This window comes from Narcine bancroftii, chromosome 5 (genome assembly GCF_036971445.1).
Source record: "Narcine bancroftii isolate sNarBan1 chromosome 5, sNarBan1.hap1, whole genome shotgun sequence".
In the NCBI taxonomy this organism is placed as follows: Eukaryota; Metazoa; Chordata; class Chondrichthyes; order Torpediniformes; family Narcinidae; genus Narcine; species Narcine bancroftii.
In genome coordinates this window covers 91,429,190-91,648,815 of record NC_091473.1, presented here as the reverse complement: position 1 = coordinate 91,648,815, position 219,626 = coordinate 91,429,190, and the positions used below count along the sequence as shown (strand labels likewise).

General features: G+C 40.2%; 1 protein-coding gene across 4 annotated transcripts; it reads right to left on the bottom strand.

Annotated features, from left to right (window-relative positions):
* Positions 1–6,868: 6,868 nt before the first annotated feature.
* On the bottom strand, positions 6,869–219,365 carry cachd1 (cache domain containing 1). Of its 4 annotated transcripts, XM_069938340.1 has the most exons (28): positions 219,196–219,365; positions 218,429–218,692; positions 104,303–104,365; positions 73,805–73,953; positions 58,053–58,159; positions 54,670–54,796; positions 50,591–50,735; positions 49,029–49,245; positions 43,526–43,675; positions 41,373–41,606; positions 39,027–39,176; positions 38,552–38,675; positions 37,755–37,872; positions 36,034–36,202; positions 35,369–35,511; positions 33,475–33,656; positions 30,327–30,437; positions 29,307–29,429; positions 28,911–29,010; positions 27,410–27,526; positions 26,758–26,918; positions 25,881–25,967; positions 24,914–25,030; positions 24,162–24,313; positions 18,301–18,462; positions 17,629–17,706; positions 12,693–12,794; positions 6,869–8,485 (listed from the first exon to the last, which is right to left on the bottom strand). In XM_069938340.1, exons 2-28 carry the CDS (start codon positions 218,681–218,683, stop codon positions 8,244–8,246), a joined length of 3,885 nt encoding a protein of 1,294 aa, XP_069794441.1. In that variant the 5' UTR covers positions 218,684–218,692; positions 219,196–219,365; the 3' UTR covers positions 6,869–8,243. The 4 variants fall into 4 exon arrangements, with proteins under 4 accessions (XP_069794441.1, XP_069794440.1, XP_069794442.1 ...); XM_069938339.1 differs by lacking the exon at positions 219,196–219,365 and having other exon boundaries at positions 218,429–218,834; XM_069938341.1 differs by lacking the exons at positions 218,429–218,692; positions 219,196–219,365 and adding an exon at positions 140,380–140,398.
* Between the last annotated feature and the right edge of the window lie 261 nt (positions 219,366–219,626).

Genomic DNA, 219,626 nt, shown 5'->3' with positions numbered 1-219,626 from the left:
TAAAGTTCAAGGTAAAAGACCAGATCGTTTCAACTTTGTGCATTGTTAACTGATTGGCCTGGATTTTGTCGTCAAAGTCACCAATAACCTCAAAGGTCTCACCATCTCTGTATTGATTTCATCATTATGGATCTTCCAGCTGTCTGAAATCTATGGCATCCAGGAATAGTGATACCATGAAGTATGAAGGACAGCCAACCACCGTTAAGAATCATCACAGATCCAGGAATTCAAAACATTTTAAAAAGACACCCTCTTTTAAAGGTAAGTGTGCAAACGTTTTAGAGCACCAAAATAATACACAAGGTGTATGTAGAAATACCAAGCAATAAAAAAATGTTAAATACATTGAAATAATCAACTGCAAGCAATCCAAAAATACATAATTAGTATTCATGCGACAGAAATGCTGCCAAATACTAATTTACTTAGCATGTCATTAACATCTCATAAGCACCTCATGCAACAAAAGAATACTTTCAGTTTTTACCCCCAAGGAGTAGTAGTCCTGGAGTTTTCATTAGTGTACTGATTTCAGAATGTTCGGCAGGGAATCACTGACTGCAACTCCCCATATTGCTGCCTTTCTTCCTTTCTCTAATGGAAAGCACCAATTTCCTCCTGTTATTTCCAAGTGTAAATTCTGGGTCACTGTTTGACTTGAATATTCTAACTTAATATGAAAAAAATCAAACTTTGTTTTATTCATGTGAAAGATTGGAAACCCATCAATTAACTACCAACACAACATCACTCAATTAACTGACTCAATATCTTCTCAAACTTAACAATCTGGAACCATCAACTTGAGGAAAACACAATAAATATATATATTCTTTTAAATTTTTCAAACAACATTTTTTCCATAAATCAAAAGAAAAGCACCTACTAGACGAAACATTCAAAAAGGGTAAAAAATTCATCTGATTTTTAAAAATCTTTATAGCCTCTTTCACACTTGCATCCCACTAAATTGGCTGTTCAGTGTCCTGGGATAGGAATGGGAGTTTGGCTTTTCACACTTGACCACTCCTAACTGGGACACTGCACGCTTTCACACTTGCATGGAGCCATCCCCGAGGTTAGGACTGTTCTACCTTCCACCGGTGACATCATGACGCATCAAGTGATGGTGGACTGGCCCTAAATCCTGATCAATGTATTATGATCTTACATTTGAACAAAATTAATCATGCCTAATTGTAACATAATTAAACTTTATGTACAGCACAGTATGAGCCCTTCAGCCCGTAATAGTGCCAGCCTATATAAACCTTTATAAGGGACCATGGAGAAGTGCTCGCAATAAATAGCAATAGAGGATCATTTATATAGCGTGGGAAAGTTGGTATCACTGTCACGTACAATTTATAACTACTGTGGGGGAAAAGCAATGGGGGACTTGCCCTCTCAGAATTCCATGCGGCAGAGAAAGGGCTGAATACCTGGCTGCAGGCATTGAGCATTCATAGAAGGATTTCTTTGCTGTACAGCATTCTGGGAAGTAGGTCTGACATTGCTCCCCGCCCCCCCCCCCCCCCCCCCATGGTCTTTATAAATTGTGCGCTATAGTGCTACCAATTTTTCCAAGCTGTTTAAAAATTGTCTGCTATTGCTATTTATTTTCTCTCTCCCTCTCTCTCCCCCACTGCAACTTTCCCATGGCAAAATTTATACTGTAGGGTACATCACCGATAGGAGGCAAACCAATTCCACGTGTTACGGTCATGGCAGCGGAGCAGCTGGGTCAAGATGGCACCGCTGCAGTCATCTTTTCCGCTGGCTGGGTTGGATCCACATGTGCATAGAGCAACATCATGCAGTGGTTTCCAGCGTGAGGGCAGGACTTACCCGTAGCCTTATAAGGCACAGCGCAGGAAGTTTCAATAAACAACTGGAGTGCAAACGAGCCCACCAACTACTGGATCTCTTTCTTCCCAACTCGGTTTAGCTGCTGCTTCAATACCTTCAATTTTAATCTTTTCTTCTTCACATTCCTGCACTCACGCAAAAATTTGAGTCATTTCAATCCCACAATTCAATTACCCGTTTCACACTTGCCTGATTGCAACACCGGCTTCTGCAGACGCCGAGGATTGTACTAGGGGTTGAGGCTGTCAATCCCCGTCGTGAGATGACGTCATCTGACGTCAGCGTTGAGCTGATTTTGCTTTCACACTAGGCATTTAAAAAGCCTTTTAGAAGTTATTCCCGGGATCACTTAAAAGTGTGAAAGGGGCTTATGTGTGTCAACGTTAAATCAAGGTTCATTACATACAATGTGACAAAAATTCTTATTTAGGTCTCAAAGAGTTACAAACTACCATGAGCAAGATAATTATTACCGAGACATTGTTGCCCCAATAGTTGTAGGATTATTTTCCTATATTTTTCACTCTTATTGATGGCTTTTAATGGTGTTGTTTTACATTTCTCTGCTAGACAATAATTTCCTTCTTTTATCCTAGATCTGCCTTTTTCAACCTATCATTCCACCACAGACTACCTTCTGTATTCCTTCACTGGCTGAAGACCTCCTCTCACAAAGCCATGGACAAGTGGGGGGGGGTCTGGCAAGTTCAAGCCCTTTCCCATGCCTCAGAGCTTGTCAAATTTAGAACCTTGCTTTGCACACACTGTAACTTGTACAATTGTCTTCACTGCATTGCCACCGGCCACCTCAATGTACCAAAAGGTCACCTGGAGTGTACCCAAGGGTGACCTAGGACGTACCCATGACCCACTTTAACATATCTATGGCTAACCTAAATGATGATTAAAGATCAGAAATGAGTGCAGATGGTGGTGCAGGCAATCTCCACGTGTCCTAGACACAAAACAGATGAGGGCCATCAATGAACTATCTGAAGTAAGATTTGCCCAATTGTAGAACCCACCATTGTGACTCATAATCCAATGAGCCCAACAAAACATTTTTAAAAATAATTCCTGTCCATAATTGTTCAAAAGAAAGTACATTTATCCACTAAATCATTAATAGGCCAGTGAGCCAAATTGTTAATACAGGGAACAGAATGAATTTCACCAAAGTTCAGATGCTTTCTAATCACTGAAGGGCTTGAGACTTTCACAGAGGGTGTCACAGAAGGTGCAGTCCCTACAGAAGGAGAGGGGAAGATGTGTCTACTGGTGGGATCCTGTTGCAGGCTGGAGAAATTACAGAGGATAATGTGTTGGATGCGGAGGCTGGTGGGGTGATAAGGGGAATCCTGTGTTTGTTACGTCTGGGGCAGATGAGCAGGAAATGGAGATGTGAGTGAGGCTGAGTGGTGGAGGAGAAGCCATGTTTGTTGAAGGAGGACATTTCAGATGATCTGGACTGGAAGACCTCATCTTGGGAACAGATGCTGCAGAGACAGTGAAAATGGAAGAAAGGAATAGAATCCTTGCAGGGGACTGGGGGTGAAGTAGAAGGTTGTAGGAATTAATAGGTTTGTAAAATATGTCAGTAGAAAGTTTGTCTCCTGAGATAGAGACAGAGAGATCAAGACAGGGGAGTGTTGCCGGAGATGGACCCGGTGAGTCTGAGATCAGGGTGGATGTTGGCAGCAATGTGAATGAAGTTGACAAGCTCATCACGGGTGCATGAGGCAGCCCCAATGTAGTCAATACAGTAGAGGAAGAGTTGAGAGGCTTTGCCTGTGTAGGTCTGTAGCATGGATTACTCCACAAAGCCTACAAACAGGCAGGCATAGCTGGGACCCTTGTGGGTACCCATGGCTACTCCTTTGATTTGATGGAAGTGGGATGAGTTAAAAGAGAAGTTACTTGAGAACAAGTTCTGCCAGGGGAAGGACGAAAGAAACAAAGATGAGGGGGATGAAGATGTAGAGATTGGATGTCCATTGTGATAAAGAGGCAGTCAGGTTCAGGGAATTGGAAGTCATTGAAGAGATGGAGGGCATATGACGAATCACAAATGTAGGTGAGGGATTGGACCAGGGGGAAAAGATGGAGTCAAGATAAGAAGATACTAGTTCCGTGGGGCAAGAGCAATCAGAAATAACGGGTCTACCCAGATAATTGGGTTTATGTATCTTGGGTAAGAGGAAAAGTTGGGCAATGCAGGGTTGGGAAACAATCATATTGGAGGCCATGGGAGGGAGGTGACTAGAGGTGATGAGGTTTCTCCAGCATTATGCTTTATTTCAACCAGTGTCTGCAGACTTCTGTATTTTACCATTGTGGTGAGAGTTAATATTGTCAGTCAATGGACTTTCTTGGATTTTTATTTATAAGTGATTTGAAAGGATGATTTCCCAGTTAAAAAAATGTAAGCTGAATGTCTATCTGATGCCTTTGAAGGAGAGGAGTAATCATGAACTGACACAGTGAGTGGGGAAACTATGGTACATGGAGCGTGATGCTAGTGCAAAATCCTCTCAATGAAATAAATTCAGGTTAATAAGAAAACATCAAAATTTATTGCATGAACAAGTCACAAAATTTATTTTGCAGCAGCATCATAATGAAAGCATTCATATAAACCACAATAAATAAAGTGCATGAAAAGTCAAAGGCAGTGCCTTTGGTTCATTGATCATTCAGGAATCTGCTGGTAGCGGGCAAATAGCTGTCCTTGTGCCATTGGGTGTTCGTCTTCAGGCTCCTGTACCTTTTTCCTGATGGGAGCCAAGTGAAGAGGCCATGACCTGAGTGGTGATGGGGGGGGGGGGGGGGGTCCTTGAGGATAGAGGGTGCTTTCTTAAGACATCGCCTCTTGTAGATGTCCTCAATGAAGTCTGGTGCCTGTGATGTCGCAGGCTGAGTTAATAACCCTCTGGAGTTTTTTCTTGTCCTGAGCACAGGCATCTCCATACCAGACAGTGGTGCAACCAGCCAGAATGCTCTCCATGGCACATCTGTAGAATTTTTGAGGTCCTTCAGTGACATGCTGAATCTCCTCAAATACCTCACCAAGTACAGCCACTGGCAAGTCATGATAGCATCAACATGGAGGCTCCAGGAAAGATCCTTGGAGATGTTGACACCCAGGAATTTGAAGTTCTTGACCCTCTCCACTATTGAGCCCTTGATGAGGACTGGATCACATTCTCCTGACTTGCTTCTGAAGTGCACAATAATCTCCTTGGTTTCGCACAAGGTTGTTGGTATGACACCATTTAACGAGCTGATCTATTTTGTTCCTCTACGCTTCCTCATTGCCATTTGTGATTCTGCCGACAATCATGATGTCATCAGCAAATTTGTAGATGGCATTGGAATTGTGCCTGGCCACAGTCAGGGGTATATAGTGAGTAGAGCATTGGGCTAAGCATTCATCCTTGGGCTGCATCTGTGTTGATAGTCAGTGAGGAGGAGACATTGTTTCCAATTTGTACTGACTGTGGTCTTCCAGAGGAAGTCAAGGATCCATTTGAAGAACTGGGGTGCAGAGGCCCAGGGTTTGGAACTTGTTTACAGGCACTCAGGGAATAATCACGTTGAATAATGGTGTAGTCAATGAAGAGCAGCCTTATGTATGAGTTGCTGTTTTCGAGGTGATCCAGAGCTGAGTGGAGAGCCAGTGATAGTGTGCCTGCTGTGGGGCCATTTTGATGACAGGTGAACTGCAGTGGGTCCAATCCTTTGCTTAGATAATTGTTAATTCTGGCCATAAAAAAACTTCTCAAAGTATTTCATCACAGTAGATATTAGTGCTAGTGGGTGATAGTCATTGAGGCAGCTCCTCACTCTGCTCTTCTTGGCCACTTGGCCTCAGCCATTATGCAATTGAAATTACCAACATTAAAAACAGATGAAGTACTTGCACAAAACAGTGTTTTATGTAAATATGGGTGCATAATCCTGTTGGCAGAATTTTTCATGCTATTACAGGTTCTGAATCCAAAATTTAGGGACCCAGGTTATTGCAGCAGTCTTTGGGAAATAGTTCTACAATGCAAACATCATAACCAAGGCAGTTCTATACTCACTTGTGATCTATACTTTGGGATAGGGTTTTGAATGGGGGAAGTACAATTTATGGGAGACAATGTGGTGTTTAAGGAATGCCTGCCATTGTTTCTACTCTCCCAGCTTGTCCAATAACAAATAAAAGGTTGAATATCTTTGTTTTTTCAATAACCTCTTTCACCAAACTGTTTCATGGGGTGGGGAGAATTATTTTAAAGGGGGATATGGTAGTGTTCAGGGGGATTTCATTAAAATATATGATTCTTAAATGATTGGGATTGAAAAAAAAACTGAAAAGATGTTAGCATTGTCTGGGATAGCTAAAATCACTCTAGAATTCAGGATTCTGCAATTCATGGACACTACAGAGTTGTGCAATTTTAAATCTTCTGTATAAGAGAACAGTGATGCTCACAAATGTGCATATTTAAGACAAAGATCAAAAGACTTTTGGATACTTGGGGTGTTGTACGCTGAGGGAAGATGAAATTTGACTGGTTTCTTCTTGACCTGCTTCTCATTTTCTGCGGACAAAGTAGTAAAGTGTCACAAATATAATTTCCACTGCGCAAAATACTTGGCTGCTATGGGAATCACAAATGGGAGTTACACCAACCTTTTACTGAATAAGATTTTTAGGGGGAAACAATGGTTCGAAGCATATTAAGTTGAAGGTTTTTTTGTACAAAACTGGCTGCTGAGTGCAAATCATGGTCATATTTGGATAATGTATGCATCCCCACAGCACATTCATGTTAAATGATCAGTATTTTGGTGCAAAGTATTTGGCAAAATTTTTTAAATGGAATTCATTGTACAACTTCGTCATTTGCCAATCACTTCAATACCTTTAAAAAAATGCCAAATACCTTTTTAAAGGGGCGGTCCTTTAATTTTACAATTGACTTATGAATCCTTCACACAACTGAAATCTATTTTAAAATTTTCTTTTTAATAAAAAGATTTTACAGTTTAAAAACATAGGAATACAAATAATTAAAATTTTAATCAACTGTAACCATAAAAATAAAGAAAAATAACTTTACAATTTCATAAAACAATTTATTCGAGGGAGATCTGTTGGAAGAATGCGAACTGTACATTAATCAGTTATTTCCTTCTACTCTCCCCTTCTCTAAACTTCACGTGTAATAATCTCAGCAGCAAAATTTCGGAGGGTTCTGTTTTAATTACATGTAAGATCACAACTCACTGAAAGAGCACAGATCACTAAAGAATTAGCCTAACAGAGGATGCAGCTATCAAAAAAAAATGCAGCATCAATTGTTCTTCAGCTCGTGTTTTTTTAACAACTTCACCTCAGAAGTCAATTGAAAACTGATATTTCAAAATTTCCCACTGCACCACAAGTATTTAACACTAACATTCCATTGCAAAATCACATTCCAGACTGTTGTCATTACATTGCCGCTTTAGAAAGCCAGCAGTATCGTATAATCGGCTCCTATGTTATTTATAGTGGCGCACATAAAGTTGCCAGGTGGCTTTTTGACTTGGAATTTGTCCTTACCTGTGTGCCCAGGTATCTTTAGAACTCCATTCACAGACTGCCCAGATGTAGATAGCAACCCACACTGAGAATTCCTATTACTTTGCTACAACAAAAGATGACTTGAAAACTTTTCCAAAAGGCAGAAACATCCCAGATATTGTAACACACGAAAGCTGTGTACTATAATAATAAAAACACTGAGCCAAACAAGCCTATGGCTATCGGTCATCTAATTAGCTTGCTGAGTGGCATTATCAAAATTAGGTGCTCATGATAAGTCAGATTTGCACAACATTCCATCATCTCTTGACGTCCTCTTGAGTGACTCCTGAAGCAAGTCACTGGTTGAGACGGTGGACCTCAACAAAAAGTTAGTAATTCACACTACTCTGAAAAGATTCGTGAAGCTCATGCAATCAAACACAAACTAAGCACAGTGTTTACAAACTTCACTTTTGATTCAGATACAATCAGTATCCACAGAGCTTTGTTCATTCTTAATCCATTATGACATCGTCAGGAACAGTACAATTTGTTTTTTTTTACAGAAACTGCTTCCCATTGTCTATTTTTGTTTTAAGGTTCAATAAATAGTAGAAAAATAATCCTTTATTTTAAAAAAATGATGTATCGTTAACACTTGCAATTCACAAAAGAGTTGTCTTGATGGTTTTCAGGACCCCTTAAAAATCCAAAAGGTTTCCCCCATTTGACTGAAAGGCTGATGATTAAAACAAAAGTTGTTGCAATTCCTTTTGATTGTAGCTTTTATAGAATGGGGAGAAATAATGGTTCAGCATTCTGCATCCACTGTGTGAACTGTAACTGCAGCTTGGAGGTGATGGCTGTGATGGAGGGCAGGATGGTGGTGAAGGCGATAATGGTGGAATTTGTGACTTAACAAAGCAGCAGTCTGAGGTGGAGTGTCCAATTCTAAATCTTCTTCATGATTCCCGACATCCACGCCAGCAGATAATGGATCATTATTACATGGTGGGTTTTCACTGTCCTCTTGAGGACTCATGGTACTGTATCCTGTAGATAATTGCAAGTTCACATAATTACTTTTTAAATATATCAGTTACAAAAATACTAACTATGCAGCTTCATTTTGTGACTATTTTATGACTTAGCCTTGTAAAAATTGAAAATGTTTATCAGCGGTTTGAAAGAGTTTCATGTTTAACTGTGCCTTATGTCTAAACTCTACTGTCTCTTTGCATGTCAGGTAAACAGATTCCTTCAAAACTTTAATGCTGAGAAATGAACCTCCAACCACTTCACTTCAAAAGCTGTAGCTATGGAATTGTTTTGATAGTTTGTTCATTCTCTGTACTGGCAAAATTGCGAGAAATGAGGGCCAAGAGGTGGCTGCAAAAAGCCGAGCAGGTGGAACGCTATGCAGACATGCATGCCACCAGAGAGTTTTTCAGCGCCATAAAGTCAGTTTATGGTCTTTCTAAATCTTGCTGTCATCAGACAGGTCAAGCCTGATCAAAGACCAGGAAGGATTGAAAAACCGCTGGGCTGAAAAGGCCAGCTCAAAAGGCCTACTCAAAAGGCCATTCACAGTTGATCCTGATGTCTTCCAGCACATCCTTCAGCAGCCAGTCCTGGATGGCCTAGACCTGTCGCCCTCTACTGATGAGATCAAAAAAGCGATCTTGCTGATGAATTCAAATAAAACAACAGAGCAGGATGGTATTCCTGCCGAGATCTACAAAGCTCTAAGCCCAAACACATTACAGGTGTTCCAAGACATCCTGGAAGACATCTGGATCACAGAGGAGGTGTCTGATGACTTCCGCGATGCCCTCATCATGGTTCTCTACAAAAATAAGGGAAGCAAATCAAACTCCAGAAACTACAGGGGTATCTCACTGCTGTCCATCACAGGCAAGATTTTCACCCACATCCTCCTGAACAGACTTGTCACTGTCTCAGAAAGAAATTTCCTGGAAGTGCAGTATGGCTTTTTGCCCAGAACGGAGTACAGTAGACATGATACTTGCCACGAGACAGGTTCGGGAGAAGTGCATTGAGCAGAACAAGCCTCTTTATTCTGTCTTTGTTGACCTATCAAAGGCATTTAAAATTAAACAGGGAGACTCTCTGGATCATCCTGAGACGATACAGATGCCCGAGGAAATTCGTAAAGATGATTCAGTTGCTCCATGATGGAATGACAGGACAGATCCTCTGCAGTGGTGACACATCAGCTGCATTTGCCATTTCTAATGGGGTGAAGCAGGGCTGTGTACGAGCCCCAGTCTTGTTCAATCTGTTCTTCACTTGCATGTTGTCACTGGCTGTTCAAGTTCTAGAGGAGGGAGTGTACATCAGGTACCAACTCGACAGCTCTCTCTTTGACCTTCACCGCTTGAACACATGGACGAAGAGCCTCTACACAGTCATTCAAAGAACACTTTTTGCTGATGACTGTGTGCTCTTGACGCACAAAGATAGTGATCTACAGTTACTGCTGAACAAATTCTCAGACGCTGCTATGCTCTTTGGCCTGACCATCAACCTGAACAAGACTGAATCAAAAATCACTGTTAACGACACCCAACTGACAAAAACAGCTTCAACTTCTTAGAGAGCATCATCTCGAGTGATGGGTCTATGAACAAAGAAATTGACTCATGGATCAGCAAGGCCAGCCAGGCTCTGGGGGAGCCGTGTACCAGAGTGCTCAATCAACACAATGTCCGCATCTCCACAAAGCTGAAAGTCTACAAGGTATGGTCATCCCTTCTTTCTAATATGGATGTGAAACCTGGACTCTATACCGACGTCACATAAAACAACAGGAGAAATTCCACATGTGCGCCATCCATTCCATCCTTTGGCAAGACTGTGTCTCCAACCTGGAGGTCATAGGTTGCGTGAAATCCACCAGCATCGAGTCCCTGATCAGAGCCCAGATGCAGTGGGTGGGACCAGAAGAATGGATGACCACCGTATGCCTTGAAGGAACAGAAGGCCAGAAGGAGACCTCAAGGTCACCTGTGCAAGCGCTATGAAGGACACCCTACACTACTGTGGCATCCCGCCGAGAGAACTAGAAGCTGCGGCTGCTGGCAGATCCCGTTGGTGAACCCTGTGCTATGAAGCCCACACCAGTTTCAAAATATGGTGGAAGACCGTGAACAGCGTCATAGAGCAGCAACCACAGTTATTACAACAACAGCTAGACTCTGCACTTCCAGATTGGGATTGTAGTCACCTTTGTGTCCACAGATGAGCTGCACAATAACGCGTCTTCTTCGAACCCAAGGACGACCTCAGAAACTTTAATTAGAGAAGACGTTTTGCAGCAGGAAACTAAAATCACCTGCAGTGCATTTTAACAAAAGTAATAAAAGTAAATACAGGTGAGTGAGTCCAGGAGGTTGAGGACTGAATTGGGATTTCCATTAAAAATCCAAATTGGATAATAATTCGTTCACCTCCATTTTAAGATCTTTGCAAAACCCTACCTTACTTAAGGCAACAAATTTTAACGATATGACTCTGGAAAGCACATTTCTATTTGGACTCTATCTGATCTCCTTTAGATAAATTTAATTTTCAGGGCATAGTGACTGAGAATAACAAAGAAATGACCCACTACATGAATTAATGTGTTCTTTAAAGTTACCTGCGCCGCACAATGACGAGGCAGATTTATCACAAAATTCACACCCGTAAAAACACGGAAGTGCTACATTTCAAATGCTTTGTTACACTATAGGTGTGTCTGTTCGACATGAAGACTAGTTTTCAGCAGAACAAGGTTGAATAGATATGTTATTATACTGTTAAGTCTGTTACATGCTTGTTCATCCAATTCCAATGATAGTTAACACTACCAAAGTGCTGAGAGATTAAACAGTGGATTCTTAGATTTCTAGATTATACTTTGTTTTTAAGTCATCATAAATAAACCACACCAAATGTGAAGTTTCAGCAGAGAAAATATCGCTGGCTTAATTTGAACAATTTCATGATGTATCAAACAATGTAACTTGGAGTCAATATGCAAGCTTGACCAATAATTCTTATGTGTGTGTGCAAGGCTACGTTGTTTTGCATTGTTGTCATGCAGCTTACAGAGTGTGCGTGAGCCCACAGAATAGCAGGTTCAATTTTCCATTAATTCAAAATCAGATTTCTTGGACTGTATCTCAATTTACAGAAAAAGCACTGAGAACAGATTGGATGTTGTCTGGAAGCATTTATGAAACTCTTTGTAATACTACATAATGTTAGCTAACTATTAGTTAGGAGCACACCCATTTTAAAAAGGGCAGGATTCCTTGATTATTTAGTATGCATTCTGTTGTTCTAGTTTTATCAGGAAACTTGAAAAGTTTTTTTTTAAAACACATCTGCAGCATTCTAGGAAATTAATCCCAAATTCCCGCAGTCTGTGTAAAAAGATTGGAATGGAAATGAGCGACTCATTTCTGTTCCCAAATTTTATCTGCAGCACCCCTAGACATTATTGTGGACTGTCTGCAGTCTAAACTGAACTGAAGTCTGTCTGCAACAATGGGCTAGCGAATAGGATGACATGATGCTACATCCAGCCACAGATCACTCCAGTGCAAACGGCCACTCCAGAAGGTTGGAGTGATAATTGCCGATGGAAAAATTCTGTCAGTTTTATGTAAAAAAAACATAATTAAGAATTACAATTCAAAGTTTAAAAAAACCCAAAAATCGGGGTCTCTAAAGCACCAATATTATTTTAATTTCGTAGTTAAAAATAATAAAAGTGGTATATTTATGACATGCATTGATAAATAATTATAATGGGTCTTTTCTTTTACAACATCCATAAATATTTGTTCATTTTAAGCACAATTTTCTTACACATTCAGAACCCTCGCCTAAGAAAACCAAACACTGTCAAACTAATGTTGCTACAACAGAACTTATTCAGGAGTATTCTGGAAAGTATTTTGTATTACATAAACAAAAAAAAGCACAGAGTATTTTTAAATATTATTGCAAATGTTGGAGGTGTTAAAATAAAGAAATAGTAGTTCAAAAGATAAACATCTCCCATGCATTTTTTGAATATTCTTTCATCTTTTAGAAGATAATTCATTTCTAGATTTGTCTGAAGTTCTACATCAATCACTATCGACACAGGACCAGTTCCTTTCAGACAGAAAGATCATTATCCAATCTCTGAAATGTTAGATATATACAGCATTCTCCATTGAATGAAATGTGATATATTTGAGCTTACCATGATCACTCTCTGTTCCTGATCTTCCCCAGTACCGTCGTCTACGTTCTGGACTGTGTGCATGTCTTTCAATTACAGCCGCTATAAATCTTGTGTTACTTACTATTCAAAAGATGCAACAAGTCAGAGCAACCTAGCAATCTACTTTTCTGAATATAAGTCTCTAAACAATAATGAAATTGTAATTTCAAGAGGCAGACAAAGAAAGGGAAGATAAGCTAATGACAATTTAAGAATTTTATTATTCCATATTATTGGGAAACATTGCCACAAAGTCCAGAATTGTTTCTCCTAGGACACAAGATCTAAAATGAAACTGTCTAAGGACCAATCAGAATATTTTAAAATTGCAATGGGGGTGGCCAGGAAATGTATTGTGGTTACTTGGAAGGCTGATTCCCCTCTGGATATAGCCCGATGGAATGCAGAAATGCATAGTTCTGATCCCCTGGAGAAAATTACTTATACTCCAAGGAAGAAGTATAATATGTTTTTGAAGGTATGGCAGCCACATTTGCAGAACACAGGGTTGAATATTTAGGGACAATTATTCTGTTCTGTACTTCTAAGTCCAAGTTCTTTCCCTTATTTGAAATCTAGATCCTCTGAAGTGGATCCTGGATCCCAACAGTTCTTCTTTCTTTTTCTTACTTTTCTGTTTCTTGCTCTCTTATCTATTTTCTCTTTCCTTTCTCTATCTCAGGGTTTTGTTTAGTGGGAGGGGGATGGGCTGTTTGGAAATATGGACAACCTGTATCATTGATTTTTTTTCATTTCATGTATTTGGGTAATGGTTGATTCTTGATGCATGTGTGACCACAACATTCAAATAAATTTTTTTTAAAAAAAGACTGCTAAATTTGATTGCATCATGAGGAGGTCCTTGTATTGGCATTCCCCAATCCACTTGTCAATTTTAAGTTCAGTTTCAGAGGGAAGGGAGTTGGTGACTTAGTTGCCGTCTGGAAAACAGACCCAGAAGCCAGAGATATTATCCCCTGACCCCCACCATGGCACAAACAATGGGATGGGGTTGATATGGCATCTCAAGATCAGAGGTTAAGTAACCAACAACTTTAGGATCAGAGCGGAAAACTGTGAGTGGAGCCTAGAGAAATGGGGGAGATATTGAACAGTTTCTTTTCTTCGGTATTCACTAAGGAGAAGGATATTGGGAGATGTGAGATAAAAAAAAGCAAATTGGGTAAATATGGGGAATATAGAGATTACAAAAGGTGTAGTTTTAAGGCTTTTGAAGAATATAAAGGTGGATAAGTCTCCGGGACCAGACGGGATCTTCCCCAGGACATTGAGAGAAGTGAAGGAGGAAATAGCAGAGGCTCTGGCGGTAATTTTCCAAATGTCATTAGATATGGGGTTAGTGCCGGAGGATTGGCGCATTGCGCATGTGGTTCCGTTATTTAAAAAGGGTTCAAGGAGGAAGCCTGGCAACTATCGGCCTGTAAGTTTGACGTCTGTGGTAGGTAAATTAATGGAGAAAATTCTTAGAGATAGTACTTATAAACATCTGGATAGACAGGGTCTGATCAGGAGCACTCAACATGGATTTGTGGGAGGAAGGTCATGTTTGACCAATCTGATTGAATTTTTTGAAGAGGTGACTAGGAATGTGGATGAGGGTAGCGCAGTGGATGTTGTCTATATGGACTTCAGTAAGGCCTTCGATAAGGTACCACATGGAAGGTTAGTTAGGAAGGTGCAGTCTTTAGGTATAAATTTTAAGATAGTCAAATGGATAGAACATTGGCTGAAAGGGAGAGGCCAGAGAGTGGTAGTGGATAATTGTCTGTCAGGTTGGAGGCCGGTGACCAGTGGTGTGCCTCAAGGATCTGTATTGGGCCCATTGTAGTTCGTTATATACATTAATGATCTAGATGATGGGGTGGTGAATTGGATTAGTAAATATGCAGACGATACTAAGATAGGTGGAATAGTGGATAATGAAGAAGGTTTTCAAGGATTGCAGAGGGATTTGGGCTGCTTGGAAAAGTGGGCTGAAAAATGGCAGATGGAATTTAATGCTGATAAGTGTGAGGTGCTTCATTTTGGTAAGAAGAATCAGAATAGGACATACGTGGTAAATGGGAGAGCATTGAGGAATACAGAAGAGCAGAAAGATTTAGGAGTAACGGTACATCGTTCCCTGAAGGTAGAAACTCACGTGAATAGGGTGGTGAAGAAGGCTTTTAGTATGCTGGCCTTTATCAATCATTGCATGGAATATAGGAGTTGGGAGGTGATGTTGAGATTGTATAAGCCTAATTTGGAGTTCTGTGTGCAGTTCTGGTCGCCTAATTATAGGAAGGATATAAACAGAGTGGAGAGAGTGCAGAGAAGGTTTACCAGAATGTTACCTGGGTTTAAGCATCTAGAGTATAGGGAGAGATTGGACAGATTAGATCTTTATTCTTTGGAGCGTAGAAGGTTGAGAGGGGATTTGATAGAAGTATTTAAGATTATGAAAGGGATAGACAGAGTGGATGTGGATAGACTATTTCCGTTAAGAGGAGGAAAGATTAAAACAAGAGGACATGAGTTAAGAATTAATGGGCAGAGGTTTAGAGGTAACATGAGGGGGAACTTCTTTACTCAGAGAGTGGTAGCCGTGTGGAATGATCTTCCGGGAGAAATAGTGGCGGCGGAGTCAATAGTATTATTTAAGAAAAGGTTGGACAGGTATATGGATGAGAAGAAGATGGAGGGTTATGGGCATTGTGCAGGGAGGTGGGACTAGAAAGGGGTGTTTGGATCGGTGTGGACTAGAAGGGCCTAATGGCCTGTTTCCGTGCTGTAATTGTTATGTTATTTATTTATAGTATTAACAACCTGGCACAGTCTAACTAAATTTTCATCTTTCAATTTGCTGTTCTGATTTCTTTAAATGCTCCCACCATTTTTCATTTCTCTTTTCCATATTTCCCATTTTCCATATCTTGTTTGTTTTCTTCATAAGTACTTAATATCATGGTTTGTGCTTTGGAAATACAATTCCAGATCATGTTTATCATGTGGATCAGCAAATAATGTCATGCTATGTAGTTATTACACATATTTATGATCCAAGAATATTTGTTTCCTATCATATATTTAAGGATACCTTTCATTTCAACATAGAATACAGGTATCAACATGACCTTAAACTTAGAGGCATAACAGCTAATTATTAGAATACAATAACTTTGTTTCAACTTCAAAAGGTAGAAATCTCGAAAAACTGCCGATATGGATGAAATGGAAGACCTGGGCCAGAGTGAACAATGCTACTTGGACAATGTTCACACTTTAAAAGTGTGAACCTTGATTGTAAGATCCCAAACCAGAATTCTCTCCAATTATATAATCACCCCTTCTCTCATAAAAGCACTGATTCGCAAGAGAGTAGATTTTCAATGTTGTCGGATAAACTTTATAACTGTGAATTAGAATTTGTCACATGACAAGCTTAACAAATGTTGATGAAGGGTTCAAGCTCAAAATGTTGGTGATGTATCTTTAGCTTTGCTAATATAAAGTCACTGTTTGACCAGCTGAGTTTCTCTGGCTTTGTGTTTTTACGCTTAATAAATCATGTTACAGGGCTCTATCAATGAACTAACCAGAAACCAGATTGATTTATAACCATATAACCGTTTACAGTGCGGAAACAGGCCTGGATCTTGTATTGAAGAACTTCACAGTGAGTTTGAAATTGAAACGAGAGTCTTAAATTTTAACAAAGAACAGTATATGTTCTGATAAGGTAGCTGAAGTTGATTGGGAAATGAGATCAAAAGTGCCAAACATTTCAACAAATAGGATTCTCTGCAGGGATAAATCTTCACAGGAAAGTGGTAACACCATGGAGAATCACAGCATTTATGGAGATCATTAAATAACTTGCAATGCGATGAAAAAAAAAAACTCCAATTTGAAAGGGTTGTCAACATCAGCAAAATCTCAACAGAAAATTGATATGGAGGAATCAAATGGGACATCAGAGTAACCTGCTAAAAATGGTTTTCCTTATAAAAAGGAATACGGAAAATAAATTCAAATCTGTCAGAAGCAGAGACAGAAGAAACATGGAGTAAAGGACTTTTTGACTTTTCTTCAAGACACAGAGAAGATATTGGATATTATGAGAAATCAATGACTTCATGAGAATGACAAAGTAATTAATATTAACGATAAAGTGTGGAGATTAAAAAATAAAAACAATCTGCTGATATCAGTGCCCAACATCCTACAGTTTTAAAAATGGCCCCAGAATTTGAAGATCTGCAAAAGTCTACAGAAGCTGTGATTGTTGTAAAAACACAGTAAATGCTGCAGGAACTCAGCAAGTCTCGCATAATCCATACGAGGTTTAGACATTTCGGGCATGAGCTCTTCACAGGGAGTAAATACAATCCCACTGTTTAAGGGAAAGGATGCCATTTTCCTGATGTCAATAGTAGGGAAATATTATAATTATTAAGAATCCTTCAGGGTTTTCTGCTTTTCTAATGTGAAAATACACAAACATGATAATATAATCACTGTGGCTTTTCTTAATTATGAGTGAACGAGCAAACTCAATTCTACTCATGCCCAACTCCTACAAATTCAAGTTTCAAGAGCAATGAGAGTTGGATCTCAGCTGATTTCTTTTTTCCCTCTTTGCCAGGGATATCAAGATAACTGTGGCCATGTCCATCTGGCACAGACTGACACTATACAGGAATGGACCTTTAAAACTTCCTGTTTTATGTCATACTGCATTATATCGAGTAGCGCAATTTTCTGAATCAGCCTCTCGTGTTCTGATTATTTTCTGTTCGTCTTCTGAACAACAAGTCGTTAAAAGGAACCTTTCCGTGAAGGGGTTCCCAATTTGTTAAATTCAGAATCACAATAGAGACTGGAGTTTTCACACAACATTTTAGGTAATACTTACTAATTCCTCTGTCCTCATGGCTGTCCTCATCCCTTTCATCACGGTCATTTTCCAAGTTCGACATTCGGACAGACATCTCTGTATTTCAAAAAAAATTATCAGTTGCAAGCATTATAAAGAAAACAGTATTTGTTCATCAGTTTCCATCAATGTTTATCCTTTTACATGAGAAGGAGGTGGCTAGGGATTTTTCCCCTATGAGAAAATATCTTCATTGCATTAATTCTATTCTGTAAGTAGCGTACAAAGTGGAAGAAATTTATAGTGTAGCCGTCACATTGCTAGAGGTAATCAGAAAGTGTTGCTGTTGAACTTAATATAGAACTTTGTCACTATCCAGAGATTGGCAACAGTCACAAAATGAACTTAAAAGTGGGGCTCTCTAATCCTCGTTGGCAGACACTGTCATTATCAATGGGGAAAAAAACTGAATTACAGAAGACGTCAAATATGATGGAGAGAACATTGTCCTCCTGACTATATAGAGTCGGACAAGCCAAGCAATTCTTCTCTTCCCTCTCTGTAAAAATCATTCCATTTACGTCAAGCAAATCAGTACTGTACATGTGACAATAAAACAATTCAATCAAATACTCCTGTTAATGCTTATCAAACCATACATTGCCCACATTTTTGCTCTGCAATTGTGAAACGGTTAAAAGCAATTCTCACCTTGTGCTGCAAGAGGAGACATGTGCTGATGACTTCGCCTATGAATCTGGTGTCGGTATGCATACACTGCCAGAACGAGTACCATGATGCATCCCATGATCCCACCAGCCACTGGTCCAACTGGGGCACTTTTGATCATGCTTAATGCCACAACTTCATCTCCTACACACCAAAATGGGAAAATTACCTGAAGGTTACTTGGCTCAATGTCTGTCTGAAGTTTCTTTCTACATTGTAGCTTTGAATGAAACCTGAACAAAGTTTACAGTCAACTGTTAAATCCCAGAAAAGGACCTCCAGGCCAGCTGATAAGACTTTTTGTCGCACCAACCTGAAGCAACACAGATGATAGGCATGGAGAAGCCAGGTTTCCAGATAATATGAGTAGAACGAGTTGGTGAAGGATATGGTGACCCACACTCTGAACAGAGCACTTGGACAGCCAGGATTCCCAGCCTGAATGGAGCTGAAAAACCATCTGCTGGAAATAGCTAAAGACTGGATCAAGCTTGGCTTATTTGGGAATTTTCTTGAATTGTTCAGGGCAATGAAAAGTGAGAGGTAAAATGCAAAGATCATTCATTGGTTGAATATGTTATGGATGGAGTTCAGTCCAGATAAGTGTGAGTGTTGCATTGTGGAAGGTCAAATATGAAGGCAGAGTACATGATTGAATTGAATATTTATTTATTTAGCACACTTTAAACATCACGGTATGTTGCTCCAAAGTGCTGTACACCAATTAATAAAATAATACACAAAGCACAAATACACAAAGAATCAACAAACACAAAAGACGAGACACTGGATAAGAGAGTCATCTTGCAGAATAGTAATGGGTTGGAGAAACATGTGGGCAGTGACAAGCTGCCTAAACACACTGGCATGGCCGACTCAGCCCCATGCTCCACAAGCCCCAATTATCTGGGTGGGTGTTGCAGCTCCCTAGACAACCATGTAAAAAGTGAGGCCAAGACTTTTATCTGAGGTCAAGGGAATCAATACAATTTGAAGCTTATCATCAATTGTTAAAGCTGCAGCAATTATAATGAGCAGCAGTTTAAAATAAAAAGATAATACTCTTGGAGACTGGTGTATCATTGGACAACAAGACACTTTAGACTAAACACAATTTAGACTCGAGACTCAAAACATTATGTAAAATTACCTAAATTACAAGCTAAACTAAATTTATTATACATAAAACACTCAGTTGCAATTGTATAAAAAAAATGAAAAATCTGTGCCACCATTCTTTCTTTCTTTGGCTTGGCTTCGCGGACGAAGATTTATGGAGGGGGTAAAAGTCCACGTCAGCTGCAGGCTCGTTTGTGGCTGACAAGTCCGATGCGGGACAGGCAGACACGGTTGCAGCGGAAAATTGGTTGGTTGGGGTTGGGTGTTGGGTTTTTCCTCCTTTGCCACCATTACTCTGACTAGAAACCAACACTAGCACCATAAGGGTTGAAAGACTGCAGCAGCCCTCAATACCTCAAGAAAGGAATCTCTCTGTTCATGTTCTCTAGTGCCTGGGGGCATTATAATATAGACACCTCCGTGCCCCACAGACACTCACATTGCCACCAATCTCCACCATGTGGCCTCTCAGTAGCACTGCATCAGCGTGGAGAAGTCCAGGCCAAACAGTCCAGCTCCATAACCTCGGTGAGGTATCCCCTAGAGCACGTCTGCCAACTTCACCCAGCGACAAACCCTGGGTCCTACCTCGGTCATCATAGCTCCACGTCAGTCATCCTGATGCAAGGCTGGGCTGCCCTGGCCTCCACACCGGTCGCTTAGGCCACACTGCTGTCCTCCAAGCCTCCACACAAAATTCCAGGTGCCTGCCTCAGCCGTCAGGACCTCCACAATGGACACTCCTCAGACAGAGCCAAATTCGCTTCCAGCGAATTTTTCAGACTGCAGTAGATCCTTCAAACATCCTCTGGGGCTCCTCTGCAGGTTCTATGGATCAGACATCGTGCACGGCTGCATACTTAAGGTAACATGCACCCGAGTCTGGAGAGCTGCATCGAGCTGCTGTCACATCACTGCCATCTGGTCCAGGCAGGATTCTCAAAAGTGTGGAAGAACAGAGGGACCTTGGGGTCCAAATTCTTAGATCTCTCAAGGTTGCCAAACAGGTTGATAAGGTAGTTAAGAAGGCTCACGGTATGCTAGCCTTCATCAGTTAGGAGATTGAGTTCAAGTGTTGAGAGGTAATGTTACAGCTCTAGAAAACTCTGGTTAGATCACACTTGGAGTATTGTGTTCAGTTCTGGTTACCTTATTACAGGAAGAATGTGGAAATTATGGAGAGGGTGTAGAGATTTACCAGTATGTTGCATGGATTGGCAAACATGTTTTATGAGGCAAGGTTAACAGAGCTGGAGGTGGTGGTGGGAGGCTTGCATAATTGGAACATTTAAAAAACACTTAAGTCATGAACATGGTTAGCAAGAAAAATAGAGGGTTATGGTGTGAGGGAGAGAAGGTTTAGATTGTTCAGTAGGTTTACATAGGTCGTCACAACATTGTGGGTTGAAGGGTCTGTAATGTTCCATGGTCACAATATGCTTAACAGATCGTGCATGATCAATGCAAAATAACTTTCTGCCTGCCCTGAAAATTAACACTCATAATATATGACTAGCGTTGTCAGTGCTCTGGCCAACTGCTGGTAGTGGACCACAGACTGGCATTATAATTTATCTTTTCAATCTGTTTCAGCCAGAACTAGCACATGATCACTGTAATATTGTAATAATGCTGTAATATTCAACACTGAATGTTTGGCAAAGTTTCCATCCAGCCAAGTAAGTGAAAATTACAAATGAGTATGGTCCAGACCCTGAGGAAGCTCATTTTGAAGTACAGGGATCTCAAGTTTCAAAAAAAGTGACCATTCTCTGGGATGCAATAAATGAGATAATAGTCAATTTGTTTTGAAAGAATAGTTTTCCTATGACAGGCCAACTTTTTGATCATGCTGAAGAGATTTGAAAGATGGCTCATTGATGTTGAATTCAAGCAGAGAGAGGGAGGTGCACGGGTCTGCAGATTGAAACAACGTGCACTACTCTGTTCGCAGAATAATTTTGTAACTTGGACAGAATTTCATTGCAATCTCTCATTAGAAATGAAACCATTTCAATTTTGAGGGACAATAAATGAATATTGGTAAATGTTGAACTAAATTGACCAGGAAAGTTTACAGTGCCAGCTGCCTCAGCGAGTTTGCTCATTAAGCCAGTGCAGCAGTTGCTGGCAATGCTATTGGCCGGAACAGGGATGATGGATTGAATAGTTCTTCATTCAATCAAGTCTTTAAGCACCTTTAACAAGCTAAGATTTCAAATTTTTCACTTGGCATTGCACTCAAAATACGTGGTTTCAAACGACCAAACTTGTGAAGTGACTCAAACAGAGGGCCTTCACAGAGAGAAAAAAAGTAATTATTTGCCTTCAGGACAACAGACTCAAGAAACTGTGTGAATGGCAAGTTAATGAGCAAACACCATTCAGAGTGCCTAACACAGACCTCAGCAAAGATTGATAGACTGAAAATACAATTATACATGTTGAGATGAGGATGCATCTCAGACTGGTACGGCATGTTGGCAAAATCACTCTGAGATGACCTATAAATTAGCCAAAAAATAAGACAATAAAGTCATGTTAAACTATGAAAAAGAAACAGCAAAGATGGTAACTCTTTGTTGAAGAGTAAGAAAAAAGATGAGAAGAATAAACTTCATGTCTAGCAACTTTGAGCACAAAATATTTCAATTATTTGCATCCTTGGAAAAAAATACGGACAAGTTTAAAGGCAAAACTCTGGTCAGGGTGAAACATGTGACTGTAGTAAAAACTCAGCTGGCCTTGTAGCATCCACAGGAGGTAAAGATATATTACTAACATTTCAGGCCTGAGCCCTTCTTCAAGGATAGAAAAGAACAGGAAGGTGTCAAAATAAAGATAAGACTGGCTGTGGGAGAAGAGTGAAACACGATAGGCTGCAGACACTGTGATTGTAGTAAACACACCAAAACGCTGGAGGAACTCGGCTGGTCTTTTCAGCATCTATAGGAGACAAAGATACATTGCCAACGTTTCGAGCCTGAGCCTTTTTTCAAGGAAAAAAATCAGAAAAGGCAGAAGCAGGAGATATCAGAAAGTCTCAGAATTCAAACAATGGAAGAGGAATCCAGACCAATTGGATGCGATAAGGGACTTGGTAGAATTGGGACATCCAGGCAATTGCGGCAGACAGAGCCAAGGTGCTCAACAAAGCGATCTCCCAGTCTGCATCCAGTCTCTCTGACGAAGAGGAGACTACAGAGGGACCACTGGATGCAGTAGATGATCCCTGCAGATTCACAAGTGAAATGTTGCTTCACTTGGAGAACTACTTGCGGCCCCAAATGGTGCTGAGGGAGGAGGTGTGGGCGTGTGTACCATCTCCTGCGGTCAGAGGGGTAGGTCCCAAGGGGACAATTGGTGGGGAGGGAGAAATGGCCAAGGGAGTCATGGAAGGAGCAGTCCCTATGGAAGGAGAGGTGTAATCATGAAGTAAAGGGTGGAAATGGAGGAGGATGTATTGGATGCAGATGCTGGTGGGGCAGTAGGTGAGGACAAGAGGAATCCTGTCTTTGTTGAGTGTGGGACAGAGGTGGCCAGGGAAGATGTGCAGGTAATGGAGGATATGCGGGTGAATGCTGAGTTGATGGTGGTAGAGGGAAAGCCACGTTTTTTGAAGAAGGAGGACATCTCTGATGATCTGACATAGAAGTCCTCATCCTGGGTGCAGATGCAACAGAGACAAAGGAATTAAGAGAATGGAATGAAATCCTGACAGGAGTCAGGGTGTGAAGAGGTGTAGTCGAGGTGGTGTGGGAGCTGGTGGGGGGTTTGTAGAAGATGTCTGCCAAGAGTTTGTCTCCTGAGATGGAGGCAGAGAGATCGAGGAAAGGGAGAGTGTTGCTAGAGATGGACTAATGAATTTGAGTTCGGGGTGGAAGTTGGCAGCAAAGTGGATGAAGTTAAGCTCATCATGGGTACATGAGACAGCATCAGTCATCAATTTAGCGGAGGAAGAGTTGAGGGGCTTTGCCTGTGTAGGCTGGCAGCATGGATCGCTCCATGTTGCCAACAAAAAAGCAGGAATAGCTGGAGCCCATACAGGTAACCATGGCTACCCCTTTAACCTAGAGAAAGTGCGATGAGTCAAAAGAGAAAGTCTGTGGTAGAAATTCATACCAACAAAAAGTGTAATTGGATATGATTAAGAGGTGAGAATTGATTTTGGCTCTAACAGAAAAGGGAAGAGAGCGAGAGAGAAACAGACAGAAAGAGCTGGGGGTAAGGGATGGGGGAAGTGGGGTGTTAACGGATGCTGCAGAAGTCGATGTTAATGCAATCCAGTTGAAGGGTTCCCAGACAGAAAATGAGGTGTTGTTCCTCTAATTGGTGGTGGTCTCAGTCTGGCAGTGCCTGAGACCATGGACAGACATGTCAGCAAGGGAATGGGACGGGGAATTTAAGCTACAGGTCAACCTTGGCAGCTGTGGAGCATACAATCCAATTTAATTCAAATATTAAAACCAAATGTCACAGGCAAATTTAGAATGAGGATTAGGAAACAAGTCTCATCATCAGAAAGTGGCAAATAAAAGTAATAATGTTTTGGCTGCCAATTTAACTCCATCAAACATCAACAAAACAAGTTCCTTGACATTATACTTTATTACTTATCTTTTTTTTTAATTAGCAATCAGCATTTCTAGAATAGTAAAGGACACATCATCTAACAGGGTCCACCAGTGCCCTTCCTGTCACTGCACCCACTATACCTTCCTTACCCAAGGCAGGCATGTCATCTATATAGGGGCTCTTAGCTCCTACAATTCCACCAAAGCATTCTTTCTGGGATGCACAGTACGATTCATCCAGATGTGTTTTTCCATCACTATCCACCATGCACCATTCGCAGTCTAAAACGCCAAAACAATCACTGAAATAGAAAGAAGAGAGACAGCCATTCACCATTGGCACCCATATAAACAAACCTGAATTGTTATTTCTTGGTTGATGGCTTTGAAGACCTTAAAACTTCACTCAATATCCAATCATGTTTTGTGAACTTCATTGTTTCCTGCCAGTTTAATGGTGGGAAGATCACAGCTGAGCTCAATACTGTCCTTATCCACTATATTCACAGAAAGCTGATTAGCCGGCAATCTGATTATGTTGTTTTTCTTCCTTGACAGATGGTGCAACTTTACCTTGTCTGCTCCCCTGCCTGACACAAGTGAGTTCAAACCTTTAGTTAGATGGAAGTTCCACCAGCAGTTGCCTTTATGGCAAAAGCCAGTAACTTATACCAAGGAACTGCATTGGACATTCCCAGAGCAAGAAAACTTACAAATCAGTAAATGTCAGCTATCAATGAAAAATCATTTAATTGTTTTACAACATTTTACATGCATTCCTGTTTTTTTAGTTTTGATGATAATCTATGCTTGTGCCACCCACTTCAAACAAGGATTGGAAAAAGTGACTGCTCAGCACATTTCAAGCCTCAAATTTATGCACAATATCTTTTGGGGTTTACCCGCTCAATGTTCTTTGGCTGCATCTGGTGTTAATGCACTGTGGGAGGGTTTCTTGTAGGCTGGGGTCAAAGGCAGCAAGAGTAAGTGGTTCCTGGTGGACTTCACAACTTGGATTTCTGTTTTATTAAAAAAAGCAGAAGTAATTAGTCACAAAGCAGTCATGTTACTTAGCACTTCATATATTATCCTACCCCAACCCATTTCTTCCCATCTGTGCTAGAGGTGCTGATTTTGTGCCAATGTATTGTTGCATACAACTTAGCAGAAGTCTGGCATCTGGGTTAACCCTAACCCTTCATGAATGAGCCTATTCCATCAAAGAGAACCAAAGAAAAAAATCCAATCTTGTCCTCAACACAAATACAGATCAATGGTCGGCAGGAGCAAAATTGCTGCTTGAACTTTATTTCTCTTTAACACAAGATTACTGAACCCATAGTATCAGTCCGTCCAACCCAAATTACAACCAATATTGCTCAAGCTGAGTTCAACTAACACAGCAAAGAACAAAGATATTTTCATTCATTTATCAGGATTTGAGCTTTGTGACAAGTCCAGCATTTATTGCTGATTCATAATTGATCTCAAGAAGCTGGTGGTGAGCTGCCTTCTTGAAATGCTGAAGTTCTCCTGATGAAGGTGCACCGACAACTCTGCGAGGGAGAGAGGACCAGAATTTAGATGCAGCAACAAATGGCAAACATTTCCAACTCAGGACAGGTGATAGTTGTTGCCTGGCACTTCTGTCACACTTCTGTTACTTGCTGCTCACCAGCATCTTTCAAAACTCTCAGCCCCCTAATTGGCTCCTGGGAAAAGGACAAGTCAGGAGTGAGGGGGTTTGGGAAAACAAAATGGAAGGCTTTGGTTTTGTAACTCCTTTGAACAATGAGAAAACCATGCAACTGCTCTATCATTTTACCAAGGCAGTTTCAAGTTAAAAAAATAATTAGAGATAAATCTTGCCTGCTTTCAGCATTGGTCAGGTTGCCAGTACATTCATTCACCTCCAAGGGACATTCACAGGGGCACTCACATTCGTTTTGTTCCATTCTAAATTTCAAAAAAGCAAGTAAAAAATTACGATTGTAGTGCAATCAATGACCACAAGTGAGTGATTAAAGGCTTTAATAACCAAAAAACATCAGACAAGTCTTTACGTGCTGCTGGCTGGATCCAAGGCTGGTATAGAGGGAGGAGACTAGGGCTATCAGCCTTTACTGGGAATCTTGTGGGGAGATGTTAGGGAGGAGTAACAGAGTCAGAGGTGGGCCAGCCTGTACATTGTAGTGAGGTCACCTCCTGCACTACTGTGTTCCACATATTAGAGAACATGATTGTCAGCCTCCATAACATTTTGAACAAGTACAGTTGTTTCTGAAATCCAATGAAAAAGAAAAACACCTCCACTTCCTTTTAATTATATCAGTGCTCCGTTCCCCACCTGCAAAATATCTGTGCAATATTCTGGCCTCCAAAGCAGCTTGTAGAATGGTTGCTTCAGAGAAGGTAACATAACATTCTTACAGCATGACAATAATGTGCTACATCACTGTTGTCCCATTAATATAAAGGCCATGAAACATTACGTTATCATTTGGAGTCTAAAGCAAAATGTAAACACACACAATTTGTGCTGCAGTAAAGAATATTTCCCCTTTGGGATTATAAACTGAAACTGCAATTACCAAATCAGGAAAACCCAATCAGTTGTTAAAAATTCTTTTACGGTGGGGGTTGGCAGAGAGGGTTATATTTCACAATTTGAGGTGCGGCTCAAACCCAACAAGTTTCCTTGTAATCTGTCAGGCGAAAAAGAACTGAAGGTGAACACATTACTGACCTGTGACAGTTCAGGCAAAGTCTGTCCACCATGCTGCAAGCACAGAAAGCAAGTGCATCACATGTTTCATTAACAATGCCAAGAAATGCATTGGTGCCAGGAATCCTGGTCAATCGATACTTTGAACAATGGCTGCCATGAACAAGATTGGTCAGATCGCCCTATTGAAAGAAATTACATGGCAATATCGGAAAAACAAAACATTTTCAATTAAATTAGGTCGTTTATATTTCTGCAAATGGAGATCATGTCCCATATTCAAACTCTGGTTCGGGCATTCTTATTAGGGTGCTATACCTAGTTCCATTACTCCTGGCCAGAAAGGCTATGATTGATGAGCCTAAACATCCTTCAGTCCCAAAAATCTTTTTTTCTCCCTGATCTCCACTCCAAATTTCTCAGCAGTCCTTTGAAATGCAACATCATCAGCTACAAATGTTTCCTAGTCTCTTCTTACCATTCCCATCCTTCACGTCTCCATGTCATCCCAATGGACCCATACTCAAATCTTATCCACCCCCACTCAACTTTCGGCTCTAGTGGGAAGCATGCCTTGGGCAAACACAAGAGTAACATGCAATGTCTGTGGATACAGTGTATCTTTGGAGCCCTGAAATAATTTTTAAACCATGTTGTTTAAAAGCAGACTTACTACAATGCTGGTGTTAAATTTGTAGAATCGCTGCACTGTCCTGTCACTGAAACTGTTGCAAAGATTTTTTTTCACAAAATTGGGATGATTTAGAATGTCATTCGCCACCAGAGGTTCCTGATGGAAAAGAAAGATACTTAGTTTTAATTCCATGCGAATGTGCCAGGAAAGCGAAGGAAGATATACATTTCAGGATTTCATCTACACTCTGAACAGTTGTTATTACTTAATCTTATTTCTTACAGCACAAATCCTTCCTACTGGTTAGTATCCAAATCATATTGCTGACTTACCACATATCTGCATTCTAAATGTAAATTTAGACATACAGCATGGTACTCCAATTAACCTACAACCTCCATACATTTTAGAAGGGTGGGAGGAAAGCAGAGCCCCCGGAGGAAAGCCACGCAGACATGGGGAGAACGCAAAATCTCCTTACACTCAGCGCCAGATTTGAACCTAGGTCGATGGCTCTATAATAGAGTTGTGTTAACCACTACACTAACCGGGCCACCCTTTAATTTGTCTTAGATGGGCATATAGTCTCCTTTTAGGGTACATTCCATTTCTCAAAGATTACAATGGGGTTAATTAGCTCATTATTCACAGGATTATTGCTGGAGCTTTATTATTTAAATCACAAAGGACATCATCATATGGCACTTTTCCAACTGATTTTACTTAAAAGATAGAATTGGACTTTGCAATAACAGCTATGGAACCACTATTTTAACCAAATGCATTATCTTCAGTTACACGTAATGCAGATAAGTCAATAGATTGACTTAACATAAACTATTTAAGAAAGGAAAAGTAGAACAATTTTTAAAAAACACTTGCGTGCTGAGGTGTTAGGCTTACCACTTTAGCAATAAGTTCATGAAAATATTGAACAGAATATGGACATGGCATTAAATTACTGGTATTGTAATTATGTGCTACACGACCCTTTTTATTATTCATAGAGGCAAAGTCATTTGGATTTCCAATCTAGCTGATAGCTAAAGGACTAGGCAACATTGAATTATAAAATTGGGTTATTCAAATTCACTGGGAATTTTTATTATTCATAGAGGCAAAGTCATTTGGATTTCCAATCTAGCTGATAGCTAAAGGACTAGGCAACATTGAATTATAAAATTGGGTTATTCAAATTCACTGGGAATATCCAACCCCCACCCCCTCACACCCCACCCCCAGTAAAAGGCATGCCTTTCTCAGATCCATCAATTAGACAGTCTGGATAGTCTGGCACACAGAATTAGAACCAATCCAGTATTTTATCTCCAGCAACAAAAGTAAATTACTTCACTGCTTTCCCCACCACCCACCTCAAAATCCCCAAGCACCATGTCAACCAAGAGATACTTGATAAACCAATCATCCTCTATATCGACCAAGTATTGACAACTTCCATTGTCAGTTTATATTGACATTCTACTCCACTTATAAATTAAGTTGTTGCAAAGCAAAATGCTCAAGAATTTTGTTTTATTACCTTGTGAGTGATATGTTGCTGCTCCACAGGTGCATGGCCTTTTGGGTCAATCAGTGTTGGATGTGCCAGGAGATAACCTTTATCCTCCATGATGAAGCACCTATTGAAAGAAAGTAAACAAGTTCACAGAAATTCTCAGCAAAGCAAAAGCTAATGCTCTCATAAAGGTGAAAAAAAAACTAATTCAAATCATAAAGCAGTAGCAGCAAACCAGTCAAATTTAAATATCCGGATGATAGTAAATTTGCATAATAAATGTGCTAATCTGAAGAGATGAAAAATGACCAATCTATGCGTCCCTTCCACATACTTACATGACTATTAAAATACAAAATGGGATCAAAATTTAAATATTTTTGAGGCCCTGGGATTTTGCTATTCGTGGGTTGGAATTACCTGATTTTGTTGCCTCCATCTTGATTGCAGATGGGAAGCAAATCCAAAAGAACTTTGTAAAAGTATCGTAGAGTGAAGTCCACACCCATCACTGCCACAGCATGTCCCGGTGCCAAAAGAGATCTTGGGAGGAAGATGAACAAAAACATCACTTTGACACATTTATTACTAATATCAACCTGACCAAAAGCTCCACTTGGATTTTATTGCCATAATTCATTTCATCACAATTTTCTGACAGATTAAAAAAAAACTATTCAGTATTCATTTAGAAATAAGTCAAGAATGAGGCTAGCAGGTTTAATCCCCACAGTAACATGACCAACTAAACAGCTACTTTTAAATTTAATTTTTTTTAAAATTAAAATGACCGACCTTATGAGAATGTAACCGAGATAAATCTGAAGCAAAATTAGAGTTGCCTCTTCACTACTCTAAAAATGTCTCAGAATTACTACTCACCCAGTAAGAAATTACTGAAGGGATTGTTTCTATCTTCACCTTCTAGCATCCCTCCCACAGATATTAACCTCCATATACGGTTGGGCAAAGAACAGGAGATGCAAGCAGAAATGCTTAAAAAAAAACGCTGAGACCCTCATGCAGCCATTCCTCTCCATTGAAATCAACAGTTTTAATTTTGATTAGTTTCACTACCAGTTTATAGTGATGTTCTACTATATTTAAATATTAAAATCACTGCAAACCTAATGCTCAAGCAATTTAAGTGTTGGGAAATACTTGTAATCTTTGTATGAGGCACCTAATGGCTGAGTGAAATTAGATTACTTCAATGAACAGAAGCACCAGGCTAACTAACTAGAGTCATGCCAAAGTTCTAAACACAGGAATTAGATGCAAGTTTCTAAAGAGTAATTTCTCTTGTCAAAATATTGCACAACTTTTCTGGTGTAACAATCAGCAACTGATGCATTCTTAAACAACGTTATTTGCAGATGAACATCATGACATAAGTGCATGATGTTAACATCACAATAGATCTTAAACTATGTATGTTACCTGGAAGAATGAATAGTGTGGCTCAGCGTAACAACATAGCCAGCTCCACCGACATCAAGATATGGGCCAGTGAAGGTAATCAGAGCTGGATTTGCCATTGCATGGAGATACCTTGCAAAAACAGTCCAATTTCACAGAATTAGCAAACTTTTGAAGGGCATGATTAAAAGGTTAGGAGATGCTCTATTGATTAAAAGGCAACACATTAATTTTCCCAACAGTTATGTTGTCCCACACCATGCTGCTTCCAGATTTTGATGAATCTTGGTCTACAGTAGGGGTCCCCAAAGTGGTCAATATCAACCCCCTGGCGGTCGATATAATATAGCACCTATGGCAAAGTCAGCCAAGCTCTCGCGAAAGCAGAACTTGGTGGCCGCCATATTTGGCTTCAGCCTATACTGTAGTTGAAAAGGAATGAAAGGACAGAAAGAGGTGTGAGGTACGACCAGAGCTGCCACCACCCTCCCCTCCACCCCATCCAGTGCCTCTGCCCCCCATCCAACGCTGTACGGTAGATAAAGTTAAAGAATTTCATGTATGTTACATTCTAAATGTAGCATTACGTGACAATAATGGAACCTTTATCAGACTGCTCAAACTACAGGGGAATCACGCTGCTCTCCATTGCAGGCAAAATCTTCGCTAGGATTCTCCTAAATAGAATAATACCTAGTGTTGCCGAGAATGTTCTCCCAGAATCACAGTGCGGCTTTCGCGCAAACAGAGGAACTACTGACATGGTCTTTGCCCTCAGACAGCTCCAAGAAAAGTGCAGAGAACAAAACAAAGGACTCTACATCACCTTTGTTGACCTCACCAAAGCCTTCGACACTGTGAGCAGGAAAGGGCTTTGGCAAATACTAGAGTGCCTCGGATGCCCCCCAAAGTTCCTCAACAGAGTTATCCAACTGCACGAAAACCAACAAGGTCGGGTCAGATACAGCAATGAGCTCTCTGAACCCTTCTCCATTAACAATGGCGTGAAGCAAGGCTGCGTTCTCGCTCCAACCCTCTTTTCAATCTTCTTCAGCATGATGCTGAACCAAGCCATGAAAGACCCCAACAATGAAGACGCTGTTTACATCCGGTACCGCACGGATGGCAGTCTCTTTAATTTGAGGCGCCTGCAAGCTCACACCAAGACACAAGAGCAACTTGTCCGTGAACTACTCTTTGCAGACGATGCCGCTTTAGTTGCCCATTCAGAGCCAGCTCTTCAGCGCTTGACGTCCTGTTTTGCGGAAACTGCCAAAATGTTTGGCCTGGAAGTCAGCCTGAAGAAAACTGAGGTCCTCCATCAGCCAGCTCCCCACCATGACTACCAGCCCCCCCACATCTACCTCGGGCACACAAAACTCAAAACAGTCAACCAGTTTACCTATCTCGGCTGCACCATTTCATCAGATGCAAGCATCGACAACGAGATAGACAACAGACTCGCCAAGGCAAATAGCGCCTTTGGAAGACTACACAAAAGAGTCTGGAAAAACAACCAACTGAAAAACCTCACAAAGATAAGCGTATACAGAGCCGTTGTCATACCCACACTCCTGTTCGGCTCCGAATCATGGGTCCTCTACCGGCATCACCTACGGCTCCTAGAACGCTTCCATCAGTGCTGTCTCCGCTCCATCCTCAACATCCATTGGAGCGCTTTCATCCCTAGCGTCGAGGTGCTCGAGATGGCAGAGGTCGACAGCATCGAGTCCACGCTGCTGAAGATCCAGCTGCGCTGGATGGGTCACGTCTCCAGAATGGAGGACCATCGCCTTCCCAAGATCGTGTTATATGGCGAGCTCTCCACTGGCCACCGTGACAGAGGTGCACCAAAGAAAAGGTACAAGGACTGCCTAAAGAAATCTCTTGGTGCCTGCCACATTGACCACCGCCAGTGGGCTGATAACGCCTCAAACCGTGCCTCTTGGCGCCTCACAGTTTGGCGGGCAGCAACCTCCTTTGAAGAAGACTGCAGAGCCCACCTCACTGACAAAAGGCAAAGGAGGAAAAACCCAACACCCAACCCCAAGCAACCAATTTTCCCCTGCAACCGATGCAACCGTGTCTGCCTGTCCCGCATCGGACTTGTCAGCCACAAACGAGCCTGCAGCTGACGTGGACTTTTTACCCCCTCCATAAATCTTCGTCCGCGAAGCCAAAGAAGAGTTCGGCGGGCAGCAACCTCCTTTGAAGAAGACCGCAGAGCCCACCTCACTGACAAAAGACAAAGGAGGAAAAACCCAACACCCAACCCCAACCCACCAATTTTCCCCTGCAACCGCTGCAACCATGTCTGCCTGTCCCGCATCGGACTTGTCAGCCACAAACGAGCCTGCAGCTGACGTGGACATTTACCCCTCCATAAATCTTCGTCCGCGAAGCCAAGCCAAAGATAAGAAGACCTCAATGGGAAGAAAATAGGAGCCACCAAATTGGCAATAATTCTTCACACTTTCTTTCCAACAGATTGTGAATAGCTTAAATGTGGGCTTTCCCCCAAAAACAAACTGAGCAAAACCATTACACTAAGACCAAGTGCATCCTAACCTCTGACACATCACTCATATAAATTTGAATTCTTTTTGTTCACATTGGTTTGACTACAGGCACATTCACGAGCAATACAGGGATTTTAAAACTGGCCTCAATGCTTGGCCTCGAGAAGGAAGAGCCCCTTGTAAATCGAACAAGTGAGCTTGGTTGTCTTGCCAGCACATTTAAGAAATTCACAAACTCACGTGAAGACTGGCAACATTGGGTGAAAGAAAGGAAGAATTTGGGAGTGGAGTAAAGAAATTTGTTGAATACAACAGTAACTCCAATTTTATCGGAGAGCTTGTTACTTTTGGGTTGCAGTTACACAAGCTGTCCTCAATCGTAAAAGAAATACATTTAGACTTTTTTTATGCAGCATAAAAACCAACAAACAAAGAATCATTGGATTCAAAACATACAAATAAAACAAGCAAGTTTTGCTGCAACATCAACAAAATAAATTAACTGTATGAACATAAATAACAACATTAATCATTTCAGTCTTCAAACAGACTCTTCACTGCGGTGAGAAGCAAAATGATTTTTTTCTAAAGAGAGGCTTTGGTTTAGTGTCTAGTTGTAAAAGTCTTCCTGTGGATACTGCAAAACTCACCACTGTCTCCTGGTGGGATCAAATGCTTTATCCATGAGAGAGCCAGGGTAAATCCGAAGCACCCCATTGGGCGTTGCTATGTAACGACGAACAATGTAACTGTTGAGGATGCTGATTTCCATTTGTGACATCCATTCATCTGTTACGTGACTGGTAGCCATGACTTCATTTCTGACAGAGGACTACACAGAGGCAGAGAAAATAAAAACAGAGCTTCTTAAAGATAGGCCTGTGAATCAAGCTGTGAATCAATCCCGTTAATATGCTTTCTTAAACAGACTGTATAAAATTGCAAGGACAGGTTCCCTCATATATACAAAAAAGATTCTGTGCCAATTTCAGATTTCTAATTTATTCAGACAAAGGAAAGATAATAAGCTTAATTTCACACATGAACACCTGAAGGGATCCCTTTTAAGAACATTTTAAAAATTGAGAAATCTAATGAAAGATCAAAGGTCACAATGCTGGATACCACAAGGATCAAGGAGAGCAATTATGTGAAGCGAAGCATATCGAATACAGGAAAATAACAGAAGGAGATAACTAAGAGCAGTTTTGAGACCCTTGGAAAAAAGTCTGTTTAAAAATTATTCAAGAAATCATTATGAATTCAGTGAGGATGCAAAATCATATGAAAGTCATTTATTTTGGTACAGGAGAAGCAAGAAACAAAAGTTTATTAACTGTCAACATTTATAAAATAAAACCCCCATTATCTGGAATTCAAGCAACTGGTAAGAAAATCACGGGAAATAAATAGGTAAAAAAATACGAAAGTTTGAAATTGGCGTATCTTCACGTTAGTTTACCAATTACACAACCACAAGCAACAGGAAAATTCACTTCTCCGGCATCTACCAATCCCCACAGGTGCTGGATATCAGAGGTTTTATTGTATTATACAGAGTGTGAGTGCTTAAGGACATGTTTGACAAACAGGTTTTAAATTCTTATCTGATTTAATAACTCTCTGCTAATATTAATTTCAATTTTATTAAATGGCTGAGGATTCAATGGTGGGTAGAAATCCATCCTGAACCCACCTCACTCAGCAGTTCGATTACAGATCTGGTTTTTTTTATTTGTGGGAGGGCTTTCAATAAAAGTAGGTTGAATTCAAGGCATAAACAAGAACTATAATCACCACATCTAAGTTATAGCTCCACTATAGTGATCTAATGCATGAAGAGCAAATGATTACTCCACAATCAGCTTACAGGAAGTTTGAAGCAAGTTGAAAAATGGCCATTAAACCTACAGCTACAATGAAAAAGGTCATATGAACACGTTTATGACAGAGTACCTCCCAACGATTCACAACATTTGATTAGAAAGCTTTCTGTAGGACATACAGATTATCCATTCTCTAAACTGGAACTATAATTATTGGAAAACCTGTCACTTGCTTCACAGACCTTGTTCTCTAAAAGCTCACTGAGTACATCTATGATCTGTCCAGTCAGTGATTTATCTTCTGTCTGACATTAATAAAACAATTTTATCAACCATCCACACATTGGAATAAAGGATCCAATTTTACATTTCTGCTCAATAAACTAAATATAATACTGTCTACAGAACATTATCTCTTCACCTTTGACAAATGAAAGAATTGCTGCACCACTCGTCTCTGAGCTTGGGCAGCTGTGAAATTTCAGAACTGTTCAGCGAGAGGATGTTACGAGTAGATAGTTATCTCTGTTTCTATGCATCAAAGCACAGTCCATGCCACCCTCTTCCCATAATGCATGAAGAAATTAAACAACGCTCTCGTCTTAACATCCTGCTTGATTGTGAATTGAGTTTTAAATTCCAAGCCATATACAGTTTAAAAATAAAGTCATACATATTCAAGTTGATAGCATGTTTTATAAATTTTTTAAAAACTCACTTTGAGTCCTGGATTGGCAATGAGACGAGTGTTGTCACTCAGATAAGCCGTGTAGTGCTCCACCATGCGTTTGGTCTCGGCTTGACTCAGATGCTCAAATGGAGATGAAAAGCTCCCTGCAGATAGCATCACCGTGGGGCTCTCTGCAAGGACAATCATCATCATAAACACATTTATGTCAATCAAGTTCAACAGGTAAAACCTTGCATTAATGAGGGGACAATTCTTACAATATCCATCGCAATTGATGGTGGTCATTACAACACAAAATTAAAACAAGAATGTTTGCTTGATTTGAATACAAGGACCACTTGTCCAATAAATATTAATCAGATTCACATCCGACTCAAAAGGTTGTGGAGATTAAAAATGATCAAGGCAAAGACTGCTGAATTAATTTTTTCCCAAATTTTTCTCCCTTTCCTTTCACAAATTCTTAGAAAATGGTGCCATCAGCAATTGTTTAATACTTGGCTTTGAAAGCTTACTGGTGGTGGGAGCAATGCTGTCCAGATCATACAGTGAGAGATTAGCTGCATGAGTAAAGAGTGTGTGGACAGAGAATGTGTGTGTGTGTGTGTGTGTGTGTGTGTGTGTGTGTGTGTGTGTGTGTGTGTGTGTGTGTGTGTGTGTGTGTGTATGTGTTCAAGAAATGCATTTCTTACCTAGAGTTGCTAACTGCTTGAAATGCAAACAGTTAGTTGGCTGGCCCAGCAGATCCAGCCTGTGATAAAGAAGCTTGCTACTCGGCGCAGTATTCAAATTCTTCAGGTGCCTGACGGGCACCTCAGGTTGGACCATCACAATGCAGAGAATAAATGAGGTGTCCTGCACCTGCATAGACAAAGAAGTGTCCAGAACATTTTGTAATCAATTCTCATTTCAACTGTTGGTTCATTATTTCAAGTGAACCACAGCAAAATAGAGGAAGTGATTTCATTAAAACAATCAAGATCCCTATCCATGCTGAACATGACACTGTTTCAAGTGATACTATTTGGGGAAAAAAGCAGGATTGAGTTCAAAATTAATCAGTGAAATAAAATCAGAAAAAAAGGAAGAAAAACTTATTAGTTCATGTTAGTTATGCACACTCAAAGGAGTTGAAAAGTAAGGGTTTAATTTTCATGGAGTTGCATTATGAATCTTAGTCGCTGATAGCTTTACATTGCTGCAGATCAGGGATTTTTAAAATTCCAAGAAGAGTTCACACTCCCCACCCCTTCCCTGAGACCAAATCACTCTCCTAGTCTGTGGTAGTGAAAGTACTAAAGCACCTAACCTAGAACATAAGAAACAGGAGTAGGCCATCAGGCCTATCGAGGTTGCTCTGCCATTCAATAAGATCATGCCTGATCTAATCACTGCCTCAACTCCATCTATCTACCTTTTTCCCGTATCCCTTAATTCCTTTTTTATGTAAAAAAAATCTATCTAACTGAACCTTAAATACGTTTAATGAAGTAGCCTCAACTACTTCCTTGGTCAGAGAATTCCACAGAGTCACTACTCTCTGGTGAAAAAGTTTTTCCTCATCTCCTTCTTAAATCTACTCCCCTGAATCTTGAGGCTGTGTCCCCTAGTTCTGGTTTCACCTACCTTGCCTCTATCTTATCCATCCCTTTCATAATTTTACATGCATCTTCTCTGCATTTCGAAAGTAACACTGAACAGCAATAAAGGGAACTACCCACAACAGCATTGATTTTAAATCAAAGTACATTTCAGGGTTCCTTGCATTTGTATCATTTGAAGATTCTGTTTCACTATAAACTCTTCAAATAAATGTAAGCAAATTTATTTCTCCCAGTAGACTTCTGTCAATTTCTGTGGAAGATTCCTACAATCAATGAAAAAAGTATTGTCAGCATTAGGTCATATATTCAGGTAGGCCACCCTCTTCCAATAGACTGCTCTTGGTATCCTGCAGCCATTAACTGAAGTTGTGCAGATACTTTTTCAACAAGGTCTGATGCATCAGGAGGAACCTTACAACTGAGGTTCCTGGAGACAGCAGTAAGATAAGCAAATGTAGATGGTGGAAGGGACTGCAAATGTCTGAATTTCTATATTGGAAATGCTTAATATAAGGATCCTGTTTCCTGGATTTGAACATTTAAAAGAGCACAGTATCCTAAAATTATGCATTTAGACTATATCCAGTAATTTATCAGCATTTGTTATTTTAAAGCCTGCTCACTCAGATCAAATTTGATTACTACATTCAAAAACTTAGTAGTAAACCATTAAAAAGATAAATAGAGTACTTCTTTTAAAATCAAGGATACTTTTCCCATGCTCTGCTGGTTTTTAGTCACAATTCTATACATCTCCGCAGATCAGAGAAAAACAAAATTCAAATGATTCTCAGCATAGAACAACCTACCAATTTCCAAGCATAACTGACATTGTAGGCCTCCTTGCTGGTTTCTCGCAATCGATTTATGTGCCAAGACAAAGAGGAGTTTACAGGTACAGAAATAACCTGACTGCCCAAGGGGAGACTGCAGAGATTTAAGGAAAAAAGTCATTATTTCACGTTAACAATTAACATTGTCACAAATTCCAAATTAAACCTAGGAAAATTTATAATGATGAAAAATAAAATGAGTGAGGACAATTTACAGAGCAGGAACAAAGTCTACTGGAATCATTTGTTTTTGCTCACAATATTTGGCCAATGTTCAAAGGCATGCTGAAAATTAGTGTCCAAAATAAGAACTCTTCTTTTCACAGATGATGGCTAATTTGAGCAACTCCAGCATTTACTGTTTTTAATTCCAATTCCCAGCATTTACAGTGTTTCAACTTTTATTCAAGGTCTTTGTTTTTTAAAGATTCCTAGTTGAATGGAAACTCAAGACTTTATCCAAGGAACTAAACCATCAGACAAGGACCCTACTAATCTGCTGACTCTTTATAATAGGGGTCAGATCATTAGACCAGCATGGGAGACGATGATAGAACCATTATCAGAAATATGCCATTGATACGCCATGATTTATGGGCCAGTTTGAAGCTCCTCAACTAAAATGCTTAAAGGAATAGCTAATCTGGCCACAGAGGGATCAGCTAACTCAGTGCAGATCAGGAGATCAATTCAAATGATCCAAGTATGGGTGTTCACTCTGGACAATTAAGAGCTACTCATTCTATTTAATAGCTAACTCTTCTTTTTAATACCTGAGAATGTTCTGCCGGACGAGCTGAAATCTTGGAATATTTTCATAGTGAATGATATCAGTGTGAAGTGGCGGTTCTGTGAGCAGATATGGCCGAGTCAAGGATGGGTGCATAAGGGTGTAACCTGATATGGAAAAGAAAAGCATCAAAAGATTTCAATAATGCTGTTGAATATTCAGAACAGTTTCCAGTAATCACAAAGGGAGCTAATCAACAAATAGTCTAATAAAGTGAAGTGAATTACGCAGATTACCAGATAATCAAATTGGGCCTGACGTTTTACTCCTGATCAAGTCCAGGACAACCACTTCAAAGTGACCTCTTGTTCCCTCTTCACATTTGGGCATATCTACAATCTAGTTGAACTTTCGTGCTATGTAATGGGTAAAACATGAAAGTCTTTGCTCCCGTGCAATTACCTAATATTGGGCTGCGACTCTAATACTGATAGTGGCGAAAATCACTGTTTTCTCACCTTTATGATCAATTAAGAAAGTGTAGGAGGCAGAAGACTCTCGATAGTAAGTTACATCCTCCAGAATGTAAGCCAAATTCACATCTACTCCCACAATTCCCAATAGCATGTTTCCAAAGTAGCAAGGTTTACTAACAGTCACGATCAATCCTGCAAAATTAAATTTAAATACTATGTTATTTATCATTAAATGAAGAGAAAATAACAAGACAAATGCAGAAGGGAGCGTTAATTTGGTTTAATTATTCAAGAACGATTGTTGGGTCTTATAAATGGGTTCTACAATCACCAGTGGACCTTCCGTACATTGATGCCATACGCGATGCCAAATTGAAAGCCAAGCCTACTTGCTCATGGAATACCTCACAGCCAAACTTAATATCGCTTTATCCAATTATAAAGTGCAGTTGTATTTTTTAGGGATTTAGTTGTATCTTGAGGGATTATTACGAATGGAGAAAAAAAAGTCACAATTCCAAGTCTCTACTGTTGCTCAACACCAAGTAACCCATGCAATAATCCAAATCCATAGCCTTCTCAAGGTTGCCGCGCTGGTTGATAGGGTAGTTAAAAAGTCTTACGGCATGCTGGCCGTCAGTGGTCAGGGGATTGAGTTCAAGAGTCAAGAGGTAATGTTGCAGCTCTACAAAGCTCTGATGAGACCACACTTGGAATATTGTGTTCAGTTCTGGTCACCTCATCACTGGAAGGATGTGGAAGCTATGGAGAGGGTGCAGAGGAGATTTACCAGGATGATGCCTGGATTGGAGAATGTGCCTTTGGGTGAAAAATAATGAGAGGTGACTTAATAAAGATCTACAAGATTATGAGAGGTATGGATAGGTGGACAGCAAGCACTTTTCTCCTGGGTTGAGACTAGCAACTCCAGAGGACATCTGTACAAGGCAAAGAGAGTAAAGTTTAAGGGAGATGTCAAGGTAAGTTTTTTGGGTTTTTTTCTCCCACAGAGTATTGGGCACTTAGAATGAATTGCCAGGGGTTGTGGTGGAGGCTTGTACAATAGGGACAATGTTAACGACTCAGACAGGCACAAGGAAAATATAGGGTTATGGTTGTAGGGTAGGAAAGGTTTAGTTTGTTGAGCAGGTTTCCATCGGTCGGAACAACATCATGGATGAAAGGGTTTGAAATGTGCTGTAATGTTCTAAGTCCTATAAAGCAATTGGCTGACAATAGAAATCAAAGTTCATATATGAGCAAGCTTTAAGAGGATCTTCTTCTGTGTCCAGTGAACTTAATATCGCCCTAGGGCGATTCTTCACTCAGTGGTTACATGCTCAGTGGTAACAAGTTTGTGAACCACTCCAAAGATATCATCACCTAACAAAAGCAGCACTAATAGACTGCCACACTACTGTTAGAGGTAACTTCTAAATCCTCTGAAAGATGGACACAAAAAAGTCAACAGCATTGCTCAAAGTACTTCTGCCACACATTTACCTACCAGCAAACATTATAAGAAGTTATCTGCTTATTTATCACAATGTTACCTCCGGGACTTAAGGAACTGAGCAACAGGGATAAGTTAAACTGGTTTGAAGAAAGAGGAGAGATTTGATTGATATTCAAAATAATGATGGCTATAGATCAAGTAAATCCAAATATGCTTTTTCCACTGAGGTTAAGTGAGATACAAACCAGAAAACATGGGTAAGAGTCAAAGTAAAGAAGTTCAAGGGGAACATTTGGAGGAATTTCTTCAGACAGAGAGCGATGGAAGTGTAGAATGCTGAAGTGGTGAATATAGGCTCAATTTTAACATTTCAGAACAATTTGGAAGGCATATGGAGGTATATGGACTGGGTGCAGGTCACTGGGACAAAGTAGAATAATAGTTCAGTATGGACTAGAAGGGCCCATTTCTGTATTGTAATGTTCTATGGACAATTTAAGCAGCCTATTTACATTTGCAATATTGCCTATAACAAATTGCCATGAACCACTCAGGGACATCTTGAAGATTTGAAAGGCGTGTTTTAAATGTGAGCTCTTCTTTTATTTCCTTTCCCTTCCAGCAGACCAAAATTTTGAGTGGTTATCTTGAATAATTTTACCTCCACAAACAGTCAAACTATTTCTCAATTATTTCAGGTAAATATGGATGAACCTCAAAATGGATACCTTTTCTCCCTTTTGTTCAGTGCAACTGGACTCAGTCTCATTCTAAACGTTCTTTTTTAAATGTTGCACTGATAATGCAACTGCTATTTCTGAGGTCAGCGAAAGAGATACATCGTCTTTGATCGGGATGATAATAGGGATTAAAGAAATATTGGAAAAGCAGAAAAGACAAAAAACTTTCTCTCAAAGGAAAGAAAGACATACCATCACCCATTTCGTCAGTGTATGGCAGACTAAACACAGCTTCATCTATCATTCGGTTTGGCAGGTTTGTGTAAAACCGTCCCACAGTGGTCTCCAGGTTACTCAACTGGTTCAATACCATCATTGTTCCTTTTACAACAGGGAGTGATGTGCGGTCTGGAACTCCATATTTTGCAGAATTCTGTTCTGCCAAATCTCGAAGGAAGGCTAGCTCCTTCAGACCAGTTATGCCTTCTAAAATAAAATTATTAAAGATGAAAATTGTTATGTTATTGATGAAGCAATTGGATTCTGTGCTATTTAATACATATTTGAAATGAAAGCAAAGTGGAAAAGAGAAAAAGCAAGTGCTTCTAAAAACCCTTTACCATCCCACCTTAGCTTCAAACCATTCACAAAGTCCAGTTATTTTGCAATTGCTTGTCTATGGTGGCTGAGGGGACTGTCTCTAATTGACCAATACTACAAAATGTACCACCTAAACAAGGCTTAGATGGGATGCATTTTTTACATATGACATCTATAGTAGTGGAGTGAGTCAATGCTTAGGTTTTGAGATGCTGGCCAACTCTCAAATTGTTCACTTGCTTAAGTTAAATAATGATTGTCAACAAATTGAGATGACAACTGATCCAATGGTGATTTTAATGCACCACATCTCCAGAACCCTCTACCTCTGAACACTTTGATAAATTATGTGTGTCATTATTTTGGACAATGCCAAATCACTTGACATAGCTGGACAATATTCTTCCATCATGCGGCTATGAGAGCTGTCCAATTAGTTTTCAAATTACTCAGTGGTGCAGATGATAGTTCAGACTTTGATATTTGCTTCAACAGAAGGAAAACCTTGTGCTTCTCTACTTGCCATTTCAATAATCCCCATCATACTTCATGTGACTACTATCCATGTTTCTGCTGGACTCTCCACTTGATTTCCATCAAGTTATTTCAGACTGTACTTAACCTTCAGACCCCTTATACAATGGATGGCTGTTACTGCTAAAACTTTTTTTTAGGTAGATTAGCACACTGCAGCTTGCAATTCTTCAAAGACACTGGAGAACTGAACATCATCTGTAATTTTAGGGGAGGTGGCAAAGAACATCATGTCTTCTACCTGTTTCACCAACTACCATTGTCAATTACAACTACAATTTCTACCAAGTTTATAATTATCTAACTGTACATATACAACCAGATGAAACAGCGCTTCTCTGGACCATGATGCATACATATGCACATAATACTCAGCTCATAAATAAACATATGCACAAAATAGAAAATACATATTTTATATATAATATAAAATTAGAGCTGGGATGTAGCACTTCAATTAAATGACTACTTTAGACCCAAGAGTTCATTCTTTATTATCAGCTGCTGAACAGACTTCTGGTTATGAACATTCACTGAACTCAAAGGCATGAGCAGCTGAGCGTAACACATGAGATTTTGGAGAATGTCTACAATCTACTCTTTTGGAAAATGGAAATTTAATTCCTTTGCGCATCTGGCATTGAGAAGGACTATCATAATTTTGATCTAGCTGCGTTAGGTGATATTTGAAGAAAAATAAATGATGTGAGAAAGCAGGAGTCAAAGACTCCTTAGGAGAGCCTCAGAGGCACTGCCATTGAGTTTTTTTTTTAAATTACGATAAGAGACATTCATTTCTGTATATTGCAGGATGAAGAGATATGAGAGGTCAGCCATAATTATGATAAATGGAAGAGCAATGGGCCAAATTGCAAGCTCCTGCTCTTTTTCTTAGTTTCTAAATATTTCTGCATTCCTCAGATGTTCTTGTCCATTAACCAGTAGCCCATCAAAGAGCTGAAGATAAAGAGTGAATTCTCAGCTCCAAACGAAATTGGAAAGCAGTAAGTTGAAAAGCAGGTGTGCCACCTCCCAAAGTTTTCCCTTAGCTCAAACTTTTACAGGGGCCTCAAGGAAAGCACTGTGGCACTGAATTCTAGAGTGATCTTCTGTCAATAGCAAGATTCAGTTACGCGATCTAATGCTTGATTGGTTTCCAACCTATTAAATTATTGTTTTCAGACAGATAACAAATAGTTCAAATTTACAAATTGTTATTAAAACTTATGAGCATTAGTATTCAAGAGAAACAAGTAAAATCAGTGTCTTACCATTCATAAGAGCATAAGTAAGGATCATCACAGAATTATTGAGATGTCTGTTTTCCTCATTAATAACACCCAGGGTTGCCTTCTTTTCTTCTTCAGAGGAATCTTTAGACGTGATGCCAGATGATAAGTAGATTATCACAATGTCAGTGGCTATGATTTTAAAAGGACATGTTTAGTTCTTTTAAATGAATATTCTACATTCTGAATTGTCCCTACTATATTTAGTCCAGTATTCTTCTATCAGCGCTATCACATGGCAAAAGGCGCAGTATTAAGTGCTGTTGAATCAAATGGAAAAGAAAGATCACACACTTGAGCTCTAATCTGTTCCAAGTTGGTCAGTTCAGGCATTATAAATAAAACATGCCCTCAGATCTCTTTGCATTGAATTATCTCCCACTATCACCTGCTTTATAAACAGCTATTTCACATTTGCACCCCAATAGCTTTTCGGCAATGTCTCCATTATTGGTAGTCATATATGTTTTTTCAAAAGATAGGATGTGAGTGATTTTACCAGTCTGATGAATGTTGGAAGTATCGGCATTGGTTGTTCGCATGCGAATGACCAAAACTTGAAATCTCTGTTTCCTTACGTGAGTTTAGACAGCATACCAGAAGTGTGGTAATTAAAGAGGCAGGACTTGCAACGCGCATCATCTGTACGAGCTATTCATTAGCCTGATGTTCACAGAATACCTGCAGTTAACTTTAGACCACAGCCGTTCCAGGAAATTTACTAGGGGTCGAGTAGGTAAAATATCTGAACGGGAATGGCACCTTCATTCCCATTCCGACCTTTTTACACAGCATGCACTCTGGAAAAATGGCAATAATTTCCTGGAGCACAGAGGCTGAATAAATACAGTATAGTAGAATCATGGAAATGCAGCAACAGGCAACTTGTCCATGCCAACTATGTGCCCATCCAAAGTAGTCCCATTTACTTACAGCCTGGAAAAAAAGACCATTTACCATATCTATGCCCTTCACAATTTTATAATAAGATTACCCTCAGCCTCCTTTGCTCCAACAAAAAACAATTCCAGCCTATCAAGTCTCTCCTCATATTCAAGCTCTCCAGTTCCAGTCACATCCTTGTGAATCATTTTGCACTCTCTCCATATAATGGCATCCTTTCCATTGTGTGGCAACCAGAACTACACACAATATTCACATGCACCTTCATCACTGTCTTGTAAAACTGCAATATGATGTCACAACTCCCTTACTCAGTGCTCTGAATGACAAAGGAAGGAATGCCATATGTTTTCTTGACCACACTGCCCAACTACTCTGCAAATTTCAGGAAACTATCCACTTGTACCCCAAGACCTTCTGCTCAACAAAGCTCAGAGTCCTGCCATTGACTGAGTACATCTTTCCTTGGTTTAACTTCCTTAAATGCATCATACGTGTCCAAGTTAAATTCCATCTACTTTTTCTTTACCCACTTTTCCAGTTGTAACCTAAGACTACTTTCTTCTTGGGTCTCCTGTACCATGAAATGTTAAAGTTACCCCAAGTTTACTAATCATGCCATCTAATTCATTACTAATAAAGTGACATACAACAGCGGTCCCAGCTCCAATCCCTGCAGCACTCCATTGGTCACAGGGCTCCAATTTGAGAAACAACTCTTCATTATCATTCTCACCCTCCTACTACCAAGCCAATTTTGTATCTGATTAGCCAGCTAAACCTCGATTCCATGTGCACTAACTGACCAGATGAGCCTACCATGCAGGAGCTTGTCAAAGGGTTTGCTTAAGTACAAGTTTATACAACCATCAAACTCACAGTCAGTCAATTAGCCCAAACCATTCCAAAATTCAGAATACACTTTATTAAATGCCACTTCTATTTCTATTTCCCATAAAAGGGCCCATATCAACTTTCTCAAAAGAGTGCAGCTCACAGCAAAATATTTGCTTTTTTTTTTAAAAAAAGACTCCTTCAGTAAAAACTTTGAACAAACCTATTAATGAGAAACCCTTCTGTCCGGTCAATTTTCATTCCACTGCCATGATTGAAAACCTCATACTAATGGGTAGGAACAACACTGTGGACCAAAGGGCTTGTACTGTGGTGTAACATTCTATGTTCTGTAAAGAAAGAGCAACTCTCTCTTCCGCAGGTCACAACTATTTATGTCCATCATTTCATCAGATATTTTGTTTAAGATTTTTTAAAAACCCAGTAGAGATTGGCAATTTAGCATTTGGGTGCAAATATATTTTCTTCTAAATCTTTCTGTTGCAGCGACTACTCTGGTAAAGCTACTAAATGAATACACATACACAGGTTTAGTCAGCATTGGTTGAGTTTGCTTCAACCTTTTGTATCTCCATGAGACTGGGAATGACGTCACCACATGCTTGCCACTAATCTGCGGGGCTAGTGTGTTTAAAGTAAACACCATGGGTGCCCTGCGCCCTCTAGAAAGAGGCTCAACAGTCCAGAGTCCATACTCAGCTCGCAGTGCCGCGCGCATGCAGTTTCTCGCCCAGGCGAGTGAGTAAGTACCTGGCCTGCTGCTCCACATGTCTGTTCGGCAAGCTGCCCCGTCAACGGATCGCAAAACCACATTATGCAGCCGCTCGACCCACTACACAGATGCTTGGCACGCTACAATGTTGTGCCTACCCATTAGTATGAGGTTTTTAATAATTACAATGTGTACTTATTTATAGCCACTCCAAAATCAGCTCTGAAATAAAGTGAAGAGAAATCTCAGGAAAAACTCTATAACTTCCTCTCCCTCTCCAATACATTTTCTTCTGATCATTTGCCTCAGTGCTCTTTCTGTATCAAGCATCAGGAAATTCTATCTGGAATCTGACTCGTGTTGTGCATGGCTTGCTGGGCAATTAGCCACACTGGCCAACAGCACTTTTAAGTAAAGATGTGGATTTTCTCATTAAGCTTACTCAAAATTTAACAATTAATTCATTCCTGAAATGAAATTGGAATCTGGAATGTTCTTCTAAAAGATGAAAAAATAATTTGATAACAACTCACTAAACATTGAGACTACCATTGTTTGCAATGTGCAGAGAAAAGTTCTCAACTATTCAAAAAGTTGGTTCGAATTGGCAACCAACCACCTAGGGACATCCCTTAAAGTGGTAATGACTACATTCATAATTCAACAGAGATCCCACTGGAAACCCTGGACTCTCTTTGCAATTATTAACATGTTACAATTGAGACCATTTCCCAATTTATGAAAGAGTACCAGAATGTCAAAAGGAAATTAAATACCACTAAAATAATGTGATCAGACAAAAATGTGATGACTTTGTAGATAGTCTAGGGTGTGGAGATGCCAGTTTGAAACTCTATACTTTAATAGATTGAGCACTATGTGAACAAAACTTGACTATTCAAAGCATGCAATTCCCTGGTCTGGTAATTCATACGAAGAAGTATAAATATCCACAGACTATGCAGGAAGCACTGAGCATTAACTTGAAAATGGATCTTCACAAATGTGAAAGATCATTTACAAGCTGAACATAAACCAGCTGGTAAAAAGATAGTCAAGTTGATGTGAGCATTAACTCATATAACACAAACCATTCAGATTTGAACATTCACATGCGCTGGGGAACTGGGCTCAACTGTGATAGCATTACTTTGAATTTGGAGTACCTGGGCTTGGGTGGAATCATGAGGGTTAAAAAAAAAATCACAACTCAAAGTCTCTACTGTTGGTCAGCACCAAGTAATCCAAATCCATAGCTCTCTCAAGATTGCCGTGCTGGTTGATAGCTAAGCTTAAAAAGGCTTATGGCATGATGGCCATCATTCATTGGGGGATTGAGTTCAAAAGTCAAGAGGTAATGTTCAAGCTCTACAAAACTCTGGTTTGACCAAACTTGGAATACTAGAGCCATAGAACATTACAGCACAGAAGCAGGCCCCTTCGGCCTTTCTGGTCTGTGCCAAAACCTTTTTTTTTTGCTTAGTCCCATTGACCTGCACCCTGTCCATAGCCTGCCATACTTCTCTCACCCAAATACCTGTCCAAATTCTTCATAAATGTTAAAATTGAGCCTACATTCACCACCTCAGCTGGCAGCTCATCCCACACTCCTACCACTTTCTGTTTGAAGAAGATCCCCCCCTGAATTCTGGTCACCTCATCGCAGGAAGGATGTGAAAGCTATGGAGAGGGTGTAGAGGAGATTTACCAGGATGATGCCTGGATTGGAGAATGTGTCTTATGAGGCAAGTTTAACAGAGGTAGGGCTTTTCTCTTTTGAACGAAGAAAGATGAGAGCTGATGTAATGGAGGTCTTCAAGATTTTGAGAGGTATGGATAGGTGGACAGCAAGCACCTTTTTCCTGGGGTGAGACTAGCAAACACCAGAGGACATTTGTACAAGGTGAGGGGAGGAAAGTTTCGGGGAGACGTCAGGGTTACGTTTCTCCCCCTCCCCACAGAAAGTAGTAGGTGTTTGGAATGCATTGGTAGAGGTGGTGCTGTAGGCTGGTACAATAGGGACATTTAAACAACTCCTAGACAGGCACATGGATACAAGAAAAATAGAGGTGCAAGAGGTGTAAGATAGGGAAGGTTTAGTTTGTTGAGTGGGTCTCTATTGGATGGAACAATATCATGGGCTAAAGGGCCTGTACTGTGCTGTTATGGCCTTTATAAATCAAAGCATAGAATATAGGAGCTGGGAGGTGATGTTGAGACTGTTCAAGGCATTGGTGAGGCAAAGTTTGGAATACTGTGTGCAGTTCTGGTCTCCAAATTATAGGAAGGAGATCGATAATGTAGAGAGGGTGCAGAGAAGAATTACTAAAATATTGTCTGGATTGCAGTATTTAGAATATGGAGAAAGACTGGGTCTTTATTCATTGGAGCGTAGAAGGTTGAGAGGGGATTTAATAGAGGTACATAAAATTATGAGGGGGTTAGATAGAGTTGATGTGAATAGGCTCTTCCCCTTGAGGGTAGGAAAGATTGGAACGAGGGGTCATAAGTTAAGGGTTAGGGGGCAAAACTTTAGAAGTAACATAAGAGGAAGCTTCTTCACTCAGAGCGTGGTGGCTGAGTGGAATGGCCTTCCGGAAGAGGTGGTTGCAGCAGGGTCAATTTTGTCATTTAAGAGGAGGTTGGATGAGTACATGGATGTGAGGGGGTTGGAGGGTTATGGGCAGGGAACGGGTAGGTGGAACTAGTGGAGTTTCACTTAAATCGGTGCGGACTAGAAGGGCCAATATGGCCTGTTTCCATATTGTAATTGTTATATGTTCCATAAAGCAATCTGCAAACAAGAGAAATCAAAGTTTATATATGAGCAAGCTTTAAGATGACCTTCACCTGAGCAGCATTGTTCAGTGAACACTGGGAAAAGCAAAGGCATCTGAACACTGATATATTTTTCACACTTTTCCAGTCAGATTGGAGCATACTAATGATGATTGTTCAGGCTCAATTTACAGTCTTAAAGGAAAAACAAATATTCAAACTCTGCTGTGTACTCACGTAAATGGGTCCTTGTGCTGTTGTTGGTACTCTGAAGTAACTGAAATGCTTTGTGAAAGCCCAGTGCATGTTGGGTGGCACCATCCACCGACTTTATGCCGTTAAGAAATGTGGTCATTTTTCTTTTGGTCTCACTAGTGGCTGGAGACAAGTACGTCTTGTAGCATTGGTCCAGAGAACATGTACGGACTGCATCTGCCACAGCCAGTACAGAAATCTGTGCACAAAACAAATAGCCACGAAAATTTAACTCTCACTTTATATTTACTTTAATGGCAAAATATTTGACTTTTATCAGTCACATTACAATAATCAGATATTTAAACCATGAAGAAAACATGAAAATTTGGACCCCTACTTGTACTTATTTTTGTAGCCTCTTCACATCATCTTCCTCCCACCTCTGAAAATGACTACTTAATTAGCCTGGTTTCCCTAATCCCAATGGGCCATCCTTCTAAAATGATGGGTCACTAAATACAAGGAATATACAGCTATAAACCACTTTCAATGATACATCATTCTCTTTGTTCTTAACCATAACTTCTACCACTTTATTTATAATTAGTTTTTAAAGATTATATCAATTCTTTACCAACAACATGGTGCTTGTTATTGGATATGCATGCTGTTTTAGGCAAGTGTCTAAGTGAGTGATCTATGGAATGTAAAGTTAGGAATATAGAATAAATTTGTGAAAAATGATGAGAAACTGCAGATGCTGCAAATTTTTTTTAAAAAAAAGAAAATGCTAGAGAAAATCTAGCAGGTGAGGCAGCATCTATGAAAAAATAAGCTATCAACATTTTGTGTCAAAATTCAAGAAATGTGTGCTTCCTTCGCAAATACACAATAAAATGGTTACAGAGGAGATTCTGATACCGCAATGTTTGAATGATCACTCAGCATATAACCACTTACAGCACAGAACAGGCCAGTTCGACCCTACTAGTCCATGCCGTAGCAAATCCCCACCCTCCTAGTCCCACTGACCAGCACCCAGTCCATACCCCTCTAGTCCCCTCCTATCCATGTAATGATCCAGTCTTTCCTTAAATGTAACCAATGATCCCGCCTCGACCACGTCTGCCGGAAGCTCATTCCACATCCCCACCACCCTCTGCGTAAAGAAATTTCCCCTCATGTTCCCCTTATAATTTTCCCCCTTCAATCTTAAACCATGTCCTCTAGTTTGAATCTCCCCCTTTCTTAATTGAAAAAGCCTATCCACATTTACTCTGTCTGTCCCTTTTAAAATCTTAAACACCTCTATCAAGTCCCCTCTCAATCTTCTACGCTCCAGAGAAAAAAGCCCCAGTCTGCACAACCTTTCCCTGTAACTCAGACCCTGAAATCCTGTCAACATTCTCGTGAACCTTCTCTGTGGGAATCAAAATTCCCACAGTCCAAGTAAAGTAACTCATTTGTACCAACTTTATTCATCCTCTGTGCTTTAAAGACCTGAATCAGTTGATTTCCAAACCAGTTGTATTTTTGGTACATCAATATGCTGTGGGATATTATCTACAGGAGGCATACAGGTGAGGATCAGAGGAACTCACCTTATCGTGCTCATCAATAGAGGTTAATATTACTTGTGCAGCATCTTTGGCTATTTGAAGCTGTGTATCTGTGGCCGAAGCCCCATGATCCACCATTACCACAATGTGCTTTGATTGTGGCCTCACCGTAGAGACATAAACAGGCCTGTACCAATAAAATCCCAAAAATATTTGTAAGTAAAAAATGATAAACAATAAAGAACCAATTAAATGATTCTACCATATTTTTTCTATATCTAATCATTGTTCCCTCATACATGTTCCTCCTCTTTGAAGGTACTACCTGTGCACATGCATGGGATATTTTTTCATTTTTTAAATATTTTATTTAAAATTTTTAATCATACATGCATTCAAAAATGTATTTCAAATACAGATGTAATAATGTATTCAATATCAAATACATGATGGTAAGACCTATCCCCTCTTCCCACCACCACCCCCCCGAAAGTCCCTAGAAACAAAAGTGTCTAAAATTCATTTCTATTTCATCATTAATAGGATTCCACACAGCTCTTAAAGGTTAAGAAGAATATTAAGACATCTAAAAAGTTATAATTTAATCCTATTTTTTGTTAATACAGGCGCCAAATATTTTTAATATATCATATTTTTTCCTGAAATTATACGCAATTTTCTCAAGGGAAATACAACTGTGCATTTCGGCATTCCATCGCTCCAAACTCAGGTGTGAGTCATATTTCCAAGTAAATACAATACGTTTTATGGCCACTGCTAATGCAATTTTAACAAATTCTATCTGGTATTTAGTTAATTTCAATTTAGGTCTTATCCCTATAATGTAACCTAATAAAAATAATTCTGGATTTTGTGGAACTTGAACTCCTATAATTTGTTCTAAAAATTTCCTAAGTCCATGTTGAATGTAAAAGAGTTCCCATCTTACATTTAATGTATTAGTCATACAGTCTCGACATAAATCAGCCTAATTCTTTCCATCTATTATCACATTTAAGTCCGACTCCCATCTTTCTTTCGATTTATGAATCCTACCCCCCATCGGTTTAAGGGTCTACATTTTAAGTAAATAATAAATTGCTGAAATAGATTTCTTTGCATTTTCCCTTTCTTATTAAAGTCTCTATATCACTACACTTTGGTAAATACATTGTTGGACACAACTTATCTCTTAAATATGATCTGATTTGAAAATAGGAAAATATATTATTAAGAATATCATATTTATTCTTAAGTTGTTCAAATGGCATCCATTGCCCTTGCTCATAACAGTCTTCAGTGTATCTGATCCCTTTACAAGACCAAATTTCATAAATTTGATTATCTAATATACAAGGTATAAGTCTGTTATGAATTAAGAGATTAATTAGTCTTTATTCATGTCTCCACTGGCCACCGAGACAGAGGTGCACCAAAGAAGAGGTACAAGGACTGCCTAAAGAAATCTCTTGGTGCCTGCCACATTGACCACTGCCAGTGGGCTGATAGCGCCTCAAACCATGCATCTTGGCGCCTCACAGTTCAGCGGGCAGCAACCTCCTTTGAAGAAGACCGCAGAGCCCACCTCACTGACAAAAGACAAAGGAGGAAAAACCCAACACCCAACCCCAACCAACCAATATTCCCTTGCAACCGCTGCAACCGTGTCTGCCTGTCCCACATCGGACTTGTCAGCCACAAACGAGCCTGCAGCTGACGTGGACATTACCCCTCCATAAATCTTCGTCCGCGAAGCCAAGCCAAAGAAGAATTTGTATTATGCCAAATTTTAATCAAATGTTTCAATAAAGGAGTTTCTCTTTCAACAGTCATTAATTTCTCCTCCCATTTATATATAAAATCTTCAGCTTTTCTCTCTCCTATTTTATCTAAATAGGTTATTTTTTTAAATCTGAAATTATTCAAATTTAAGGAAAATAAACAAATAAGGAATTGTACACTAGTCATGAATGGAAACAAACTAACTGAGCAAATCAGAGAATTTTTTAAAAAATCAATAAAGTGCTCAATTAAGAGTCCTTAAATGAGTCCCTGATTGAGTTTGTGGTTGAGGAGTCTGATGGTTGGAGGGGTAGCAGCTGTTCCTGAATCTGGTGGTCTGAGTCTTGGGGCACCTATACCTCTTTCCTGATGGCAGCAGCAAGAGCAAAGCATGTGCTGGGTGGTGTGGATCCTTGATGATTTTGCAGCTTTCCCTGTAGATCTACTCAATAGTGGGGAGGGTTTTGCCTGTGATGACCTGGAGTGTGCCCACCATCTTTTGGAGGGCTTTATGCACGTCATTCTCAGATACGAACAGGATGAGATCATTGGAGACGTGGGGGTGCGGAGGGTTGGTTCTTCGCTGTTACTGTGGTCAAATCTGGCATAGAAGGCATCGAATTGCTCTGGTAGTGAAGCTTTGCCATCTGCTTCTTCACCACATTTGGTTTTGTAGCAGGTTATGACATTTAGACCCTGCCACAGCTGTCAGGTATGCCCTGTTGTTTTCATTTTCATCTGGAATCTCCACTTCACCTGGGAGATAACTTTTTGCAGGTCATACTTGTTCCTGCTGTACTGATCTGGATCTCTGGACTTAAATACCTGTGATTTGTCTCTCACCAGGTTCTGGGTTTCATTGTTCACCCAGGGCTTCTGGTTGGGGAAAACCCTGAATGATTTGGTGGGGATGCACTCATCCACAGCTGTTTTGATAAAGTCTGTGACTGCCCCAGTGTAATCATTCAGATCCTCAGCTGACTTTTCAGCCTCCTATGACCACCTTCCAGCTGTCCCGATCTCCAGAGCCTCTCTTTTTAGGCTCTGTCTGTATGAAGGCAGAAGGAGCACAGCCAGGTGACCCAATTTGCCAAAATGCAGTATTGGGAAAGAACAGTAGGCCTTCCTTATCTTGGTGTAGCAGTGATCGAGTGTGCTGGGATCTCTGGTACAGCAGGTTACATGCTGGTGGTAGATGGGCATGTTTTTCTTGACACAGGCCTGGTTAAAACACCAACTAAGATTTGCAGTGTGTTAGGCTGGGTCTTCTCTTTTATACTGATCACATCATGCAGCTCTGTAAGTGCCTGTTTATAATTGGCATTGGGGGGGAGGGGGGGGGGGGGGAGGATATAAATTCCGGTGAGAAGGGTCTGCATTTCATTGAGATTTGCTCTAAGGAAGTAGAAGAGTAGGTTGACATAACCCAATGTCTGTGCACCTCCCAGTATTAACGATAAAGCACACTGTGCTCCCTCTCCCTTTTCCAGAATCCAAGTTCCGATCCAGTCTATGAATAGTGAAACTGTCTGGTCGGATAGTGGTGTCTGGTGTGTTCTCCTGCTTGCCATGTCTCAGTGCAGCAAACAACTGAGATTTGTCTCACCTGTCTCTGATAAAGCAGCCTTGCCCTCAGGTCGTCAATTTTATTCTCCAATGACTGGACATTCGCCAGTAATATGGATGGTAGTGGAGGTCTCAGACCCCTGTGCTTTAGTCTTGTTTAGATCCCAGCCCTCACTCCACTTTTCCGACCTCAACTTTGGTAGTGGCCTAGCCTTTAAGCCCTCTGCCTTCCAGCCAGCCTTCCAGACTCAGCGGTTACCCTGGAGATTTGTAGATCATTCCATGGGTTCAGCAGTTGGTTGGTCATGAAATAAAACTAGTAACAAAAGCAGCTGGGAAGGTGAGTATTTTGAAGGAGAACAGTGGTTCTGCAGCCCGTAGAAAGTCGCTGACGCCATTGTTTTTGTTACAAGAACATCACAGAAATTATTTAAAACTGAAAAAAGAAGCAGTATTGAATGTTACAAACAGCAATTTAAAAACCATACTCTTTATTATCTACTTTTTCAGTGATCTAACAGAAAACGATAAATCCTTTGATGTTGCAGTTTCATCTTCAACTGGAGGTCCTGTATGCCAGTCTCAAAACTAAGCATTTCCCCAAGTATTTCTCAATACATTCCTCCATGCACTCATCTTCTAAAACTATAAACATATTTTGTAACAATATATTTAGTTTTATCATTTATTAAAACTAACAATGAAAAATCTCAGATAACAAACGATTAAAGAGAAAACTCAAAGCCTTTGCAAATGAAACTCCAAATTGCTACCTGCTCCGATGTTCATAACCACCCTTGCAGCGGAACTTATGTGCTGGGAAAATGGTGAAAATCCCTTCTTCTGAACTGAAATATTGCCACTTTATACCAGGATTTGATTTGAAGTTGTCAGCAAGAACTGTTGGGTTAAAAAAAAGTAAGGATAGTTTTAAAAAAAGATGAAAAATTGCTGGGATACTTCACTCAGTGGACGAGACCAGTGGTTCTCAACTGTTTTCTCTCCACTCACATACCACTTTAAGTAATCCCTATGCCATCGGTGCTCTGTGATTAATAAGGGATTGCTTAAGGGAAGGTTAAGAATCACTACTCTAGACCCAACTGTTACTGAAATAATTTGCTTGAGAAAAATTGTCATTGGCCTTTGGAGCTATGAAACTGTGCACATAACAAGTCAATTAGGTACGATTAAAACTGGTTTTCAAACTTTTTCTTTCCACTCACATCCCACCTTAAGCAATCCCTTACTAATCACAGAGCACCGATGGCATTGGGAATATTTAAAATGATATGTGAGTGGAAAGAAAAAGGTTGAGAGCCACTGGACTAAATATTCAGCTCAGCTTTACTGCCCAGGTAAATTCAGTATAAATCCTGTTCACTGAAACACTGAGAGAATTGACAGCTGGAGATCTCATCCTCTGGTGCAGCCAGCTGTCAGATCTTTGAACATTGCTGCTTGTCTCTTAATAGTTAGAAACTTTTAAAGTGGACCTGCTATACACTCCCCCACCCCCACCCCACCCGGGGGCCTACCAGCTTGTTGGTTCAAGAAAAAAAAATGACCCGTGTGATATAATTCAGATTGGCACCAGGAAGATTTCAGGATAAGGGCAATTGGAGAACCTAGATTCTAGCTTTCAGCTCTATTTTAGCTGAGAATTCACTAGCAGGTCACAGCCTCCTCACAATAAGAAAAAGCAGCAAGTAGGAAGCAACTTTTAAAAATTTTAAAACATGCAAGCTCGGTTGTCTAAATTTCATCTGATAGTGAATTAAAATCTATAGTCAGAACCTGTAAGAGATGCCAGTCGCAAGACAAAACGCATAGGTCAGAGTCTGCTGGAAGATGAAATTGGAAGTGCTGAACTCTTATTTTTAAATGGTGAAGATCAACAACAGCTGGGAGATGTAAAGTCAACCCCATACAGCCAGTATCAAGTGACAGTGCAATGGTATTTAGCAAACTAAAATCCAGTTGTGCTCATGAGATGTGGAAAATGGATCCTTTACCAACACTTCCCACTTTCTCTCCCTATTGCCTAAAATAAAGAGAAAATAACTAATTGAATCACTCTACTGATCTTTTGTCAGTACATTGTATTTATATATACATTTTCTCATCATACTTTCCCAGGAGCCTATTTTTAATTTATTTTGGTGATAAAAACAAGTCACTATGTCCATTCTGTGATCACATTCACAAACTTCTGACTATCACCTTGCATCATCCCATTTAACCCTGATTTGCCTTTTTAAAAAGTTGAATTTTGAAGCGATGGTTATTTTTCAGCATAACATACCACAGGTAGACAATCCGTTACCCGAAACCCTTGGGGGACAGTGTGTTCCGAATTTCGGATTTTTCCGCATTCCAGAACAAAAGCCAGCTGCCCCAGATTTAAGCCCACCCCAATTGCGCGGCCGTATCCATCCCCTTCCAGTCGCTGGCGTCTCTCTCCCTCCTCCCCCGCCCGAGTCATGCTGTTGTCTCTCTTTCATCCCCGCCGTCACACTGCCGTCTCTCTCCCCCCCACCACTCGCTCAACCTAGTTGCGCTGCTGTCTTTCTCTCTCTACCCCTCCGCTGTACCAGCACCAGGAAAAAAATGCCAATTTTGGAGCTTTCTGGATTTTAGATGTCCGGATAAAGGATTGTGTACCTGTATAACCATGAATGGGGAAAATGTATTTAAAATCTATTTTGCCTCATAACAACACAATAGGAGTAGGCCACTGGGCCCTTCAAGTCAGCACCACCATTCAACATGATCATGGTTCATCTCTGCTGGCCTTGACTCCTGTTTGCCAGTTCCCTTTCACATAATTTAAGTATTTCTTTAAATTTAAAATAAATTTAGACAGGCCCTTCTGACTCATGGGCCAATGCCACCCAAATATACTAATTAACCTACAAACCTCCATACGTTTTGAAGGGTAGGAGAAAAGCACCCAGAAGAAATCCACACAGGCATGGGGAAACATAGAAACTCTTTACAGGCAGTGGCAGATTCAAAACCAGGTCGCTGGCACTGTAATAGTGTTGCGTTAACTGCTATGCCAACTGGGCTGCCCATGTTTATCCATCTGCATCTTAAATACATCCAAAGCAGAAAATTCCAAGACATTCACCAGCTTCAGAAAGTTGCAGCTTCTCTGCAGCTCATCTTTCTACCAGCACTTCTCCTCCCCACCCCCAAACTGATCCCCCAAAAAAACGGCAAAGAGAAAAGATTACCCAACTGTTTTATATATGAAAAACAAAAATGATACCATATGCTGGCAGCCTTCGGCTGAAAACAAGGTCACACAGTGATCTCCTATGCTTTTATGGTTTCCTTTGCTCTTATAGTTTGGACTGATCAATAACATCAAGTATGCCCTTCAGAAGGAAATGATCATCAAATTAATTTAAACTGTGCAAGACAAATTTGATTAACATTAATATAGTTAAATTCAACACAAAAATAATCAGGAAATGTGTTGCTGCTACAATATGTAGGAGTTTATAGATTTTTGTCCAAAGCTACATCTGCAGTATATGTCTGCAATTCTCAAACATTGGGATCCATCTTCAAGAACTGAAAAATGTGAGGGAGATAGAAAGTCATCTAGACCATTTGCTCCAAGAGGTAGTCACATCCTATAAAGATTGTGGATTTGACCTATGTTCAAGGTTAGGAGTGTGGAACTGCATGTTGGGAAGCAGGAGGTTGGGTTCGCACATTTGTCCAGGGCCAGTGTCCCATTGTTCAATGGGACCTGTAGGTGCCTTCTTTGGTTATACCTATGCTAACGGTTATACCCATGCTTACACACTTTGCTTCCAGAGATTTAGTTCTGAATTAGGGATCACAAAATACTGGATTCATTTTGTTTGAGGGTATCCTTAACACTATGAATAAAACTTCCAATCCTATAAATCCTGTGCGAATTTGATTCTAGTATTCAGAGATGGATGGATGGTGTCACAAAATATTTCAAAAATGATTGTACATCAGGATACAATGATTAAACAATAAGGACTTCTAGAGAGTGGGGTGTGGGGTAGGAGGAGTGAGGAGAGAGAGGGAAGAAGTAAAAATATGACTTTACTTCCATATAAATTTAAGAGTGAAAAGAAATTAATTAAATGCAGCACACCAGCACACCAACCTGTGTTTAAGTCTCGCCCAGGATTGAATGCTCGGCTATTGACTGTTGTGGAAAGTCTGTCACAGCTGATTGTTTTTGAAACATTGGTGTTGAAATTTCCATCAAACCTGTTTAAGTACAAAATTAAAATGGGATGAAGGTTTCACAGCAAAGTATCCAGGAAAATAATTCTGACCCCACTTCAGAATGTGCTGCATACTTGCATTTATTTCAAAGAAAATTAATTTAATTCATATTGTACATACCAACATGGTTTGGATAGCAGCACTCTGATTTGTATTCTTTAACCTTTCTATCCAGTCTTAAATTGCCAGATTATTTAACATAGAAAGGTGAAAATTATAAAGATGTTGCACTTCTTAGCCACCAGTAAAGCAAGATCCTCTTGTACAATTTTAATTTTGCAAGTTTAATTTATTCAGAATAATTGAAATTCAATATTTCAGACAAGGCTAAAATCATATAATCATTTGAAGCAGTCTAGTAATTCCAAATCTAGTTGATAGGAGGATGAACTATGAGGATGAAGTAAGCTACATTTTTTATTTAAATGAAATGTAAACAATTTCTACCACCTTAATTCTCCTGGGGATATACATTCATGCAAAGATCCCAGTATTACCTTATTGTCCATTATTCATGTATCCATCAGCTGACACCTGATGCCCCCATAACCATGATTTCTGGCAACTTTCGAGGAAATTTACTTTTCTTGACTTCTTGAATACAAATTGAGCCTCTGATATTTCAAGCCTTCCAATCTCATAATTAATTCTCCTGAATGAATACCCATCATAACCTTGAAAGTGTTTAGCAGTTTTAAGTCAAATATAAGTTCCCGGCAACATTTTTATTGCCCTTTCCTAAAATTGGAATATTTGTTCAATGCATTTCTCTTGACTGATGGACTTTGAGTAAGTTGCTGAGTGTTGCACATTTGCTGTGCACTTCACCATTAAAAGGGGGCACCTTATGACCTCATTATTGCAGGGATTAATGTGCACAGAATTGGGCAGCTGATGGACACCCAAGCTCTGCTTAGACCTACGGTGACAGCAAGCTGTGAAGAAAGACTCACTGTTATCTACTCACCTCCATTCAATAAGGGTAGTAAAATAGTTTCAAATACAAAGGCCTTGCCACTTTGCAAATCATAAACCAGGTATTGAGTGTATAAACAAGTGAAAGATGAAGAATACACAATGCCCAGTCTGTTCAGCAGACGGCTGGGATTTTTTTATTGGACTCTGAGGGCAAACAAGCCAACAGACACTGTAAGAACTATAGCGTTTCTCTCTGGAACATCAAAGTAGTATAGCTGGGGTGTCAATGCATGTCTAAAGTTCCTGGCACTGAAGTCACACTTTAATGCCAGAGAAGTGCAGTTATACATAAAATTTTTATTTTAACTTAAAACATCTGTGTAGAATGCCAGCATTAATGTTTCAAATATTGCTTCTATTGCCTGTGGAACTGTCAGTGGCACTAATATCGCTCTCCCTTCTAGGCCCATTTATGCACCAACATGCACACAAATATAGCTGTCACTTATTAATGCAGAAACTATATTAAATCTTTCAAAGGCCCACATGCACACCAGCAACATCGTCTTTTTTTTAAAAAAAATTGCTTTGTTCTCTCTGTAATTATCAAGAGCTACTGAGAAGCATCTGTTGTATTACTGTTGCTTTTGTCCTTACATACCACCTGAAATGCTAAACTACTTTTTTGGGTCCATGTGAATTGAAAGTTCAAAAGACAAGACGAAAAAAAGTACACAGTAATTTAATACACCAGATTTTTTTTTCCAGAGTACATATACAACATCACATACATCCCTAAGATTCCTTTTTTGGGGCACAGCAGAATTACCAATAATTAGTAATGCAAAAAATAAATTGTACATAGTGTAAACATATAAACAGAGAGAACGATAAAGTGCACAAGAGTCCTTAAATGGGTCTCTGATTGACTTTGTCATTGAGGATTCTGATGGTGGAGGGGTAGCAGCTGTTCCTGAACCTAGTGATGTGATTCGTGTAGCACCTATACCTCTTTCCTGATGGTAGCAGCAAGAACAGAGCGTGTGTTGGGTGGTGTGGGTCTTTGGTGATTGCTGCTGCCCTCCAACGGCAATGTCCCCCGTAGATGTACTTAATAGTAGGGAGAGTTTTGCCTGTGATGTCCTGGGCTGTGCCCACTACCTTTTGGAGGGGTTTACACTCAGAAGTATTGGTGGTCCCATTCTAGACCACACTTTTCACCACACCTCTGTAGAGATTTGCCGGGGTTTCTGGTGTCATACCAAACCTCCACAAGCTCCTGAGAAAGTAAAGGTGCTGATGTGCTTTCTTCACAAACCCATTTGCTCGCTGCAGTTTCATCAGTAAAATGAAAATATGTCCAACATCAACTTACAAATATATACTTCAAAATGCAAAGGTGCTCGTGATCCAAGTTCAAAGATTCATCTGTCTTTGAGCATATTACTGAATAGATTAATCCACTCATGCATGACCATGGACCCAACAATAAACTCCACAGGAATCGTAAAAAGAAGAAAAGGCGCAGGTAGAGTTAAATCTATTTCTATAAAAAGCTGTCTACCATTATTTCTTCAACTGCACACAAAACTATCCCAGTTTGTTTCAACCTGCCCAGGGTACCATGACGACAGCTGTGATGGGACTCTGCCTGCTCTTGTAGAGTGATCAAAAGAGAGAATGAAATTCTATTTCCAAAAGTAGTCACATCGCAGCAACTTTTCCCCCCACTTCTTCCTGGATGGAATTTAATGAACAACTGACCGAAATACTGTCTCCAAAGAGAAACTGTACTGCCTTAGCCATCTTCTTTGATCTCATTTCCTTTGGAAACGTCAGTTCAATCTTCAACTTTCAAGGCACTAACTTGATTGATTTCTGCACTGATGCGCTTCAGCACTTTGAACTTCACATCATAAAATCCCATTGGACCAGCCTGCTTCTATTCAACTGAACTGGATTTGCAAGGGAAGTGGAGCTAATGCAGAACATAAAATTCAAAGAACTGCCAAAATATACAGTTCTTATTTCAAAACCCAGACTTCGAGCAAATTCCAAATCAACTTAAATCAGACTGGCCTTATCATGTGAAACATATTTTTACAAGATGTTTCCTCATATGGAAACGGGAAAGAAAATATATACTCAGACATAGCATCTAATGTCTGCCAGAACAGCTCGGCCCCATTAGTCCACTGATTCTTTTTTATCCCCAAGCAATATATGCTGCATTTCAAAATGTTTGACCTCACCTTCTCGCTCATTTTCTCTTCACCTGGAGCACCAGCTGTATTGCAGTACGATTGCATGGCCTGTTTTCTGCTTCAGGCCACATTTCATGCCTGTATCTATGTAAGCTGGCAATTATTATTCGTCCATCTGGGACATCATAAGAAAACCAATCTTAGTACCTCCAAATGTGCACTTCATAAAAAAAAAAGCCAATCTCAGGCAGAAAACAAAGCTAGTTTTTTTCCCCCGTTCCCTTAGGAGAACTTGTGTCAAACGCAGCACTCTCTTTGCTGGCCAAGCTATGATATGTTGTTAGATCAGCATCACCCAGGCAGCAAGCCTGGAATTTTTCTAATTGGGTTCATTCAATTCCACAGTCAGTTGTGTATCCATCAACTGAGCTGACATTTACTTTTCATCTCAAACTAGACAAAGAAGCAAGTGCTGGCAAATAATTAAACTATGAGACATTGCAGACAAGAACAGCTCCATATTTCTCTCTCCAATACCATTATGTATATTTTCCAACAACCAACTGGGAAGTGACATCCACATCGATTACTACAAATTATGCCACATCTGTGGTCACTGTTCCTGAAGTCAGGGTGTCCTTCCAGTAAGTGTACCTGCAGAAAGCAACCAGTCCAGATGAAGCCCTGTGATGTGTCCTGAGAGCCGGCATGGATCAACTGGCAATGTATTCAGACATTTTTAATCTCTCTCTACAACTGTTGAAAGTCCCCACTTACTTTAAGAAGGCCAGTACCAAAGAATGATTTAGGCCAAAGTGACTTCCAACTGGTGGTTTTGACAGTCACCATCATGAAGTGCTTTAGTAGGCTAGTCATGGCTCACATCAACTTTAGCCTCCTGGGTCACCTTGACCCACTTCAATTTGCCTATCAGTCAAATAGATCCGCATCAGATGCCATTTCCCTAGCTCTCAGCTGGGTCCTAGAACACCTGAAGGTTAAGCACACATGTCACACTTCTGCTAATAGACTACAGCTCTGCCTTCAGTACTATAGTCCTCATCAAACATGTTCCCAAACTTCGGGGTTCAAACCTCAGCACCTACCTCTGCATCTGGATCCTGACTTCCATTTAACAGACCTCAATCTGCAAAAGTGGGTAATGACATCTCCACAATCACACTCAAGGATGTGTACTCAGTCTCCTGCGACATTCCCTGTATGCCAAATTCTGTTCAATTCCACCAACAGATTTGCCAATTATACCACAGGAGTGTGGTATAACAATGAGTTTGAACACTGGAAAGAGACTGAAAGTCTAGTGGCACTGAACAAGGATGACAACCTCACCCTCAACATCAGTAAGATGAAGGAGATGATCAGTGATTTCAGGAGATGGGTATAAGTTCTCACTATGTCCATAACAATGCCATTGATGTCAATGTTAATATCTTTAAGTTCTAAGGAATCAATCTCCCCAGTGACCCGATTTGGGATAAGCACATCAGCACGATGATCAAGAAAATGCCAAGCACCTCCACATTCTGAGAAGACCAATGAATTTCAATATATTCTCTCTCAACAATTTCTACTGGTACACCACTGAACGCCTACCTATAGGACGCATCACAGCATGGCATGGAAATCGTTCTGCTCAAAATCAGAAGATTCTACAGAACTTAATGAATATAACACAACATAACACACACATCTCTTTCTCCATTGATTTCATCTTCATCTCCTGCTGCCAAGGAAAGGCAGCTAACAGGCTCAACGACCCATAATCTCCAAAACATACCTTTCTCCTTCCACCCATTGGGGAGATGGCTTATGAATGCGAAAGCACACACCAACAGGCTTAAGAACAGTTAATTTCCTGAAACCATCAAACTCCTGAATGAGCCCCTTAGCAGGACATGTTGGCCATAAGACATAGGAGCAGAAATAGGCTATTCAGCCCATCAAGGGTTCCCCATCATTCAATCATGAACTGATCCATTTTCTCCACTCAGCCATACTTACCAGCCTTCTCCTCATAACCTTTGATGCCTGGACTTATCAAGAACCTATCAACCTCAGTCTTTAATGCACCCAATGTCTTGCCCTCCACAACCACCTGTGGCAACAGATTCTCTTAATAAAGAATTTTTCCCGAGCTGTTCATAGTGGACGCCCTTGAATCCTAAAGCTGTGCCCTCTTGTTCTTTACCCTCCCACCAAAGGAAACAACCTTTCTACGTCCACGCCTTTCAACATTCAAAATGTTGCAGAGACCCCCCTCCCCCATTTTTTCTAAATTCCAATGAATACAGACCTCAAGAGCCTACAATTGTTCCTCATGTAACCTTTTCATTCTCATCAATCGTGAACCTCCTCTGAACCCTCTCTCAAATCAACGATACGTCCTTTCTTGAATAAGAGCCCAAAACTGTTCACAATATTCCAACTAAGATCTCATTAGAGCCTTATAAAGCCTCAACATCACATCTTTACTCTTATATTCCTCTTGAAATGAATGCCAGAATAGCATTTGCCTTCTTCACTAATGGCTTAACATGCAAGTTTACTTTTAGGGTATCCTGAACAAGAACTCCCATGTCCCTTTCTATCTGAAAATTTTCAATTTTCTCCCTATTTAAAAAATAGTCTACCCATTTACTTTTTCCACCAAAGTACATGACCATACATTTTCCAACACTTTTTCATTTCCCACTTCTTTGCCCATTTTCCTTTTGCAGACTGTCTGTGGCCTCAATATTACCTGCTCCTCCATCTATCTTTGTATCATCTGCAAACTTGGCTACAAAGCTATTCATTCTATAATCTAAATCACTGATAGACCACATGAAAAGAAGCAGCCCCAACACAGACCCTTGTGGAATGCCACTCGCAACTAACCAGAATATGATCCCTGTATTCCAAATCTCTACATCCTGCCATCAGCCAATACTCTATCCACACTAGCATGTTTCCTATTATACCATGGAGTCTTACCTTGTTAATAAGTAGCCTCATGTGCAACACCTTGTCAAATGCCTTCCAGAAATCCAAATACACAAACACATGGCCTCTCCTTTATCAAGCCTACTTGTCACCTCTTCAAAGAATTCCAATAGGTTTGTCAAACAAAATTTTCCCTTACGGAAACTAAGTTAGCTTTGGCCTATCTTGTCATGTTCCTCCAAATATTTCATGACTTCATCCTTGACAATTCACCCCAACATCTTCCCAACTACTGACTGGTCTATAATTTCCTTTCTGCTGCCTCTCTCCCTTCTTGAATGGTGGAGTGACATTTGTGATTTTCCAGTCCTGTGCAACCATTCCTGAAAGACTGTTACCAATGCCTTCACAATCTGTACAGCTGCTTCTTTCAGAGCCTGATGATGCAATCTATGTCATCTAGGAGTCTTATCTACCCTTAGATCATTCAGCTTTCTGAGCACCTACTCCCTTGTAATAGTAACTGCACTCGCTGCCCTTCCCCAGTGCCCTTGGACATCCAGCACAATGCTAATGAATACTGCCACAAAATATTCATTTAGCTCCTCTGCCACCTCCTGTCTCCCATTATTATTTCTCCAGTGTCATTTTCTAGAGTTCAAGTTCAAATTTATCATCAAACTACATATATGACATCACATCAAATCTGTGATTCTCTTTCCTGCATGACAGGCAGAATTTCTACTTATTGCCTGTTTTTTTGCTCTTACTTTGATCAAGGGTCAGGTGGCCCTTTTCTTCCTATAGATGTTTTTTGACCTGCTGAGGATCTGCAGACTTTTCAGTTTTATTATATTGTAACGGCTCACCGGAGGCTTAATTGAACTGGCTTGGGAGGTTCCAAGTGATGTCATGACATTTGAATGTGATGATGTTATTTGGAACATGGGGGTTCTCAAAAGTTGCAGGTGACTGTTTGAGTAAATTACTTTTATTGAACACGATGGAGATCCGCGGTAGGACTTCTCTGTTGTGTTCCATGTCATTAAGAATCATATAGAAAGGGAAGTATGATATATTTAAGGACAATGAAAAATAATTTTATTTACCTACTATTGTCATAATTTAAAGGTCGCCATCCAACTGGCCACAAAATTTTTATTTAAAGTATTTTCCAAAGGAATTCTGCAAGTGGCTAGTGGAGTTGTTCTAATGAACCGGTGTGGACTCGAAAGGCCGATGTGGCCTGTTTCCACTCCGTACATGGTTATATGGTTATATAGTACTGTAAACTGTAAAAAAAATACATATCCAAAAGGGAGAAATGTAAGCAAAGAAAGAAATGTAAAAAAAAATGACTATGCAAAGACAGAAAAAATAAATATTCAGTAAATAAATAATGTGCAAAGTAAGAGCCCTTAAAAGAGTCTCTGATTGAATCTGTTGTTGACGAGTCTGATGGTAGAGGGCAGCAACTGTTCCAGAACCTAGAATCTTATGGCACCTATATACCTCTTTCCTAATGGCAGCAGCAAGAACGTGACATGTTCTAGGTGGTGTGGATTGTTGAAGATTGTTGTCATTCTCCAATGGCAACATGCCAAGTAGGTTTTCTCAGTGGTGGGGAGAGTTTTGCCTGTGATGTACTGGCAGTGTCCACTTCCTCTTGAAGGCGTTCTGCTGAGAGGTATTGGAACCAGGCTGTGATGTAGCTGGTCAACACACTTTCCCTTGTACATCTGTAGATGTTTGCCAAATTTTCACATGTCATGCCGAACTGCCGCAAACTCCTGAAAGAGTAGAGGGGCTAACCACTTTCTTACTAGTGCGTTGGGTCCAGGAAAGATCCTCCAAGGTGGTGACTCCTAGAAATTTAAATTTGTTCACCCTTCCCTCTTTGATCCCCCAATGATAACTGGATGGTATACCTCTGGTTTTCCCTTCCTAAAGTCTACAATCAGTTCGTTGGTTTTGGTGACAATGAATGAGAGGTTGTTATTAGTAGATCATTCAGCCATGCTTTCAATCTCACTAGTTGATTCATTGCCTCCTTTTCATACAGGCCACTACTGTGGTGTCATCAGCAAATATGGTCGTACCGAGCCACACAGTCAGAGATGTAGAGCGAGCAGAGCAGGGGACTAAGTACACAGCCCTGTTGTTTACTGGTTCTGATGGAGATTGTGGAGGAGATGTTCTTCCCAATCCACACTGAGGTGAGGAAATCCAGGATCCAATTACACAGTGGGATACTGAGGCCCAAGTCTTAGAATTTGTGGATCAGTTTTGAGGGGATGATGGATGTTGAATTCTGAACTAGAGATAGACACACACAACCACACACACACACAGGTGAGTTTTTTTAGTTACCTTCTGCAAGTTTTTAAAAACTTCCCAATCCTCCATCTTCCCATTATTTTTGTTTCCTTGTATGCCCTCTCTTTTAGTTTTATGTTGGCTTTGAGTTCCCTTGTCAGCCACACTTTTTCCATTTTAATATTTCCTCTTTTTTTGGTATGCATTTTTCCTGCATCTTCCTCATTTCTGCAGAAACTCCATCCATTGTTGCTCTGTCCTCTTCCCTACTAGTGCCTGATTCCAATCTGCTTTGGCCGGTTCCTCTCTCATGCCACTGTAATTCCCTTTATTCCACTGAAATATTGACACATCTGACTTCAGTTTTTCTTTGTTAAATTTCAAATTGAACTCAATCATATTGTGATTACTGCTCGGTGTCAATTCATCTTCCTTTTCATGTAATCTCATACTCCATAAATTATCCTCTATACATGGTGGTTGTATTTAAGGTTGGAGATAACCTGTTGGTCTTTTGGTCAAGAACCCTTCACAATGAGTTTTTGTGACAAATAAAGTTAATCTTTAAATTTTGATCTAATTTCAAAATCCTTCTAATATTTCTTTTGCACCAATGCTCAGGGATAGATGCTAATCGAACCCTTCAAGGAGACATCAACCCTTTCAACAATTGAGCAAAGTACCAAAGGGGTGTCTTGGATTCTTGTGCTGAGAATGGTCACAGGTAGGTAGCATTAGCAGAGAAATAAATACAGAGAAAATTGTTTTCTGATGGTTTTAGAAAAGTTATTTAACTAGTAAATAACAAGTGCACTAAAGTCTTTGCATAATTTATTAATGGGTACTGCAGTATTTAATTTTTAGCTCTGACCCTATTAACCTTTCAGTGTATTGTTTTACATTTATAATACCATCCCTGACATATATCTTTGCTGGGCAATATATCTCCAAACAGAATTAGGTTCAGTTAATTTTGTTCAGATTTTCATCAACTTCAATGAAATGAATACAACACGACATCCAGTGAAATGATGCACATCGCACATGAGAATTTAATGTTTTTGGTTGGCAGATGCAGCAGTTAATCAATAACTTTGTATTGATTTTAATGCATTTTCAGTGAGTATGTAAAAGTTTATCACTGATGTGGGCACAGTTGCACAATGTATAAGGCTGCAAACATTATAATGATAATGAGTTTATTGTCATATAGTTTGTAAAATGTACAAATGCACCAGAATTCTTACTTGCTACAGTCGAATACTTAACATAACATAACAATTACAGCACGGAAACAGGCCATTAGGCCCTTCTAGTCCGTACCGAACAAAACACCCCTTGCTAGTCCCACCTCCCTGCACAATGCCCATAACCCTCCAGCCAATGAAATACAATCAGCGTCAACGGGAATTTTAAAAATAGTGCTGTATACATCACAGTAAAATATGTGCAATTAAAACCCACAAACTGTTTAACAATGAACTGTTAAAAAGTACTGATTTGACAATACGAGTGCAGTTCCACTCAGCGCCGTGATCCTGCGTTCAACATAGTCACAACTTCATTTAAAAAAAATTCTTGAGCCCACTGGTGCGCGAGCGAAGGCTCCTGTAGCATTTGCCCGATGGGAGAAGAGTGAATAGTCCGTGATTTGGGTGTGTGCATCTTTGATAATGCCCAGACATAATTTCCTATAGGTGTTTTCAATGGTAGGCAATTGGATGCCAATAATCCGTTGGGTAGTTTTCACTACTTGTATCATACAAACTACAAAAATGTAATTAAAATTTAAATTCAAAGGAGATAATAAATACAAAAGATAGATAATAATTGTTCACAGTTACCTTAGTGCAAGAAAAAAAAATGGTGCTAAAATTGTGCACACAGGCCTTTTAATGGTGTAAGCGTAGTTTAGTGGTGTTGTAAGACAATGAAGACGCTGTTTACATCCGGTACCGCACGGATGGCAGTCTCTTCAATCTGAGGCGCCTGCAAGCTCACACCAAGACACAAGAGAAACTTGTCCGTGAACTACTCTTTGCAGACGATGCCGCTTTAGTTGCCCATTCAGAGCCAGCTCTTCAGCGCTTGACGTCCTGCTTTGCGGAAACTGCCAAAATGTTTGGCCTGGAAGTCAGCCTGAAGAAAACTGAGGTCCTCCATCAGCCAGCTCCCCACCATGACTACCAGCCCCCCCACATCTCCATCGGGCACACAAAACTCAAAACGGTCAACCAGTTTACCCCTCTCGGCTGCACCATTTCATCAGATGCAAGGATCGACAATGAGATAGACAACAGACTCGCCAAGGCAAATAGCGCCTTTGGAAGACTACACAAAAGAGTCTGGAAAAACAACCAACTGAAAAACCTCACAAAGAAAAGCGTATACAGAGCCGTTGTCATACCCACACTCCTGTTCGGCTCCGAATCATGGGTCCTCTACCGGCACCACCTACGGCTCCTAGAACGCTTCCACCAGTGTTGTCTCCGCTCCATCCTCAACATCCATTGGAGCGCTTACATCCCTAACGTCGAAGTACTCGAGATGGCAGAGGTCGACAGCATCGAGTCCACGCTGCTGAAGATCCAGCTGCGCTGGGTGGGTCACGTCTCCAGAATGGAGGTCCATCGCCTTCCCAAGATCGTGTTATATGGCGAGCTCTCCACTGGCCACCGTGACAGAGGTGCACCAAAGAAAAGGTGCAAGGACTGCCTAAAGAAATCTCTTGGTGCCTGCCACATTGACCACCGCCAGTGGGCTGATATCGCCTCAAACCGTGCATCTTGGCGCCTCACAGTTTGGCGGGCAGCAACCTCCTTTGAAGAAGACCGCAGAGCCCACCTCACTGACAAAAGGCAAAGGAGGAAAAACCCAACACCCAACCCCAACCAACCAATTTTCCCCTGCAGCCGCTGCAACCGTGTCTGCCTGTCCCGCATCGGACTTGTCAGCCACAAACGAGCCTGCAGCTGACGTGGACTTTTACCCCCTCCATAAATCTTCGTCCGCGAAGCCAAGCCAAAGAAAGAAGAGGGAGGTTCAGGAGCCTGATAGCCTTTGGAAATAAACTGAAGAAGAGGTTGCAAAACCAGGGTTATGGGGGTCTTTTATGATGTTGGCTGTCATCTTGAGGAAGTCCCTCCTGTCATAAAATGCAATTGTGACTAATTTTTCAACAGGAGATTAGAACAGTGCTCTGCACTCTCTCTGTCCTGCTGTCCAAAAGATATCCTTATTCAACCTCTAAGACTTGCTAAAGACATCTAAACATTTGGATTTGGGAAACATATCTGACCACTTCCTTTCCTAAATGCTTTGCAACAAATAAGATCCATTGCATTAGTTCTCGATCTAGAGTGATGAAAACAAATCACTGGTAAAGACATCTGGTACATGGAGAAGTCATGAAGCCACATAACTACTGCAGCTCTGACTGACATTCTGGTGAATAACAGTTTTTTTAAAATTAGACAGTAATTTGAACAAAAATTCCAGACAATCCACAGACTGCCAAGTCCAAATGCAACTATTAAAACAGTTAACGGGCACCAAGGGTTGCAAACAGAAATTAAAGTCAGCCATGGAGTAATTACACAAGAGTCCAAATCGGGGCTGTGGTACTTCATCAGGCTCACATCAGGAAGCTTTCAAAAGTGATCATCAGTTTCCTCCTCAGAGTTGGGAATGCATTGCTATTTTCAATTCAGCTGTCTGAAAGCATGGGGTACTGAGGCCAATCTGTGGCTCACACTGAGTTAGAGACATCAATGAAGTTACTCATCCATTGAAGGAATCTTTTGTACTGAATTACCAAGCTTGGATTCCTAATGAATAACAGAAAAAACCCAAGGCTCAAAACCTCCTACAGTGCCTAACTGCACCAGAGTACAAGCAACTTGCTGACACCATCACTGCTGGGATGCCATCAGATTTATCAGTACAACTTGATTCTTATCCTCAGTAAGGAGAACTTCTTACAACATCAATCCTGAAGCATCATTCTGACGTCTGGATCTGATGGTTCATGTTCTCTTGTAGCATGCAAATATATTCAGCTGAGATACATCTTTGGGACCCAGGTTTTTTTTAAAACTTATTAATTCATTTTAATTACTATATATCTACATTGCTGGAGATATGCAGTTTTTAGGTTTTACAGAGGGTTGAGATTGGAAGGAGAAATGGAGGGATTAATTTATATTTTTAATAAAAGAAAAATCAGAATAATGTATTTCCACATATTTAACAAGACAGTAGACTTACTGATAAATGTAACATGCACAGATGCATCAGTGGAGTATAACAACTACCAATAATAAAGCATGACACAACATAATTTATCAAGATGCTTCATGCAGGTGTAATCAGAGGGAGACTACTTGACATATGCCTTCAGGGAAATTCCAGATTAAGCGATGAAGCTGACTGGGAACAAGAATAGGTTGTGGCTGAGGAGGAAGAGGTCAGGAATCCATTGTTGGAGAGACAGAATTTGTGCAGGAGGATAAAGGAAATTACTGAGTAAGAGGAATAATAAAAATCACTTGTCTATGAGGAGAATATTTTAAATTGAAGGGTTGAGATCCTGAAGGTCAGTTGACGTCAAACATCACACAGGGTGGTCTAACTTACAAATTGCAGGGCTTTGGAGGAGTTCAAGAATAAGGAGCAAGGGTGAACTGGAGAAACCATTCACGGTCACAAGGCATGGACAAGAGTTTCACCAAGAGGGCAAGAGATATTTCTTCATGGGTGAAACAAAGTGGTATTTTGAAAGAGATGGAAACTTGATCTGATTCTCATCTTCAGGGTAAATTGGCTCAGATTATGAGTTCACTCACATCAGTTCATGACAATTTCTGGAGCGATAATGGTATCACTGCAGAGATACAGAACTTGTTTATAACCTTGTCTCCCTCAAGAAACACTCAATCAAAGCTGGATATCTGACCATAAAAAAGTGTGAGGTGGGCTCTTGAGCACAGCAGGGGCAGGAGATGATTGGGTTGTTGGTGGAAGCAAGGTTATAATGAAAATGTAGAGTGGTAGTTGCCAGCATGGGTGAATCAGCTTCATGTCTATAGTGTTGCTAAATGCAGTCAAACAGAAATCAAGCAAGAAAACATCAAACACTGAAGAAAGGCCTTTCCAAAAGTATTCAGTCAGTCAAAGGTGCTTCAATAAGGAAGGGGGTAGAATTGGATTATCAAAGGTCGGGGGGGGGGGGGTGGAATCAAAAGAGCAAGGAATTAGGAAGAACAGAGGATTAATGAATTGAATTCAGAATATGGGGAGCAAAGTACTGAAGAGAGGAGACTGGGTAATTGGATGACTGGATGATAGTCCAGGATGGAGAGGGGCAGATTGAAGCGATGGGGGTTGGCTACCTGTGGCAACTTGGTCAATGCCAGATTTGAAATAAAGTCTGTACTGAGTTAGCAGATAAAAGATGTCATGGGAATGATAGTCTAATTGTACCAATATGAGAGTGAATAATAGCTAAATCAAAAGCCAAGATTTTTTACATTTACTGTCTTGAAGCTGGCATATATTGAACCATTCTGTGCAGTTAAAATTGGACTGTAATGATACCATTATGCAATTCTTTTACATAGCCTGACACCTAACCTATACCAAAAAAAAGCAATTAAACAGATTTTAGATGTATTGTCAGAGTACATACATGACATCACATATCACCCTGAGATTCTTTTTTCTGCAGACGAGGCAGAATTACCACTTCTGGTAATGTAAAAATACTGTACATAGCGTATACGTAAACAAATAAAGAACCGTAAACAGATAATGCATGTAAACAAGCTGACTGTGCAATATAGAGAAAATAAACAAAAATCTATAATGTTTACAAGTAAACATTAAATGAGTCCTGATTGAGTTTGTTGTTGAGTCAGATGGTGGAGGGGTAGCAGTTGTTCCTGAACCTGATAGTGCATACTACAAGAGAACATGAAAGATAAAAATCCACCAGATCCAGACATCAGAATGATGCTTCAGGATTGATAGTGTAAGAAGTTCTGCTTACTGAGGTTAAGAATCAATTTGTACTGAATAATCTGATGGCATCCCAGCAGTGATGGCACCTATACCTCTTTTTTGATGGCAGTAGCAAGAATAGGCCACATGCTGGATGGTGTGGATCCTTGATCATTGCTGCTGCTCTCCGACGGCAATGTTCTCTGTAGATGTCCTTGATAGTGGGGAGGGTTTGCTTGTGATGTCATGGGCTGTGTCCACTACCTTTTGGAGAGCTTTAAGTTCAGAGGTTTTGGGGTCCCTGTACGAGACCGTGATGCAGCCGGTCAGCCATACATTTGTATAAATTTGCTGGGGTTTCTGGTGTCATACCAAACCTCTGCAAACTCCTGAGGAAGCAGAGGCACTAATGTGCTTTCTTCACCATGCCATTGGTGTGTTGGGTCCAGGAAAGATCCTCTGAGATAATGACTCCCAATAACTTAAAATTGTTCACCCTCTCCAACTCTGATACCCCAATGATCACTGGATCGTTCACCTCTGGCTTTCCCTTCCTGAAGTCAACAATCAGCTCCTTAGTTTTGGTGACATTGAGTGCAAGGTTGTTGTTGGTGCACCATTCAACCAAGTTTTTAATCTCCATCCTGAATGCTGACTCATCACCTTTCTTTATACAAAACTCACTACCATGGCATTGTCAGCAAATTTGTGGATGGTGTTATTGTCGTACTGAGCCACACAGTCGTAGGTGTAAAATGAGTAGAGCAGAGGGCTAAGAATGCAGCCCTGTGGTGCTCCGGTACTGATGGAGATTGTGGAGGAGAAGTTCTTACCAATCTTCACTAACTATGGTCTGGAGGTGAGGAAATCCATGATCCAATTACACAACAGATCATGTTCAAAAGAGAGTTAGATAAGACTCTAGTGGGCAAAGGAGTTAAGGGTTATGGGGATAAGGCTGGAAAGGGGTACTGATGGTAGTGATCAGCCATGATCTGTAAAATGGTGGTGCTGGCTCGACGGGCCGAAGCTCCTATTGTCTATTGTCTATGGTAAAACAATGTATACAACTCTAAACCTCAACAATGGAACAAAAATTATGGAACTATACTCCAGGAGAGCCAACACTCTAAGGATAAGCATTAAAAAGCTGTGAAAAATCATGGGAATGACTGCCCTTCAAACGATCCATTGACATTCATAACCATGCACATAAAAGAGCTGTAGAGTGGGTGGAAAAAATACCTACTCCATCATTGAAGGTGGAATCGTGCAGCAGTCCTGGGTAGCCGTCAATGGTGACGTTAAGTGAGCTGTATAGGATGCTTCCACAACCTGCTTGTTGCGATTCACAACATCAAGATAGCGATTAAACTTCTCTCTTATCTTTTTCGCCAGCTGTCAGAAGAACATAAAGAGTCATCACTACATGTTTATTTTCATGTCCTAAAATTGCAATGGTTTCTGCATGTGATGAATCATAAATGCCCTCCCCCAGCTCTTTTTACCATTTAGATACCATAATTTTCAATTAGATAAACAAAACTTGCAATCCAGTTTTATTGCAAAGTAACCTGTAGAATAAGAACCATTACAAAAAGTTCTTTACCTAGTTCAATTATGCAAACATTTATATCTTGTTAATTCAATCCTGGGCTACATAGTACATACAAAAGCCTCTGACCTTCCAGAGTAAATGGAGAGAATGAGAGTGGGGAGGGAGTAGAAAGGGAGATGCAGCATGAGTAGGTCTAGAAATCCCTTCTACCAAAGGCAGAGATGGATATAGATCAGGACCAGCTGCCAGCTTTCAAATAGTCCATTCACATTTTGTGTCTAGATAGAGCATGAAGAATAGCAATTAACACTACATGCAAGATAAATGGAGTTCAGAATCACACGGTAAGACTCAACACCTTCAAGAGAAGAAATATACTATTTTTAACAGTTAAAACAGTGGCACATTCTACAAGGAACAAAAATTGTGCACAGAATATTAACATCAAAGCACAAAGTATTTAGCTATTCCTTGCCCATATTTGCATTACCAATACAAATGCATAAAATACGAATATGAACTGCATATAAATGTTACCTTCCATCATCTACAATAGTGATTAAAAGATGAAGTTACAGAATTCTGGTAAGAAGAGTGAAAACTGATGTTTGAGGAAAAAAAAAACCTCTGCAAGCTCATCTACAACTCTTAACAAAGCCTAATTTTGGTTTTCATCTGAAAGAATCCTAACTAACCATTGGATCGATCCCATAAAGTGTTAGGGTATTAGGTTTTCTGTTGTCACAGTGCCAAAGAAGGAAATAATTCATATACAAGACAAAATGCTTAACCACCGGCTTCTCCCCACTCCGCCACCCACGCCTACCAACCCCCCCCCCCCACCCACCCAGTTTCTTTTCCTGCTTAAATTTATTGTTAAATTAACCAAGGTACAGCAAGAAACAGGGGTGCCTTCAAATTAAAAATTGCATGGTACACTTAGCATGGAGGTTAGCGCAACACCATTACAGCACCAGCGACTCAGGTTCGAATTTGGCGTTTTCCGCAGGGAGTTTGCACATTCGCTCCTTGTTTGCGTAGGTTTTCTTCGGTTTCCTTCCACCCTTCAAAAATGCACAATGTTTGTAGCTTAACTGATGAATTTGGGGGACATGGGCTCATGGGGCGGAAGGGCCTGTTTTCATGCTGTATGTCTAAATTTAAATTTTAAACTATTCATATTTTAAGATTAACTACCAAACTTACAGCTCAAAATTATCTGTGCTGCAACAATCCAAAGTTAGAAGGGCAGAAACTACAAATTATTGATGGATGTTTTTCACATTTCAAGAATATAGAGTGAAAGTTTTTCACACTCCATAATCTCTTCTTTCTTCTTTCTTTGGCTTGGCTTCGCGGACGAAGATTTATGGAGGGGGTAAAAATACTTTGTTGTTAAAATAGTCATCACACATGTCAAAATTTGTCAAAACTCTCTTATTATTTTATTGCCATCTGTTGATCCCTCACACGAAAACCATTTCTATTCGTAACAATGGCACTGTCACAAGTTAAAAGGTCTATACATATTTCTATTTTTTTTAAAAATGTAGACATATAGCCCGGTAACAGGCAATTTCGGCCCACGAGCCCGTGCCCACTGTTTACACTCAATTAACTTATACCCCCGGTGCATTTTGAATGGTGGGACGAAATTGGAGCCCAGGGGAAAATCCACTACAGCACGCTGTTGTACAGAGGGACTTGGGAGTGTTTGTGCATGAATCGCAAAAAGTTAGGTTGCAGGTGCAGCAGGTTATTAAGAAGGCAAATGGAACGTTGGCCTTCATCGCTAGAGGAATTGAATTCAGGAGTAGGGAGGTAATGTTGCAACTGCATAAGGTACTGGTGAGACCGCACCTGGAGTACTGTGTCCAGTTCTGGTCTCCATATTTGAGGAAGGATATACTGGTTTTGGAGACGACGATCCAGAGGAGGTTTACTAGGTTGATCCCTGGGATGAAGGGGTTGACTTATGATGAAAGATTAAATCGTCTAGGATTGTATTCACTCGAGTTCAGAAGAATGAGAGGAGATCTTATAGAAACATATAGGATATAGGATAGATGTAGGAAGGTTTTTTGAGCTGGGCAAAAAACTAAAATGAGAGGACACAGTCTCAAGATTCGGGGGAGTAGATTTAGGACTGAGATGAGGAAAAATAGTTTTTCCCAGAGAGTAGTGAATGTTTGGAATTCTCTATCCAGGGAAGTAGTTGAGGCTGCTTCATTAGACATATTTAAAATTTGGTTAGATAAATTTTTACATGATAGAGGAATTAGGGGATATGGGGAGAAGGCAGGTAGGTGGAGTTAGGTCATAAATTAGATCAGCCATGATTTTATTGAATGGCGGAGCAGGCTTGATGGGCCATTTTTGGCCTACTCCTGTTCCTACTTCCTATGTTCCTAGATGGAGGGAGAACTCCAGTCCTGATCACTGGCGCTGTAACAGCATTGCAGTAACCACTATGTCGCCCTGTCTGCAGTCTCATTTTAATTGCTCAAAGTTTAGTTTATGCTCATCTGTACTTTTTCTTTACAGATTTAAACACAGTTAGAAAAATCATTTCCCATAGTTTTGATAGCCTCTGCTTCAGGGGAATAATTTTTGCAAGCAAATAGAATTACCACTTGCTTAATAGACAGCATTTCAGCCAAGCAGTAATTATCTGTGGTTGCAGTTTGAGAAAGTTTACTTGACCATGCAGCTATTTGTCAAGTCACATCTTGATATTTGAAACATTGCACAAAAATAACCTACACCTCACAGACCCATGCCTAAAATTAACTAATGTACAACAGTTTTCAATCATTGAGGCTATTTAGTAAAGAGCAGGTTTCAAATCACAGACACAAAGATACAGGTCGTCCTCGACTTCCAACCTACGTGAATTATGTCCACCCACACATACGACCAAATTTTTTTAAAAACTTTATTAAAACTACTAGATAAGTAGATATTTTATATTAAAAGTATTGTTTTCAGTGGTCCCCACTCCCCAAGACAGCCCGAGGTCCCCGCTCTCAGCGCCAGACCAAGGCCCATGTCCATTGACTTTATTATTTACGAGAAGTTCATATGTTGAGTATCTTTATTAAAGGTACTGTACTGTACATATATTGACATTCTTCATTAACGGTTCATTTGTTGAAATCTTTTTTAAAAAATTGCTTTAAGACTTCGTTAAGGCACTAACAGTGGGGTGAATCTGACTTGCGTCCAACCCGGCAGTCCCCATTATGGTAAAAGAAAAAAAAACGCGAGTCTCTCATCAGATTACCATCCTGTGGTTCCCATTGAAAAACTTCATCGGTGGAAACAGGATCAAACATCTTACATATGAAACCTCTTACATATGAACTAGGACCACCAGTACCATTAGATCTGCCTAGTTTACAGCATTGACACAATGGAGCCAATAAAAGTGAACATATCTTCATTTGCCCTTTCATTACCAATGCTTCCCATAAGAGATAATAAAATAAAATTGTTGACCAAAAAAATTTCTCATCTGGTGAAATAGTTAATTTCTCAACCTGAAAGAATAGGTCCTTGGGTTCTATTACCTAAGATTGTTTTGCATGCAATCAAAATATCTTCATTTTTATTTGCTTTGAGTAATTTAATTTCAGTAACTATTGTTTTCTAATTGAAAGTTTCCTTTTTAAACTTGCTTCCTTGAATTTCCACCTTCTCTGCGCAGGAAGAAATGCAATGAATAGGCACCCTGCCAAGCTGACACTTTCTGAAGTATTTAGAGAACCAGATAAAATGTCAAATCAATAACATCCAACTATGCAAACATCTCCTTGGTCTGTCTGGATAACCTGAACATTAGAAGTAGCTAGCTTTCTGATTTCATGGCTTTGCATTCTCACACAGTTCCATCAGTTCATAATTCATGGCTTTAACAAACCTCTTCATGAAATTACAAACTCTGAGTTTTGTTGATTCATCTAAACAGGACACGTGGTTCAACGTGGCACTGACCTGATTCTCTGGCATTATATACTGGCTTGAAATTTATTTTGTACTTGCTGGAAACACGCAAGTGAGGCAGACTAGCTGTCCATTCACTTTATAGGGCCACCAGAAGAGAAACTGGGCCATACAATAAAATCAAAACTGTAAAAGCAAAACAACATAATTGAGTAAATGTGGTGCAGAACTACCAGCTGAGTGCTGCACAAATTAAACCGAGTCTCCAGTGAAAGCTGCAATTACAGTGGGGAATTCACTGAAAGAAGTTGATGTTTTTTTCCAAAGATTTATGGAAACAGGCTCCGACATCCAACAACAACACAGCCAATACGTTGACATAATGTGCAGAAAAACACATGGTTAACCAATGACTCTTGGCCACCATTTATTGGCACTCTTCTCCAATAATACCACATACTACATTTAAACAACAACCAAGTGCCTCAGAGAGTGCATCTTTTTCTGTAATACATGGCTGAAGAGAAATTCTTTTGAAAGCAATGTTTAGGTTTGCTGCCCACACATTGGCCAAAATCTGATAAAAATGCTCACAATTCCATGTAGAACTGACCACTGCTCAGCACTGTTATGAATCTTTATCTTTGCTGCAGAAAGTATGCTGTTTGATCTGATAAGTTTGACAGCATTTTGTTTTTACTTCAACCATGGGATCTGCAGACTTGTGCTTGACTCAGTACTGTTCTTCCTTGTTTGAAACTCCCTTGCAAGTGTGTGACACCCGCACTTTCTGATCGAGATTTAGTGCTGATTCCCCAGCTGTGCTCGCAAAGTCCAACAGTGAATTCTGAATTTGCTCCAGCCATCAACAGCGATGGGAAGCAACTGTCCACCTAACGATGCTCAGAAAACTGAGTGCATCATTTATGGAGGGGACAGCTGCACTGTAATTTACACATTTTTAATTATTGTCATTGAGTTTGCTTTAATGTGTCTACATGTCTAAAACATTGAAGTGATTTAGCATGTTTGGTTAGGTCATTGACTTTCAATGGTTTCTGAATGTTTGGGTATCGGGGACCTTCAAAACGTTTAATGGTTGAGGGTCCAATTGAGCCAGCTGACAACATTTTTTCAGTTGTTTCTCACACAAGCTTTATTCTTGCATCCCAGCATGATGGTTTTGGACTGGAGAGTCCTTCGTACTAAGTTGTGGTCATTGTTGGATCAGGAATAGGCACATCCATTGCTGCTATGTTTGACAACAGCTTGTCACAGGCAGCAAGTTTTAGTTCATTCAAGGCCAATCTGAAAGATGCAGAACCTCCTTTCTCATTACCTTACAATGAGAAATTAGCTAAGGGAAAAGACAATCCATCAATTTAACCACAGAAGTGAAAAGGGACAATGTATCAACATTGCAACTTTTGTGTAGTTCATGCTGAAATTCAGAAGCATGGCCGCGAACTTCTTTAAAATCTGTGCCAATCAGTTGGCCATGGAGTCAGATGAACATGGAACAGAAGACTGATTCAGGGTCTCCTTCAGGTTTTAAAAAGTAAACTTGTGGCACTTTAAATGTGCTGACTTAAAAAAAGTATATAGTTTATTGTTACCCTAGTCCCATGCAACAATTCTTCTCCATTCAAATTATTCACATGCAATTTTTCATCACAGATTTCTCCAGCTGGCATCAAGTTTGGAACGGAGTTAAATACCCATGCTGGATGAAATAATCAACATTCACTGCCAAGACACACACCAAAGCCATTTGGAGACACGAGAGACTGCAGATGCTGGAGTGTGGAGGTGGAGAAGAAGGAAAAAAAAATCACTGGATTTGTGGGTTACGTCGTGGGAGTCAGATCAGATACTATTTATTGTCATGTAATAAAACAGAAATATCATATTGCAGGAAATAGCCTCCAAACAGACAGCATCAATACTGTATTCTCTATTTCCGTTAACCCTCTGTCCCAAACTCTCTCTTCCCCTACTCTGGTCTCCTTTCTGTCAGCTCCCCACCCCCTTCTTTTCCTTCTATCAAAGGGCTGCCCCTCTTCACTGTCTACCCTCGCCCCCATCATTTCCTTCTCTTCCACCCTCTCTCCTGTTAGCCCGTACTCTTTCTCTTTCCTCCCTTCCTTTTTATTCAAGTGTCCACCTGTTTTTTTCATATTTTCATCAAAGCGCTCAAGCCAAAAATGTTGATTGCTTTCAACTTTCTAGGGTTGCTGTGTAAACTGCTGCGCTTCTCCAGGATGTGTGTGCATTACATGTCCAATTGGGACCAATGAAGTCCACTCAGCCTCTGCAGATTTTCGTTTCACTGTTGGCAAATCTCAGTGGGTTGAGCCACATTAGTAGGATAAAGCAAATTGTTGACATATCACCATGAGAGAATCGTTCAGAATTTCATGAGGAATGGGATCCATGAAACCTTGGCTGTGTGGATTAAAAATTACCTTGCCTATAGAAAGAAGAGAGCAGTAGTGGTGGATGGAAAGAATTCTGCCTGGAGGTCAGTGACTCATGGAGTTCCACAGGGATCTGTTCTGGGATCCTTGCTCTTTGCAATTTCTATAAATTACCTAGATGAAGAGGCGGAAGGATGGGTCAGTAAGTTTCTGGATGATATAAAGGTTGGAGGAATTGTGGATAGTGTTGAAAGTTGTTGAAGGTTACAAAACGATATAGACAGGATGTAGAGTTGGGTGGAAAAATGGCTGATGGAGTTCAGTATGGATAAGTGTGAGGTGATGCATTTTGGAAGGTCAAACTAGAAGGCTGAGTACAGGGTTAATGGTTGGATACTTAACAGTGTGGAAGAACAAAGGAACCTTGAGGTACAAATGTATACATCTCCAAAGGTTGCCATACAGGTTGATAGCATAGTTAAGAAGGTCGATGGGATGCTGGCCTTCATTATTTGAGGGATTGAGTTCTAGAGTCTAGAGGTCATGCTGCTACTCGACAAATCTCTGGTGAGACCACATTTAAGAGTACTGCATTCTGTTCTGGTCATCTCATTAAGGATGTTAAAGCTTTGGAGAGGGTGCAGAGGAGATTTACCACGATTTTGCCTGGATTGGAAAATAAGTCGTATGAGGCAAGGTTGGCAGAGCTTTTCTCTTTGGAGCAAGGAAGGATGAGAGGTGAGTTAATAAAGAGATACAAGATTCTGAGAAACGTAGATAAGGGAGACAGCCAGCACCTTTTTCCCAGGGAGGAATAGCAAACACCAGAGGATATATGTACAAAATGAAGGGAGGAAAGTTTACGGGAGAAGTCAGGAGAGAGAGAGAGAGAGAGAGAGAGAGAGTGGGTGTGTCTAAACACAGAGAAAATATATATAGCTAGAATATATAAATAAACAGAGTTGTGGGTACCCCTTGACAGGGGTGGTGGTGGCAGCTGAAAAATTAGGGTATTTAAGAGTCTCTTAGACAGACACATGGATTAAGTAAAAAATGGAAGGTTACAAGATAGGAAGAGTTTTGTATTTTTTTTTGGAGGGAAGATATAGGTTGCCACAATATCATGGGGCAAATGGGCCTGTACTGTGTTGTAATGTAATGAAAATACTGGGGTCGGGAGTGGGAGAGTGTTGAGAGCTCAGGTGACAGACAATAGCAGGTGTTCTTTGGAACTACAAGCAATATTCATTACATGGAAGAGAGGGAGACTGACCAAAGGAGCAAAGAAACAAATATATTGTAGAGTTCGCGGTACGCAGGTGTGGAGAACAACGACATGCACACCAAAGCCTTGAAGTGAGGACTGGTTTATTGCAGTGGCCGTGGCATTTACCTGGGACCTAGGCGCTGACGTCAGGGCTCCACATCATCAGAGCACCGGCCTGGGATTGGCTGGTGTTTCTGGCACAGTTCACAGTCTTCCCGCCATGCTCAAGGTTATCTGAGACAATGGCCAGTGTCAACTCTCAGGTCCACTCAGTCACTGCGTTCATCGGCCATTTTGTAGGCCAGTCTGCATCTCGTGTGGCAACTACTCAATCCCACTCCTCCAGACCCGAGGATCAGGCTGTTGTTCATTGACTTGGATGCTCTGCCCGTGTCGTGGGGAGGAGTGGAGACCAGCTGGTTACAGTCCAGATATGCAAGCTTCAGGTGGTCAACTGTAAAGGTCTCCTCTTTACCGCCAATGTCGAGGACGTAAGTGGAGCAGTTGTCTCTGATGACCCTGTAGGGCTCCTCGTAGGGTCATTGTAGGGGAAGACGATGAGTGCCCCTTTGCACAAACATATACTACCAATCTTTCAGTCCCTGGGGATGTTATATTGGGTCTGGCCGTGTGGTTGGGGTTACTGTGGGACCAGTGACCTGAGTTTTCACCACAAGTTCTTAAGGGAGGCCATAGGGTCTTCCGGGCATTTGTTGGGGGTAAGGAACTCCCCCAGAATGGTTAGGGGTGTGCAGTAGACCATCTCCACTGCTGAGGCATTGAAATCTTCCTTTGTGCACTGAGAATCTCCAACAGTACCCATGGCAGTTCGTCCACCCAGTTGGAACCCTAGAGCTGGGCCATTATGGCTGCCTTCAGGGACCTGTGATACCGCTTCACCAACCCATTGGCTTGAGGGTGGAACGTCGTGGTGTGGTGGAGCTGTGTCTCCAGGAAGATAGCCAGCACTGCCCAGAGCCCAGAAGTAAATCATGCCCCCCCCCCATCTGAGACCCAAAAATATGGACACCCATGTGTTACCGACTGCCATGGCGAGGTTTCTGTGGTGGTATTAGCCAGCGGGACTGCCTCAGGCCACCTCATGGAGCAGTCAACCATTGTCAGCAGGTATCTCGCCCCACAGAAAACTGGTAGCAGCCCCACTATATCAATATGTATGTGGCTGAACCTGCACTGCACTGGTTCAAAAATCTGCGTGGGCACCTTCATGTGAGTCTGCACTTTTGAGGACTGGCAGTTTATGCTGGTCTTGGCCCACTGGCTGACAAACATGCTAGCCACCATCTTGATTGTAGTTCATATTGCCGGATGCACCAGGTTGTGTATGGCGTCAAAAACCTGGCGCCATCATGTGGCCAGGACGATGGGGCTAGATTTCTTTTTTTTTTAGGAGATGTTATTTACTTTTAGAAACTGCTGTGGACCTGAGACCAGCCAGGACGGGTGGCAAGGGTTGTGCATTTTTAGATAGATAATATGGCAGTGAATAATTTTATATAATATGAATGGGCTCAATAATTCAATTAAGAGAAAGAGTGTTTTAGCTTATATTAAAAAATTGAGAGTAGATAATGCTTTTTAAAAAAAATACAAGACTCAATTAACTGAGAAAGAACATCAAAAATTAAAAATGGAATGGGTTGGTCAAGTTATAGCTTAATCTTTTAATTCTAAAGCAAAAGGAGTTGCTATTTTAATTAACAAGAGGTATTGCAATCTATTATAATTGATTCTGCAGGAAGGTTTGTTTTAGTAAACTATCAAATTTAGTCAGAATTTTGGACTCTTATGAATATTTATGCCCCTAATGTAGATGATGAGAAATTTATTCAGGTTTCCTTTCTTAATCTTGTAAAAGCATATGAAATTGTGATAGTTGGTGTGCTTTTAATTGTTGTTTAGATCCATTATTAGATAAATCACAAAAATCAATAATGTAAACTGCAAGAAGAATTTTAGCATTAATGAAAGATTTGAATTTAGTTGATATTAGGAGAAGATCGAATCCTAAAGAAAAGGATTATTAATTTTAATCTTTTAGATTTGATTCCTATTCTAGAATTGATTTTTTTTCTTAATTTTTGTTCAATTACAAAGAAGGGTAATGCATGCAGAATATAAGGCTAGGATTTTTTCAGATTATTCATCTTTATTGATTTCATGTTCAGATTCTGAAAAGATTATAGATGGAGATTTAATCCTTCATTGTTAAGAATTGTTGATTTTTGTAATTATATGAGAAATCAAATGCAGGAATATTTAGATATTAATATTGATTCAGTTGATAATAAATTTATTTTGTGCGATGCTTTAAGAGCTTATTCGAGAGGTCAAATAATGTTTTTCTACTAAAATTAAGAAAGACTATCTTAAAGAAGTTGATAAATTGAAGAAATAGAGAATTTAGAGATAGATTTGCAGAAAGATTACCCTGAAAAGATAATGATAGATTTAATAAATAAGAAAATGCATTATAATTTGATGGAAACATAATACCGAGAATGAGACAAATATTATGAATTGGGGGAGAGGGCTCACAAGGTGTTGGCTTGGCAATCGAAAACAGAACAGGCTTCTAGAACTATTAATGCTATTAAATGAAATGCAAAAATTACCTATAAATTACCTCAAGATATAAATGATTCTTTTAGAGATTTTTAAGCTAATTAATATACATTTCAATCTAATAATGATGAAAAAAAGATTAATAATTTTTTAATCTGAAGTTCATCTTCCTTCTTTAAATTGCCAAGATCGGGAAGATTTGGATTTGGATAAGTTAAAGAAGTTATTAATGCACTTAATTCATTGCAAAAAGTTAAGTCTTCAGGTGAAGATAATTTTACATCTGAATTTTAAAAGAAATTTAAAGATTTGTTAATGCCTCCATTAATAGAGGTATTGAAACAGGCAATGGAAGTCCATCCTTTACTGAAGTCTTTTTCTAATGCTATTATAACAGTAATATCTAAGAAAGATAAAGATTTGTTAAAGACTGAATTAGTAAATGTTCATTATAAAATTGTGGCTAAGCTTTTAGCAAATAGATTGGCTAAATATTTACTAAATTTAATTCATTTAGATCAAACTGGATTTGTTAAAAAATTGTATTCTGCAGATAATATTGCTAATTAGTTTAATTCATGCTTTTCAGAAGAAATCTGATGTGCAATGGTTTTATTATTAGATGCTGAAAAGGTGTCTGATTGCTTAGAGTGGAGTTTTTTTTATTTAAGGTGTTTGAAAAATTTGGATTTGGATCAGTATTTATTAGTTAGTTTAAAACTTTATATAAAAACCCTTCTGATAAAGTGGTGACAAATAACCAAATATCTTCTGCTTTTTTATTAACTAAATCAACTAGGCAAGGATGTCCTTTGTCCCGAGCTTTATTTGTTTTAGCAATAGAACTTTTAGCATAATTGATAAGACAAGATATTAATATTAAATGAATTAATAAATTTTGATGAATTTAAGGTTAATTTATTTGGGGATGATGTTTTGATTTACGTAACAGACCCTGAAAATTCTTTGTGTTCATTATATATGAGATTAAAGGAATATGGTGAAATATCAGGTTACAAAACTAATTGGGACAAAAGTGAAATTATGCCTTTGATTGAGGGAGATTAGAGTTAATGTAAAAAAAAATGTTCCATTTAAATAGTCAGATAATGGAATTAAGTATTTGGGTATTAAAACTGATAAAAATTTGGATAATTTATAATAGTTGAATTATTTACCATTATTTAATAAAATTAAAGAGGATTTGAATAAATGGAATGATTTATCTATAACTTTAATAGGTAGAGTGAATTGCATTAAGATGAATATTTTTCTAAGGATTCAATACCTTTTTCAATCCATTCCTTGAAATATACCACAAAAAAAATTTTAAGGATCTAAACCTAATAATTAGGAAATTTTTGTGGAAAGATAAAATTGTAAGAGTATCCTTAGAGAAATTAACTTGGAAATTTGAATTAGGAGGTTTACAGCTTCCACATTTTCAAAATTATTATAAAGCCACTCAGTTGAAATTTATGAATGGAATGTTTGATTTAGATAAATTTTTAACATGAGCTAATATAGAATTAACTAAAATAGATGAAAAATCTATACTAGAATTTATTTTTAAATGGAATACCGAATTATTAATTGGCAATAATGACCCATCGCTTCGCTACTGAAACATTTAATTGAATTATGGAATAAAATAGATTATGTGATAGGTGGGAAAGGCAAGCTCTCACGTAAAACACTTGTATATCAAAATAAACTTTTTCCTTTTACTATTAATAATTATGAAAAGATATGGAATCAAATAGGGATTAAAATGATAGAAGATTGTTTTAAAGCTGATTATTTTATTAAATGAAAGAAAAATTTAATGTTCCAAATAATATTTTTTTTTGTTATTATCAGGTTAAAGCATTTTTAATTGATAAATTTAAGATTACTTCGACAATCTGAGTCAGAAATGCTACTTACTAAAGGAAGTATTAATAAATTTATTTCAAAAATGTATAAATGAATGACTTCAAAGGAAAATGCCCAAATTAGATATTCATAAATCAAGATTAAAATGGGAAATTGATTTAAGTAGAATAGATCATTGGAGAATGTTATGTAAAGATAATATGACTAAAATTATTAATATAAAATATATAAGTATAATTTTTTTTACATCAACTATATTTAACACCTCAAAACTTCAAAAGATTTAATTAAATTTCTTAGAATTAAGTTTTAGGTGTCATAAAGAAATAGGTTTTTTTTTCACTCAACTTGTTAAGTCATTTTGGATACAAATTAAAGCATTCTTAGAGAAAGTGTTGATGGTTAAATTTCCATTAGACCTAATGTTATTTTTATAAGGAAATATTAAAATGTTTAGTTTAAAATTAAAGTTAACTATGTACCAAATTGAATTTTTACAACTGGCTTTAGCAGTCTCAAGGAAATGTGTCGCTATTACTTGAAGTCAGATATGGATTTGGCGATGCATAGATGGCATACTGAAATGAGATTTTGTATTCCTCTTGAAAAGAAAACTTAAAATTTACATGATAAACATAATTTATTTTTGAAAACATGGAGTCCACATTCATTAATAATCTTTCTTCTTCTTCTTTCTTAGGGGTATTTGGGAGGGAGGGAGGGATTAGTATATATAGCACATTGTCTTAATTCATTATTGATTGAATGTATTGTGGTTTTTAAATTTTTTTTTTTAATTAGCATGTGGACCTATGGATCACTTTATTATCATGCCTTGAGTCAAATATTAGTCACAGTGTATTTACTGAAAGGCTATCAGCATGCAACAGCAGTCCATCTAGCAAAATGCTGCTAAGAAATCATTCTTTCTCACTCCCAATCTTTCGGAAGCTTAACCACAGAGTAATATGATTTGTGTGGTGACAGCAAAAAGTATTCTCACACAAGACAACTTTGAAATAAAGAAAATCTCACTAATTTGCCATATTTAGCAGTATGCATTTTGGTCTTCAAAAGTGCCAGAGAAACTCAAGAAATCACAGTATCCATGGGAAGTAATAAGCAGTCAATGTACAAGGCCAGAATCCTTCTTCAGGAGTGCTGCAAATCTGGCCCGAATAAACCAATGGAGCGAGAGGATGGGGAAAGGGGGAGGAAAGGAGGCTAACTGGAGGTAATAGGTGAAAGCGGGTGGAAGAGAAAGAAGCTGATACGATGGGGGAAGAGGACAAAACAAAAAGCTCTCTGATAGGAGAATTAAGGGAAGGGGTAGGAAGCTGGAAGGGGGTGACAGAGGGATGAGGGAGAGTGAGAGACCGATGGAGGGGCTTAACAGAAATTCATTGTCGGGGGTTTTTTTGGAGACTTCCAATAAACATTTGAACTAAAGAAGCAACATTCAGGAAGACACTGATCTCCTTAAGGTTCTATGATGAGGAAACATGGAGCCATCGTGCAGAATGGAAGAGTATAGAACATAATGATGGAGTGGGTGCTGTGAGACCCAAATTTCTCCAGCATTTGTGTTTTTATCCCAAATAAATGAGCCACTTGGCTTATCAGTCACTACATGTGATGTGGGCCTGTGGATTCATCGACCTACAAGTTCATAGGATGGGAATGACAAGCAAACCACTCTTAATCAACGGCCTGGGTAAGAATATGTTGAAAATTGGAAATAATATTCCAACACACTGCCTGTTGATGCAATTTATATCATTAACCTACAAAGGCTGGGCCAAGAAATACATGAACAAAGTTCTACTAGTGAGAAACTAATCCTTCTGAAACATACTTTTGCCAGTTCTGTTCATCTACTGGGGTTGAACTATCATTTAGCATGTTTTGTACATAAAGTACAAGAAATGGATCTGATGCGTCAAACACTTTCCTTCAATTATACTCCTTTCTCACATATGTCCAGTCAAATTATCGTTTGGCACAGAAATATTACTTAATGAATAAATTATTATTTTGGTTGGTACTGCAGCTTATTCTTGGAGCTCAATCACCTATTCTTCACTTGCTTCCAATGTAATCTGAACCTGCAGTCACGTGCCTGGACTTTAATCTCACATTCCCTGTTCATACAAATATTCTGCATTTATATCATTGTTGTGCAAACAAAAAGAATTTTATTTTTTTTTATCCTCAAAGAGCTTCATTACTTAATAACTTTCGTTTAAAGAGGCTCATTAAATGGAAAGTGCAGAAGCATCTTGGATGCGTGTACATGTCCCAAATACAGAAAAAAACACTGCAAGATTCATGCATCTTTTATTTCCTACTGTTCAATCTCAGTCTTCCTTCTAACTCATTCACTAACTGGGAGCCTTTAGATTTTATGAATAAAAACATGAAAGTGCCACAAAAATAAAAGTATTTGACCTCAGCCAGTTCCTGTAACTTTTAATCCCATAAATATCATCACAGATCCCTTTCTTCCAAATAAGAATGCTGAGCCTCAGCAGCTCCTTCTGGGGAGACAATATTTGGATTGGTTGCTGCTTGTGTGGTAAGATTGGAAGAGATGGAGAATGGAAAGAGTTGGGTGTTCGTGATGCTTCAGTTGGAGTAGATCATTCATTTGAGGCTTGCTAGTTCTTGTTCAACACGACTAGCTTTCATCGATCCAGTCCAAATAGTAAGATCATGCTTCAATTGAAAGTTTATTTCTCAAATATAAAATACAAACAAACTTCAAAACCATTAAAGCAAAATAACATTTAACATATTTAGCCAAGGTAAAAAAAATCGAACAAGGCCACATTTCAAAACCATTACAGTACAATTAGTTTCCTCTGCTACAAACCATTCCCAATCCTTTACTCTCCTGTGTTATATGAAATAAATCAAAATAAAACATGGAAGTCATCTCAGACAACATTGTAATTTAAAAAAAAACAATCTATATCACTGCTCCTTTTCCAGAAAGTTGGATATTTCTGCTCCCCTCATCAACTCTATTCAAGATTCCAGGAAGGAAAATAAGGCAGTTCTTGCATAAATCTGCTACCAGCACCCTACCACCTTTACCCTCAGTTAATGATAGTTGGTAGAATTTCCTTTCCCTCATTCACCAGAGCAACTTTTAATGAGAATGCATGCAAACTGGACCAAGACATCCATCACTTTCACAGAACCACTTAAAATCCTAATGCTGAGAGCATCATCAGGTTGCCTCCTGCGCAAGGCCTGAAATATGGTTACATTTCCTTGGGGCTTCTGAGCTCTACCAACCTTGGAATAATTGATCGGTTCTTCTAATTAAATCAGTTATATGCCAGTGGTTATGAAGCTAAAGATAAGTGGCTGTCAGATTTTATTTCAGAAAATACTTTTCAGTTTATATATCGTCAAATTAATTGGCGTGCTGAAAAAGATAAATCATTTAAAATCTGATCAATAGAAGCATGGGACAGGCTATCTTTTGTCAGTATCATGACAAGTTAATGAAATTTTTTTTGAATATCAAAGAAGATAAGCCAAAATATTTTAATAATATTAAGCTTGATCACCAAAACAAAACAAAATGAATGCAAATTGATAATGGCAAAATGGAATTGCTCACTAACTATTTGATCTATCCTGTTCTTGTCCCTCTATTGTTCCACAAAAAAGCTTTAAAACTGATCTAATGTATTCCAATAGAAAAAAATAACATACAATTTAAGAAATAACATCACAATATTCGAACAAATATGGGAACCATACATGAAATACAATAGAGAAATCCTACCACGGACCTCCACCACCTAAAATGACAGAAGAAGACAACGAAATGAATTGACTCAGTATATAAAAGTAAAAGACAAAAATTTCTTGTTTATTTTTATTAAGTGATGACATTGTTTAACGGGTTTAATGTATCTTATAGATTGAACTTTGAATAAATGGGAAGTGGGTGAGGGAGGGAGGGAAGGGAGGGGGAAAAGGGGAGAAAATGACACTATATATTCAAGAGAAAAATGTCTGTATGTATTTTGGTCAGTATGGTTTATAGTGTGAAAAATAAAAAAATAAACTCTCTTAAAAAAAAACGGATCAATCGGAGGGCAAAAAGGGCTTCCAAAGGGCCTGGGGCGCTGAAGGCTTCCTGGTTGTGTTGAAGTTTTGATCTGGAGCTTTGAATCGAACTGAGTCTGTGCGGCTACAGAGGCTGCGGGAGCATGGGAGGCAAATCCGCAGACACGCCACATCTCTGAAGCGATTCTCTTTTGTTTTTCTTTCTCCTGTTGTCAGGGACATCGGGCAATGATCATGGCAACTCTTTGCTTACCTTACAGCCCACAAAAAGTAGACCGTGTATGTTACATTTTTAATGTGTCAACCAACCAATTTTCCCCTGCAACCGCTGCAACCGTGTCTGCCTGTCCCGCATCGGACTGGTCAGCCACAAACGAGCCTGCAGCTGACGTGGACTTTTTACCCCCTCCATAAATCTTCGTCCGCGAAGCCAAGCCAAAGATATGACAATAAAAGGAACCTTGATTTGCATCTCAAAGCTTTGAAGAAAATTTAAGTTTGGTTTACTTTTTCCAAAGTTTTGTAGATTCTGAAATTATTCATGTGGAGTACAGGACAGTAAATGTGAAACCACCATTTAAGAAAGGGGAGAGAGAAAACTAAACTACTGATCTAGGGGACATACCCTCAAGATTAAGGATAGTAGATTTAGGGCACAGATGAGGAGGAACTGCTTTTCCCAGAGCCTGGTGAATCCCTGGAATACACTGCCCATTGAAGCAGTAAATTAAGGGATATTGGAAAAGGCAGGGAGGTGGAGATGAGCTGATCATCAGGTTAGCCATGATCTCATTGGGCTGGATAACCTACTCTTGCTCCCATTTCTTATGTTCTTATCTGTTAGCCTGATAGCAATGGTTGGGAAAATTTGAGATAATTAATACAGGAAATATTACAGAACACATGGAAGGAAACAATAGGATTGCATAGAGCTAACATATGGGACCTATTGAGTTTGTTAGATGCCTGATAAGTGAAAATTCTGGTTGCTTGAGATTTTTGTGTTGCATGATTGGCAAATTAATGGCAAGGTGCACACGAATATTAAACTAGGTATTTTATACCTATTTATTTTCTGCGATTTTTTTCTTCTATTTGCTTGAGGCTGCCGGTTGCTTAAGAAGAGGGGGTTTACTGTATTTAACTCATCTGGTGGAGTTCATTGAGGACAACTAATAGAACAAATAAGAGGCTATCAGTAAGCATGGTGTGCTTGGATTTTGAGGGCTACAATGGTGATCCCGACATGTCCAACTGGCAGTTAGACCACGCGGTCTCTTTCAAGCTCCCAATCTTTTGGGTGTCGCAGCCACACGTGTGGTTCAAGGAGAACGAGGCTCAGTTCCAGCTTTGACATGTTTTCACTGATGACGCCCACTACTTCTACGTTGTGAGCGCCCTTGATCAGGGCACAGCGGAAAAGGTCGTAGATTTCATACAACAGCCTCCAGAGCAAGACAAATACACGGCCCTCAAGGAGCTGTTAACCCGCACTTTCGGACTCTTCAGGCCCAAGCGAACTGCCCAATTACTGCACATGGACCGTTTGGGTGACAGAGCCCCATTCAACCTAATGAGCAGGATGCTCGCTTTGACTGAAGGCCACAAGCCTTGCCTGCTCTTCGAGCAAATTTTTCTCGAGCAACTGCTCAAGGATATCCAACTCTTGCTCATGGACGAGGAATTCAGTGATCCCCCCCCCCACCCCAAGGGTTGCGGCCCAGGTGGACGTGCTCTGGAGAGTGAAGGATACCAGGACTGTCATAAAACCATATCAGCAAGCCCCACACACAGCCGAATGCTAAGCCAAGACCACCAGGGAGGCAGGTTAATACCCTAGGACAATTCTGCTAACATCATCAGCAATGGGGTGTGGACGGCTGTTGATGCCGCCCACCTTGCAGGTTTCCAGGAAACACCCTGGTCAACCGTCGCTGAAGGATATGGCAGTTGGCCCACGTGATAGCATCCTCGATGTTTGGGAGTCCTTGTCGGGCAGGCATTTCCTGCTCCCCCACAGGCCTTGACACCTGCACAGCAAGTAGGGCACAGCACTGAGGGCAGCCAACAGCTCCTCTATTCGAACGTTTGGTACTTGCACCATCCCCCTTTGGTTCAGCAACAGCCAGTTACTTGGATTTTCACCCTCACGGCAGTGGCGCAACTGCACCTGTGGGCCGACTTCCTTCATGCCCATTGCCTGCTTGTAGACATCAAGGGACAGCGCTTGGTACATGCCAGAACTTTTCAAACTCTATCTCTGGGGGAAGCCAAACTACCTGCCCCCCCACCCCACCCCACACCTTGACGCTTTATGGCAGCGAGATCACCCACATCTTGGCTCAGTTCCTGTCAATAGTGGCACCACAGTTCTCCATGCCCGAGCCAAAGCTCGGGGTAAGACACCACATCCTGACCAAGGGCCCCCACTCCACGTCAGCACACGCCAGCTCCCTCCCAAAAAGGTCAGATTGCAAAGGAGTTGTTCAAGAAAATGGAGGAGCTGGGAATTGTGCATCGCTCTGACAGTCCCTGGGCCTCCACCCTCCATATGGTGCCAAAAACAGTTGGGGGGGGGGGGTGGTGGAAGCCATGTGGCAACTACATTGCCTCAATGATGCCACCATGCCTGACAGATATCCTATGCCCCACATCTAAGACTTCACCGCCAACCTGCATGGGGCACGGGCATTCTCCAAGGTGGACCTCATCTAGGCCTACCACCAAATCCCAGTTCACCCCAGGATGTCCCCAAGCCCGTGATTATAACCCCCTTTGGCCTGTTCAAATTCCTATGCATGCCCTTCTGGCTGAAAAATGCAGCACAAACTTTCCAGCAGGTGATGGAGGCAGTGGGCCGGGACCTCCCATTTAGGTTAATTTATTTGGATGATATCCTCATCACCAGCCACAGCTGCAAAGACCACGGCAGCGCCCACCTGAGACAACTGTGCACCTGGTTGAGCAAATTCAGCTTGACCATTAACCACATGAAGTGCCAATTCAGCCTGGGCACTATTGATTTACTGGGGCACAGAATAAACTAACATGGGATAACACCCCTTCCCAAAAAAGTCATGACAGTCCGGCACATCGCCAAGCCACGTACAGTAAAGGAGCAACAGGAATTTGCCTGTATGATAAACTTTTACCACAGATTCATACCAGTAGCGGCCCACATCATGCGTCCCCCTCTTCACATTAACGGTAGGCAAGTCAAAGGACATTAACTGGGATGATGAGTCTTCCAAGGGGGTTCAGAACACCAAAGATGCACTGGTCAATGCCACCCTCCAGGTACACCCTAGACCAGAGGCACCTACCTCTCCGACAGTGGGAGATAGGTGCCTCTGTCCAGAAGGTGATAGGGGCGTACTGGAACACCTCATTGAAGGACAGTGGTAACCCCTGGTCTTTTTCAGCAGGCACCTCCGCCCCCCCCCAAAGCTCTAATATAGCACTTTCAACCGGGAGCTATTGGCACTGTACCTGGCAGTAAGATATTTCTGTTAGTTTGTGGAAGGTTGGTAATTTAAGGTCTTCACCGATCACAACCCATTGACCTTCGCCTTTCATAAGGTATGGGACCTGTGGTCGGCCCGGCAGCAGAAACACTTATCCTACATGTCCAAATTTACCACGGACATACGTACAGCACATCACAGGGAGAAGGAATGTGGTAGCCATCGCTCTGTCATGCCCTGCTATTGAGTTGGTCCATGCCCTGTCCCATGGGGTCGACTACGTGGCCCTCAACAAAGTACAGCAAAAAGACCCTGAGATCCCTGCATATAATACAGCAACTCTCAGGGTGGAGGACATCCCCATCAGCCCAGGTAACCTGATACTACAGTGCGAAGTCTCCACCGGCAGCCCTCACCCCATCATCCCGGCTGCATGGAGACGCCAGATTTTCAATGCCAAACACAACCTGGCAATAAGAGTCAATCAAAATGGTGGCTAGCAGGTTTGCCTGGCACGGCCTCTGGAAGTGGTCCAAGACCTGCATGCACTGCCAGTCCTCAAAAGTGCAAACTCACACAAAGGCACCTACAAAGATTTTGAACTAGTGCAGCACAGATTTAGCCACGTACATATTGATATATATGGGCCGCTACCAGTTTCCCATGGGGTGCGATATCTACTTACCATGGTTGACCACTTCACAGGGTGGCCTGAGGCAGTCCCACTGGCTGATACCACCACAGAAATCTGCACTTGGGCACTCATCGACACATGGGTATCCAGATTTGGGGTCCCAGAGCACCCATCCTCAGACAGGGGGGCACAATTTACCTCTGGTCTCTAGGCAGCACTGGCTATCTTCTTCGGGACAAACTCCACCACACCACGGTGTACCACCAAGGCCAATAGATTGGTGGAGCGGTTTCACAGGCACCTGAAGCAGCCTTGATGACCCAGCTCAAGGGTCCTAACTGCGTGGATGAACTGCCTTGGGTCCTGCTGGGGATTCGCACTGGTCTGAAGGAAGACTTCAACGCCTCGACAGCGGAGATGGTCTGTGGCGCACCCTTAATCATTCTGGGAGAGTTCCTGGCCCCCAACAAATGCCCAGAAGACCCCATGGGCGCCCTTGAGAAGTTGCGGCAAAAACTGGGGTCCCTGGTCCTGCAACAACCTCCACCACATATCACCCCAAACATAACATCCCCAGGGTCTGAAAGACTTGTCAATATGCGTTCAGGGGAAGGGACGCACATTGGCCACCCCTACAACGACCCTACGTGGGCCCATACAGGATCATCAGGGACAATGACTCCACTTTCATCCTCGACATCGGTAGTAAGGAGGAGACCTTTACCCTCGACAGCCTAAAACCAGCATATCTAGACTGTAACCAGCCAGTCTCCACTCCTCCCCCACGACGCAGGGGCATACTGCCCAAGTCAACGGCCCGATCGCCAGTTCGGGAGGGGGGGTGGGAGTGCTGCACACGGAGATGCAGACTGGCCCACAAAATGGCTGACGAACGCAGCAACCACATGGACCTAAGGTTGACATACCACACAGCGGGAACACAGTGGACTGTGGCAAGAACGCTGGCCAATCCCAGGCCAGGGCTCCGATGACTCAGTACCCTGATGCCAGTGCCTGGGGCCCATATAAACACAACAACCAGGGCAATAAGCCAGTCTGGACCTGAGGGCTTTGGAGTGCGTGTCGTTCTTCTCCACACTCACATAGCGCGAAAGCTACAATAGCCAATTTTAAATCCATGCTCACACTCTTCCTCCAACAGCACGAGTTCTTAATTTGTACACCAGCTTTTTGTATGGCACCTTGTAAACATGCCTACTGAAATTCCACCTTGATAAAGGTTTCCCTCCATCCGGGCAACCCTATTGTTCCTCAAAAATTCAAGCATATTGTCCAACTTGATATTTTTAATTTCATCACACTGAATTAGTTTCCTAAATGTTCCTCTATTTCTTCTTTAATTATTAATTCTTGCACCCTGCGATGTTAAACTAACTGACCTATACAATTCCCGACTTGTCGACTTTCTTCCTTCTTGAATGAGATACCCCCAGAATTCAATGAGTAGAAATTATCAACCAATGTATCCACTTCTCTACAGCTTCTTCCTTGAAACCCTTGGGTAGAGGTCATCAGATCTTGACAACTAGTCTGCCATTAGTCCTGTGAGTTTTAACAACACTCCCGCTATTGGGATTTTTACTAGTTTTTCTATGCTACTTGAAAGTAGCCCGTCTTTTGTCACTGGGAGATTTGTAACATTTTCTACTAATGCAAATTAAAACATTTAACGCATGCCACTTCCTTATTTCATGACATAAATTCCCCAGCCTCATTCCTGAAAGGTTCCACCCATGTCTGAGCCACTCTCTCATTTTTCATATATCCATAATAACTATTGCTGTTCATTTTGATATTACGTGCAACTTCTTTTAAAGTCAAAACCATAGAACACTACAGAAAACAGGCCATTCGGCCCTTCTAATCTGTGCCAAAACATCATTCCACTGGTCCCATTGACCTGCACCCAGTCCATAACCATCCATACCTCTCCCATCCATGTAATAATCCAATTTATTTTTAAAACTCAAGAGTAAGCCCACATTTACCATGTCAGATGGCAACTCGTTCCACACTCTCACCACTCTCCGAGTGAAGTTCCCACTAATGTTCCCCTTAAACCTTTCTCCTTTCACCCTAAAGCCATGTCCTCTCGGATTTATCTCTCTTAATCTAAGTGAAAAGAGCCTACTCACATTTGGTCTGTCCATACCCCTCATAATTTTGTAAACCTCTATCAAATCACTCCTCATTCTTTTATGCTGCAAGGAATGAAGTCCTAACCTGTTGACTTGGCCTCACCAATGTCTTTTACAACCTCACCTGAACATCCCAACTCCTAGAGTCAATACTTTGATTTATGAAGGTCAAGATGCCAAAATCCTCCTTACAACCCTGTCTACCTATGATGCCACTTTCAGGGAATTATGTATCCATATTCCCAGATCCCTTTGTCCCTCCGCACTTCTCAGTGCCCTGCCATTTACTGTGTACATCCTACTTTGGTTTGTCCTTCCAAAATACAATACCTCACACTTGTCTTCTTCCCATCTGTCATTTTCAACCTGGTCCAGATCCCTCTGCAAGCTTTGAAAGACTTCCTCACTGCCCACAACGCCTCCAATCAGCAAACCTGCTGATATAATTTCCCACATTATCATCTAGTCAACAAACAACAATGGTCCCAGCACCAATCCCTGAGGCTCACCACTAATCACAGGCTTCCAGTCTGAGAAGCATTCAACCACTACTACTCTTTCTTCTCCCATTCAGCCAATTTTGAATGGATACCTAGTGACTGTTTACAACCTCTTCATGGATACCTAGTGACTGAACCTTCTGAACTAACCTCGCACGTGGGACCTATCAAAGGCCTTACTGAAGTCCATCCATATAGACAACATCCACAGCCTTTCCTTCATCTACTTTCTTGGTAACTTCTAAGATCCATTAAACATGACCTACCACGCACAAAGCCATGCTAATTATCCTTAATCAGCCCGTGGCTGTCCAAATACTGTCCAAATCTCTCAGAACACCCTCCAATAATTTACCTACTACTGACATCAGGCTCACTGGCCTACAATTTCCTGGTTTACTTTTGGAGCTTTTTTTAAACAACAGAACAACATGAGTTACCCTCCAATCCTCCGGCACCTCACCTTTGGCTAAGGACATTTTAAATATTTTTGCCAGGGCCCTTGCATTTTCTACATAAGCCTCCCTCAAGATCTGAGGGAATATCATGCCAGGCCCTGGGGATTTATCTACCTTTATTTGCAGCAGGCACCTCCTCCTTTTTAATCTCTTTATGTTCCATGGCACTACTGCTTGTTTCCCTTCCTTCCTTATACACTATACCAGTTTCCTGAGTAAATACTGACGTAAAAAAAAAGTCCAAAATCTCCCCCATCTCGTTAGGTTCCACACATAAATAACCACTCTGATCTTCTCTTACATACTCTTAACCCTTCGGGTTTACCTTCACATTATCTGCCAAAGCAGCCTCATGTCTTCTTTTTGCCTTCCTGATTTCCTTCTTAAGTATTCTCTTACATTTTCTATATTCTTCTAGTACCTCATTTGCTCATTGTTGCCTATACCTGCTATACATCTCTCTCTTCCTCTTAAACAGATCGCAAATATCCCTTGTCAACCAGGGTTCCTTATGCCTGTTAACTTTGCCTTTAATCCTGACAGAAACATTCAAACACTGCACTCTCAAAATTTCAGATTTGAAGGCCTTCCACTTACTGAACACATCCTTGCCAGACAACAACTTACCCCAATTCACTCTTCCTAGATCCTTTCTCATTTCCACAAAATTGACTTTCTAGAATTTAAAATCTCAACTCGAGGACCAGACCTATCCTTCTCCATAATTAACTTGAAACTAATGACATTATGGTCACTGGACCCAAAATGTTCCCCAACACATACTTCTGTCACCTGACCTTTCTGGTTCCCTATTAGGAGATTTAGTATTGCATCCTCTCTCATTGGTACCTCTATATATTGATTTAGAAAACTTTCCTGAACACATTTAACAAACTCCAAGCCACTCAACCCTTTTACAGTATGGGTGTCCCAGTCAATATGTGGAAAGTTAAAATCTCCTTCAATCACAACTTTGTTTCTTACATCAGTCTGCTATCTCTCTACAGATTTGCTCTTCCAATTCTCTCTGACCATTGGGCGGTCTTTTAAACAACACTATCAGTGTAGTCACACCTTTCCCATTCCTCAGCTCCACTCATATGGCCTCTGTAGAAGAGCCCTCTGGGCAGTCCTGTCTAAGCACAGCTATGATATTTTCCTTGACTAGCAATGCCACTCCTCCCCTTTTTATCCCTCCCCCTCTATCCCGTCTGAAACAACAGAACCCCGGAACATTGAGCTCCCAGCCCTGCCCCTTCTGCAACCAACTCTCACTAATAGCAATAATGTTGTAATCCCACATGCCACTCCACACCTTAACCCTGTCTGCTTTTTTGACACTAGCCCTTGCATTGAAATAGATACATCTGAGAACATTTCTATCACATACAAACCTTTTATTTCTGTCTATACATGCAGTCCTTGCATGACTGATATCCTCCCCTTCTCACTATTTCCTCTAACACTGGTTCCCATCCCCCCACCAATCTAGTTTAACCCCCCACCACCCCACCCTGGAGCAGCACTAGAAAACCTACTTGCAAGGACGTTAGTCCCCCTCCAATTTAAGTGCAAACTGTCCTGTCGGAACAGGTCCCACCTTTCCTGGAACATTTACTTTCCTTATGAAATGTTAAGTTTCATTCCTAGTTCCTGAAAAGTTACCATTCTTCTCATCTACCATGAAACCATGGCACTTTCAAAGTCCTAATTTTTAATTTAGCATTGCCCTTGATCTCCATCAACACATTAATTTCCTCTTTCACTTGGATCTCCTTTTTCTAGTCAGTATACATTTCTGCTGCACTTTATAAATTAGATTTTTTTTTAAATGTCCCATGGTCAAATGATAAAAACATATGCTACAATGAGAAATCTCAATTTATTACAGTAAAAATAAAGGAAAATACAATCCAAATTTAAGAAAAAAATAATTTGATCAGAAAACACTTAATCATTATTTTAACAGCAAAGCAATTTTCTTATGGACAATCTCCTTAAAACGACCTTGGAAAAGAATACCAAGTTTGTGGTGAAAAGACAGTCCAACCATAAGCACCTGAAGAAGGAAATTCCTGCCAAATCCAAGCATAAATTGGCTTCAGATCGAGAAGATCATAGATACAGCTATATCTTGCCCTTCTCAAATTACAACATGCAATTCTACCCTTATTTATGCAAGAAGAAAAGATAGCCTGTCGGGATCAAGTTTGGGTATAGATTTGGCAACTTTCCACATGTCCTTGGGAGCTTATCCAAATACTGGCATTGGATCACAGTTGATATTAATGCAATGAACTGGCTCATTCGTAGCAAGGGAAAAAATTTTAATTTTTTTTAATTTTAATTTTTAATTTAAACATAACAGCACGGTAACAGGCCTTTCAGCCCACTAGTCTATGCTGCCCAATTACACCCAATTGACCTACAACCCCTGAATGTTTTTTTTTAATGGTAAGAGGAAACCAGAGCCCCTGTGGAAACCCACGCAAACACATGGAGAACATACAAACTCCTTATAGACAGTGCAGGATTTGAACCCTGGTCACGATCACTGGCACTGTACTGAGCTCCACCAACTGCTACACTAACCATGCCACCCTATGGAATATGGAAAGACCAAATATACAGAATTTGAGTTTCATATCAAATCCTAATAAAATTTACACCTCATGAATACATTGTACAATCCAACTTGTCAAAAATTACATTTAAACTGCACACCAGGTCCTTCCTCTTTCAGCTGATAGAATTCTCATCTCTTTTCTTGAGTGGTTTTGAATTGAAGTTGGCCATTTTTAAGCAAATTTAAAAGATAGCAATAAGCTGCTTGACTGAAACACATCAGCCTTAAGGGCCTCGATGAACATTAACCCCCAAAACTGCTCAGGAGAATCAAAATTTTGATGCAGCAACAGTAAAGGAAGATTCCATTCACGCCCTGCCATGTGCCTTTTATGCAGGTCCCATGGAATTGTATTGTTGTTCACAGGTGTGCTGGAAATGGACTGAATGATCAATGTCAAACGGTGGACGGGGTGCCAATCGACAGAGCTTTTGGTCCTGACATCCTGAAGCAATGTTGGAGCTGTTCTCATTCCTGACTTATGCCTCAAGAAACAATGGGAAGGTTTGAAGGAAACCAAGAGGTGATTCAGATCTCAGGACCTGCACTTGAAGGCACAATTAAGGGACTTTTTTCATTAAACTTACTAGAGCTGATGGTGAAGATTCAGCAATAGTTGTGATGGGAAATATCATGGGGAAATAATTAGATCTTCCCATGCTGGACTGAGCTTTCTGGCAATTGTATTGTAGGAATATTACTTGCAACTTATGAACTCCTGTTGACCATTGACCAGGTTTGCTTTCTGAATATTCATTATATAAGGAGTTGCAAACAGAATTGTGCAATTAGCAAACTTTCTCATTGCTGATTTAATGATTACAAAAGAAAGGAAAGTCATTCATGGAGTAAATGAAAATTACTTTGCCCAAGCTGCTATTAAGGGAAGATCTTACAGTAACATGTTAGAGATGAGATTATACCAATATTTCACATTATATGATTGTTGGAGGCCAAAGTGCACAAAGAGTGAAGGCTGAAATGGTAGGGAAGCTGTAAATGAATAAGGATACACTCAAATCACAATAACAGAATGTCGTACAAAAATTAGTTTGATCATAAAATATTTAACATGGCAAAGGGCTTCTTCCACTAAGCAAATTAGTTATAATTTTGTTACTAAACAATATTTCATCGGGTACTTGCAGCATACAGCAAAGGTTACAAACCTTCAGTCGGCTGTCAAAAGCATCGATGCTAATCACAGAATGCTTTACATTTTAGCTTTGACAATAGCAGCAATCTTTTCACTCACTAAGTAAATATTTTAACCCTCATTTCTTCTTTTAAATAAAGTTCCAGTGCTTGACTAGATTTCAGTGACCCAATGATACATTTAATGGTCTAGAACACACATGTCAAACTCAGGCCCGCGGGCCAAATTTGGCCCGTGATATAATTATATTTGGCCCGCAAGATCATATCAAATATGTATTAGAGCTGGCCCGCTGACCGCCACGCCAGTATAGCGCATGCACAGCCAATACTACAAATCCCAGAATGCTTTCCAAATGCGTTGGCGCCGGCCCGTCAGCCCGCTAATCGCCCCCACCTCCTCTCTTTACTTTCATTAGCATCTGCGACCTGTCGCCCAACTCACATATAATAAACCCCTTACGAAAAATGGCCAAACGAAAGACAGAAAACAGGACCTTTCAAGACAGATGGGAGGCAAACTCTGACCCCAGAGTTTGATGAACTTGCATCTAAGAAGAGATGCCAAGTATCTGGTTTAGACCCAGGTGCATCAGAGTAAATCCAAGCTAAGCTTGGATTCATATTTTCTTTGGATAACTTTCAACTGTTCATAGTTGAAAGATTGGATTTTCATTGAAGCAAGTTGTTATTTTTTTGACTTGTTCGCTTGTGAAAAAAAATACATTTAAAAGGAGCTTAAAGGCTATAGATAAATATTATTTACTGAATATTTTATTTCTCATTTGTTAATGCTTCTTCTGGAAAGAGTTTAACCAAAACTATTATTAAACATTTATTTTAATAAGAAAAAGTTTAACATTACATATGTTGAAAGAAGAGAAAACATGCAGAAGTTGTTGAAAATTTTCAGTCAATATTTAGTTCGGCCCACGACTTAGTCCAAGTTTTTAATTTTGGCCCTCTGTGAATTTGAGTTTGACGCCCCTGGTCTAGAAGGTATACTCAGTGGAGTATCACAATTCTATTGTGATTCAATGTCCTTGCATTTATTTATTGGGTGGTAATGATAAACCTGAATGATCTTTACACCCTTGTTTAGCTTGGCAACATTGCAAACCATTCAAAGCTCCCACACTTGGTTGAAATAATAGGTCCAAAATTTAATCTTCCTTGTACTGTACACAGTATAAGGCTCAGGTGTTAAGGAGCAACACAGTGAAGCACATTGGCAACACAGCTGGTAGAGCTGTTGCCCCACAGCTCCAGGGACCCAGGTTCAACCCCAACCTCCAATGCTGTCTGTGTGGAGTTTGCACATTCTCCGTATAACCATTTTCATTTCCTCCCATATCCCAATCATGTGCAATGTTGTTAAGGGGTAGAATCGGAAAGGAGATGATGGAAATGTGGAAATGAAATAATGGAATTAGTGCCGGAAGAGTATAAATGAAATCTTGATGGTTAGCCCAGATTCAGTTGCCTGAAGGGCCTAATTCTATCCGTGACCCCATGACTAAATCAAATCAGAAACATTGCTCCTGGAACTTTCAAAGTATACTTTAAGTAATCAAAATTATAACTCTTATCTCATTTTACCATCAACTTGAAAAAGTAAAAACAAATCTGCAAAGTTCCACTAGTTCTTGATCCTCCAAAATATTCCATATGGAATTTAAACTGAAGGTTTTTGGGGGACCGGTGGGGGGGTGTGGTTCCAATCAACATCAAGGCCATAAGCATAACCTGCTCTGCTTCACGAATTCCCTGTTTCAAAACAAATGTTTAGCACATGCCCAGAATACTAGGAAAACATACACCTCACTCCCCTCGACCATATACCTGAAGACATCCAGCCTTACTGTCCCAGGAGAGCTTTGTCGATCCCAGGAAGGTCACTCAAAATGCTCAGGAGCTATGGCTCGAACGATTCCCAGAGGGCTCAGCAGTCCAACTGGTTATGAACCCAGGGCATGGCCATGCCAAGCCTTCCTCTAGCGCTGCGGTGAAACACTAGGCCCCTGTAGGGGCCTCAAAGAACATAGCCAACTCCAGTTACAACTTTCACATTCCATAGTACAAAGCAGACAGACAATCAACAAGAGACCTGCAGTCAGTTATCATTTAATTGCAGACCATTTCCATGGGAGTTCAAATGTCACAAAGTATAAACATAAATATTAGCAGTTCAATATTTCGCTTGTGAAGAAGCCTGATCAGTATATTTGTATCTCTCAGAATTTCACCCTTTTAAAGATGCTCATGGCATTCTGGGTTCATTTGTATCACAGAGTCATTGTTGATGAGTGAACATGGGCTCACAAAGAGTCAGTCAGGTAGAGATTATGGAGGTTGTAAAATGAAGACAACTTTGCTGCAAAAAAAAAAATCAATCCAGTCTTGCTTGACATTCATATGAGCATGGATTCCACATTGCATTGTAATTAGGAGCAATAATCTTGATCTGTGTTTCTCATCCCAAGGCAGGGACTGCTTTAGTTACCTCCAATTCTCCCACTGTCCTCAATTTATATTAACCCAGCATAAAGCAAAAACTAAACTTAAGACTTTCCCACATTATATTTTATTAGCACCTTTGAAGTTGACCCTGGTCTTAGTCATGGGCGGAAAAGAGGGGCATGGACACCTCTCAAAAGTCTACTTCCCTTAATAAGGAAAGAGGATTAAACGCAGCACAAACTATTGTATCCACAATTGAAATTTCATGACTGCACATTTATTTCAATTTATGCAGGGACTCCTTCATCACTAACAAGCAAACATACATTTGAGGATTTCCAAATGGACGTTAACAAAATGCACACATTGAATATTACTTTAGCCTGAAGAAGCTGACAGTCAGCTGTGCAACACCTGAGGCTTGGGGGCCCTTACAGATTCTGAATGCAAATCAAGATGCCAAAAAAAATTTAAACTGCATTGGCAAGAATATTTTGCAAACAAAAATGTCTGATAAAAATCAGTCTCTATGAACCAAGGACCAAAAACAATTTCCTCACCTGTTGTACTTCAGTTTCTCCATTGGAGATCTTCTCTGTGTAAACAAATGAGTTATAGATGGTCTGAAAATAAAACAGAACAAGTTATATAAGGTCAGTGTTTATTCAAAATGCAGCGACTTCTTTTACAATGGCATTGTCTAATCTACAGCCCTGGAAAACTGGGCACTACAATTCTTTGAGTTTTGTGGGCTGAAGTTTTACAGTGTTGCTAATGGACATCTGAATGGTACATGAACTGACATGTTCAAACCGAATAGATAATGACCATTTAATTTTGCAACCAGTCCTCCAGAGATTTCACAAACAAGCCTGATCCCACACTTCCTACTTATACTGGATAATGTAAGCAAAATGCCTTTGTGGCGGCACGCAATTTGGCAGGCGAACCGGCATGTCACACGTGCTGCCGGGGCAGCTGGCCAAAATAGCACCGTCAGGGGTATCTTCCCAACCTCGGCTCCAGGCTTAGAAGGCCGCGCTCTGCGGCCCACGTGGCGCCTGATGATGTCTGGACCCATGGCGCGGTTCTCAGCCAGGTCCGGGTTGGGAGAATAAGAACAGCCAGCCACACCTCAAATTAGTTTTACTCACTGAACTCAACCCGTTTGGTTGTGGATTTATTCAGTAAGCAGAGTAGCCGTCGCTACATTGGTGACCCGGACAGGTTCAAACGCCTTTGAACTCGATATGAATGACTCCTCGATCAACACTATAGCATCAAGCTTCCTGACTTCTGGATACAGGAGCCTGAGACCTGGTTCAGCCACGCAGAGGCTCAGATTCACCTCCGCCAGATTTAATCAGATACGACTAAGTTTTATCATGTGGTTGCCATCCTAGATCAGGCCACCGCCAAACGAGCGCTGCACCTCATCCAGCACCCTCCCGCGGAAGACAAGTACGGGACCATCAAGCGGATGCTCACCGGCCGCCTCGGTCTCTCCAGGCGCCAGTGTGCCGCTCGGATGCTTCACCTCGACGCCTTGGGAGTCAGAACTCCAATTGCGGTGATGGATGAGATGCTCGCGCTCATGGGCAATCACACCACCTACCCACTCTTTGAGCGCATCTTCTCGACCATATACCTGAAGACATCCAGCCTTACTGTCCCAGGAGAGCTTTGTCGATCCCAGGAAGGTCACTCAAAATGCTCAGGAGCTATGGCCTGAACGATTCCCAGAGGGCTCAGCAGTCCAACTGGTTATGAACCCAGGGCATGGCCATGCCAAGCCTTCCTCTAGCACTGCGGAGAAACACTAGGCCCCTGTAGGGGCCTCAAAGAACATAGCCAGAAGCAAGCCATCCACTTCAGGCCTCTGCTTTTTCCACCAGCACTGGGAGCCAAGGCTCGGAAGTGCCGTCAGCCCTGCTCGTTCCAGAGAAATGAGCAGGCCAGCCGCTGTTAATGGCTGCGGCAGCTGGCCAAGAACACAGCCTTCTCTACCTGCGAAATGCAATCAGCAGCCAACGCTTCCTCATCAACACTGGGGCCCAGATCAGCGTCATCCCGGCCACATCCATCGAGTCCCAGATCCAGCACTCCGTGCAGCCATTTTTTTTTTTTTTTTTTTTTTTAAATTTTTTATTTTTCACACCATAAATCACAATAGCCATGATATACACTTTTTCTTTTCCGTGCAGCCATCTTGACGGAGATCCAAACGTACGGTTCCAAGACTGTCCACTTTCAGCTCGGCCAGCAAAGTTCTTGTGGAGGTTCACCGTTTCGTCTCTCCGAACCTCCATCCTGGGTGTCAACTTCCTCCTCACCCATGGGCTCCTAGTTGACCCCCGAGGTAGGTGACTTGTCGATGCTTGTACCTTCCAATCCGTTTGTCTCAACACCTCCTGCACAAAGCAGCTGCAGATGGCCTTGGTCAGCCCACCCAAGGATGAGTTCCCGTCCCTCCTCAAGCTGCAGTTCTCCGCTGCCTCACCACGCCACAGGCTGTTTCATCATATCCCCGCCCAAGGCCCGCCAGTTTATGTCAAGGCATGCTGGCTCCCGCAAAATAAGCTCCAGATAGCAAAAGAGCAGTTATCTCATCTGCAGGAGCTAGGGATCAAGGCCCATGGACGCTCTGACAGTCCTTGGGCCTCGCTACTCCACTTAAAAGCCTCCAGTGGCTGGCGCCCCAGCGGAGATTATTGACGGCTTAACGACGCACAGTATCTGACCGTTATCCAATCCCTCACATTCAGGACTTTACGGCCAACCTGCATGGTGTGATACCCTCGCGAAGGCTACCCTGCTCGTCCACCCGCGCACCGACCTTCATACGGCACTCTCCGTCGATGCCTCCGCCACCACCATCAGTGCTGACCTGGAGCAGCAGGTTAACGGATAGTGGAAACCACTGGCATTCTTCAGCCGACTTCTTTGTCCACCAGAGTGCAAGTAATGCGCTTTCGATCGTGAGTTGCTGGGAACGTACCTCACTGTGCGTCATTTTTGCTATTTCTTGGAGGGGAGGCCTTTCACCATTTTTACCGACCACAAACCCCTCACTCAGGCGGTCGCTATGGCTAGAGATCCCTGGTCGGCCCATCAACAGCGTCACCTGTCCATTGTGTCGGAATTCACCACTGACATTCGGCACAAGGCGGAGAAAGACAATGTGGTGGCCGACGTGCTCTCCTGACCAGCCATTTGCTCACTGACACGCGTGTTACACTACGACCAGCTTGCCCGGGACCAGAAGTCTGATGAAGAGACACAGACCTTCAGGACAACAATCACAGGCCTGCAGTTCCAGGACCAACCGACTCCTCTCGGTGACGATACCATCCTGTGTGATGTCTCCATGGGCATCCCACAACCAGTGGTTCACCAGCAGTGGCACAGGCAAGTCTTCCACCATATCCACGACCTTTCCCACCCTTCCATCAGGTCCACGATTCGTATGGTGGCAGAATGCTTCGTCTGGCACGGGCTTCGAAAGCAGATTGCAGACTGGGCCAGGACCTGCACCCATTGCCAGCTTTCCAAGGTACACAAGCACCCCAGAGCACCCGTGCAGGACTTTGAACAAGTCTGACAATGGTTCAGCCACGCACATGTGGACATCGTCGGCCCCTTACCCGTTTCCCGAGGTAACTGCTACCTTTTCACGATGGTAGACCGCACCACTTGCAGTCCCAAGGCGATTCCGGTGCCAGATGCCTCTGCAGACTCCTGCTTCCGAGCACTTTTGACCGGTTAGGTTGCCCGGTTGAGTGTCCTGACCAACCTCACCAGCAACCGAGGAACACAGTTCACCTCCACACTCTGGGCACAGCTCACCAACAGACTTGGAATCGAGCTGCATCACACAACGGCCTATCACCCACAGGCCAATGGAATGGTCGAGCGATTGCACCACCACCTTAAGTTGGCACTTATGGCCCACCTCTCCGGCCTCAACTGGATGGATGAGCTGCCTTGGGTACTCCTGGGCATCATTCAACACCCAAAGAAGACCTGCAGGCGTCATCGGTCGAGCTGGTCTATGGTGCACCACTAGCCCTGCCCGGTGAATTCATCAATACACCTCACCTCTTACCTCGGGGGTTTCTTCCCGACCTCGGCACCAGACTTAGAAGCCCGTGCTCTGCGGCCCACGTGATGCCCTGATGACGTCCAGACTCACGGCGCAGTTCTCAGCCAGGTCCGGGCTGGGAGAATAAGAACAGCCAGCCAGACCAAAATAAATCAGTTTTGCTCACTGAACTCAACCCATTTGGTGGTGGAGTTATTCAGTAAGCAGAGTAGCTGTCGCTACACCTTAATAAAAACTTTTGGTGGGTATTTTTAAAACCTGACCCAGCTGAACACAGCTTACTGGAGAAACTGAGCAGGTCAAGCAGCATCAGTGGGAGAAAAAGAAATGGAATGATCAATGTTGTGGGCCGGAGCCCTTTCTTCTTCCACTGATGCTACTTAAACCTCAGATCTTCTAGCAGATTGCATTTACCTTCAGATTCCATCATCTGTAATTTCCTGTGCTTCTTCAACCTCTGCCCACCTACACTGCAGCAGTCATGTGAAAATGAAGAGTCAAAATAAGGCAATGCCACCGTGAACTTAAATGACCCACGTTTCTCAAGCAAGCACAACATAGATTTATCGCCATCTCTGCACTACCATTCAACCCTCATCCCGTCCTGCCCCAAGCCTTACATCTGGAAGTTTGTTATTCTGCATTCTATATTCAAACATAAGTCACAATTTTCTGAGAAGGGCTTGCCAATCAAGCTCTGCAACTTGACTTCTTGTGGAGGTGAGAAACACAGTGCTCATATCATGCAATGCCCAGTACCCATATTATGGAATCTACTCATTGAATAAACCTATATCACTCTACGCAATTGACAAGAATGGCTGCAAAGGACCCTGGTATGTGTTAAGTATTATTTATATTTTTAGCAATTGCAATTGGTCAAATAATTTAAAAATGTATTAAGTATTTCTATTTTATAGTTTTATTAAAAAAGTGAAGTTTTTACATTTTCTGATGCATTAATATTTCTGAATGTCAGTTATTTCAAAGTCAAAGTTCAAAGTTCAAAATTCAAATTTATTTTCAGAGTACGTACACGAAATCACATACAACCCTTAGATTTCTTTTCCAGCAGGCCAGGCAGAATTTCTACTTAGCAGTTATCCAAAAAATATATACTCAAGATGCGCAGAAGCAAAGAAAAACTTACTGTGCAATACAGAAAATAAATATAGTCCCCGACCTACAATAGTCCATCTTACAATTTTTCAATGTTACGATGGTTCAAACTTTCAGTGTCTCCCGACAGCGCTGTATCAGTCCCCACACTGATTCCACAGCCCCGCTCTCTCCCGACAGCCCTGTGTCGGTCACCACACTGATTCCACTGCCCCGCTCTCTCCCGACAGCCCCATGTCGGTTGCCACACTGATCCCACTGCCCCGCTCTCTCCCGACAGCCCTGTGTCTGTCACCACACTGATTCCACTGCCCCGCTCTCTCCCGACAGCCCCGTGTCAGTCACTACACTGATTCCACAGCCCCGCTCTCTCCCGACAGCCCTGTGTCGGTCACCACACTGATTCCACTGCCCCGCTCTCTCCCGACAGCCCTGTGTCTGTCACCACACTGATTCCACTGCCCCGCTCTCTCCCGACAGCCCCGTGTCGGTCCCCACACTGATCCCACTGCCCCGCTCTCTCCCGACAGCCCCGTGTCAGTCCCCACACTGATCCCACTGCCCTTTTTTTAAACATGTTTTTTTTGACATCCGATGGAAGTATCAGAACATATTCAATAATAAATAATATGCAAATCAAGTGTTCTTAAATGAGTTATGATCAAGTTTCTTGTTGAGGAGTCTGATGGGGGAGGGGTAGCAACTGTTCATAAACTTGGTGGTTGGAGTCTTATGGCACCTGTACCTCTTTCCTGATGGCAGCAGCAAGTACAGAGCATGTCGTGGGTGGTGTAGCTCCTTGATGATTGCTGCTGCTCTACAACGCTGATGTTCCATGTAGATTTTCTCAACGTGGGGACAGTTTTGCCTTTAATGTACTTGGCTGTGTCCACGACCTTTTGCAGAGCTTTCTGCTCAGAGATATTGGTGCCCTCCATATCAGGCCGTGATGCAGCCAATCAGCACACTTTCCATTACACATCTGTTAAAGTTTACCAAGGTTTCTGATGTCACACCAAACCTATGCAACTCCTGAAAAGTAAAAGAACTGACATGCTTTCATCGTGATAATATTTGTGTGATGGGTCCAAGAAAGATCCTCTGAAATAGCAACTCCCTGGAATTTAAATTTATTTATTTAATTTCTGGTCATTTAATGGCACAGTGCCAGTTTCTTCTCTCCACACTCCTCTTGCTCACCAGTCATGAGCAAAATTTGTTTGAACTTCACTATGTGCTGCAATTTCAGCCCAAAGAAAGTTGCATGATGGAAGATCTGTACAGCTTCTGCAATAACGTAATGCCTGAAGATGTGCTCAGGGTAAATGCGGGCTTTGACAGTTAGAATTTAGGTTTATTATGTCAAATACCAAAATACAGCAAAGAACTTAGCTTTGCATGCTATCCAGAGATGGCAAAGATAGGGTAACATCTCCCAGCTCCTTGGGAAATCTGGCCACAAAATCACCACCTTGGTTTTTTTCCCAATCCATTTCTCTCTTAAGTTTGATAAAAATCAGTGTTCCTCAATTCAATTCACCTTTTTACATTCAGTGGTTTTAAATAAATCTAGTTACATGCTGCTAGTTCTTCCAATTAGTTGTCCAAATTTGAGAAGCTACAGTTAAAAAGTCATATCCAGTTTAATTACTGGAGAGACTCATCATGAGGGAGACTAGACTCCTGGAGACCCTATCAATACAGTAAAAAGGCCTACAAGCACACTTAAAAGGTGTTCAAAATCATGCCCCATCAAAAATACTGGAACATGAAATGACTGTACATTTAAACCAACTATGAAGCATTAATAAAGAACTTCATGGATGAATCTAATTTTCTTCCAAATCAGATCTTCTCCAAATGAAATCAACTTGCTTTGGACTGAAATTATGGACATAAACCCTGAGGTTTTTGAAGAACAGGAACCATCTAGAGATGCTGACGTTATGGTGGATCACTGTCACAAATACTACTTCTAGTTCCCTGATGTTCCTCTGCTGAGAGGCACATGTCCTCCTGGTTAGATTATTTCAGGTTGTCAAAATGGACGATCATATTGGAGAACAACATTAATGGGTGATGGCAATTGATTGGAAGAAACTATCGCAGCAAATGCAAAATCAGAAGAAAGGCTGAGCAAGTGTGTGAAGGGTGGGTTGACATTCAGGACCAGTGGAACTCATGGATGTGGTGAGCTTGCCACCACCTATCCTAACATCTATCCAGTTTATCTGCCATACATAGGGAGAAAGTACAAACTCCTTACAGACAGCACGGGATATAAACCATGGTCCCAATCGCTGGCACTGTAAAGGCGTTGCACTAACCACAATGTCAACCATGCCACCTGAGCAAGGGACGGCAGCTGTTCATTATTATTATATAATAATTACAGCACCAGTGATCGGGACCAGAAGGGGGTTTCAATCCCACGCTGTCTGTAAGGAGTTTGTACAGTCTCCCCGTGTCTGCGTGGGTTTTTTCCGAAGGCTCCGGTTTCCTCCCACCCTCCAAAAACATACTGGGGGTGTAGGTTAATGGGGTGTAAATTGGGTGCCACGGATTCGTGGGCCAAGATGGTCTATCATTGGGCTGTACGTCTAAATTTAAACCAAGTTGCTACTCAACAAGGTGAGAGCTGGTGATGGAAATGAATGTGAAAAGTGTATCCTACTGAACATCCACTTTTCAGAAAGACAGGAAAGCATCTAACCAAACTTTTGGACATTTAAAAATGAACAATGCTTCATTTTGTTTCATATTTGTAATAAGCGGTATGATTCATTGTTATTTTTAGCTTGCAAGGATCAGTAAGCCTCCTGGCACGACTAGGATAAGAAACTTGGCATCCTCTTCAAAGAAGCAAAAAAAAACAAATGGGAACATGAAACATCCCCCTAGAAGCTTGATTTCACTGTAAAGATAGAAATATTAGAAACTGAAGAATGAAGCTCTAATAAATATGTCCTAAATTCAGCTTTGGATAGGTTCATATCCTTCATTGCTCTATTTATAATTACCTACTATCACAGGTGGAGTTGCTATTAATTCAAAGCAACTGGGGACTCATCTTGCAAGTCAAGTTTGCAGAGGCAACCATAAGTTGCCCAAGGTCGGAACAGATACAACATGAAAATTATTTTTTAAAAATCAAAGTCACTGCCAAGCTCACAACTCCTGTTACTTTATGAATTTGTCCCAGAACACCCTCTGAAAGAGTGAACTGCTTTCACTCCAAGACACTCCAAGTGTCTGGGCAATAGGTTCCAACCTGAAACTGTGTGAGGAACAGTTTGTATTCTAGAATTCGAATCTAATTAATACGACTGCACCAAAGATCTTCTCTTTGGTTTTGTTTTTATTTATTGCACCATGAATCATATCAATAACAATATTTACAAATGTTCATCATTAAAATATAGAGTGACATTTCCTTTTTTCTTCCCTTTTTTCCCCCTTCATCCCTCCCCCCTTCAAAAACCAATAAATAATAAATCACATAAAGCGGACTAGAAGGGCCTAATGGCCTGTTTCCGTGCTGTAATTGTTATGTTATGTTATGTTACATAAAACAAAGAAATCAACAAAAAGCAAAGAAGTTGTATCACCCACTTTTACATATTTAAATCTTATCATGTTTATCTTCATATCACTAACAGATGGAGGTCTGAGGTCGGCATTTTCTAACATATTTTATGTATGGTTCCCAAATTTGTTCAAATAATGTATATTTGTCTTTCAGATTGTATGTAATTTTTTTCTAATGGAATACACTTGTTCATTTCTGTGTACCATTGTTGTATTTTTAGGCTTGCTTGCATTTTCCAAGTTCTCATTATACACTTTTTTGCTGCTGCGAGCGCTATCATAATAAATCTTTTTTAGGCTCTGTCTAATTTTACTCCTAGTTTTTTTGTCTCTTATATTATTTAACATAAAAATTTCTGGATCTTTTGGTATATTATTTTTTGTGATTTTGTTTAATATTAGGTTTAAATCTTCCCAGAAAGTTTTCACTTTTGAACATGTCCAAATTGCATGCAATGTTGTTCCAGTCTCTTGTTTACAGCGGAAGCATCTATCTGATGTTGTTGGGTCCCACTCTTTAAATTTCTGAGGAGTAACATATAGTCTATGTAGCCAGTTATATTATATTATACGTAATCTAGTATTTATTATGTTCCTCATAGTTCCTGTACATAACTCCTCCTATGTTCCTTCCATTCTTTATCTTTGTACTTCAATTTTTTTCCCAAATTTGTTTCGATTTTTGCAGTTTGATGTACATGTTGGTTATAAATTTTTAAATTATCACTGTGTCCGTGATTAAATATTCATAGCTGCTACTTTCTGGTATCTCAAGCTATTTCCAAATATATCTTTTAAATAAGTTTCAACTGGTAATATGCAAACATTGTTCAAATGTTAATAAATTATTTCCCAAAAAGCAATCTTCTATTTTCTTGATTCTTTTTCTAGCCCATTCCTTGAAAAAATAAATGATCTATTGTAAAAGGGATTAATGGGTTTTGTGTAAATAACATTTTTGGTATTTGATAATTTATCTCACCAAATAATTTCTCAATATCAATCTTTAAATTGCTTTTACCAACATTGCAATTATCACATCACATTTCAGCCACTGCCTTTCCAGACCAAAATGGTCAAAACACACACAGACTTCCCTCACATAGCTTCCTCTGGGAATCAGAAGCAAAGTTGAGCTCTCCCTTGCCTCCAACAGATTTTGATGTTGAGACCCATAAACCATCTTGGGACAGAAAATCAAATGCTTACTAAAAGATAGGCATCTTTAAATGTCAGAAAGTGGCAGAGAGGTTTTAAAAACAAGTTTTAGAACTCTTAACTCCCACAATGTTCCACTCACCCATCACCCTATGCTCACTGATTTGCAGTAGCTCACTGTGAAGTAAGGCCATCCCAATCTTCCAATGTTTGTCTCTGTATCTGCCCTTTCAATTTCTCGTCGTTTCAACTCTGATAATGTTCCTGTAGAGTACCTTGGAAAATTTTAATATTTGATATCAGCAACAAAAATACAATTTGCTGTTGTTTCTGGGGAAAAAAGCCAAAATGTGTTTAGAATTGGCATCACTTGGTTTTATTTTCCACATCCCAGGCAGGAGTTGGGAAAGAGCAAGTCATGTGATGGGAGAAGATCGAGACAAATTGCAGTAAATGGAGCAGTAAGTGAGGCGGACAGACAATGCTTAACACAGAAGATAAAGTTAAAATTGGCGGCAAGCATAAAAGTTTTAACCGTGGCAAATGTTCAAAGTAACCTCAAATAATCCAGCCAGTATCCTAAATGTAACATAACACTAGTGACAAGGGCCTTACAATAGCATACCAAATATGCTCAGATACAGGCCATTGATCTTGGCAATGATATTAACCTTGGAAATCCTAAAGGAGTGATACCTACTGGCATCTAAAAATAAGTATTACAGGTAATAAGAGACTATCTGTGAATTTACTCACAGAATCTCCAAATGAATGTTTGAACTGTATTTCTCTGTGGAATGCAAAAGCCACATTTCAAAGTTAATATATTAATAGATTGCACACAGGATCAAGCAAGGCCTTCCGGTGAATTAAAGATATGTGGATAATTAAGCAAAGCTTAAACACAAGATTTTCATGTTCCTTTGTCCACAACTTATGTATGCACAACTCTGTCCACACAAAAGTTTAATCATTGAACTTTAACGATAGGAAGACAAGGACAGGATATAGAGAGATTTACTAGAATGGTTTCAGGGATGAAGGTTTTCAGCTGCAAGGTTAAAATGGAGATGTGATTTGATAGAGTTTGACAAGATCATCACAAGGTTCTTACAAAGTAAGCAGAGAAGCTTCATCCATGAGCAGACAGTTCAAAAGACAGTGACAGACAAAGTGAAGGGCAAAAAATACAGGGGATGTTAGGAAAAGCATTTTACAGACATTGAGAATGGTGGTGATCTTCAACAATACTGCAAAAGTAGTGGAAACAGATTTAAAAGGTAATTATGGCTTTCAAATGGGTATTGGATAAACACTCCAGAAAAAAATCATTGATAAAGAAAGAGCCACGGCATGGAAGTAAACAGCTTTACAGGAAACTGGCATGAACACCAACTACACTGTAAGACAGGAATCTAGTGTGAATGAGGTACTGGTGTAAATAAAGTACTGGTCAAAAAAACAGTCCAGAGGTAGTTGATGAGCTTGAAAGCTGATAAATCTCATGGAACCAGTGATTTACAACAGAATTTTGAAGATTATGGCTTTGGATGCTCAGGTTATTATTTGGAACTGTGGATTAAAGAGAAGAAAATGCTATTTTAGAAAGGGAGGGAGAAAACAGAAATACAGGCCTGTTAACCTGACATCAATGGCAGGGAAAGCACTGGGATCATTAATGAAAGAACATTTTTAATGGAATAATTGAAATTTGCAGAACTAACGCATGTTGTGAAAATAAAACCGATTTAATTCATCTGCTGGAGTTCTTTGAGGTCATGACCAGGAGAGTGAATAAGGAATTGCAGTGATGTGGTGTATTTGGATTTTTTTTTAAAGTGTCTGAGGAGGTCACACACAGGATGTTAATTGGGGTACTGTAATATGCAGACTGAATTTAGAATTGGCTATAGAACAGAAATATCATACTAAAATAATACTTGGAGACTAGTACAAATGACAAACCTGTAATGCCACAGTTTCAGTTCAAGATCGCACAATTGGATATTATCAAAAGATTTGCATTGGTTGTTCTTCTTTTTGTCAGTGACTTCAAGATGGTGACTGAAGTGAGAGAAATAAAGTGGCCATATTGGGCTCACCACACAAAACTCTCAGTTGGTCCATTGTCAAAGTGCAAGGAGAATGACGAGAACTAAACTTCAGGAATGGGCACGTTATTTATTGGTGGCAATCCCAGAAGATAGCTCAGCAAATGATGTCTAACACAACACAAACATCTACACAGAGTTATAAGTCAGCTGGCAACTTCAGGGAACTCTGGATGACCACAGGTATTGATGATCTGGCCAAAGAAAAGGAAACAAATGTCAGTTATAGACAGTTGATATCAAGCGTATCCTTTGAGCAGTATGGAGTCCATGCATGAGGATATAGAGAGGCAAAGAATGGGCATGAGATGGCTATGACAAATTGTTAACAAGAATATAAATTTAAGACAAGGTTGGATAGATTCTTACATAGTAAGGGAATTAAGGGATATGGGGGGGAAAGGCAGGTAGATGGAGATGAGCCTATCATCGGAGTAGCCTTGAAGGGCCAGATGGCCTACACTTGCTCCTATTTTCTTATGTTCTTAGCTCTATAAATATATTAAATTCTCTCAGTAACTGGAGAGAGAAAAAGGATCCTTAATGATCAAAAGGGTCATCTGAGGAAAATATGGTGAAAGATCTCAGAGAAGTAAACTGCGATGTCAAATAAAGTCCACATGACAGGAGAGGAGGTATTGGAGGTCTTAAAAGATATCAAAGATAGATAAATCCTCAGGACCTGATTAAGAGAATCTTAGAACATATAGGAAGTTAGCAAAAAAAAATTATAGGAATCCTGGCATCATCATAGGGCATGAGTGAGGTGCCAGAAGATTGGACAGTGGCTAATGTCATGGTCTTCAGTTTAAAAAGGCTGCAAGGACAAGCCAGGGAACTGCAGTCCTATGATCTTAATGTCAATGGTGTGAAAATTGCTGGAGAGGATTCTATAAGTAGGATCTAATTCCATTTGGAAGGCAGGTTTTTAGTGTAGAGAATCAGCATGGTAACAGACCCTCCTGGCTCACGAGCCTGTGCTCCCCAAAATATACCAAATAATTAGGGATTGATGGCATTGTTGTGCTTGTGAAATCATGACTCTTGATTGAGTTTGTTGAAGAGGTGAACAAGAAGAATGAAGAGTGCTGGGAAATAATTTGTCTACATGCACATTAGCTTTTGACCAGGTCAGGTTTGATCACGTGGGGTGCATTAGCCAATTGGATACAGGTTTGGCTTGATGGTAGAAGTCAGATGGTGGGAGTGTCGTTACAGATTGAAGGCCTGTAACTAGAGGTGTGTTGCAAGAATTGGTGCTAGGACCACTGTTGTTTGTTACCACGATCAGTGCATTTGTTGATGCTATCAACATTGGTGGTAGAGTGGAGATTGAATAGGGTTATTTGTTACTGAACCTACAAGGAGACATTCTGTCTTGGATCTGATCCTGTACAAAGAGACAGGTAAAATCAGCTATCTTATAGTTAGGGATCCTCTTGGAAAGAGTGATCATAATATGATTGAGTTTATCATACAAATGGAGGGTACAATAGTTCAATCTAAAACAAGTTTGTAATCTCTAAACAAAGGAAACTAACTACAAGGGGATGAGGAGAAATTTGCTTGTGTAGACTGGGAACACAGGCTTCATGGATGGTGAGGAACAGTGAAAGACTTTCAAAGAGAATTTTAATGGTGCTCAACAAAAGTATATTCCAGTTAAAAGGGTGGGGACAGTCAGAACTGGATAACCAAGGAAATAAAGGAAGGCATCAAACTAAAAGCTTGTGTGTACAAAGTTGCCAAAAGCAGTGGGAAACTAGAAGATTGGGAAAACTTTAAGAAGCAACAAAGAAGCATGAAGCGAGCAATAAAGAGAGGGAAGGGAGACAATGAGAAAAGTTCAGCACAAAATATAAAAATGGACAGTAAATGCTTTTATAATTATATAAGTGCAAAACAGTGGCTAAAGTAAGGGTTGGACCCTTGGAAGATGAGAAGGGAGAATTAATATTCAGTAATGAGGACATAGCTGAGGCTTTGATTAACTATTTTGTGTCAGAATTCACGGTGGAGGACATGTCAAAAATGCCAAAGACAGATGTTATGGGAGGTGAGGAACTGGATGTAAAGAGGTCATATTCAGAAAACAGAGGGTCTAAAGATTGCTAAATCCCTGGTCCAGATGGACTGCATATCAGGGTACTGAAAGAAATGGCAGAAGTTAAAGTCAAGGCTTTGGTGATAATTTACCAAAATTCTCTGGATTCTGGGCAGATTTCAGTGGATTGGAAGATGGTGAATGTCATAGAAAAGGATGTAGGCAAAAGGCAGTGAACTATAGGCCAGTTCGTTTAACATCTAAGGTTGGGAAAGTGCTTGAAGCTGTTATTAAAGAAGAAATAGCGAGGCATTTGGAGTAAAATGGATCCATCAGCAAGGATTCAACAAAGGCAGATCCTGTTCGACAAATTTACTGGAGTTCTTTGAGGATATAATGAGCACGGTAAATAGAGGGGAGCAGGTGGACATTGTTTACCTGAATTTTCAGAAGGCGTTCGGTGAGGTGCCGCATTAAAAAAACATACAGATGATAAGGATGTATGAGGTTAGGGTGTTGCATTAACATGGATATAGGGATGGTTAATTAGTAAAAAGCAGAGAGTTTGGGTACAGGGTTTTTTTTTGGTTGGCAATCAGTGGTGAGCAGGGTGCCACAGGAGTCAGTGCTGGGTCCACAGCTGTTCATTATATACGTAAATGATCTGGAAGAGAGGACAGAGTGTAGTGTATCTAAGTTTTCTGATGACTCTAAATTGAATGAAAAAGCAAATTATGCAGAGGATATGGAGAGGGTGCAGTGAGTGGGCAAGGGTCTAGCTGATGGAGTACACTGTTGGCTATGTGAGGTTATCCCCTTTGGAAGGAAAAATAGAAGATCAGAATATTATTTAAATAGCAAGTGGTCGCAGCATGCTGATGTGCAGAAGAACTTGGGAGGGATCGTGCATGAATTGCAAAAGGTTGGTTTGCCGGTGCAGCAAGCTATCAAGAAGGCAAATGGAATGTTGGCCTTCATTGCTAGAGGGATTAAATTTAAGAGCAGGGAGGTTGTGCTGCAACTGTACAAGGTACTGGGGAGACAGCATTTAAAATATTGCATTGAGTTCTGATCTCCTTACTTGAGGAAGGATGTACTGGCTTTGGAGCTGGTGCAGAGTAAGTACACAAGGTTGATTCCAGAGATGAGGGGGTTAGCCCATGAGGAGAGATTGAGTCGTCTGGAACTGTACTCGCTGGAATCTAAAAGAATGAACGAGGATCTTATAGAAACATATAAAATTATGAAAGACATAGTTAAAATAGAGGTTAGAAAGTTGTTTACATTGGGAAGCAAGACCAGAATTAGTGGACAGAGCCTCAAGATTCAGGATAGCATATTTAGGATGGAGGTGAGGAGGAACTGCTTTTCCCAGAGAGTGGTGAATCTGTGGAATTCACTGCCCTTTGAAGCAGTGGAGGTGACCTCAGTAAATACATTTAAGACAAGGTTGGATAGATTTTTACAAATTAAGGGAATTAGGGATATAGAGGAAAGTCAGGTAGGTGGAGATGAGCATGACATCAGATCAGCCATGATCACATTGAGCATGCTCAATGGGCCAGATGGCCTACTCCTGCTCCTGTTTCTTATGTTCTTATTTGAGATTACCACCTGATCAAGATCAAATGGGGAAGTAGGCCAAGTAATGACTGATGGAATTTAATTCAGACAAGTGCGAGCTGCTGCATTTTGGTAGGTTACACAGGACAAGATTTTGATGCTGAAGGACCCTGGTGAGTGTAGAACAGAAAGACTTGGGGGTACAGGTATATAGTTCCAAGACAATGGTGACTCAGGTAGACACATGGTGAAGAAAGCACACTTGGCATTTGGCATGCTTAACTTAAATTGGTCAGGGTATCAAATACAGGAGCAGGAACATCTTGTTACAACTGTACATTGGTGAGGCGAAACTTGGCATTGTGCAATTTTGTTCACTCACTGATAGAAAAGGTGTCATTACGCTGGAAATGGTTCAGAAAAGATCCACAAGAATGTTATGAGGTCTTGTAGGCTTTAATTATGAGGAGAGGCTGATTAGGCTGAGGCTTTTCTCCCTAGAGCATGGGAGCCTAATGGCGAACTTCGGAGATCGATAAAATCAAGAGGGGCATAAATAAGGTAATTAGTCACAGCCTTTTTCAGGGTTGGGAATCTTCAACTTAAGGTGAGAGGGAAAATATTTAAGAGGCACCTGAGGGCTACCTTCTTTACACAGAGGGTAAAGCTACCAGAGGAAATGGTAAAGGTGGAGACAAGTATGGTGATACTGAGACAGGGATATGATAAGATTTATAGGGTCATTGATCAAACATGACAAGCTTGGTCATTTGGGCTGAAAGGCCTGTTTCTGTGGTGTATAGCTCTATAAAATTTAGCTATCAATAGGACCAGAAATTCCAGTTTTCTTTAATGTTCCCCACTTTTGGGACCCCCACTCTAATGTTCCCGCCACAAAAATCAGCAATCCTCACATCACCAAATGAAATTCTGCACTTACACTAAAAACTAAACTGTGCTCTTTCTAAGTTTACCATGCTTCACCTTGCCCAAGGGATTCTTGGACTCCAGGATGAATATTCAGGAATAAGGAAACCAAAACAAGTGAACTTATCAAGCTCAGATGCCATCAAAGAGCATTGAAAAATAACAAAAATTCCCACCCACTTAACACAATTTATTCTTGCTAACCTTTAAAATTAGTATCATATGACACAGAAATCACAATTTCTACCCAAACAAAGCTCTGCCATTTCCACAAGCAAAAACTAGGTATACCTCAATAAAGCTGATAACAAGCCATAATATAATGGTTTCCATGCTGCATACTGCCTTTCATCTTCAGAATTCACTGTTAACAACAGAATACCCCAACCCCGTTTCAAATTTAGCATTGAAATTTTATGCACAGGATTAATGTTGAACTGATGGGAAGACTGGAGATGTGGCTGCTACGGACTCACTAATTCCACTTGTGTTACCTTTGAAGAAATGTCCATCCACACGAACTGTGATCATAACACTCCTGGTCTTTTTGTAGGTAAGGTTCAAACTGGGTGGCCTCCACAAAACTTCCAAGAGCCTGGCATCGATCTCTGTTAGTCGCACTCAAAATGAAGCACTTTGCTTCCCAAAAGACCCTCCTGGCACAGGTCAATCCACCAAAAAGGCCCACTCATTCACAGAGCAGGCTTTGCTCTGAATTCCATAAAATGGCTGGTCACAGGAGCTGCTTCAAAAAGCTGCTTTCTCTTCAGCAGTTAGAATGGTTCTCCCTTGAAAAATCATAAGGTCTTTGCAAAAGTATTGAATCTGGAACAAACTGTGACAAGCCTTCCCTCAGTTCTTCCAACGTATCAAATTTTCGCTGGGCTGTGACTTGTGTTCTAATGGTGCTTCTGTAAAATGTTAAATGTTAACTGTGACCATTCAGTTCCTCTTGTCTGTACTATCTCTTACAGTGATAATTCCATTTTACTAAAATGGGAGCTCATAATATAGCGACCTGTTGGGAGAAGCGATTATTGAATTTAATTGCACCTGATGCACATGAACCTACACATGTAGGTGCTCTGTCTGTGTGTCCCAGGTTGTGAATTCCCTCTGTGGGTAAATAAAGACCAATGTCCAGACGTATTACTTCTTGGACCCTTCAAAGATGTTCTCACCATCACACAAAGGAAAAAAAAACATGAATTTCCAGTTGGCTTTAAATATGTTCAGAGAACAGTGTGAAAATTTTATCTTGGGCAAGTCTTTGGAAACGTTGCTAAAAACAAAAAATACATCACGGTAGTTTTCCAAAAAAGAATAAAAAGTCTTCTGGAAGTGTTTCTTTGAAATTGCAGACATTTATGAACTCCTAAAATATGTGACAAGTCTGTGAAAGAACTAGGAAGAGTTGACGATTGTCGGACACAGTGCAGACAACAGAATTGGTTCCAGATGTCAAACTAAATGAGAAGCATTTCGTAGTTGGCTGGGCAAAAGCAAATGAAATCAAGAACACCTTCGACGGAATCCACAATCCACAAGGAAGCCAAACTTAGTTCACTCTCCAAAATTATCATCAGTGGGGTAAGATAGTTGATCACCATGATCACCAACCACCACCACACACATCTCTCTGTTGACAATCAATTTAGTCCCCAACAATGAGCACGCACAAAATACTAGCTTGGCAGCTTAAAACAGAACAAACTAAAAGAATGGTATTGGCATCAAGGAAAAAGGACAAACAAATTACATATAACCCAACAGAGATCAATGAAAACTTCAAAAAATTCTACGACCAATTATACCGAACTGAGAATGAAGGGAAAGACGACAAAATAGATGAGTTTCTAGCTAAAATTGAACTACCGAAATTGCAAGAGGAACAAAACAAATTGATAAAACCATTTGAAATAGAGGAAATACAGGATATATTAAAAAAGCTACCGAACAATAAAATGCCTGGAGAGGACGGACTCCCAATAGAAAACATTTAAAGACTTATTAATTCCTCCTCTCCTGGAAGTAATGAACCAGATTGAAGGAACTCAAAACATGCCAGATTCATGTAAAATAGCAATAATTACAGTAATACCAAAGATGGGGAAAGATCCACTAACACCAGCATTGTATAGACCAATATCTCTACTTAACTCAGATTATAAGATAATAGCAAAACTATTAGCAAACATATTGGCCGACTGTGTACCAAAAATAGTAAAACTAGATCAAACTGGATTTAGTAAGAAAAGACAAACAACGGACAATATCTGTAAGTTCATTAACTTAATCCATGCGGTACAAGGAAATAAGACGCCAACAGTGGCTGTTGCTTTAGACGCAGAGAAAGCCTTTGACAGAGTAGAATGAAATTATTTATTCAAAGTACTACATAGGTTCAACCTACCAGAGAAATATATTAAATGGATTAAAGCATTATATAAGGGACCATTGGTGAAGGTGACAGTAAATGGATATATAATCGAACCAATTTAAATTAAGCAGGACAACTAGGCAGGGATGTCCACTATCTCCCTCACTGTTTGCTTTAGCTATAGAACCCTTGGCAGAATTGATAAGAACAGAAAATAAAATAAAAAGGATAAAAATAAAAGAAGGAATATAAAATCAGTCTATTTGCAAATGACATCATAGTATACTTAACAGAAAATCAATTCCGTTTTTTAATTCTAAATCTGTTCAAAGTAAGTTTGTATTATGGGATGCTATGAAAGCCTATTTGAGAGGACAAATAATTAGTTATACTTCCAAAATAAAAAAGAATCGATTAAATCAGAGTCTTGAATTAGAGAAACAGATTGATGAGTTAGAAAAGGAATTTCAGAAAGATGCTACAGAAAATAGAATTATCTAGGCTGAAATTGAAATAATACCTTGCAATCTTATCAATTTGAATGTGTGATTAATAGGACTAAACAACGCTATTATGAATGGGAGAGAAAGCATACAAGGCATTGGCATGGCAATTAAAGAAAGAACAGATATCGAGGACTATTAATGCTGTTAGAATTTTCTTATGACATAAACTTCGTGAGATTAATGATGAATTTTATTCATTTTATAAAATGTTATATACATCTGAAGGAAAACAGGAAACTGGATCGATTGATTTTTTTAAAATCACAGTTGAATTGACCAGTATTAGAGGATGGAGATATACAGGAGTTAGAAGAACCATTTACTGATTCGGAAATTAAAATGGCTATGCTGGAAATGCCAAATGGTAAATCGCCTGGTGATGATGGATTTTCGGTTGAATTCCATAAAATTTTTTATGATGATTTATCTACAGTGTTTAGGGATGTATTACATCAAGTTGGAGAACATTATGATTTACTTGAGTCTTGTCCTAGTGCTTTAATTACAGTAATTCCTAAAAAAGATAGAGATCCTTTGAAGGTATCTTCATAGAGAGCAATTTTGTTGTCAAATGTAGACTATAAAATAATAGCTAAAGTATTAGTGAATAGATTGGTTAAATTTTTACTTAAGTTAATTCATATTGATCAAACAGGTTTTATAAAGAATAGATATGCTTCGGATAATATTTTGCAAGTGATTAGTTTGATTAATAGATTTCAACAATCTTTAGATCATCCGATGGTGATATCCTTAGATGCAGAAAAAGCATTTAATAGAGTTGAATGGAATTTTTGTTTAAAGTTTTGGAGAAATTTAAGTTTGATCCTCCTTTTATTGATTGGATTAGGGCTCTATATAGTAAACCGATAACTAGAGTATTAATAAATAGTTTGATTTTGGAATCTTTCAAGTTAACTCGATCAACTTGTCAAGGTTGTCCTTTATCACCAGCTTTGTTTGGTTTGTGACTGAACCTTTAGCACAGTTGATAAGACAAAATACACAGATACAAGGTATGAAAGTTTTAGATGAGGAGTATAAAATTAATTTATTTGCTGATGATGTATTGGTGTATTTAACAAATCCAGCTCAGTCACTTTTGCATTTGAAGGAATGTTTAATACAATATGGATGTCTTTCTGCATGTAAAGTTAATTGGGGAAAAAAGTGAAATATTACCAGTAAGTGAAGGAGATTATTCAGTTTTTAAGAATATTATTAATTTGAAGTGGACTGATCGAATTAAATATCTGGGTATAATTTTGAATGTTAATTATCAATCTTTATATAAATTAAATTATGCTCCGTTAATGAAAAAAATTGAAACTGATTTGATTAAATGGAAAGATTTACCTATTAATTTAATGGGAAGGATAAATACAATTAAGATGAAGATCTTTCCGCGTATACAATATTTGTTTCAGTCTATTCTGTATTTACTTGATAAATTTTTTTTTCGAGATTTAAATAAAATGGTTAGGGAGTTTTTATGGAGAGTAGCTTTGAATAAATTAACTTAGAAATATGAGTTAGGGGGATTAAGTTTACCACATTTTCAAAATTATTATGAGGCAACCCAACTTAAATTTATTAGTTCATTGATGGATTTGGTACGGCCTTCTAGTTGGGCTAAAATTGAGATGGCAAATATGTCTGAATTTGAAATACATCAATTTTTGTTTAGGTGGAATATGAATTTGTTACAACAATATAATGCATCTATACTAAAACATTTAATGAAGTTATGGATAAAGAAAGATAAAATGATAGGTTCTAGGGGTAAATTATTGGCTTTGACTCCGTTGTATAATAATCAACTTATTTCTTTTTCAATACATAATCAAAGTTTATTGCATTGGAGATTTAAAGGTGTGAAAAATTTGGGAGATTGTTTTAAAGAAGGTAAGTTTTTATCTTTTAATCAGATGAGGGAAGATTTTGGTATTGATAAGAATTCTTTATTTCTTTATTATCAAATTCGATCTTTGGTAAAATGTATGTTTGGTAGAGATACGATTTTACCTAAAATGACTAAATTAGAGACCTCTTATGAAGGTACCAGAGAAGGGTTATATTTCATTTATGTATCAAATATTGCAGGATGGTATGGATAAAAAGGGTTGGGATAGATCTAAAATTAAATGGGAAGCGGATATTGGTTTTACTTTTTCTGAAGAGGATTGGTTAGATATCTGTTATGATAGTGTAACTAGATTCATAAATGCACGTTATGCAATGATTAATTACAATTTTTTACATCAATTATATTTGACACCTGAAAAATTAAAAAAATATTGTTTTAATGAATCAGATTTGTGTTTTAGATGTGGTGATACGGTTGGTACTTTTTTTCCATGCTGTTTGGTCATGTATACATATACAATCTTTTTGGAAGAAAATTCAATTGTTTTTAGAATATCTGTATAAGATTAAAATAGTTTTGGATCCAACAGTATTTTTATTGGGTAGTTTGCAACCTCTGAAAGGCTTGGGATTAGATAAGTTTCAGCTTGCTTTTGCATATTTAGCTTTATCCGTAATGAAAAAATGTATTGCTAGTACGTGGAAAGATACAAATATGATTGATATTAATAGATGGCATAATGGGATGAAATATTGTTTAATAATGGAAAAAATTACATATGTTTCGCATGATCATTATAATTTTTTAAATTAATAAGTGGCTGTTATACTCGGAATATTTACATTTCAATTTATATTGATTAGATTTTAATATGTATATTTAACTTTTTAAATATTCTTTCTTTTTTCTTTTTTTATGGCTCTCCTTAGGAGAGTTGGCTGAAGGGGGGGGGGAAATCTTTTTTTATATATATAAAAATGTTCATGTTTAATTGCTGTATATGTCATATATTATTTGTTTTTTGAATGAATAAATAAAGTTTTTAAAATAATAGTATACTTAACAGAACCAGAATTATCAATAAAAGAATTACATAAGAAATTGAAGGAATATGGAGAAATATCAGGGTACAAGATCAACGCAAATAAAAGTGAAGCGATGCCTATGAATAATGCGAATTTCACAAAGTTTGAGAAAGAATCACCATTTAAATGGCAAACACAAGCAGGTATTAGACTAGATAATAATCTAGGCAATCTATACAAATTAAATTATCAGCCATTAATGAAGAAATTACAAGATGACTTAGAACATTGGAAAGATTTACCACTAACACTTATAGGAAGGGTAAATTGCATTAAAATGAATATCTTCCCAAGGATATAATACCTATTTCAATCATTACCAATTCCCTTAACAGAGAAATTCTTCAATGAACTAAAGAAAATAATAAGGACATTCTTTTGGAAAGGGGGGAAACCGAGCATAGTGCTAGATAACAACAGAATGGTACAAACAAGGGGGCTTACAGCTACCAAACTTTAAGAAATATTATAGAGCAGCACAATTAAGATATCTATCAGATTTTTATCAAACAAGGGAAAAACCAGATTGGACCAGGTTAGAGCTAGATAAAACAGGGGAGAAGATACCAGAACATATACTATATAAGTGGGATGAAAAGCTGGTGCAACATAGAAGTTCACCAGTACTGCACCATCTGCTCAACATTTGGAAGAAGATTCACGTAGAAAGGAAAAAAAAACAAATTACCAACTACCAAAATTATTATTGACGCAAAATCAACTAATCCCTTTCACAATGGATAACCTTTCCTTTCGAGAATGGAAGAGAAAAGGGATCAAAAGAATTGAAAATTATTTTTTGGGAAATAATTTATTATCTTTTGAACAAATGAAGTACAAATATGGTATAACTCATGGTACAATATTTGCATACTACCAACTGAAAACCTACTTAAAGGACAAATTGAGAAGCAGGCTGAGGTTACCAGAAGGAAGCAGCTTTGAATATGTGATTACAGATACAATGATAGTTAAAAGATTTATAACAAACGTGTACATTAAGTTGCAGGTGAAAGAAAATGATGAAATAAGCTGTAAACCCAAACAAAAGTGGGAACAAGATCTAAACATGAAGATAAAAAATGAAACATGGGAAAAGCTATGCTCCGGAACTATGAGAAATACAATAAACACGAGGTTACGCATGATACAATATAATTGGTTACACAGGCTATATACTACGCCCCAAAAGTTAAGTAGATGGGACCCAACAGTATCAGATAGATGTTTTCGCTGTAAGAAGGAAACGGGAATAACAGTACATGCAATTTGGGCATGTGAGAAAGTGGAAAAGATTTGGGAAGATCTAAATCAGGTATTAAATAAAATCACAAAAAGCAACATACCAAAAAATCCAGAGATCTTTCTTCTAAGTAATATAAGAAGAATTAGGCCTCAAATTGGATGAAGCACAAAAAAGATTTATTATGATAGCCTGAGCTGTAGCAAAAAAAATGTATAATGTCAACCTGGAAATCAGAAGAGAGCCTGAGCATACAGCAATGGTACATAGAAATGAATAAATGTATTCCAATGGAAAAAATAACATAATTTAAAAAATAAAGTCACAGTATTCGAACAAATTTGGGAACCGTACATGGAACACAACAGAGAGGGCCTACCGCGGACCTCCACCCACTAAAATGATAGAATGAGAAGAAGACAAAATGAACTGACCCAGTGTGTAAAAGTAGATTATATAATTTTCTTATTTATTTTTATTGTGTGATGACATTGTTTAATGGGTTTATTGTAATGTAAATGTTGAACCTTTAGTGGGTAGGGAGGGGGGTGGGAAGGAAGGAGGGAAGGGATGGGGAGAAAGGGGAAAAAATGACACTGTATATTCAAGAGGGAAATGTTTGTGTGTATTTTGGTTAATATGGTTCATAGTGTGAAAAATTTTTAAAAATTAAAAAAAAACAATGAGCATGAATAAACTGGGGGTACAATTCTGTATCATAAGCCTAAATTTCGAATTGCTCTCAACTTGGTTACTACATGGTGATGCTGGGATCTTTCATCAATATCGATATTTGTAGTCAAGGAAAGGGATGGAATCCCTTCTTCAGTCAGATAAGCATCAGAATCTTATTTAATCATAGTGGACAAGGTACATGTCGTGAATTAAAATTTTTAGACATACAGTATGGCAAAAGGCCATTCGGGACCATGAGCCCAAGTAACATACAACCCCCATACATTTAGAAGTGTTGGAGGAAACTGGAGCATCCAGAGGAAACCCACACAGACAAGGGCAGGATGTACAAATTCGATATAAACAGTGTCTGATTTGAACCATGTCACTGGTACTGCAACAGCATTGGGCTAACTGTTATGCTAACTGTACCACCCAATGAAGCTAACTAAAAGATTGCAGGATTATTACTTTTCTTTCTTTCTTTTTAAAATATTTTTATTGAGTTTAACATAATAATCCTATAAACAAGTTACATTGATAGAGCAAAGCTGTATGGTAACATATACATATTATATAATTAAAATAAATGTACAATATACATCTCTTCTTAACTTCTCTGGTGAATCCTACTAAAAATGGCAGGGATTGGGAAAAGATAGGTTGTCACCAATAGGAAACAGGTGGCCAGAAAGGAGGCCAAGATCATTATTGGGAAGTACCAGGGAGCATGGTGGGGTGGGTAGGGAAGGAGTCGGGTGGGGGTGTGGAATATGGAGAAAAGAAGCGTGAAATCTACAGAAAGGAAGGGAAAATATTAATGAAAACAAAACAGAAAATTCAGTAAATTCAGAGCTGGGTAAGATTGAAAACTACCTTAGTTATTAGGAGTAGAGAGAATGGTTAAAGGATGGATTACCTTGGTGACATACAGTAATAGTATGTAAAAGTAATCTGCATAATAAATTAATGAGATTAAAAAAAGAAAGAGGGCAGTTAGAGAAAACAAATGAACCAAAGGCGCATACAGGCTGTATCAATTTCTGCGACTCCCCTTCGGTATCACCAATGGAGTTTCCCTGTTTCAGAGAGAAATGGACCGAATAGATGAGTTCCAACTGAAAGCGGTGTTCCTCTACTTAAACAACGTGACAACACGAATTTAAAACGCTTCTTCCAGGCAGCCGAGGAAAGGAATCTAACATACAACAGGGACAAATGCGTCTTTAGTGCCAGGAAGTTGCCAATCCTGGGCTACCTAGTGCAGAACAGGGAAATCAGCCCAGACCCAGCCCATATGCGCCCTCTCCTAGACTTCCCAGTGCCACAAACGCTGAAAGCACTAAAAAGGTATTTGGGGCTGTTCGCTTACTACGCCGACAGGGCCCACCCACTTATAAAAGCTTCAGTTTTCCCACTGTGCCCAGCAGCCACCAGAGCATTCAGGGACATTAGGGACCATGTTGCTAAAGCTACCAGGCGGTCCATAGATGAGTCAATCCCGTTTCAAGTAGAAACAGATGCATCCGATGTGGCTCTGGCAGCCACCCTAAACCAAGACGGACAACCAGTGACCTTTTTCTTGCGAACCTACAGGGGTCAGAGGTAAGACACTCAGCAGTAGAGAAGGAGGCCCTAGCCATTGTGGAACCAGTAAGGCACTGGCGACATTATCTGGCATGCAAACACTTCACCCTCGTCATGGACCAACGGTCTGTGGCTTTTATGTTCGATAACCAGAACAGGGGGAGAATTAAGAACAACAAAATTCTGCGCTGGCGGATAGAATTGTCTATATTTAACTACGACATTCTATACCGCCCCGGGAGACTCAACAAGCCTCTGGATGTGCTGTCCAGAGGCACTTGTGCCATCCTTAACCACATGTCCCAGTTGCAGAACTTGCACAATGAGCTGGGCCACCCGGGGGTCGCTAGACTGTTTCACTTCATTAAAACCCAAAACTTCCCATTTTCGGTAGAGGAAGTGAGGTCAGTGAACAAGAGCTGCCCCATCTCTGCAGAATACAAACCGCAATTTTACCGGCCAGACAAAGCCACCCTGATAAAAGCTACCAAACCTCAGCCTTGATTTTAAAGGCCTGCTCCCGTCCAATAATAGAAACGTCTATTTCCTAAACATAATAGATGAATATTCTTGGAGAGTCCACGTGGCAGGAGAGGCAGTGCTAGAGGTCTTAATATGTATCAAAGGTACATATCTAAAGCTCTGAAGTGCAAAGCTATAGAGAATGTCAAGCAGGTCAGTTTGCGTGAGTGGAGAGAACTCTAACTCAACATTACAGAACCATGCCAATAGTGGAATTAGCCAGTTCTGATACCAACTGGCAAATGAGCTCCCTGAAGCCATTGTTATTTCACTTCCAGCATTTGACAAGAAAAAAAAACAGGGAAAGTAACAGTGTGTTGGAGGTGAGGGGAGGAGAGAAGACCATTAAGGCGGTGGGTGGGGTGAGGGGGATGGGTGAGGAAAATTCACAAGCGAGTCAGAGAGATGAAACAAAACCATGGAGAAAATCTGAAATCATGATTTAAAGAGTGAGGAAATGATTTTAGCCACTTATCCCTGGGTCACCTGATTCTATATTATCTGTAGAGATATCAAATCAAGAGATCCCAGAATAGTTTTACAGTGCAACATCACTGGCAACATTCACCCAGGCTCACAAGAACCACTGTCCTCGCATTTTCTCTTGGTTCGCGATACAAAACAAATTAAAACTCCATTAGAAAATGCCCCATTTCTGATCCCTTTTTCTTCATAAATGGACCAGAATACTCTGGGTATACTTCACAGATCAGCCAATATCTGCAGATAATTAACATTTCAGGTTCCCCTTCATCAGAGGAGTTCAATTGGAAGGCCACCAACCTGAAATAGTAAATCACTCTCCAGATGCCACCATTTCATCTTTTTATTCCAGTTTCCAGCATCTGCTTTTTTCTTACTTTTAAAGTTTCCTTTGTTTTCAGTGTTTCTTCTTACTGAGGAATCATACAAGATGCCTTACTGACAATATTTAATCACCCTGCAAAAAACAAAATCAGCTGGAAGTGCTCTGCTTCCCATATTGGTATCTTTATTTTTCTCCAGCTGCACCTTGATATTATTTACAATGAGGATTTTTATAACTTTATTCACAAAGGAAGTCAAAGTCATTGATCAGTAGTCTCCAATGTAAATTTGCTATTCTTTAAAAATATGAGCTCTGTCTGCCTTTTTGTATTCCCCAGACACCTCTCCCATGTTCAGCAATTTCTGAAGGGTGTGTGCTAGAAATCCTGTAATTTCCTCATTTATTTTTGAAGAATTTTCAGTTACATCTTATCTGGCCTTGGAGATTAATTACTTTGTTCAGTGAGTGGTACAACAGATCATTGTGCAAGGAACACAAATAGTATTACAACCTACTTTTGCGGCACCCACTGGTTTTAAATAAGCTACGTGATCCCTTCTTGATGAAAACCAAAACACTCAGATCAACTTCAATCTTCGCCATAATCTTGAAAATTCTTCAAGTTTACTTTTGTGTAGTTATAACAGAAAAATTAACTAAATTATTTACCTTTTCTTATTCATTGTTACCAAAAAAGTCAATGCAACTCCTGTCTGCTGCACAAGATGTGCTGCAGAATTATAAACAAAATCAAAAATAAGTCCATCTAAGTGCCATCTAAGTCAATTTAGCTGATTAACCATTTAATGTACAGTCAATACACGGTAAGATTGCTTACCTTGCTGACAGGCACACACACGCAACAAGGATAGAGACCCGAGCCCTTAACCCTAATGTTCAAAGAAAGTCAGACACACTCCAGTAAAATGGTGTTACTTAATCTTCAGGCAGAGAAAGAACAGAATCTCTCTCTCACTGTCTCTACTCTCTCTCTTTCACTGACATTTCTTTCACTCACTCCTCTTTTTGTTTCTCTCCCTCTCTCCTCTTTGTTGCTCTCCCTCTCTCCTCTTTGTTGCTCTCCCTCTCTCCTCTTTGTTGCTCTCCCTCTCTCCTCTTTGTTGCTCTCCCTCTCTCCTCTTTGTTGCTCTCCCTCTCTCCTCTTTGTTGCTCTCCCTCTCTCCTCTTTGTTGCTCTCCCTCTCTCCTCTTTGTTGCTCTCCCTCTCTCCTCTTTGTTGCTCTTTACCTCCCTCCCCCTCACTGCCTCCCTCCATTCCCCACGCGCTCTCTCCCTCTCTGAGCCCCACTCTCTCTCCCTCTCTGAGCCCCACTCTCTCTCCCTCTCTGAGCCCCACTCTCTCTCCCTCTCTGAGCCCCACTCTCTCTCCCTCTCTGAGCCCCACTCTCTCTCCCTCTCTGAGCCCCACTCTCTCTCCCTCTCTGAGCCCCACTCTCTCTCCCTCTCTGAGCCCCACTCTCTCTCCCTCTCTGAGCCCCACTCTCTCTCCCTCTCTGAGCCCCACTCTCTCTCCCTCTCTGAGCCCCACTCTCTCTCCCTCTCTGAGCCCCACTCTCTCTCCCTCTCTGAGCCCCACTCTCTCTCCCTCTCTGAGCCCCACTCTCTCTCCCTCTCTGAGCCCCACTCTCTCTCCCTCTCTGAGCCCCACTCTCTCTCCCTCTCTGAGCCCCACTCTCTCTCCCTCTCTGAGCCCCACTCTCTCTCCCTCTCTGAGCCCCACTCTCTCTCCCTCTCTGAGCCCCACTCTCTCTCCCTCTCTGAGCCCCACTCTCTCTCCCTCTCTGAGCCCCACTCTCTCTCCCTCTCTGAGCCCCACTCTCTCTCCCTCTCTGAGCCCCAATCTCTCTCCCTCTGAGCCCCAGGTTGGGGGTCAGCCAACCTTGGACAACTAAGGAGAGTATCAAATTAAAAGCTCATGTGTACAAAGTTGCTAATAGCAGTAGCATCTAGAAGATTAGGGAAACTTTCATATGCACCCAAGAACCACCAAGCGAGTAATAGAAGAAGAGAAGGTAGATTATACATAAAAATAAAAAATGGACAGTAAAAGTTTTTATAATTAGATAAAGCAGTACACACTGGCTAAAGAAGGTTGGTTCCTTGGAGAAGGGGGAATTGATATTGGGTAATAAGGCTTTGAGTGACTATTTTGTGCTGGTCTTCACTGTGGATTAGATGTCTACCATGCCAAAGACAGATATTGTGGATCTGTTGTAAGGCGTGGATCTAGATGCAATAGATATCACTAAAAATGTAGGACTGAGCAAACTTGTGAGTTTAAAGATAGACAAGTCCCCTGGTCCTGATGGAATGCATCCCAGGGTATTGAAAGAAATGACAGAAGTTATAGCAGAGGCTTTGGTGATTATTTATCAAAATTCTCTGGACTCTGGGCAGGTCGCAGCAGATTGGTGGTGTGACATTAGCCGTCTTCCATTTACAAACTGATGTAGGCAAATAGCAAGGAATTATAGGCCAGTTAGTTGGGAAAATGCTTGAAGCTATCATTAAAGAAGAAATAGTGAAACATCTTGAGTGAAATGGGATCCATCAGGCAGGCGCAACATGGAATTTGCAAAGGCAGGTCCTGTTTGACAAACTTACTGGATTTCTTTGAAGTTATAACAAACGCGGTAGATAGAAGGAAGCGATGGACATTGTTCATTTTGATTTCCAGAAAGTGTTCGATAAGATGCTACATAAAAGACACAAGAAAAGGATGCATGTAATGTATTAGCATAGACAGAAGATTGGTTAACCAATCTTTCCAGCAGAGAACTGGGAAATAGGGTTGTTTTTCTGGTTTTTGTGTGTGTGTATAACGATCTTGAGTGTAGTGTATCCAAATTTGCTGATGGCACTAAATTGAACGGAAAGGCAAATTGTGCAGAGGTTATGTAAAGTATGCAGACAAATATAGATAAGTTAAGTGAGTGGGCAAGGGTCTTGCAAATGGAGTACAATGCACTTAAATGTGAGCTTATCTACTTTAGAAGGAAAAATGGAAGATCAGAATACTATTTAAACAGCAAGCAATTGCAGTATGCTGCCATATAGGACTTGGGAGATGCTGTGCATGAGTCGGAAAAGTTTGATTCGCAGGTGCAGCAGGCTATCGAGAAGGCAACTGGAATGTTGATTGAATTTAGGAGCAAGGAAGTTAGGCTGCAATTGTACAAGGTACAGGTGAGGCCGCATCTTGAGTACTACTTACAGTTCTGGTCTCCTTACTTTTTAAATAATTTTATTTGAATTTTTCAAGTCATACATGCATTCACATTCAAAATTATATACAGTATTGTGGCAGCATACATCTCTGTGAGCGAACCGGTCCAGTTTGTACCACCGCGCTAGCGGGGCAGCTGCAGGAGATGGCGCCATCGGGACTTGCTCATTACCTCATGGCTTAGGCCACTGCTCTTGACTACCCCATACACCCTGATGACATTGGCAAAACCACCATCATCACCCCGTTCGGCCTTTTTGAATTCCTTCGGATGCCCTTTGGCCTGAAGAACGCAACCCAAACCTTCCAGTGGTTCATGGACACAGTGGGCAGAGACTTGGACTTAGTGTTCATCTATCTCGACGACATCCTCATCGCTAGTTGAAATCACAATGAGCACAAGACTTATCTCCGCACACTGTTCGTCCGCCTGGATGAATTCGGCCTCATCATCAACGTGGCCAAATGTCATTTCAGGAAGGAGTCGCTACAGTTCCTGGGCCATACTATCACCGCGGATAGGGAAGCACTGTCGCAAGACAAGATCAAGGCCATACAACAGTTCCTCAGGCCAGACATCCTCAAGGGCCTGCAAGAGTTCACTGGGATGGTTAACTTCTACCACCACTTCATCCCAGGGGCCACACGCATAATGCACCCACTGTTTGTCCTGAACTCAACAAAACAAAAGACACTCGAGTGGTTGAAAGAGGCTGAGACAGCCTTCGCGCAGACCAAGGCTGCTCTCACTAATGCCACCCTACTGGCTCACCCACAACCCAGCACCCACACAGCACCCTCAGTGGATGCATCTGCCACGGCCATCGGGGGCGTCCTTGAGCAAAAGGTCAATGGGCAGTGGCATCCCCTGGCGTTCTTCAGCCGGCACCTCTAACCACCCGAGCCGAAGTACAGTGCATTCGACAGGGAGCTCCAGGCCTTGTACCTCTCGATCAGGCACTTCTACGAATTCCTGGAGGGCAGACTGTTCACCACTTTCAAGGACCACATGCCTCTCGCTCAGGCTCTCACCATGGCTAAGGATCCCTGATTGGCGCGCCAGCAGCGTCACCTTTCCTACATCTTGGAGTTCACCATCGACATCTTACACAGAGCGGGTAAGGACAATGTCATTGCCGACACGCTCTCAAGACCTATTATCCACAACTTGTCCCCTAGCCTGAACTACGCCCAATTAGCTCAGGCCCAGAGGAAGGACGAAGAGACGCATGCCTTCTGAACCGCCATTAAGGACCTAAAGCTGCAGGGCACCCACGACACGATACCGTGCGATGTCTCGACTGGCTCGCCACGACCAGTAGTCCCCCTGCAGTGGAGACAAAAAGTGTTCCGGATGATTCACGACCTGGCCCACCCCTCAGTCAAGACATCAGTGCACATGGTGGCGTAATGTTTCGTCTGGCACAGGTTAAAAAAACAAGTGGTCCAGATGGCAAGGAATTGCACACATTACCAAGCATCCAAAGTCCAGCGCTATGTCAGAGACCCAATACAACATTTTGACTTGCCGGCCAGGAGGTTTGACCATATCCACATCGACATAGTGAGCCCCCTACCAGTCTCCAGGGACGCCGCTACCTCCTGACTGTGATCGACCAGATGACGAGGTGGCCAGAAGCCATTCCCATCAAGGACATTTCCGCCGAGTCCTGCGCAAAAGCCTTGCTCGCTAATTGGATCACCTGTTTCGGCATTCCAGCCCACATGACCAGCGACAGGGGCGCCCAGTTCGCTTCTGCCCTCTGGACGCATCTGGCAAACTGCTTGGGAATCAAGCTCAACCACACTATGGCTTATCATCCCCAAGTGAATGGGCACGTAGATTGTTTCCACCGGCACCTCAAGGTGGCTCTCATGGCGTGGCTAAAAGGATCCAATTGGACAGACGAGCTGCTGTGGGTCCTGCTTGGCATTCGATCGGCTCCGAAAGAATATCTCTAGGCTTCGTCCATGGAACTTGTCTATGGTGCACCACTGTCGCTACCAGGGGAGTTTTCAGAGCAGGCGCTGAATTCGGAGGTGACACCCTGACCCTTCTCGCAGACCTCCACAACAGACTCACCTCACTGGCACCCCCACCACCGACCCACCATGGCAAGCACCCGGCGAATATTCCCGAAGAGCTGACCTCAACAGAGTTCGTGTTCGTCCGGCGTTGCCCACACCTGACCCCCTTGCAATGCCCGTATGAGGGCCTGTACAAAGTCCTCAATCGATCGGGAAAGACTTTCACTCTGCACTTTGGGGGCAGGGAGGAACTATTCACAGTTGACCAACTGAAACCAGCGCACATGGACTTAGACCAACCCATGCAGACGACACAACCTAAAAGGAGGGGCCGGCCACCCAAGAGGCAAGGCGTGTAAGCCGGTTTGGGGGGGGGGGTTGTGTGGCGGCTCACATCTCTGTGAGCAAACTGGCCCCATTTGTACCGCCGTGCTGGCAGGGCAGCTGCAGAAGATGGCGCCGTCAGGGCTTGCTCATTACCTCATGGTTTAGGCCACAGCTCACAACCCAGGCAACATGATGTCAATGCTGCGCGGGGCGGAACTCCTGCTGGCCTTAAAGGGGTGCGTGCAAAATTCAAATAAACAGTTCTACTGGAAATCCCACCAAGTCCAGTGGTGTTTTCTGTGTTGTAGCAGCCGATACAGTATATTGATATATAATGTTACATAATAACTTTTAAAACTCAAATCTAATCTACCTATTCCCTCCCCTCAAATACAAAAGATAAAAAAATCACACTCCTCCAAAAAAATCAAAAAAGAACACAGAAAGAAAAATAGAAAAAGAATGTCTTAGAACACACATGTCAAACTCTGGCCCACGGGCCAAATTTGGCCCGCGATATAATTATATTTGGCCCGCAAGATCATTATAAAAATGTATTAGAGGTGGCTCGCTGGCCGCCGCGCCAGTATAGCGCATGCACAGTAATACAACAAATCCCAGAATGCATTGGCGTCAGCCCGCTAATTGCCCCCACCTCCTCTGTTTACGTTGCAGGGTCTCACCGTGCACTCTGGTTTTTGGGCCTGGCCAGTGTCAGGGGAAGCCAAGGCCGCTTCCCAGTGCCTGGAACCGGAGGCCTCGGGCCTGACCTCGCCAGGACCGTTGCCCACTCCCCCTCCCTACCGCATGCCGACCTGCGACTCACGGTGACGGGGCTGCTGATCCGCCGAGATGCCGCCCTGCAGTGAGAGCCGATGCCCCCGCACTGTCGTTGTCCAACCCGATTGCCCACAAACCCCGTCCTCCCGCACACAGGCCTGAGTAAGGATTATGAACTTTAATCTCAGGATAAAACGATCTTCCAACAGTTTCATGTCACAGTGATCAATATATTCCTGGTTAAAAATGGTCCTGCACCTGGATACAAGCTCATTAGGCATAAAACTTGAAAAGTGTGCAAATCAAAGGATATCTGTACCAATGGAAAAAGGGCATGGCAAATAACCCTGCTAGAGTTCATGCCCACAATCAGTCACCCATTGGATTGTTTCAGGAATCATGTTATTCTCCCACATTCTCAATAGCCCTCAGATTTTACTATTCGACAGCACACTAGCAACATTTGACAAATCCTCTATAGAGAAATATTATTGATTGAATATTTTATTTCTCATTTGCTAATGCTTCTGGAAAGAGTTTATCCAAAACTATTATTAAACATTTATTTTAATAAGAAAAAGTTTAACATTACATATGTTGAAAGAAGAGAAAACATGCAGATGTTGTTGAAAATTTTCAATAAATATTTAGTTCGGCCCTCGACTTAGTCCAAGTTTTTAATTTTGGCCCTCCGTGAATTTGAGTTTGACGCCCCTGTCTTAGAACTATCATCCAAACTGGAAGAATCTATTTTTTTTTTTACTTTAGCAAATCCAAGGAGCGTCAGTAAGAATTTCATAAATACAAAACAAAAATTTTAAATTACAGCATCATGTTGTCAGATTACATTATATCTCTTATCATCATTGTATTAAACATCATTTCACAAATATAGGCTCCATATTTTCAAAATATAAGAGGGTTATTTATTCTTACTCCATATCTAATCATTTCAATAATGTACAGCTTTATCTTCTTCCATTTATGGACCTACACAATTATCAACTTACTTTTACTAGATTTTGTTAAAATAACTTGCAAATTTTTTTTAAAATGTATTAACCATAGCCATTTCACCAAAGTCCAGTTATTCAAAATCTTACACCTCTTCTTCCCAACTACTTTAATCCAGTAAAATTAACTTTCCTTAAACATCTCTAACCAAAAATAAGAACACACATCTTGAACATGTACCCAATTACATCTTTACAAACTTCCTCCCCACCCCCACCCCCCCCCCCAACAGAAATGCTGTGCAATAGAAGACAGCACAACACCCTTTCACTCTGCGGGCTTTGGCTCTCACCACAGTATACGCATGTTGGTGGAATCTGCACCTCCCCATTCAAGAAAACATTCACAAACTGTAAAACAGACATATCAAGAAAAAATAATACTCATTACTTCTATATTTTAATCCAAAAGTGCATTCAACAAACAATTCAGTTCACATCAATTTCCAAGTCCTTGTCTCCTTACTTGAAGAAGGATGGCTTTGGAGGCAATCAAGAGGAAGTTCACCAGGTTATTTCCAGAGATAAGGGAGTTAGCCTATGAGGAGAGATCGAGTCACTTGGGACTGCACTCACTAGAATTTAGATGGGATCTTACAGAAACGTATAAAATTCTGAAGGGCATAGAAAATATAGAGATAAGTAGGTTGTTTAGACTGGTAGGGGAGACTAGAATGAGGGGACAAAGCCTCAAGATCCTGGATAGTAGATTTAGGAAGGAGATGAGGAGGAACTGCTTTTCCCAGAAGGTGATGAACCTATGGAATTTGCTGCCTACTGAAGCAGAAGAGACTACCTCACTGCTTTTTTTTACAAATCACATGTATGGTGCATAACATTTTCCTATTCCAACATCAGTTTGTTAAAACTTAAGACAAGACAAATTAAAAACGCTGAACTGTGGATCAGTCAAAAATTTTTTTTTTTACATCCAACTGATTGAATTTTTCCTTCAGTAATTATCACATCTACCTTCCGGAGAGGCCGTTCGCACTGTAACGACCTGTGGCTAGACGTGGGTCGACGTCAACCGTGACGTATACCCTATGTGCGACATACAAGGTCACAGCGTCCTATTCACTAGCCCATTGTTACAGATCACCTGCAGTTCAGTTTAGACTGCAGGCAGTCCGCAGTAATGTCTAGGGATGCTGCAGGTAAAATTTCAGAACAGGAATGAGTCACTCATTTCCGTTCTGATCTTTTTACATAGAACCAGGAATTTGGGAATAATTTCCCAGAACGCAGAGGCTGTGTAAAAAAAGATTAAAGATAAATGGCGATAAAAGATCTGAATGAGCAGCTGTATGTGTATACAACAAAAAGACAACAAATAAAATTTCTTTAAAAAAAAATCAGGATTTATTTGTATAGGTTTCACCTCAAATCTGATGATCATGTGACAGTTGTGCCAAAATAGTTCATTCTGGCTGAACAAACAATGAAGTGGCATAAGTGTTTCAAGAGACCCAAGCACACAAGCAGATTTACCAGAATGGCGTCAGAACCCTGAATATATTTAGGTTTTATCCACTGGAACAGTGTTTCCGGAGGAGTAGATTGGAAGGTTTTATGGTGTGATTTGGAAGCAATTTTCATTGATTTGAGGAGAGTATTATAGGGTTATCTTCAACCTACAATTGTAACCAAAATACTGCAGAGAGACATGATGATTTAATCGTAAATACCTCCTCCATCTTCTAAAACACACAACCATTACTTACAGCAGGGAATGAAGAGTGAAACCTTATTGTGCTTGTCTTGGTTCTTTGCCAAAACACTTCAAAATTAATTTTACCTCCAACCTTTTTCATTGCACAACATTCTCAACAAAGACTTTTTTTTTCATGAGTTTTCCAATTAAAAAGAAAAGCTTCATCCTATTCTTTACCATTCCTTCTAAAAATCTTTTAAATTTCCACTTTGAGTTCTCTATTTTGATGGTAATAATCCTATACCTCTTGTTTTCTTCTCATAAACATCAGGGTTGCAAATGTATATGGACTCTCTCTGTAGTTTGAAGCTTTGTCTTTCATGAAGAAACAAGAGTCTAGAGCAACAAAAAAAAATTGCTGTTGGAACTCAGCAACAGGAAATGGACACAATGTTTTGGTAGAAACCATATTGCAGGACTTCAGGTTGAAACCTGAAAACCCAAATATCCATTCCTTCCTTTCCCCCCCACCCATGGATGCTGCCTGGTCTGCTGAACTTCTCCAGCAGTTTGTTTTGTGAAATATCCAGACCTGTATGCAGGGCTCTGAACCATGGTTAAAGCAATATTTTGCACCAGTTTACCTGGCATTCTCTGCTTCTGTTCTAATATGTAAAATGCTTTGTCTTTGTCTTCATCTACATGCACTCATGCCTTTGTGAACAACAATTTTTTTTTCCCCATTTCATTTCATTCACTTTGCCTCTTCTTCAAAACTATTGCCCAACACATTCTTTGTTTCTCATCCACCAATCAATTTGCTGTCATATTGCAAAATTCCCTTTGCGCCATATTTATAAATACTCTTTTGAAATAAAAATCTCTTTTGAAATATCTTATCAGATGTCTCCAAAAGTAAATTTACACATTTGCTCTCAGTTCAACACTTCAAAACATTCAAATTCATCAAAAGATATGTACCTTTAACAAGATATTTCTGTCTGCCCTTGATTTAATGTGCAAGTCTGAACATATGGTTCAAACTCCTATAATCATTTCAAGCTATTTTTGCAATGCTTCCCAAATTCCTAAACAGGCAAATTAACCATTTAGCATCCTGGTTAATGCTCATTTAGATGGTCTTAGCCAAACCATTAAATGAGGTTTGTTGTCTTGTTAGAAAATGCTAGACATTGGACAAGGACACACAAACTTTTTCCAAAGGTTTGAATAGCTCTACAGAATTCGTTACACTCATAAAACTTAACCACTTTAAATTTAGATACACAGCATGGTAACAGGCCCTTCCAACCCATGAGCCCATGCCCAATTACACCCAATTGGCCTACAACCACCGGTATGTCTTGAATGGTGCGAGAAAACCTGAGCGTGTGGCAAAAACCCACACAGACATGGGGAGAACGTACAAACTCCTTACAGAGAGCGCGGGATTTGAACCCTGATCCTGATAGCTGGCGCTGTAATGATGTTGCGCTAACCTTTGAGATTCATCTACAAATTGCAACCCCCAATCTAAGTTAACAGCTTCAGCAAATAAAAACTGGAGAAGCACAAACTGTGCAAAAAGGCAAGAGCAAACAATAACAAGTACTGTACTTTTCTGTAACTTCAACAAACTTAATGAAGACTGATTTGTTATACAACAGAATTCCCCATTTGCTTGAACACACGTGCAGTTTTTCCAACTTGCGTAGCATACAATTGATAGCAGAGCCAACTTTAAATTCAGATGATAGCATACTTTCCAAACGGTTAAGTATTTATGTTTGGCAAGGTTCAGAGTAAAGCACCAACTCTCAACAGCTTAAACTGTTTCTTGTGAACAAACAGAAAAATCTATCTTAGAGCAAAGCTACTGACACTATCTTCCTTTATAAATCGCTCGACAGCATGCAGACAATGTTGTTCTGACTCGTTAAATGAAAAGTCCATTCTAAAGTAGCATGGAGTTTTTCACTTTATGCATCAAGAACTTTGATAAAACAATTAAACTATATTTAAAACAATTAATAAAATAGGCAATAAAATGTTAAAACATTCAACAGTAAATAAGAATTATCTGGACCATCTTCATGTCCCCTGGTTCGAAACAGTACAAAAACAAATTCAAACTAAATTGTTTATTTTAAACATGCAGAAAGAGACCTTGGCTCAAAAACTGTTACTATGGAGACATTCTCATGGACTCCAATATCCACCGGTTGGTTTCTTGCAAAAATATATTCACAAGTCATTTTAACCCTTACAAAAGCGGAACCAAATTCAGTCTGCATCGGACATCAATTTATTTACAATTTTTATTTGTCTAATTGAAGAAGGTATCACAATTTCAATGTAGCTCTTTGAACTTTCTCATCTTACTATGGAAAAAAAATCAGCAATGTGAAGAAGCTGCACTTAAGGGCAATGATAAACAATATTTTAGAATCAAAGATTAAACTAAGAGAATAGGAAAACAGACAGCTTTAAAGTTGATGGCCTGGAAACTGAGCTTCAAACACTGTGACACACAAGGGAGAGAGAATATTACCTGAACAGTGTTTCTGGAGGCAGTCGCATCCATTAGATTAATATCGTCAAATTCAATTTGTGGTCAGGGTTAAGAGGGTGTTACTGCTAGTGAAGCAGAGAGAGATAGTGCTGGAGAAGTCTTGCCCTTGAGCTTGTCAGAGATTCTTACTCTCTGTGCAGAGAGTGGGGGTTGCAAATGGGTCAGTGACCTGATGTGGCATCATGGTTTGGGGAGCCTTTCAAGGCAGGGATGCAAGAAAAATGAAGTGGTTATCGGGGATAGAATAGTCAGGGGAACAAACATTATTGTCTGTACAAAGGATTGAGAATCCCAAAGGCTGTGTTGCTATATTGCTGGCAAGGAATTTGGAGTGAGAGGGGAAAGATCCAATTGTCATGGTCAATGTTGGCATCAATAACATAGGTAGAACTAGAAAAGAACAAGGGATCTGAGCAGCGAGGACCAAATTAAAAGAGCAGAATCAAGAAGTTAATGAGCGCTGGATTGCAACCTGAGCTACGTGCAAATGGCACAGGATTGATAAGATTAGGGAATTACATGTAGGCCTCAAAAACTGTTGTAGGAGAAATGGGTTTGAATTTGTGGGACATTGGCACCAGTATTGGGGAAGGAGGAAGATCCACCTGAACTGGGACTAGGGTTCTGGCAAATAACTGGGCTTTGAATAGGGATAAGGCAAAGAGAGTGTACGAGAGGGTACTGAAGTACCCAGATTAAAGATATGACAGAAAGTTTATAAAAGGATCAATATTTTAACTTGGGCAATATGGCAACCAATGTGAGAAGGGTGGTGAACACAGATCTGAAGGTGTTGCATTTAAACTAACACAGGGTATGAAATAAGGTAGATTAACTTTCATGCACAATTAAAAATTGACAGGTTTAGGTATAAAGTTGAGGCCACAACAGAGGAGGATTCCAGCTGGGAGCTAAATATCCAAGGATATACATCCTATCAAAAAGACAAGCATGTGGGCAGAGGGAGTGGTTTGGCTCTGTTGATAAAAATTGAAATCAAATCCGTGGCAAGATTCCTTGTGGATAATGTTGAGAAACTGCAAGGGCAAAAACCTTGTTATATACAAGCCTCCAAATAGCAGCTAGGATGTAAGGTGTAAAATAAAACAGAAAGTCAGAGAAGCCATGTATAAAAAGCAGTGTTACAGTGGTCACGGGGGTCATCAATGTGCAGGTAGACTGGGAAAATCAGGTTGACGCTGGATCCCAAGAGAAATCATTTGTGGAATGTCTGCAAGACAGCTTTTCAGAGCAGCTTGTGGTTAAAACCACTAAGGGAAAGGCAATTCTGGATTTGATGACTCGCAATGAACAGGATTTGGTTAGGCAGCTTGAAATAAAAGAACCAACAGGAGGCAGTTATCACAATACAATCCACCCTGCAGTTTAAGAGGGAGAAGCTAAAATCAGATGTGTCAGTGTTACAGTTGAGTAAAGGTTGAAAAGGACTGATCAAAGTTAATTGGAAAGGCAGTGGAGCAGCAATGGAGGAGTTTCTAGGAATAATTTGGAAGATAGATTCATCCCAAAGAAGCAGCAGCATTTTAAAGGGAGGGTGAGGCTACCGTGGCTGACAAGGGGAAGGCAAAGACAGCATTAAAACAAGAGAATATACCAACCATCTTCCGAAAATTAGTGGGGAGTATTTTAAAAACCAACAGAAGGCAATGAAAAACAGCAGTAAGGGGAGAAAAAATGAAATATGAAGGTAAGCTGGCCAGTAATATAAAAGAGGATACGAAAAGAGTTTTTCAGATATACAGAGTACAAGAGAGATCGGACCACTGTAAAATTACACTAGAAAAGAGATAATGAGGAATAAAGAAATGGCAGATGAACTGAATATCTATTTTTTGTCAGTCTTCACTCCACTTTCAAGCGGGGAAAACACCAATCTGTAAAGACTGAGGTTCTTTGCCCTCACACCTATAGATGTACCTTTCTGAATATGCCGTGGCCAGCTCTGAAGCGACAATTCCAACCCTTCTGGAGGAAGGATAATCGATGGAACACAGTGCTCCTCCACCTGACCTGAAAGTACAGCCACTGCAAGTAGCTGGTTGGTGGCGGGCTGATGACGCCGTCAGCCCGCAACCCATCTCCCCACTCACCCTTCTCTCTCCATGCCCCCCTCAAAGTAGGGGTGGCGGGCGGGAGCCGTCAGGCAGCAGGGACCAGTGGTGGCTTTGACAGCCTCACTGGGCTGCTTCGGCATTCATGACAGCTCTCTGCGGCTCAAAACGCAGCAGAGCAATGGCCGTCTTTCCTACCCATAATCCTCCATGCAGCTGGAAATGTTCTGGGAAACACAGAGCATTCCAGCTGCGTGGGGATTATGGGTAGGGAAGACAGCCATTGCTCTGCTGCAAATTTATACGGGCGGTTATGACACCAGATACCCCACCTCCATCGGGTCCAGAGGATGCTATGAGGTGCCTCTCAATATGAATGTGACGCTGGAGTAGCCTTTTAGGGCTGCTGTCTGAAAGGTAAGTTTTAAGTTTTAGATCCACTCCTGTAGCCATCCTCCAGGCTGACATGCCAGAAATTTGAGAGTCAGGGGCAGAAATTGTCCTCAAGTAACCTAAATCAGAAGAACTACACCCCAGAATCTGAAATAGGTAAATGAAAAGACTTTGAAGTCACTAGAGTCTGGAATGATTCCAGAGGATTGGAAAATTGTAAATGTCACTCCACTCTTAAGAAAGAAGAGGCAAAAGACATGAAATTATAGGCTGGTTGGCCTAATTTCAGTGGTTGGCAAGATTCATGTCCATTATAAAGGATGAGGTTTTATAGTACTTGAAAATACAAGGAAAATAGACAAAAACACCTTGGTTTCCTTCAGGGAGACCTTTCCTGATAAATCTGTTAGAGTTCTTTGAGGAAGTAATGAACCGGGCAAAAGCAAGTCAGTGGATGTTGATTACTCCGATTTTTGGAGGAGGTCTCTGACTGGTTTATTCTTGTTTTTCAGCCTCATAATTGTTTCTTTGATTTTCACTGGCACACTCTGGTCCTCACGTAGAAAAATTGCAACTACAGACTCCAAAGGTGATCAAAGGCTTAGAAGTAAGCCTAACTCTCTTATACCTGCATCAATGAAGCAAAGAATCACAAACACCTGTGAAGCCAAATGACCCAAACATTATGGTGCCCTGAAATGAGGGGGCTATGTATAAAACATCCTGTAATTCTACATGGTCAAACCAAAATGTGTACAAATAATCTTGAATAAAATCTGGAATGTGCATTTTAATTTCATGTGAATTTTGATTACAAATTTAAAACTGTGGAGTACAGGGGCAAATAAAGAAAGAGTTCTTGTCTCAAACATTATGGAAGGCACTGTACATATCTCAGTTACATACATTACTGAAGTACAATACTAATTAAAGTCTCAGAGAAAACAACACCATCACAGGCTCCACCAACACCTATTAAATTCTAAATGCATGGTCAGATTATAAGCAAGAACAAGAAAACAACCCAAGGACTTGGTTTTCTCTGGGGTAATGACAGGTTTTAAAAGAATGCAAAATGTATTTTACAACTAAAGAGACCTCAATTTATAATTTAAACCTGCAAAATTCACCCCTTTAAAGTATTATAAATTTAAAAGACAAATGAAACAGCTCCAGGCAACTCCCTTATTCCACCCTAAACAAAACAGCAAACATCCTTCTTTGCAGATGAACACACTCCCAATCCAAAGATCAGGATTGCAAGAGACCAAATTTCAAATTATATGCAAATCCAAAGACAAACATGTAAAAGCACAGAAAGCTTCCTCATTCATAGGAGTGTTTCTTTTCATTTCCACTCATGGTATTTTTTAGCTTTGACAGACATGTTGAACAACAAGTGCTGTTATATTTATAAAAATAAAGATTTTTTTTGAACAGATGAGAGTCTCGGATGGTTCGTGTGACCAGCTCCTTTGGTCATTCAGCATTTTCACTGCCCATAGGAAATACCTGTTGGTCAGCCTGGTGGTGCTGGGTCAGATACTCCTATATCTATTCCCTGACAGAAGTAGCTGCAAAATGTTGTGTGCAGGGTGGAAGGGGGTCCTCAATGATTTTGTGTGCCCTCTCCGAAAATGATCCCAGTAGATCACTTCGATGGGAGCGGGAGACTCCAGTGATCCTCTCTGCCACTTTTATGGTCCTGTGAATTGACCTCCAATCCACTTCTCTGCAGCAACCACACCACACTGTGATCCGGCCTGCTGGGACGTTCTCAGTCAGGACCACAGAAAGGCAAAGGTGGAAGTGAGAATATGTTAAATATCACCATTGACAGGATAAAACCTCAAGAGGGGAGAGGGGTGGGTTTGATTGTCAGAATAGAAAGGTCAACCTGGAAGTCGCAATGGAGCAATCCCTTTGAAATGGTGAAAGGGGGTGGGAGGAGAGTACACATCTTGTGATGGAACCTTCTTGAAGCTGGAAGAAATTGCAAAGATAATTTGTTGAATGCACAGGTTGGTGGGGAAGAAGGCAAGGATATGGTTAACTCTGTTCTTTCTCCGTCTCGGAGAAAGAATGAGAGGAAAAAAATAGATAAAATGCAGTCAAAGGCTGTCCATTATAATAGAGGGGACAGCACAGAAGGAAAACATTCAAAAGGGATCGAAGCAGAACTTACCACCTAATCCCTTGCATGGAAATTTCCTGCACTATATGAAAGCTTGGAGTTCACCTCCCTGAAATCATTGATGAACATGAGGATCAAGAGAACGTCATGAACAGTAATACCAGAAAATTTGGCACAAAATTGAGGATCTACGAGGTAGTGATGATCTGCCCTCATTTATGCTTCTGAGAACAGGACTACCTACATGAGACAGCTCAAGAAAATATTTATACTGGAAAGACTCCACCTATGCATCCTCCATGAAATTCTTCCATCCACTGAAAAAATAACCAAACTAAACATCCTCTCCCAAGTTAATATCCCCTGCGAGTGCATCACAAATTATTATAAATTGGCTCCACTGGCAGGCCAAAACTTTTCTTGCTGAACACCAGACTCCCTATTCCAGGTTCTAGCAAGGGAGAAGATTACCTGATGGAGAAGGAAAGCTTTGGGGGGGGGTTCTCAAAGCCCCCTTGAAAACTGTAATATTTTTACCAACTTCTTGGGAGCTCCTAGCGCATGACCACTCAAGGAATGGAACAAGCATCCAAAATGATGTGGAGAATCTGATCCATCCATCAGAATTCAGACAGGCAATTATTTTGGGAAAATAAATGCAGTTGTTTCTGTACTGATAATCTCAGATTAAAGTGATCTTCATCAGAAGGCACGTCAAATTGCATGGTAACAATTACCAGATAATCCCAGATGGCATAAGTATCAGCAAGCTCACAGCTGGAGCAATTTATACCAATCACCCAAAATCTAAATCAAGATCACTACTCAGTAATCACCCAGCAGTGTACTATCAGTTTGGAATCAGGCATTGAGTGCAGGTGAAAGCTTGAACCACTGTTGTTTCCAAACTACATCATTGACATGGATATCAAAAACAAAAATAAGCATGTCAAATTTTCAAATTAGCTCTTAAACAAAGGAGAAAATAAAAGATTTTGATAAGTTCTGTGAAGCTCAGCAAATAAAAATCATTAAAAATAGTTGTAACAAGTACAATGAAGGGAAGTAAACTGGCATAAGGATAGCAAGCTGCAACTCTTTCATGATGTACATCCTTAATTGTTTGCAAACTACTTCAGGGGTTATGAAATGTACAGCACAACTTAGATACATCATTTTCAATGTCAGTGCAGCAAAGAAGTTCCTAAATTGATTTAGTTTTCTGGGATTTATCACAACTGCTTGCAAACTTACTTGAAATATGCCAAAACTTGACAATGCACTGGTTAAACAATGGGTGGAATTGTGCTTTATTCAATTTTTAAAAACACAAAATGAATGAAAGTGTAAAAAAATGCAAGAATGGTGCTAAAAGTTAAGAGAAAATTAATAACTGTTTTAAAATTAAGAGAGGATTCAAGAGGATAAATCACAAACTAAAAAAAACTAAACATAGCAAATAAACCAAATAATTTTAATGGAAGTCTGGAAAGTAGGAACAGATGGCACTTTGATTTGTGAAAAGTAAATTTGAAACAGGTAGCACAATAAATGTTTGGCTCAGTGGAACTAACTGTTTTAATAAAATAAATTATGCACGATTTATATGGTTGCTGCAATTGAGACCTCTGAGCAATGACAACAATTTTGCCATAAGGATATAATCCTCAATGTCCATGAAGTTTATCTGGGATTTTAAAGAGCTTAAATATTAAATATTCCTAATAATTTTCACAAACTGTGGTCAAAACTTAACATTGCAAATATGAAAGATTTAATTAGATGCAAGACCAGCAGACCAGGCTACCAGAAGAAATAGCTTCTGAGGAACAGTCTTTTTTCATCAATGAATTGCCTTAAAACACTTGAACACTAACATATTCCTCCAAATGAATTTGAACTCATTTATTGAATTTGTTTTTCATTTCTATTCAAACCTGAACCATTGAAATGTTTCTGTGCTCTCTCGTGTAATATTAAGGCATAGAAAACTTAGATTCAATCCCTTCCTTTGTGTTGCATTCACAAATTGCAGGACTGGAAAGAGGAAGAACACCACAATAGGCATTACCTAGACCCTTGATTGCCCAAATGTAGAGAGCAGAGCATAAGTAGTAAATGGAGTAGCCAAGCCTAGTGGGCAGAGTAAGTGGACTGGTAGACTTAACAGTATTTACTTAAATGTAAGGAACCATGCAGGTAAGACTTTTGAGCTGAGAGCATGGATCAGCACCAGGGATTATGAGAACAATCTCCGCACTTGACTGAGGGAAGGAGAGATATAGTTACTCAATCAGGCATGATGGAGGAGGGGTCCAACAGGAGGCTGAGGGGTGACCTTATAAGAGGCTTATAAAATTATGAATGGCATAGATAGGGCAGATAGTCACAGTCTATGGCCACAGAGAGGGAGTCTAAAACTAGAGGCCATCAATTTAAGGTGAGGGGAAATATTTAAAACTTAGCTTAGGGACGTTATTACACATAGAGAGTGCAGTGGATATATGGAACAAGCTGCTGGAGGAGGGAGTTGAGCTACATACAATCACAGCATTAAAAATACATTTGCACAGATGTACTGATAGGAAAGGAATCAAAGTATATGCCAAATGCAGGAAAATGGAGTTAGTGCAGGGAGGCATATTGGTCGACATGAATGTACTTGGCCAAGGCGCCTTTCTGTGCTGAACATCTTTATGACGATTAGCGGGTACTGCTGGAAAGTCTGCAAGATGTGGTAGGAAGTTAGAATGAAACTACAGTATAAAACATGCCTTGCAATCAAACACACTTTATAATTTTGCCAAGCACATATTTGGCAAAGTAATTGAAGACTTTAAAACAAATCACAGCGAGCATCTTTCCATAATCTGAGTTTTTTTAAAAAGTGGAAGATAAAGGAATAAAAGAAAATCTGAAATAAAATGATGAAAGAGAACATTTTATTTTTCCCAATAAAATAGAAGTAATCTTTCTTTCTTTGGCTTGCCTTCGTGGACAAAGATTTATGGAGGGGTATATCCACATCTGCTGCAGGCTCGTTGGTGACTGACAAGTCCGATGCAGGACAGGCAGGCACGGTTGCAGCGGTTGCAAGGGAAAATTGGTTGGTTGGGGTTGGGTGTTGTGTTTTTCCTCCTTTGACTTTTGTCAGTGAGGTGGGCTCTGCAGTCTTCTTCAAAGGAGGTTGCTGCCCGCCGAACTGTGAGGCGCCAAGATGCACGGTTGGAGGCGATATCAGCCCACTGGCGGTGGACAATGTGGCAGGCACCAAGAGATTTCTTTAAGCAGTCCTTGTACCTCTTCTTTGGTGCACTTCTGTCTCGGTGGCCAGTGGAGAGCTCGCCATAGAACACGATTTTGGGAAGGCGATGGTCCTCCATTCTGGAGACGTGACCCACCCAGCGCAGTTGGGTCTTCAGCAGCATGGATTCGATGCTTGCGGACTCTGCCAGCTTGAGTACTTTGATGTTGATGATGAAGTCATTCCAATGAATGTTGAGGATGGAGCGGAGACAGCACTGATGGAAGCGATCCAGGAGCCATAGGTGATGCCGGTAGAGGACCCATGATTCGGAGCCAAACAGGAGTGTGGGTATGACAACGGCTCTGTACACGCTGATCTTTGTGTGTTTCTTCAGGTGGTTGTTTTTCCAGACTCTTTTGTGTAGTCTTCCAAAGGCGCTATTTGCCTTGGCGAGTCTGTTGTCTATCTCTTTGTCGATCCTTGCATCAGATGAAATGGTGCAGCCGAGGTAGGTAAACTGGTTGACCGTTTTGAGTTCTGTGTGGAGATGTGGGGGGGCTGGTGGTCATGGTGGGGAGCTGGCTGATGGAGGAACTACTGACATGGTCTTTGCCCTCAGACACCTCCAAGAAAAGTGCAGAGAACAAAACAAAGGACTCTACATCACCTTTGTTGACCTCACCAAAGCCTTTGACACCGTGAGCAGGAAAGGGCTTTGGCAAATACTAGAGCGCCTCGGATGCCTCCCCAAGTTCCTCAACATGGTTATCCAAGTGCACGAAAACCAACAAGGTCGGGTCAGATACAGCAATGAGCTCTCCGAACCCTTCTCCATTGACAACGGCGTGAAGCAAGGCTGCGTCCTCACACCAACTCTCTTTACTATCTTCTTCAGCATGATGCTGAAACAAGCCATGAAAGACCTCAACAATGAAGACAGTGTTTACATCTGGTACCGCACGGATGGCAGTCTCTTCAATCTGAGGCGCCTGCAAGCTTACACCAAGACACAAGAGCAACTTGTCCATGAACTACTCTTTGCAGACGATGCCGTTTTAGTTGCCCATTCAGAAGTAATCTAATCAAAAACTAAATTGCAGTGTTGAAAATGGATATGAATTGTTCTGGTTACTTTTATAAGACTCACTACTATGCAAAGTATGCAAAATATTTGCTCTTTTAAATTAAGCATCTGTAATATGGGCTTTATTATAGACTGCTACCAAGAATAACATCAAGATAAATCAACAGTGATAAAAGGGTAAACCCTGCATCAATGTTCAGATCATGTTCATGATATTTGTTTCCCTTTTGTTACCCACTTCTCACTGGACTAGATTCCTAACATAAAAATATATGAATAGCTAAATAGTCAAAGGCAATTTGTTGTTGGAGGGTCGAGGAGGGGAGAAATCAACCCATAAAAAACTGACTGCCAATTTACTTAATGAATGAATGAATGAATGTGATGGTGTGGCCAGTTATTTTAAAAAGTAATCCTGCAATAAATAAACGATAAGCCAAAACATCTGCAACCTCTGAAAGGAGCATGGCAAAGAAAGATTAGTCAGGAACGATGGAGGGAGGACAGAGGATTTATTCACTTTCTTGTCATAACATAACATAACAATTACAGCACGGAAACAGGCCATTAGGCCCTTCTAGTCCGCACCGAACCAAACACCCCTTTCTAGTCCCACCTCCCTGCACAATGCCCATAACCCTCCAGCCAATGAAATACAATCAGCATCAACAGGAATTTTAAAAATAGTGCTGTATACATCACAGTAAAATATGTGCAATTAAAACCCACAAACTGTTTAACAATGAACTGTTAAAAAGTACTGATTTGACAATACGAGTGCAGTTCCACTCAGCGCCGTGATCCTGCGTTCAACATAGTCACAACTTCATTTAAAAAAAATTCTTGAGCCCACTGGTGCGTGAGCAAAGGCTCCTGTAGCATTTGCCCGATGGGAGAAGAGTGAATAGTCCGTGATTTGGGTGTGTGCATCTTTGATAATGCCCAGACATAATTTCCTATAGGTGTTTTCAATGGTAGGCAATTGGATGCCAATAATCCGTTGGGTAGTTTTCACTACCTGCTGGAGTGCCTTATGATCTTGTGCAATACAATTCCCATACTATAATTCCCATACCACACCGAAATACCACATGTTAGCATGGTCTCAATTGTACATCTAGAGAAATCCAACAGTAGCCTGGGACAGAGGTGGATCTTTCTCATGCTCCTCAAAATATAAGGGCACTGTTGTGCCTTTTTAAAATCAGAATTGAAGAATTCAAGGACCAAGTGAGATTTTGAGAGATATGGACGCTAATTAATTTAAAGCTCGGTAAATGCTCCACCACCACTCCGTTAATGTAAATCGGGATGAGAGTGTGGCTTCTGGCACCCCTGAATTCCACAATGATCTCCTTGGTTTTCTGATTTTCAGTGAGTTGGAAGCTAACGCATTTTATGTTCAGCACCCAATATTGAAGTCAAGATCTGCTTAATTCTTTCCTGAGAGTTTAAATATTCATTTCCAAGACCATCCCCATAATACAATTTAACTGCTATTACCTACTTCACTTCATCAACACTAATAGGAAGAATTTTTAACTCTCTGGCTTGGCCACTGAAAAAAGTTTGTGAGTAGTTTGAGCCAGGATAACTGAGCATGTTTAGACCAGTAATTACAAAAGCTGTGGAGACTGGCATTGCTTTACATCAGGGTTTTCTAGATTGTCATTATCACAAACCACAATCTTGAATGAAAGAAATTGTAGCACTGAAAGGAGCCATTCAGCCCATCAGATCCATATGTCCATATTTTTGAGATAAATTGTACATCCCAGTGCTCCTCGAGGATTTTATTTGTGTGATGAGAGTTTCAGCTTCCATGGTGAAATGGACATTCTAATTATGTATGTAATTGTTTATTCATCAAAATAGTGCGAGAAGTTGGTCTCAGTCCAACATCTCATTTGAAAGAGGGCACATCCCACGGTGCTGATATTTTATTTGAAAGATGGCACATTCCAGTGCTGAACTTGCATTATGAAGAAAATGGGACAAGAACAAAGGATGCTGCCTGACCAGCTGAGTACTTAGTGTTTTGCAGTCTCAAACTCCTAGCAACTAGAGTTTTCTGATTTTCATTTATTTATTGATAGCTATGAGTCTTAGCTGATCCAAACTGACTGTCACAATCTCAATAGCAGTAGACCTTTGTTAAAGCAATCTCTTCTTCCCTTCAAAAAAGATGAAATGAAATACATTAACTCACTGTTTATTTATTTAGTGGTGCTTGTTTGCTGAAGGTAAAACTAAAGCAGCCTTTGGGAAAGCTTAGCCATGCAAGACTAATCTTGAGATGTGCAAAATTATGAAACATCAATTCCCTTACAGTGAACACCATGAAAGAAAAAAAGCTCACAGAAAATGAGGGAAAAAAATAATTACAAGGATTTTATTTTTAGATTTCTTTTTTTTTCAAAAAGAGATTAGAGTTAAACATTTAGAAACACAGTGACAGTGTGCGTTAAAAAACTCACATCTTGCTCTTACTGGCTGGGTCAAGTTTGAATTATTCTTGATGTAGAAAATGGAATGCTAGAAAACCAGGTCAGTGGAATGTCACAAGCAAAGGAAAAAAAATCAAGTTATTTTCAAATGAATTTTTTTAAATTATATTTTCTCTCCCCTCATTCCCTCCCCCACCCCACCTTTAAAAGATACCACCAACTCATGCTGTAGTGTAATTTCACAGGTGGTAATTGCCCTCAATATCCAGCAGACACAATTCTTCATTAAGCTTTGAGTGTTGGCAGAAAAATTGACTGTGAAAATATCAAAACCAAATTGAATCCTGGGGAGGATAGATAGGAGAGCAGGTCCCTAGCAGAGGTCAATGGCCAGTAGTTAATGAAAAACTAATTTTGTTTTTACCTCTATAAAAATCATTAAGTAATTCTTCACAGAATAAAGCCTTACAAAAACCCTAACAAATCTTACCCCTTCTAATTCACATTATTATTGATTTGGTTTCCACCACCTCTTCCACAGCACAACAGGTTGAATTTCCTCACATTACTCAAGGCCTTTCTGCAATTCATCTTTGCCACCATTTTGCTGACTTTCCACATCCTCTCTAAAATTGTTGTGTGCAAAAACAGGAAAATTCACTCCCAGAGTTACAATCATCAGAAAAATCTGGGGCAAGGATTGTAGAACTATATCACACCAAGAAAGGTAAAGTTGCAGTGGTTTTGTAACTGAGGCAATAATATAAAACTCCATTTCATCTGGCACACACGATTTTGATGTTACCAGAATGGCAAATTTTCCATTCTATAGAATGCTATTCCTGTAAATACACCAATATGCCTTTAATCAAGGCCACAGGTGAAATGGCCCAGACAATCTAAAGGCAACAAGGAAAGTATTTATTCCAAAACATTCAGATTTATGAATAATCTTATCAGACATATTATACTCAGATTTCTAGAATGTGCTTTCTTTGGTTTGTAACTAAGTGAGAAACTGACTAATAAATCAGGAGATTCAACTTCAAACCCCACCAAGGTTGCTAGAGAGTTTAAATTTGGTTAATTTAAAACTTACAGCAATGATGAGTGTGAAATCACTGTAATTATATAAAAGTACAACAATGTCCATGTTGTCTCTATGGAATGCAGCAAAACCTGCAGAAAAAAACCATACCAATATGAATAGGTGGATGTAAAGCTTGTGATCCATTTGCCCGAAATTGACTAAAGGTTAAAATGTCCCAGAGACTCGCTGTGGTTTTTCACTGTTCATAGAGCTATAATATTCATTATACTGTTGTAAAATAGGCTGCAAATAATCAGAGATGCTGAAACCCCTCCAAACTTTAGTTATACAAACACATAAAAGAGCAAAATTTAAGCAGTTTGTTTGTATAGAGAGCAAGTAGTGGGAAGGTTTTCCCTACCAGGAATGTAACCCATTGTGATGGGTAATTCCATTTGAACTATTCTTCACTTGAAGTGTGTAATTCCATTTTAATAATTAAAACTCAGACCATCTGGAATTGAATTTTAGTAAGAGACAATGCAAACTTTGAAAACTGAATTGCATACTTCACATAGATACTGAACAGGATATCTGAGAGGTAATTGAAAGGGAACATGCAATTACAATTCTTTATGGCAAGCAGGCAAGACCTCTTAACCATTAGGATATCACAGTACAGGGGAATGGTGGTTTGGTCAATCAGTTGATTTTGTTTTATTTGATCTTCCACAAACTCACTCCCAGGAGGGTACTGAGTGCATGTGAGCTTCGGTTTGTTTCAGAGAGGTAGATACAAAGGGAATTGTAGCTTGGTGCAAACACTACATTAAGGTTTCTCTAATCAGTCATTCTCAACAAGTGAAGGTATTTATTTCATCATGGAATAAGGATTTCTAGTCTTTAATCATGTATTAAAATTCATTTGTTAAGACTTTGCCACAAGATTGGGAGTAGACAACAATCCAACTGGAAGGAAATTTGCCATTCTTTCAGTCTGGTCTGTACAGGTCTTCTGAGCCACTTTACTGAGAGTCTCTTGTGTTCTTGACATGGAGAAACACTCCTATTTCAAGATCAGTAAGGGAGGAACAATATGGCACTCAAGTTTACATCCTGTTGAGCCAGTAGCCATTCCAGCAAGTCTGCACCTCTACTTCCTTAAAAGTTTGCAGATGTTTGGTAATGACATCATTACCAAATGATGTGGAAAGTGTGCTGATTGGCTGCACCATGTTCTTGTATGGGGTCACCAACACCCCTGAGCGGAAAGCCCTACAAAAGGTAGTAGACACAGCCAAAGAGATCACAGGCAAAACACTCCCCACCATCAAGAATATGAAAATATGAACAGGGAACACTGCTGTCAGAGAGCAGCAGCAATCATCAAGGATCCACACCACCCAGCAATGCCCTGTTCTCGCTACTACCATTGTGAAAGAGGCATAGGTGCCTCAAGACTCACACCACCAGGAACAGCTGCTACCTCTCCACTATCAGACTACTCAATTACAAACTCATCAGCAACTCATTTAAGGACTCTTACTTTTGCACTTTTTTCCCCCTCTCTGTATTGTAGTTTGCTTACATTTAGTTATTTATTTAGATATATATATATATATATATATATATACACTCAGGGTTGTATCTGATGTCATGCATGTACTCAGACAATAAATCTGAACTTTGATCACAAGCAGCACACCTTTCCAGGAACAATCTGGTGCTTCTCCCAGTTTGCATGGCTCTGGTGCATTTTTTTTTTAAGCATTTACTTGCCAACTTAACAGATATCAATTAGCATTTCAGATTCCAACTCAATGTTTGCTTAAATACTTCCCCAGCTGCAAGGTCAGATGGATACCTGCGTGCCATCACTTTATCAATTTTGACATAATTTTGAGACAGAAAAAAAACCTCAATTGAAAAAGTTTGAGTTTAATTTACTGACTCAGGTTCACATCTATGGACTCCTCATTATTGTACTCACCTGACTCAAGTAAGAGGGCCTTTCTTGTTGGCTTGAAGGATCCCAAGCTCCTGCCAAGGTTTATGATCCTGACAACCAAACCCACAAGATATTGGGATATTCAAAAACTAACAAAACTGAAGTTATTAATTTAGCATTGAAAACATTTTAAGGAAAGTTGGAAACACAATAAAAACAATATCAAACAGTTAAACAGGAAAGTCTGCAGACATTATGACTGTAGTTCAATATACAAAAGTGCTGGAACTAAGCAGGTTACTCAGCTTATAAAGGAAGTTCTGTGAAGTTTGCAAGTACTTCCAGCAACTATGTGGGTTTCTTCCAGGTGTTCCAATTTCTTCCCAAATCCCACAGACCACTGGCTGTTGGATTGATTGGTTATTCTAAATTACATCTTGTTCAAGTCGGTGTTAAGAGAATCAGAGTTGATGAGCATATGAGAGAATTACTTTCTAAATAATAGGTGGGGAAAGGGGCTGGTGAGATTATTCCAAAAACCCAGCTCAATCTGCTATATGGCTTCCTTCTCTGGTTTTATTCTGATAGATTGTGAAATATATCCACAATCCTACAATCCAAAGTGCAGATCGAGTACCCCTTATCCTAAATGGATGGGAGGAGCAATGTTTCGGAGTTTGGAACACCATTAAAAAAAAAGCACTCGTTCACTTAGACTTAAAGACGAAGTGAGAGGAAACTTCCAGGCAAACCTCAAAGCAAAGCTCGAGGATGCAATCCGCCTCACGGACTCGTCCCCTGAAACCCTCTGGGATCAGATGAAGACTACCGTACTGCAATCCACTGAAGAAGTACTGGGCTTCTCCTCCAGGAAAAACAAGGACTGGTTCGACGAAAACAACCAGGAAATCCAGAAGCTGCTGGCAAAGAAGCGAGCTGCCCATCAGGCTCACCTTGCAATGCCGTCCTGGCCAGAGAAGAAACGAGCCTTCCGTCGCGCATGCAGCCATCTTCAGCGCAAACTCTGAGAGATCCAAAATGAGTGGTGGACTAGCCTCGCCAAACGAACCCAGCTCAGCGCAGACATTGACAACTTCAGGGGTTTTTACGAGGCTCTAAAGGCTGTGTACGGCCCCTCACCTCAAGTCCAAAGCCCGCTGCGCAGCTCAGACAGCAAAGTCCTCCTCAGTGACAAGATCTCCATCCTCAACCGATGGTCAGAACACTTCCAATCTCTTTTCAGTGCCAACCGCTCAGTCCAAGAATCCGCCCTGCTCCAGCTCCCTCAACAGCCCTTAAGGCTAGAGCTGGATGAGCTCCTCACCCAGGAAGAGACATATAAGGCAATTGAACCACTGAAAAGTGGCAAAGCAGCAGGAATGGATGGAATCCCCCCAGAGGTCTGGAAGGCTGGCGGCAAAACTCTGCATGCCAAACTGCATGAGTTTCTCAAGCTCTGCTGGGACCAAGGAAAGCTGCCTCAGGACCTTCGTGATGCCATCATCATTACCCTGTACAAAAACAAAGGCGAGAAATCAGACTGCTCAAACTACAGGGGAATCACACTGCTCTCCATTGCAGGCAAAATCTTCGCTAGGATTCTCCTAAATAGAATAATACCTAGTGTCACCGAAAATGTCCTCCCAGAATCACAATGCGGCTTTCACGCAAACAGAGGAACTACTGACATGGTCTTTGCCCTCAGACAGCTCCAAGAAAAGTGCAGAGAACAAAACAAAGGACTCTACATCACCTTTGTTGACCTCACCAAAGCCTTCGACACCATGAGTAGGAAAGGGCTTTGGCAAATACTAGAGCGCCTCGGATGCCCCCCAAAGTTCCTCAACATGGTTATCCAACTGCACGAAAACCAACAAGGTCGGGTCAGATACAGCAATGAGCTCTCTGAACCCTTCTCCATTAACAATGGCGTGAAGCAAGGCTGCGTTCTCGCACCAACCCTTTTTTCAATCTTCTTCAGCATGATGCTGAAACAAGCCATGAAAGACCTCAACAATGAAGATGCTGTTTACATCCGGTACCGCACGGATGACAGTCTCTTCAATCTGAGGCGCCTGCAAGCTCACACCAAGATACAAGAGCAACTTGTCCGTGAACTACTCTTTGCAGATGATGCTGCTTTAGTTGCCCATTCAGAGCCAGCTCTTCAGCGCTTGACGTCCTGTTTTGTGGAAACTGCCAAAATGTTTGGCCTGAAAGTTAGCCTGAAGAAAACTGAGTTCCTCCATCAGCCAGCTCCCCACCACGACCACCAGCCCCCCCACATCTCCATCGGGCACATAAAACTCAAAACGGTCAACCAGTTTACCTATCTCGGCTGCACCATTTCATTGGATGCAAGGATCAACAACGAGATAGAAAACAGACTCGCCAAGGCAAATAGCGCCTTTGGAAGACTACACAAAAGAGGCTGGAAAAACAACCAACTGAAAAACCTCACAAAGATTAGTGTATACAGAGCCGTTGTCATACCCACACTCCTGTTTGGCTCCGAATCATGGGTCCTCTACCGGCATCACCTACGGCTCCTAGAACGCTTCCACCAGCGTTGTCTCCGCTCCATCTTCAACATTCATTGGAGCGACTTCATCCCTAACATCGAAGTACTCGAGATGGCAGAGGCCGACAGCATCGAATCCACGCTGCTGAAGATCCAACTGCGCTGGGTAGGTCACGTCTCCAGAATGGAGGACCATCGCCTTCCCAAGATCGTGTTATATGGTGAGCTCTCCACTGGCCACCGTGACAGAGGTGCACCAAAGAAGAGGTACAAGGACTGCCTAAAGAAGTCTCTTGGTGCCTGCCACATTGACCACCGCCAGTAGGCTGATCTCGCCTCAAACCGTGCATCTTGGCGCCTCACAGTTCGGCGGGCAGCAACCTCTTTTGAAGAAGACCGCAGACCCCACTTCACTGACAAAAGACAAAGGAGGAAAAACCCAACACCCAACCCCAACCAACCAATTTTCCCCTGCAACCATGTCTGCCTGTCCCGCATCGGACTTGTCAGCCACAAACGAGCCTGCATCTGACGTGGACATTACCCCTCCATAAATCTTTGTCCGCGAAGCCAAGGCAAAGAAGAAAGAACATATATTTACATATGCATCTACACTCTATGCTGCCTTACTTACGTCCGCTACGCCCCGTTCTCCCATCAGGATTTTTGAACTCTATCACATATTACCTTATGAAACCACAAACGATAAAGTTTCAGACTTTGGATCATTTCGGATTTCAGGTATTTGGATAAGGGGTAATCAACCTCTATTGTTATTGGTCTCTTGGATCTTGTGCCATCTCACACAAGATCCAAGAGATGATCCCTCAACATTAGTGCTTGTGAATCGGAGGGATATATGCAATTGGATTTGGTAATACTGTAACACTAGAGAGTCATTCTGAAACCATCTTAAAAAGAGAACTATTGCTGCATTTTATATTTCACCTTTTTCCAATCAATCTCAAAATTTATTGTCATGTATATAAAACACATTTATTAACTTAAGTTTGCCATAAAGACGCACAGAATCTCCTCCAGTCGAGCACCCACATCAACAAGAGAAAAATAAACACACAAAATGCCATTTTAGAGACACCAAGTGTCTGTAGAATCACCTCCTGCCCTCCCATAACCTCTCACTTTCCCTGTAGAGTCCTCTCCCAGACTTCTCCTTCTCTGGGGCTGGGTGTTTTCCCAGTCTGTTAATTCCCCTGAGTCACAAACCCGAATTTAAAACCTAATCGATGTAATGACCCCTCTACATTCAACAATTTTCTATTCTACTGTGCTATTCCTCCCTTCTGTATTCTGTCAGATTCTTCCTTCACCACTTCCCTGCATACTCCCCATTTTGTCATCTTTAGTATCATTTTTCAGTTTTCCATAGTTAAAACAGATGCAAATTGGCATAATTTGAAAATTTTAAAACCTATCTTTATAAACACCTCTGGTCTGAGGCTGATTAGTTTAAAGAGTCAAGTTTGAATTCAAGTCGACCTAAAGAAATTTCTAACTACTTTAAGGGATCATTTCCCACTTTTGTTTTCTTCTCAGCCCTATTTGACTTGTAGTTTTGCGAATGAGATTTCATTTTCATAGGTGTTGTGTTACAAGTACTTTCAATGTCTTATCTTTTTCAACTGGAGTAAAGCCCATAAATATCATTTTTGTTGTAAGCCTGGATAGTTCAGACAGGAAATGACCTTGGTTGCAGTTGCTATGACATCCTTTGGGTTACATTTGGGTTTTTTTTGAAGATAAAAAGAACTGGCAACCTTTTGAAATTAAGCCACTAATTGGAGATGGCTGTGAGAGGCAGTAATTTGAGCATAATGAAATCCAGGAGGAGCTGAAGCAGCAGCAATATTTACGATGGCTAAAATCAATCTAAGATTCTCCTTAGTTAAAGCAATTCAATAAAAATGTTTATAAGATGTCTTTAGGACTGGAGAAGCAAGAAATGAAACTGGAATTAATGGTCACTGTTTTTTTGTTTCTGGTATCATTTCACATAATGTACTTGAAGTTCAAGTTACTGACGACCTAATTTTACAAGTTTAAAGTACTGAACTTAAAGGCTCAACACATAATGTGGCACTAATTTCATTCAATAAGTAAAGAATGGTTGGCGAGGGAGATTAACAAGGAACATATTTACATAATTAGAGACATTTTTCCAAGTTGGAAATGCATGCATAAAGTTTTACTTGTGGTAGGATTCATTAAAAGCCTAACTGGAATTACTTGATACTGAAAGCCATTGCTTGCAGAAAAATTCCCCATCCTGATTCATTATATATACATAGTGAACAATATTTGCAAACATATACATATACACACACATATTTTCTATCTTAATTCAGAAGACAAAAAGCATCTTTATTGACCTCCACCTTAATTTTCTTGTTTTCTCACCCCCCCCACCCCCCAAATACAATGTTTATTTGACATCATTTCATGATATGAAAACCACTGGATACCTCATAGAATTTGGTTCGCCTCAGACATTATTTTAGCTAGCAGGGAACATAAAAATGGAGCTTCACAGCCAAACCAAGTCATGTACTTGGCTAGTTTAAAAGGATGCATTATTAGGTCAGTCATGATACAGAACTTTAAACGTTATCATTTCTAAATACATATAGGAACATAGGAAGTAGGAACAGGAGTAGGCCAAAAATGGCCTATCGAGCCTGCTCCGCCATTCAATATGATCATGGCTGATCTAATTTATGACCTAACTCCACCTACCTGCCTTCTCCCCATCTCCCCTAATTCCTCTATCATGTACAAATTTATCTAACCGAATTTTAAATATGTTTAATGAGGCAGCCTCAACCACTTCCATGGTTAGAGAATTCCAAACATTTACTATCATGGAAGGACCTAAATCAAGATGCCCAAGATCTTCCTACACAATGTACCAACAAGATATCTTGAGCAATATGAACTAAAATTTATTAAAATCGAATCATCACATTTTGAACAGCAAGTTTGTAAAAAGAGAATCCAAATGACACTAATTTAAGGTAATCACCAAATAAATCAAGAGACACAATGAAAAGCATATACAATGAGATTTTGTGAACTAGATGTTCTCTTTAAAAGGATGATCAAAAGAGATTCACTTCCAAATTTCAAAATTACTTTTATTAATGCAAGAATGGATTGGGGGAGGGCAAGGAGAAAGTTTTTTTTAAAAAGCTATGGGGTAAAAGAGCAGAAGAAAAAACAATCTGGACAGGCACAATAGGCCATCTTTGAGTATCAGTTCACATTTTTTTTGATACTGACAAATCTCTACATTGCAAGAGTAACTATAATTGAAAAGCATTTCACATCTGGTAAAGTTTTCTGGGATGGCCCGAGGTTCTGAAGCATGCAATATCTAAAAAAAATCTCAAGTTGCACTAACTTCCACTCAACAACAGAACACTGTGTTCATATGGTGTCCATGCACATGTTCAAACATTCAACATGCAAATATTAATTTCTTGGTACTAGTGCAAATTACGTACAAAGTCATTGAACTTTCCAGCAGAGAACCCACCCAACAGCCCAATTCATCCACGCTGACCTTATTGACATTCTCAGATGGTCCATTTGCTCCTTATCCTTCTAAACTCTTCCTATCCATATATATGTCCTCGTACCCACTTCCTAGTTTTCTTTCGCAACTCGTTCAAGATATGGACTGCCAACTAAATGGAAAGGTTGCCCCTCAGGTTCCTCTCCCTTTCACCTCAAAACTTACGAGCTTGAGAAAAAGAATTGAAAACGTTCACTTTATTCATGCCCGTCTTGATTATATAAACCTCTATAAAAGATCACGATTCAGCCTCCTGTGCACTAGCGAATAAAGACCCAGGTATCCAGCTTCTCCCTACAATGGCCATTCAACAGCAGGATTATTCAATCTGTCTGTTATAAACTATACGCTTTCTGTAATGTTTCAGACACATCTTAGCAAGATTTGCCACTATGTTTTCTGAAGTGTGGTGTACAATCCAAAAAATCCTTTGAAATTCAAACCAGTTTAGACCATCTCCTACATCTTTTTCCTTTCACCCCTTCTGGGCTCCAGCCTCTGGGGATTATACAAAAGACCTCTTGCTGTGCTGAATTATACTGTTTAATGGAAAAGGATTCAGCCTGGAAGGCAAAAACTAATGAAACACAGCTTCTTAAATGCTCACTGCAGCATGTGACCATTTCAGGAATAATCAAAGTCAGACATTGCAACATCTTTTCCATCTTTACCAGGCCACAAATTGCAGATTTTACTTTAAGACTTGCCATGTGATGCGTATGTGGCGTCCCAATAATCTACTATTTTTCCACTGCATAACTCTCCATTTTTCTCAGTTCCATGCAACATTCTAATAGTCTCTTAAAAGCTCCTATTGTACCTGCTTCCACCACCTTTGCCAGCAGCGCATTCCATGCACCCACCACCCTGTGCAGAAAAACTTGCCCCCTACATCCTCGCTACACTTAGACCAAGCACTTTAAAATTACGCCCCCTCATTTCAGCCCTGGGAAAATACCTTCTGGCCATTCATACCATCAATGCCTCTCATCATCTTATACATGTCTATCAGTTCACTCCTCATCCTCGGTCACTCCAACTTCATTCTTATGGAATGCTCTGCCATCTCGGCAGCATCCTTGTAAATATATTCTGCCCCCTCTCCATAGCATCTGCATTATCTCCTGTAATGAGCGGATTAGATCTAATCACAATATTCCAAGTGGGATCTTAGCTCTTGGATAGCTGTCCATGGTTCCACAGTTAATAAAGGCCAACAAAGCATATGGCTTTTGAGAAGCATAGAACATTACACCACAGAAAATAGGTCTTTCAGCCCTTATACTCTGTGCCAAACTATTATTCTGCCCAGTTCCTCCAATCTGTACCCATTCAATACTCCTCCAATATCACTCCCAACCATGTATCTGTCCAAATTTTTCTTAAATGTTAAAATCGAGCCACATTCACCAATTCAGCTGGCAGCTCATTCCATACTCCCACCACTCTTTGTGTGAAGAAATTCTCCCCAATGTTCCCCAAACGTCTCCCATTTCACTCTTAATCCATGTCCTCTGGTTTGTATCTCACCTAACCTCAACAGAAAAAGCCAACTTGCATTTACTCTATCTATACCCATCATAATTTTGTATACCTCTATCAAATCTCCCCTATTCTTCTATGCTCCAGGGAATAAAGTCCTAACCTGTTTAATCCTTGCCTTTAACTCAGCTCTTCAAGTCCTGGCAACATCCTAGTAAATCTTCTCTGCATTCTTTTAATTTTATTTATATCTATCCTATAGTACTCCAAATTAGACCTTCCAATTGTCTTGTACAACTGTACCGTAACATACAACTCCTATATTCAGAACTTTATTTACAAAGGCCACCGTGTCAAGAGCTCTCTTTACAACCCTATTTACTTGTGATACTACTTTCAGGGAAATACGTATCTATATTCCCAGACACCTCTGTTCTACAACACTTCTCAATGCCCTACTGTTTACTGTGCATGCCCTATCTGGGTTTGTCCTGCCAAAATTCAATACCTCACACTTGCCTGCATGAAATTCCATCTGTCATTTTGCACAGCCTGTTTTTCTATCTGGTTCAGATTCCTCTGCATACTTTGAAAGCCCTCTTCACTGTCCACTACACCACCAAACTTTGTGCCATCTGCAAACTTGCTGATCTAACTTACATTATCATCTAGATCAGTGGTTTTCAAACTTCTTATTTCCACTCACATACCACCTTAAATAATCTCTTTGCCATCAGTGCTCTGTGATTTATAAGGCATTACTTAACGTGGTATGTGAGAGGGAAGGGAAGGTTGAGAATCACTGCTCTAGACCCAACTGTTACTGAAATATTTTGCTTGAGAATAATGGTCATTGGCCCATTTCTTTTGGAGTTATGAAACCGTGCACATAACGAGTCAATTAGGTACGAGTGGTTTTCAAACTTTTTCTTTTTACTCATATTCCACTTTATGTAATTCCAAAGCAAAAGTTTGAAAACCACTGAGCTGGATTACTGATGTAGATGACAAATGACAATGGACACAGCACCGGCCCTTGAGGCACACCACGAGTCACAAGCCTCCAATCAGAGAACAATCATCCAGTACAACTCTCTAGCTTCTCCCATAAAGCCAATGTCAAATTCAGTTTACCACCTTAATCGTACTTGCCAAAGCCTTCCCATTTCCCCTTTAAATTCTCCTAAATCCTTTCTTTAGTTCCTTTCTGGCTACATATATTTCTCAAGAGACCTTCTTGTTTCCTGCTTCCTAAATCTAATGCATGTTCCTTCTTCCTCTTAACTAGCTCCATTACAGGTTTTGTCAAGCTCAATTCCCTTTCCCTAACACCTTTTCCCTATCTCAGGGGACAAACCTATCCTGAACCCCGCACGTGGTCCCTAAGCATCCATCACATTACCTCTGTGCTTTCTCCCATGAACATCTGTTCCCAATTTACTCTCTCTCTAGTTCCTGCCTCATCCCATCCTAATTATCCCTTCCCTAATGAAACACTTTACCATTTTGTCTGCTTTTATCCTTGTCCATAGCTATGCTGAAGCTTAGGCAGTGTGGTCACTATCACCCAAAAGCTCCTCGCCAAGAAGTCTGCCACTTGACCAGGTTCATTACTCAGCACTAGATCCAGTATGGCACCTCCTCTAGTCGGCTGGACAACATACTGTGACAGCAATCCTTCTTGTACACACCTGATAATTCTGCCTCTTATCCCTCACAGTCAGGAGTGCCAGTCAACATTAGGGAAATTGAAGTCTCCCATAATAACAATTCTGTAATTTTTGCTCCATTCCAAAATATGCCTACTTATCTGTTCCTCAGTGTCCAGAGGTCTATTTGGGGGCCTATAGACTACCCCAAGTAAAGTCATCGCTCCCTTCCTGTTTCTGACTTCCACCAACACAATGGACATTCCCTCTACAGCCGTGTTACTATCCCTGATCAGTAATGTTACGCCCAACGCTCTCCTACCTCCCGTCCTATTCCTTTTAAAACATCTTAATCCGGTACCTGCATTAGGTACTTCTAACAGCCAAGTCTCTGTTACTGCCACATCGTAATTTCATGCACTCATCCATGCTCTAAGTTAATCTCCTTTATTCCTTATACTCCTTGCATTGAAATCAATATATTTCAAGCTGACTGACTAAATTTATGCTTCCTTCCCTGCCTGTCCTTCCTCACAACTCACTGCACATTGCATGATGCTTTTCACCTTCTGCCCCATCTCTGCCCTCAAATTCTGGTTCCTACCACCACCCCCCTCCTCACCCCACCCCCACCAAACTAGTTTAAACCCTTCCCAACAGCTCTAGCAAACCTTCCTGCCAGGATATTGGTTCCTTTCTAGATCAGGCGCAGCCTGTCCTTTTTGTACAGGTCAGACCTTTCCACAGAAGAGATCCCAATGACCCACAAATCTGAACCCCTGCACCAATTCGTCAGCCATCCATTCATCTCCCACAACTTCCTTTTCCTACCCTCACTGGCATGTGGCGCAGGCACCAATGCTGAGATTAACACACTTGAGGTCCTGCTTTTCAGCTTCCTTCCTAACTCTTGATATTCTCTCTTCAGGACCTCAACCCTACTCCCATCTAGGTCATTAGTACCAAGGTGAACAACAACATCTCACTGCTCATCCTTCTGCCTGAGAATCAGAGGCATCCCTGACTCTGGCACCTGGGAGGGCAACATACCATTCAGGAGCCTCGATCTGTTCACAGAAAATCCTATCTGTTCATCTAACTAGCAAATCCCCAATCACTGTAGCTCTCCACTTCTCCCCCCCTTTCCTTCTGAGCTAAAGTGCCAGAAATATGACCTCCTCAGCTTGTCCCTGGTAGATCATTCTCAACAGTATCCAAAACTGTATACATATTGTTGAGGGGAACAGCCACAGTGGTGCACTGTGCTGATTGCCTATTCCCCTTCCCTCTCTTAACAGTCACCCATTAACCTGCCTCCAGACTTCTTAGGTTGGCTTTCTCCTATCACCCATGCAGCATACCGAATGATCCGGACTTCATGCAGCTTCAGTTCTCTAATTCAACCTTCAAGGAGCTGCAGATGGATGCACCTCTTGCAGGTGTAGTCATCAAGGACAATTGTGCTCTCCCATATTTCATTCAGAATTTCTATTGCCCCAGCTGCAATCTCCATTGCCTATTTTTTTTAATATGCAAATATGTTACCTGAAGGATAGGTCTGGGTCTCAGGTTGAGATTCTAAATTGTAAAAAGGCAAATTTTGAGGAAATGAGAAAAGATCTAGAATGCATGGATTGGGATAAGTTGTTTTCAGGCAAGGATGTGTGAGGTAATTGGAGGACCTTCAAAAGGTGAAATTTTGAGAGTACAGAGTTCATATGTTCCTATCACAATTTAAGGAAAGGTTAGAAGGCATATGGAACCTTGGTTTTTGAGGGATATTGGGGATATGGTTCAGAAGAAGAGAGGTGTATAACAGATATAGACAACATGGAGCAAATGAGGTAGTTGAATATAAAAAATGCAAGAAAAACCTCCAAAAAGAAAGCAGGAAGGCAATAAAAAGACATGATCTTGCTTTGGCAGACAATGTGAAGGAAAAATCCTAAGGGTTTCGACAGATATATTAAGAGCAAAAGGATAGCAAGAGACAAAATTGGTCCTCTTGAAGAAATAGGGAGATCCAAAATTGTTTGGTTTCAACAGTATTCATAACAATTACAGCACGGAAACAGGCCATTAGGCCCTTCTAGTCCGCACCGAACCAAACACCCCTTTCTAGTCCCACCTCCCTGCACAATGCCCATAACCCTCCATCTTCTTCTCATCCATATACCTGTCCAACCTTTTCTTAAATAATACAATTGACTCCGCCGCCACTATTTCTTCCGGAAGCTCATTCCACACGTCTACCACTCTCTGAGTAAAGAAGTTCCCCCTCATGTTACCTCTAAACCTCTGCCCCTTAATTCTTAACTCATGTCCTCTTGTTTTAATCTTTCCTCCTCTTAACGGAAATAGTTTATCCACATCCACTCTGTCTATCCCTTTCATAATCTTAAATACTTCTATCAAATCCCCTCTCAACCTTCTACGCTCCAAAGAATAAAGACCTAATCTGTCCAATCTCTCCCTATACTCTAGATGCTTAAACCCAGGTAACGTTCTGGTAAACCTTCTCTGCACTCTCTCCACTCTGTTTATATCCTTCCTATAATTAGGCGACCAGAACTGCACACAGAACTCCAAATTAGGCCGCACCAACATCTTATACAATCTCAACATCACCTCCCAACTCCTATATTCCATGCAATGATTGATAAAGGCCAGCATACTAAAAGCCTTCTTCACCACCCTATTCACGTGAGTTTCTACCTTCAGGAAACGATGTACCGTTACTCCTAAATCTTTCTGCTCTTCTGTATTCATCAATGCTCTCCCATTTACCACGTATGTCCTATTCTGATTCTTCTTACCAAAATGAAGCACCTCACACTTATCAGCATTAAATTCCATCTGCCATTTTTCAGCCCACTTTTCTAAGCAGCCCAAATCCCTCTGCAATCCTTGAAAACCTTCTTCATTTTCCACTATTCCACCTATCTTAGTATCGTCTGCATATTTACTAATCCAATTCACCACCCCATCATCTAGATCATTAATGTATATAACGAACAACAATGGGCCCAATACAGATCCTTGAGGCACACCACTGGTCACTGGCCTCCAACCTGACAGACAATTATCCACTACCACTCTCTGGCCTCTCCCTTTCAGCCAATGTTCAATCCATTTGACTATCTCAAAATTTATACCTAAAGACTGCACCTTCCTAACTAACCTTCCATGTGGTACCTTATCGAAGGCCTTACTGAAGTCCATATAGACAACATCCACTGCGCTACCCTCATCCACATTTCTAGTCACTTCTTCAAAAAATTCAATCAGATTGGTCAAACATGACCTTCCTCCCACAAATTCATGTTGAGTGCTCTTGATCAGACCCTGTCTATCCAGATGTTTATAAGTACTATCTCTAAGAATTTTCTCCATTAATTTACCTACCACAGACGTCAAACTTACAGGCCGATAGTTGCCAGGCTTCCTCCTTGAACCCTTTTCAAATAACGGACCGGTTATTTACTCAGGAAACAGGCACAGAGACATGGGAAGTAAGGAAAACAAGTAGTGAGATCATGGAACCTGTACAGTTTAAAGAGAAGGAAATACTTTCTGTCTTAAATGTACAAATAAGGGTGGATAAATTCCCAGGGCCTGACAAGATATACCTTCAGACCTTGAAGGAGGCTAGTATATAAATTGCAGGGGCTCTGGCAGAAATATTTACAATGTCCTGAACTATGGGTCTGGTGCCAGAGGATTGGAGGGTAGCTCACATTGTTCCATTGTTTAAAAAGGCTCCAATAGTAACCCCAGAAATTATAGGCCAGTGAGCCTGACGTCAGTGGTGGGTAAGTTATTGGAAGGTTGTCTAAGAGATCAGATATTCTTTTCTTCTTTGGCTTGGCTTCGCGGACGAAGATTTATGGAGGGGGTAAAAAGTCCACATCAGCTGCAGGCTCGTTTGTGGCTGACCAGTCCGATGCGGGACAGGCAGACACGATTGCAGCGGTTGCAAGGGAAAATTGGTTGGTTGGGGTTGGGTGTTGGGTTTTTCCTCCTTTGCCTTTTGTCAGTGAGGTGGGCTCTGCGGTCTTCTTCAAAGGAGGCTGCTGCCCGCCAAACTGTGAGGCGCCAAGATGCACGGTTTGAGGCGTTATCAGCCCACTGGCGGTGGTCAATGTGGCAGGCACCAAGAGATTTCTTTAGGCAGTCCTTGTACCTTTTCTTTGGTGCACCTCTGTCACGGTGGCCAGTGGAGAGCTCGCCATATAATACGATCTTGGGAAGGCGATGGTCCTCCATTCTGGAGACGTGACCCATCCAGCGCAGCTGGATCTTCAGCAGCGTGGACTCGATGCTGTCGACCTCTGCCATCTCGAGTACCTCGACGTTAGGGGTGTGAGCGCTCCAATGGATGTTGAGGATGGAGCGGAGACAACGCTGGTGGAAGCGTTCTAGGAGCCGTAGGTGGTGCCGGTAGAGGACCCATGATTCGGAGCCGAACAGGAGTGTGGGTATGACAACGGCTCTGTATACGCTTATCTTTGTGAGGTTTTTCAGTTGGTTGTTTTTCCAGACTCTTTTGTGTAGTCTTCCAAAGGCGCTATTTGCCTTGGCGAGTCTGTTGTCTATCTCATTGTCGATCCTTGCATCTGATGAAATGGTGCAGCCGAGATAGGTAAACTGGTTGACCGTTTTGAGTTTTGTGTGCCCGATGGAGATGTGGGGGGGCTGGTAGTCATGGTGGGGAGCTGGCTGATGGTGGAAAATCGTGTTTAACCAATCTTGTTGAGTTTTTTGAGGAGGTTACCAGGAAATTTGATAAGGGAAAGGATGTAGATGTTGTCTACATCGATTTTAGAAAGGCTTTTGATAAGGTCCCACATGGAAGGTTAATCAAGAAAGTTCAGATGATACTTGTGAACTGGATTCGACAATGGCTGGACAGGAGATTGCTTCTCAGGCTGGAGGCCTGTGACTAGTGATGTTCTTCAGGGATCAGTGCTGGGACCTTTGTTGTTTGCCATATATATCAATGATCTGGATGATTATGGAGTAAATTAGATCAGCAAGTTTTCAGATAACATTAAGATTGGAGGCATTGTGGACAGCAAATAAGGTTTTCAAAGCTTCCAGAGGGATCCAAGAATCAAACAGATGAAGTTTAACGGCACTATTTCTTAAGGTAAGTACAATGTTCCTCAGTATGAAGACCAAAGCCACGTAAAGTATCAATAATATGAAGCTACTAAAACCCTATAACAGATATAATCCTAACAGAATAATTTAACATTGATCTATAAAGGTGAAGAGGGCGCACAAAATCAGTGAACCGGTGCGGACTCGAAAGGCCAACATGGCCTGTTTCTGCTCTGTAAATGGTTATATGGTTATATGGACCAGCTGGGAAAATGGGCTGAAAAATGGCAGATGGAATTTAATGCAGACAAGTGTGAGGTGTTGCATTTTGGAAAGCCAAACCAAGAAAGGATATATGTGGTAAATGGTAGGGCACTGAGGAGTGCAATGGAACAGAGGGACCTGGGAATACAGATACATAAATCCCTGAAAGTGCCGTCAAAGGTGGATAGGGTTGCAATGAGAGCTTTTGGGATATTGGCCTTCATAAATCAAAGTATTGAGTATAGGAGTTAGGATGTTATGGTGAAGTTGCAGAAGACATTGGTGAAGCCAAATTTGAAGTACTTTGTGCTGTTTTGGTCACCTAACTACAGGAAAGATAAAAAGAGTGCAGAGAAGATTTACTAGGATGTTGCCTAGACTTCAGGAACTGAGTTACAGGGAAAAGTTAAACAGGTTAGGACTTCATTCCCTGGAACATCGAAGAATAGGGAGAGATTTGATAGAGGTATATGGGGAATAGACAAAGTAAATGTAGATAGTTTTTTTTTCACTGAGGTAGGTGAGATACAAATCAGAGAACATGGGTTAAGAATGAAAGGGGAAAAGTTAATGGGGAGCATGAGGGGGGGACTTCTTCACATAGAGTGGTGGAAGTGTGGAACAAGCTGGCAGCTGAGGTGGTGAATGCAGGCTCAATTTTAACATTTAAAAATAATTTGGACATGTACATGTATGCAAAAGGTATGGAGGGCTATGGGCTGTGCAGGTCAGTGAGACTATGCAAAAAAAATGGTTCAGCACAGACTAGAAGGGCCGAAGAGGCCTGTTTCTGTGCTGTAGTGTTCTATTGTCCTATGACCTTGGCTTACCCGAAAGAACTCCTCAGCCTCTTGAGTCAAAGCCTCAAACTCCCACTTGAACTCCGTGCCAAAGGCTCAAAGTCCCACTCACAAACTGCTCCACTGCAAGATTCCTTACTTTTATGTTGATGCTCCACTTGATCTCCTCTAATCTAGTCTGTCCTGTCTGAGCATAGCTGTGATATTTTCCCTGACAAGCAAAGCCACTCCTCCCCCTTTCATTCCTCCTGCTCTATCACGTCTGAAACGATGGAAGCTCAGAACATTGAGCTGCCAGTCCTGCCCCTCCTGTATCCATGTTTCATTAATGGCCACAATGTCATAATTCCTCATGCCAATCTCCACTCGAAGCTCATGTGCCTTTTTTACAACACTCCTTCCATTGAAATAAATACACCCAAGAACATTTCTATCATGCACAACCCTTTAATTTTTTTTACTCTACATGCAGTCTTCCACTCCACGATCTGCTCTAGGACACTGATTCCCATCCCCCTGCAAATCTAGTATAACACCCCACCCCCAACCAAGAGCACAGGAGCAGCACAATAAACCTTCCAGCAAGAATATTAATCCTCCTCCAGTTCAGATGTAAACCACCCTGCTGGTACAGGTCTCAGCAAAACTGAAACAGAGCCCAAGATCCAGATATCTGAAACCCTCCCTCCTGCACCATCTCTTTTAGCCACATGTAAAGCTGCATCATCCTCCCATTTCTAACCTCACTAGCACATGGAAACCCTGGAGGTCCTGACTTCAACTACACACCCAAATCCCTGAACTCTCTTTGAAGGATCTCATTACCCTTCCTACCCACATCATTGGTCCCTACAGGGACCACAACACCTGGCTGCTCAACAGCCACAGGAGAGCACTCTCCCTCTTGAGAATGCTATGAATCCGATCAGATCTGGGATTCTTGATCTCTTCCACAGAACCTCTCATCTGTTACCCTCACTAATGAACTCACTATAAAGCATACCTCTTCTCCTCCCTCCCCTTTTTAGCCACAGGGCCAGACTCTGTGCCAGAGACTTGATCGCCATGGCTTTTCCCTGGTAGGTCGTCCCTCAATAATATCCAAAATACCATGTGTTATTAAGGGGAGCAGTCACAGGAATTCTCTGCGCTCCCTTCCTGTTCTTATTACCTCCCCTGATTGTCACCCAGCTACCTTCCTCCTACCTCCGAGGTGTGATTAAATCCCTGTAACTTCTGTATATTACCCCCTCAGCCTCCTGAATGATCCAGAGTTAATCCAATTCCCTAACTGTTTGTTAAGAGCTGCAGTTTGATGCACTTCCCAGGGATACCATTGGCTTCCCTGAATATCCATATGCTGCAAGAGGAGAACACTGGCTGCCATCCCACGGTCTTATGAAATAGGAAAAAAAAGTTAAAAATCGTTTTTACCCATAACTTGTTGCAGAATCTTTTTGTTCCTCAACAGGGTTGTCCTTACTTTACCTCAACTCCTGCACCACTGCCTCTGCTCGAGCCAAAGCACCAAGTTCCCACTCTTATACTGTCCATGCCTACAGTGGTCACTCCACTCAAGCTCCATTTCCTTTATTGGCTACAGCTAATTAGCCAATGGAGAACATTAAACAAGCATCTATTTTTTTCCCAGTGCTTTTTAAAAATGCTTCTCTTCTTGCTCCAATTCCTGCTCTTGCAGTTCCTGACAAAAAACAAACAAGCACCTACCTTCCCCGGTGCTTCTTAAACATGCTTTCTTAAAAAACACTCTGTTCAACAGGAGGAACTTCCTCTGAATTTCACCCTATATCCTTGTGCTACAAACAAGTTAGATAATAACAAAGCTGACCTAATACTGGTTTCAGGAATTTGGATCTAAATCTAAGGCCAATGAGATGAAATTTTCTCCATTAACTATACAAGCCCCGGGGGGGCGTGGCAAGATGGCGTAAGGAACAGACGTGCCTTCCAGTCCTCTCCTGACTCTAACTTATTGTTTTGTCTTTAAGTGCCCGTTAAAACTTTTTTTTAAAGTTTATAAATAGTATGAGATGTTGAATTAATACCTAATGGTACATTTGTTAAAAAAAAAGTAAAAGGAAACATCAACAGATTGTTAAAAAATTATATTTTCCGAAATTATCTGAGTCTGCTTGTTTACAAAAAGCCACGACTCAGCGTGAAATGGATCCAGGAAAAGAAGCGAAGAATTTGGCCTTGGAGCTCCGTTCTGGTTCCGTAAGTCTTTCTGAAGGTCGTTTTCAGCTGCCTTTAGAACAAAGGGCTGGCCGGATGCCAGTATTTCAAACAACGTCTACTGAGACTTTGACTGCTGAATTAGCTGGGGCGCCACCAGTTGGAGAGTTAAAGAGTTGTTATTTGACTGCTATACCACCAGTTATATCAGCTCTTCCAGATACTGACGTAACAAAGCTTTTAAAGGAGGTTTGGATCAAAGATAACCCTGATCATCAGCCCCCTGATACTTCTGGGGGGTCTGTGGCAGGGGCTCTTACACGGAGTCAAACTGCAAGAAAAGCCTCTAAATTAAAAGAAGGGATAGAAGGTCCTCTGATTCCACAAGAACAGCAGAATCCCACCATGTCTGGATCTACTGATGTTGATATACTTTTCAAGAGTCTTGAACATAAGATATTTTCTTCAATGATGCATTTAGGTGATTCTATGAATAATCTTACTTCTAAGATTAATGCATTGGTGGATATCAATACTCAACAGATGGCTGATTATGGAGCTTTTAAAGTTGAAACTATTGAAAGACCTGAGATGTGTAATCAAGGATTATCTGATGTACAAGATCAATTGCAAGATGTGAATAAAACAATTGAAACGTTACAGATTCAGAATAAAAATTTAGCAAAAAAGGTTGATTATTTGGAGAACCAATCCAGACGGAATAATGTGAAAATTGTCGGCTTGCCAGAAGGCATAGAAGGGCCAGATCCAAGAAAATTTTTCACTGAATGGATTCCACAAGTGTTGGGACAAGATAAGTTTACTGAAGGTTTAATATTGGAACGGGCTCATAGAGCTTTGAGAAGGAGACCTTTTTCAGGACAGAATCCAAGACCTGTTCTGGTTCGCTGTTTAAATTACTGTGATAGAGAGACTATTTTACGTATGGCTATTAGAAATGCACAGCAAAACAAATCTCCTTTGATGGTTCAGAGTAATCGTGTTTTCTTCTATCCGGATTTGAGTCAGGAAATTATGTTTCAACGACGTGAATTTAATTCTGTGAAAGAATTATTGTGGAAAAAAAGATATAAGGCAACATTTAGATACCCTGCGGTACTGAAGATTTTTCAGGATGGATATCAACCAAAGTTCTTTGATAATCCTAAAGAAGCTATGGATTTTGCTCAGTCTTTACCAATTACGCAATTCCAGGAATGACGTAGTCTTCCACGGTCTCCAAAGAGGGCAGAGCTGCAAGAAGGGAATTTGATTTCTGGAAGAAACGGTGGTGCAATGGCAAAGGAAACTCATTTAATAGATAAGGAACATTTGAAACTCAAACGTGAATGGGTTGGGCACGTTTTTTATTCTTCGTTTAATTCTAAGGCAAAAGGTGTGGCAATTTTGGTACATAAGAATCTACCATTTTAGTTACAGAGTGAAGAGAAAAATGGTGGAAGATTATTAAAATTAAATTGTACAATCTTTAATGAGGCATGGACTTTGCTTGATGTTTATGCTCCTAATGTTGAGGATACAGATTTTGTTGTGGATATGTCTTTATTACTTGGACAATCGAACTCTAATGTGATGTTGGGGGAGATTTGAATGCGGTGTTGGAGCCTTTATTGGATAAGTACTCAAGAGTAATTAAGAAGTCTAAGATGGCAATCCAAGTGATTAATATGATGGCAGATTTGAATTTAATTAATATTTGGCGAAGAGTTAATTCAACAGAGAAAGATTTTTCTTTTTATTCCTCGCGACATAATTATTTTTCTAGAATTGATTATTTTTTCATATCAGCACATTTGCAGGATAGGGTTACATCTGTGGAGTACAAGGCTAGATTTGTTTCGGATCATTCATTATTATTATTAGAATATTTGAGGTCACAAGATGTTTAGAAAGCTACAAGATGTTCAGAAAGCTTCAAGATGGAGATTTAATACTATGCTATTACGACACGAATTTAATTCTGTGAAAGAACGGTTGTGGAAAAAAAAGACATAGGGCAACATTCAGGTATTCTGCGGTACTGAAGATTTTTTAGGATGGAAATTAGCCAAAATTCTTTGACAATCCTAAAGAGGTTATGGACTTTGCTCATTCTCTACCAATCATGCAGTTTCAGGAACGATGTAGTCCTTCAAGGTCTCCAAAGAGAGTAGAGATGTAAGGTGGGATCCAGATTTTTAAAAGAAATGGAAGCAATGGTGATCGAAGTGGTAACGTTGATTTAAAAAAATAAATCTTTTATCTTATCTTTTTTTTTTTAAAAGAGTTTAAATAGATTAAATAATGATGATAGTTTAATGAAATGGGAGTTGGGAGAGGGAACTGGGTGGGCACTAGTTTCCAGAAGTCATCAGCTACCTGTGAGTTAACTCACACCCAATATTTTGGGGGAGTTACCGCTTTGGGCGGTTTAAACAGGAGGAGGTAGTTGTGACCTCCGACCTGTTTTTTTTTCTTTTTAATTTTTGGGTTAAGAAGTGAAGGTTTTTTTTTTAAATTACTTTTTTTAAATAAATAATTTTTTTTTACTCTTTTTGTTTTGATTGTAATTGAGAGGGAATTAAGAGGTTTTTTTTCTCTCTTTTTGGGGTTTTTTTTTCTCTTTTTTCTTTCTTTTTTAAGAGGATGATGTCACAGAAGATAATAAGTCAAAAATTGAGGATGTTGAATTAGATGAAGAGGAAGATGAGGGGAAAGGTGATAAGAAGAAGAAGAAAATTAAGTACAAATACATTGAGGGAGAAGAGTTTAATAAAATTAAGTTAATTTTGATAGAGAATTTTGAAGATGTTATAAATGAAGAATATGGAGAATTTTATAAGAGTTTGAACTTTTTTTTCTTTTTTTTATATAAGGGGAGGGGAAGGAAATAAAAAGTTTATTTGATTGTTTTTCTAAGGGATGTTTTTGTTCTCTCGATGAATTATAAAGGAAACTTGGTATTAATGGAAATTCTGTATTTATGTATTATTAATTATGATTTTTTTTGTATAACAGATATGTGGTTGATATATGATTTTAATATTTGAATTTAGTTTTAAAGTGGATTTCATTTGTTAAATACATGTATTATGTTTGATTTAAATATATGTTTAAGGGTATTATTTTAGTATTGATATTTTTTTTGTTGTTAGTAATTTTTTTTGTTGTTAAGTTTTATCCTTTTTTTGTAAGTGGGGTTTTTTCTATTTTATTTACAACATTGTTAATTAATTCTTCACTCTTTATTTTGGGGGGAGGGTTGGATTAATTTTAAATTAGATGATTAATGTTGTGTTATAATTATTGGGGGGGTTAATTTGTGTAGTTTAATGATATAGTATTCTAATTTTTATTATCTTATTTTTTATTATTTCTTTAAATGTAATTTTTATTTTATTCATGTCATAAAATTTTAAATAAAGTTTTAAAAAAAAAACTATACAAGCCCAAAGACAAATTCTTCGTCTAAACTCGCGTATAATGTTGAGAGTGGGGATGGGTAAGGAAGTAAAATAAAAGCTTTCCGAATGGAATATGTGAATTCAAACAAGGATAAAGATGGCTAGCGTAAAAATTAAAAATGCACTCGAGAATATGTTCAGATATTATGGTCAGTAAAAACAATATATATTTTGTTTCGCCTCCAGCTGTTCAGTTTAAGGTCATAATTTAATGTCAAACTACCTGGGATAACCACCATGTTAGTACAGTATTATGTAGTGCTAATCTACATTTAGTCTTCTCAGTTAAGTGACGACGAAACATATCCCAGACCAGCAAACTTCGTTCTTTGCATAAACCACCTGTTCCACACATTATCTATCCTTACTTTTACCCCATTTTCATCCATCCATCCTTTTTCAATTTTGGCTTAATTTTGCATTTGAAGATTACCATAGGTCTTAATTTTGCCAAATCAGCCATGCACAATAAAATCAGAGTAAACGTGGTCCTTTCATGGCCTGTAATCTGGTTTGCATTGTTTTAATACCTTTCCATTCCACTGTTCTATTGCCTATCATGTCGAAATTCATGGGGGTTTCGTCCATATTTCCGATATTTGTCAATGCAAACTGGTGTTTCTGCCGGTTCCGTATAATAAACTGGTGAAAACTTACAAATTTATGATCAAGATCTTTTGGAAGTTACTGTGCAATGTTTGTTTTTTGGCGTAATACCAGATTTTTCCTGTTCATGAAACCATTGCACCAGCCTCAAAATCATCACTGAGGTCTGGGTGCGACTTGGCCCACTGCAGTGCAAATGTTCTTATTTTATTTCGGGTGACTATGTAGCAATCTTGCTTCTGTTCACATACCCGTTCTGCAATGTGATTTTCCAATTCTGGCCAACCAGTGATTCCTTTTCTAAAAGAACATTGCCTTTTTGTTATTTTTCTTAAAGTCTTTTCTTTCTTCCTCCAAACTCTTACCAACTTCTCATGTACATCCAATGTTCCTGCAGCAGCCGAGTTGTATTTTTTTGGCCATTTCTAGCACTTTCAACTTAAAGCTCGTTTCATATTTTCGTCGTATGCTGCGTTGTGTTGATGGACCCTCCATGATAGCAATCACCTCCAGCCAACGCCCAGCAGCTCAATCCGCACGATCTATGGGGGTTGACATATACACCAGTCAACGGCCCATCTCAGGCATTGCGAATTTGGGGATTGACTTAAATGCCGATCAAAGGGGTACCTCAGGCAATTAGAAAATTTATACACTGGATATACCATAAAATCCTTAAAATTAGGCTGAAAAGGGAGGGGGAGGTTGACATATGACTGTTGACTTGTACACCAAAATATACAGTAATGCTATTAGAAAAAGCTCAAAGATGATTACTTTTAAATGTCAAGAAATTAATGATTTATTTAAAGAATTTTATTCTAATTTATATAAATCTGAATCTAGTAGAGATGAATTAAAAATTTTTTAAAAATTATTTCATATAAGTTTATGTAGTTTGAAATATAGAGATCAAAGAGACTTAGATGCTCCTGTGTCCACTGAAATCGCAGTGGACACATTGAAATATCTACACAAGGCGTATCAAACAGATTTACTCTTCATCCTTTTAAAACGTTTTAAAAGCTAGAATCATGCGCTTGACATCATATAGCTGGTTCAATGCCTCCTGAGAGTTGTAGTGCTGCCATAGTGCGGCTACATGCCCTCCCCAACCAGAACCAGCAGAAAGGTTTGTCTGTCTTTTAGGTGGGCAACCTCTGCGATGAACTGTTGGCTGCTGCAGTAAACCTGTCTATTACTGTAAAAAGATAACAGTATCCTCTTGAAACAGGAAGTGGACCAAAGATGTCCACCTAGACATGAGCAAAATGCCGAGTAACTGCTGGGAATGACTGCAGAAATGCCTTAGTATGCCGCTGAACTTTTGCTAGGCAAAGCAGGACATTGCCATTTGTATAACGTCTTTTTTTAAAGACCATGCCACGTGAACTTGTCCGAAACCATATGAATGGTCGATCTAATAGATGGATGTGAGAGACCATGCACAGAGTCGAATACTCAAGGTTTCTATGATGCCTGAACAACTGGGTGTGGGAGTCCCATTGATGTATCACAGAGGAGTAGTTTGCCATTAACTCCAAACTGTACATCCTTCAACTGCAGGTTCGTGATTGCAGTCCGATAAGCATTCATCTCATGGCTATGTTCTTGGGCCACAGCCAAAGCTGTGTAGTCAATACCTTGATCTATAGATGAAATCTCAAGTGAAGCAGAGGGGGACAGTGCATCAGGTACTACATTGTCTTTTCCGGAAATATGTAGTATTTCTGTGGAGAATTCTGAAATGAATGATAATTGTCATTGTGTTGCGCTGACCAGGGCTCTGCGACCTTGGAAAATGTAAATGTTAAGGGCTTGTAGTCGGTGTAAGTAGTAAAATCTCTGCCCTCCAAAAAATAACGGAAGCGTCAAATGGACAAGTAAATTGACAAAAGCTCTGTATCAACAGCACTGTATTTCTTCTCTGCTTCACGAAGATGGTAGCCGAAGAATCCTAATGGTTTCCATTGCCCGTTGACATATTGATGAAGTGCACCTCCTAAGGCCATATTGGAAGCGTCTGTAGAAAGGGCAGTGGCTGCATTTAAAACTGGGCAGATGAGCATAGTGGCATGAGTTCGCAAATCTTTCATCTTCAAGAAGGCATTGTTTCCCTCTTCAGTCCAATGGATGGTTCAGGCATTTCCAGACAGTAAATCGAAAAGAGGCTTTACAATATGAGCTGCTTCCGGAAGAAACCGATAGTAAAAATTTACAATTCCCCAAATTTTCTACAGGCTTTTAACTGTAGCAGGTCTTGAATATTTGGTAATGGCCTCAACTTTGGATGGCAGCAGAGTTACACCTTCCTGAGTAATGCTTATGCCCCAAGAAATCAATCATTTCTTGTTCAAAAACACACTTATCTGGATTGATGGTCAGTCCAAACTTTTGAAGATGAATAAAACGTGTACGAAGATGTTCCAAATGTTCTTCCTTTGTCCTACTGGCCACTAAGATGTTGTTGAGGTAAATGAAGACATTGGTCATGCTACATCCATCACCCGTTGAAATGATTGAGCGGCATTCTTTAATCCAAATGGCATTCATAAAAATTTGAACAACCCAAACGGAGTAATTATTGCTGTTTTTGGAACATCTTCTGCCTCTACTGGTACTTGGTGATAGCCACACACCAAGTCTATCTTGGAGACCTTTGCTCCATGCAAATTAGCCAAGAAACCCTGAATAGGAGATATCAGAAAACAATCTGGAATAGTGGCATCTTTAAGCCATCTATAATCTCCACAAGGTTGCCAACCTCCTTTGTGTTTCGGGACCATATGTAATAGAGATACCCACCAGGGATTGCCAGACCTACATATTATGTCTAATTCCTCCATCTTGGCAAACTCTTCCTTAAGTAAGCGTAGCTTCTTTGGTGGTAAGCAGTCACTTTAGCATGGATAAGAGGGCCCTTAATACAAATGTGGTGAGTAACACCATGCTTTGCAGTGGAGGGAGAAAATTGTAGAGTTGTAATCGTAGGGAAATCTTCCAACAGCTTGGAGAATTCATCCACCGGTTTACTTAATGTTTGAAGGGGCCTCTACCGGCACCACCTACGGCTCCTAGAACGCTTCCACCAGCGTTGTCTCCGCTCCATCCTCAACATCCATTGGAGCGCTCACACCCCTAACGTCGAGGTACTCGAGATGGCAGAGGTCGACAGCATCGAGTCCACGCTGCTGAAGATCCAGCTGCGCTGGATGGGTCACGTCTCCAGAATGGAGGACCATCGCCTTCCCAAGATCGTATTATATGGCGAGCTCTCCACTGGCCACCGTGACAGAGGTGCACCAAAGAAAAGGTACAAGGACTGCCTAAAGAAATCTCTTGGTGCCTGCCACATTGACCACCGCCAGTGGGCTGATAACGCCTCAAACCGTGCATCTTGGCGCCTCACAGTTTGGCGGGCAGCAGCCTCCTTTGAAGAAGACCGCAGAGCCCACCTCACTGACAAAAGGCAAAGGAGGAAAAACCCAACACCCAACCCCAACCAACCAATTTTCCCTTGCAACCGCTGCAATCGTGTCTGCCTGTCCCGCATCGGACTGGTCAGCCACAAACGAGCCTGCAGCTGACGTGGACTTTTTACCCCCTCCATAAATCTTCGTCCGCGAAGCCAAGCCAAAGAAAAAGAAGGGGCAGAGCAGGGATATAGGCATCTGCCAGAAGAATACTCTGAAAAGTAGTTCCATCTATCAGCCAACGGCCTTTTAAGTCGATGAGGAATTAATAAGCCCGAAGAAAATCTGCCCCAAGCAAAGATCAGGATACTGCTGCCACGAGTAGAGATGATTCTCAAACTTGATATTCATCTTCCTGGTGCCAATGGTCAGAATGTTGGAACTCTTAACTGCTCATAGTTGCAGGTCTGGAGTAGGATGGCGTGAGTCAAAACCGCTGGGTGGAAATACACCAACTTCTGAACCCGTGTCCACCAGCTGCCAGGAACAGCATTTCATCCATTAGTTCTGAAGGGGCGCAGTCTCCCAACCAATCAAAATGTAGTCGTTTGACTACCTTTTCCCTACGGGATATACCATATACCCATAATAAAAGCGCTTTTAAAGCGTCATACTTGCTGGTATGTGGTGGATCCCATAGAAAGTTGCCGACCCTCTTAGCAACGGCATGGTTGGGCACTGACAAGATGGTAATAACGAGTGGTGTCCAATTCAACGTTGTGAAGATGAAATTGTTCTTCAGCCTGTTGGAACCACAGTTCATGCTCAGCCATTCAGAAAGGTGGCAGCTTCACAGCAACAGCTGTAGAGTCCATGTTTGTCCAAAAATACGTTTTTTAACCTGTCGAAGGGTCACCAATTATGGTCTTTGGAATGACAGTGGACACAATGAAAAATTACACAAGACATTTTTAGAGTGAATCAAACGGATTTACTCTTCATCACCTGTGCAACATTTTAAAAGCCAGAATCACACACTTGACATGCACTGACGTCACATGGCCGGTTCGATGCCTCCAGGGAGTTATAGTGCCGTCATAGCGCTGCTACACTCCCTTCATGGCAAGAAAAGTTAGTGAAGCACTTAATTCTTTGCAAAATGATAAGTCACCAGGGGAGGATGGTTTTCTGCCTGAGGTGTTTTTTTTTTAAAAGAAGTTTAAGGACCTTTTAATACTTCCTTTTATGAAGATGTTAAATCAAGCAATGAAATTTCATTCCTTACTGGAATCTTTCTCAACTGCAATAATTAGTTATACCAAAGAAAGATAGTGATCAATTAACTCCAACATCTTATCCACCGATATCATTACTGAATGCAAATTATAAAATTGTTGCAAAATTTTAGCAAATAGGTTAGCTAAACATTTACCAAATTTAATTCATATTGACTAAACAGGATTTGTCAAAAAGCAACAATCTGCTGATAATGTTGCCAGATTTATTAGCCTAATTCATTTTGATCAGAAAAGAGGTGATCTCTGCCTTGGAGGCAGAGAAAGCCTTTGATAGATTAGAATAGGATTTTAAAAAAATTATTAGAAAAGTTTAACTTTGGGTTGACATTTATAAATTGGATTAAAGCCTTATATAAAAATCCTTGTGCAAGAGTGATGACTAATGGACAAGTTTCTACTTATTTTCAATTAACTTGATCGAGCTGGCAGGGTTGTCCTTTATCATCAGCTTTGTTTATTTGGGCAATAGAGACCTTAGTGGAGCTCAAAAAAAACCCAAGATTTTAAGATTAAGGGTATAAAGGGTTATCAAGAGGAATACAAAATGAATTTATTTGCTGATGATGTTTTGGTCTATTTGACTGATCCTATAAATTCTCTGCCTCAATTACATGCAAGATTGGAAGAATATTGGAAAATATCTGGGTATAAAATTAATTGGGAGAAAAGTGAAATTATGCCTTTAGTTAAGGGCAACTATACTCAGTGTAAAATGGCTACTAAATTTAGGTGGCCAGAAGCTGGAATTAAATATTTAGTTATTTGGGTTGATAATGATGTTAAAAATTTATATAAATTAAATTATTTATCTTTACTTCATAAAATTGTTGAGGATTTGAATGTGGAATATCCTACCTATTACTTTAGTATATAGGGTAAATTGTTTTAAAATGATAAGAGTTCAATATCTTTTTCAGTTGATCCCAATCTCAATTCCTCAAAAAATTTTAAGGATTTAAATGCAATTGTTAGAAATTTTTATGGAAAGGGAAAATGGTGATGGTTTCTTTGTAAAAATTGACTTGGAAGTTTGAATTGGGGGATTACAACTTCCCTATTTTAAGAATTACGATAAAGCTGTTCAATTGAGATTTATTAATGTATTGTTTAGTTTAAATAAAATTCCTGCTTGGGTTCATATAGAACTTCATAAAATAGGAGAAATACATTGATATATTTTATCTATAAATGGAATTCTAAATTATTGGTAGGATAGGGAAACATCTATTTTGAAACACTTGAATGAATTATGGATTAAGATTGATTATGAAATAGGTATGAAAGGCTTAGTTTCACAAAAAATGTCACTTTGTCAAAACAGACATTCCTTTTTCTGTAGATAATCAATTTTTGAAGACTTGGTTGCAGATGGGTATTGTGAGGATAGAGGATTGTTTTGAAGCTGGAAGATTTATAACATTTGAACAAATGAAGAATAAATTTAATGTGGCAAATAATACTTTCCTTTGCTATTATCAAGTTCATGTATTTTTGATTGATAAAATAGGTTTGAGTTTGATGACACCTAGCTGGAGTGAATTGGAATTATTGATTCATAATAGTAATGTAAGAAAATTTATTTCTGTAATATATAATTTACTTCAAACAAAAGCCCCCAAAATAGGGGTACATACATCGAAATTAAGATGGAAAGTGGATTTAAACAGGCAAATAAATGAGAAAGACTGGATGAAATTATGTAAGAATAATATGACAAAAATATAAACATTAGGTACAAGTTCAATATAATTTTTTTGCATCAGTTATATTTGATTCCACAAAAACTAAACAGATTGAATCCTCCATTATCAGATTTATGTTTTAGGTGTGGATGTGAGATTGGAACTTTTTTTGCATTCTACTTGACAACCTTCAAAAGTTAAATATTTCTGGTTGAAGTCAGTAACATTTTAGAATGAAATACGGGGTGGGGGGGGGGGGGTTAAGTTACCACAGGATCCAAAGTAATTTTTCTTTAGTAATATTAAGGTTATAAGACCTAAATTAAAATTAACTATGTATCAAACTGAATTTTTACAAATTGCCGTAGCAGTTTCTAGGAAATGTATAGCAATATCATGGAAGTCAGATACAGATTTAGGAATGGAAAGATGGCTCACAGAACTTCGTAGCTGTATACCACTTGAGAAGATTACTTACAGTTTACAAAATAAATATCATGTATTTTGGAAAAAATGACACCCATATTTAAAAAATGTGGGTTTGTATGTTTAATTGACTCTCTGAAGACTTCATCTCTTGGTAACCGCCAATATTAGATCTTATAATATAAATGCTCTATTCCCTTGGCATTCTCCAGTCCTTCTTTTTCTATTTTCTTCTTTTTTCTTGCTTTTCTTTTTTTCTTTCTGAGGGTTTTGGGGGAGGCGTGTTGGGCACGTGGGGTTTTTTTTAATACCACATGTATAACTTTTTAAAATAATTTTTGAATTGAATGTAATGCAATCATTATTATGGTTTAAATTTTGAAAATAAAATATTTTAAAAAGTAATGTACTCAGAGAGGGCCTAAAGATCTCAAAACAACTATTTAGATCAGTTCTTTGCAGAGAATGTGTCATGTGTTGAGGTGACAGAATGCATTAAATGCAAATTCAATTTGACATCCGTTCACCACAATTTTCTACCCTACCACTGAACAAAGCCAATTAGAATCAGCCATCTTCTCCTATTCCTCTTCCCTTCCATCCCTCCATCCACAAAACAGTTCTGGTTGAGGCACAAAAATTTAAATGCACTCTGGAAATTGTATCATATCCCAAAATGGACTTGTGACAAAGCGTCACACAAGAACACAACCACCAATCTTTCCTTTGCCTACCTGACCCTGGGGAAACAGCAGAAAAGCCAGTCTTAAAATTGATGGGAGGGGTGCCAGGGGTGAGGAAGAGATTTCTGGGCAGTTTTGTTGGGAAAACATTTAGCAGCAAGCAACCAACAATTGGCACATAGCTAAATTAGCCTCATTTCCAGGCTCTGATGAAAAGTATTATTCCCCAGAGGAGTTCTGATTGACTTACTAGTTTTAAAAAATACTTACACAGCTCTTCTGTCAAGTGTGAACTGGTGCAATAACTGCTTGGGTGTCCATTACATAGAAAATAGCACAGCTTAACAAAATGGAAGTTGATTCTTTCCTCTCCCTCTTCTACTCCCCACCAAAAAAAAATCAGATGCAATCAAAAAGTACTTCATTACTTGAAGTTTGACTAAGAAATCACCAATGTCCAATCTTCACTTCCCAGGGTGTTAGTTCTGTTTGCAAATGGGTCACTATTCAGAATGTGATTATAATACAATCACAAATAACCGCTGTATCAGCTGCATAATTCTTTTATGGAGGTCACATAAATCAGAAGAATGCAATTATTTTACAAATGTAATTTAACAAAACTTCCATAATGCTCCCAAAGAATTCATCAGCTAACAAAACCACATGATTTGTTTCAGGAATCCAGCACTTTTGCCTGTGCTTTTCAAAGCAAACATTGCTCACAGCAAGAGGTGAGGTTAATTTGCAGCTAAAATATATATAGCAGCAATTTCAACCACAATTTTTGTATAAATGTTGAAATATAAACACTCTGGAGACCCCTTACCTCCTCTTGTCATGTCGATTTACATCCTACAGCACATTCTTCTCCCAAATATCAGAATAGTACTGCTTAATCCCAACTCTCTACAGGACCCACCATTAACTTCAGACAACTGGTGGGTTTTGGCCATTAAAGCTTTATCGCCGCAAACAAGATTTTGATTTCTCAAAGACAACAATTGTGCCAATGGATTTTAACACTGATTGAACTGCATGCTCACAATAGATGCTAAAGAGTAGAATGAATGATTGTGCACTAGTTCTTTCACACAAAAAATTAGAAACTGTAAATGCTGCCTGTCACTATAATATAAAGGGTAAAAGGGCCTTTTTTATTTAAAAAGTAGACATTTTATAATAACAACATTCAATCAACTCAACTTTATAAAATTCTAGATCAAATATAAACTGATCAATACAGTCATTTTGTTCAGTCTGAGAAATGATGGATACATGTCTGCGAACCTAATATGTTCCCTCTGATGGTCTAATGGATTCTCCAAGTCAGCAAAGATCTACCAACAGTAACTAAGCAGCAAACACATTTACTAATCAGCTAATTCTCCGTAATACTGCTTATGCTCTCAATCACTCTATGACATAAATGAGATTCCAGGTTTATTGGTAATGCTTCATCACAAACTTTGTGGTGAAATCATCTAATCAAATCAATGGGGCAAGTGTTTTCTTTTTAATTAATTTCTCCTTTAGGCTTCTCCCCTTTACAGCTGGCTCCTCATGGGTTATGGTTCACAGTGACCATCTGTAGTTTACTTGATTTTGTTTCCCTCATTCATACATGAAATGTTGCTGTCACCGGCAAAGGCAGCATTTAATGCCCACCCAAAATTATTTTCTTGAACACTCAGAGTCCTTGCAGTAAAGATCCTGGAATTCCATAATTCTGAGCCATCAGTAATCAACCGGTTTGGCATCCAGGCTCACCTCACCAGCGATCAGGGGCGCCCAGTTCACATCTACGCTCTGGGCACAGCTCCCCAACAGGTTGGGGATACAGCTACACCGCACCACAGCCTACCACCCGCAGGCCAATGAATTGGTCGAACGTCTGCACCACCACCTTCAGTCGACGCTTATGGCCTGCCTCACCGGTCCCGACTGGATGGACGAACTGCCTTGGGTCCTCCTGGGCATCCGCTCCACTCCCAAGGAAGATCTGCAGGCGTCATCAGCCGAGCTGGTCTACGGTGCGCTGCTGGCACTACCTGGTGAGTTCGTCAACACACCTCACAATCCCCAGCGGTCGCCGCATTAACTACTTCCTCACCTCAGGGCAGGCTTGGACTCCTTAGAACCCCCACCGCCACCCAGGCATGGCAACTGCCCGATTCGCGTTCCTGGTGAGCTGCTCTCCGCGGAATTAATTTTCGTTCGGCGGGGCCCAACCACGGATCCTCTGCAGTGACCGTATGTATGAGGGGCCGTACAGGGTTATACAGTGTTCCGGCTCAACGTTCATGCTGGACATGGGCAGCAGGCATGAGCTGTTTACCATGGACAGGCTGAAGCCAGCGCACCTCGATCCCACTGAGCCCGTGGTCGTTGCCCAGCCCAAGAAGCGAGGCCACCCGGCAAAAAAGGACATTGGCTCTGGTTCTGGGGGGGGGGGGGCTGTGTGGTGGCTAACCACAAGGCAGGCGAACCGGCCCAGCTTGTAAGCCACGCGGCAGAGCAGCCATCCAAAAAGGCACTGTCGGGGGTTTCCCTTCCATCCAGCTCGGGGCTCAGAAACCCGCGTTTGGGGGACCCGGATGACAACAGCACCCTCCAGCGCGGTTCTCAGCCAGGTCCGGGCTGGGAATACAAGTGCAGACCAGCAGCCTACAATAAACCCGTCTGGTTGTACGTGTTATTGCAGGAGCAGTGTAGCCACCGCTACATTTCCTCATATTGACTGGTACTCCAATGTTGTAAAAGGTTTAGTTTGTCAAAGGTGTTCAGGGAGGTTATCTAAGTCAATATACTGAGGTACCAACTAAAGAAAATTCAAAATGGATCTCCTATTAGGGAACAAGACACGACAGGTGACAGGGTATGTGTTGATCCAGTGATCAAAGTGCCATGAGCTTCAAGAAAATTATGGATAAAGACAAATCTGGTCCTCAGGTTGAGATTCTAAATTGGAGAAAGGCCAATTATGAGGAAATGGAAAGTATCTAAAAAGCGTGGAATGGGCTAGGTTGTTTTCTGGCAAGGATGTGCTTAGTGAGTGGAAAGCCTTCAAAGATAAAATTTTAAAAGTACAGAGTTTGTATGTCCCTATAAAAATTAAAGGCAAAGCAAACAGACATAAGGAACCTTGGTTTTGAGGAATATTGGGGATCTGGTTAAGGTGTAAAGCAGATATAGGCAATGAGGAACAAATGAGATACTCGAGTAGAAAAAATAGAGAAAAAAAAACTTGAAAGGAAAATCAAGAGGGCTAAAAGAAGACCTGAGGTTACTTTGGCAGAGATGGTGAAGGAAAAATCTAAGAGCTTCTACAGGTACATTAACAGCAAAAAGGTATTAAGTGACAAAATTGGTCCTCTTGAAGATCAGAGTGGTCAGCTATGTACGGAGCCAGAAGAGATGGTTTTTTTAAAGATTTTTTTCCATCTGAATTTTTTCAGGAAATTGGCACAGAATCTATGGTGGTGAGGCAAACAAGCAGTAAGGTCATTGAATGGATATCCATTAAAAGAGGAGGAAATTGGCACAGAGACTATGGAAGTGAAGCAAACAAGCAGTAAGGTCATTGAAAAGAGGTGGAGGTGCTTGCTGTCTGAAAATGAATAAATGTGGATAAATCCCCAGGGGATGATAAGGTATTCCTTCGGACCTTGAGGGAGACTAGGGTAGAAATAGCAGGGGACCTGGCTGAAATTATAGGCCAGTGAGCATGACATCAATAATAATCAAGTTATTCGAAGGTGTTCTATGAGATCAGATATATAAGTATTTGGATAGTCAGGGACTGATTAGAGGTAGTCAACATGGTTTTATGCATGGTAGGTCATGTTTAACACATCTTATACTGTTTTTCCAGAAAAGTTGATGAAGGCTGTGGATGTTATCTATGTGGACTTTAGTAAAGCCTATGACAAGGTCCCACAATCTGCGACTAGTGTTATGCCTCAAGGATCAGTGCTGAGTCCATTGTTGTTTTCCATCTGTATCTATGATCTAGGTGATAATATGGTAAATTGGATTAGCACATTTTCAGAGGACTCTAAGATTGGAGGCATCATGAAGAGTGAAAATGGATTTCAAAGCTTGCAAAGCAATCTGGACCAGCTGGAAATTGAGGGCAAAAGGGCAGATAGAATTTAATGCAGACAAGTGTGAGGTGTTGCATTATGGAAGGACAAACACAGGTAGGACATGCATGGCAAAAAGTAAAGTAGAACAGAGTACAGATACATAATTCTCTAAAAGTGGCATCACAGGTAGATAGAGTTCTAAAGAGTTTTTGACACATTGGCCTTAGGAGTTGGGATACTATGATAAAGACATGGGTGAGGCCAAATTTGGAGTATTATGTGCATTTTTGTTCACCTAACTACTGGAAAGTTTTCAATAAAATTGAAAGAGTGCACAGAAGATTTACTAGGATGTTGCCAAGAATTAAGTAACTAAGTTACAGGGAAACAAACAGGATGGGACCATATGCCTTGGAGGATGAGAGAAGATTTGATAGAGGTACACAAAATTATGATGAGTATAGATAAAGTAAATGCAAGTAGGCTTTTTTCCACTAAGATTAGGTGAGATACAAACTAAAGGAAACAAGTTAAGGGTGAAAGGTGGTAAAGGTGGAACACTGGGGGGGTGGGGGGGCATTTCCTCACAGCGTGTGGTGGGTGTATGGAATGAGAATCCAGCTGAAGAGGTGAATGCAGGTTCAATTTTAACATGTCAGAGAAATTTAGAGACATATGGATGGGAGGGCTATGAAATTATATGGAGTCGGTGTGAGTCAGTCGGACTAGACAGAAGAATAGTTTGGGTAACTAGAAGGGCCTGTTTTCTTTAATATAATATTCCATTATTTTATGATTCTAAACCAGGACATTGTATGACTTAAAGGCTGTTTGGAAGAGGAAATGTTCCAATGTGTCTGATTTAAATTGGTGCAAATTACAGGTGTGGAAAGTGTTTAGAAAGAAGGCTTTGGAAAACAATTATATAACACTTATGTTGCTGGTCTAAAAAAGCCTTGGCATATTTAGTTTGTGGTGGCCAGGAACAGAATTAATCCTCAAACACATTCAACAAGGTTGATACGCAATCCAATTACACGAGCCTACTGCTGCTTCATATCCCTCGATACCTTCACTTAATTCTATCCATCCTGGTTTTAATACTAAACATTGTGGAAGAACCATTCTGATCTTCTACTAACTTTTATATAAACTACCTACAATCTCTAATAAAAGTACTAGTTTCAAATTTTATACAATGACCCATAATCTTAGACTCCACTATGCTCTTATCTCGACTCTGTTGTATTATGCACAGCCTTGCTATCGTATGGTTACATGGCAAGAAGCCAAGTACCAAAAAAAGGAGCAAATGAAAGAAAAAAATAATTCCAAAGCCCTATCTGTTCATGATCAGCTCGCCAGAGTAAAATTCCAGTAGTCACGCCAATTCTCCATTCACCAACCTCAGACTGTCTAAATGATCACAACAACATTGAGCCACAAAGGCACCACAAGAAATTCAAACCACAATCTACAAACTAAAATCATGCCATGTTCCATAAAAATGTGGGTTCTAAAGAGAGGTTTGGCATATTGGCTTTCATAAATCTAAGTATTGAGTACCAGGAGTTGGGATGTAATGATAAACTTGTTTAAGACATTGGTGAGGCCAAATTTGGAGTATTGTGTGCCGTGTTGGTCACCTAACTAAAGGAAAGATATCAATAAGATTCAAAGAGTTCACAGAAGATTAACAGAATACTTGTGTATTCCATTAGTGCCATCTTGCTGTCTCTATATTTTTCCCACATTTTAGTTCAAAACAGTACTACTGCCAGGAGATGCAGCAAACCTGATAAAAGCAACCCATGACCTCAATCAAGCATCTCGACATTCATAACGGCCAGCTCTGGACTGCACAATCTTATCACAGATGGCAATGGTTCAAACTCATTGGCCACTAAACAATAGCTAGTATACAGGTTGTATTATGGCATGGACTGCAACAAATGTGGCATCTTGTGGAGTTAAGAGCCACAGTCTCATCATTATCAGAAGTAGTGTCTGAACTATCCTAGTAATCTGATGGACACACAGATTGCAGACTTCTGGGAGACCCCACAACCCCATTTGCAATTTGTAAACTACAGTCCTGATGAAAACACTGAGCCTTTTGGAAAACATACAAGTTTTCAATGAATATTGCAATCAATTTACTGGAGCAACAAAACAAAGCTGACATTGCTGCAGCCCATTTGCTTTAGAGCTTGGCTGGCTCAGAAATACCACCCTTTTGTCATTATCAGCATCATGGATCTATTCTAATCCAAGGGAATGTGGGTCCACACCACTGCTTCATCACAAGTTGAACCTCAAATGTAGTATCTAGGATTTAATTTTGCCAAGAATCCAACAGAAAATGAATTACTGGAGGAGAAAGACCCAGACACTAAAACCTTCTGCAATCTATATTGATCACCTGACCCAAGAACATCATAGAGAGGTCTGGAAGGAGGAACTGAAATGTCTTGGCATACAATGAAGGATGAAAACATTACAATGCATGATAAAGTGTCAGAAGATTCAGGTACCAATCTGTCTGACTGAGGACAGGAGGTGACAAGAACATGAATGGATGATTTGGCCCTTGAATTCTGATCCTGGACTCAACTACACCTTCCCCTAATTCCATGCTGGACCAAAAACTTATCAGTCCTATATTCAGTGACTCAGCCTCCAGACTTCAGAAAAAAAATCCTGTCTTTAATAGACAACCTCTTATTCGGAGTCTATGCCACCTACCTTGAGATTCTCCCATGAGCAGGAACATTATCTCAGAATCTACCCTGGCAAACCCACCCCATTGCCCGCCCCCACCTCCCCATCATTCTAACGACTATCAAGGATCATAGACTAATCTCTCTTTACGTCAACTCCTTCATCTCAGGAATCAATCTTGTGAACCTTATTTGAATTGCCTACAAAGAAAGTATATCCCGACTTAAATATGAAGACCAAAACCATTCAACACTTTAGGCATAGTCTCACCAATACACTGCAGTCATAGAAAGACTTTATTTTTCTATTGTACCTCCCTTGCAATAAAAAGCCATTTTGATGACAACAGATGGCTAAAACAGGAATGTGCATTTCCTACATTCAATACCTCCCGTGATTAGCACAAATATTCCAAATCATTCACTTGCTGGGAATTTAAAAATGAGGCATGTCTAAAAGAATCAGAAATAATAAGCTTCCCTTTACCATGGTTATGGCTGCAAGAGCTTTCTGACTTTCACAGATTAATCTTTTCTTTTGAATAGATTAATACATTAACGTGGTCAAGTTTCTTTCCCTAATTTTCACATTGCCTATTCTCCCTAGAGCAACCATTCTCAACGGGTGCCACACACCCCTCTGGGTGGGGGGGGTTCACTGCACATTTAAGAGGGACCACTGACTGAAATTATAAAATAGTTTTAGTTCTTCATGTAGTCAGTAAGAGAGAAGTATAGAAGAAGCTAACTAAACTTCACTGCTTCACAGGGAAGGGGGCCCATAAACATTGAGCAGCAGAGTCTTACTGGGGGGGGGGGGAAATGAGTTGAAAAAAAGGTTGAGAATGGCTGTCCTAGAGTATAATGCTGTGCAAAATTGTTCCTCAAATCCTAAGCTTATCCTTCTTAAAAGAGATTCATCAGTCAATGCAGCTACTTGACAAGGTTACATACAGCCAAATGACTCTTCAGTTCCTACAGACAGTTAAATAGAATCTGTTCCTCACTTTTCCCAGGACGAGAGTAGCGGACACCAGAGGACACCTGTAAAAAGTGAGGGAGGAAAGTTTAGGGGAGATTGTCAGGTGTAAGTTCTTTTACACAATGAGGAGTGAATGCTTGGAAGGCAGTGATGGAGGAGGCTGGTACAATAGGGACATTTATAAGGCCCAGGGAGGCACAATGAAGAACAGGAATTCTGCTTCCAACACTGGCCTCATCTTGCCACCCTGGCTAACAACACAGAATGCAAAGTCCTTATTTCAACAAGGGTAGAACACAATCTATGCTAGATGATTTAATACAAAATTAAACAAATATGTTTCACAAAAAAATGGCAGTACATTATCCATCAAATTTTCAAAACTGAAAATATCTTTGGATGTGAACTCCCTAGTATCTTTGGTTACCAGATACTGCATGAACTGTATTCATTTTGTTTCCCCCTTGTAACATGGTACAAGTTCATGTCCACTTTGGAAATGTTAATCTGCAATTCAAGTTGAAAAATATACTTAAAGTTGTAATACGATGACTTTTGACACCAAGATATCCATCACATTTTTTCCAACTTATCTTTCTTTCTCTCCCATTTCTTATCTGTTCCTCGTTGAAGTTTCAACAACATTAGCATCTCCCCTGTAAATTACCTACCCAACTTTAGCCAGTAAATAGACTTTGCCAGCATGTGCCAGTGGTGTCGTCAATCAAAGTGCTACTGTAATGTCAGGATAGTAATCTATAGAAAGTTTTTTTTTAAAAAGTGTCACCCATCAGCAAGTTAGTTGATTAATACATTATTGAAGGAGAAAAACTCAGTCCAAAATTTCACAAAGTAATCAGAAGTCCTGGACAAAAAAAATGGTTTGCAATGGTTTTTTTTCTTATAAATTATTAAAATAAAAAATATTATTTTCATTTTTAAATTAAAGTTTGTGCTGAAAATTACATACCATGCTGCTCTCACGAGTAATTTAGTGGCTGTACATTATTTCTGGACATGGGTTATTGAAAGCCAAGTCTTTTCAGATGAAGGAAACTCAACAGATTGATAGAACTAACAGCTCAGTTTAGGCCCTTCAGCCCATGATATTGTGCCAACCTCTTTAAACCTTCCCTACCTCATAACCCTATTTCTTTCCTCCATGTGCCTCCCTGGGCCTTATAAATGTCCCTATTGTACCAGCTTCCTCCATCACTGCCTTCCAAGCATTCACTCCTCATTGTGTAAAAGAACTTACACCTGACAATCTCCCCTAAACTTTCCTCCCTCACTTTTTACAGGTGTCCTCTGGTGTCCGCTACTCTCGTCCTGGGAAAAAGGTGCTGACTGTCCACCCCATCTATGTTTCTCATAATCTTGTGCACTTCTTTTAAGTCATCTCTCATTTTCGTTACAAAAAGAACAGCCCTAGTTCTGTTAAACTTTCCTTAAAAGATACATTCTCCAATCTAAGAAACATCCTGGTAAATCTCCTCTGCACCCTTTCCATAGCTTCTATATCCTTACTGTAATGAGGCAACCAGAACTGAACACAATAATCCAAGTGTGGTCCAACCAGAGTTTTACAGAACTGCAACATTACCTCTAGACTCTTGAACTCAATCCTTAGACTAATGAAGCCTTTTTAACTACCATATTAACCTCTGTGGAAATCCTGAAAAATCTATGGATTTGGACCTCTGTTCTTCCAAAAAACAAGAAGGGCCCAGATTATTGTCAGAGTACATATATGACATCACATACAACCCTGAGATTCTTTTTCCTGCGGGTCAGGCAGAATTTCAACTTATCGGTAGTGCAAAAAACTATTCCAGAAAAGATACATTTACAAAAGTGAAAATGTTAAAGAAAAAGTACAAACTGATTGTGCAATGCAGAAAATAAATATTTAATAATACATAATGTGCAAAATAAGAGTCCTTAAATTACTCTCTGAATTTGTTATTTAGGAAACTGATAGTGAAGGGGTATTGTAGCAGCTGTACCTGAATCTGGCATTATGAGTCTTGTGTCACCTATACTCCTCTCCTGTTGGTAGCATCAAGAACAGAGCATATCCTGAATGGCATGGATCCTTGATGATTGAGGCTGCTCTCTGACAGCAGCGTTCCATGCAGATTTTCTCGATGGTGGGGAAATTTTTGCCTCACTATTAAGAATTTTTCCATTAACTTCAAGTTTGACCTTCCAAAATACATCACTTCAGACATATTTGGATTGAGTTTCATCTGCCGCTTTTTCACCCAAATCTGCATCCTGCCTATGCCCTGTTGTAACCCACGACTACCTTCTACACAATCCACAGCATGTTATGTATGGCTTGGAAACATCTTTAAATTCAACCCAAATTTATAAAGTAGTGTGTTTTTATTTAATTCAACCCTCCAAAATTCAATAAGTAATGATATTGAAGGGTCTCAGTCCAATACAATGTACATTAATTAGATACAAATTAGATAACAATTAGATACAAATTGGCAAATTGAGATTGCAGTTACAGTATCGAAAATCAAAATTGTTTGACTGCTATAGTAAAGAACAAGCTTACACATCTTGGTTAGGGAGACAGAAACCCATGTAGATTAACTGACTCATACCTCTTTACAGAGCTAGAAGATAGAAAGAATTATTGCAATGTGGCGGTGTGAGCAGTAGAAGAAACACAGCCACCACGTTGAGGGTCATTAATGACTGTTTTTATTCAAATTCAACGTGCCCCTTTAAGGGCAGATTGAGCTCAGTCACCTGGTGCATTGTGACATCATAATCACTGTCCAGGGATTCCATCCCTGGAAGGAATGCTGAAGTCACAGAGAAGCCTCTGACGACGCCATTTCCCCATGGCTGCCACGCCACGTGGCGATACAAGCGGGGCCGGTTCGCCATGAGGATGTGCGCCACCACAGCAACACATGAGTGGTTTACAGCCAAAGAATTAAAATGCGGTAACCAAAATGGAGCTGTCCCTTTAAGGATAGAGTTAAGATGCATTACAGAAGATTTTACATTTACCTTTCAGTTTATTTTCAGTGTAATGCCCATGATTGGGGGGAAAAAAAATGATTTGATCCTGTCCCTAAAGGAAGAATCTGTTGACACTCACTGGAGGAAGATCTCTGGAGCAATACTAGCCACAAATAAATGGCTCACAAGTCTGTGAGATTACAAAATACCAGTAAAGTCACATGCCAGTAGACCTTGCAACAAGAAAGCAAGGCAAATTATTTTTGTTCAAATTCCAAACGCTACTGTGATTAAAGGTTCCCCAATTCAGATTTTGCTCTTCCATCGTAAAAACTTGGTCATTTGTTCAATTTTTAAAGTTACCCTTATCTTTATAAGATTTCCAAGATTTTTTCTTTGAATGGTACATTTTTACTTGAGTGTTGTCTGCTTGCATACAGGAAATTCATTTATTCTTTATTTACAGAATGCAAGATGGGCATTACGGTGCACATTTCATGCAAGGAAATAGATGCCAAAAGTTGGATCTCGGATTCTGGACCACATATTTTCTGTATGTGATCATGCATCAAACAGTAATAGATGCACAAAAGAAAATGAAAAACATGGAACTTAACTAATTTGTTGCACATTTTTGAATTTTTTTGCTCTTAAAAAAAAAAATCATCAAATTTTCAGTCTTAGCAGCATTCATGCGTGCCAATTGCTCTTCAGCCTTGGAATTGTGCTCACAACATTGTGCACTGGAACCCTTCATCAGGCAATGTCACCATTCTTTTTCTCCCACAGATGCTGCTTGACCCTCTGTGTCCCTCCAGCAAATTGTGTGCAGCTTCAGATTCCAGCATCTGCAGCTTCCTGTGTGTCTCCAGCTTCAGAAGATATTCAAGCCTTATAATTATTGTCTAATCCTGTCCTTAACTGTATTCTTGCTCAGAAGTAGTTAATAATAGTCAAAAGGAGGAACTCCAGTTGATTCATTCTTCACAAAAAAAGAAAAAAAAACAAAGAAATTCTTGCAGAGAAAGCTTACGTGTTTATTTTTCTGATGGCACTAGAATGTAATACTGGCTGTGTCTTTTAAGTACATTCAATTTGTGCAGACTGCCTGAATGTCAAGGAATAATTATCAGGGTGGCAAGTTACCAATTAGAATAAACAGCATTTTCTATCCAGAAAGTCTTGAATTTAATATTTAGACTAGACTAAGTACGTTCAGGCTAAAGTAATTAGGCCTAAAGTAGCTCCTCCATTATTAGCCCTGGGATCTGCATTAGGATGGAAAAAGAGATGAACCAGCTTTCTGCCTGCTGACCAACGAGATCCTTTGTAAATTGCATACATGAGCTTAGCTCTATTGGAAATCACAAAAAGGCAAACATGCCAACAAAGACAAATCTAGGTTTAAAGAATAGGTAATGTGCCAGGTTAATGAAACTAATGGAATTATATGGTCAATTAGGTAATATACCAGGTTAATGAAACCACTGGAATTTTAACACATGAGCAAACAAAGAACTGATGGAGGCACTAAGCAGGTAACACAGCATTCATGGGTGGAAGTGGTCAGTCAATGTCTAAATCCTTTATCAAAACCAAGATATAATTACAGGAGGATCAGACCCAGGACCACCAGGCTGAGGAACAACTTCTTACCAATATTGTACAAAACAATATTTGTTTATTTTTATAGATATAATACTTGTCCGGCATATGTATTATTTGACTGTATGTGTGTTATGTCAGGTTGTATGTCTCCATGTTTATACTCTGAGGATGGGAGAACGCTGTTTCATTGGGTTGTATTTGTACAATCAGATGACAATAAACTTGAGATAGAGCAGGCAAAATTACGTATATAAATGGGGAAAGAAGCAGGTGGAGGGGCCTCAGAAATGATAGATTAAGAATTACTGTCAGAGAACGTACATGACATCACATACAACCCTGAAATTCTTTTTCTGTGGACGAGGCAGATAACCACTTATTTGTAGTGTTTACTGTTTACAGTTATTTATTTGATTATAGCGTACACATGTAAACAAATAAAGAACTGCAAACAGATAATAATGTAGCCCCTTTCACACTTGTAAGTGATCCCAGGAAATTAACCACCAATAGGCCTTTAAAATGTCTAGTGTGGAAGCAAAATCACCTCAACTTCGCTGTCAGATGACATCATCTCATGCCAGGGAATGACAGCCTCAACCCCTAGTACAATTCCTGGTATCTGCAGATGCCGCCATTGCAATCAGGCAAGAGTGAAATGGGTAATTACATTTATGAGATTGAAATGACCCTGCTTGAGTGCAGGAATGTGAAGGAAGGAAAGATTAAAATGAAGGTATAAACTTTGCCTTGGGAAAGTCACTGCAGGGGAGAGAGAGAGGAAATAAATAGCAATAGCGGACAGTTTTTAAACAGCGTGGGAAAGTTGACAGTGCAATGGTGCACAATTTATAAAAACCATGGGAAAAAGCAATGGTGAACTTTACTTCCCAGAATGCCATGAGGTAGAGAAACCACTCCATAAATGCTCCGTTGCTGCAGCCGGTCATACAACCCTTTCTCTGCTGCATGGAATTCTGGGAGGGCAGGCCCCCCCCATTGCTTTCTCCTCACAGTATTTATAAATTGTACGTGATAATGCTACCAACTTTCCCATACTACATAAATTGAGTGCTACAAGCTTTCCTACACTAGATAAATTGTGTATTAAAGCGCTACCAACTTTTCCAGCCTGTTTAAAAATTGTCCGCTATTGCTATTTATTGGTAGCACTTTCCCACGGTCCCTTATAAAGGTTTATGTAGGTCAGCACATCAAAAATAGGGGCTGAAGGGCTCTTACTGTGCTGTACATAAAGCTTAATTATGTTATAATTAGACATGATTTATTTTGTTCAAATACCAGAAGATAATACATTGATCAGGATTTAGAGTAGGTCCACATCGTGATATCACAGGTAGCAAGATGGTGTGGCAAGATGGCGTAGAGTCTAGAAGTGCAATCTCGATCTCTCTGGCCAGACTTTTAAATACCCTTTTTTTAACCCTTTGTTTCCAAGTTTAAACTTTTTAAATTTTAGTTTAAAGTATTAAAGAATTATTATGGCCACTAATGGTAAAAAGACTAAATCTCAAGTTCAAAAGAAAATACATTTTCGAAGTACTGAAGATTTGGGGCCTAGACGACTTGAAGCAGCCCCAGGCTCAATTTCTTCATTGCCTAAATCCCAAGGATCACCTGTGGAGGCTGAAAAGGAAATGCATCAGGCAGCATTACAATCTGAAGAAGTCGTTTTTCTTCGCGAATGCATGAGAAGACAACAAGATGCGGGGGGAGACCAGCGGCGACTCCCTGAAGAAGTCGGGATGCCGTCGCTGAGAGTCCAGACCTGCAGTAAATCTTTTAAAATGCCTTCTGTTGAATTGCAGCAGGAGCTGCAGTTACCTTGTTCTGCCACCATGTCAGAGAGAGCAGAGCTGAGATTTACAGATTCACAATGTATGCAATTAAATGCAGTTATTCAACCTATGTTGCCATCTCTAATGAATGAGATGGTTCAAATGAATGCTGGTACAAGTTCAGAATTAAATATGGTTAAGACATGTGTGGATGCATCTTTTGAAGAATTTTTTAAAATTTCAGACTGCTTTTTTGGACTGTAAACAAGTGACTTCTAACACAGAAAAAGTGTTGAAGGTGGAAAAATCAGTCATAGAATTAGGAGATCGCGAGAAGGAGCCAGAAAGAAACAGATTATTTGTAAAATCAAAGCAGAAGGAATAATGTGAAAATTGTTGGTTTACCAAAAGGTATAGAAGGACAATACCCTCTTCGTTTCTTTAAAGACTGAATTCTGCAAATATTAAGGCAAGAATTTTTCTCTGGGGGATTGGGGGAAAGAGCCCATAGAGCTTTAAGAAGAATACCCTCAGCTGGTCAACCCCCGAGACCGGTAATAATTCGATGTCTGAGTTATGTGATATCACAGGTAGAAGATAGAACAGTTCTAACCCGGGGATGGCTCCTTGCAAGTGTGAAAGCATTCAGTGTCCCAGTTAGGAATGGTCATTTGTGAAAAGCCAAACCCCCATTCCTATCCTGGGACACTGAACAACCAATTTAGTGAGCTGCAAGTGAGAAAAAGGGCTAAAGTGACTGCAATACAGAGAGAATTTTTTTTTTTAATTAAATCAATAAATTGCACAAGTAAGAGTCCTTAAATGAGTCCCTGATTGAGATAATTGTTGAGAAGTCGGATGGTGAAGGGGTAGGGGTAGCAGCTGTTCCTGAACCAGGTGGTGCAAGTCTTGTGGCACCTATACCTCTTTCCTGATGACAGCAGCAAGAATAGAGCATATGGGTGGTGCGGATTCTTGATGATTGCTGCTGCTCTCCGATGGCAGTGTTCCCTGTAGATGTTCTCGATAGTGGGAGGGTTTTTGCCTGTGATGTCCTGGGCTGTGTCCACTACCTTTTGGAGGGCTTTACACTCAGGGGTATTGCTGTCCCCATACCAGCCAATCTGCACATACATTTGTATAAATTTGCCAGGGTTTCTGGTGTCATACCAAACCTCCATAAACTCCTGAGAAAGTAGAGGCGCTGATGTACTTTCTTCATGATGCCATTGGTGTGTTGGGTCCAGGAAAAATTCTCCAAGATAGTGACTCCCAAGAATTTAAATTTGCTCACCCTCTCCCCTCTGATCCCCCAATGATCACTTGATTGTATACCTCTGCTTTCCCTTCCTGAAGTCAACAATCTGCTCCTTAGTTTTTGGTGACACTGAAAGCGAGGTTGTTGATGGTGCAGCATTCAGCCAGGTTTTCAATCTCCCTCCTGTATGCCGATTTGTCACCTTTCTTTATATAATCCAATACCATGGTATTGTTGGCAAATTTGTTGATAGTGTTATTGAAATATCTAGTCACACAGCCATAGGTGTCAAGTGAGTAGAGCAGGTGCTCTGGACTGATGGAGATCGTGGAGGAGATGTTTTTAACCAATCCTCACTGATTGTGGTCTGGAGGTGAAATGATAGAGTAGGTGTGAGAGGGGGTATCATAACTTAAAATTATTTTCCAATAGGAAATGATTTTCTAAAATATTGCCACATGAACTTTCATTAACTTTCCTCAGAATTGAAGCTTTGAGCTCAATTACAACTAGAATTACTGAAAACAGTGACCGCCAGCTACCTGGGGCTGTGAGAAGCAGATCTCACTGAGAGCTGCAGGAATTATAAAGTATTGAAATCTATTGTCATGAGAAAAACTAATCTGCTTTACCCAAAGCCTTCAGCATTCTAAATGATAAAACCACTGCTGAGAGAAGCGAGTGAATTAAATGCACACACAAATGCCACGATGCATGCGTGTCAATTGCACTGATTGCCCTGCATTCCAAAGCTTATGCTCGCCAATCCCCTGTGCCCCCTGCCCGCCCAAGTTCCAACAATCCCCATTGTTCTCCACTCAAGCTTGCAGTGATAAGGTTTTCTTCCCTTCTCTTGTCAGCAGAGATTTTGGAAGCTCACACCAAGAAGACTAGAAAGCTCCTGAGCCAAATATAAAGAAAGCCTCCAACAAAAAAATGTTTCTTTCATCTCAGCTGGTGCATCTATTAAATAAGGATTGTAAATGTGCATTATGGAAAATAAAGAACTCAAGATGGAGCCCTGCACATTCTCCTGAATTGGGCCTATAATATCACTTTACTGGCAAAACAATGCCCCAGCTCTAAATCAACAGCTCTGCACAAACCAGAATCCCAAATATTTTGTCAAGCAACCCTTAATTTTGAGCATGACAATATTAATGCTTCAACATTCCTAACACTCACCACAAAAATATCTGCAGATATGAGAATTCTACCCACCTTCAATTGTAATGATTTTATAATCTCAATGAAAGTTATCAATGCATACTTTTATCTTGTGCAAATAAAGTAAAACTAACAATGTATTTTTGCCACTGTGTTTAATCACAGAATTGTGATTTGAAGCATTATACGACATTCATTTTAAACAGTTAAGTAAATCCAAACAAGGAAGTTTGAAGTTTATTATACATCTCACCTTTAAACCTCTGACATTATATTACAACTTACTGAACCACTTAGACTTGCAAGCTTCATGAAAATCACCAGTTTGACAAGTCCTGAATGTTATAAAAAGCAGTTCTTCTGGATCTCACATTTGACTTTCTTATTCCCTCAATACTATGCTTTCCCTAAAAAGGGTTGCAAACTGAAAGGACATATTTGAGTTGTACATTACATGATGTAGTTATTTTCGCTTTGCCTGCACTGTACATATTTGTCGCAATGAGGTGGAACTGCATGATGTCACTGAAAAAGAGAAAGTGGCTTTTTGTAAGAAAGGAAAACATGAAGTGGGTAATTCAATTCATTTATGAAAAGCAGCTGGAAAACAAACCACAGAAGTAACAAGGGACAAATTAGAAATAGCATAGATTTTTTTTTAAAAGAAAGGTTCTTCTCCCACTGTGAAACCTGCAGTAGCAACCACAGAATTAGATCTTGCAAAGGCTACATCTCTCGTTCTCTGAACAAAGTTAATCAGTTATAAAGGTCTATAACAGGTCATATCACTGCACTGAAGAATTACCTGGAAATTCAATAGAATGTACTTATTCTGTTAATGGTAAACTCATATTTTATTCCTGAAAAGTATACATTTTCTAGGAGATAGAGCATAATCCAGTGTGTAACACAAGAACACTGGGGTTGTTTTATTACAGTGTTAAAGCGGTATCAGCCAAATCACAGAAATTCCACTCTTGTGAACACACACAGCCATCCATACAGACTGAATCACTTTAATGATAGGTGGCCTCAAACTTCAAAGTTAAATTGAATCTGACAATAATCAGTGTGATATTTAGCTCCTGACAAGAATTCTTATTGCTAGAAAAAACACTCTTGCAGACCAGATAAAGACAATTAACAGGACATCAAAACTTTGTATATTTTAATTGCCCTTTATTAAAGTCAAGTCTAAAATTTCCATCAGTGATGTGGGATTTTCAATTTGGAGGGTTACAGCTACCTAACTTTCAATTTTATTATGAAGCAGCTCAATTTAGGTTTCTTAGCGCATTAATAGCCACACAAGATACGCCTAGTTGGGCACAGATAGAATTGGCAGTTATTTCTGAAAAATTTTCGAATGAATTTTTATTTTGATGGAATAAAAATTTGTTACGAACTTATGATGTACCAATATTGAAACATTTAATGAATTTATGGACAAGTAAATTACATAAAATGGGATTGAAAAATAAGTGGTCGGGAAGATTACCATTATATAATAATCAACTTGTTCCTTTCACGGTATCTAATACTATTTCAAAACAATGGGAGGAGAAAGGAATACATAATTTATCTGACTGTTTTTTAGAAGGTCATTTTTGTTCTTTTGTAGAATTGCATAAGAGATTTGATATAAGTGGTTATTCTATATTTGTGTATTATCAGTTAAGATCTTTTGTAAAACAGGTATGCGGTCGTCAAATGAATTTACTGTCTGAAACTGATTTTGAGAAATATGTGCTCTCATTTCCAAAAAAGGGTTATATATCAGGTTTGTATCGTATTTTGTTGGAAAGTGAAAGTAAAATAGATTGGGATAAAGATAAAATGAAATGGGAAAAAGATTTAAGTTTAACAATAACTGAAGAAGATTGGTCTGAAATCTGCCGTAATAGTGTTCGAAAATTGATTAATGCTAGATTGGCGATGATTAATTATAATTTTATACATCAATTATATTTAACACCCAAAAAATTAAAAAAATTTGGTTTTAGTAAGTCAGATCTTTGTTTTCGTTGTGATCAGGTTTCTGGTACTTTTTTTTTAACATGCTGTTTGGTTGTGTGATCGGTTACAACAATTTTGGAAAGGTATTCAATCTGTATTTAATAATCTATATAATCTTCATATTGTATTAGACCCTGATATATTTTTATTATGGAATATGCAACCGTTGATTGATTTAGAATTAGATAATTACCAAATCTCTTTTATTTACTTAGTGCTGGTAGTGCCCAAGAAATCTATAGCGATTACTTGGAAGAATAGAAATGTATTGTCTTTAGATAGGTGGTATTCAGAGATGAAGTTTTGTTTGGTTATGGAAAGAATATCTTTTTCTATACAAGATAAGATGTCTTTTTATGAGGTAAAGTGGATCCCATTTATTGATTATATACAATTTAAATAAGTTTGAATTAATCATTTTTTTCTTTAAAAAAACTTTTTTTTATTATATATTTTTTCTATATATAGGTTTTCTTTTTTTTCTTTTTTTTAGTTTTTTTTAGTTTTTTATTATTAGTTGTTTTTTTCGTTTAAGTTCTTTTTGTTTTTGTTTTTTCATATATATTTTTATATAATAAAAATTTTTTGGATTAATAATTAATACTTAATTAAATTTTTTTTGTTTTTTAATATATATATCGATCTTTTTTTAAGATTTTTTTAAAAAATTATACTAATGGTATTAATTCTTCACTCTTTATCGTGGGGGTGGGGAGGGGGGGTTTAGGGGTTAAAAAGTTTTTTTTTAGTCTTAGTTTTTAGTTGTTAGGGGGAGATGCCAAGATTGGTATTGTATTAACTATGTTACTTTGTACTTGTATTACTTTATTTTGTATTTTTTCTGTACGTGAATTACTTACTTTCTTCATATGTTAAAATTAATAAATAAAGTTTCGAAAAAAAAAAAATTTCCATCAGTAGTACGAGGTTTCTATTCAGTTTCCACAACAGGAAAAAAGTGCAGGGGGAAAAAAAATCAATATGGATCATAATGAACAAAAATAATTCTTTATACCACAGCCTACAATGAGCTAAATTATTTTAAAAATAGTGGTAGATTTTGTACTTGCAGACAGCTGATAATTTGTAGAAGCATTGAACAAAGGTAAATCACAACAATTTTAACTGATCTTAAAAACTTTATCCCTGTAGCTGAATGGAGAATCACCAAATGAAAACTTCAACATCCCTCCCTCATAAATCATTCCACTGTGTCAGTTCTAGATAACCCAAATATTAACACTAATTTATAAAGCTATGTCTTTGCCCAAAGGCTATAAGCATGAAGATGCCAAGTGCAAATCATGTTACTTTATCAATCTTTCAGGAAAATAACTTTTTTTAACCATTTACTCCTCCTACTATCATCACCTCTCCCTGTTACGAACAGATTCACGACCAGAGGTACTTCAGCACTGAAGAAAATTTGACAATGTTCTGTACATTTTCATAGTTAGACCAGGAAAAAGCAAAAATTGACACCACTACAATTAAGGTAAGCGAGGGCTCAGTAGCTAAAGTCGCCACACAGGCTGTGGGCAATTGGCGAGGGCTCACTGGCTGAAGGAGCCACATAGGCTGTGGGCAGTTGGGACGCAGTCGAAGGACTCACAGCCTGTGAGCTGTTGGCGATTTGCCGTCGAAGGACTCACACCAAGTTGCAAGCTGCTGGAGACTGGTTCATGGGAACCAGGCATTGAACCAGGATTTGAGAGGGTGCTGAAGGCAAGAAGGGCTCCTAAAGAACCTCAGCTGTGCGAAGCTTCCTAATCGTATCTGAGGTTTGGATCTGAAGCTTGGATTTCTAATAGATTAAACAGAAGTCTGTAGGCTGCAGGAGCACTGGAAGCAAATTCACAGACACTCACCGACTCTGCATGGACTCTCATTTGCGGCTCTTTTTCTTTTGAAGCTCCAAAGAAGCTGAAGTCCCTGTGATATCGGTCTCTGAGGCCACCATCAGAACATTCTTAAAGAGGGTGAACCCTCGCAAGACGTCCGGGCCTGATGGCATACCTGGCAGTGTTCTAAAAATCTGTGCCAACTAGCCAGAGGTTCACGCACATTTTCAATCTGACTCCTGCAGTTGGAGGTTCCCTCCTGCTTCAAAAGGGCATCAATCATCCTGGTGCCCAAGAAGAGTAGGGTGAGCTGCCTCATCCTCAATGACTATCGCCCAGTAAAACTCACATCCACTGTGATAAAATGCTTTGAGAGGTTGGTCATGGCCAGAATTAACTCATACCTAAAGGCCTGGCCTATTGCAATTCACCTATCACCACAATCACTCCACAGCAGATCCAATCACTGGCTCTTCACTCAGCTCTGGATCACCTAGATAACAGCAACACGTACATCAAGCTACTCTTCATCGACTATGGCTCAGGTTTCAACAACATCAGACCCACAAGCGATGGTCAACAAGCTCCAAAATCTAGGCCTATTCCCTCCCCTCTTCAACTGGACCTTGACTTCCTCATCGATCATTCACTAGAGAATCGGAAGCAATGTCTCCTGCTTACTGACAACACTGGCAAATCTCAAGGATGCATATTTCGCCCACTGCTCTACAATCTAAACCCATGACTGTACGGTCAGGCACAATTCAAATGCCATCTACAAATTTGCCGATGACATCACAGTTGTCAGCAGAATCACAGATGGTAATGAGGAAGTGTAGAGGAGGGAGATAGAGCAGCTGATTTAGCGGTGTCACAACAACCTTGCACTCAACATTAGCAAAACTAAGGAGCTAATTATGGACTTCGGGGGGGGGGGGGGTGGGGGGGGTGGGGGGGGAGGAAATCAGGACAACACAAACCAGTCCTCATCGAGGGGTCAGCAGTGGAAAGGGTTAGAACTTCAAATTCTTCTGTTTCAACATCTCTGAAGATCTGAACTGCTGCCTCCATGTTGATGCAATCACGAAGAAGGCTCCCCAATGGCTATTTTTCAGTAGGAGTTGAGATTTGGTATGTCACCAAACACTTGCAAATTTCTGCAGAAATACCATGGAAAGGATTTTGATTGGCTGCATCACTGTCTGGTATGGAGGTGCCAATGCACAGGACAGGAAAAAAACTACAGAGAGTTGTGAACTCAGCCAGTGCCATCATGGGCATCAGTCTTCTCTCCATCAAGGACATCTACAAGAGGCGGTGACTTAAGAAAGCAGCCTCTATCCTCAAGGACCCTTGCCACCTTCACACTGCTACCATCAAGAAGGAGGTACTGGAGCCTGAAGATAAACACCCCTCTGCCATCAGTTTTCTGAATGGACAATGAACACAAACACTACCTCACTTTCTCTTCTTTGCCCTAATTTTTTTTTTTTAAATGCAACTTATCACAATATTTGCACTGTAATCCTGCCACAAAACTACAATATAATAAATTTTGATTCTCTTTCTCTATTATTGGGCGCACTGGTCAATGCTATTGGTGACTTCTTGCTTGCCTTTACGGCAAGCAAAAGGTGAAGTATATTGTGCATATTACATTTTTTGTATTATTACATGACAACGAAAGGAACTTTTGAAGTCTAGAAAATGCAGATGTTAGCCACGGTTCTTGGTGTCAAGTGTTATCCAGCGACAACTCCTGAAAAGGAATCAGTGACATATTCACCATCAATAGAACACTACAGCAAGTACAGGCCCTTCAGCCCTCGATGTTGTGCTGACCAATATATTCCTTAAAAGAAAGTACTAAACCTCTCTACCCTGTAACCCTCTAGTTTTCTTTCATCCTTGAGCCTATCTCAAAGTCTTTTAAATGCCCCTAATGTTTCAGCCTCTACCGTCATCCCTGGTAAGGCATTCCAGGCACGCACAACTCTCTCCGTAAAAAGAACATCCCTGATGTCTCCCCTAAACTTCCCTCCCTTCAGTTTGTACACATGTCCTCTGGTATTTGCTATTCCTGCCTCTGCAATGAGAATATTAAAACTTGATTCAAGATTTCTTACCCTGTGTCTTGAAAGAATCGCAGTTCCACAAAATTGTAATTAGATAATTGAAATGACATGCAACAAACAAAAAACTGCCTCAAGAACATAAGAAATAGTAGCAGGAGTAGACCATCTGGCCCATCAAGTCTGTTCTGCTATTTACCAAGATCATGGCTGATCTGATGATAGGCTCTTCTCCACCTTCAAGCCTTTTCCCAATATCCCTTAATTCCCCTACTATTTAAAAATCTATCTAACCTTGTCTTAAATATATTTACTGAGGTAGCCTCCACTGCTTCAATGGGCAGCAAATTCCAGAGATTAACCACCCTGAAGGAAAAATAGCTCCTCCTCATCTACATCCTATACCCTAAAACTTGAGGCTATGTCCCCTAGTTCTAATCTCCTCCACCAATGCAATCAACTTACTTACCTCTATCTTATCTATGCCTTTCATAATTTTATTTTTCTGTAAGATTATCTCTCATTCTTCTAAATTTCAGCGAGTACAGTCCCAAATGACTCAATGTCTCCTTATAGGCTTAACTCCCTCCATCTCTGGAATCAACCTGGTCAATCTCCCCTTCACCGCCTCCAATGCCTTTCAAGTAAGGAGACCAGGTGCAGTACTTCAAAAGTGACCTCACCGGTGCTTTGTACAGTTGCAGCATAACCTCCCTGCTCCTAAATATAATCCCTCCAGCAATGAAGGCCAACATTCCATTTGCCTTCTTGATAGTCTGCTGCACCTGCAAACCAACCTTTCACGATTCATGCACAAGCGCACCCAAAGTCTGTCTATACAGCAGCCTGCTGCAATCATTTGCTATTTAAATAATATTCTGATCTTCTATTTTTCCTTCCAAAGTGGATAACTTCACATTTTTCAACATTGCACCCCATTAGCCAGCTTCTTGCCCATTCATTTAACCTGTCTATATCTCTCTGCAGACTCTCTGCACATTTTGCTTTACACTCAATTTAGTGTTATCAGCAAACTTAGATACAATATAGTCTGTCCCCTCTTCAAGATCGTTAGTGTATATTGTGAACATTTGTGGGCCCAGCACTGACCCCTGTGGCACCCTGCTCACCATTGATTGCCAACCAGAAAAACACACCATGTATCCCAGCACTCTGCTTTTCATTGGTTAACAATTATCTATCCATGTCAATACATCAACTCCTACTCCATATATCCTTATCTTATGTATGTCTTTTATATGACACCTTATTGAATATCTCCTAGAAATCCAGGTAAGCAACATCCATCTTCTCTCCTCTATCTACCACTCCAGTAAATTTGTCAAACAAGGCCTGCATTTGCTGCGTCTGCCTGATGGATTCATTTCACTCCAAATGCCTCACTATTTCTTCTTTAATGGTAGCTTCAAGCATTTTCCCAATGACAGATGTTAAACTAACTGGCCTATAGTTTCCTGTCTTTTGCTTACATCCTTTTTTGAATATTGACATGATATTCACCATCTTTCAATCCGTTGGGACCTGCCCAGAGTCTAGAGAATTTTGGTAACATCACCAAAGCCTCTACTATAACTTCTGCCATTTTTTTTCAGTACCTCATCAGGACCAGGGAACTTATCTTTAGACCCTCAAGTTTTCTCAGTAGTACGTCTTTAGTGATAGCTATTATATCCAGGACCTCACTGCCCATTACTTCCATAACATCTCTCTTTGGCATAGTAGACATGTCTTCCACCATAAAGATGATGCAAACTATTAAACAGGATCAAGACTACTGCTAAACCAGTTAATTAGCTGCAAGAGCTGAAGATACACCGAAAGTAACACAATTCCATTCTTACAGATGTTCCATCTCCATCACATCTTCCCTCGTCCTCAACCGTGGCTTTCCATCTACCATACCTGACAGAGCCCTTGGCCACTGTGCTCGCATCTGGTCTCTCAGCCACAGAGGGAACATGATTTGCCTGGCTCCATATCTTCCACCTACCACCACTGCCTGATCATCCTTTGCAATTTCTGTCACCTTCAACAAGATTCCACCACCAGACACAGCCTCCCCTCACTTTTCAACATTCTACCTTTTCACTTCCATTCTCACTGCATAATCCCGTCAAACACCTACTCTTTGAAATCTTATCTGTGCCATCCAGTGCCCCTAATAGTCCTTGTAGGTGAAGCAGTGTTTACTTCCAGGTTTTCTACTATGGTGTATTGTCTTCAGTGATCACACAGGTTGGATGATTACTCCGCGGAGTACCTCTGCTTAATCTGTTTGGACGACCTCCAGTTTTCTTGTTGCCTGTCACCTTCATTCTCTGTTCCACACTGAGCCACCTGTCTGTGGATTTCTGTTCTGTTTCAATAAAGCGCAAAGTATGCCTGGATATGCTGCGGTTTCAACAATTTCTGATTGCTTTTTACTATTTGGACTAGAACTTGTCCATTCTTTTGTAAAGCTATTAATACTCGACAATACTGAAATGGCCAAGGCTTCAAATTTACTATTTTGTGTCAGAGCTAAAACACAGGATTTTGTTGACACTGTGGTTAAGTGAAAAAACACAAATGCTGGAGAAACTCAGCAGGTCAAACAGTGCCTTTATGTAGCAAAGGTAAAGATACATCACCAACCTTCATCAAGTCTTTACAGTGGAACACACACGTCTAACATGCCAAAGAGAGATGTTATGGATGCAATCTGGAGTGAGCTCCTCGATACAATTACCATCACTAATGAGATAGTGCTGAGTAAACTAATGGGCCCACTGGTCTTGATGGAATGCATCCCAACACAGCCATCATCTAGCAATCCCCATTGGTGCCAAGTATTTTCCGGTTGCTTGAGATGCGTGATTAGCAAATTAACAAAGAGGCACTCCAACTTTAGACCTGTATTTTTTTGCCTATTTATTTTCCACGATTATTTCTTGTCAGTTGCTTGAATTCTGTATAACAGGGGTTTTACTGTATACTAAAAGAACTGGAGTAGGTTAGAGATATTTGTGATAACTTACCAAAATTCTCTGGACTTTGAGAGGGCTTACAGATTGCAAGATAATAAGCTTCACGCCACTGTTTTAAAAGAATTAATGGAGGCAAAAGGCAGGGAACTATAAACCAGTTTGCTTCATGTCTGAAGTCAGGAAAATGATTAAAGCTATCATTAAGGAAGAAAGTAGCTACACATCAGGATTGAACTGGTTCCATCAGGCAGACAGGATAGATTCAGGAAAGATAGGTCATGTTTAATAAATTTACTAGTTATTTTATGATATAACGAGATGAGTGATGGAGAGAAAAAGGTGGATGTAGTTTACTTTGATTCCCTAAAAGCATTTAATGCAGTCCCACTAAAAGACTTATCCAAAGAAGAAGGATGCTTGGAGTTGGGGATAAAGTATTAGCATGGATTGGTTATCCAATAGAAGGCAAAGAGTTGGCATAAATTTGTATTTCTTTGGAGAGAAGAGTGTTGCATCAGTCAGTGCTGAGCTCTAAACTGTTCACATTGTACATTAATGATTTGGAAGAAGGAACAGAGTGTAGCACATCAAAGTTCGTTGATGACATTAAATGAAGAGGGTGCAGAGATTCTTCAGAGAGAGATATAGATAGGTTAAGTGAGTGGGCAAGGGCCCAGCAGATAGAGTACAATGTTTGTAAATGTAAGGTCATCAACTGTGGAGGTAAAAATAGATCAGATTATATTTAAATGGTAAAAGATTGGAGCATGCTGTTGTTCAGAGGGTACTTGGTAGTAGTTGTACATAAATTGCAAAAGATTAGTTTGCAGGTGCAAATGGTTATCAAGAAGGCCAATGCAATGTCAGCCTTCATTGCTGGAGAGATTGAATTTAAGAGTACAGATACTGTGCTGCAACTATTCAGGGCAATGGTGACGCCACATCTGGAGTATTCTATATAGTTCTGGTGTCCTGAATTGAGATAGTTCAGTATCACAGGAAACTGTTCCAATTAAACAGTGTAGAATTTCTACATGTACACCTCAAATAAAACACAACACCTAATTGCATAAAGAAAGGCATCATGGACACCTGTTTTAGTATCACCAATTGAGGGGTGAATATTTTTACTTCGGTCAAACAAGAAAATTTGCAGAGGCTGGGACTGAGTGCAATAGTGCTAGAGAACTCTGCATATCCATTGGGAGCAAAGGGTGATCATGGTTTCAGGTCTGTGCCCTTCGTCAAGATGCAAGCAAAAAACAGGTAGGCTTCAGAATACAAAGGCAGGGGAGGAAGGAGAGAAGAGGATAGAGCATTTTACTGCTCTTCTTCAAGTAGTATCATGGGATCGCTTACATTGTCTTGAGAAGGTATCGAAACACTTGGTTTCAAATTTTAACTGAAAACCATTACCAGCAGAATGAACTTGGAGAAGACAGGCACACAATGATCAGTAGGTCAAGCAGCATCTGTGAAGAGGAGTACAGAGCTAATGATTCAGCTTGATGATCTTTTATTTAAGTGGGGATGAAAAAAAGAGATGAGTTTTAAGTTGGAGGAGGTGTGGGCAGAGAAAACAAAAGCAGAGCTCTGTAGCAGAATGGTGCAAGAGAGACTGCATGACCAAAGTGATGCTGGTTGTGGTACTGGCTGAAATAGACAGTAAAAGAAAAAAAAAGGAAAGTAGTTGAAATAATCCACCATCAGAACACGTGAAGTGTGATCCAAGTTCATTGATCTGTAACCTTAACTGGTTCTCTATCCAAACATGCTGTTTGAAATAATTTTTATTTCAAATTTCCAACATTAGCAGATTATGATTTTCAATTACATTGTTACAGCTGGAGGGGCTGTAAATGAGACAATAAAGAAAATTTGAAATCTGATTGACTATTTTAATTTTATGAATTTGGAACATTGATTCCAAGTTATCATTTCAGGACGATACCAATTCTGAAGATAGCAACTTTAAACTGTCCATATATTGCTACATGATCATGTTTCCACCATTTTCTGTTTTCATCCCACAACAAAAAAATCTTCTTTCCTGACATCACCCACGTCCAGATGACCTAAATTCACATCATTGCATATTTTAGTGCAATTCAAAATAAAAGATTTTACCTTTACATTTCATTGAAGTTCTCGTGTCATACTGTCATATTCCCCAAAGAATAAACAATCCAAGCTATTCTTGGGGGACTAAACAAGGTTCTCTGGATTTGAATTTAACCGTCTCAAACTCTGTAGCTTCGCAGTTAATTTAAAATGAGCAAATGACATTTTCAAATAATTTTACTACAAATTCTGCAGCAAATTTCCCACCCAAAGTTCAGCTTAAGATACAAATGCTTTCAGAATGGGGGCTGCTAATAAGATTCCTAATTATCAGCCCTGTCCACCTTGCCCAGCATATACATTTTTTAATATCTGCTGCAGACAGCTGTGCTCTTGGTGTTTGAAGTGAAATGTCAGTCCTTGCTAATATGACATTGCTTACATCATTAGTGATTTCTATGCACTTTGAAGTCACAGTTCAAAGCTCGATTAAAAATTCTGATTTATTCTCACAAACCCCAGGATTATAACTATGGTTCCTCCAGGACTTGCTGAATGTACTTTGTTATATGCATTTCATGGAACAATGTCATGGTAAAATAAGATTTTTTAAAAAGTGACATTTTTCAAAATGACCTTTTAGAATGACATTACACTGGGAACCAAATCAACAATCATGTTCAATAAAAGATTTCCCCTACGACAAAATGTGCTTTATTTTAAAAAAAGTAGCATTCATTGATGAAATTAAACTAATTAAATTTTAAGTTTAATAGTGTCAAACTGAATAGGACAAACATTAATTTTATCTGTTGAATTGTCATATTTCATCAGACAAGCACCAATGAATCTATTTCACCAACGTATACCCTCAAGAAAGAGGCACATCATGGAATACTGAACAAAATTTGGCCGTCCTGCAATATCTCACACAAGTGATTTTTAATTAATGATTACCACAAGGCCACAAAACATTAAAGTCCTACTCTGGTCACATTTCTTATATCTGTATACTTCAGAAGGATCCTTTGAATACCATACAGCAATTTGCATTCTGCCACACTTTTCCTCCATCTTGTGGCTAGATTTAATAAGAATAAATATACGACTCTTTTTATATTGTATTTTATTGGATGCCTTAAATAATGGCTGCTCATTCTTATCATATGGTAGACTGGCTGTAATTCACCACAAAGCAAGAACAGAAGTCGGGCCATATTCTCCCCCATAGTATTACACTGTATAATAAGCCCTTTGAGAATTTCTGGACTCTTTTAGGAAAAAAAAGTAGAGACAAGATTTTTTCCCACTTTTTCCTTTGTCCTCAGGTAATACATTCCTTGACAATCATCACATGACTTTTGTGAATTACAAAACAGCAATCAAATTAAATAACCAAATCTTTGTTGAATGGCTCAGATCAAATTAATATACTCCAATGATCACGTTAACTCTATTATCCCATTGTTTTTTGTCAGGAGAGATGTCTCTAAGTATGTACCCTTTGCCTAAATGTACCAACCTCAGCTAGTAGACTTTTTGACTCATCTACAACACTTCAAGCATGTGCAATAATATTTTAGAATCTTTATATATGAAACAAAGCAGAGTATTTTGTCATTTCTTAACTATGCATCAACACTGAAAGAGTTATTAAATATTGACAGTAAGTTTACAATTTTAAATCAATGTGAAGAATTGCTTGCTTTTCTAACCAAGCAGAAACAGACCATTCGCCCCAGTGGGAGTCCCATTTGCCTACATTTGGCCCATATCTCTCCAAACGTTCCCTTTCCACAAACCTGTCTAAATGTCTTTTAAATGTTGTAACTGGGTCCATCATAGTGCAGCTTATTCCATAGTCCCACCATCCCCTTAGGTCCTTTTTAAATCTTTCCCATACCATTTTAAATCTCTGCCCTCTAGTTTTAGACTTCCTAAACTTGGAAAACAATTACCTTGTTTTATGCAATTATGCATCACATAATTTTATATACATCAAAAAGGTCACCCTCAGTCACTATGCTCCAGGGCAAAAAGCCCCAGCCTATCAAGTATCTCCTTATAGCTGAAGCCCTCTAATCCCAGCAATAGTCCCTGAAATATTTTTTTGCACCCTTTCCAGCTTATGGCATTTTCCTTATCGCCTGGTGACTAGAATGACTCAAAATACTCGGTGTGGCCTCAACTGACACTCAAATGCCCTGAATGAAGGCAAATGTGCCAAATGCCTCCTTCTCCACCTTCTCTACCAATGTCACTACTCTCAGGGAACTATGCAGCAGTACTCCTCATATTTCTGTTTTGCAACATCCTCCAGGGCCCCAGAATTTATTGTACAAGTCCTCCCTTGGATTGGCATTGCAACACCTCGCACTTATCCAACTTGTCTGGTGTAATACTGAATGGGTTCTAGTTTCAATTCTTATTTTATGGTGATTTAACTAATCCCTTCATACCAAGAGACTACGTGCAAGAATCCATCCTTGCGGTTGAATGCAATCATGAATACCACCAAGATTGGTTCTAATACTACATCACAGTCAAATAGACTAGCAATACTTGCTATTAACACACACATTCAAAGATTCCCACTTTCTGCAAATTATCGAAGTCTCCCAGTACTTCCAAATCACTACGGAAATCAGCATCTCCAGAAGGAAAGCAAAAAACATTCTCAAGGATGGTTTCAAATTTTCAAACCCAATCTTGTGCTGTCTCAAATCCACAATAAATATAGTTTAGTACAATATCAATTTGAATAATTAATTAATTGCAATTTTTGTACGTATCTGCAGAAACGCAATGATCTTAGGACCAAAAGACACGAGAAAATGCAAGTGCTGTATCCTTGAACAATGAGAAGTTGTACGGTCTCGGCAAGTCAGGCAGCACCCACCGAGAGAAATGGACAGACAAGGTTTAGGCTGGGTCCCTTTTTTTTGAGACTTAGGATCCAAGTTATACATATTAACAAAATTAAAATACCATTCTTACATAACACATTAAATAAATCTGAAAGCTGTACTTTTATCCTCACAAGGCAAGCACAAAAAAAAGGAAGTCAAACTGCTATGGAATTATTCTAGTGTGGCTACTGGGCCTGAGTCTCAAGCTTTTATAAATGACTGCTCAACTGAGTGGAATGAGAGAGAAGGAAATACACAAAATTCCTCTCCTGAAGGTGGTTATGCTTGATCAGGTGTCTTACTGTTTTGAGCTAGCCAAAAGACCATCAGTTTAGGCATTGAACCACATCTGTACCACCCACAGACACTGCAGTGGTCACGAGGTATCAGATGCCAAAACTCAGCTAATACTCCCCTTCCCGTCTTGTAAATACAAAATGCAATCCCACTTCTGCACCACCACACCCCCCCCCCCTCCCCTTACCTCAGCTGCTGTGAATGTGAATTGATGAAAATCAATGAACTGTGAACAGATCAGGGATCAAATCTTGGATTTCCTAATCTCTGTTTAATACCTTTTCACACGACACCAACCACCTAAATCACTGGGGTTCTTCAAGCTTGTCTTTCTTATTGTACAAATAATAAAATGTCAATAAAGTGCCTAACTAAACAAAGCACAAAATGGGTGAAGTGGGGTACAACAAGGGGTTATCGAGACCCTCACCCATCGACTCAAATCCATCCCACACACTCCCAGCAAATTTAACACTTCTTTGATTGCCAAGCCCATTTGCTTTTGCCTTTTGTCAGCCCCACACAGTCTTAAGATGCCATCCATCCTTCTGTTTGTCACTGACATATGTGGGCAAGGAACGCAGCAAAAATGGGACATGCATTGTAATGGAGGCTCACTCTTGCATTGCAAATGCTGCACATTTATAGAAAAAACACACGTCATTTAAAAATCAGCACGGTAAAGACATTTGTGGTCAGAGTAGAACATGACAATATTTTGAAGTGTCCTTGAAAACAATATGAAAGGATGAGGAAGAGATCACTGAAACATTCTAAGCACATCTGAATACAAACTTCAGCTGAAACACATCACTCATGATAAGCCTGTCATGCTTGGGATAACAGAAGAGAGAAGTCACAGGTCAGAGACACCAAACAATTCCAAAATCCTTTAATCCTCAATCATGCCTTCCAAACAGCACCAACGTAATAAAACCGACACTAGAGAAAAAAATGACGTTGGAGAAGAGAGGCAGAGTGCCTTGATAGGAGGATGAAATCGAGCAATTATCCTCCCAGACGTGGAGATCTAATAATTGAGGAAGATCCACATATAAATGGAAAAGGCACAAATGGCCATTCGCCTAATTTCCATAAAATGGGGAAAGAACCTGAGATTGGGGTCGTTCGAGTGCATTGCAGGCTGCAGTGAACGAGACCTTCCAGGCGGAGGAAGGATGGCCAATAGAACGGAGACCCTTTTGAATGGGTGCAGACTCCTCCAGATTAACTTTATAAATCAATCTGACAGCAGGCGCCAATATCTTGCCCTGCAATTACTATGATATCAGAGACAAAACACATTCGCAATCTTATTTCCCCACAAGAAACTACTGCATCCAAGATCAGAGAGAATATTATGGGAGAAGGTTGCCCTCAATCAGATTCAGCGCCCATTTTTCCGCCGGAACAAACGGCGACCATCCACCAGAGGCAAAATACAGCCCCGTCCTTACCTGCATGTTGAAGACTCCAAGTTCGCTGGTGGCCAGGACTCGCATCTGATCCGCAAGAACCTGGGCTTCCTCCAGGATGGCGAAGTCTCCGGACTCGGGCGGAACGGCCGAGACGAGCCGGAGCAAGAGCAGGAACAGGAGAGCGCTCGGGGGGCTGCGGGCACAGGCACGCCGGCACCGGGGAGTTGCTGCCCCCGGTGCCCGGGCCGAAAGTCCGGCTCCCATCTCAACACATCCGCGTCTCCCTCTCGCCATGATGCGAAACTGTGGATGCGACAAGAAAACTTTCACAAACTCTGCGGCAAACTTTCAAACTGCCCGAAACACCGTTCCCCGCATGTCCGGCTCCTGCCCAGGGGGACGTCTTTCTCCTCTCCCCCCCCACCCCCGCCAAGTACAACCCCAAGGTTTATTCTCCGGAGATTGTCCGAGCCAACCCTCCAGCGCTGTGCGGATCCCGGGACACGCTGCTGGCAGAGAAGCCCTTGGATTCCAGCAACACACGATCGCTGCAAAATCCGCGCTGGATCGCCCCACCAAGGGCACCCAGATCACCATGGCAACCCCCACTGAAACACGGTTGCGGCCAAAAGGCAAGATGCAGCTTCTCTGCTCCCGTTTTTCATTTCAACACCTGTTTAATAATTGCCCCCAATAAATATTAACTCTATGAAATCCAAAATAAAAATACTTTTCCGGACACGTTTGCCACTGCTCCCCGACGGAATGGCTCGCATTCAAAACCTCTTTGTACTGACACAACCCACCTTATCTTTTATTTGTCCACTTCGTTCTCATCCAAACGTTCCCATTCTGCTTTCTTCTCAACTCTAAATGCACCGTCCTCCATCTTCTTCTTACTGCATTGAAATCAAAACTATTTTTCTTGTTCTCCACTGTAATTCTTCCTCTCTCGAGTCTTCGGAACGGCGCTCTTCTTATAACCTGCACGTTTAGAGACGCAAACATCCCATCCTCGAACCTCTCACGTCGTCCGGTTGTTCTCTCCTTGGCGATGTCCCCCCCTCCCCCCCGTGCTCAGGTAGGGAAATATTTGCAAATCCAATCCACTCCAAAAAAATCGATTCCACTCCGCTTTTTTTTCCCCGGGAGCGTAGTATTTTGCAAAGAGGAGAAGGGAGAGGATGAACTACATTTTAAATCTTTTGGGAGTTTCAGAACTCGTTAAAAACATCGA

What these genes read in the sequence shown, in the direction of transcription:
- cachd1 (XM_069938340.1), bottom strand. Translation starts at nt 218,683, where the DNA reads ATGGCGAGAGGGAGACGCGGATGTGTTGAGATGGGAGCCGGACTTTCG. An exon ending in CAGCACAAGGACCCATTTAC is followed by an intron (nt 43,676 to 49,028) that starts GTGAGTACACAG and finishes TTAAAATCATAG; the next exon opens with CCACTGACATTGTGATAATC. An exon ending in CAAGCAGTTAGCAACTCTAG is followed by an intron (nt 35,512 to 36,033) that starts GTAAGAAATGCA and finishes TTGTCCTTGCAG; the next exon opens with AGAGCCCCACGGTGATGCTA.